The sequence below is a fragment of the Staurois parvus genome, unplaced genomic scaffold (assembly GCF_062004578.1).
Source record: "Staurois parvus isolate SC_StPar_1 unplaced genomic scaffold, SC_StPar_1.0 ptg000488l, whole genome shotgun sequence".
Taxonomy (NCBI): domain Eukaryota; kingdom Metazoa; phylum Chordata; class Amphibia; order Anura; family Ranidae; genus Staurois; species Staurois parvus.
In genome coordinates, this window is record NW_028318284.1 from 1,762,189 (window position 1) to 2,034,555 (window position 272,367).

At 43.8% G+C, this 272,367-nt stretch overlaps 1 protein-coding gene across 1 annotated transcript; it reads left to right on the plus strand.

The window, feature by feature from the left end:
• The first annotated feature begins 51,588 nt into the window (after positions 1-51,588).
• Positions 51,589-242,068, plus strand: CTSE (cathepsin E). The gene is made up of 9 exons (XM_089689651.1): positions 51,589-51,674; positions 57,392-57,548; positions 88,986-89,103; positions 92,405-92,523; positions 111,349-111,548; positions 168,569-168,691; positions 187,510-187,651; positions 200,696-200,794; positions 241,319-242,068. Exons 1-9 carry the CDS (start codon positions 51,619-51,621, stop codon positions 241,496-241,498), a joined length of 1,194 nt encoding a protein of 397 aa, XP_089545777.1. The 5' UTR covers positions 51,589-51,618; the 3' UTR covers positions 241,499-242,068.
• Positions 242,069-272,367: the final 30,299 nt, after the last annotated feature.

Consider the following 272,367-nt stretch of genomic DNA (forward strand, 5'->3'; position numbering starts at 1 on the left):
GGGGTTGCCGCTTTTGGTACTGAAACTTTACCCCGAGCTACACTCGGGAATACCGCCAGGGGGGTTAAACCTCATTAGCCACATAGTTGCCCAATTAAACAGTGCATTGAGGTCAGCATGAAAGTTGAAGACATCCTGTAAGGACATTATTCCACTGCACAGCTTGGTGTCATCTGCAAATACTGAAATGGGATTTTTAATCCCAGACCCTATATTGTTTATAAATATATTAAAAAGTAAGGGTCCCAACACTGAACCTTGGGGTACACCACTGACAACCCTAGACGATTCAGTGTATGAATCATTAACCACTACTCTTCTACTACTAACCACTACTAATCCGATCTTTTAGCCAGTTTTCTATCCATTTACATACGGATTTTTTCCAAGCCCGTAGACTTTACCTTACACATTAGCCGTGTGTGGGGAATGTGATAGCTATTTTGGGCTTCTAATCATTTTCACCTTCATGAAGGTTATTGTGAACTTTTGAACTGTGGGGAAGGCCACTTAAAAAGACTCAATTGAGGTGAGGGGGATGGAAGGCAGCTGGGAATTCCTGTTTTTCTTTAACTAAACTGACCCCACCCATTGGAGGTTAGGATATGTGGAAAGGTGTGAATTTACTTGGGTGAGTGGGTGAGTCTAGGGGTGGTCTTTTGCAGAGTAAATAACACCTTAGCAAAACCCCCAATGTTCTCTCTTTGTCCCCTTGCCTCTTTGGGAGTCCAGGCATCAGAACATCAGGATGTCTGTGTAATGTATCACCATTGCTCTGTTTCTTTCCTGTAACTTTATTTCCTATAGTCATCTCTCTATGTAACATTCTGTATTTGAATTGTAATATTACTACTTTTAAAGTTATACCGGCTACATTATATTTTGTTATATGCTATTAATAACAAGCTTCTTTTTCTGTGTAAATAAATTAATTCTTTATTTTTTGCACAGTTGTTATCCTTTGCTATTAACATTATTGGTAATAGCCACATGAGGATTGGCTAAATTCATGTATAGACCAAAGGTTGTAATCACTTATTACATTTATAAACTTAGATAGAACCAAGTGAATAAGTGCGGTAGCAAAACCGCCAAAACAAATGGTGCTCCGTGTGAGGAAGTCTGAATGTTTAGGTAAATGTTACCTCTTGTGTGGAATACAGAGCAGTATTTACATCTTTATTCATTTTCATGTCTATCTTCCATGTCTGACTGAAAGACCTAGACTAGTAAGCTTTGTCGAACGTAATTTTTTACCTTTTGTCTTTACTAACACTTTTGATGAGCCTGATTATGAACAGTATAATTGAAATAAAATTGTACTGAGAGTGAATGAGGAAACATCCTAACTGCTGGGTTGCGCCTATTGCAGCAGGGTGTGAGTGTGGATGAAAAGGGATCTGACTGAACTCTTAAGAGGCAGTGAAATAAAATGTAGGATCTGTGCCATTTTGCCTAAAGGTTTTCAGTTGACCGTCAAATGAGACTAGGTCAAGACGCTTCCCAATCTTTGCGACTGAAATGCACCTGTGGGCCTAAATCACACGGAATGATCTTGTGTATGAATCTGTCCTCTTTGTAATTTACTAACTGTGGATTGTAAGCGTGTAGTTAGACCTGTGAACAACAGCTATATTGTAACTACTACAAACCATACTGCAAATAGTTGTGCCTCAATTAACTGCCTGCTGTACTCCAAGTACTCATATTTTGATTATTCAAGTTTGCTCTAATCCTTCTTGAGATAATGGGAGCAATTTAGGAAAAAAATCTGTCAGAATACTTCAGAAAAGTCCACGGGGGAAAATTGAACTATTGGCAAGTTCGGGAGATCCCCAGGCTGTTTGAAGGGTTATAGTCAGAACAGGGAAAAAATAAAAAGTTTGTTTTGACAAGTAGTGAAAAGCAGGGGCGGTACCAATCACTGGCCAGAGATTAGCTACCTCTGGGGATAACCGCTTAAGGTTGGGAAATTATTCCAGGGTCCGGTATCCGTAAGGATGGGTAACAGTATCAAGTCAAAGAGGGCATCAAAGTATGGTAAACCCTGCCAACTGACTCCAAGGGAAGAGATGATAGGTAAATATGGACCCTGGGTGGTAAAATATATACATGATTGGGAGTGCTGGACTGGAATTAAAAGAGATCTTTTTAAGCCAAAGATTTGGGGGAGTCTCTGGTATGATCATCATAGAAAGATGACACGCCCAAATGAAAGAGATGCTTGGAGTATATGGCTGTTAGAGTCAGTGTTGTAGTTAGGTTTTGTGCTGCCCTAGGCAACACAAAAATCAGAGCCCCCCCCCTGCAGAGAGAGCCTTCTACTACCACAGCCCCCCATACACTAGCCACCATCCGCCACGACAAGACAGAGAAAGACGCTCGCCTTCACAGCTCCGCACATCCCCCGGGAACAAGAGTCGGGCTATGCATACACCATCATGAAACCCACAGCCTCTCTCAGAACTCACCAGGTCCCCATGCCATGTGTGTCCCTTCTTCTATCCCTTCTTCCGAGGGGCAGTGCTGCCCCTCCTGAAAAATGCCGCCCTAAGCAAATGCCTTGTTTGCCTTGTGGTAAATAAACCCCTGGTTAGAGTCAATGAGTAGGGCGGAGGCAGGGAATATTTTTAATATGGAAACTAAAGAGCAATCATTCCAAACAACACTTGAACGTAGGTATATGCAGGAACAGTCACAAAAGTCTAAACCCCAGAATTGTGGCAATGATGAACAGGGGGACAATGAGCAACCGTCAAGACCTCATGCAGTTACCCAGTACTTGCCAGTGGAATTCTCAAGCACTGATATGGACTGTTATCAGCAGTTGACGAAAAGGGAGAGCCACAAGGTAAGGCCAAAAGACTGTGAGGAACAGGAAAAGAACGAGGAAAGCAGAGAAGTTAGGCAGGGAAAGGCCAGACTGGAGTTAGAAGAAGATACAAAATCAAAGCCTAGCGGGGAAAGTTGTAGTAAGCGTGCAGGAAATACTCCACTGATCTTTGCTGCCTGATCTTTGCTCAAGTTGCAAAAATGAATCCCTAAAGGAAGCTCTTGAAATATCCAAAAGTGACATGAGTAGTTTAAAAATTTCTGTAACTAATTCTGATGCTAGTCACCAACAGCTAACAAGAGATAACAAAAGATTACATGAGGAAATGGATCAGTTAGTACAAAGGTTGAAGAATGCAGAAAGTGAATTGAATCAATTCTCTGTCAACTGCCAGAAGCAGCTCGCTCATTTTCCCATTAGAGTAGATGATAAAAAGACTGATTTGGTCTGACCTCCCCAGGCCTCCAAGCTTATCCCCTGGAGTATGTTAGAGCCTAGCGGTGGGGGACTTACCCGGTCTGACGGCTCCCGGCGGAGGAGAGACTGATGCGGGTGAGGGAAAAGAAAGGAGCGGCTGGCGATTGAGGAAGAGAGAGTCCCTGGACGCTGGGAGACGAGAGGGGCCGGCGCGATCACGTGACCGGCCGCAAAGCACCTCTGGGAGACTGGGAAGCCGGCCGGCCGGCGTTTTGTGGAGAGAGAGCAGCGCTGACCTGTTTGCCGGGGGCCGACACACTCTCACACTCTCCCACTCTCCCCCTACCCCCCTAGTAACCCTGGAGCCTAAAAGTAGGAGAAAGGAGAACTACTGAGACCTGGACAAGGAGTCTGAAGAGACCCTGGGGAGTTCCCCCCCATGAACAGACCCTCAGAGGAATCGACCGAAAAGGCACTCACTGGAAGAAGACATAGGAGGAGGGTGAGTGACACTTATGAATAGCATTTTTTGAAGATCTATCATGCTGACCTCTAAAAAGTGTGTATAAGAACGGGGGACCCCTAGAGACTGTATAAAAAGTGGAAGAGGTACGCAGAGAGAAGAGGAGAGGCTCGGGGAGAAGAAGGGGGAGAGGGGGGAAGGAGGAGGAGGAGGAGAAGAGAAGGAGAAAAAACCAGCAGGGGGACAGAGCAGAGACTTGAAAGATTTAAGAAATAATTTCCCGCCCTACCCACAAACTTACAAAGGACTATAAGAAGGATAAGTGCCACAGAGAAAAATGAAAAACAAAAATGTAAAAGGAAGTGGGCTTAAAGGGTCCCAGACTGGCACAATTAAAAAATACACATCCCAAGGAAACGTAACCCCAGAAAGACCTCAGAGCAGATCTGAAAAAGGAGAAGCAGACCTTAGTATGGAAAGAAGCCCTAGAGTATCAATGGGCCCGGACACTAGTAACCAGCAAATACCAGGCAATACAGAGGCGGAAAAAGACCTACAAATACCTAATAAAAAGGAAATGGCAGAAATGTTTAAAGAACTGGAGAAAACAATAAAACAAGAAATGGTAAACATTCGCAGTGATCTGGGGCACCTCTTGGAGAGAATTGAGGAAACGGAGGAGAAAGTTAAAGGTCAGACCCAGGCTATCTCTGAACTTGAAAAAGAACTAATTAATATAGGGAAAGTCCAAGAAAAACTGTTATATAAGGCTGAGATACAAGAAAATAAAGATAGGAAAAAAAACATCTTGATACGTGGGGTTTCAGAAGACCTAAAGGGAGAAAGCTTGCAAGAGGTGGTTTGCAAAATATTTAACATTATAACAGACAGCTCTGAAATGGAAAGCTCTAAAATAGAAGGAACCTTTAGAAAAGGGAAAATCCTGAGAAACCTGGGGAAAGAAAGGCCGAGAGATATAATTGTCAAATTTTATGAATTTCGGGATAAAGAAAAAATCTGGAGGAAGACTAAGGGAAAATCAGTAATTAAGTATGAAGGAGGAGACATACAGATATACGCGGATCTGGCGCCAGAGACTTTGTGGAGAAGGAGAACTTTGAGACCCCTATTGAAAAGGTTGAAAGAACAAAAGGTGCAATATAGATGGGGGACTCCCGAATGCCTAATAGGATGGAAAAATGGGACTACAGCATACCTTAGGTTTCCAGAAGATATGAAAAATTTTTGTGACAGTTTAAAAATTCAAAGAATGGAAATCCCTGGCTGGGAAGAAGAACGATGAGAAAGTAGAGCGAAGAGAAAAGAGGACTGGCAATTTGTGAGGGGGAGGAGGTGGAGGGGGCGAGAGGGATGGAGGAAGAGAGAGGTGTGTGTTTTTTTTTTTTTTTTTTTTTTTTTTTTTTTTTTTTTTTTTATCTCCTTCTTCTCCTCTCGCCACCTACCCCCACTCTATTGCCTTTGTTATGGATTTTTTCTTCTTTTTTTTCATTTTTTTTCTCTCTCTCTCTTTTCTGCCGGTGATAATATCCAGGTGGGGCTTGGGAGGTTATGGGGAGGTTAGTCAAGGGGAAAGTCGTCCATGGACGGAGTTTTAGCCCAAGGATCAAATCAAAGGTGGATTTTTAATCCATAAATGATTAGTAGGCAAATGTTAGGCCTAAAAAGAGGGGGGAGGGGAGGGGGGAGGGAGGGGGTTGGAAGGTTGGCAGGGTGGGAAACGGGGGGGAGGGAGGGGTTGGAAGGTTGGCAGGGTGGGAAATGGGAGAGGGAGGTTGTTTTCTCTGCAAAATAAAAGATGATATAAAAACAAGTGAGAAGGGAGAAGGAGAGAGAAATAAAAAATATAGATGGAGGAGAAAAGAGGAAATTTAAGGAAGATGGAAGAGATTCAGTTTATAACATATAACATAAATGGGTTGAACTGTCCCGGGAAAAGATATAGATTATTTAAAGAATTACATCATAGAGAAGCCTCAGTGATATTTTTACAGGAGACACATCTTGAGATAAGCTCAAATGTTAGACTGAGGTCTAAAAAATACCCAACATGGTACTATGCAGATTCCCCGGTTAAAAGAGCAAAAGGGGTAGCAATAGGCCTGGCAAAGAACGTTAGGTTTGAGTTGGAAGATAGAAAAACAGACCCAGATGGGAGATTTTTGTTCTTAAGGGGCAAGTTACAGGAGATCGAGTGTACACTGGCCAACATCTACTGCCCTAATAAAAAACCGGAGGAGTATCTGAAAAAGGTGTTGAGGAAGTTGATGGACTTTAAAAAAGGACGTTTGATCCTGGCAGGGGACTTTAACTTCTGTATGGACCCACAAAGGGATGCCACCTCCCATATAAAGACAGAAGGAAGTAAGGCCCTGAAATTATTGAAAAAAGAATTACACATAAGTCAACTGGTAGATGCCTGGAGAATTACACACACGCAAGATAGAGATTATACTTTTTTCTCAAATATGCACAAGAGATATTCAAGATTAGATTATATATTAATAGAACATCAATTAATCGACCATCTGACCCAGGTAGATATAGAGACAATAACTTTATCAGACCACGCTCCAGTTACTATGAAAATGGAATGGGGGAGAAGGAAAAGCGGAGGGCTGGGATGGAAATTGAATGAGACACTTTTAGTGGAAAGGGAAATAGCTCAGAAAATAGGGGAGGAGATCGAACGCTTTTTTAAGGAGAATGAGACAGGGGAGGTGTCAACAGCCACAGTGTGGGAGGCTCACAAAGCTTATATAAGAGGAATATTAATGGCGATTGGGGCTAGAAAGAAAAAAGAAAGAAGGGAGAAAATGAATGAGCTCTTAGAAGAAATAGATAAATTAGAACAAATACATAAGAATAGAATAACAAAAGAAATAGAGCTGAAGTTAAAAAAACAGAAGGAAGAACTGAAAGAAATGATAGAAGAGGAGAGGAGAAAAGTATATAATAGAGTTCTAAGTGAGAGATATAGATGGGGAGAAAGACCTGGAAAGTATCTGATGAGAGCCCTGAGGAAAAAGAAAAATAGAAATTATATAGAAAAAATAAAAGATGCTAAAGGAAACATGAAATACTCAAATAAAGATATCACCAAAGCCTTCATAGAATATTACAGGAAACTGTACAATATAAGCCCCTCGGAAAGTTCAGAAACTATAGACAGTGAGAAAAACCAGAAAAGAAAGAAATATTTGGAAATGGCTAGGTTATTAAAATTAAGTGAGGACCAACTAAACTCCCTAGACGCAGATATCTCACAGGAAGAAATAAAACTAGCATTAAAGGGGACAGTGTCGGGGAAAAGCCCAGGCCCAGATGGTTATACAGTGAGATACTATAAAAAATTCAGTGAAATCTTAGTACCAAAACTCAAAAACTACATGAATGCACTAGGTGGAGAGATGGAAGTAAGAAGAGAATCATTACAAGCCCAACTCGTGCTCATTCAGAAAGAGGGAAAAGATCCCTCTCAGTGTTCTAGCTATAGACCTATTTCACTACTGAATACAGACACTAAGTTGTACGCAAAGGTCCTAGCAAACAGATTGAAAGAGCTAATGCCTGGATGGATACATGAGGATCAGGTGGGCTTTGTTCCAGGGAGGGAAGGAAAAGATAATGGGGTACGATCATTGATGCTAATCCAAAAGAGTAAAAAGGGAAAAGAACCGGCGGTACTACTGTCTATAGATGCTGAAAAAGCGTTTGATAGGGTAAATTGGAGATGCATGATGGATACTCTGGAAGCTTTGGGAATCGGGCCTAGGATGAGAGAATGGATAGGAAAGCTGTACAGATACCCCTCGGTGGTCATTGGGGTAAATGGGGAGAGGTCAGAACCCATTGAGATGTCAAACGGAACAAGACAGGGATGCCCATTATCTCCATTGCTATATGTTATATCTCTAGAACCTCTACTATCAACAATAAGACTGAATAGAGACGTAAAGGGAATCCGAATAGGAGATACGGAACATAAAGTTGCTGCCTTCGCAGACGACTTGTTGTTCTATGTAGGAAACCCCAGGATAACACTTCCAAACTTAATGAAGTCACTAAAGGAGTACGGAGAACTATCAAATTTAAAGATAAATCCAACAAAAACGGAGATTCTAAATATAAACATCTTAAAAAACGAAAAAGAAAGGATACAAAAAGAATTTCCCTTTAAATGGAAAGATAGAGATATAAAATACCTAGGAGTAAAACTCACAACCTCACATAAACATCTATATAAACTAAACTATATTACACTGATAAATGAGATTAGAGATGAATTAAAAAGATTGGAGGGAGGAACCCCGACATGGATGGGCCGTATTAATCTGGTAAAAATGGTAATAGTACCAAAAATCATATATAGATATCAAATGATCCCAATTAAACTCCCAGAGATTTTCTTTAAAATAATTAAGAAATTGATAACAAGATACATATGGAGGAATAAAAAACCAAGACTGTCATACGAACTGCTAAGTAGGAGGAAAGAAAGAGGGGGTTTAGGGCTCCCAGACTTTAAAAGATATTACAAAGCGGTAATACTGGCAAGAACCATAGATTGGATATTTAATAATAAAAAAAGCTGGGTGAGAATAGAGAATGAACTCAGCGGAATAGACTTGGGAAGAATGATATGGGTACCAACACAGTATAGGGGTTTAAATGACAATGTAAATACATACACTTTGAATGTTTTAAAGATTTGGGATAACTTACACAGAAGTATGAAATGGACTTTTAATTCTACACTGATTCCACTAAAAAATACAGAGTTTTTCCCCCCAGGTAGAGAAGAAATAGGAGGGAAGTGGTTTAAAAAAGATAAGGTGCAATTAGGAGATATCTTGGTGGGAGATGAAATAGGAGCATATGGCGAATTGAAAAAAAAAGAGGGAGAGATTTTCACTAAATTAGACGAATGGCGGTATTTCCAATTGAGGTGTTTTGTCGGAAGTTTGCCAAGACCTTTAAGGACAAGAGACAATTGGAACTTGTTTGAAAAGACATTGGGAACACAAGGTGATGGGAAACACGGGATTGCTAGAATTTATAAAATACTCACTGAACTAGACACAAACACGAAACCAACATATTTAACAAAATGGGAAATGGATATGGGAGTTGTGATAGATGAGGAAAAGCAGAGGAGAATGTATAGATTAACTCACGAAAACGTCTCTATGAGAGAAGTAGAAATGAACTATAAGTGTTTGACAAGATGGCACATTTCACCAGTAGTAGAAAATAAGATGTGTGGAGAGAGTACACCGCTGTGTTGGAGGGGATGTGGAGAAATAGGCACAATATACCATATATGGTGGGGATGCCCAAAAATCCAGATATTCTGGACAACAATAATCCACTTAATAAGAAAATTGACAGAAATAGATATAAATCTAGATCCAGAAGTATGTATTTTGCACATCACGGATATAACGGTAAATAAATATAAAAAATCAGGGATATGGAACTATATAAATGCTGCAAAAGCCCTGATACCCAAGTTCTGGAGGCAAATAGAGGCACCAAAGGAAGAGGACTGGATTGAAAGAGTTGAGCAGATTAAAAAGATGGAAAGGCTGTGCCATACCCAAGAAGATAAGATGGAGGTTTATCATGGGAAATGGGAGAACTGGGAAAAAGCCAGATTATATATGAGGTGTAGGAAAGAATAAAGATAACAACAGAAAAATTCCACTTGCTGATATAAGAAGACGTAGAGAAAAGATAGAATAGGCAGAGGGGACATAGGGTGGGGGGTGGAGAAGGGGGGAAAAGGTTGCATAGAGTATATAAAGTAGAAATGTTGGTTAATATAATATTATAGAATATATTTTATATATATATATATTTATATTGTGATGATGAAATGTAATTGAAATGGAAAATTAATAAATATTTGAATTATAAAAAAAATGAAAAAAAAAAAAAAAAAAAAAAAAAAAGATAAAAAGACTGATTTAAGTATATGTGAATTCCATGGGAAATCATCCGCCCCTAGTGTATGTGCGAATATCTCTAAATCTCTGGATGGTAAGAGCACTTGTAAAGCTGCCCCTTCATCTTGTACGCAGCCAGAAAAAGTTGCTAATCAGGTGGCAGTCACTGAATATTCTCAGTCTAAAACAAAGCCTTTAGTTCAGATGCTGTACCACCTTAGAAAAGATCAAATGTTATGCATGTGGATTATTTGGCCACATTGCTCGATTTTGTCTATCCTCTTCTGTTGGAAAGGTAGTGAAAAAAAATCCATATAGGACAATGAGACGTGATCTTGAAGTGTATTCAGCACGCTGTGGTACATGGCCGAGGTGTAATAAGTATGAACAGCCTAGATTATGGGTCCCATTCCAGCATATTAGGGTAAAGAATGCATCTATACAGGCTGACAATAAGCAACTGAAACGGGATGAATCATTAAAGGAATCTCAAACTTCCAAAACAGATTTTATGGAAGTAAAAAGAAAAAGTCCAGCTTATTGGAGAAGACATGCTGGTATCTGTGGTGTCTGAAGTTTGTATTTAAATCAACAAATTGTAAGAGTGTGTTTATGGAATTTATGTTGTGTTGTCTGAAGGTAACTGTAATGTTTGTTTAGAGCAGGGGTCCTCAAACTTTTTAAACAGGGGGCCAGTTCACTGTACCTCAGACCATTGGAGGGCCGGACTATAGTTTAAAAAAAAAACCTATGAATAAATGCGGACACAGTACAGGAGAAGACCAGAGACTGCATACACAGTACAGGAGATGACCAGAGACTGCGGACATACAACGGCGGCGGGAATACTGGGCCGGCCACTCCATAAGACACACAGACATTTCCCCCCCAAGTGTGTCTTATGGAGCGAAATAGTGCCCCATCATTGGTGTCAGTGGGAGGAATAGTGCCCCATCAATGGTGTCAGTGGGAAGAAACGTGCCCCATCATTGGTGTCAGTGGGAAGAAACTTGCCCCATCATTGGTGTCAGTGGGAGGAATAGTGCCCCATCATTGGTGTCAGTGGGAAGAATTGTGCCCCATCATTGGTGTCAGTGGGAGGAATAGTGCCCCATCATTAGTGTCAGTGGGGGGAGGAATAGTGCCCCATTGTTGGTGTCAGTGGGGGGAGGAATAGTGCCCCATCATTGGTGTCAGCGGGGGAAGGGGATAGTGTCCCAACATTGGTGTCAGTGGGAGGAATAGTGTCCCATCATTGGTGTCAGTGGGAGGAATAGTGCCCCATCTTTGGTGTCAGTGGGAGGAATAGTACGTCATTGGTGTCAGTGGGGGGGAATAGTGCCCCGTCATTGGTGTCAGTGGGGGGGGGATAGTGTCCCAACATTGGTGTCAGTGGGAGGAATAGTACCCCATCATTGATGTCAGTGGGGGAAGGAATAGTGTTCCATCGTTGGTGTCAGTGGGGGGGTGGAATAGTGCCCCATCGTTGGTGTCAGTGAGGGGGAGGAATAGTGCCCCATCGTTGGCATTAGTGGGGGGAGGAATAGTGCCCCATCTTTGGTGTCAGTGGGGGGAGGAATAGTGCCCCATCGTTGGCATTAGTGGGGGGAGGAATAGTGCCCCATCCTTGGTGTCAGTGGGGGGAGGAATAGTGCCCCATCATTGGTGTCAGTGGGAGGAATAATGCCCCATCATTAGTATTAGTGACACCAATGATGGGGCACTATTCCTCCCACTGACACCAATGACACTTAACTTGCTGACCCGTTCCAGCATGGTGCTGCTGCAGCCAGCATACCTGGTTGCAGCAGCACCATCTGCACGGCACACTTACCTGCCAGCTGTCCTTCTTCACTCCGGCCTCTCCCTCACTCGACGTTTGCGGGGCCGCTCGGCTCCGCCTCCTCGCCGGTGATTGGCCACCTGTGTGCCTTTCCTGAGCTACAGTTCTGGTGCCCAATCACGGGTTAGGAGGCGGAGCCGAGCGGCAGCGCGAACATCGAGTGAGGGAGCGGCCGGAGTGAATGAAGGAGCAGCGCTTCCTGGACTGGATCATCGTGGGACTGGGATACGGAGCCAGGTAAGATACAGCAGCCCCCTGCCCACCCCTGTACTTAGTGTCCCTTCCTTGCAGCAAATATGCCCCTGCCGGCGGGCCAGATAAATGTCCTCGGTGGGCCGCATGTGGCCCGCAGGCCGTAGTTTGAGGACCCCTGGTTTAGAGCTTCAAAAAAATCTAATGTTGTCTCAGCTGCTGACAGCCCACCAACAACTGACCCCCCTCCTGTATAGCCAGGTCTGTGAGTGGAAATTACTCTATTGACATGCAAATGTACTGACACAGACCTGTGAACTATACAGTAATGTGTTTGTTTTTCTAGAAAGACAGTTTTGAAGAATTTCTTTGGTGAAGTACAACATTTTGTAAAAGAATGGTAATGCTAAAATGTTTATTTTGAACTGCTCATTTTCTTTTTTTAACCATGGTGAACAATTTTTTCTTTGGATATTAATGGTATACCATAAACAAAATCCACGTGGTAATAATTAGTTCACGTCAAAAATGTTTGTGTTCGGAAAAGTGCACTCTTAAAACATAAAATAGTCAATGTATGTTGTGTTGGTGTTAAAAAGTCCCTAACCATTGGTTTATTTTTTTAGGTGAAAAATTGATTGTTTTATTACTAAATTTTATTGGTGTTTTACCTCACAGGTTCTGTCATTGGCTTTCAAGGCTTTCTGAACATAAGGCGATCATGGCTTACCTCAAGCTTGCCTCATTACCATAGGCTTGTCACCTTAGTGTTCCTAGCAGCCTGCCTTTGTGTCCTCAAGTGTATTTCAAGCCTGTTTCCTGTCCAGTGTCACCATGCACCTCTACCTGCTTCTAGAGATTTTTGTTTGTTTGTTTGCTCTTTTATGTGTTTTTGTGTATTTGTCCCTAGTGTCTGTGTGTCTCCATGCATACCTGTCAGCTTGAATTGTACCCCCTACTGTTCAGTGATCCTAGTGCCTCGGCGCTGCAAGGGATTCTTGTTTATTTATTGCCCATTTGATCCCAATAGTGACAGTTCCTTGAACACTACGCCTCAGCCCTTCCAAGAGCCCTTCACCTTTGTTATCCATGCAGGTATGCTGTAGTCTCCTCGGATAGTACCCATAGGTGCCCTTCCTGTCCTAGACTCCTAGTGTACCTCAACTAATATTACACTATGGTTCTGGAGGTACTCAGGACCAAATTGGGAGGTCTGCTACATGTTGGTGAAGGGGTCAGGAAATCCAAATTGCTCTTGCACAGGTAGGATAGTATCCAAGTTTGCTATGAGTCAGAAGGATTGGTGGTTGGCTCAGTTCCATGGCTGTCAAAGCCTGACTTGCTCTGTCTCCTCCCTGTGTCTGATTGCAGGGATGTGTGTATACTGAAAGGATTAAATGGAATATAACTGAATCCATTTTGTATACACTAATACAAGATGCTAGTTTAACATACATATATGAGATATGTACACACTAAACAAAACTGTCTATGCCAGCTTCATGTAGAAATTAGTGTTTTTGCAAAGTTTACAAAAAAGCAGATAAGCTTTACTCTCATTTCTGAAAAGTTGTAACCACAACTTGGGCGTTGGGTCAGATTACAGCCATGGTCAGATATGGTATGATAGATAAAGCAGAAGAGTGAAAATGCAAACCTCATACAAATAATTGTTGAGTTAAGGTAAAAAATTTACATGTATTTGATTGGATGGTCTGAGGGTGTGTTTGCCCAAAGACTACAGTATAATAACCCTGATGTTATGCCAATAAAACTGAAGTGTTTGCAATCGCAACTGAGGTGACTTGAGTGCATTCACTTTCCGAGATCTCGTAGCTGTGTCCAGGTGTGACCGTTGGTATCTTGAGGGGGCCCCCAAGGAACAAAGGAAAAAGACCACTTACCTACTTTCATATACCACAGTCAATTTGGGTACTATCCTATTAGACTTTACTGTGTTATACCCCTGAGTCCATCATGTTTTGATGGTTTATGAGTCCGGACATCCTCAGATGATTGATACTGATGGGTGCTGGAGAAAGGAGGGTGTTGTGTTATGCTTGGGGCTTTTCAGTTGACATCAATGCTGGCACAAAGAAAGGTCATGTCTAATAGATGCTGAATTGACCGAACCTTGTTATAGAATACTTGTGGCAAGGGTATTGGTGCCGGTATCAAATGTCTAATGATGCCCTATATTCTACATATGGGTGACATTGTACACAGCGGGGTACACTATCTACAGGGTCTACTGTACATCTTCTGTCCTTGGCATAGATATAGCAGAGACACAGGGATATACCCCTATTACCTCAGAGAAAAGGCTTGGTATCAAACCTGACACCCTCGCACACCTACAGAAACTTCCTTTTGAATTTGGGGCAGAGTTAAAAGTTTGGTTGTTAGACATTGGGCAACAGGTTTTAGATAGCGCCAACAGTTTGTGCTGAGCGTTAATAGGAGGGCCCAGCTGAAGGGGCTTATAATCTAAAGGAAGGGGGTGGTGCAAAAGGTAATAGCTGCGGGTGGATGATCTGATGGAGCTGGCTGAGGTATAGTTTGTAGGTGGAGGCGGATGGGGTTCCCCTAAATAAATTAATTTTCTAGGATCACCTAGTGGTGAACAGGGTAGGAGCTGGCTGGACATATTGGGAAGGGGAGTTCCAGAGGTTCTGGAGCAGTCCTGATGATGATCATGGCAGGATGTAACAAGGGAGCTGTAAATCAGGATGTCTTAGGAGGAGTGGAGTGGTCTATTTAGGTATTATCTTGGGATCAAAGTCGATTAATCCAAGTAGCACATGCATTAGAGAGAGATGATAAGGTATGCGGGTGAGAGGTTTTTTTTTCGGGTACAGTCCTAAAGCCACAGATTTCCTAAATATCTAACTCCACCCTGTTGTTCTCCTGATTTGTGTAACCCTGTTGCTCCTCCTGATGCAATTAATAATGTGCATCACCATCAGGGGAATGAATGCAAAAGCTATAAGAATGTGTACCTCAATGAGGTATCTCCTTTTGAGAAATAGAGAGGCCATTAACTCAGAAACTGCTCTCTGAAGAGTCTGATTCAACCCAGACAAAATAATTTGCACATTCAAGAGAGGATCCTAAAACAACACAAAGTTAAAGGAAATGAAAACTCTTGATGTTCTTTTTTCCCTTTTTTTTATTGTTTTGTTGGTTTGGTTTGTTTTAGGGGGAAGCCTCTAAATTGGAATGTTTTTGTGTTTTAATGCCACTAAAAAAGATGAGAGGCCTGTAATTGGCATCATAGGTAGACCTCAACTATGAGAGACAAAATGAGAAAAACAATCCAGACAATCACATTGGCTGATTTGTAAAGAATTTATTTGCAAATTATGGTGGAAAATAAGTATTTGGTCAATATCAAACGTTCATCTCAATACTTTATTATATATCCTTTGTTGGCAATGACAGAGGTGAAACGTTTCCTGTAAGTCTTCACAAGGTTGGCACACACTGTTGCTGGTATGTTGGCCCATTCCTCCATGCAGATCTCCTCTAGAGCAGTGATGTTTTGGGGCTGTCGCTGGGCAACACGGACTTTCAACTCCCTCCAAAGGTTTTCTATGGGGTTGAGATCTGGAGACTGGCTAGGCCACTCCAGGAGCTTGAAATGCTTCTTACGAAGCCACTCCTTTGTTGCCTGGGTGGTATGTTTGGGATCATTGTCATGTTGGAAGACCCAGCCACGTTTCATCTTCAATGCCCTTGCTGATGGAAGGAGGTTTGCACTCAAAATCTCACGATACATGGCCCCATTCATTCTGTCCTGTACATGGATCAGTCGTCCTGGTCCCTTTGTGGAGAAACAGCCCTAAAGCATGATGTTGCCACCCCCATGCTTCACAGTAGGTATGGTGTTCTTTGGATGCAACTCAGCATTCTCTCTCCTCCAAACACGACGAGTTGTGTTTCTACCAAACAGTTCTATTTTGGTTTCATCTGACCATATGACATTCTCACAATCCTCTTCTGGATCATCCAAATGCTCTCTAGCAAACTTCAGAGGGGCCCGGACATGTACTGGCTTAAGCAGGGGGACACGTCTAGTACTGCAGGATCTGAGTCCCTGGCGGCGTAGTGTGTTACTGATGGTAGCCTTTGTTACGTTGGTCCCAGCTCTCTGCAGGTCATTCTCTGCAAGGCTGTTCTTGTGATCATTTTAAGATCTTGCGTGGAGCCCCAGATTGAGGGAGATTATCAGTGGTCTTGTATGTCTTCCATTTTCTAATTATTGCTCCTACAGTTGATTTGTTCACACCAAGCTGCTTGCCTATTGCAGATTCAGTCTTCCCAGCCTGGTGCAGGTCTACAATTTTGTTTCTGGTGTCCTTCGACAGCTCTTCGGTCTTCACCATAGTGGAGTTTGGAGTGTGACTGTTTGAGGACAGGTGTCTTTTATACTGATAACAAGTTCAAACAGGTGCCATTGATACAGGTAATGAGTGCAGGACAGAGGAACCTCTTAAAGAAGAAGGTACAGGTCTGTGAGAGCCAGAAATCTTGCTTGTTTGTAGGTGACCAAATACTTATTTTCCACAATTTGCAAATAAATTCTTCCAATCAGCCAATGTGATTGTCTGGATTTTTTTTCTCATTTTGTCTCTCATAGTTGAGTTCTACCTATGATGCCAATTACAGGCCTCTCTCATCTTTTTAAGTGGGAGAACTTGCACAATTGGTGGCTGACTAAATACTTTTTTGCCCCACTGTAACACCTTAGCAAAACCCCCAATGTTCTCTCTTTGTCCCCTTGCCTCTTTGGGAGTCCAGGCATCAGAACATCAGGATGTCTGTGTAATGTATCACCATTGCTCTGTTTCTTTCCTGTAACTTTATTTCCTATAGTCATCTCTCTTTGTATTGGTAACATTCTGTATTTGCATTGTAATATTACTACTTTTAAAGTTATACCGGCTACATTATATTTTGTTATATGCTATTAATAGCAAGCTTCTTTTTCTGTGTAAATAAATTAGATCTTTATTTTTTGCACAGTTGTTATCTTTTGCTATTAACATTATTGGTAATAGCCACACGAGGATTGGCTAAATTCATGTATAGACAAAATGTTGTAATCACTTATTACATTTATAATCTTAGATAGAACCAAGTGAATAAGTGCGGTAGCAAAACTGCCAAAACAGGAACTGTGTCAAACGCTTTTGCAAAATCCAAGTATACCATGTCCACCGCCACCCCTCTGTCCAAGGTTTTTCTCACCTCCTCATAAAAAGAAATCAGATTTGTTTGACAACTTCTGTCTTTCATGAATCCATGCTGTCTCTTCCTTAAAATATTTTTTCCAGCAAGAACTCATCTATGTGGTCTTTTATTAAACTCTGCAGTATTTTCCCAACTATAGAAGAGAAACTAACAGGTCTATGATTACTTGGTAAAGATTTTGACCCATTGACCCATTTTGGCACATTGGTCTTACGCCAATCCAGTGGTACTATGCCAGTCATTAAAGAGTCCCTAAAAATTAAAAACAATGGCTTTGAAATGACAGAGCTCAATTCTTTAAGGACCCGTGGGGTGTATGCCATCTGGTCCAGGTGCTTTATTCACCTTTGTTCTGTCTAAATATTTCTGGATCATATCAAGTGTGAGCCAATGTGGATCATCTGGAGCTTTGTCAATACCATGCCCATTATGGACCAGAGCTCCCCCATGCTCCTTTGTATACACAGAGCTGAGGTATTTAATAAATGTGCCTTCTTTGTCCCCAGTCACCCACCCTAGATTATTTTGTAAAGAGCCTATCTGTACAGGTGAAACTCGAAAAATTAGAATATCGTGCAAAAGTTAATTTATTTCAGTAATGCAACTTAAAAGGTGAAACTAATATATGAGTGTCAGGAATGGACTGGCCAGCAATGGTGGGACTCACCTGCCTTATGGGCTGCAGTACCAGGGCTGGCCAGCGGGTGCTCCCAGCAATCAGAGACTCAACCTTGCAGCCAGCCAAACACCTGGAACTGATTATACTGGTGTATTTAAGGGATAGCCAGACCTGCAGACTCTGCTTGATGTGTGTTTCTCCTGGGCCCTGTATCCTGTTCCTGCTCCCTGTTCCTGTCTGATTCGTTGCTGACCCTGCTCTGATCCCTGGCTTTGTCTGACCATTCTCCTGCTCCTGATCCCTGGCTATGTCTGACCATTCTCCTGCTCCTGATCCCTGGCTTTGTCTGACCATTCTCCTGCTCCTGATCCCTGGCTTTGTCTGACCATTCTCCTGCTCCTGATCCCTGGCTTTGTCTGACCATTCTCCTGCTCCTGATCCCTGGCTTTGTCTGACCATTCTCCTGCTCCTGATCCCTGGCTTTGTCTTACCATTCTCCTGCTCCTGATCCCTGGCTTTGTCTGACCATTCTCCTGCTTAACCCCATACGTTCTGACCTCCTGTTGATAATCCCGGCCTGCCTGACGACGCTTGCATTGTATGTACTGTTATCTGTGGGTGGTTTGGTTAGGTTCGTTTGCACTTTGTTATGTTTTAGTATTGCACTGCGTTTATGTATTGTTAGTGTTAATAAATTATATTTATAACATATCTGAAGCCTGCGTTTCCCTGCATCAGTCACATACCTCTGGTCATACCCCGGGAGCCCTGACAATGAGATAGACTCATTACATGCAAAGCAAGATAGTTCAAGCTGTGATTTGTCACAATTGCGATGATTATGGCTTACAGCTCATGAAAACCCCAAATCCACAATCTCAGAAAATTAGAATATTGTGAAAAGGTGCAATATTCTAGGCTCAAAGTGTCCCACTCTATTCAGCTAATTAAGCCTTAACACCTGCAAAGGGTTTTTGAGCCTTTAAATGGTCTCTCAGTCTGGTTCAGTAGGAATCACAATCATGGGAAAGACTGCTGACCTGACAGTTGTGCAGAAAACCATCATTGACACCCTCCATAAGGAGGGAAAGCCTCAAAAGGTAATTGCAAAAGAAGTTGGATGTTCCAAAGTGCTGTATCAAAGCACATTAATAGAAAGTTATGTGGAAGGGAAAAGTGTGGAAGAAAAAGGTGCAGAAGCAGTAGGGATGACCACAGCCTGGAGAGGATTGTCAGAAAAAGGCCATTCAAAAGTGTTGGGGACTTTCACAAGGAGTGGACTGAGGCTGGAGTCAGTGCATCAAGAGCCACCACACACAGACGGATCCTGGACATGGGCTTCAAATGTTGTATTCCTCTTATCAAGCCGCTCCTGAACAACAAACAACATCAGAAGTGTCTTACCTGGGCTAAAGAAAAACAGATCTGTTGCTCAGTGGTCCAAAGTCCTCTTTTCTGATGAGAGCAACATTTTGCATCTCATTTGGAAACCAAGGACCCAGAGTATGGAGGAAGAATGGAGAGGCAAACACTGCAAGATGCTTGAAGTCCAGTGTGAAGTTTCCACAGTCTGTGTTGATTTGGGGAGCAATGTCATCTGCTGGTGTTGGTCTACTGTGCTTTATTAAGTCCAGGGTCAACGCAGCCATCTACCAGGAGATTTTGGAGCCTTTCATGCTTCCTTTCACAGACGAGCTTTATGGGGATGCTGACTTCATTTTCCAGCAGGATTTGGCACCTGCCCACACTGGCAAAAGTACCAAAACCTGGTTCAATGACCGTGGGATTACTGTGCTTGATTGGCCAGAAAACTCGCCTGACCTGAACCCCATAGAGAATCTATGGGGCATTGCCAAGAGAAAGATGAGAGACATGAGACTGAACAATGCAGAAGAGCTGAAGGCTGCTATTGAAGCATCCTGGTCTTCCATAACACCTCAACAGTGCCACAGGCTGATGGCTTCCATGCCACACCGCATTGAGGCAGTAATTGCTGCAAAAGGGGCCCAAACCAAGTACTGAGTACATATGCATTCTTATACTTTTCAGAGGTCCGATATTGTTCTATATACAATCCTTGTTTTATTGATTGCATGTAATATTCTAATTTTCTGAGATTGTGGATTTGGGGTTTTCATGAGCTGTAAGCCATAATCATCACAATTATAACAAATCATGGCTTGAACTAACTTGCTTTGCATGTAATGAGTCTATCTCATATATTAGTTTCACCTTTTAAGTTGCATTACTGAAATAAATGAACTTTTGCACGATATTCTAAGTTTTCTAGTTTCACCTGTATATGCTCGGACTGGACCTTTTTACTATTAATATATTTAATTGGTATATTTTATCAAAGTGTCCATATTATTTAATATTATTTATTAAGTTATTTTCCATAACGGCTGGAGGCACTGTGTCATAATTATATATGGGAGTCAGACACCGCCAATTTAATTAACAATTCATATTGCTGACTGTTATACAAAATCAGAAGCACCACATTACCCCGACACCATGATACTGTGGTCACAGAACTAGATCTCCTTACGAATAGGGTGGAGAAGGCCATAAGATGGTCAAAGCATAAATTCTGTTCCTGTGCCAGCAAACCAGGCCCTCTTTGGGCCAAGAAGCTCAACTCAGTAGGGAAACCTTTCAAACCAATCTGCCTATGCACTAGTAACGGTGATATCACCTCCATTCCCTCTAAGATTGTGTCCCAGTTTGTTGACTTTCTAGCCCCCCCCCTCCTACATTAAACCTTCTTCAAAGAACCAGCAAACACAAATACTCCTGCACTTGGGGATGGACTCAATGCAGGCTACAACCACATTAAGAATGTCCTGGAACATGCACACCTTGCTGCCCTCAAATAGACCGGGGGAATCCAAATATACTGAATGAGGAAAGAACAAACAGAGAGCGCACAGGCCTAGTGCATTACCATAAAAAACTTTTAATAAAAAATAAAGTAGATGTTGCACTCACAAGCGACAATATAGTCAAGGCACAAAATAAAGAACAGCTGGGTCAACACCGCGCTGAGTAACAGTCCACAATAGGGAGTGTAGACATCCAATAGGCTGACGCGTTTCGAGGACTTGCCTCTTCCTCAGAGCCACAATTAAACCTTCTTCGCTTTGACTTAAAAGCTTACCAATTTTTCCATCACTCAAAGTCCTCTCTTTTTGTGCAGCAGCCTCCCATACCCTTGATGTTTATATTGCTGGCCTAGCAGTTGCTGTGGCTATTGAGTTGCTTAAACCTCCAATGGCTTTTCAGACTTACAAGAAATACTCCTCCCATCTCACGTCTCATTTAGCTCATTTTTTCAATGCCCTTAAACAAGGAGCGAGCAGACGTGGAGGCAGAGGAAGGGGTCGAGGCAGCACTAGTCGCAGCCAGAGGCCATTGCTCCCGGTGTCATCCAGCGGTCGTGTCTCCACCGACAACCCTGCCGTCGTCGATTGGTTGGCTCGGTCGTCTTCCTCTTCCCAGGTCACCTCTGACACCTACAGCCAACGGTCGGTGGGTACGTCAGACACAACCGTTAGTTGGCATGGCCCGGGAGCAAGCCCACTGAAATCACGTGTCCTCAACCTGCCCCTGCCCTTTGGTGTTCCCTCACCAAGCGAAGTATCGCATGCTGTGGGCTCAGCCCCACTGTACAGTGAGGAAGAGCTAACAGAGGGCGGTCAGGAACGGGGGGAGACATCCGCCTCTTCAGCAGCCAGGCGAAGAAGTAGTGGCGAGGAGAGGGGCTCGGTAGCCGGTCTAGAGACAGGTCTGTCTCCTGACCCACACGCAGCCGAGGGGGCTAGTAGTGAGGCGGAGACCCTAATTGATGATGATGAGGCTGATCGCACTTGGCAGCCTCGTCGTCATCAGGCTATTGCTTCCGCATCATCAGAAGAAGAGGGTGGCAGCTTGGCAGCGAGCAAAACAGTCGGTGGGTTGCCCAGGAGGCAGCAGGGTCGCAGCAGTGTCAGTGGAGGCAAACGGCCACGGAGTAGAGCACCAGCTCCACTGCAGCCTACCACCACGGCCAGTAGTGGTGCCGGTGTGCACGGAGGAAGTAGCAGTCAGCCAGTGAGGAGTATCGGGGGCAAAGTTTCCTACTCGGCGGTGTGGCAATTTTTCGTCAAGCCGCCCGAGGAAGTAAACGTAGCCGTATGTCGACTATGTGGCCAAAAAGTCAAGCGTGGCCAGGGGGCCCATGTTGGGACTACAGCGTTGCGGCAGCATATGCAGCGTCGCCATTTGGTGGCCTGGGAAAACCGTGATAAAGATACGGCGGTTCTGCCTGCCCCAGCCCCCGCTCCATCACCCGCTCCGTTACTTGCTCCGTCACCCGACGTCAATCGCCCTCTATCAGCCAGTCAAGGCTCCAACACCTCTGCTGAGGGGAGTTGTCGCTCGTTGGCATCTTCCGCTCGTTCAGATGCTCCTTCTCCTGCTACTCCTCTTCACGGATTCCGTCAGCAGTCTTTCTTGGAATCCGTTTCCAAGAGACAACAGTTTGCGAGCACGCACCCGACGGTGCAAAAGCTGAACGTCCTCCTGTCCAAGTTGCTGGTGCTGCAGTCCCTCCCTTTCCAAGTGGTGGACTCAGCACCTTTCCGAGAAATGATGGCTTGTGCTGCGCCGCGGTGGAGAGTGCCAAGCCGTCATTTCTTCGCCAAAAAGGCAGTGCCAGCCCTGCATTCACATGTAGAAGAGATGGTGGGCCAGTCTTTGAGCATGTCGGTCTCTGCCAAAGTGCACGGCAGCGCTGACGTGTGGAGCTGTAACTACGGTCAGGGACAGTACATGTCATTTACGGCCCACTGGGTGAACGTGGTGCCGGCACAGCCGCACCAGCAACTTGGACAGGTCACGCCGCTTTTGCCTCCACGTTTGCACGTCCTTGGTCCACAAAAGATGTCCGCCTCTACCACCTCTTCTTCCGCCGTGTCCTCAGCCGCCACCCCCGTGCCAAGTCCCATTACCCGACCGGCATATCACATGTGCAGGGCGCAACGGTGTCACGCTGTGCTGCACCTGGTATGCCTTGGCGAACGTAGTCACACAGGGGAGGAACTTCTGAGTGTAATGAACAGAGAAATCGACAGATGGCTGTCTCCGCGCAAACTGAAAATCGGAACCATGTTGACCGACAACGGAAAGAACATGGTGTCTGCTCTGCGTCAAGGAAGGTTGTGCCATGCGCCATGCATGGCTCACGTGTTCAATCTGGTTGTCAAGCGGTTCCCAAAATCCACCATCCCACTGCAAGACATCCTTAAAATGTCACGTAAACTTTGCATGCATTTCAGCCATTCCTACACCGCAAAGCACACCCTCCTTGAGCTGCAGCGACAGAACGGAATTCCACAGCATCGCCTGATCTGCGACGTTGCAACAAGGTGGAATTCAACCCTACACATGTTAGACCGCCTTTACAAACAGCGAAAGGCCATTACCGATTTCCTGATGTTACAAGCGGATAAAGGTACTCCCCTGTGTAACTTCGATGTCAGCCATTGGCAGCTCATGCGTGACACCTGCCGCTTGCTCAGGCCCTTTGAGGAGGCCATGCTATTCGTGAGTCGGCAGGACTATGGGATGAACGACGTCATTCCTCTGTTGCACGTCCTGGAACAAATGCTGTTAACAATGGCTGGTCAGGGTGCGGTAGACGTGGCGCACAGATCTCAACGCCACATGACCCCTGTGGGGGCAGGACAGGAAGAAGAGGAGGAGGTAGAGGAGGACATTTGTGCTCAGGAATTATTGAGTGAAATGGGTGGTTTTTCCACTCAGCGGACAGGAGTGGAGGAGCAGGAGCATCTGGTAGAGGAGGAGGAGGAGGAGACAGAGGACCCAGACGCACCGTGGCAGTATGCTGTGGAGATGGAGGCAGGGAGTCCCTCGCATTCCTTGGCACAAATGGCCCATAGCATGCTCGCTTGCTTGCGTAGCGACAGCCAAATAATAACCATCAGACAGAGGGATGACTTTTGGCTGTCCACCTTGTTGGACCCTCGCTACCGTTCAAAAATGGTGGCCTTTTTCACACCTGCTGAGAGGGAGGCCAAAATAACGTACTATAAAAACCACCTATGTAGTCAGTTGGTCTCTGCCTTTGTGCGCCAACGTCCATCCTCAGACACTGTGGGCCCTGTGCGCTCGCATTCCGCTGCCATGGCAGCAGGGGAGGAGTGGGGTGGTAGGAGCAGTGGCAGCTCCACCAGCAGCGGCTGCCTCAGTCTGCAGTCGATGATGAGTAGCTTTCTTCACCAGCGCAGTGAGGAAACTACTAACCAGCCGCAGCAGCATCAGGTGGACCTGGAGCAGGACCTCAAACAACAGGCTTGGGCCTACTTGGACAGCACCCTGCCAACCGAGGAAGACAATCCCCTTGACTACTGGGCAACGAAACTTGACCTTTGGCCCCAACTAGCTAAATTTGCCCTTGAAAGGCTGTCATGCCCGGCCAGTAGCGTGGCATCGGAGCGCGTGTTTAGTGCGGCAGGAGGTATTGTAACTCCGCGGAGGACACGACTGTCCACCCAAAGTGTGGAGAGACTCACGTTTGTGAAAATGAATCAGGCGTGGATTAGTCTGGATTTCAAACCACCAGTTCCTGACACAACTGACTAAATCCGCCATGAATCATGCCCCAAACATGTGCCACTTTCAGGTCTCCTCACACTGCTGGTGTGTTCCGTTTTTTGTCATAGGGTGCTGGCAGATTACGGGCCTCCCATAGCTGCTGCCAGGCCCCTAATCTGCCATGGGCCCCTGTACCGCCTCCTCATGCTGCTGCCAGGTCCACAGTGTCTCATGGGTCCCTGTACGGCCTCCCATTGCTGCTGTCTCCATCGCCACACTCTGCCATGTGCCACTTTCAGGTCTCCTCACACACTGCTGGTGTGTTCCATTTTTGGTCATAGGGTGCTGGCAGATTACGGGCCTCCCATAGCTGCTGCCAGGCCCCTAATCTGCCATGGGCCCCTGTACCGCCTCCTCATGCTGCTGCCAGGTCCAGAGTCTCTCATGGGTCCCTGTACGGCCTCCCATTGCTGCTGTCTCCATCTCCACACTCTGCCATGTGCCACTTTCAGGTCTCCTCACACACTGCTGGTGTGTTCCATTTTTGGTCATAGGGTGCTGGCAGATTACGGGCCTCCCATAGCTGCTGCCAGGCCCCTAATCTGCCATGGGCCCCTGTACCGCCTCCTCATGCTGCTGCCAGGTCCACAGTGTGTCATGCCATGTGCCACTTTCAGGTCTCCTCACACTGCTGGTGTGTTCCATTTTGTCATAGAGTGCTGGCAGATTACGGGCCTCCATTTGCTGCTGCCAGGCCCCTAATCTGCCATGGGCCCCTGTACCGCCTCCTCATGCTGCTGCCAGGTCCACAGTGTCTCATGGGTCCCTGTACGGCCTCCCATTGCTGCTGTCTCCATCGCCACACTCTGCCATGTGCCACTTTCAGGTCTCCTCACACACTGCTGGTGTGTTCCATTTTTTGTCATAGGGTGCTGGCAGATTACGGGCCTCCCATTGCTGCTGCCAGGCCCGTAATCTGCCATGGGCCCCCGTACCGCCTCCTCATGCTGCTGCCAGGTCCAGAGTCTCTCATGGGTCCCTGTACGGCCTCCCATTGCTTCTGTCTCCATCGCCACACTCTGCCATGTGCCACTTTCAGGTCTCCTCACACTGCTGGTGTGTTCCATTTTTTGTCATAGGGTGCTGGCAGATTACGGGCCTCCCATTGCTGCTGCCAGGCCCCTAATCTGCCGTGGGCCCCTGTACCGCCTCCTCATGCTGCTGCCAGGTCCAGAGTCTCTCATGGGTCCCTGTACGGCCTCCCATTGCTTCTGTCTCCATCGCCACACTCTGCCATGTGCCACTTTCAGGTCTCCTCACACTGCTGGTGTGTTCCATTTTTTGTCATAGGGTGCTGGCAGATTACGGGCCTCCCATTGCTGCTGCCAGGCCCCTAATCTGCCATGGGCCCCTGTACCGCCTCCTCATGCTGCTGCCAGGTCCACAGTGTGTCATGCCATGTGCCACTTTCAGGTCTCCTCACACTGCTGGTGTGTTCCATTTTGTCATAGAGTGCTGGCAGATTACGGGCCTCCCATTGCTGCTGCCAGGCCCCTAATCTGCCATGGGCCCCTGTACCGCCTCCTCATGCTGCTGCCAGGTCCACAGTGTGTCATGCCATGTGCCACTTTCAGGTCTCCTCACACTGCTGGTGTGTTCCATTTTGTCATAGGGTGCTGGCAGATTACGGGCCTCCCATTGCTGCTGCCAGGCCCCTAATCTGCCATGGGCCCCTGTACCGCCTCCTCCTCCCCATTGCTGCTGCCAGGAGGCAGCAGGGTCGCAGCAGTGTCAGTGGAGGCAAACGGCCACGGAGTAGAGCACCAGCTCCACTGCAGCCTACCACCACGGCCAGTAGTTGTGCCGGTGTGCACAGAGGAAGTAGCAGTCAGCCAGTGAGGAGTAGCGGGGGCAAAGTTTCCTACTCGGCGGTGTGGCAATTTTTCGTCAAGCCGCCCGAGGAAGTAAACGTAGCCGTATGTCGACTATGTGGCCAGAAAGTCAAGCGTGGCCAGGGGGCCCATGTTGGGACTACAGCGTTGCGTCAGCATATGCAGCGTCGCCATTCGGTGGCCTGGGAAAACCGTGATAAAGATACGGCGGTTCTGCCTGCCCCAGCCCAGGGTTCCATTTTGTCATAGGGTGCTGGCAGATTACGGGCCTCCCATTGCTGCTGCCAGGCCTTAATCTGCCATGGGCCCCTGTACCGCCTCCTCATGCTGCTGCCAGGTCCACGGTGTCTCATGGGTCCCTGTACCGCCTCCCATTGCTGCTGTCTCCATCGCCACACTCTGCCGCCATGTGCCACTTTCAGGTCTCCTCACACTGCTGGTGGGTTTCCATTTTGTCATAGGGTGCTGTATGGCCTCCCATTGCTGCTGCCAGGCCCGTAATCTGCCATGGGCCCGCGTACCGACTCCTCATGCTGCTGCCAGGCCCGTAATCTGTCATGGGCCCCTGTTGTCGCTTGTTGGCATATTCCGCTCGTTCAGATGCTCCTTCTCCTGCTACTCCTCTTCACGGATTCCGTCAGCAGTCTTTCTTGGAATCCGTTTCCAAGAGACAACAGTTTGCGAGCACGCACCCGACGGTGCAGAAGCTAAACGTCCTCCTGTCCAAGTTGCTGCTGCCAGGCTCGTAATCTGTCATGCGCCCCTGTACCGCCTCCTCATGCTGCTGCCAGGTCCAGAATGTGTCATGGGCCCCCGTACCGACTCCTCATGCTGCTGCCAGGCCCGTAATCTGTCATGGGCCCCTGTACCGCCTCCTCATGCTGCTGCCAGGTCCAGAGTGTGTCATGGGTCCCTGTACGGCCTCCCATTGCTGCTGCCAGGCCCGTAATCTGCCATGGGCCCCCGTACCGCCTCCTCATGCTGCTGCCAGGTCCAGAGTGTCTCATGGGTCCCTGTACGGCCTCCCATTGCTGCTGTCTCCATCGCCACACTCTGCCATGTGCCACTTTCAGGTCTCCTCACACTGCTGGTGGGTTCCATTTTGTCATAGGGTGCTGTATGGCCTCCCATTGCTGCTGCCTCCACCGCCACACTGTGGCTCCACACTCTGGTTTTGGCCCCGTGACTGCCCAAATGAGTGAAGTGTGCGGTGATTCTAAGATCGACGGCACTCATCTGCATGTCATACTGACTGATAGTATTATTTCTCTTCCCCAGCAGACTCCAAGGGCATTTAAATTAAAGGTACAGTGTTCTGCACTAATATAAAGGCTCTCTGAAGCCTAGAAACACCCTTTTATAAGTTAAATTCGCAGCGAATATATTCGACCCGAATCAAAATTTTTTCACGAATTCGCCGAATCAGTCGAATCGAATTTTTGAATTATTCGCTCATCTCTAATTCACACCACAGAAATACAGGCAGGTTTAGTGTTCAACAGCTCCAGTGTTCAACAGCTCTGTGGATTAGTGGTTAGCACTACTATCTCACAACGCTAGGATTGTTGGTTTGAATCCCAACCACAGCAATGAATTTGCATGATTTCTGTGTGACTACCCTAACATACATGTGCTGGTGGCAGCATCTTTGCTTTCTGTTTAAATGATCCCTAGAATGTGAATTAGAATGAGGCCTTGTCTGTTCAAACACCTTTAAAGTAGCACCTTATGTGAATGTCAAACCAGGGGATGAGATAAAGGCCTGGACTAATGATTGATTGGATAACGCTGTTTTGCACTCCATATCCTTTGGGAAAGTTTGTTAAACCATGAGAAGAGTGAGCGAAAGAGATGGATTAAAAAAAAAAAAAAAATAATGGCATGGAGTCCCACCCCCCCCCCAAATCCATAACAGAACCTTATCTGAGCATGCAGATACCGCATGCCTTCTAGGATTTATTTCCTTTGTTGAATTGCCTGCTTGGTTCACACTAGATGTGATTTAAAATTGTGCTTTATGTTGGCAATTTCACCGTGTTTTCTGTAGATTTACCAATGAGCTATTGCGTTTTCAATTGTGTTTTGCATTGCGATTTCTATTGTAGTCTATATGTGAAATCGCTACAAAATGCTGAAAAAGTTAGACGAGAACTACTTTTGAAATTGTGCTGCAGCAAATCATGTTAAGACACTCATATCCACATTCAGTAGATCGGATATCAGGTACAATTTCAATTCCCAAATTGCACCTGAAATCGTGCACCCTGGATGCGACTTGGCATGCGATTTGCATGGCATGTGACTTGCAAATTGTATGCCAAGTCGCACCCTATTGTCTGCTATTAGAGCAGTCACATGGGTGCGTTTCCGACACTGATTTCTAAAGTAGTACATGTACTACTTTTGTGACGATTTGCATAGATATCTGTGTCAGATGTCTTGCAAATCGCAAGGAAATCAGCATCTTCACTGTACATCGCACAATTTCTAAATCGGCTTTGATGTGACCACGGTGTAAGGCCTTTTTATGTTTGATTTCCTGAGTGTTTTTCCGATTTATGTGAAATACCGCATACTAGCAAAAGTGAATTGACATTTTCAGTATTGCATGCGAGATGTGGTCATGTGACTGCCTTAATTCATGCGATAATCAGGAGTGAATTGTGCCCATAGGGCCAAGCAATATTGCCAATAGGGTTCCCTTTCACATCCCTGTTCAATATTCTGTTGTATGCTGTACAGGTACACTTCACTGTGGCTTTCTTTCTGACTCTGATTTGTGGGGCCTGTATACCAAGGGTTAACGCAGGTGGGAAGAGGATTCAGGTGCAAACACTTTCTCTGACCAAATGAATGACAGTGGTGGGTGTGGCCTACCTTATATAAGGAGATGCAGTTGGGGCTGATTTTTGTCTTGTATAGACACATTATTTCTGCATGTCCTTATCTGTGGTGGTTTGGGGGGGGAAGAGCTATTGTAGTGAATTGCCCCTAGGCCACACTCACGCTGTGTTTTGATGTGGGCTGTAAATGTTTTGCATGTTCTAAGGTGTTTGTGTGTTATTGTACAATGATTGTGTTTATTACCTTTGCATTGTAATCCTAACACATGTCCATTGCTCTGCTCTTCCAAGTTTGCTTTATTTAGAATGAAATGCAGTTTTCAGACAAACATGGTGAGAAATGTATGTGTGGGGGATTTGGGGAGAGGGAAGTGTTTATATTTTGGCATGTATGTATTTTTATATTGATATTTTGATCTGCAGCTTCTGTGAATAAGCCCAAGTGATATTAACCGTTGGTTTCCTGCTGTAACCTGTGAAAGCACAGTTCATTATAAGTATAATCTTTTAGATTGTAAGCTCTTATGAGCAGGACCGTTCTATTTTAGCAACATCAATCCTGCTTTTTTTTTTTTTTTTTCACACCAAGATATTGAATGTAGCGTTTTGTTGCTGTCCAAGTAAATGTGGAATGTGTATTTGATCAATAAACATTTGTACGATGTATTTTTTGGGGGGATTATTTTCTAATTATGTTCTAATTGTATGTTGCACAGTGGCTAAATAGTTAGCACTTCCACCTGGCAGTACTAGGGTCATTGGTTTGAATCCCAGCCATGGCACCTCCTGCCTGGAGGTTGCATGTTCTCCCTGTGCCTGTTTCCTCCGGGTACTCCGGTTTCCTCCCACACTCTAAAGAAATGCTGGTAGGTTAATTGGATCCTGTCAAAATTGGCCCTAGTATATGTATGAATGTAAGTTAGGGCTCTTAGTACACCCCTTGAGGGTTAGGGACTGAATTTACCACATCTATATGTAAAGCGCTGCGTAAATTAACAGCGCTATATAAGTATCTGAAATGTACTAGCAGCCCTAACACATTTTTGCTAGCTATATAATATGCCCAAATCTTCCTTGTTAGAGCGCACATGTGCAAGTATGTCTAAAATAACAAACCAAAAGCCCCCTATTGCATGACAAGACCATGTTATGTACCAATGAATAGGTCGTGTTCAATGTGCAGCTAGCTATTCTTTTTCTACAATCCTCTTAACAGTAATAAATTGGCCCCCAATTTATGTTGATTTTGGGCCTTTACTGGCAAATATATATTCGCCAATGTCATATACACACAGTGTAGCTGCAAGCATACATTCACCAATGCCAAATCTACAATAGAACTGCAAACATATATTTGCGAATGTCATATACACAATGGAGCCGCATGTAAAATTGCTATGGTGCACAAGACGGCTGTTGGAGGAGGCGCTAGAGCAGCTGTCATGATGTTTGCGGAAGGACGTTTGCACACACCCGGAAGTGTGAGTGGATCGGAGTATAGTTAGGAGAGTTTAGTGGTAATTTGCAAGTCTATTTTTTTAGTTTTATGAATTGTTCTTTTGTGGAATTCCAGACCACATCTGGACATGGCGAGATCGCTGTTCTCCACCGAGGAGCTGATCCTCATTTGCTGGGGAAACATTACTAATAATTGTATTTTCCGTTGAAAACATGTCCAATTCCTAGATCTATTGAGGTACATAGCAGAGGTTCAAGGTTCTTCCTAACTATACAGGTGGCACAGACACAAGCATACACCCAGGGCCACTGTTAGATATCATGGGGCCCCGTACAGCATACCTGACAGCCCCCCACCACCAGAGAAAATATCCAAATTATATTTATGGTAAAAATACACTAAAAACATTATTAATGGACATAATCCCAACCATATTCCTGTGAAATCTAAATGATAAAACTGTACTGTTCATAAATAAAGCTGTGTGAATGGGGCATTTTTTACTTTTTTTTTTTCCTCAGCTCGTTAATTTCAATGGCCTGCCTAATGTGTGGGAACATGCAAAAATACTGCAGGCATATTATTTTAAAAGTGTGTTGCACCTAACTGTGCACATCTGCAAAGGTCATTGCATTTCTTTGCTGTGCTGGAAAATGTGTGTTCTTGCATGCGTTTCTGCACCACCAATGGTGTGAACAAGTCCTAAGGGCCAGTTCACACTATAGAAACAGTCTAGATGTGTTCCTGATCCATTTTTGCATGCCCTTTTGGCATGCATGTTTTAGTGTGTTCCAGTACATTTTGGATGCGTTTTGGACACGTTGCATTGCATTTTTGTATCCCTTCCAGTTAGTTTTTTCTACTTTCTTTTTATTCAATTTAATTAGGGACATGTGCGTTTTAGTACATTCAAGGACGTTTCAATGTGTTCCAGTACAGTTCTGTGCAGAAACAATGCAGCGTGGTCAACTTTGTTTACAGTACCTGCAATGCACTGAAAATGCAAGCGCTGATGTGAACTATGACATTGACAACCATATAACCTTCTTTCTGTGCGTTTGTGATGCCGAAAAAGCAACTGAAACACATGTAGTGTGAACTGGTCCTAAAGATTATTAGAGGTAAGGGAACGGGACTGACCAGGGATTGTGAATTCAATCAGACTAGTGGTGATATACAATCAGCAATCGTATAATAATGTGAGATCTGAGCTGTAGCTGATAGAAAATGAGACACATTCACTTGATCAGTAAATAGTTAAAAAAAGAGTGGGGCGGTGATCCGTAGATTTGCATATGGGACAGGTGATGATGGGGTGGGGGAGGGGGTCAAGTTGTATAAGGAGACAGATTTAAAAGAAGAGAAAAAAGTTATAATGAAATATACACAGAATGAAACTTGCACATTTCCTAATTGGCAGAAGAACAGGACGCAGGTAACATTCATCCACTTTCTAGTCATTAGGCAAAATCATAATTGATTGATCAATATTCCTGGCACTGACAAAACCCAGAAAATTGATCTCCATTTTTTTAACGTTCATAAATGTCAAGGAGCTTATAATCTAAGGGCAGAAACTCAGCCATGTAACTAGGTCCAATGAACCTAACAGCATGTCTTTTGAGTGTTGGCAGAAACACATCCATACAGGGAAAGCATACAAACTGGGATGCAGTCATGACTGGATTAGAACCCATGACCCAAGTGCTGTAAGTTCTGAGCTCTAACCACTAAACCACTGTGGGAGACACAGTTTGAGATACAATGTAGAATAGTTACATTGTTTAAAAATGATAAAGCGAGCGCTGGTCAAATTATATAGACTACTAAAATGGCATTACACAAGATAAATATAACCACGAACAGTAGTGCATGAACTCGTGAAAGGTCATCCACCCCTGTGACAGTGTACTACACTATTAAGCACCTTTCTGGCTGCTGTGGCTGAGCTAATTCCTCCCCAGGACCATTTGGGCACCCACCCTGATGGATGGAGCTGGATGACTAACCCATAGCTGCCAGCATACCGCTGCACCCCCAGATGTGTGATGTGTATAACCCATGAGCATTAATACTTTTGTTCTGGTGAGTGTAGACCAGTCCCAAGGGTGGTTTACCTTTCACGAGTTCATGCACTACTGTCCGTCACGGAGAGACCACACGTGCCATTCATAGGCACTCTCTGAGTTGGTACTCTGACATGAAGGACATTCCATTACTCAGGAATGATTATATGAACTTATTTTAGCACCATTTACCATTTTACATCATTATTGCAATTCTTTGCACTTTTTGGTTTTTACATGCGTTCATTATTGATCACATGCTTTTATAGCGCTGCACTTGTCTTTAACATAGAATAGTTATGTGATTAAAGAGAATGAAGATATATAATTATATTGGGATTTGAGATATAAGTGTGAAAATGTTTAACATTTGAAAATAGAATGTATGACATTCATTAGTAAATGCATTAGTTTCCTGATCATTCTGGAGAAACAGCAAAAAAAATAAAATAATTCTAATATAGGAATGTACTATTTGTTACATTCTAAATATGCTCTTTTGCTAACACAAAAACGTCAATGCCCGCACTTGTGCGCCATCTAGCAAACATATCCGGTATTGCACCTAAAAATGTGCCAGACGCAATTCCACATTTACTAATAGCAAAGTAGACGTTCGTCAATGAGATTGCTAGACGCCGCTCAGAAGACTGACAGGTCTTGATTGATTTAATTGAGTCTTCCTGAATGGTCAGAGTCTGCTAGTAGACTCACGTCTTAGTGAATCAGGGCCAGGGTGTTCACACAGTCCAAGGTCACACAGATTAGGTCTCGCCACAGGATGGTTTGTTTGCTCCCCAGTCTGCCCTGCACAGCCAATTGGTTCCAGGTTGGAGCCCTCCTGACTCCTGTCTGCCGGGGTGGAGCCCAGAACCCTGGTCCTGACTCTAGAAGAGAGCGATGCACACCTGAGCAATCAGTATACTGGACATTCCCAAAACCTGGTCCCAGGATTGGAGATTTCATCCCTCCCAAATCGCTTTAATATCTCCAGGCCCCAAAATGAACCTCACAAACCAATGAGGAAAGTGAAAAGCCACTTTCCTCTGTATCAAACACTTACCCTGGAGCCCCTCAACCTGCCTTGTTGAGAATCCCAGGTGAAATAACCTTTCAACATCATGACAGATTGCCACACTGTCACAGTAGAGGCAAAGTGAACATGTGGCCACCTGCTCCAGTATGCAGTTTGCATGGCCAAATGCCTATCTGAGTCACATGCAGATGCTAAGTGAACATGTGGCCACCTGCATGTAGCTCCGTTATGCAGTTTGCATGGCCAAATGCATAACTGGACCACATGCAGATGCTAAGTGAACATGCGGCCATTTTTCAAAGGCTAACTGCATAACTGAGCTATATGTAGACGCAACGTGAACATGTGGACACCTGCGGTTTGCTGAGGTATGCAGTTGTCATGGGCAACTGCATGTCTGAGCCATCCGCAGATACAAAGTTAACAATTTTCCTTTGGAGTTTGCTATCACAATTCACCCCTTGATATTTAAAACAAAAATTGTAGAGAGAGAGAAAGAAAAATGTCACAAAAGATAAGTTATAACATGTTTATTTACTGGAAACTGTACATTGGAAAGTTTGTTGCAAAAGTGCAAACCAAAGAAATATCTAAATATATTGATCCTGCCATGACACTTCACCATTAGGTGAAACAAAAAATTCAGCAAACTGGTTGCAAATAGTCATGACCCATCCACTTGCTCATAAGTCCATGAACTGTACACGCTGACTTGGATTTGCTGGTGTTGGATCTCCAGTGCTTGCCTCCTTTTCCCTAAAAAAAATTGTAAATAACATAGGATGCAAGTACCACTTTAATGGCATTCACGATGCATGAGCACAGCTGAGACGATAATTGAATATTCTCTGTATGTGACTGAGTCCAAAACCACTGTATGGCAGCATTAAATTCTCAGCTAATCCAAAACCCTCATCTGCAACAATTACCATTGGCAGACTTCAGTGTGCTTGGTAGAGGCCTACTTTCCAGAATGCTGAGGCGTCCTGCGTGCAGGCGTCATCCCAAGGAAGACTCTCTGAAGATGCGTGCATCTCCTTGGCTACCATATATACCAACATCCACACACACAAAACGTAAATTTGCATCAGACCGTGCCAGGAGAACTAGAGAAAAATATTTTTTTAAATTAAAATACGGAGAGCCAGAATGTGAAGGCTTTTTTACCCTCGCATGCTTCCCATCGAGTGCTCCGATGCAATTTGGGAACTGTGTCTTCTGCCAGAATTCATCTGCAATATTCTCCCACAACTCTTCAGTTGGCACAGGCATCATGGGTCCATGAAGTTCCTCCCACAGTGCCAAACATGTTTCTCGTACAATTGTAGAAACGGTGGAGATACCCATCAGAAAATAATGGTGTAACGATACAAACGTTTGTCCAGTCTCAAGAAACCTAGAATAACATATAATAAAAAATGTATACCATAAAAACCTGGCTACGGGAACAAAACAATTGCTACAGCAATAATGTGTAAAATAAAATTTAATTGCCAAAAAAAAACATAATAAGATGACATGACATACCAAATTTTCACGAGGAGACGTTCCTCTAGTGAAATGCTCATTCTCATCCAAGTGTCCATTCATGTTAATCTGGGTTTCATCCTCCCCAGAAGGTCATCAAAAGATGTGATGGACATTCGTGTAAAGTTATAAAATTTCTCTGGATAATCACGCAGCCCAGCATACATGTTTGAAAAATATCCAGAAGATATTCGACGGGACATCAATGGATGGGTCCAGAATCGTCGTCGATGTCTACTTCTCCCTCCACACTGTCTCTGTCTCCTCACCATCCTTAACAGAAGCAGTAGTGTAAGCTCATCAACTTTTTGTAAAACAGAATCCATACAGTATATGGATGCAAAAAAGGCTATTACAGCTTCTCTGTATGCTCTTTTGCTTTCAAAATGGTGGCGATGATGCATTTTGGGAAAGTGGGAGGAAACAAATAGCAAAGTGAGATGTTTCAGCTAAAAAACGCTAATGCTAAAAAACGCAAAAAAAAGTGGATAAATGCTATGCAAAAACGCTGAAAAACTAGCATTTTAACGCAGCTGTTATCAGCTGTTACCAGCAGTAAGGGAAACATCAAGTGTGTATGAGGACTTATTATGAATCTGCTCCAGTTCCAGTCACATGCAATACTGCAGAACTCTTACAAAAACCCTTGGCTCCTCTGTGGCGGTGGGGCTTGTGTACATGTAAGAATTCCCATATTTCTGCTTCACACCAGCCTTTTCTGAGGGTCTCCACCTCGTCCATAACTTCTGGAGGCACATATGGGAATTCGAATCTATAATTCAGCTCCACTTTTCATTGCACAATGTGCTGCATCCTAGAGAACTGTGGCAACAGGTCTTTCACTCCTCTGCCCGACAGGATGAAAGGGTTAACAGCACATTTAATTAGCTGGTGATGGGCCTCACTCTGAGCAGGAGCCCTGTATGTGGAGGCAACAAATTAGAACACCTCTGTTGATATTCCTTACTTAAGATTAATGACAGCATTGTCTTACTTGCCACTGCCAGGTGACATACAGAAAAGCCACTGGGAGGTTGCATCAACTTCTGTTATAGGACCCCGTGTTACATTCCTGACTGTCATCCAGATTTATGAAGTTACACTGCTGTTTGATGTAACAGTAGTGCAAATTCATAAGATTTTTTCCTTTATCTGAACAGGAGATAGACTGTGCTGAGTGATCAAGACTGGCAGCTAGATTCTGGGGAACATTAAAAACTGCTTTACACAGGGCCGTAGATAATTATTTTTTTCTGGGGTGGGTTCAGCTCATGGCCAAGCTGCATTTCTGTCACCCCTTAACTCTGCCTCGTTAAGCTGCAAAGGCAGCAGACGGGCAAAATTTTACAGGCTGCTACACTCGGCAGGCAGTAGTGTCTATCAAATATGACCCATTCACCATGCAGTTGTGGTGTGACTGTGGCAAAAAAACAATTTAGGCATATGAAACATATATATATGTATGTATATATATATACACACAGTTGTGTTCAAAATAATAGCAGTCAGACATCACTAATCTGATCAATCACTGTTTTTGGTAGAAATGATATTTCTACATGGCAAATAATACTAGCAGGTGTAGTAGAGTAATAGAAATCCAACAGACCCAACAGTCATGACATGCAGGCTGCTGATTCTGTGTAATTGAATCACTAATTGAAAGAGGCATGTTCAAAATAATAGCAGTACAATGTACAAATAATAACAGTGAAGCATGGTTGCGCAAGCATCATGATATGGGGATGTTTCACATACTACGGTGTTGGGCCTATTTATCGCATACCAGGGATCATGGATCAGTTTGAATACATCAGAATACTTGAAGAGGTCATGCTGCCTTATGCTGAAGAGGAAATGCCTTTGAAAGACAATGACCCCAAACACACCAGTAAACGTGCAACATCTTGGTTCCAGACCAACAAGATTGACGTTATGGAGTGGCCAGCCCAATCCCTGGATCTTAATCCAATAGAAAACTTCTGGGGTGACATCAAAAATGCAGTTTCTGAGGCAAAACCAAGAAATAGAGAAGAACTGTGGAATGTAGTCCAATCATCCTAGGCTGGAATACCTGTTCACAGGTGATAGAAGTTGGTTGACTCCATGCAACACAGATGTACAGCAGTTCTCAGAAACAGTGGTTATACAACTACCGTATTTTCCGGCGTATAAGACGACTGGGCGTATAAGACGACCCCCTACTTTTCCTGTTAAAATATAGGGTTTGAGCTATACTTGCCGTATAAGACTACCCCTCTTCCAACGCACACCAAATAAAAATGAAAAAACATCAGATTTGATTTCAATATGGTATGCTATTTCAGTATGGTATTCCAATGATGGGGTGCTATTCCTCCCACTGACACCAATGATGAGGCACTACTCCTCCCACTGACACCAATGATGGGGCACTATTTCATCCACTGACACCAATGATGGGGCACTATTTCATCCACTGACACCAATGATGGGGCACTATTCCTCCCACTGATACCAATGATGGGACACTATTCCTCCCACTGACACCAATGATGGTGCCCCATCATTAGTGTCAGTGTGTGAGGAATAGTGCCCCATCATTAGTCAGTGGGAGGAATAGTGCCCCATCATTAGTCAGTGGGAGGAATAGTGCCCCATCATTGGTGTCAGTGGGAAGAATCGTGCCCCATCATTGGTGTCAGTGGGAGGAATAGTGTCCCATCATTAGTGTCAGTGGGAGGAATAGTGTCCCATCATTGGTGTCAGTGGGAGGAATAGTGCTCCATCATTGGTGTCAGTGGGAGGAATAGCGGCCCATCATTGGTGTCAGTGGGAGGAATAGCACCCCATCATTGGTGTCAGTGGGAGGAATAGCACCCCATCATTGGTGTCAGTGGGAGGAATAGCGCCCCATCATTGGTATCAGTGGCAGGAATTGCGCCCCATCATTGGTGTCAGTGGGAGGAATTGCGCCCCATCATTGGTGTCAGTGGGAGGAATTGCGCCCCATCATTGGTATCAGTGGGGAGAATAGTGCCCCATCATTGGTGTCAGTGGGGAGAATAGTGCCCCATCATTGGTGTCAGTGGGAGGAATTGCGCCCCATCATTGGTATCAGTGGGGGGAATAGTGCCCCATCATTGGTGTCAGTGGGGAGAATAGTGCCCCATCATTGGTGTCAGTGGGGAGAATAGCGCCCCATCATTGGTGTCAGTGGGGAGAATAGTGCCCCATCATTGGTGTCAGTGGGGAGGAGGAATAGTGCCCCATCGTTGGTGTCAGTGGGGGGGAGAATAGTGCCCCATCGTTGGCGTCAGTGGGAGGAATAGTGCCCCATCATTGGTATCAGTGGGAGGAATAGTGCCCCATCATTGGTATCAGTGGGAGGAATAGTGCCCCATCATTGGTGTCAATGGGGGAGGAATAGTGCCCCATCATTGGTGTCAGTGGGGAGAATAGTGCCCCATCATTGGTATCAGTGGGGAGAACAGTGCCTCATCGTTGGTGTCAGTGTGGAGGAGGAATAGTGCCTCATCGTTGGTGTCAGTGGGGGAGAGGAGCGGCTGCTCCTTCTTCCAGTTCGGCCGCTTGATTTTCGCGGGGCCGCTCGGCTCCGCCTCCTCGCCGGTGATTGGTTGCCTGTGTGCCTTTCCAGTGCTGGCGCCCAATCACCGGTGAGGAGGCGGAGCCGAGCGGCCGCGTGATAATCGAGTGGCCGAACTGAAAGAAGGAGCAGCCGCGCTTCCTGGACCGGATCGTCGTGGGACCGGAGCCAGGTAAGGTACAGAAGCCCCTCTGCCCACCCCTGTACTTAGTGTCCGTTGGAGGAGGAGGGGGGGCGGCGCCGCGCCGCCCCTCGAAAAAGTGCCGCCCTGACACCGGCTCGCACCGGCGTATAAGACGACCCCCGACTTTTCAAAAGATTTTCAGGGGTTGAAAAGTCGTCTTATACGCCGGAAAATACGGTAAATATTAATTAAGTGATTCAAAGGAAAGCAAAATCTTCAAACATTTTTCAGTTTATACAGTGAATGTTTGAGTTTGTAAAGAAAAATACAAACACTGCTATTTTTTTGAACAGTCTAATATTCACTTTTCTTCAATTTTTTTTAGAGGAACAACACAAATTTGATATATTTTTCTTCATGATTTGATTTGGAATAGAATGTGTAGTGTTCCCAATGCATTTGTGTGTATGGAAATAAAAGATATTAGAAGGATTTTGAGCTTTATTCACTTTTTTCAACACACTGCTATTATTTTTAACACAATTGTATATATACAGTTGTGCTCAAAATAATAGCAGTCACTATTAGGTTAATCACTATAGCAGTCACTATTAGGTTAATCACTAACCTAATCAATCACTGTTTTTGGTAGAAATTATATTTCTACATGGCAAATAATTTACTAGCAGGTGTAGTAGAGTAATAAAAATCCAACAGTCATGACATGCATGCTGCTGATTCTGTGTAATTGAATCACTAATTCAAAGGGGCATGTACAAAATAATAGCAGTGTGGAGTTCTATAAGTGAGGTCATTCATTCTTTGAAAAACAGGTGGCAATTATTGCCCTTATTTAAGGAAGGAAGGCAGCAAATGTTGTACATGCTGGTTACAGTGCATTTCTCTCTGAAATTCTGAGGAAAATGGGTAATTCCAGACATTGTTCAGAAGAACAGCGTACCTTGATTAAAAATATGATTGGAGAGGGGAAAACATATAAAGAAGTGCAGAAAATGATAGGCTGCTCAGCTAAAATGATTGCAAATACTTTAAAATGGCAACCAAAACCTGAAAGAAGTGAAAGAAAGCGCAAAACTACCATTCGAATGGATAGAAGAATAGCCAAAATGGCAAGGACTCAGCCAACAATCAGCTCTAGGAAGATCAAAGAAGGTCTAAAGTTACCTGTGAGTACTGTTACAATTAGAAGACGCCTATGTGAAGCCAAGCTATCTGCAAGACGCCCCCGCAAAGTCCCACTGTTGAAAAAAAGACGTGCTGAAGAGGTTACAATTTGCCAAAGAGCACATTGACTGGCCTAAAGAGAAATGGCGCAACATTTTGTGGACTGATGAAAGTAAGATTGTTCTTTTTGGGTCTAGTGGCCGGAGACAGTTTGTCAGACGACCCCCAAACACTGCATTCAAGCCACAGTACACTGTGAAGACAGTGAAGCATGGTTGCGCAAGCATCATGATATGGGGATGTTTCTCATACTACGGTGTTGGGCCTATTTATCGCATACCAGGGATCATGGATCAGTTTGAATACATCAGAATACTTGAAGAGGTCATGCTGCCTTATGCTGAAGAGGAAATGCCCTTGAAATGGGTGTTCCAACAAGACAACGACCCCAAACACACCAGTAAACGTGCAACATCTTGGTTCCAGACCAACAAGATTGACGTTATGGAGTGGCCAGCCCAATCCCCGGATCTTAATCCAATAGAAAACTTCTGGGGTGATATCAAAAATGCAGTTTCTAGGGCAAAACCAAGATATAGAGAAGAACTGTGGAATGTAGTCCAATCATCCTGGGCTGGAATACCTGTTCACAGGTGCCAGAAGTTGGTTGACTCCATGCAACACAGATGTACAGCAGTTCTCAGAAACAGTGCTTATACAACTAAATATTAAGTGATTCAAAGGAAAGCAAAATCTTCAAACATTTTTCAGTTTATATAGTGAATGTTTGAGTTTGTAAAGAAGAATACAAACACTGCAATTTTTTTAACAGTCTAATATTCACTTTTCTTCAATTTTTTTAGAGGAACAACACAAATTTGATATATTTTTCTTCATGTTTTGATTTGGAATAGAATGTGTAGTGTTCCCAATGCATTTGTATGTATGGAAATAAAAGCTATTAGAAGCATTTTATTCACTTTTTTCAACACACTGCTATTATTTTGAACACAACTGTATATATGGAGTGCATGTATCTGGCTAACTATACATGGATAATTTTTTTGCAATCAGCCAAACAGATTTCTCCATCTACAAAAGCAAGCTGCATGAAGAAACCCTCCCACTTATGATATTGTATTCTAAAGCTGGCTATACCTGGATTGAAGTTCTGCAGATTCAGCATGGGTCGGCCGAAATTTGATCTATGTATGTTCAGGGAGGTTGTACACAAGTTGATCTACTGATCAACTTGTGTACAACCAGTCAGGTTTTTCCCAAATGATCAGTGCTGCCGGTATAGTCGACACTGATCACTGTGTAGTGCTACCCTCATAAGGGCCTCTTGTATGTCTGCTCTTGTTTCCCCTTTATTCGCTCCACAGCCAGGCACAATATATTTCTTCAATTACCAGTCTAGGGGATGTTTGTTTTTGGAGTTTTATTGTAGAACTGGGAATAGGGATAGGGAATGTAGTAGAATGCTCCAAAATTAGATACTATTCACTCTGAGTACATCTGAACTTATCTTTTAATTGAGCAGTATTGAAGTGCTGACAGACAGCAGACTTCTCTTTAAAATGTAGCAGCAGGTAGTTTAGGAGTGAGCAAATTACTTTTTTGCAGTAGTAATTACAGGGCTGAGCTTCTCAGGTACAAGCCAGTTACGACAGACTGCGACAGCCCAAAGGTAGCTGAGCAATATCCTTTGCAGTAGCAACAACCGAACAAGCACTTCAGAACACTAGCCAGTGTTCCCTTTTCTCAGATCCACACTGACTTTCCAGCACTAGAAGGGTAGCAAAGCACACAGAGTCCCCAAGATCTCTCAGTGTCTGTACTCACAAGCCAAAGGACAGAATGGTTTCCTCCTTCCAATCTTCCAAGTGACTCTCTCTCCAGAGAAACTAGACAGATCTTTGGCGGATAGCTCCCCTCAGTCAACTTACTGCAGAAACAGGGTCACTCTCTCTAACCTCAGGCCTTCAGGTCAACCCACCCGAGGCCGCATGGCAGATGGTGCCAGTCGAGGCAGCCTGCCTCCAGCCTGCCTGTTCAATCCTCTCACAGGAAAGATGCTGAACCCATGTGCTTACAGAACATAAATACCACTCCCAGCATGCAACAAGACTGCCTTCCCCTGCAATTGGCCAGGGCTGTATCCATATTCATGCTGTTCATTTGCCTAGCCCCTGCCCATGTTCTAGAAGGCTTGCATGCCTTCTTAAAGGCGGACAGAATTCAGACAAACTCAAACAACACCGGAGCATCATGAGCAGACCTGACTAATCAATCACAGCACTCTGTTAAGCAGAATACCACAATGAATTTACCTGACAGCCTCTGGTAAGCAGAGAAACACAGCTTAACTTAACAATACAAATCCTAGCACCTAACTAGGAGGGTGCTACAATTGTATTATGCTGGTGGGGAAAGAGTGATTTTTTTTTTTTTTGTCCAACCTGCTGGATAAATGAAAAAAATGAATCCTGTATGGCCTCATTAGCCTACCTTAAGCCAGCCATAGATGGATCGAATCTCAGCCGGTTCAGCAGGGACTGGCCAAGATTCTATACATCTATGGGCAGGCTGGTTGTACTGAAGTCTATCCATTGACTGACTTCAGTACAACTGGCCTGTCGGATTTTTTTATTCAATCACTGCCAACTGCTATAGCCTCTAGCAGTAAGCATTGTGTTCTGTCGGCAAGGAAGGCTCCCCATCAGCAGAACACAATAGCGCAGCGGGAGGCATTCCCTTGCTTGGATGCAACTCACCACTCTGGCTTGAATTAATCTGAAAGTTATAGACCTTTCTTAGAGGGCTTCATTTCTGTTAAAAAAGAACTGAAATATGATTTGTTGCTGTATTGTCTCCCGTTATATTGTAAAGCGCTGAGCAAACAGTTGGCGCTATATAAATCCTGTATAATAATAATAATATAATAATAATGATTTTTTTCAACTACCTCTACCAATGATCCAGTCAGCCTTCCTCACTAAAGGAGATTTTTTCCCCGCATTCTATATGTGCTGCAGGATTGCCCTGTTAATGTTATCATTGCTTTGTAACAATTTTGAAACAAAGGTTCGTTATACTGTCCAGGTTATATTATTTTGTTGTTTTTTCTATGTTAATTAATACTGTACATGCTTTCTGTGTTTGAATGTGCGATCCCCCACAAGGTTGGGGGTTTTTTTTGCTGGAATGTCTAGCACGGAAAGGGTCCCTCGGTCTTTACATGACCGGGTGGCTCTTCTATGCGGCCTAATGGAGCTAATAGCAGACGTTTCTCCACCCTTTGTGCTCCAAATGGGTCCATCTGTCCCTTGTCGGTGGCGGTCTCCAATATGGTGGACAGATGCACATCTACAGATGGGAGGAGAAATACATGCATTACAACTTCTGTGCAACTATATAAGGCACCAAGCATTGCAAATTGGAAGCAGCTGATAAATTGTGTTCAGTCCCTGGGAGAATTACATGTACCACATCTGTTCCCGACTCTCTGATGGGTTAAAGTCTGAATGCTAAATTTCTGAGGTTTAATTACCACAGCGCCATGTTTCTATATGTTCATGCTGAATCCAAAGAATGTAAGTGACCACTTTGAATATTTAAGAAACTTCTATGGTCTAAATGTCTAATTGGCTGCTTTATCTTTATTAATAGTAAATTTAAATGAGAGGGATAATACGTTTGGCTTACATGTTTACTGATTATACATTTGTCCATGTGTTACACATTATAGACATGTAGTTAACGTTTGGGCCCCATTATATGAATAAAAGAGATAGCATTCCCTCAGATATTTCTGGATGTCTATTATTATATTCCTGGGACATCAATGTAAAAGACACCATATTAATTGATATGTTTTATTACTGCAGTACTCTTCAATGTGGCACCAGTGGTTTTTGCATGCCAAGTGATGATCTCATCCTACACATGGGGACTCATTCTTCAAAAACACAGCAAAGCATTCTCAGCTTGACCATTTTTTGTGGTATGTAAAACTTGTAAAGTTGGTTTTCCAATTCTTGGATTAGAAATAATATGCACAAAAAGTGTAACTATTGACAATTGTTGTTGTAGAGCGGTATCCCACCCCTGAGGAAGAATCTGCTCTAAAGTATTTGAAACACGTTGTATAGGCTGAATGCACTTGTAGTTCCCTCAAATGAGGTTGCAAGATGAATATCAGCTACAAGAGATATCGCTAATTTTCCTATGCAATAATTACTAATATTGTCAATCAAGTAAGCTTTCAAGAATTGTTATACTCTATGGGGGAAATACAGTCAGGTCCATAAATATTGGGACATCAACACAATTCTAACATTTTTGGCTCTATACACCACCACAATGGAGTTGAAATGAAACAAACAAGATGTGCTTTAACTGCAGACTGTCAGCTTTAATTTGAGGGTATTTACATCCAAATCAGGTGAACAGTGTAGGAATTACAACAGTTTGCATATGTGCCTCCCACTTGTTTAGGGACCAAAAGTAATGGGACAATTGGCTTCTCAGCTGTTCCATGGCCAGGTGTGTGTCATTCCCTCATTATCCCAATTACAATGAGCAGATAAAAGGTCCAGAGTTAATTTCAAGTGTGCTATTTGCATTTGGAATCTGTTGCTGTCAACTCTCAAGATGAGATCCAAAGAGCTGTCACTATCAGTGAAGCAAGCCATCATTAGGCTGAAAAAACAAAACAAACCCATCAGAGAGATAGCAAAAACATTAGGCGTGGCCAAAACAACTGTGTGGAACATTCTTAAAAAGAAGGAACGCACCGGTGAGCTCAGCAACACCAAAAGACCCGGAAGACCACGGAAAACAACTGTGGTGGATGACCGAAGAATTCTTTCCCTGGTCAAGAAAACACCCTTCACAACAGTTGGCCAGATCAAGAACACTCTCCAGGAGGTAGGTGTATGTGTGTCACGGTCAACAATCAAGAGAAGACTTCAAGAGAGTGAATACAGAGGGTTCGCCACAAGATGTAAACCATTGGTGAGCCTCAAAAACAAGAAGGCCAGATTAGAGTTTGCAAAAAGACATCTAAAAAAGCCTTCACAGTTCTGGAACACTATCCTATGGACAGATGAGACCAAGATCAACTTGTACCAGAGTGATGGGAAGAGAAGAGTATGGAGAAGGAAAGGAACTGCTCATGATCCTCAGCATACCACCTCATCAGTGAAGCATGGTGGTGGTAGTGTCATGGCGTGGGCATGTATGGCTGCCAGTGGAACTAGTTCTCTTGTATTTATTGATGATGTGACTGCTGACAAAAGCAGCAGGATGAATTCTGAAGTGTTTCGGGCAATATTATCTGCTCATATTCAGCCAAATGCTTCAGAACTCATTGGACGCCGCTTCACAGTGCAGCTGGACAATGACCCAAAGCATACTGCAAAAGCAACCAAAGAGTTTTTTAAGGGAAAAAAGTGGAAAGTTATGCAATGGCCAAGTCAGTCACCTGACCTGAATCCGATTGAGCATGCATTTCACTTGCTGAAGACAAAACTGAAGGGAAAATGCCCCAAGAACAAGCAGGAACTGAAGACAGTTGCAGTAGAGCAGAGCATCACCAGGGATGAAACCCAGCGTCTGGTGATGTCTATGCGTTCCAGACTTCAGGCTGTAATTGACTGCAAAGGATTTGCAACCAAGTATTAAAAAGTGAAAGTTTGATTTATGATTATTATTCTGGCCCATTACTTTTGGTCCCTTAAAAAGTGGGAGGCACATATGCAAGCTGTTGTAATTCCTACACCGTTCACCTGATTTGGATGTAAATACCCTCAAATTAAAGCTGACAGTCTGAAGTTAAAGCACATCTTGTTCGTTTCATTTCAAATCCATTGTGGTGGTGTATAGAGCCAAAAATGTTAGAATTGTGTCGATGTCCCAATATTTCTGGACCTGACTGTATATACTGATGTATTAAATAAAATATCAAATTTTCTTTTTAAAAAATTGTCTGACTTATATATTTTAAGGTTGCCTTAAAAATCCCACCAAATATAAGGTATACATTTCTCCCCCAGTAACGCTAACTGTGGTTGCAGGAAAGAAAATCTTATCATCTATGGCTTGCCTAAGGCTAGGTTTACACCTCTGCGGGTAGTTGCCTCTGCAAGACCCACACATTTTCCCGCAACTGCAAGCACCTGTACAGTGAAATGCAGGTGGGCGCCTAATGGTATGCTGCCTGCATTGGAAATTGCACCTGCATCGGGAACCGGCACTGTATTTGCAGTTCCCTTTGCATGCTGTAATTACAAAAGTGGTGCAGGGACTTCTTCCCTGCGTTTCATGAGGTACGGCAAATGAATGGGCTGCCAGGCATGCTCATACCGCAACCCGATCAGCCGCATATAGTGTGAACCTAAGCTAAGGCTACATCCAGGGGCAGTCACCAGCAAAAATCAGTAGAGTCTTGGTAGTGGATGTAAGGCTGCCTGCACACACTGTGTGTGACCAGCAACGGATGTTAGTAGCAGCTTCCCGATCTCTCTACTCTATACAAACCAATTCCCTGTGCTGCTGTTCACATGTAACTGCTCATCTGAGTGCATACAGTGCGCATTCTGCATCAGAGTTTCTGTGGAGTGCTGATTGCACACAAACTGATCCCAGCTAATCATCCAGTTTGTACACAGTCATAGTACTGCTGCTATGCCCAGAGATGCTGTTTAGCTGCCTCTGAACGCAGCAATCTATCTGTCCTTCTGTGACTACGTGAATGCAGTGTGAGCTGTAGAAGATGCATATAGACTAGAAGGGAGCCAAGCAGCACTCACATTATTTAAAAGCACCTCAATCCGTGAAGATGAACTACTCCTGTTATGTGATGTAATTGGTATGCTGTTTTCACATCCTCCCATAGACCAAGTTCTCTCTCTCTCCCCTCCCATAAAGTTATGCTACGAAACCTCTTCCCTGCCTTAACCACTTGCCCTCCAGAGGATTTACCCCCCTTCTTGACCAGGCCATTTTTTGCGATACAGCACTGCATTAATTTAACTGACAATTGCGCAGTCATGCAATGCTGCACCCAAATGAAATGCATGTTCTTTTTTTCCCCACAAATAGAGCTTTCTTTCGGTGGTATTTGATCACCTGTGCGTTTTTTTATTTTTTGTGCTATAAACAAAAAAATACAGTTTTGAAAAAAAAAAAACAATATTTTTGACTTTTTGCTATAAAACATATCAAGTAAAAAAGTTTAAAAAATCAAATTTCGGCAAATTTATTTCGTCAAAATGTATTCTGCTACATGTCTTTGCTAAGAAAAAAATCCAAATACATGTAAATGAATTGATTTACGTGAAAATTATAGCATCTACAAATGGCGGTATATATACTGGAATTTTTATTTTAATTTTTTTAATACTAGTAATGGCGGTATATCAGCGACTTATAGCGGGACTGCGGTGGACATTCTGACACTGGTTGGGAACTGACTAACTGCCACTGACATCCCCAATGACACTAATACAGTGATCAGTGCTAATAAAAAGCACTAACACTGTACTAATGACCCTGGGCAGGAAGGGGTTAACATGTGGGGTGATCAAAGTGTTAACTGTGCTGTGTGTGTGTTTTACTTGGGAAAAATGCTGCTGTGTACTTCTCTGCTATGCAGGAGAGAGACCTGTGTTGTTTACACACAGGTCTCTCCCCTGTCAGTATTACTCAGCGATCGCCGGGTGCCAACTGAGAATCTCCAGGAGGGACCTGATGATTGACATACATAGCCGCTAAAAACAGTGCGGGTAGGGTGACGTGCGCCCCCTACTTGGAATATAAATGTATACATACGTGAGTTTGCACAGCCTTGCCGCTCTGTAGCAGTATTTCTGTTATAGAGCGGCGGGCAACTGGTTAAAGGATAAGTTAACCTTTTGACAAAAATAATAAATGCCCATTTTTTTGCAGGTAAAAAAAATTTACATTTATTATAATTGTCTGCAGGAGCCTGGAAAGCATTGCACCAGCGATCAGTAGATTACAGATACCATACAGGTCTCCTGCAGACCTGTCAGAATATCTGCTTGCCGTACGGGATGTACAGTTGTGTCCAAAATTATTCAACCCCCAATGCTGTAAAGGGGTTTAGGGACTATAGTGTACATTTGGAATTGTATTCAGAATCAAATCCTACAAGGACGTTGTAACTACCCAAATGCAACTAAAATGACATCAATTGTTTATGTAATACAGTAGTAAATGGTTCTTATGTGGTTTCTTCATTGCCACAATTATTCAACCCCTTAAAGACTACCACTCTGAAGAACAGAGGTTCATACAGGTGCTTTCCATCAGGTATTGAAAACACCTGTGGATGTCACCGAGCAGCAATCAAGCATAATAAGCACCAATTAGGCAGCTTTAAAATGACTGTGATACTCAGCTCCTTCTAGACATTTACTGGTGTGGTTACAAACATGGTGAAGGCAAGAGAATGGTCCAGGAAGACAAGAGAAGAGGTGATTTCTCTTCACAGGAAGGGCAATGGCTATAAGAAGATTGCAAAGATGTTAAACATACCAAGAGACACCTTAGGAAGCATCATTCGCAAATTCAAGGCAAAGGGCACTGTTGAAACGCTACCTGGTCGTGGCAGAAAGAAGATGCTGACTTCGACTGCTGTGCGCTACCTGAAGCGTAGAGTGGAGAGAAGTCCCCGTGTGACTGCTGAGGAACTGAGAAAAGATTTGTCAGATGTGGGTACAGAAGTTTCAGCCCAGACAATAAGACGCACACTGCGTAATGAAGGCCTCCGTGCCAGAACTCCCAGGCGTACCCCCTTGCTGTCTCCAAAGAATAAGAAGAGTCGACTGCAGTATGCCAAAAGCCATGTGGACAAACCACAAAAGTTGTGGGATAGTGTTCTGTGGACTGATGAAACAAAATTAGAACTGTTTGGGCCCATGGATCAACGCTATGTTTGGAGGAGGAAGAACAAGGCCTATGATGAAAAGAACACCTTGCCTACTGTGAAGCATGGTGGAGGGTCAATCATGCTTTGGGGCTGTTTTGCTTCTGCAGGTACAGGGAAGCTTCAGCGTGTGCAAGGTACCATGAATTCTCTTCAGTACCAGGAGATATTGGATGGAAACGTGATGCAGTCCGTCACACACCTGAGGCTTGGGAGACGTTGGACCTTTCAACAGGACAATGATCCCAAGCATACCTCCAAGTCCACTAGAGCATGGTTGCAGAGGAAAGGCTGGAACATTTTGGAGTGGCCATCGCAGTCACCAGACTTAAATCCGATTGAGAACCTCTGGTGGGACTTAAAGAAAGCAGTTGCAGTGCGCAAGCCTAAGAATGTGACTGAACTGGAGGCCTTTGCCCATGAAGAATGGGCGAAGATACCCGTAGATCGCTGCAAGACACTTGTGTCAAGCTATGCTTCACGTTTAAAAGCTGTTATAACTGTAAAAGGATGCTGTACTAAGTACTAAGATTGAATGTCACTTGGGGGTTGAATAAAACTGATAATGCTGTGAGCACAGAAAAGACATTTGTGGTTATTTCATTATAACTGTTATGTTATATTTGTCTGACCTACAAGTGCCTCTTTAATGTAAATGTAAGCAAGATGACTGAATGATCAAAAGCAATGTCAAACTGGCCAAAACACTCAATTTCAGTGGGGGTTGAATAATTTTGGACACAACTGTAGGAGCAAGCAGATATTCTTACAGGAAGCTTCAATGAACTATCACGGTGCTCCACAGTGCCGTGGTAGTTAATTGAAAACTAAAAGCTGACATCCGCTAAGGCTGCTGGGACTTGTAGGCACTCATTCACAGAACTCTGTGAATGAGTGATGTGGCCATGTGGGCAGATGTTGTACATACGGTAAATAATTCAACTGTGCGAAGGATGGGTCGGGTGAAACCAGAAGTGTTTTATTAGGAATGGCTGTAACAAACACAGAAAACCCTTAATTACATGTGACTGGATATGTTCACTGTAATCACTGTCCTCTATACATTACTAAATATTTCCATATACATTAATAACTATTTTCATATACATTAATAAACATCTTTAATTGCAATACTGAATATCTAGACCTCTACAGATATAGCTAGTGACCTATTCTGCATAACAACAGCGTATTACAATAGAGAAATCACATTCCCTGTATCTTAGCGCCAAATCACATAGCTGCAATATATATTCACATTTATGCTACACGTAATCTGATTGCATAATAGTAACAGCGACATTTACTAACCACCAGGGCACATGTTAAGTCATTTTGTCCTATTTATCATGTTAAACAACCTCCTACTTACCTGTAACAAACACAGAAAACCCTTAATTACATGTGACTGGATCTGTTCACTGTAATCACTGTTCTGTAGGAAAAAAGGGTTAGATTTTCAGTTCCCACTTCTGTGTCTTCCTATTATCACAGGAAGTAGTTCTGCCCTCTTGTGATGGTACAATAAAAATGCAATCACTAATATCTTCTATTGACAAAGATAGATTACTGTTATATTAGGTATTAGGCTTTGGATTTAAATTTTATGGGGCTGCCTATTTTCTACACCTCTTACACAGAGCCCGACACGGGCAAGCTGTTTTCACATCTGACAGTACAGGGGAAACTTCTCCCCTTACTATCTGTCAGAAGGAGGGGAGGAAGAGGGGGGTGGCGCAACGCGGCTGCAGCTATGGGAACATGTTACATGTTCCACCCTAAAAGTGAGTGGAACGTGTAACATGTTCCCAAAGGTGAACTTATCCTTTAACACAATTTTTCAACTTTTCAGACACTTCATGTTGCTGTGAGATTCACCTATGTTCTCCTTTCCATCAAGACAGAGCCCCACACAGTAGCAGGCAGGATTCATTGCACGTGGAGGAGAGATGTTCGCTAAAGCTGTCACTTCGCTGAATGGTGGCTGGACTGGAAACTGTCCTCTCTGGAGCTTGTTCCCATCCTTTCAGTTTTATGAACTGGGGCAAAGCACCCTGTTTTTTTACAGTCTTCTACCTCTGTAATAGTTGGTAACTCTGCTCTGCGTGGGGGGGGGGGGGGGATCAGACCCCCCTGACTCTGACCCCTGGCTTTACAGAAGGTTCTTTTGACAAAGTAAACTGGCTGAAAATAGGATTTACACTGTGTAAGGGACAGTATACTTGTTCCTACTACAGTGCAATTGTGTTGGGCCTCAGTATAAATTTTGAACTAATTTGATTGGCTTAGTTTAGAAAAGGAAACTGATACAGCACATTTAATTTTGCTGAAATAACAATGCTTTATTAGTTACAAACTGAGCTAAATATGTCAAAGAGAATTAAGGCTGTCAGCAGAAGCAGGTAGGAAGTGTTTTCAAAAAACTTAAAAAGCTTTAATTATGGATTTGCTACATGTACACGGTTTACATTATACATATTTATTTATTAAAAGTTAGCACTTTAATTTTACAGTTATTTTATTGTAATTCTTAGCTAGCCAACTGCCTATTCACTACTTTCTGCACAGTAACCTCACCAGGATAGGTGTGGATAAAGCCATCACAAGCTTTTAACCTTGTTAATTGTGTAAGAACTGTGGAAATATGTCACCTGTTTACTTTACATAGCAAACAATGCTATCTGGGTTTGGTTTTAGAAAAGGTATAAATTGGATTTTTGTGTTGGCTTGACACATTGAGCAGTTCCTGCATGTGCCAACAATGAAGCAAGTTCTTGTAGTTCTTCTCATTGTGTCTTTTGTCAATGGGATAATTCGGTGAGTGATATTTTTATTTCCCTTTCCTAGTAATTCAAGCTTTACTCTCTAAGATGTTTTTAAATTGTGGTTTCTTTTTCAACATATTAACCTCTCAATGCTATTCATTCACTACACATGCTCTGCCGTTATAAAAAAAAATTATTTTCCTTACAGCTTAAAGGACTTAGGGGTCAATTCACTAAAGGTTACCGCATGCAGTAACACTGCCTTGGTACTAATTTGCATAAATCATAGCACACTGTAACAAAATGTCCAATTCACACAAAAAATTAACGATTCTGTATTTAATGCAAAATTAAAAATGTGTCGGTAAATACTGTACAGCAAAAAAAACATGCAGTAAGCTGTTAAGTCCAATTCACTAACAGAACAGAAACTAAAAAAAGCTGCGATATTTATCACCAGGGCTTTGCTGGCGGTATCACATGCAGTATTTTTCAGATGCAATGAGGGGGTCTGGTATGGATATTAAAGGGAACCCCACACCAACATTTTTTAAAAAACGGCGTGGGGTCCCCCCAGATCTATACCAGACCCAAAATCCCTTAGGATTGCAAGGGGAACCACACACCATGGTGTGGGGTTCCCCCAAAATCCACCCCAGATGTAAGGGCGATTTTTTTTTTTACTTTTGGTGTGGGGTTTTCCTTAAAATCCATTTCAGACCTTAAGGGCTGGATGGGGGGGGGGGGGGCGCCGCCACACTGTGTTTGTCAGCTGTTGGTGGGACATTCGCTTACAGCTGAGTTATCCGTTGTTAAGGACACCACGTCTGCCTTCCTTAACAACCAACTACCGTGCAATAAATTACCACATGAAAATATGCAATAATTGCCGCAATATAGATATTTTACTGCAATACAAATATTTTACTGCAAGAGTTATTTACCAAAAAATTCTTAGTGAATTGCACATTTGCAAGAAACTTAACGCATGCAATATTTTACCACATTTTTTCAGTCGTTATTTAACTCTTAGTGAATTCACCCCTTTTTTTTTTTTTTTACATACCACAGATGACAAAACAAATATAGGCTTTATTAAGACAATAATGAGAGCCAGATTAGAGTGACATCAGTCAGGAAATTACAAAAACTGAAGTCATGTTTATCTTTCACTGGTTTGAAGACTGAACTCAAATTCAGCTTCATTTGTGTTATTGCAATGCAGACATTTATTTTCATCTTATTAAAGGTGACCCAGGGAATTTCTGGTTGCCTCTTGGGGGATCAGGAAGGAATTTTCTTTCCCCTGCTGGAGCAATTTGAATCATGCTTTATTGGGGTTTTTTGCCTTCCTCTGGATCAACTATGGATATAGGATAGTGTATATGAGTGTATGAAGTTTTTTATTTGTGTGTGTGTGTGTCTTTTTTTTCCTCTGTTGAACTGGATGGACTTGTGTCTTTTTTTCAAACATATTAGCTATTTAACTATATAAATAAATTAAGCTAGGCTTGATTATGTATTAAAATAATCTTGCTAGAATATAGAGCAGTTACAGTCTGATTTAAAGACAACCCATCATTTGTTACCCTTCCCAACTCCCTGTTGCAAGCTCTTATACAGTAGCTGGCTATACATGGATGTTTGGTTTTTTTTTTGTTTTTTTGGGTTTTCTTTATCAGCCAGCCAGTTGATAAAAAAAACAAACAAACAAATTACTCCATCCACACATTTGAGATGGATAGATAAATGCTCCCCACTGCAGTATTGTATACTGACAATGGGATTCCTCTGCTGTCAGAATATACTGATCAGCTTTGCAACTGAGAGCTGATGATTACAACAGAGGAGATGTTTTAATCGACTTTTGAGAAAACTTTATGCGGAACCTCAGTAACCTTGCTGTTGTGAAATGAGATAGCAAACTGATAAGCCATGCTAGACAGTGCACTTCATGAAGTACCCACTTGGTGAAGAGGAAACATGGTGTTTCCAACTGAATGCAAATCTGGATGGACTAGGGGATAATGGTAGATAGGGGAATTGGAAGCCTGCTCTGTAACTATGCTTAAAGTGAGGAGGAGTTCCAGGATTTTTGGGTTTATTGAAAGTCAGCAGCTACAAAAACTGTAGCTGCTGACATTTAATTAACACACACTCACCTTTCCCAGGGTCCAGTGATGTACTTATCCATGCCGTCCCTTCTTTCCCTTTTCTCTCCCCGGTGCCGGCATCTCAACTGTGGGCACCAGGCTATGGCAGCTTGTGGCTTCACAGCTGGGTGCCCAATTGCACATGCGCGAGTCGCGCTGCACATCCTGATTGGTCCAGAAGTCTTCTGGTACCTGTGAAGTGTCCCAGAAGACTGTGGAAGGAAGGAGAGTGGCTGAACGTCTGGCTCATTTTGCTGAGGCAAACTGAGCTGGAAGTGGGTACCTTTCAAAACCAGGTATCAGCTCCCCCCTCCCCTCCAAAAATGCCAAATATGGCAGTGGAAGGGGGGAGGAGGCAAACAAGCGTAGCTTCCACTTTTGGGTGGAACTCTGCTTTAAGTCATAGGGCCCAGTACAGTGTGTGTCCCCAGTCAGAGTGGTGTGATACCAGAACAAGGAGGACCAGGAGTATGGTGAGAGTGTAATAGTGGTGAAAACAGATCACGCCTTGTCTGAGGCTCACTATATGTGCAAATATAGAGAGTTAAAGATGGAGAATAATTTTAAGGAGTCTATGGATTGACAATGTGGCCTGAGTTAAGCCTGAACGCAGTAGCCCCATTACTTTTGGTGAGCTCCTGCTTAGGAGGACCTGCCCACAATTCCTTAGGAGGGACATCTGAGGCTGCACAAGGGACAGAGAAATTTGGTCTCAAAAGAGGGAGAGTGTCCACCATGTCTACCTCCAACTTTCTTTTAGTGTGCAAAGTGCCTTAAAATGCTTGCTCCTATCTGGAGGGCATTATTGGTTTCATAGCACTTACTATACCATCTAGATGTGCAGGCACGTCTACAGAACGACAATTACCATGATGTCCGGTAATAGAGAGGTGAACTGGGAACTGAGAATACTCTGCCTCAGGTAATTCCTGTTTTTCATCAGGTACCTTTTACTACTAATACAGTAGCTGTCTGACAAAGAAATAACAAGTACATGTGCAGGCAATCTCTATTATAAATACAATGTTGATATTTGATCAAACATTCCATATATATATATACACACAATGCTCAAAACATTAATGGAACACTTTGAAAACACATCAGACCTCAATGGGGAAAAATATGCTGGATGTTTATACTGATATAGACTGGGTAATGTGTAAGGAAATCAAAAGAATCAACCTACAGAGGACTGAATTCAAAGACACCCCGAAAATCAAAGTGAAAAAATTATGCAGCAGGCTAGTCCATTTTCCTGAAATTTCATTGCAGCAACTCAAAATGGTACTCAGTAGTTTATATGGCCCCCACGTGCTTGTATGCATGTCTAAAAAACTTTGGTGCATACTCCTAATGAGACCATGGATGGTGTCCTGGGGTATTTCCTCCCAGATCTGGACCAGGGCATCACTGAGCTCCTGGACAGTCTGAGGTGCAACCTGGCGGTGTTGGACGGACCAAAACATGATATTCCAGATGTGTTCTATTGGATTTAGGTCAGGCGAGTGTGGGGGCCATTGGTATCAATTCCTTCATTCTCCAGGAACTGCCTCCATACTCAAGCCACCTGAGGCCGGGCATTGTCGTGCACCAGAAGAAACCTAGAACCCACTGCACCAGCCTAGGGTTTGACAATGGGTCCAAGGATTTCATCTCAATACCTAATGGCAGTCAGGGTGCCATTGTCTAGCCTGTAGAGGTCTGTGCATCCCTCCATGGATATGCCTCCCCAGGCCATCACTGACCCACCACCAAAACAGTTATGCTGAACGATGTTACAGGCAGCATAATGTCCTCCATGGCTCCCCCAGACCCCTTTACATCTGTCAAATCTGCTCAGGGTGAACCTGCTCTCATCTGTGAAAAGCGCAGGGTGCCAGTAGTGGACCTGCCAATTCTGGTGTTTAATGGCAAATGCCAATCAAGCTCTTTGGTGCCAGGGAGTGAGCACAGGCCACCCTCATGAAGTCTGTTCCTGATTGTTTGGTCAGAGACATTTACACCAGTGGCCTGCTGGAGGTCATTTTGTAGGGCTCTGGCAGTGCTCATCCTGTTTCTCCTTGCACAAAGGAGCAGATACCGGTCCTACTGATGGGTTAAGGACCTTCTACGGCCCTGTCCAGCTCTCTTAGAGTAACTGCCTGTCTCCTGGAATCTCCTCCATGCTCTTGAGACTGTGCTGGGAGACACAGCAAACCTTCTGGCAGTGGCACATATTGATGTGCTATCCTAGAGGAGTTGGACTGCCTGTGCAACCTCTGTAGGGTCCAGGTATCGCCTTATGCTACCAGTAGTGACACAGACCCTAGCCAAATACAAACCTAGTGAAAAACAGTCAGAAAAGATGAGTAGGGAAAAAAATGTCAGTGGCCACCACCTGTTTTGGGGGTCTTCCCATTGTTGCACCTGTTGTTAATTTCATTAACACCAAAGCAGATGAAACTGATTAACAACCCCCTCTGCTACTTAACTGACCAGATTAATATCCCAGGACCTTAATTGACTTGATGCTATACTCTGATAAAAAAGTGTTCCTTTAATTTTCTTGAGCAGTGCATATATATACTGTATATATATATATATACTATATTGCCAAAAGTATTGGGATGCCTGCCTTAACACGCACATGAACTTTAATGGCATCCCAGTCTTAGTCCATAGGGTTCAATATTGAGTTGGCCCACCCTTTGCAGCTATAACAGCTTCAACACTTCTGGGAAGGCTGTGTACAAGGCTTTGGAGTGTATCTACAGGAATGTTTGGCCATTCTTCCAGATGTGCATTTGTGAGGTCAGGTACTGATGTCGTGTGATAAGGCCCGACTTGCAGTCTCCACGGGTTGAGGTCAGGACTCTAGAGCAGTGGAGACGTGTTCTCTGGAGTGACAAATCATGCTTCTCCATCTGGCAATCTGATAGACGTGTCTGGGTTTGGCGGTTGCCAGGAGAACAGTACTTTCCTGACTGCATTGTGCCAAGTGTAAAGTTCGGTAGAGGGGGATTATGGTGTGGGGTTGTTTTTCAGGGGTTGGGCTTGACCCCTAGTTCCATTGAAGGGAACTCTTAAGGCATCAGCATACCAAGACATTTTGGACAATTTCATGCTCCCAACTTTGTGGGAACAGTTTAGCATTCCTAAACCGCCATCCGCCCCTTCCTGTTCCAACATGACTGCACACCAGTGCACAAAGCAAGGTCCATAAAAACATGGATGAGCGCGTTTGGGGTGGAGGAACTTGACTGGCCTGCACAGAGTTCTGACCTCAACCTGACAGAACACCTTTGGGATGAATTAGAGCGGAGATTGCGAACCAGGCCTTCTCTTCCTACATCAGTGCCAGACCTCACTAATGAAGAATGGTCAAACATTCCCATAGACACACTCCTAAAGCTTGTAGACAGCCTTCTCAGAAGAGTTGAAGCTGTTCATTTTCATGAACATGTAAAGGCAGGCACCCCAAAACTTTTGGCAATATAGTGTGTGTGTATATATATATATATATATATATATATATATATAGACACACACACACTGTATATATTATATGTAGTCTTGGTAGAAATGTCGTATTTGCGCTAATGCTTTTTACTATGAACATTTGTATTTATTACAGAATTCCACTGAAGAGACAGAAGTCATTGCGGAAAATTCTTAAGGAAAAAGGAAAGCTCTCACATTTATGGACAAAGCAGGGAAATGAGTTTCTGCAATTGAGTGAATCTTGTAGCACCCCAGAATCTGCAAGTGAGCCTCTTATGAATTACTTGGATGTAAGTAAAGAAATACTATATTTTGATGTAGAAATTTAAGGTGATCGTTCACCTAAGCAAATGAATTAAGAATGTCACAATAATACAAACAATTCAAATTTAATTGGATATAAGCAAGCAGCTCTACTATTCTTTTTTCAGTAATATGAAAACCATATGACTGGCCATAGGGACATCGGGCATTTGCCCGGTGGGCAGTGGCCACATGGACAGGAGAGGCGGGTGGGTGGCACATAAAGGATCTCTTATCCATCTCCTGCAGGCTGCATGCCCTGGGCTCCTGTATGCCTCTCCGCGGCCGGCCCCCCTTCATCCCCCCGGAGCACTCTGGGGGATCTGTCAGCATATGCTGTCCCCAGTGCTGACAGTTCTCCACCCACCACAGATGGGAGAGGAGAGAGAAAGCTACCTCTCCTCTCCCGCCCTCTCCTCCTGTGTCTGCCCCACCCATACTCCCCGCCAGAGTCTTCTCTCCCCCCATCTTCTTTCTTTCTCTCCTTTCTTTCTTTATTTGTCTCCTGTTTCTCTCCCTTCTTTCTTTGCTTTCTTTTTTATGCTTATCTTTCTTTCTTTCTCTCCTTCCTTCTTTCCCTCCTTCCTTCTTTACCTCCTTCCTTCTTTCCCTCTTTCCTTCTTTCCCTCCTTCCTTCTTTAATTCTTTCCTTCCTTCCTTATTTCCTTCTTTCCCTCCTTGCTTCTTTCTTTCCCTCCTTGCTTCTTTCCCTCCTTCCTTCTTTCCCTCCTTCCTTCTTTCCCCCCTTACTTCTTTCCCTCTTTCCTTCATTCTTTCCCTCTTTCCTTCATTCTTTCCCTCTTTCCTTTTTTCTTTCTTGCCCTCCTTCTATACATCTCTCTTTCTTTCTTTCTTTCTCTCCCTCTCTCTCTTGTTTCCCTCCATCCTTCCTTCCTTCTTTCCCTCCTTCCTTTTTTCCCTCCTTCCTTTTTTTCCCTCCTTCCCCTTCTTCCTTCTTTCTTTCTTTCTCTCTCTCTCTGTCTCCTGTTTCTCTTCTTTTTCTTTCTTTCTTTCTTTCTTTCTTTCTTTCTTTCTTTCTTTCTTTCTTTCTTTCTTTCTTTCTTTCTTTCTTTCTTTCTTTCTTTCTTTCTCTTTCCATCTTTCCTTTCTTTCCCTTCTTCTATACATCTCTCTTTCTTTCTCTCTCTGTCTCCTGTTTTCCTTCCTTCCTTCTTTCCTTCCTTCCTTCCTTCCTTCCCCTTCCTTCCTTCCTTCCTTCCCCTTCCTTCCTTCCTTCCTTCCTTCCTTCCTTCCTTCCTTCCTTCCCCTTCCTTCCTTCCTTCCCCTTCCTTCCCCTTCCTTCCTTCCTTCTTTTCCTCCTTCCCCTTCCTTCTTTCCCTTCTTCTTTTCCTCCTTCCTTCTTTCCCTCCTTCATTCCTTCCTTCCCCTTCCTTCTTTCTATATGTCTTTCATTCTCTCTGTCTCCTGTTTATCTCCTTTATTTGTCTCTTTCTTTCCCCCCTTCTTTCCTTCCTTCCTTCCTTCTTTCTTTCTTTCCCTCCCTCTATATGTCTCTTTCTTTCTTTCTCTCTCTCCTTCTTCCCTCCTTCCTTTTTTTCCCCTCTTTCTTTCCCTCCTTCTTTCTTTCCATCCTTCCTTCTTTCCCTACTTCCTTATTCTTTCCCTCCTTCCTTTTTCTTTTCTTTCCCTCCTTCCTTTCATTCTCTCCTTCCTTTCTTTCCCTCCTTCCTTTCTATCTACAAAATAATGTAAAAGAATAATAAAATATAAAATTGTAAAAAATTAAATAAAAATAAAAACCTACTGACACTAGTGGTGGAACTACCAGGGTCGCAAAGGTCGTTCTTGCGACCGGGTCCTGGCGTTCTGCCACCGGGCTCTAAGGAAGGGGTATCCGGGTTTTGGGCTGCTGAGTCCAAAATGCCCAGGTGTATTTTTTGTCCCAGTCTGAGCCTGATGACAACTATGTCAACTAGAGGACACAAGCTAAGAAATGTGGTAGAGATAGAAACATTAGAGTCTATTCACATTATGGCATTGCTGAAATATGTGATAAAGTGTGTGTTTTACTACTGGTTACCTTAAGGCATGTAACTAACTTTGGATGGCATCCTGCTACACCTAGACAGCACACAATGCCATGCTTGCATTATAGCGCACCACTTTGTGCAGCTGTGAACCTTGTGTGCAGTGTGATAAACTGCATTTAAAAAGTGAATGGGTTATTTTACCATAATGTTATCACACGAGCAGTAAAGCTGGCCGTAGATGGATTGAAATTGATCCAGTTCAGTAAGAAGTGATCGAATTTCGCTCAGTATGTGGCTTGACAGAAATCAATCAACTTCTGTTGAATGGACAAGCTAGAAAAGTTTTTTTGATCAAAGATAGAGAGAGTTCCACTGTCAGAAAACAATGTTCCTGTGTGTGTGTATAGGGGAGGGGGTTCCCCCATTGACTTTGTTTGGATAGATGGAGGAATCTGTTCATTTTTTGTTTACTTCAGCCCACTGACAGAATGAAAAAAAAATTAACCATCTATGGACATATCATATTCCTGCTATGTGCCTGCTATACCATGTACCTTGTGTGAAAAATACCCTGTTCCTCTTTGTATTGCTTCCTTTGCAAGAAATATCTGGTGTTCCTGCCAGCACAGCCCCTCTGTTTTTCTATTAAAACTGACCACACTAGGCATGAGAACACAACATGATCAGTGTTCTAGCTGTGCTGAGAGCTCATCCTGCTCTCCTCCAATGATAGGACTTGTGCTGACATGCCCCCCTTCCCCCCTGTACAGCCATTCGCAGTATCCTAGCTGTCTCCTCCCCTGGTCCTTATGCAGATGAGAATAGAAGGTATGTGATCACTTATACAAAAGGGAGGGATAATGTACTTATAATATATATATATATATATATATATATATATATATATATATATATATATATATAGTTAAGTCCATATATATTTGGACACAGGTGTTACAATACACCTACCATTTGATTTTCAGACTGATCATTTCTTTGTGAGTGCGCAAACATTTGCAATCAGCAGGGGATCAAATATTTATTTCCTTTACTGTGTGTGTGTGTGTGTATATATATATATGTATGTATGTATATATATATATATAAAAATAATATTTATTGTTTTGCCTTTCATTTCTATTTTAAATTTAATGGGTTGTTTTACAAGGTAAGGACCCGCATATACTTTAACATAGAGGACCTGTCTGAATGAGCCCTTAGACTCCCTGGAAGTCCATTAGATAACCTTAGTTTGTATTCAGTGGGGAACGCCACTTCCCTTGGTTACAATTTATGTCTAAAGAGAACAAACCCTACTTTCCTTGATAGTTCATAGGTAATGTAAATCTAAGCCTTAAACTTAAACTATCTATTTCCTATGATTGGTCTTCTTAAACATGGTCATACGGAGGATTTGTGTAGTCTTCAGTTATATATGATTGCCTCAGAGCAGCACTTAATTGGCAAAGGTACAGTTGAGTATTGTACCATGTTAGCCACTGATTAATGCAGAAAGCTTGGAGTTTAAATGCTATCCTTTGCTGGCTAACAAGAATTGGATAAAGTCTGGTGATGGAATCTAAAGAATCTCAAAAGCTTGCATGTTTAATAACTTAAAGCGATATTAAAGCCAAAACCAAAAAGTAATATATTGCAGCTTACCAAACATTAGATGTGGAGGCTGTATTAGTTTTCCTTTAGGCTTTTCTCCCCTCTGTTTTTGCCTGGCCAGTAACACACTTCCTGTATTAGATAAACAACTCTGGATGAATGAGCACAGGAGGGACATTTGGAATGAGCATTGTCAGTCTGGGGGGAGGGAAGTGTTAAATGTACTATCAGATTTTAATACACTAACAAATTAAAACTGAAATCCAGTTGATATTTTATAATCCCTTACAACTATTTTTTTCCTATTGGGAAAAATTGTTTACATAAATAAATAAAAGTTGATCATTTTAAGCACCCCTGCTGGTGTTAAATGGTTTCTCTCATCTTTGTAACTGCAAGAGAGTTTGTTCGGTTGAAAAACAACAGACTTACTGGCTAGTTCACCAGCTGAAAAAAGACATCTAATGCCAGCCATCACATCCAAGAACTGGTAAGGTTGGGCATACATGAGTATTTTTTTTTCCGTTCAACTAGAAGGTTGATCAAAAGAAAATGACTTGATTTCCCCCATCCAAACACTCAATGTGGCTGGGGGAATCCCTCCCACTGTGCTATTGTATTCTGACAGGGAGGAGACTTCCCTGCCTTCAGGCTACACTAATCCATACTGTTGACTATAGCCTGTGATGCTGATTGAGAGAAAATTTTCCAACAGACTGATTGTACACAATCCCATTAATAGAACCGGAGAAATTTTGATCCATGTGTGTCTGACTTTAGCTGCTATATGTTTGCTTTTGGGTTAATACTACTTTAAATTGGCCAATAAAAGGTGTCACTTAAACTCCAAAATTTTGGTAAAGGTATATAAAACAAAACTTGGCAAGAGTATTTGCTCTTGTGAAATCTCCTCTTGATTGTAGACTTTGACAATGATACACCCATCTCCTGGAGAGTGTCCTTCACTTGTCTGGATGTTGTGAATGGGTTTTTCGTTACCATAGAGAGGATCCTGTGATCATCCGCCACTGTTGTCTTCCGTGGACGTCCATACCTTTTTATGTTGCTGAGCTCACCAGTGCGTTCTTCTTTCCTCAGAATGTACTTAACCGTTGATTTGACCACTCCTAATGTTGCTGCTATCTCTTTGATGGATTTGTTTCATTTTTGAAGCCTGTTTCACTTGCATGGACATCTCCTTTGATTGCTTGATGTAGGTTCACAGCAATTAATATTATTATTATTATACAGGACTTATATATCGCAGACAGTTTGCTCAGCGCTTTACATTATGGAGGGAGACAGTACAGTAACAATACCGTTCAATACACAAGGGATTAGAGGGCCCTGCTCCTTGGAGCTTACAATCTAGGAGGGAGGGGATAGTGGTACAAAAGGTAATCAGCTGTGGGGGATGGAGTGGTAGGAAGAGTAGAGGATTCCAGTATTAGCTGGGGTTGGGGTAGGCTTCCCTGAAGAGATGGGTTTTCAGAGTGTGCCTAAAAGTGAGCAGAGTAGGCGATAGCCTGATAGATTGGGGTAGGGAGTTCCAGAGGATGGGTGAAGCCCTTGAGAAATCCTGGAGAGGAGCATGGGAGGAGGAGACAAGGGAGCTAGAGAATAGGAGGTCTTGCGAGAAACGGAGAGTATGGTTTGGGTGGCAATAGATTCCAAATGCAAATAACACACTTTGAATCAATTCCAGACCTTTTAGCTGCTTAACTGATGAAGAAATAACAAAGGAGTAGCCCACACCTGGCCATGAAACAGCTTTTGATTCAATTGTCCAATTACTTTTGGTCCCTTGAAAAAGGAGGGATGGATACTCTTAAGAGCTGTAATTCCTAAACCCTTCCTCCAATTTGGATGTACATATACTCAAATTAAACCTGAGAGTGTGCACTTTCAGCCCATATCCATTATATGACTATAGCTTGTATATGGTTTGGTAAATACCTGAAAAAAACTAAAATTGTGCCTGTGTCCAAATATATATGGACCTAACTATATATGTGAAGCACAATAATCAAATTTTGAAGACAAATTTGAAAGCCACATCAGATGTCACTTTCAAGTAACTCTTACAATAATCACTAAAAATGTGTACTTACTTAATACAGCAGTTTCCATGATAACTAAATCTATGTGAATACTATGTATAGTGTTCTTTCACATTTCAGTTTGAATGAGTAAGAAACTAAACAAATATCATACATTTTCTTACTCTGTGCCTTGAAAGCTATCATTACTGGTCCTGGCCAATGTAAACATTGTTCTGTTTGTGCTAAGATTCTCTGATTCTGTGCTGTAACAAAAGACAGGAACTGGGTAACAAGGCATATGTCTGTTCTACATACCAGTTTGAGTCAAGGTTTTCATTTTCAGGAGCCATATATGATGTGTTTGTGCTGCAATGCACTTCTGTAGAAACAGGCAGTCTCTGCTTAAATATAACTGAAACTTACCAATTTATGCAAACAGTGTAATTCCAGACAGTCATTCGAGGAAAGCATCACTAAAAGGAGCCTTGTTCTCAGTTCTGGTTTACACCCAGGTCACATCAAACCCTACTTTGAAATCATGTGAATTACAGTGAAGTCTCACAATTTCAAAGTCGCATGACCTGCCGATTTCAGTTGCGATTTGCAACACGTCTGAGACAGATGTCTATGCAAATCGCACCAAAAGTAGTGCATGTACTACTTTAGAAATAGGTGCGGATCCAACCAAGTTGGAACCACACCGATATGACCGCTCTAATTGCGGACAATAGCCTGCAATTTGGCATGTGTTTTGCAAGTTGCATGGCATGCAAATCTCATGCCAATTCGTATCCAGTGTTACCGGGGTCTTAGAGTCATGCACTTTCTACACTGTAGCTAAATGTATTCAGTGGCTGTCTGATTCTACCAGTTTTTGGTCTTCAGTGAGATCAAAAAGCATATACCACCATTTATGTTTCCTGGCAGTGAAGACAATGATGAAGGGGAATGTAAACATATTAAAGTATAAGTAAAGACAGAACTTTTTTTCAGTTTTGGATAGAGTAGAGAGGGATTAGAAATCTTGTCAGTTTTTATTGCTGTCTGTGCTCTTGTTAAAGTGTTACTAAACCCACAACAGTAAAATCAGTCTGTATATGCAGTAAAGCATGCTTGTTATACTCACTGTGGAACCTAAGGGGTTAATCCTCTGCATTAGGTAAAAAGGCTGTTTGATCCTGACTTCTCTGCCCGTCCTCTTCAAATGTCCACGCTGATAAGACAGACTGAACCCGTAGTCCTTCTGCTCATGCTCAGTTTAGTGTGTATTGGTAGAGATTTTTTTTTCTCTTTGGAGAGTGCATGTGATCAGCACAGGGCCAATCAGTACAGTCCACACAGAGGTCAGGGGTTTTGCATCCTCCTAGAGCAGAAAGAAAGATCCTACAAGCTTTAACCAGTGCTCAGCTGAAGTCACAAAACTGCTCTAACTGCTGAAGAGAAAAGGTATTTAGCAGTTCTTCTTTTCATTCTTCTTTTCATTCTTCTTCTTTTCATTCTTCTTTTCATTCTTCTTCTTCTTTTCATTCTTCTTCTTTTCATTCTTCTTTTCATTCTTCTTCTTATTCTTTTCATTCTTCTTTTCATTCTTCTTCTTCTTTTCATTCTTCTTCTTTTCATTCTTCTTTTCATTCTTCTCATTCTTCTTTTCATTCTTCTTCTTCTTCTTTTCATTCTTCTTTTCATTCTTCTTCTTCTTCTTTTCATTCTTCTTCTTCTTCTTTTCATTCTTCTTTTCATTCTTCTTCTTCTTCTTTTCATTCTCCTTCTTCTTTTCATTCTTCTTTTCATTCTTCTTCTTCTTCTTTTCATTCTTCTTCTTTTCATTCTTCTTCTTCTTCTTTTCATTCTTCTCATTCTTCTTTTCATTCTTCTTCTTCTTCTTCTTCTTTTCATTCTTCTTCTTCTTCTTTTCATTCTTCTTCTTCTTTTCATTCTCTTTTCATTCTCTTTTCATTCTTCTTTTCATTCTTCTTTTCATTCTTCTTCTTCTTCTTCTTCTTCTTCTTCTTCTTCTTCTTTTCATTCTTCTTCTTTTCATTCTTCTTTTCATTCTTCTCATTCTTCTTTTCATTCTTCTCATTCTTCTTCTCATTCTTCTTTTCATTCTTCTTCTCATTCTTCTTTTCATTCTTCTTCTTCTCATTCTTCTTTTCATTCTTCTCATTCTTCTTTTCATTCTTCTTCTTCTTCTTTTCATTCTTCTTTTCATTCTTCTCATTCTTCTTTTCATTCTTCTTTTCATTCTTCTTCTTCTTCTTTTCATTCTTCTTCTTCTTCTTCTTCTCATTCTTCTTCTTCTTCTTCTCATTCTTCTTTTCATTCTTCTTCTTCTTTTCATTCTTATTTTCATTCTGCTTCTTCTTCTTTTCATTCTTCTTTTCATTCTTCTTCTTCTTCTTTTCATTCTTCTTCTTCTTCTTTTCATTCTTCTTCTTCTTTTCATTCTTCTTCTTTTCATTCTTCTTCTTTTCATTCTTCTTCTTCTTCTTTTTCTTTTTATTCTTTTTCTTCTTTTCATTCTTCTTCTTCTTCTTTTCATTCTTCTTCTTCTTCTTTTCATTCTTCTTTTCATTCTTCTTCTTCTTTTCATTCTTCTTCTTCTTTTCATTCTTCTTTTCATTCTTCTCATTCTTCTTTTCTTTCTTCTCATTCTTCTTCTCATTCTTCTTTTCATTCTTCTTCTCATTCTTCTTTTCATTCTTCTTCTTCTTTTCATTCTTCTTTTCATTCTTCTTCTTCTTCTTCTTTTCATTCTTCTTCTTCTTTTCATTCTTCTTTTCATTCTTCTCATTCTTCTTTTCATTCTTCTTCTTCTGCTTTTCATTCTTCTTCTTCTGCTTTTCATTCTTCTTCTTCTTCTTTTCATTCTTCTTTTCATTCTTCTTCTTCTTCTTTTCATTCTTCTCATTCTTCTTTTCATTCTTCTTCTTCTTCTTTTCATTATTCTTTTCATTCTTCTTCTTCTTCTTTTCATTCTTCTTCTTCTTTTCATTCTTCTTCTTCTTCTTTTCATTCTTCTTCTTCTTTTCATTCTTCTTCTTTTCATTCTTCTTTTCATTCTTCTTCTTCTTCTTTTCATTCTTCTCATTCTTCTTTTCATTCTTCTTTTCATTCTTCTTCTTCTTCTATTCATTCTTCTTCTTCTTCTTTTCATTCTTCTTTTCATTCTTCTCATTCTTCTTTTCATTCTTCTCATTCTTCTTCTCATTCTTCTTTTCATTCTTCTTCTTCTTTTCATTCTTCTTTTCATTCTTCTCATTCTTCTTTTCATTCTTCTTCTTCTTCTTTTCATTCTTCTTTTCATTCTTCTCATTCTTCTTTTCATTCTTCTCATTCTTCTTTTCATTCTTCTTTTCATTCTTCTCATTCTTCTTTTCATTCTTCTTCTTCTTCTTTTCATTCTTCTTCTTCTTCTTTTCATTCTTCTTTTCATTCTTCTCATTCTTCTTTTCATTCTTCTTCTTTTCATTCTTCTTCTTCTTCTTCTTCTTTTCATTCTTCTTCTTCTTCTTCTTCTTCTTCTTTTCATTCTTCTTCTTCTTTTCATTCTTCTCATTCTTCTTCTCATTCTTCTTTTCATTCTTCTTCTCATTCTTCTTTTCATTCTTCTTCTCATTCTTCTTTTAATTCTTCTTCTTCTTCTTTTCATTCTTCTTTTCATTCTTCTCATTCTTCTTTTCATTCTTCTTCTTCTTCTTTTCATTCTTCTTCTTCTTCTTCTTCTTTTCATTCTTCTTTTCATTCGAACCTTCGGGGACCGCACACGTTTTAGATCATTCCGCGAGTCCTGCCTCCTCTATTTTGAGCTACAACCCCGAACCTTCGTGACTGAATCCGTGAAGGTGGGGTTCGTCATCTCCCTCCTGCAGGGTGAACCCCAAGACTGGGCCCATCGATTACGGGGAAAAAACGACCCTCACCTCAGTTCGGTTGACAGTTTTTTTGATGCTATGGCCATCCTGTATGATGACCCACAGCGGGCAGCTTCTGCTGAAGCTACTCTGTACACGCTCCGGCAAGGCCGCCGAGCGGCGGAGGAGTACGCAGCTGATTTTAGGCGATGGATGGGGGATACTCGCTGGAACGAGTTCGCACTCCTGCATCAGTTCCGTATTGGCCTATCAGATGGCCTGAAAGACGAGCTCGCCCGGGTGGAGGTACCTGAGACTTTAGAGGACTTAATAGCACTGACCATCAAAATTGACCGTAGACTGCGGGAACGCAGGTTTGAGAGGTCCGGCCAGGGTCATGGAAATCCCTGGGGATCCTTTCAGGGTCCCAGTCAAACACCTAGGCCAGTCGTCCAAAACCGGCCACCTGGAGACAACCCCGAACCCATGCAGCTCGGCCTGGCACGGCCTAAACTATCCCCAGAGGAACATCTGCGCAGACGATCCCAGAACCTGTGCCTCTATTGTGGCGAAGCTGGTCATATGGCGCGTTCCTGCCCGCAGAAACTGAGTAAGTGCACCTCTTCTTCCTTATCCATTGGCAATGTTGGTCCATCCCAATACTTAGTGGTACCCCTTTCCTTTCAGCTTCCAGAAAGGACCGTGGAAGTATCGGCCATAATTGACTCTGGGGCATGCAGCTGCTTCGTGGATATTAATTTTGCTCACCAGCAGGGTATTCCCCTTCAATTGAAACAGAAGGGGTTCAATATTTATTTGGCCGACGGTTCCCGAATAAAATCGGGAGTAGTGAACCAGGAAACCCCCTCCATCACCACTGTCATTGCCGGCCAGCACCAGGAATTCCTCCGCCTGGATGCTATAGCTTCACCCCTCTTCCCAGTCATTCTGGGGCTCCCATGGTTACGGGCCCATAACCCCCAGATTGACTGGGCGACCGGAGTAATCACGTTCCCTTCCCCATACTGTCGGATATACTGCCGCACTTCGGGCCCGGGGGCCCCCCAAATCCTCCTGTGCTCTGAGGGGGAAGCGGAACTAAAACAAGTAATCCCTGCGGTCTACCATGGGTTTTTAGACGTGTTCAGCAAACGGGGAGCTGATACTCTACCCCCCCACCGCCCTTATGACTGCCCCATTGACCTGTTACCCGGCTCAGAAATTCCTTTTGGGCGAATCTTCCCCCTTTCAGAGCCCGAATTGGGGGCCCTAAAGGAATATATCGAGGACAGCCTCCAGAAGGGGTTCATCCGTCACTCCACCTCACCGGCGGGGGCGGGAATCTTCTTTCTTGAAAAGAAGGACAAAACCTTAAGGCCATGTATCGATTACAGGGAATTGAACAGGGTCACGATAAAAAACCGTTACCCACTACCATTAGTACCTGAGCTGTTCCAAAGCTTAAAGTCAGCAGTGGTTTTTACCAAGCTGGATCTGAGGGGGGCGTACAACTTGATTCGCATAAGGGAGGGGGACGAGTGGAAGACGGCCTTCCGCACCCGCTTCGGTCATTTTGAATATCTGGTCATGCCGTTCGGGTTGTGCAATGCTCCGGCCACTTTTCAACACTTTGTAAACGATATTTTTAGGGACTTTCTGGACGTCTTCGTGATCGTTTATTTAGACGACATTCTGATTTTCTCCCCGTCTTTGGGGGAACACAGAATACATGTAGCAAAAGTATTGGGGCGGTTGCGGCAGCATGGGTTGTACGCCAAGGCAGAAAAATGTTGTTTTGAACAATCCAGCATTGCCTTCTTGGGCCTGATTATCTCCACCGCGGGGGTCGCGATGGATCCCCAGAAGGTCGCTGCAATACTGGATTGGCCTGAACCCACAGATAGGAAAGGCGTCCAACGATTCATCGGCTTTGCAAATTTTTACCGGAAGTTCATCAAGAACTTCTCGGGTCTGGTCTCCCCCATTACTCAGCTAACCAAGCTGGGAACCCGATTCAGATGGACACCAGAAGCGCAGGGAGCTTTCGAAGTCTTAAAGAAGCTGTTCACTTCGGCACCCATTTTGGGTCACCCAGACGCCGCTCTGCCCTATATCGTGGAGGTAGATGCATCGGAGAATGCGGTAGGCTCCATCCTCTCCCAACGAAAAGGCACCAAGGAACTGCTCCACCCTGTAGCGTTCTTCTCACGGAAGCTGACCCCAGCGGAGAAGAACTATGATATCGGTGATCGAGAGCTACTAGCGATCAAAACGGCGTTAGAGGAATGGAGGTACCTGCTGGAAGGTGCGGTGCACCCCATCTTAATATTTACTGACCACAAGAACCTAGAGTATCTGAGAACCGCCAAGCGTCTACGCCCGCGACAGGCGAGATGGGCACTATTCTTTTCGAGATTCAACTTCCATATTACGTACCGGCCGGGATCAAAGAACACTAAGCCGGATGCGTTATCACGGATGTACGAAGACGCCAAGGAGACCCCAGTACCTGACACCATCCTGTCCTCGGGTAACTTCTTGGTCCTTCAGTCGGATCTTCGTTCCAGGCTAATGGAGGCATCCACAAACTTCTCTACCCCAGGCGGAGGGCCGCTCCGGAACAAGGGGGGACTCCTATGGAGGGATGACCGAATTGTGGTGCCGGAAGAAACCCGAACCCTGGTCTTGGGGCATTGCCACGACCACCCAATGGCGGGGCACTTTGGCCCAGAAAAGACCCTGGAACTTCTCCGACGCTCATTCTGGTGGCCAGACATGGCTAAGGATTGTAAAGGCTATGTCAGGTCCTGTGTCACCTGCCAGAAGAACAAGCCAGCAAGAAACAAGGTTTGGGGTCTGCTGCGACCCTTACCTATTCCTGAACGGCCTTGGCAAAAGATCTCACTAGACTTTATAGTCGAGCTTCCGCCATCCCGAGACCACACGGCAATCCTGGTAGTCGTGGACCGCTTGTCCAAGATGGCCCACTTCATCCCGTTGAAGAAAACCCCCTCGGCGGCCGAGACCGCGCAAGTCTTCATTCGTGAGGTAGTCAGGTTGCATGGGGTCCCTGAAGACATTGTCTCGGACCGAGGGGTCCAGTTCACGTCCAGATTCTGGAGGGCACTGTGCAAAGCCCTGGACATCAAATTATCTCTCTCCTCTGCGTTCCACCCTCAAACTAACGGTCAAACCGAAAGGACCAATCAGACCTTGGAGCAATACTTAAGATGCTATACCTCGTTTACTCAAGATGACTGGCTGCCACTTCTTCCTTTAGCGGAATTTGCGTATAACAACGCCCGCCACTCAGCAACAGGGCAGTCCCCGTTCTTTGCCAACTATGGCTTTCACCCAGTCTTCCTCCCGGATTTGGTGTCGGAATGCCCAGTACCAGCAACGCAAGATGTGGTAACGTTCTTCGCTGCGAACAATAAGAAGCTTCAAGTGGCCATCAGTCGGGCCCAGGAAGACTACAGGAAAGCATTCAACAGGAAACGGAGAGGAGATCTGGTATTGCGGCCTGGGGAGAAGGTTTGGCTGGCGACGTCCAATCTAAAGATGCTTTGCCCGTCAAAGAAATTGGGACCCAAATTTATAGGCCCCTTCTGCATTAAACGGATGGTTAACGAAGTAGCCTACGAACTCGCCCTCCCTGACACGCTCAAGATCCACCCGGTCTTTCATGTGTCCCTTCTGAAGCCTGTGGTCCCAGATGCCTTCCCTGACCGGGAATCTAGACCCCCGGAAGCGGTAACGGTCGAAGGAGAAGAAGAGTTCGAGGTTGAAACAATCCTGAAGTGTCGAAGGAGGGGAGGCCAGACCCAATTCCTTATCAAATGGAAGGGCTATGGTCCTGAGGACAATTCTTGGGAACCAGCCCATAATGTCCATGCACCCAGACTTGTCCGGAGGTTCTTTCGCGATCACCCGTGGTGGAGAGATCGGGTGGGCATCCGGAGGTTGCCCGTAGGGGGGGGGCAATGTCAGGGATCCCCTCGATCCCCGCCGCGTTGGTCCCGGCGCAGGCGCAGTATGCCGCCCGGTGCAGGGACTCGAGCACTGGTTCCGGGCCGGCCGCGGCGTTCGAGTTCGCGCATGCGCAGTAGAAGCCGCGGCCGCCCGCTGGGCACCAATGGCAGCGCAGGGCGGGATATTTAAACGACCCTGAGCTGTCATTCAGTGCCTTCTGGTCTTTCCTGCATCCTGAATCCTGTGAACCTGTACCCTGTAAGTTATTGACCCGGATTGTACCTGACCTTGCTGTTTCTCCTATTCTGACCCTTGCTTTGCCTGACCTCTCTCCTGAATGCCCCCTATTGGATTTGACCTGCTGTTGCTGACCTGGCGTGTGACCCGACCATTCTATGCCCGCTGCCTTGTACCTTGCCGCCCTCTCTGTTACCGACCCGGCCCGTCTGACCTTGCTCATCCATCCATCCATCCCGTGCAGCGGGGTCTTCTGACCTCCTCACATCAGACTCTTCCCCGTGGGAGCCCCTTGTGCATACTACTACCACTGACGGGCGCACCCAGTAGCCACGACCTGGTCTCAGGAAGCTCCAAGTCCATCCCCACCATCAGGGGCTCTGGTGAACAAGCACCCTGGGACTTAGACTCCGTGCGCTGGGGACGCCTATTCAGTGGAGTGCTAGTAGTACCGCCGGGCGGTCCCTTACAGAGGCTCTCTGAAGCCTAGAAACCCTTTAAATAAGTTAAATTCGCGGCGAATAAATTCGCATCGAATCGAATTTCTCCCGCAAATTCGGCGAATCAGCCGAATCAAATTTTTGAATAATTCGCTCATCTCTAACCATTATCATTGAAAGTGAAAGTAAATGAAAATCTCACATTTTGGGTTGCTGTCAAGAGCGTGTACATGCTCCTGTTTCACACTAGCTGCTGGTCTCATTCCAGCATCCGGGTTTTGGTTGTGATACATTCTCCCTGTCTTTCTATCCACCTGCAAGATGATTAATATGGGCAGTCTTTGGGTGGTAACCAAACCTGATTTAAGCCAGCTGGCCCTGCGGTCTCCTGCTTGTGATATTGGGTTTGTAACTAGTATTTCCACCTCATCCCTTTAAAACCAAAAACATATTAATTACACAAGTTATGTGGCTGATTAAGGTGGTAATTAAACTCACTTAATGTTTTATATGCATAAATTAGACTCAGAACCTGTGCAATTAATATGTGTTTGGTTTTAAAGGGATGAGGTGGCAACCCTATTTGTAGCACATGCTTTACCCTCCCTGGCGGTATGATTATTTCCGATTTTTGGTGCTGAAAGCGGTACCATTATTTTGCATGGAAATATGTAATTTTTTTATTGTAGGCTGTAATATTTAGGAATAACTCACTGAAATCTGTCTGAACAAGAGTCTAGTAAACATCCCGGGGATGATAAAATTTTAAACACAAAATCATAAATTATAATTTAATAAATAATCATAAAAAATAATAATATAATATTAATACATTTAATTCAATAATATAATCAAACCAAAAACACTGAAATTTGAAATATAGCGCCAAGTTCGCACATCGCTGAGCAAAGTCGCAGAATCGTTTTCAGTGTCTGATGACGAATTTCCCCACAAATCATTATCACTCAATTCTGCAAGTGGTTCTGATTTACTATCGCTGTTCTCTAGCTGATCTAAACCACTTTTGACCTAAAGGGACACTTTTTGGACGCCATGAACGTTTCTCAGTTTCCAGGCAGAAAGACCAGACAAAATGCAGACGGGACAGGACAAAGCACTAGGGACAAAATGTATGTGAAATTGGTTGAGGCAGCAATGTTTTACTATGTAAAATGTAAAAAAAAAAAAAAGACATTATTTAAAATTTTTAAATTTCCCGCCGCCGGCGGCGCCCGTACGTCCCGACGTCACAGGGACAGGACACAGAAGCCGGATGCCGGCATCGGCCGAAGGAGATGGCCGGGGACGCTGCAGGGGACACATCGCGGGAGCGCAGGGTAAGGTAAATGAAGAACAAATGCCGGAGCAGTGCCGCATGGTATTCCCGAGTGTAGCTCGGGGTTACCGCTCTTGGTACTGAAATGTTACCCCGAGCTACACTCGGGAATACCGCCAAGGAGGTTAAGCTTGTTTGTCTGCTAGTTTGGAATCCCTCATTGATGACCTCGGATCAGATATCGACTACTCTCTGAACTATATAACACAGAAATGCAGGGCTGAGTACAGATATTATAAGTGGAAAAAAATATATATATATATATAAAAAGTGCATGCGCTATAAAGTGGTATGATGTGGTGGTACCGTCTATTTCTGACGCATTAATATAGAGAACATGAAATGAATAATTCAAGTGACATTCAGTGATAAATGTATAACATAATAAAGTCCAAATGCAAAAAATGATGAAATCAATAAATATAAGTGAAATCCATGAATCTGTGACTGGAAGCGTTTGTATAATATTGCACTAACCATAAGCGCAATGAATCAGTGCATTTGTGTATATAAAAATCCCCTCATGGTAATCTGGATCCGAATGGGTGTATTGAGGATCATCTGGCACATGTCAGCACGTCAGGTGATCAGCAGACCTCACTCTCAGGTTCCAGGGGCATCACGTCCGATATTAGAGACCAATCATGGGCATGTTAACAGGACGCCACCTTAGGGGCTTGTTAAATAACGAGCCAGAAAGAAATAATTACCGCAACCACGAACGTCCACAGACCAGGCCTCAGTACCGCTCCTCCTCACAAGTTTGTCACCTAAACCAAGCAGGCTTCTCTAGATAGGGAGTTGTAGGATGACTCCAGGAACTTTATTTTACGAGGTTGAAATCCATCAAGTTCAAACAATAGACAAATATCCCAAACAAATAGAAAACCTCCATATGCACAATTCAATACTCACAGTTGATTCAGAGGAAGGTAAAAAATCCCCAATAAAGCATGATCCAATTTGCTCCTGAGGGGGAAAAAATAATTTCTGATCTCCCAGGAGGCAATCAGATATTCCCTAGATCAACTTCGTCAAAGTATGATGCTTCCAACTTTCATTGCTCCATCCATGACTAGTCTTTAGCAAACTGTTTGACTTCAGACAGGCATCATTTCCACTCCTGAATCCAGGAAATATGGGCCATAGGTCTGTGAGCCCCAACAGTATGGCCAAGCATGGTAACACGAGTGGCCTGTCAAGGAATGTACTGTTTTGTTGTATTTCCAGACCACTTTGGCCAAGTATGTCCATTTCCATTTTTTTCACATGAGCCAAGCCTCTTAGCAGTTATATAAATGTGCAATTAAACCTCCAACATGCCCCATTGCCTTGTGGGAGGTACAGGTAGTGTGCAACTTCTTAATGCCTAGTGAGTAGCACCATGCTTTTGAAAGCGTGCCCCTGGTCTGAATGTATCTTCACCAGAAAGCAATAAGGAAGGCAGAAATATTTGCACATCATCTGTGCTACAGTCTTGAAGGTTTATTCATAAGTCTGTATTGCCAAAACATGGTAAAGTGGTCTACCATGACTAGAACATAATGATATCCATCTGACATGTTAAAGTGGTTGGAAACCCTTGCACCCAAATAGTCCCATGCAAATTGCTGTTTTTCTACCTTAATTTTCAGTTGTTGTGCTGTGACCACAATCCTCCTTCCTTCTGAGCCTGAGAGCTGCCAGTGGGCATGTCTCACTTTCGGCTCTCATGCACTCCCATGAGCCAAATCAAGGCTTCAATGACTGGAGGAGTTGCTTCCCCTGTCGGAGCTCTCTCATGAATGAGAAAGCATGTGAGTCACAAAAGGGAAAGGATAGAGCAGGGTTGAGAGAACAAACAGACAACAGAATATGGAAGTGCTTGTCTGTGTGAGATGGGGAAACAGCTCTCATTGTTTGAACACTGATTGTGTGGAAGTAAATTAATGTTTTGACTGACATTCTGCGGTTTAGCCACAAGATGTCACTATTTTTCTAACACAGCCTCAGACTGCATAGATATTTGTATATTCATGAAGAGGTGGAGTTGGAGTGAACAGGAAGAGGAGACTTCAGCCATGTTTTGAACGGTGCTGAATGAAGGGGCCGTGTGAGCTGAGAATCCGATGACATCCAGGTGTGGGAGCTTCCCTCGGTAACCAGAGCTGCGGCTAAGTGAAGCTGATCGTGTCCAAAACCCTGATCCCGTTCAGAGAAAGGAAGATTGCTGCCAGTAATGCTGATGAGAGCAGAGGAACAATGCAGCATACACTGCAATATCGCAAGCTTGTTGGAGAGACATTTGTTCTGTTCAGAGTCACCAGCGGATGCAAAGCAGACCCGGGTCTGTAAGATCGTGCACGCACCTCATTTCAGTGTTGGCACCTATAGACTGAGTCCAGGCCTATAGTTAGTTAGTTAGGGTCTCTGTTTGTGTCAGGCCACAAGTGTTGTTACCGATTCTTGGAAGGACTCCACAACTTAAAGTGACATTTCACATTGGAGAGCTGATAACACAGCACAAACTCAAGCCAGACTAGCGTTTTGCTCAGAAGGAATACTCAGGCACGTGCTACAGGACCAGTTATGGGAGGCGGAATACTGTAGATTTGTGTAAGATTGTAAGCTGTTGTGCTGCACCGCTGGCTAGCCCATACCATACACCCATACACTGATTCCAGCTCTCTTATGGTAATTACAGGTAAGGTGTGGCAGCTTATTTGTGCCCGCCAGTAGGTAAATTACTACACTTTCTACCTTCATCCATCAGGAGGCGCCGTGCTGTGCAGCACAAGGGTCTCAGCCTTTGGGCTGGGTGTATGTAAATTTATTGTATGTTCCCAGCATTTGTGGTTGTGTTTACTTGCCACATCTAAGTAAAATTCTGTTGTGGCAAAAGCTGGTGTTGGGGTTGTTTTCCTTGTTCGTGACTTCACTGTATCCTGGGGAGCCCACCCCGGTACATGGCTTACAACTTGGCGTAGTCGGCAGGATACAGCGACCGTTATGGACGGGAATGCGGCGGGAGATCTTCCCCCGGCGCCAATGGCATCGGTCCAGGACCCAGCTCAGGGTGCGCCGGTGCAAGACCAAGTTGTCCCAACACCGCTGATACAGCTTGCCCCCGCCCTGCCTATACCAGTAGGGTACATTCCCGTGGGGGCGCTGTTGAGTCACCTGCCAAAATTTGACAGTAAAAATATGATGTTGCAGGACTGGACTGAAAGAGTGCGAAGTGGGGTTAGAATGTGTAACCTGACTTCTGAGCTGTGGGCAGAGGTTGAACTGGGGGCTTTAGAGGGTGATGTCAGATGGACAGTGATGGTAAGGCCCGAATCTGAGAGAGACACCGTAAAGAAAATATTCTCCCTGCTGGAGAGAACCCAAGGGGGGCGCGCTAAAGTAGTGCAGCTGCAGAGTCACTTCTTCAACCGACCATAGCAAGAGGGCGAGACCCTGATGCAGTACTCCAATGCCCTACAGGAGACGCTAAATGAAATACAGCAGCGAGATCCAGAGACCATGGGAGCTTTCCGGGAAGTGGACCGGCTACTACGAGACCAGTTCATAGTGGGGCTCTCCAACAAGTTCTTACAGGACAAATTGCAAGAGATTACCCGGACGGCGCCCAACATGGCATTCTACAGCATCTACTTAGCCGCCGTGGAGAGAGAGGAGGAGTGCATACCTGTGGCGGCGAGAATAGTGAGTAGTACCCATGCTACAAGAGGTCAGTCTGCATCTGAAGACTCAGAATCCTTAAAGGATGTGGTCCAGGCCCTGTGGACAGAATTAAGAGAACTTTGGCTAGACGTGTCCCAGATGAAGGCAGAATCTCCCCGGTCTCCGGAAATGACCTCAGCACCTCGCACCACTCCACTCAGGATAACTCAGCTGCGGGGGCACTTCAAAAGGGGACCCCTCTGTTGGGCTTGTTGACAGTACGGCCACATGGCCAGAGAGTGCCCAAAACAGATTAAGTCCGAGCCGACGTTAAACTTCCGAACGCCGCAGTAGCTGGGTGTCCTGCGGCGGTACACCAGAAGCTAAGTGCTAAGCATGAGGAACACGACCTGTATGCCAGCAGCCCCGTTATGGAAGCCAAGTTGGAGGGCCAGAAGGTACGCTGCCTAGTTGATACAGGGTCAGAGTGCACCCTTATGCCTCTGGAGTTCTTCAAAAGACACTTTGGACATATGATGGAGCCGGAAGACTAAAGATTCATCAAGCTGACGGCTGCCAATAACAGAGATGGATGTCCGAGGAATAGTCTGGATGCGGGTCCGGCTGTGTGGGCAAGACGTCGGCAAGAAGGGGGTTGTGCTGGTGGATCATTCTTCCCGGAGAGGGATGGACGTGACACTAGGTATGAACGTGCTGATGGACCTAGACCACCAACTTTATGCCAAAGAAGGGCCGAGATATTGGCAACGGGCCACCACACACCGGCCAACTCAGAAGGTTCTACAGCAGATGGTGAGGAGCTGTAGTCTGCGAAAGGGCGACATGTCCGGTCGACCCATTGGACACGTGAGGGTGCCGCGGAGGACCCCAGTGAAGATCCCGCCTCGACATGAGCGAATATTGATGCTGCTGGTTGGGGCTGGACGACGACTGAATGGACTGGAGGTCCTGATCGAGCCTGCTTACCAAGAAGAAACGCAGACTCATCCACTGATAGCCCGGGCCCTCGCTATTGTGAAGGATGGATGTGTGCCTGTACGCTGCCTCAACATTGAAGACTGTGAGTTAACCGTCCCTGGGAATACCTTGCTGGCCGAAGTTTATGTGTCCGAAGGGGATATTCCTCGATGGAGGAGCTTCACGCTACGGGCAGATAGGAGATCAGCCTGGACCTATGCTGTAGAGGTCCATCAAAGGGAGACCCTGACAGCGGAGTGGAACGGTCGAGTGATCATGGCCCGGATGGAGGTGGACTGCAAGATCCTGACTCCAGGACAACAGAAGTTGCTGGAAGACACCCTTTGGGAGTTTCAGGAGGCCTTCACAAGACATGATGAGGACTTCGGGTGTGCCTCCACCATCGAACACGAAATCCCCACCGGCAATGCTGCACCGATCAGGGAACGTTACTGGCAAATCCCGCCTAAAATGTACCAGGAGATGAAGGATATGGTGGCCAGCATGTTGGAAAACCAGGTGATCCAGGAGAGTCAAAGTCCTTTGGCTGCTCCAGTAGTCTTGGTGCGGAAGAAAGATGGGAGACTACGTTTCTGCGTGGATTATCGGAAGCTGAATGCCCAGACCGTCCGGGATGCCTACCCCCTTCCGCGGATTGAGGAGTCGTTGCCCGCCCTGAGTTATGCAAAGTTCTTCTCGACTCTTGATCTGGCCAGTGGGTATTGGCAGGTACCGCTGGCCAAGAAAGCAATCCACAAGGTTTTGGGGGAGCGCCTTAGACAAGTGGTATACCCCAAACCAGTGCAGAAGTAGGGGTATGCCCTGGGTGATCAAGTGATAGTCAAAGCCAAGCGGCCGTCTGGAAAGTTGAATGGGCGGTGGGAGGCGGTCCCATACATGGTGAAGAGGAGGGTAGACCCTGCCATCCCGGTCTATGAGGTAGAGCCAATAGGGACTGGGGGGCCCTCACAAAACTTGCACCATAACATGTTGAGGCGTTGTAATTTTGATGAACCAGTGTGCGTGGAGGGGATGGCTCCTCCTGCTCAGAGTACTGAGGAAATCCCCTTAGAGGAGGGGGAGGAATGGTGAGTTGTCCCTGCCCAAGTACCCATAGAGGTTCCAACCATAGCAAGTTTGCCACCAAGGGAAAGTGTTAAGCGGTCAGCAGCTCCTCTCCCATTAAGTGTGCCTGATGTCCCCAGTGCTTCTGAGCCTGTCACTCTACGAAGGTCAACAAGGCCCAATGCTGGTGTGCCCCCACAGCGTTATGCCCAGAATGAGTTTGTATGGGGAGGGTTGCCGAGGATGACAACCTCTAGTGGGGTGGCGTTTGAGATGGGGAAACAGCTCTCATTGTTTGAACACTGATTGTGTGGAAGTAAATTAATGTTTTGACTGACATTCTGCGGTTTAGCCACAAGATGTCACTGTTTTTCTAACACAGCCTCAGACTGCATAGATATTTGTATATTCATGAAGAGGTGGAGTTTTCCCACAGAGTTGGAGTGAACAGGAAGAGGAGACTGCAGCCATGTTTTGAACGATGCGGAATGAAAGGGCCGTGTGAGCTGAGAATCCGATGACATCCAGGTGTGGGAGCTTCCCTCGGTAACCAGAGCTGAAGCTAAGTGAAGCTGATCGTGTCCAAAACCCCGATCCTGTTCAGAGAAAGGAAGATTGCTGCCAGTAATGCTGATGAGAGCAGAGGAACAATGCAGCATACACTGCAATATCGCAAGCTTGTTGGAGAGACATTTGTTCTGTTCAGAGTCACCAGCGGATGCAAAGCAGACCCGGGTCGGTAAGATCGTGCACGCACCTCATTTCAGTGTTGGCGCCTTGAGACTGAGTCCAGGCCTATAGTTAGTTAGTGTCTCTGTTTGTGTCAGGCCACAAGTGTTGTTACTGATTATTGGAAGGACTCCACAACTTAAAGTGACATTTCACATTGGAGGTTGAATTGGGGGCTCTAGAGGGTGATATCAGACGGACAGTGATGGTAAGGCCCGAATCTGAGAGAGACAAAAGCTGGTGTTGGGGTTGCTTACCTCATTCGTTACTTTACTGTATCCTGGGGAGCCCACCCTGGTACACGGCTTACAGGTGCAACCTGGCATCGTCGGATGGACCGAAACATGATATCACAGAGGTGTTCTATTGCATTTAAGTCAGGCAAACATGGGGGCCATTCAATTCTTTCTTAGAGAGTCTAAGACCACCTGCACTCTCTATTTTTTCTCTCTTCATTTCCTCCCTCCCTCCCTTCTTTCTTTATTTCTCTTTCTTTCTCTCTTCATTTCCGCCCTCCCTCTTTCTTTCATTATTTTGTTCTCTTTCTTTATTTCTCTTTCTTTCTCTCTTTTTTTTATCTTTCTTTTTTCTCTCGCTCTCTCTTTCTCTCTCTCTTTCTCTCTCTCGTCCTTTTTTTCTCTCTCTTTTTCTCTCTCTTTCTTTCTCTCGTTCTTTCTCCTGCTTCTCTGCTTTTTCTCTTTCTTTCTCTTTCTTTCTCTCTCTTTCTTTCTCTCTCTATTTCTCTCTCTCTTTCTCTTTCTTTCTTTCTCTATTTATTTCTCTTTTTTTTTTCTTTCTCTTTCTTTATTTCTTTTTCCTGTTCCTCTCCTCTTTCTTTTTTCATACTTCTTTCTCTCTCTCTCTTTCTTTCTCTCTTCATTTCCGCCCTCCCTTCTTTCTTTATTTCTCTTTCTTTCTCTCTTCATTTCCGCCCTCCCTCTTTCTTTCATTATTTTGTTCTCTTTCTTTATTTCTCTTTCTTTCTCTCTTTTTTTATCTTTCTTTTTTCTCTCGCTCTCTCTTTTTCTCTCTCTCTCTCTCTCTCTCGTTCTTTTTTTCTCTCTCTTTTTCTCTCTCTTTCTTTCTCTCGTTCTTTCTCCTGCTTCTCTGCTTTTTCTCTTTCTTTCTCTTTCTTTCTCTCTCTCTCTCTTTCTTTCTCTCTCTATTTCTCTCTCTCTTTCTCTTTCTTTCTTTCTTTCTTTCTTTCTTTCTCTATTTATTTCTCCTTTTTTTTCTTTCTCTTTCTTTATTTCTTTTTCCTGTTCCTCTCCTTTCTTTCTTTTTTCATACTTCTTTCTCTCTCTCTCTTTCTTTCTCTCTTTCTCTCTTTTCTCTGTTTCTCTCTCTTCTCTCTTTTCTCTCTCTTTTCTCGTATCTCTCGATTATCTTTCTTTCTCTCTTCATTTCCTCCCTCTCTTCTTTCTTTCTTTCTTTCTTCTCTTTCTTTCTTCTCTTTCTTTCTTCTCTTTCTTTCTTCTCTTTCTTTCTCTTTTAATTTCCTCTTTCCCTCCTTTCTTTCTTTCTTTCTTTCTTCTCTTTCTTTCTCTTTTCATTTCCTCTTTCCCTCCCTTCTTTCTTTCTTTCTTTCTTTCTTTCTCTTTTCATTTCCTCTTTCCCTCCCTTCTTTCTTTCTTTCTCTATTTCTCTTTCTCTCTTCATTTCCTCCCTCTTTTCTTTCTTTCTCTTTCTTTCTTTCTTTCTTTCTTTCTTTCTTTTTCTCTTTCTTTCTTTCTTTCTTTCTTTCTTTCTTTCCTTCTTTCTTTCTCTCTTCTCTCTCTCTCTTCATTTCCTCTCTCCCTTTCTCTCTTTTCTCTCTGTCTTCTCTTTCTTTCTCTTTTCATTTCTTCTCTCCCTCCCTCCCTTCTTTCTCTTTCTTTTTCTTTTTTCCCTCTTTCTCTCTCTTTCTCTCTTCATTTCCTCCCTTTCTTTTTCATGTTCCTCTACTTTCTTTTTCTTTTTTTATACCTTTCTTTCTTTCTTTCTTTCTTTCTTTCTACTCTTCCTCTCCTTTCTTTCTTTTTTCATACTTCTTTCTTTATCTCTTTCTTTCTCTCTCTCTCTCTTTCTTTCTCTTTCTTTTTTTTTCTCTCTCTCTCTTCTCTCTTTTCTCTCTCTTCTCTCGTATCTCTCAATTATCTTTCTTTCTCTCTTCATTTCCTCCCTCTTCTTTCTTTCTTTCTTTCTTTCTTTCTTTCTTTCTTTCTTTCTCTCTCTTCTCTCTTTTCTCTCTCTCTCTCTTCATTCCCTCTCTCCCTTTCTCTCTTTCTCTCTTTTCTCTCTGTCTTCTCTTTCTTTCTCTTTTCATTTATTCTCTCCCTCCCCTCTTTCTTTCTATCTTTCTTTCTTTCTTTCTTTCTTTCTTTCTCTCTTCATTTCCTCCCTCTCTTCTTTCTTTCTTTTTCCGGTTCCTCTCCTTTCTTTCTTTTTTTTTTGTCCTTTTTTATACCTCACTCTTTGTTTCTTTCTTTCTTTCTCCTGTTTCTCTCCTTTCTTTCTTTTTTTTCTTCCTTTCTTTCTTTTTCTCTCTTTCTTTCTCTCTCTCTCTTTCTCTATTTCTCTCTTTTTTCTTTCTCTTTCTTTCTTTCTCTTTCTTTTTCTCTTTATTTCTTTTTCTTTCTTTCCCTCTCTTTTTCTTTCTCTCTCTTTTTCTTTCTTTCTTTTCCTTTCTTTCTTTCTTTCTCTCTCTCTCTTTTTTTCTCTTTCTTTCTCTATTTCTTTCTCCTTTTCTCTTCTCTTTCTTTCTCTCTTCATTTCCTCTCTCCCTTCTTTCTTTCTCTCTTTCTTTCTCTCTTCTCTTTCTCTCTCTTTTTTTCTCTTTCTTTCCTTTCTTCTTTCTCTCTCTCTTTATCTATCTCTTTCTCTCTCTCTCTTTCTTTTTCTCTTCTTCTCTCCTTCTCTCTTCTCTTTTTTCTCTTTTCATTTCTTCTCTCCCTCCCTTTATTTTTCTCTTCCTTCCTTCCTTCCTTCTTCTCTCTCTCTCTCTCTCTCTCTTTCTTTCGCTCTCTCTCTCTCTCTTCTCTTTCTTTCTCTCTTCATTTCTTCTCTCCTTCCTTTCTCTTTCTCTCTTCATTTCCTCCCTCCCTCCCTCTTTTCTTTCTTTCTTTTTTTCTTTTTCCTCCCTCCCTTCTATGTTCTGTATACAATAGTAATGCACTGAAAAGTTACCTAGCTCCGATTAAAGAGGCTTCACAATTTCCATGAGCACCTTGGACCCCAGGCTTGTTCTAAAACAGTTGAAGGAGATTGGGCTAAAAGTGTCTTCAGTTTCTGGCAGAGATTTTCCTGCTGTTAAGTCATGTTGGAGTCCTCCTTGTCAGCCTAATCTGACGACCTTTTATTTAAAAAGTTTACCATCCCCTTATGGGTGTGGCCCCTTTCACAGTACAGTGCTTCAATGCCGGAAACATACTGTAATTCGATCTCAAGATGGCACTGTGGTATCATACATGCCAAAGGTCATGTCAAAAAACTGTGTTTGGTTATGGTTACAGAACTACTGACTGACAACTGTCAACTGAAATACAACATTGATATATATGTTACCATTGTATCCAGTGGCATTTGTTTGAGAAATACAGTTGCAAGAAAAAGTATGTGAACCCCTTGGGATTACATGGAGTTTTGCATGAATTGGGCATAAAATGTGCTCTGAACGTCATCTAAGTCACAACAATAGAAGAACACAGTCTGCTGAACATAATACTACACAAACTTTAGATGTTGCCATGGTTTAATTGCACATAACGTGTAAACATTCACAGTGCAGGGAGGAAAAAGTATGTGAGGCCCTAGCTTAATGACTTCTCCCAGAGCTAATTGGAGCCAGGAGTGAGCCAACTTTGACTCAAATCAGTGTGATGATATTGGATGTGTTGCTGACAGCTGTCCTGCCCTTAAAAAACACACACCTGTTTTGGGTTTACTGGTTTCAAGAAGCACTGTCTGATGTGAACCATGCCTCGCAGAAAAGAGCTCTCAGAAGACCTACGATCAAGAATTGTTGACTTGCATGAAGCTGGAAAGGGTTACAAAAGTATCTCCAAAAGCCTTGATGTTCATGTGTCCACAGTAAGACAGACTGTCTACAAATGGAGAAAGTTTAGCACGGTTGCTACTCTCCCTAGGCTTGGTCGTCCTGTAAAAATGACTGCAAGAGCACAGCGCAGAATGCTGCATGAGGTAAAGAAGAATCTCAGAGTGTCAACTAAAGACCTACAGAAATCTCTGGCACATGCTAACATTTTTGTTGACACATCTACAATAAGGAAAACATTACACAAGAATGGAGTACATGGGAGGACACCACGGAGGAAGCCATTGCTGTCCAAAAAGAATATTGCAGCACGTTTGAAGTTTGCAAAAGAGCACCTGGATGTTCCACAGCACTAATGGCAAAATATACTGTGGACAGATGAAACCAAGATTGAGTTGTTTGGGAAGAACACACAACACTATGTGTGGAGAAAAAAAGGCACAGCACACCAACATCAAAACCTCATCCCCACTGTAAAACATGGCGGAGGGAGCATCATGGTTTGGGGCTGCTTTGCTGCCTCAGGACCTGGACGGATTGTTGTCATTGATGGGAAAATGAATTCCAGAGTTTATCAAGACATTTTGTAGGAAAACGTACGACCATCTGTCCGCCAACTGAAGCTCCGCAGAGGATGGGTGATACAACAGGACAATGACCCAAAGCATACAAGTAATTCAACAAAACAATGGCTGCAACAGCACAGAATACGCCTTCTGGAGTGGCCCAGTCAGAGTCCTGACCTCAACCCGATTGAAATGCTGTGGCATGACCTTAAGAGAGCGATTCACACCAGACATCCCAAGAATATTGCTACACTGAAACAGTTTTGTGAAGAGGAGTGGTCTAAAATTACTCCAGATCGTTGTGCAGGTCTGATCTTCAACTACAGGAAACGTTTGGTTGAGGTTATTGCTGCCAAAGGAGGGTCAACCAGTTATTAAATCCAAAGGTTCACATACTTTTTCCTCCCTGCACTGTGAATGTTTACATGTTATGTGCAATTAAACCATGGCAACATCTAATGTTTGTGTAGTATTATGTTCAGCAGACTGTGTTCTTCTATTGCTGTGACTTAGATGATGTTCAGAGCACATTTTATGCCCAATTCATGCAAAACTCCACATAATCCCAAGGGGTTCACATACTTTTTCTTGCAACTGTAGCTCCTCAAACTTCAAGAAACTTAATGTCTGTCTCCAAGACAAACAGTCTGGGGAAATCAGTACACATATACTGTGTGTTTGTATATATATATATATATATATATATCTCAAATCAAATATATCAATTCAATATATATGTGTATATATATATATACACATATCAAATTCAACACAATAAGCAACAGAGGAAAAACCTACCTGCAAAAGGTTAATCTGGACAAGGCACTTGACAAGGCAGTGTACTCTTGCACAAACACCAAACCAGTGTGGGATTACATCATACACAAGTTTGCCTGGCACTCTGTGCAGTTTCTCCTCCTTGTCCATGTGCAGCATCCCTGGCGTTTCACACCCTAATAAAGTTAAGGGGAGAGGGGCATCCCAGCTAATCCTCAGACACCTGTTGCCTAAACCACGCATGTGCGGTCATCTGGGCTTCTAGAAGTCTTGAGGGCACCATCTTGGATGCGGGCAGCAGTTCCATCAATAGTACAGGCACCCTCCCGACAGACTGAGCAAGGGAACCACTGCCAAATAGCTCCTAAAGCTTCTGACAACACATGCATGCACCGCATAGTGTGCAAACCTGCTCCCTACTTACAGACCAGACCCATTACCAGGAGATCAGGTCAGAGATCAGTCCCACTACCAGCAGCCACAGCCACATTTAGGCATTTAGGAGGTTTACAGCCTGTACAGATGGAACTTTGCCACAGGAAAGGCTGAACCTGTGTGGATGGGCCAGATGAATCTGGCAAGATAAGGGCAAAAACTCTGCTTTAATCAGTACTATAACCAGCAGAGTAGTGAGGAAAAAAGGAGAATGCTGTCTTTTGGGAGGTGACTAATATTTATACAGGGCTCAAAATTTCAAGTCCTGAGCTACTAGCCTGAATTACTCGCCACCAGTTGCCCCACCCCCCAATTCCATCCCTAAACATTCCCTTGTAAATTATCTCATTACATGACACTGTTAAATGTTTTATGCAGAATAAAGTTACAAAAATAAATATATACCCCTCTTCACACACCCCTCCCCTCCTATAGCCATGTCCTCTACCCCCCTTCCCCCCTCTTCACCCCCCCAGCCATGTGGAGGGGAGTGAATGAAAAAGAGACGGAGGTGAGAGAGAGGGGGTGAGAGAAAAAGAGAGGGTGGGTGAGAGAAAAAGAGAGGAGGTGGAGAGACGAGGAGGGGAAGGGGAGTTGATTAGTATGTCTGCTACTCACAGTTATGGCACCGTCCCCCCATAATTTGAGGTTATAATGAGCACACAACCCCCCTCTTAGAACACAAGGTCTCCATTATGGTATAATGCGCCCCTCAGAACATACACAGGGCGCTCCTACTACATAAAGTGAATACAGTGCCCCAGCCTACAGACACACACACACATCTCCCCTCAGGCTTTCTCAGCCTGTCACACTCCAGTTTGCAGCACTCCGGATACAGATAGTTCTTCCCCCTTCCTCCCATTGTTACACCCTGAGTTCTCACCAGTCCAAGAAGTGTCCAATTCCTCAGGCTCTGTCAGTCTCTATCTCCTCTCACCAGACCGGACCCGGAGCTTGCTTACACAATCCACCCTGCTGTCCGCCCCATTCTTCCAGGAGCCTGTCAAAGGGCCCCCTATGGACCCTGGGCCCTTGGGCAATGTATGAGTGCCTGAATGCCCAAATGCTTAGTCCGCCCCTGGCGCCAGCACCCAGCTGCATATCAATTGGCTGTCTGATCGATCTGGCCCTTACCCCCACATTATTTCCACTTGCCAAATACAAGCAGGTGAGTGGAAATTCTGAGGCCTGATTAGTAGTATAGCGGGTCCTGTGATTGAGCAGGAAGCGGAGCTTGTACCATGCATGTATGCTGTCATGCTTGTGCCAGGAAATATATATATATATATATATATATATATATATATATACATACAGAGAGAGAGAGAGAGGCACTCAAAGGTCTTGCAGAGGAGGAAGATCAAAACTAGCAGTGTTTTTATTGTCAACATTTCGATGAAGCTCAGTCCATCTTTCTCATGACATATATATATATTATATATATATATATACACTGTGTATATGTATATATATATATATATATATAGTGTAACAGAACCGGACCCTGACTGCACTTGGGTATTTCTGTTAGACTCCCGCTTCCCTGTCCAAACACCGACCACGGACACCACCGCTGACCATACAAGACTAGACAGGACCAGACTTGAAGGAAACAAGGAAATTGACTGCTTTATTTTAACACAGACACAAGATATAAACATTCAAGAGAACAACCCACCTCCCTGCATATGGACACAGGGCGGGGCAAACAAATCTAGCAACCAGAGACACATCACAGACACCCCCCACCAAGCCAATACACAAACACATACATCCCATAATAGTTTTCTCCCAAGCAAGAGACACAATAGACCAATGGCACCACATGGCAGTAAACAATGAACAACCCCACCTATACATGTCTACACAATATCAGGACATTCCACCCTGTACCCCTAACAGGCACAGGGTGACTTACACATAAGAGGGATATGGGGAGCTGAGCAAAGTGAGCTGTGTTCCATGGGCCCCCCCTCCCAAAGTGACTCCCTTCACATATCTCCCCTTTCGGCAGGAGACTAACACAGGAGTAAACCCCAGACGGGTGGACTCCGAAGTTTCTCTGTACTTCCAGTCCCCCAATGCCAGCACCCACACGGTTCCCCAAACAAATTGTCCCACACAAAGCATTACTCACCCAGCCAACCTCTGCCTCTCTCGTAGAACATACCTGCCGCTGGGAATGTTCCTGACTGGTGTTCCACCACCTCCAGTAATAATAGCTCCTTAGCTGCTGCTTAACAAAAGTGTACAAACATTTTGCCTTTTAATAGGAATGGGTTGATATACAAGATAAGGGTTCATATATTCAGTACTTTAAAATTATGGGATACAATATGTTTTTCATAGCACACTAGGCAAAGTGTGTTGAATCACAAGAGAAATTTATTGATTGTTGGCTGATATGTTGATTTGATGCACTTTTATTGATTCGCACAGCATTTTTGTCATGAATTATTTTGATGTTTTATATATTTATTCATGCATTAATGTATTGATTTAATGCACTTCTTTTTATTTGTATAGATTATTTGTTATGGTATGAATTAATAGGGTTTTTTGATGGGGGAGTAGCTCTGTATGCTATTTAGATGTAAAGTTATTTAAAATAATTTAGATATGTATACAGCAGTTTGGGTTGAGGGGGATTTAGGCTAGGTTCACACCTGTGCGAGTGGGCTGCCGTGCCTGTGGAAACTGTGGCCCGCACGTCTGCACAGATGTAAGCCTAGCCTTAGGATAAGAGCAGAAAATTTTGTATTTGCTTTTTGTAGCCACAGATACTAGAGAATATCACTATTTCATACACTGCTACATGCACTTAGCCTCTGCAACAGCATGTCTCACAGTGAAGTCCATGGTAGGTCTGGGTACACGGGTGAACAAATGGAAAAATCTCTGGGCTTGTACTAAAATGTGAGCAGCTGGAGGAGCCCTTAGCCTGGTATCTGCCTGTATATCACATGCCATACCACCTGCCTCATCAGGTGCAGTCTCTCCGAGCTGCAGATGGTGCAAAACCAGGAAACAGTACCTGGCATGTTCAGAAACCCAGGGGCTTGTGGAAGTCCTGGGGATTGTGGGAACCCAATTGATTTTGGTAAAGGAAGTAAAAGTAGCCTGCATCTGCTTCCGAGCGTGGTGAGTCAAGGGGCACTCTGCTACAAATGTATAACAATATTTACAGTATGCAACCAAAGAGGATAGACACAAGGCCAAAAAAATCTATGAAAGCTAACTAGATGTTTGGGAAGCCAGAATGAGAGTTCAGATAATCAAATGTATAAATCAATACAGTACTTTGGTGCAGCAGCCAGTACACAGAATGATATGTGCTCACAAGGCCAAAATTAAGGAAGGTTCTTTCACATGCAGTATTGTGGAACTATAGGTTCCAGTTGGATGATAAACATTTGCCAAAGTTATTCAACATCAGCTTAAATATCTATACTTTAAAGATCACAAAGGGTGGAGTCTCTTGTATTCTTATCAACCATTGCATGTGAGAAAAAAACAAATGCATTAAACTGAATCCATAAATTAAAAATAAAACAGTTCATTTTCTTAAATTGTATGGGTGATTGCCATAATTAAGGATGCCTTGGCAAAGCATTAATTACTTTTTTGTCGGGCTTGATTTAATGTAAATTCATTTTTTAAATCACTCTATAGTAATCTCTGTCTTAATAAATTCCCTTTTTATTTTGTAGGTGGAATATTTTGGGCAGATTTCTATTGGTACACCTCCTCAACAATTTACTGTGATCTTTGACACTGGGTCTTCAAACTTGTGGGTGCCATCTATATATTGTACAAGTCAAGCATGCAGTAAGAAACCTTTTCTTCATATGACTTTGTATCAACTTCCTTTTTCCAGGGTTCTGAATCTTTTTTTTAATGTTAACATACCAACTATGCCTATTTTCAGAATCCCAAGGGGTTAATTTATAAAGAATTCACATAGCCGTTTGCTCGGTAAAAGTGCATATACATTTGTTCTGTGCGAATGGGAAAAAAACAAATGGAAACAGGCTATATCCTGTGTTGTTCAAATGTAACATCACATTTGGCCATTAGATGAAGACAAGTATCAGAGGTATTTTCTATAATACTTTGTACCACCAAGTAACAAAATGCAATATTTTCTATTTTATAACAACAATTTTTCATTCAAACAACACAGAATATAGCCCATTTACATTTGCTTTTTGCCCTTTTCACACAGAATGAGCACATATGCATTTTCACTGGGAAAATGGCTGTGCAGGTTCTTTATAAATTAACCCCCAAAGGTGGCAATGCATAGATTGTTTTTTTTAATCAGCCAGCAGGTTGACCGAAAAAAAAAAAAACTGAATGGATTCCCTCATTAACACAAGGGAGATGGATCCTTCCCATTGTGTTATTGTATTCAGACAGAGGGGACTCCTCTATTGTTAGAATACAGTGATCAGCACTGCAGCCAATTGGTTGTAGTGCTGATGGAACAATAGTTTTCCAAACAAGTGCATTTGTGAGAAGGGGGTGGGGAGGGTGTAGAGTGTTCACCTTTTTATTTTTTCTGAAAAGGTGAACTCACACTTTAAGCCTTAGCTGCTCAATCTAAAACATTTTTGGCTGGCATTGAATATCTACCCCAAATGGTCACTTTCCTAGACACTACTCATCCTTTCATTATTGCTGTCTTTTTCCACTGACTGCACTCCAGCAAACTCATTGCTGTCTCCATAAGTCCATAAATAAAGATGTAGCGTTACCCCATCCCCCCCCAGGAGCCACTGGTTGTATTGGGTCCGCTGTTCTTACGTTGACCTCTACAAAGATGTATGTACCTCTAACACCTCAGGTATACACATCCAGAGACACAGATTGATAACTATTGGCTAGTGACTCAGGGTCACCCTGAAATGACACTCGAGACCTTGGAGTATAATGACAAAAAATATTGAGAATATGAGTACTGAAAAATGACAGAAAATCACAGTGTGGAACATTTTGTTGACATATACAGTTTAAAATATCAAACAGTGTAGTAGGAGTGCCTCCTTAGGTTCCGGTAAGGTTGCATAAACTGTAGCTTTTCTCACTGGAAATGATCAACATAAGGTGATGGTGAATTTGTTATCAATAGAATAATGACTAAGTCACCTAGAGTCACTTATGGTGAAGAGGAAGTTTGAGCACTAGAGGCAATAATTTCTGCAACAGGGAAACAGTTATAGAACACTGATTTCCTAAGGGTACTGAGTGGTGAAGTATCCAGCAAGGGGTTTATTATCAGAGGTATAATATTAGATATCTCTCAGAGGTTCAGGGACACAGTTCTGAGCAACAGGACTGATGCATAGAGTTTGTGGATGATAGGGGGGCAGAACTTTTATGGATGATAGGGGGTGCCTTTAAGAGGGATAGTGCAGCAAGACTTTCCAATTATATCAATACAGAGCCAGTCAATATGTCGCAAAGGGTTAATGTCCACTCACTGACTCCAAGATATTTGTAGTAGAAGGTCTCCTTTAGTGATGAACTGGGGACCCCTTTTAAGGTGAAAACAATTCTACATGAGCTTCTGCAATGATCAGACAGTGGAAGCTCTGTAGTACAGCAGCTCCCTTAGCTAGGCTTGTCTGGGTCACAGCAGGGATCAGCAGGTCTGAATCTCAGGCGGCTATGGTACTAGGCCTCAGGATGATCCCCAGTTCCAGCAGACAGCAGCCTGGACACAGACTGGATTTGGCAGATTACAGCAGCTGCCTCATTTCTCCGGAACTGACAGACACTGTCTCTCATTTAATGCACAGTGTTTCCCTGTATCTCTCCCTCTGATAGAACCTTCCCTTCTCCATACAACAGTGTCTCTCTCCCAGACTGCCTTGTAGTTTCTTTGGCCTTCTAATATATATATGACGATCGCCAGACTTAAGACAAGCTGGCTTTTGTGGTTTAATGGCTCTGGTTAGAAATAGAGTTCCTTCTGGCTGGGACCACAACTCCCAGAGTGCAATGACGATGAATCAGAGTCCAAAATGCAGTACGGAATACATATATGCAGAAATAGCCTGGACATGAAGATACAGGCAGCAAAATGGGAATACCATACAATCAGAAAAAAATTAAGTGTGATGTCAACTCTTTGGGTGTGTAATATTCTTCCTTATTACTGTACCAATGATATGACTACTTAGTCATTTTATATCTCAACCTGCTCAGTTTTGTGCTAAAAATATTTTGCATTCTATTTTTTTACGTGTGTGTGTTCATTCACCATTATAATGTTTGAGTGATTGCATCCTTATGAATTTTTAACACCCTGCATATTATTCTGTTTTGCTATATGTACTGTATATGGTGTGCAAAAGACAAACCAATTATTGATACCTCTAGTACATGCATCCAGTGTCTTTCCCTTGATCCATTCTCACCTCCAATATACTGTATGCTTCCACCTTCCATATTTGCCTCAAAGCATGCATGTTTTCATCAACTCCCAATTCCCTCAAACTCTCGAGCTACCATTTTTGCAGTGCTTAGTAGAAACTGATCAACAAGCAATACACCATTGTTTTTTTGAAATTCTAGCTTCATTGTAGTTCCTGACACTGAGTAACCTTTTAATCTATGTTTATTTCCACACAGGAAAATATAGTGCATGCAGAAAGTATTCAAAGCGCTTAACTTTTGCCACATTTACAGCCATATTCCAAAATGGATTAAATTGGTCAAAAATAGATGCGCCAAGCTTGTAGCATCATACTCAAAACAACTTGAGGCTGTAATTGGTGCTAAAGGTACTTCAACAAAGTATTGAGCAAAGGCTGTGAATACTTATGTACATGTGTTTTTTTTTTTCATTTTTTATTTTTAATAAATTGCAAAGATTTCATAACGAACTTCTTTCACGTTGACATTATGAGGTATTGTTTGTAGAATGTTGATGAAAAAAATGAATTTAATCTATTTTGGAATAAGGCTGTAACATAACAACATGTGGCAAAAGTTTAAGCGCTGTAAATACTTTCTGGATGCACTGTAAGATAGAGTTAACTAGAAAGATATGACTGTTGGCCTGTAACTAAAATCCATGTACTATTCATACTGCAACCAGTAACTGTTTTTCTCTTTTATGCAGTGAAACACAACAGGTACCAACCAAGCAAATCTACCACCTATGTTTCCAATGGTGAACCATTCTTTATTCAGTATGGGACTGGAAACTTAACAGGCATATTAGGAATTGATCAAGTTATTGTAAGTTTAATCCACAATAAATACTTGCACAAAATAACCATTAATGTTGAAAAGAACTAGTGGAAAAGGAACCCAAGTGCCATTTTCTGCAATGCAAACTGCAACAGTTCCTAACATAAACCTGCCACAAACTTTGGCAATTCGAATAAGCATATGTTGATAAATGCATATTTCTACTGAACTTACTGAAAATCTGAATTTTTAAAATAAGCCTGTGTGAGCTTCCCCCTCCTTTGGGCAGAACAAAACGATTTCCTGGCCTCCTCATTTCAGATGCCCATGCCTCTTGACAATGCTCAGGACAATGCTTTCCTAGCTCATAAAAAACTGAAATTGCCCCCTTCATGGTATTTCCTTCATTTTGGTCAGGAGGACAAGTGCTTGGATAGTCATTGTATCAGGTGAATGGCTGTACTGTGGAGAATATATTTCCTTAATGATGGGATGGGGTTTTGTGGGGACGTGTGATGTTTTGTCTCCTGTTTTTTATTTCTGACTCATTTTTCAGTTTGTTTCTAGGTGTGCTTACTTCTTTTCCCCTTCAAGCCTCCTCCTCTTGGGTCTCATTCAGTGGTGTATTTTGGTTTTGTGCTTCCCAAGGCAAGGCTAAAATTGGGCGCCCCCTGTTTCAAATTTGTTCTACCCCTTCCTGTATAGGATCCACCCCTTCAGGACAGAAGGGGGGCAACATGACGGGAGGCAGTGGGACAGGAGGGGACAGTGTGACTGGGGGGCTTGCAGAACAGGAGAAGGCAGTGAGACAGAAGGGGGGTAGCGTGATGGGGGCAGAGAGACAGGAGGGCAGCAGGACAGAAGGGGGGCACAGGATAGGAGGGGGCAGCAGAACAGGTGGGGGCAGTGGGCAATGAGGGAGGCAGCATGATGGGGGGAAGCAGGATAGGTGGGAGGCGGTGTGACAGGGTAACGTGACAGGAGTGGGAAAGCACCAGTCCTCCAAGCTCTTACCTATCCAGCAGTGGCTCCTCCAAATGGTGCCAGGAGTGATAGCTGAGCGGATCTCTGGCAGCAGCTGCAAAAAAGAGGGGGGATTTCCTCCACCCTGACCTCATCCTCTTCTTCTTCCTCCTCCTCCACAGGCCCCATGCTGGCACTTCCTGGCCTCACCCACCCTACACAGCCCGGCGCACACTGACAGCAGGCCTTGGCCCTCGACCGCTCCCTGTGCACATGGGGATCCACCCACCACTCCACCCTCCTTTGCAGCCAGTCCCCTGGCCCCTACTTTTTTGTCAGCTCTGCTGTCCCCCCCGATGGTGGCTCTGCTGCTCACACACACTGTGTCCCTTCTACCTGGGGGTGGCACCATCCCCCTGTAAAATGGAATTCATAGCAAACGCCTTCTTTGCCTCACAGCAGATATGCCCCTGGTCTCATGTCAGTTGGGTGCATGCATGCAACTTCTGATTTTTGGATGGTTGCTTGGTGATGGGGGGGGAGGGACAGGTTAAGGCTGCTTAATGTTGGGGGAGGATGCTGGGCAGGACCAATTGACAGTTCTTGGTTGGCATCTGTTCACTCTTTCCCTCCTCCCCTCCTGTTGAAACCCATAGGGAGATGAGGAGGAAGAAATGTGCTTTTGTTTTACTGGCTATTTAAAGCCTTTTTTACTTGTATCCTGGAATGTAAATAAGTCTTGCCATAAAATATAAAACTAGGCAATTGGCTTGGACACCAGAGAGTTCAGGTAGTTATCTGGGAGCCAGTAGGTTTTATCATTATCAAACAATTGGGTGTTCTCATGAAAGCTTCAGGTCAATAAACATTGCAATGTGAATAAATGTAGGACACTACAGGGAAATCATTCCTCTGTCACACTAAAGCATGTACTGTATGTGTTGGGCCTGTGGAAAAATTGCTACACCTGCAAAGCTCCTTTGCAGTTCCTCTATGCAGGAGATAGTAACAGATAAGAATTTGGAATCCCAAGAAGTGCACTCTTTCATTCAACAAGCAGTCAGAATATGCAGCAGTATGTAAATTTGAGTGAATCTAGTTTGACATTAGCAGCTAATTTGGATCTGGTTGTCCATGCAAGTATGTCTCCTATGGAGATGCAAGATCCTGGGTTGGAAAAAGAAGTTCTAAAAGCTTTTGCATGCGAGTTTTCACTGATGACCCAATATGTTACAGCAGAAAAGGAAGCTAATGGCTGAGAGGAACCAGCCCCTAGCACTATTCTACATAAATATTACCCATTCTTAAAAAGGTGCTGTCAACAATTTCACTAATGTTAGGCTTAAGGAGACTATCGAAGAGGAGTAGGCCAGGCTGGACCAATCTGTTTGCATTGAAAATTGGGTTTCTAAGCTGTACCTGATAAGATCTGTGGATTCCGAGGCCTGAATTTCTCCACCTAAAGTGGATGCAGTACTGCAAAGATTGGCAAGGCATGTCGCCTTCCCACTGGAGGATGCAGCAGTGGTGTATTAAAGGTATGGTATGTATGGTAGGTGCCCTGGCTCACACTTAAAGGGGAACTGCACAGGAACAGTGAAAGGGGGGTTCTTGAGTGTACTAGATCAGCACAAAAAATTCTGCTAGCATCTGACCAGATTAGCAGATCAAAGCACCTTTATTTTATTGTGCAATCCCTGATTTCCCAGAGTTCTCTACTTAATGATGCCATGTGAATCTATGACACAAATCCAGGGCAAGCGGCATTTTGCATTGCCCACTGGCATTCAGAAAATTAAGGAAGTCCACCTCTCTGACCTGCTCCACCTCTCATCATCTACCATGCTGCTGCTGCTGTACTAATTATGGGGTAGAACAATGATGTGAGATGGCTCTGAGTACTCTAATGTGAGGGGGGCTCTTAGGACACTTATGTGAGGGGTGCTGTGAGATAACTGATGTGGGGGGGGTTGTATCTGAGGACACTGATTTGAGGGTGCTCCAAGAACACTGATTTAAGGGGGTTTTGATATAAATAGGTCCTGAAGACTCTGATGTGAAGGAAGGCTCCTGATGTGAGGGTGGGCTCCTGAGGACACTGATCTGAGGTGGGCTTTGATGTGAAGGAGGGGTGCTCTTGTGTGAAGGGAGATTTAGATGTGAAAAGTAAGGTTCTGATGTGAAAGTCTGCCAAATGAGGGAGACTGTACAGACAAGAAACAGCAAATACGATGGTGCTCACAGCACTGTAGTGTGAGCGTTGCTAAGGCAATCGACAGGATCTGCAGCATTATGGGTTAGTGAATCAACCACTGTCTGTTTTGAAGATATTGTTAATTAAACGTTTACCAAATTTGACTTTTTTTGAGTCGGCATGGTTATGATAAAGTTATCTAAATCTCAAAGTTATCTGAAATGTTGTCAAATGTGTGGACAGGGCTGTTTCAGTGCTTGCCATAGATGATATTTTTTCTAAATATGCACATAGAACAATTAGGAATTTGATGGACTTTTATTATTTGGCTTTTATTATTTTTGTCCAAAGGAGCTTGTAAAGCATTGCACCAAGGATCAGTAGATTGCTGTTACCACGCAGGTCTCCTGCAGACTTGTCAGAGCATCTGCTTGCCATATGGAATGTATGAGAAAGCAGATATTCTGACAGGAAGCTTCAATGAACTACCACAGTGCTCCACAGCACTGTGGTATAGTTCAGGGCTTAAAAAAGCCGCTCGCCAAATGCGAGGGGAAATCCTTGTGTGGCAAACACAGATGGAGCAGCTCCACCTGCGCTCCAAGCCTCATTGTGAAGTTCCGGTTTCCAACTTCCATTTTTCGGCTTCCTCTTCGGCAACACCATTACACTGGCAGCGCCGCTGAGGGGACAGGTGCAGGAGAGGTACGCTCTCCTCCTCTGAGAGGAGACACCTGCTCTCCACCGCCGCGGGGGACTCGGGGATAGGTCCGCTCTGCACCGCCTTGGGGGACACGAGGCCCACTCTACACCACCTTAGAGGACATGAGGCCACCTCTCCACCGCCTTGGGGTACACGAGGCCAGCTCTACACCACCGTGGGGGACATGAAGAGAGGCCCGCTCTACACCTCCATGGTTAACATGAAGAGAGGCCCCCTCTACACCGGCATGGGGGACACGTGAAGAGAAGACACGCCAACGGTGCACATCACTACACCCGCCAGCTTAAGGTAAATGACATTTTGTGTGCTCTGGGGGCAAAATGATTTTGAAAAGAGTAAAAAAAAAAAAACACCAACAACGATAAAAATAAAACAACCACACCATTTTAGTGCTGCTCTCTGGGGCCTAAATATTTCAAAAAGTAAAAAAAAAAAAAAAAAAAAAACACCACACACATATGCACAATCAGCTACAAATTTAATTTCAAATAAAAAAATATATATTTTCAATAAAATTGGTAGCTGACTATGCATAGGAACACATCCTCATATGGTAGTGGTGAAAATTATCAGTGCCTTCCCAGTTTTGACTGTGGTATCTTTATATGCACCTTGTTTATTTTCCTAGGGTCGCCATTGGTCCCTCACAATTGTAATGCGTGGACAGACCCACCAAGCAAGCAGCTGTGCTCCGCCCTGCTTCTGAAAGGCAGCCCAGCCAACAGACACACCAAGATACCAGAGGAGCCTTCAAGCAGACCAGCCTTCAATCAGGCCAGTCTTTAATCTGAACTGCCTTTAATCTGAAGTGGCGTTAATCTGAACTGCCGTTGGGCTGAACAACTGCTGTTGGACTGAACAACTGCTGTTGATCTGAACTGCCTTTAATGTGAACTGCTGTTGAGCTGAACTGCCTTGTTTAATCTGACCTGCCATTGAGCTGAACTGCCTTTGATCTGAACTGCTGTTGAGCTGAACTGCCTTGTTTAATCTGAACTGCCATTGAGCTGAACTGCCTTGTTTAATCTGACCTGCCATTGAGCTGACCTGCCGTTGAGCTGACCTGCCTTTGAGCTGATCTGCCGTTGAACTGAACTGCCTTTGATCTGAAATGCCATAATTCTGAACTGCCTTTGATCTGAATTGCCTTTAATCTGAACTGCCTTTGAAAAGAACTGCTTTATTTAATCTAAACTGCCTTGTTTAACTAGCTGCCGACCGCAGATAGCCGACACAGCTGATCACGTGATGTGGTAGAAGGCCAATCACAGCGGCCTTTTGCCACGTGATCAGCGGTGTCCAATGACACGCTGATCAGAGGGAAATGCAAGTGCCGGTTCTCGGCTGCACTTTCCTCACACTGTCAGATCGTGAGGAAAGTACTGCCGAGAACCGGCAGTTGTCAGAGCGGGGATCAGCACCGATCATCAGGGCACTGATAATCAGTGCCCTGATGATCGGTGCCCAGCAGTACCACCCGCAAGTTCCGCCCACCTGTGCCCAGCAGTGCTCCCACTAGCTCCGCCTACCCGTGCCCAGCAGATCACCCACCTGTGCCCAGCAGTGCACCCACCTGTGCCCAGCAGTGCACCCAGCTGTGCCACTCTGCAGTGCCACCTACCTGTGCCCAGAAGTGCCACCTACCTGTGCCCAGCAGTGTCACCCACCTGTGCCCACCCACCTGTGCCCACCAGTGCCACCCACCTGTGCCCACCCACCAGTGCTGCCCACCAGTGCCACCCACCAGTGCAGCCCAGCAGTGCTGCCAGTCAGTGCCACCAGTCAGTGCCCAGGGGTTGTGCCAGTCAGTGCCGCCAGTCAGTGCCCAGCAGTGATGCCAGTCAGTGCCGTCTATCAGTACCCATAATCAGTGTCACCTATCAGTGCCTCCTATCAGTGCTGCATATTAGTGCCGCCTATCCGTGACACCTCATTAGTGCTGTCTATCAGTGCCGCCTATCAGGGCGCGCAGGAGAGCGCGTTCTGGGAGGACGTCATATGACGTCCACTCAGAACTGGCCGGCCACAGTGTAGCCGTCATTCGGCCATCTGCGGTCGGCAGCTAGTTAATCTGAACTGCCGTTGAGCTGAACTGCCGCTCAGATGACCTGCTGTTAATTTGCCTTCAAGCAGACCAGCCTTTTAAGCAGGCCATCAATCAGACCAGCCAGCAGACCAGACTTTATTCCTTCCATCAATCAGACCAGCCAGCAGACCAGACTTTAATCAGGCCATCAATCAGACCAGCCATCAATCAGACCAGCCAGCCATCAAGCCAGCCAGCCATCAAGCCAGCCAGCCATCAATCAAGCCAGCCATCAATCAAGCCAGCCAGCAGACCAGCTTTTAGTAGGCTCAGCCAGCAGAAAGGCCTATAGACAGCCAAGCCTTGACAGTGCAACTAGCATGATCACATGTCATGGAGGATCTTCTTCAGCCTAAGTCATCTGTGGCAGCCCAGACACGTAATACAAAAAAATGGTCCTAATTTCCAGTATTCAACCCATATCTCATGCCTGTGAGTTTTTCCTTATTTTTTTGGTCTCCTTGTTTACACTGCAACATGAAGCAGAGCAAATTAAGATTTAGTATTTTACAGAAAAAGATCATCCTACTATTGTGGAGTCCCAGTCAAACCCTATAGAAAAAGAGAATAATTCAATAGCTAATTCAGTTGCTAGTTGTGGTTTGCCACAAACTTCCACTGCCGTAATAACTAAAAAGACAAATTATGGTGATGCTGGAAAGACCGCGAAAAAACGCTGTTTTAGTACACATTGGCTGGATCAGTTTTCATGGCTTGCTTACTCCAAGGAAAATGATACAGTTATATGTAAAGTTTGCAGTCGGTTTCCCCAAATTTCAGATGAAAAATGGGCAACTGGTGTAAATGCTCCATTTAAAAGGGAAACTTTTGTGTGACATGACAAATGTAATAAACACAAAGAGAATATTGATAAGGCAAAGGCTAGAGACAACCCTGAAGAAAAACCTTTAGCTATGTGTATCAGAAAATAGGACACAGCAATGTTTCAGCACATGGCACACACGTTTAACATTGCTTATTATGTAGCTAAATGTGAAAAGCCATTTCTAGATTTCCCTGATTTATTAACATTGAGTGCCGAACTAGATGTGCCAGTTCTGCAGAAATATGGAAGTAATGTTCAATGCAAACAATTCATTCATTTCATTGCAAGAATAATCAGAGAAAGTCTTGTGGCAAATATTAAAAAGTCACCTTTTGTTGGCATCATGATTGTTGGCTCTACAGATCGAACCTGTACTGAACATGCAAACATTTATGTCCGTTATGTTTTAGAAGAAGACGTCAAAGAGGATTTTTTGGGTACATTTGCGCTAGAAAATACTACAGCCAAAGGTTATTTCAAAGGATTGACTGCCTTTATGGATAATTTGCATCTTAATTACAGAGGCTCTTCATGGGTTGCAGGCTTGGGAACGAGTGCTGCCTTTCAGTGCCCATCACTGATGCCCATCAGTGCCTCATCAGTGCCCATCAGTGCCACCGATCGGTGTCCATCAGTGCAGCCTATCAGTGCCCATCACTGCAGCCTCATTAGCACACATCAGTGAAGGAGAAAAATCACTTATTTACAAAATTTTATAACAAAAACTAAGAAAAAACTTTTTTTTTTTTCAAAATTGTCAGTGGTTTTTGGTTTGTTTAAGAAAAAATAAAAAACCTGAGGTGATTAAATACCATCAAAATAAAGCTTCATCTGTCACAAAAAATGATAAAAATTTCATATGGGTACAGTGTTGCATTACCATGCAATTGTCATTCAAAGTGTGATAGCGCTGAAAGCTGAAAATTGGCTTGGGCAGGAAAGGGGTATAAGTGCCCTGTAGGCTAGCGATTAAATCTGTAAAACTTGATATTTTGATTGTACCCTATTGCTATTAAGCTATTGCTGTTATGTTTAAATTAGCATAATAAAGCTATGTTATAATTTCAGTTTTTTATATTTTGGACTCTTTATTCTAAAGAAAAATGTAATGTCTTAAGCTTTAAGGGGCGTGGTTGGGGACAGGGCTGGGGGTGGAGTTGGGGTGGGCCAGGGGCAGGGTTGGGGTCAGCCAGGGGTGGGGTTGGAGGCGGACCTGGGCAAGGTTGGGTGGGGCACCTGGTGGAGAGGAAGGTTTGTGCCTGACTAGTAGGTCTAGACTCAAAATTGTAAGCCCTGGTATAGTTCATTGAAAACTACAAGCCCACAGCCCCTAAGGCTGTCAGGACTTGTAGACACTCATTCACAGAACGCTGTGAATGAGTGACACGGGCGTGTTGGCGTAGACCCGCATGGCTGCGCCGTTTTCAAATCTTACAGATAGTATGGGGAAACTACTCCCCATGCTATCAGTCAGAGAGAGGGGGCAGAAGGCATGGCTGTGGCTATAGAACATGTTACATGTTCTACCCTAAAAACGGGTGGAACGTAAAATGTTCCAAAGGTGAACTTATACTTTAAACATTTAATTGCTGTACCACTGTGTTGCAATCACGTGCATTGCACATCAATCAAGGGTTTATATCAGGTGGTGAAGAGGCAACAGATCTCCTTCTCACCACCTGTCAAACACACTTGGATTGCTTTTCAGAGGAGCAGCGGTGCCTGCTACACTTGTGAATGAGCCCTAAGTTGCATTCGGCAGTGACACCCTTAGAAATTGTTCACACGTAAAGTTGGGGGTAAAACCCTGAGCTTTAATTGTGGTTTTACCACCCCCCAATCCCTACCCCCTTTAGCTGCTGAGGCAGCAGTCAAAGGTGCACACATGCAGCAGCAGGAATTAAACCACCTGTTGCTTTTGGTGGGTGCTACCGCCTGCCAGTCATGATCCATTGAAGTATATGGGCACACTCTGCAAGCACCCTGTAACTGCATGCTTCTGCAGAATCCAAGGGGTTAAAGGGGTGAGAAAGCAACACAAAGCTGCCTGCTTTAACCTCTTGTTTGCTGTATTGCACAAGGTTTCAGGGCACTTGCAGAGTGGCCTCATTCATTTGAACTGGTCATGCTTTGCAGGTGCTACACCCACCAACCATGACAAGGTGTATAACTCCTGCTGCAGCTGCAACATGTGTACACCCCTGGCCACTGCAGCTAAAGGGGGTGCAGTTATGGCAAAGGTGGTAAAACAAGTCTTATCTATGAAAGTTTTACCACCCCTCAAACTGCAAATGTGAATGAACCCTTACTGTTCTGAGCTCCTATAAGGCTGCTTTCACACTGATGTGCTGCAAGTTTACCTGTTTTGCGGGTGCAGTGCAGTGCATCTTCAACTTTCCTGCGTTATCTGCGCTTTGCCATAGACTTCTGTTATATATTGCAGGTGTGGTGCACTTTCTGAAAGCAAACCAAAACTCCTGCACTCAGTTTTGGTGCACTGACATTCCCTTTTTCTGTGGTATCAAAGGGGTGTTGACAGAGACCATCTGACCAATCATCCGGTTTAGGGGGTGGGTGCTGAGAGGACACCACGTTTATGACCAAGTCCCAAATACAGTTTCTTATAAGTATTCATATTTCTGAATACGTACTGTTTACAGTCTGCTACCATGCAAATTTTTGTCCAGCATCAAATTAGCTCTAATATGGATATAGATACGACAGGTCTTGAATATCTATTTCTAATCCACTCTGGTACCTCCTAGCATAGGGGTGCTTGGGTTCAAAATGCTACCCTGTTGTGTTACACTATTTAATTAATTATTATTTCTCTGTGACCATCACTTTATGATTAAATGATAAAAATAAGCAAAGCTATAAAATTAAACATAAATGAGTAGATAACAAATAATAAAAAGTTCAGATATGATATGATAAGAAGCTTCTAGGTTATCATAACATGTTAACGTGACTTCTGTGATGTATCGGCATCTGAAAGACTGGAATGCTCGTGACTCTTGTGGTAATAAACTGAGAGTAGATTGCACTAACCAGATGCATATGCAAATGAAGCATGGAGAATTTAAGACCTACTCCTAGTACTCTGGAAATAGGTCACTGGATAGGAAGTTGTCATCTCAAAACTTGCCACTAGGTGTCATATATCCCAGGACAGGCAAAGGCAGGAAATCCACAGACAACAGCAGCAGCCAATGGAGGTATTACCCTGGATATCAGCCAGCAAATGGACAGGATATATGTATGTAGCCACCTTCAAAAAAACCCCTTTGAGAATGTGCACAGTGCACGAAACGCGTCAGTGGGGCCCCCCAGATATCTTCACTCATTGCATGGCCATTGCTGGACGGCCGTGTACATATTCTTACTCTGGAGCCCGGGCCTTTTTTGAAGGTGGCTACATACATATATCCTGTCCATCTGCTGGCTGATATCCTGGGTAAAACCTCCATTGGCTGCTGCTGTTGTCTGTGGATTTCCTGCCTTTGCCTGTCCTGGGAGATATGACACCTAGTGGCAAGTTTTGAGATGACAACTACCTATCCAGAGTACTAGGAGTAGGTCTTAATTACTCCATGCTTCATTTGCATATGCATCTGGTTAGTGCAATCTACTCTCAGTTTATTACCACAAGAGTCACGAGCATTCCAGTCTTTCAGATGCCGATACATCACAGAAGTCACGTTAACATGTTATGATAACCTAGAAGCTTCTTATCATATCATATCTGAACTTTTTATTATTTGTTATCTACTCATTTATGTTTAATTTTATAGCGCTGCATAATTTTATCGTTTATGTACCACTTGAAGTTTTAGAGGTTTACTTCCTATGTCAGGTGCTAGCCATCCCTTCCTTTACTGACACCTAGCGCTTGGTTTATTTGTCTTTCTATCACTTTATGATTTCTCTGTGTCTTTAAGCTGTCTCCTTCTGTCTAAGCTGAGCTCTTTCTCTCACCATATTTGTGTATACTCCTCCCCCTGCCTCTCTCTGTAATCATTCCACTGTATCCTGTCTACCCGAATCCACCTTCCATGAGGCTACAACAGTTAAACCAACATGGAAAAAGATGGAAAATTATGAAACTTTTAAGAAGTGAACTAATAACTAGCCGGAAGAAGTTATGGGAAAAGATTGTTAGTCAATCTAACACACTGTCTGTTGAACATGAGGTACGGCTACTAGAGGGCGCCATCCAACAACTTTGTGCCTCATATGAGCTTTATCAGTTTACCAGTAACAAGTTCAGTAATATTTTACAGAGTATGCACACGGAAGATTCATTAAAGGAATTATACAACTTCCAGGTTCTTAATCTAGAAAGAGACAGTTTTATCCAGCAAACCAAACTAAAAGCAGAAGCAAAGATAAAGCTGCTACAAGACACTGCATCTCACAGATCCGTTTCTACAAGACATTCTAAAAAGTCCTCTAAATCCCATAGTTCAAGATGCTCTACACTCAGTGAGCAACTTATTAGTGCCCACGCTGAAGTGGAAGCCAGCAAGGTGCAGACTGCATATGCAAAAAAGAGAGCAGAGTTAGTAACTCAGACAGCAGAGTTGGAAATTCAGTCAGCACGCCAAAAAGCAGCAACAGACATCTTAACCACTTGCCCTCCTGAGGATTTACCCCCCTTCCTGACCAGGCATCTTTTTGCTACTCGGCGCTGCACTAATTCAACTGATAATTGCGCGGTCATGCAATGCTGCACCCAAACAAAATTTACGTCCTTCTTTTCACACAAATAGATCTTTCTTTCGGTGGTATTTGATCACCTGTGTGCTTTTTATTTTTCATGGTATAAACAAAAAAAGACCGAAAATTTTGAAGAAAAACTATATTTTTTACTTTCTGCTAAAAAAAATATATAGTAAAGTCAAAGTTAGTTATAAATTTAGGCCAAAATGTATTCTGCTACATGTTTTATATTTATAGCGTCTACAAACTATGGTATAGATACTGCAATTTATGCCTTTTTTTGCTATACAGCGCTGCACTAATTTAACAGACAATTGCGCGGTCATGCAATACGGTACATAAATGAAATTTATGACCTTTTTTTCACACAAATAGAGTTTTCTTTTGGTGGTATTTGATCACCTGTGTGCTTTTTATTTTTGGCTCTATAAACAGAAAAAGTTTTGAAGAAAAAAAATTGTTTTTAAAATAACAATATTTTCTCATTTTGGTCATAGAAAATATCCCAAAAAACTAAAATTTCGGCATAAATTTAGGCCAAAATGCATTCTGCTACATGTTTTTGGTTAAAAAAAATCCCAGTAAGTGTATATTTATTGCTTTGTGTGAAAGTTATAGCGTCTACAAACTATGGTATAGATAATGGAATTTACACACCATCACATCACACCATCACATTTCTTGAGTTGCTAAAATACCAGGATAGTACAAACACCCCCAAATGACCCCTTTTCGGAAAGTAGACACCCTAAGCTATCTGCTGAGAGGCATATTGAGTCCATGGAAGATTTTTTTTTTCCACAAATTTCTGGAAAATGACAAAAACATTTTTTTTTTTTTAACACACAGTTGTCATTTAAATGATTTATTTCTCGCACAATCCATGGGTATATGTGGAATTACATCTCAAAATACATTCTGCTACTTCACTAGAGTATGGGGATACCACGTGTGTGAGACTTTTTTGGGAGCCTAGCGCATACAGGAGCCTGAAATCCAATGACCACTGTGAAAGCCTGAAGGTGCGTAACTTCCTCATTATACTTCCTCACTACCTATCACAGATTTGAAGGCCCTGACATGCCAGGATAGCACCACCCCCCCCCCCCCAAATGACTCCTTTATGGAAAGTAGACACCCCAAGGAATTTAAAAAGAGGCATGGTGAGTATTTTGCAGATCTCATTTTTTCTCACAAGGTTTTGAAATATAAAAAAATAGGAAAAAATATGTTTTGTTTTTTTTTCTTCATTTTCCAAAAACTTGTGGCAACAAATGAGATCTGAAAAATACTTCCCATGCTTCTTATCAAATTCCTTGGGGTGTCTACTTTCCAAAAAGGGGTCATTTTGGGGGGTTAGGTGCTATCCTGGCATTTCAGGGCCTCCGAAACTGTGATAGGTAGTCTGGAAGTGTAATGAGGAAATAAAGCCCTTTAAAAGCCTGAAGTTGCTTATTGGATTTTGTTGGCTAGACTCCCAAAACGTCTCTCACATGTGATACCCCCATACTCAGGAGAAGTAGCAGAATGTATTTTGGTAAGTAATTCCACATATACCCATGGCATGTGTGAGCAGTAAATCATTTAAGTGACAATTTTGTGTAAAAAAAAGATATATACAGTATATATATATTTTTTGTCATTTTCCAAAAACTTGTGGCAAAAAAATAAATTCTTCTATTGATTCAACATGCCTCTCAGCAAATAGTTTGGGGTGTCTACTTTCCAAAAAGGGGTTGTTTTGGGGGGTGGGGGCATTCTATGCCCAGCATTAGAAGTTTATGCCACACATCTTTCACTCTTCTAACCATCTGAAGATCAAGCCTTTTCTGTCACTTTTTGTTCACATTAAAAAAATCTGTATTTTGTGCTAGGAAATTATTTAAACCCCCAAACATTATATATTTTTTTAAATCAGACACCCTAGTAAATAAAATGGTGGGTACTACAATTTTTTATGGCACATAGTACTTGCGCAGCGATTTTTCAAAAGCAAATTTTTAAAAAGAAATACACTTTTTTTACTTTTAATGCACAAAAACACAATATATTGGCCAATTATTTGGTAAAATATAAAGATAATGGTATGCCGAGTAAATAGATACCAAACATGACATGCTTTAAAACTGCGCATGCCCTGTGCAATGGCGACAAACTGCATACATTTTTAATATCCATAGGCAACGCTTTATAAGTCTTTAAAAGCTACCACTTTAGATTTACAGAGGAGGTCTAGTGTTAGAATTACTGCACTTGATCTGACGTTCACGGAAATACCTCACATGCATGGTGCAACCGCTGTTTACATACCGACACAGGGTCAAGGCTTGTGCACACAGGTGTGCGCACATGGGAGGGGTGATTTTTTTTTTTTTTTGTTTTTTGGGGGGTTTTTTAGTTATTTAGATTTTTTTTTATTATTTTTACACTGTACCTTTCATTTTTTTTATCACTTTTAATGCTATCACAGGGAATGCAAATATCCCCTATAACCTCAATGGGCATTGTCATATATTATTTTTTGAGAAATCTGGGTCTATCAGACTCTGGATCTCTCCTCTGCCCTTACATTATCTAATCAAACCAAAATCGGTGTGATCAGATGCTTTCCCAATTTACAAATGGCGCTGTTTATATCCTGCGAAACTGAAGTGATGAAATGCTTGTAACTTCCGAATTCTTAGACTATAGAGATGATTGGCACCATTCTGGTGTCCAATCAGCTCTATGGTCAGCTGGCAGAAACACTGGCTGCATTCTCAGGTTCTCCCGATGGCACAGGCCTGCCCGAGAAGGCCGTGGAAGGCAGCGGGGGAGGGGGGCATCATCTCCCACTGCTTGTAAAAGCAATCCTGCAGCTAATTAGCCACTACGATTGCTTTTACATGAAAGACGATCACTGACTGAAAAAAATTATACCAGGATGATGCCTGCAGCTGTAGGCATCATCCTGGTATAACCATTCAAAGTCCAGTGATGTACCAGTACGTCGCTGGTCCTTGTTGGGTGTATATGTTGTGTTCTTTTTTTTTTTTGTAAGCAGCCTGTGGACTGAATGGAAAAAAAGAGAAGAAATCTCTGCCAGAAAAAGTGTGTGGTATGCCCACCATTAGAATATTCCTCCCTGCATCCACCCACTTCTAATGGTGGGCACACATTAGGTCACACTTTGCCACAAGCACCAGTTCCAAGATTGTACAAATGCCTAAATAGTGGCACGCTTGAATAAAAATTGTCTACGTATAAGTGGTACCCCATATGGAAAAAGGATGACACCAAGTCCCAAACTATCTTGCCACTGCTCCCCATGTAGTCTGGGCATCTGGGGGGCTCCTCGTGACTATCTATTCCCTCATAAATCCGAAACTTATAAGTATAGCCTGTTGTCCTCTCACAGGTCTTCTACATCTTGACCCCATATCTGCATGCTTGCAGGGGAGAAATTGTTTGAATGCAAGGCGGCCAGAAAAATTAATAAGGGACTCATCAACGCAGATGTTTTGCTGGGGAGTATAGACATCTTAAAATTTTTGGTTAAGGTGATTTGCGAGGGGCTGAATTTTATGGAGCCGTTCAAATTCAGGGTCACCCCAAGGATGACAGAATGTATTGTCATTGAAATGCATAAAACACATTATACTCTCATATCTATGCCTGCCCATGGCAGCAGAGAACACGGGCATATGATGAATCGGGTCTGCGGACCAATACAACCGCAATTAATTTTTTTAGTAATGCCCATGTTGAGGGTTAGGCCCAAAAAAAATGTAAATTCGAAAACCGTAATGAGTTTCCATGCGACTGGTCTGGCAAGGTTTTAATTTGGGTTGGCGGCCATAAATTGTTGTTCATATAAATTGCTTTGATCCACAATCAACGCATACAGATATTCCATGAAAAACAGCTCAAAAATCAAGGGGAGTACTTAAATTTGCTATTTCCACCTGAATTCCGGGTTGGGCAGTGTATGAGGGAAGTACGGGTGCTGCAGAATTTGTGGGCTGTCAATTGAGATTTGCAAGCACATCCGGAAGGATACTAGGAACTCTACGGGCCTGTGTGCGAATTCTTTGTGGTTGCGGGACAATACTTGTGCTCGCCACCACACCAGGTTGTACTGCACTTATGGGACTCACCACGTCGCCAAGTCATACTGCAGTGCTGATATTATTATTATTATTAGACAGGATTTATGGCGCCAACAGTTTGCTCAGCGCTACAATATAACGGGAGACAATACAGAACAATACAGTTCAATACAAGAGGGTTAGGAGGGCCTGATCCTGGGAGCTTACAATCTAAGAGATATGTGAAAGACCAGGATGTACTAGGCCACTAGTACTCGCCAGTTCAAAAAAAGGTAGCGTGGCACTAGTGCTGGCACTCTGCTGCATATAAGAGTCATCAAAATTTACTTATAAAAAATAAAATCGTGCAGCGCTAAGAAAAAGGTTTCAAGTATAATGTCCAAGACGGCAATATATCAGCTTACATATATCCCAATGAAAGGGAGTGTAATGAATAAATATATTAATATTGATAAATAAATAAATAAATATATATAGAGATCAATGATCAAATAAAAAGTTCCATTCGGGTGACTGTAGTGAATCCTGATCCGGCAAAAAGGTGCTAAAGTGGTGCAAGTAATGCGCACTCACCGGACGCGCATTTTAATTGCGCCTTATACAAGTAAATACAGGTGTCATCTGATGGGGCCTGAAGCTGAAAGGTCTTCCCTCCAGGGGATGGGTCATCAGATGTGAAAACAGTAAGCCAAGTGTCAGGGTATCCTTATTCCTTCTGGGAGTGGTCATATATCACCAGGTATCCATAAAGCATGGTAGCCCGTCCTGGGATAATGGGTCTACAGGTTTAAAGCACTCCCCTAAGGGGTGGGAACAGGAATACTCCCATAGTGTAGTAAGTAATAACAACTTTATTTTAGATGCATCAAATCAATAAAATCAAGTAGATAAAAAATAGACAGCAGTGTGACTGACCATCTAGTGTTAAAGATGGCCGCCGGAGCAACGTGCGGTTTTGTGTGCAATGTATCAAGTGACAGTGACCTACTGAAACTGCACTTGCTGGGGGAGAAGGGGGGGTAAGCATAGGGGCTAAATACTGGTGCCGGGGCTGATCCCGCTAATGCTGCATTTTTGGGGATGCTATACTAATGTGAACGCTGGTATAGTGCTGATCCGAGCAAAGATATTGATCCGTTCAGACACTATACTAGCAATGGAGGTTTATAGTGCATGAGCATGTTTCTGCAATCAAGGGGTTAAATGTGACAACTGGTGTACTGAAGGGCAATCTGATGCTATCTGGGAGGGGTGTGAATGTGAACACCGCGGGAGTGCGAATCATATATATATATATATGTGTGATTTTGTGCACCCATGCCGTCCTGTAGCAATATTTCTGCTACAGGGCGGTCAGGAAGCGGTTACAGAAGCGGTTTGTGTTACGTCGCTGTGTTACTTTAGCTGACAATTGCGCGGTCATGCAACACTGCACCCAAATTAAATTTACGTCCTTTCTTTCCCACGAATTGAGCTTTTTTTCGGTGGTATTTGATCGCCTGTGCATTTTTTATTTTTTGCGCTATAAAAAAAAAAGGCTAACAATTTTGAGAAAAAAACAATATTTTGAACTTTTTGCTATAAAACATGTCCAATAAAAAAATTTAAAAATCAAATTTTGTCAAATTTCGGCCAAAATGTATTCCGCGACATTTTTGCTAAAAGAAATCCCAATTCGTGTAAATTAATTGGTTTACGTGAAAGTTATAGCGTTTACAAATGGCGGTATAGATACTGGATTTTTATTTTTTTTATACTAATGGCGGCGATCAGCAACTTATGGCGGAGATCAGCGACTTATGGCTGGACTGCAGCGGACATTCTGACACTGGGGGGAACTGACTTGGGGGAACTGACATCCCCAGTGACACCAATACAGTGATCAGTGCAAAACAGAACACTGACACCGTACTAATTGCACTGGGGAGGAAGGGGTTAACTTTTTTTAGGTAATGAAAGGGTTAACTGTATGAGGAGAGTGTTTTACTAGGGGACGGGGGTGTGTACTTCACGGGAATACGCTAATCCCGAGAGATAGACTATTCTCTCAGGATCAGCGTGCTCGGAACTGACAGAGAGCTCCCTGTCAGTGATTGCCGGTAATCGCCGGGACCCGGCGGGTAATGACCAACCAGGACCCGATGATTGACACCCGTGGCCGTGATCAGCGGCACAGATAGGGCGGTCGGGTGCCTCGTGCGCGCCCTCTACCTGTTTTGCAGAATGACATTTAAAAACGTGATTCTGCGCAGTGGTTCCGCCCTGCCGCAGTAAAAGATTTGGTAAATCTTCCAGAGAGAAAGTTGTTAAACGACAATTGCGTGGTCATGTAACACTGTGCCCAAACTAAATTTTTATAATTTTTTTCAAACAAATAGAGTTTTCCACTACTGAGTTTTTTTTTTTATTTTTTGCTAAATAAGTGAAAAAGAAGCAAAAAGTTGTTACTATTATAAAAATTTGCAAATAAATACTTGTTCTTAATAAATGTAAGCCAAAATATATTACTACATTTCTCTGATAAAAATAACCCAAATCAGTGTTTATTATTTAGTCTATAGGAAAGTTATGGAGTCCACAAACTATGGTATGTATCTGAAAATCAATCAATCCTGATAATCTGATGGCCTATCTCCACACATATCAGCCTTCAATTATTATATCTTAATCGTAAGGCAGCAAGCTGGAAATTGTTGAATACAGTCATTTATATTATCTGGATGTTTCCTCAGCCTCTTTTGGTTCAGTGTGTTGTTTGTCAGTGAACACCTTGAAATAAATTATTTTTCTGCAAGTCTATTTTGTGTGTTTTTGTTGTCTGTCTTCTCTCCCTGATTTTTATTGTTACATTAATCCCATGGGTGATTTTTTTTTATACTTAATGTAATTTTTCTTTCCTGGCTTCTACTTATGTCATTATACAACCCTCCCTAGGTGTCTTATCATGAGCCAGTTGTTAACACAAAAGTGGGACATTTAGGGTTTTTTTATGGGCTAGGAAAGGAGTGTTTTGAGGGGCTCAGGGGACAGAGCTGACCTTTATGGGTATGCTAACATGAGTGGAGGCCAGGAAAGGAAAATTATGGTACATATATAAAACAATTTTCCATAATCTGATCAATTGTCACATCTGAAAAAAAATATGTCCATGAATGGCTATTTAAGCTAGGAATTGTAGTGACATGATATCAGCAACTTCTAATGCTGGTTATAAATATTTTGTTCCACCTACAACATATTTTATCCTTTCTTTCTATTTGTTTCTCATAGGTCCAAGGTATAACTGTACAGAGCCAGACATTTGCAGAAAGTGTATCAGAGCCAGGAAGCACTTTCCAAGATTCAAACTTTGATGGGATTTTGGGATTGGCATACCCCAGCTTGGCTGTTGATAACTGCATTCCAGTGTTTGACAATATGATTGCACAAAACTTAGTGGAATTACCTTTATTTGGCGTCTACATGAACAGGTATTTTAATACATTATATCACAGACCTAATATTTATCCCCTGCAGATGAAGGTTGTAGATAATGATGTATCATAAGACTTTTTTTTGTTGTTTGTGACTCGGTGCTATAGCTTTAAGTTTATTGCATAGCATTATCTAGTCTTAATTGTGGAACACAGCATGGCATCAAGTTACTAAGTTATGTTCAATACTTCACAATATTTTTTATTATTTATTTCAGGTACTTTTTATAGCACCATCAATTTATGCAGTGCTTTACATATATATATTGTACATTCACATCAGTCCCTAACCCTCAAGGAGCATACAATCTAAGGTCCCTAACCCACATCCATATATTAGGGCCAATTAACCTACCAGCATGTCTTTTGGAGAGTGGGAGGAAACCAGAGTACCTGGAGGAAACCCACGCAGGCACAGGGAGAACATGCAAACGCCAGGCAGGTGGTGCAGTGGTTGAGATTTGAACCAGCGACCCTAGTACTGCCAGGCGGAAGTGCTAACCATTTAGCCACTGTGCTGCCCTATTATTATGATTTTTAAGTTCACATGCATAAATAGTTGCAAAAGTTGGCTTGCTTGTTAAATTGGAAGAATTCCTTAATCTATTTCATGGCGGTATACATGTATAATACACTGTCTGTACATGCAATGGCAGCCAGTGCAGAGGCTTTCAGAACATGTGCCACAAATCATCCTCCTTATTCCCCCAGCATGTGTGTTAACCCCTCATATTTATTTAATACACACAGACGAAAATCTTTTTAATCTTTACTGCGCCCAGTCAAATACTGGTCACAGTCCCTGGTTTAGAAATGGCTCACTAACAAAGCCCCTGGCCCTTAGAACATCTTTGTGTCCCTGTCTGCCACCTCCACATGTTCCTAGCATCCATGACACAGTCCCTGCAAAAAACATGCTTCAAGTGATTGGTTCAAGAGTTTGTGCATTAACCCCTTAGTGACCAGTCCTCTGTGCTTATGTATTACCATCTCTGCAGTCAGTCTCCAGAGCATGTGTGTTAACCCCTTTGCTCCCAGTCCCCAACATAGGTGCATTAACCTCCCATCACCCATTGGCAAGCATAGGTGTGTTAAACCTCAGCACCCAGTCCTCAATGCATTTGCATGAACTCTTCTTCAACCCAATCCTCAAAGCATGTGCATTAACCCCTATGTGTCTAGTCCTCAGTACATATACATTAACCATTTGGTACTTTCCTCAGGACATGTGCTTTAAAGTCCAAAAGCTTTTTACCTTGATAAATGTTCTGCATTAATGTAAAATAAAAACTTCCCACTACTTGTTTCCCCATCCCTAAATATTTAACTGCTTCCTCTCATGTTCTGTGTTGTTCTATCTGCAGCACCACTCTGCCCTACCCCTGGTTTCACAGGAGACAAAGTCAGCAGCAGGAACCATAAGCTCTTGCTGCTGTCAGCTAAACTCCTGTGAGTTTTTAGGAGAGTGCATTCACGTGTGCCCTCTTAGTAAATGGCTTGTTGAGGGGGCAGCCGCAGGAAAGGAGGAGTGGACAGTGCCAGTGGCCAACTCCAGAGGAGGAGGTACGGGTCTGCTCTGTGCGATACTATTCCAATCCGGCGCCTTGCCAGTAACCAAAAATAGCCTACAGCATGTGATGTTCCCAGGGGTCTCCCATCCAAGTACTAACCAGGCCCGACCTTGCCTAGCCTCTGAGATCAGAAGAGATTTTGTGAATTCAGGATGAGGTGGCCATAGGTGCATGGTAACAATTAAGGCAATACCTCGGACTTACCTAAAATAACAAAATAAAAACTTCCAATGCAACAATACAGCTAGAACTTGGAGAAAAATCTAATCTAAATAAATAAATTGCACATCAGTATATCATAAAAACAAAATCCAATGTAAACGGGTATAGCTCCTTGGGACCACATCCAAAGCTGTTTGTTTATGTATAAAGGTATTTACTTTTCTTTCAAAGCAAACAAAATATAGCTTTCAGCAGCAAATAACTTCAGAAAACACAATTCAAAAGTCCGATTATCTTCAGCACAAATAAGAATATCAAACATGTTAAAGTTCAAACAAGGGCTTTTACCCCAGGGTTAGCAGCATCCAGCCTCAGATATTTTGTCAATTTTTCCCAGCACACAGCCAAGTCTCCTCACACCTTCTACTCCACCCCCAGGTGCCAGATGCTTCCTATCTTTTGTGCTGCTTCCTGGAGGCTGCCTAACTCTGTAGGAACCAGAGTTCCTGTAGTCCTACTCCATACCTTCTAAAAATCCCAGGGTCCCAAAAAGCCACTACTACAGTCGGGAGGGACTGCAAATATGGACCCAAATATGGATGTCACATAGCACCCTTCCACAACCCATCCTTGGCATCCTGTACACCAACGAAAAGTACAATGATAGAGTTATATAAAATGAAAATGCACACATACTTGAATAATATAATATCAGAAACCATCACAATATAATGAGAACATATTAAAATATTAGTATTACAGAAATGCTAACACCCATATATAGTGATCATACAGGTAATATAAATACACAAAGTAAAATGCAAAAATAAGGAAGAATTAATCAAGCATCACTTATAAATAAATATTTAATCCAGAGGGGGTGAATACTTTTGTTTTAAAAATCCAATAAGATTGCCTTCTGCTTAGATGTCTGATAAAATTCCCTTTCTCCGATGTCTGTTGACCTTTTCAGTCTCCCAGAATTTTAAACCTCTGGAGTTCCTAATATGAAACTTTCTAAAAGGATGCGAAACATTATGCTTAATGTTCCCGTTAATGTTACAAATATGCCCTCTGATGCATACCTCTAATGATTTAGATGTACGACACATATTGGAGGCTGCATGGAGCATGTACATTCGAGCATATAAATGACACCCTCAGTTTTGCAACCAATAAACTCATGAATCAAATACTTAGTATAGATAGGCATTGCAGTTAATTATTTTCTCTTTCTCAAATTTCCTTGCAGTAGAGCAAGCTCTGCCACATGCAAAAAACCCACACCAGAAAAAAGGTAAAATTCCCTATAGGGAGTGGGTCTACAACCACTTTCACTAAGGTTTGGAGCCTTTTTATACACAAACCTTGGACAGTCTGGAAGTATAGGTCCAAGCAGTTTGTTTTTCTTCAAAATACTCCAATGTTTTTTTTTTTTTTAAATCTTTTTTACTTTTTTATATTGTCTATTAAAATCTAATACAATGCAATATTTCTGTCCACTCTCACTGCCACTATTCAGCTGTTTATCTTTGACTAATGTATTCCTATCTAAAGCCCTTACCTTAACTACTTACTTTATTATCCAATTCAGATCATATCTCTGCTGTACAAACCTATTGCCAACCATCTCTGACTGTCACATATTAGTATTATTAGTATTACATACTTTTATACTAGTATTACATACTGTACTAGTATACTACTACATACTAGCATATTAGTATACTAGTATTATAGCTCCTCCTCAATCTAATAAACTGGCCTCTAGGCGCATTAAGCAACCATGAGAGGAGGTGGCAGCTCTCCATAGCAATATAGATGTTAAGATCTGTGGATTTAGAGTTCTAGTAGCAAACCTCACATCCTGAACACTGATTACCAAATTCAGGAATTCTATACTGCTCTTGTTCCTTTTCCAGATTAGATTAGATTATATTTTTGTCATTGTCTAACTGCTTCATAATTTATTATTATTATTATTATACAGTATTTATATAGCGCCAAAGGGTTTGCTCAGTGCTGTACAATAGCAAGGGGGACAGAACATGAGCCAAAACAGTAACAGTACAATACACGAGGGGTTCGAGGGCCCTGCTCTTTCGAGCTCACAATCTAGGAGGGAGGGAAAGTGGTACAGGAGGAAGTGGCTGTGGGGGATGGAGTGGTGGGAGAAGTGGAGGAGATCGGTTGTTAGGTGAGAGTGGGGTAGGCTTCCCTGAAGAGATGGGTTTTCAGGGTGCGCCTGAAGGTGAGGAGGGTAGGTGACAGTCTGATGGATTGGGGTAGGGAGTTCCAGAGGATGGGGGAAGTCCTGTAGAAGTCCTGCAGTCGGGCGTGGGAGGAGGAGACCAGGGAGCTAGAGAGTAGGAGGTCCTGTGAGGAGCGAAGGGCACGGGTAGGGTGGTATTTGGGTATCAGGTCAGTTAGGTAGTTTGGAGCGGCGTTGTGAGTGGCTTTGTAGGTCAGAGTTAGTAATTTGAATTTGATGCGCTGGGCAATCGGGAGCCAGTGAAGGGAGTGGCAGAGGGGGGTGGCAAATGTGGAGCGGTTGGTGAGGTGGATGAGTCTAGCCGCTGAATTCAGGATAGACTGGAGTGGGGATAGCGTTTGTTTGGGTAGGCCAGTGAGAAGGGAGTTGCAGTAGTCCAGGCGTGAGATGATGAGGGAGTGTACGTGTTGTTTAGTAGTGTCTGGGGTGAGGAATGTACGTATCTTGGAGATGTTGCGGAGGTGGAGCCTGCATGACCTTGATAGGGATTGGACATGAGGATCGAAGGAAAGGTTTGAGTCCAGGGTGACACCCAGGACTTTGCTGTGTGGGGTGGGATCGATGGTGGCGTTGCTAGTAGTGATGGAGAGGATGGGGGGGCGCGGGCTGGGGGGAAAACCAGGAGCTCGGTTTTGGACAGGTTTAACTTGAGGAAATGGAGCGACATCCAGTCTGATATGTCGTTCAGGAGGTGGGCGATGCGGACGAAGAGTGAGGGGGTGAGGTGGGGGGTGGAGAGGTAAATTTGTGTGTCGTCGGCATAGAGGTGATAGTTGAAGCCGTGGGAGTGTATCAGTTTGCCAAGGGAGGAGAAGAGGGGGACTCCAACAGAGAGGGGGAGAGAGGGGGAGGTGGCAGTGTTATAGGTGACGCTGAAGGAGTGTTGGGATAGGTAGGAGGAGAACCAGGAGAGAGCAGCATTCCTGATGCCAAGGGAGTGCAGCTTTGTAAGGAGGAGGGGGTTTTCGACTGTGTTGAAGGCCGCGGAGAGGTCGAGCAGCAGGAGGACTGAGTAATGGCCATTAGCTTTGACAGTTAGCAGGTCGTTAGTGATTTTAAGTAGGGCGGTTTCGGTGGAGTGTAGGGGACGGAAGCCAGATTGTAGTGGGTCAAGGAGGTTGTTATCAGTGAGGTGGGTGCTTAGGCGATTATAGGCCAAGCACTCAAGGAGCTTGGAAGTGAATGGTAGCAGGGAGATGGGTCTAAGGTTGTGTGGGTCAGTGGGGTTAAGGGGATAGGGTCAAGGGGGCAAGTGGTGAGGCGGGCTTCAGTGAAGACCTTAGTGACCTCCTCAGTGGTAGCTGGGCTGAAGGAGCGGAGCGTTGGGGAGGTGATAGTGTGCGGGGTGTTAAGTATGGTGGAGGGCAGTGCGGGTATGAGGTCGGAGGAGGGGAGAGATGAGGGGGTGATGGGGGGGCAAGATGGAGAGGTAGATTGTGAGTTGACAATGTCCTTACGGATTGCGTCAATCTTGTTTTGGAAATGATTGGCAATCTCGTGGGTGGTGAGTGAGGTACTGAGTGGAGGTGGGAGGGGGAGAGAGCAGGGATTTGATAGTGGAGAAGAGCCGGCGAGGACAGGTGGAGAGGGTGTTGATGAGGTTAACGAAATAGGCTTGCTTGGCGGCGTGGAGGGAGGTGGTGTAGGTGAGGAAGGCGGATTTGTAGAGGGAGAACGCATGCGGCGATCTGGTTTTGCGCCATAATCACTCCAGCGCGGGACTGCGTCGTTTGAGACGTTTTGTGTGGTCGTTCTGCCAGGGTTGAAGCGGTTGGGGTCTGACGTTACGCGTGGTTAGGGGTGCCAGGGAGTCGAGGGCAGCCGACATTGAGTCATTGTATGCAGTAGTGGCCAGGTCAGGGCATGACAGAGGAAGGATACTATCGTACAATCAGCTGCCGGGTGGAGATGGGCCGGGTTCAGGTTGCGGAGGTTACGGCTGGTGATGGTTTGACGCTTTGGGGAGTTAGAGGAGGGGGAGATGGAAAATGTGAGGAGGTGGTGGTCAGAGAGGGGGAAGGGGGTGTTAGTGAAGTCGTGGGGGTGCAGAGGTGGGAGAAAACGAGGTCCATGGTGCTTCCATTGGTGTCGGTGGAGGACTGTGTGTGTTGTGTGGGCGCGAAGGAGGAGGTGAGGAGGAGGAGTTGGGAAGTAGCCGGGTTGTTGGCGTTGATGGGGATGTTGAAATCCCCAAGGATGATGGTCAGTAGCTCAGAGGAGAGGAAGAAGGGAAGCCAGGCGGCAAAGTCGTCCAGGAAGAGGGATATGGATCCAGGAGGCCGATAGATTACTGCAATCCTCAGGGGGGGTGGGAGAGAAGAGCCAGATGCAGTGGGCCTCGAAGGAGGAGAAGGTTAGGGAGGACCTGGAAGGTGCTCAGCGGTGACAGGAGCATGCCGACCCCGCCGCCTCTGCGACCACTCGGTCTGGGTGAGTGGGTCCAGACGAGGCCTCCAAAGGTGAGTGCTGCAAGGGAGGTGGAGTCGGTGGGTTGGATCCAGGTTTCAGTGACTACTAGGAGGTTGAGGGAGTGGGAGACAAAGAGGTCATGGATGGCGGTGAGCTTGTTGCAAATCGAGCGGGCGTTCAGGAGTGCAACCGAGAGAGGAAGGGTGGATGCGGGGAGGAGGGGGATGGGTATGAGGTTGAGGGGGTTGCGGTGGCTGGCGGGAGCAGGAGGGTGCCTAGAGAGGGAGTGGGGAGGTGAGGGGCCAGGGTTCGGGGAGATGTCACCGGCGGTTAGGAGAAGGAGAAGGGTGAGGAAGGTGGCATGGGAATGGGATGTGCAGGAGCGAGTGGATTTATTAGTGGTGGCATGAGGGTCGGCGGGAGAGTGGAGTATTAGGAGGAGGTGGTGAGAGCCGTAGTGGGGAGAAGGAAGAAGTGAAGAAGCAATGTAGAGCTGTTTTGGGGGAGTAGGGGGAGGAAATTTTGGGAATGGAGGAGAGGAATATGAGGAAGAGTGCAGGTGGCATGTTAGAGTGATCAGAGTGCTGGTCAGATCGGGGAGGTGAGAGGTTTCATATCAGGGCATGATGATGCGGAGAGTCTGTCACGTCGTGGCGGAGGTCATCTGTGTCCATCTGTAGGAGGAGAGTTAGAGTGGTGGGCGGCTGGGTCAGCAGCTGGCAAGTTGCAGTCCATGAGTGCTGTGGCACGGCGTCTGGGGATGATGTAGGGTATAAATGATGTTAAGCTGGCATCATCACCTTCCCAAATTAAAAACACATCATCTATATAGCATCTATAGCATTTTAATTGGTGTGGCCTATATATAAACACAAATTCAGACTCCTAGAAAGCCATAAATATGTTGGCCACACTAGGGACCCCGTCGCAAATCCTGTTTTTTGTTGATAATATTTATTATCGTATAATTGTGCTGTAGCCCAAATAATATTTTATTTAGCTCGAAGGTGAGTACAGCAAAAGTATGCTTATATGTTTCAGCCATGAGGCCTTAATCATAGTAATCATGCTGTTTCCCTTTTTTATACTTAGTTCTATAAGTGACACTGGAGGCACAATCGGCCTGGGCACCGTTTTTTTCTCAGCTTCCATGTGGGATCCCAGGAGAACATTGCTTTTTCTGTTGTATGACTCATATACAATATCATCAGTGCCAAAAGGCCTTAAAGCAGAATTTAACTGCACCTGAGCACCACAAACTAAAAACACTATTTTTTTTCAAATTTAATATTTAAAGCAAACTCATCTATCCTTGTCTCCATATTTTATTTTGCTGATAAATGTATTTGAAAAACATCAACTAGTATTACTGGCCATCTTGAGTAAGGGCACATGCTTCATGTGAAAAATGTTGGTATGGCAAGAACCAAGAATCCATGTTGGTTACTATTGATGATACTATTTTCACTGGCAAACTCTTGGATATAGATCCAAGGAATGATAAATTCCTTCCAATAGTTTACCAATTTTAGGCTGACTGAGGCTGATTTTAGGATGACTGGTCTGTAGTTCCCAGGTTTATCTTATCCCTTTTTTATTAGCTGGTACCATGTTTGCTTTTTGCCAATCAGCTGGTACAATTCCAGTCAGTAATCTGTTCTTAAAAATTAGGAATAACAGTCTGACTATAACATGACTAGGTTCCTTGAGAACCCTCAGGTGTAAGCCATCTGGTCCTTGTGATTTAATCACTTTCAGTTTTTCTAGTCACAAGCAGGGGCGGACTGACCATTTGGAAACTTGGGCACTGCACGAGGGCCTGGGGTCAATAGGGGGCCCCATGAGATGTCCCTGGTACCTTTTTCATAGGCTTTTTTGAGTTTGGACAAGGTCACAGGGGCCCCATGATTCCCTATTGCCCAGGGGCCCCATGAGTTGTCAGTCCGCCCCTGGTCACAAGAGTACATTCAATATAATGTTATTACTGTCGCATTTATTATACCCTTCCTTTCCATTCATATACACTGAAGAAAAGAATGTATTTAAAACAGCTACCTTCCCCATATCACTTATCCTCTGACCTAGCCTTCTTACTCTTAATATATTTGAAAAAAATGTTTGGGAATTCTTTACTCTCCTCTCCTGATTGAGTTCTTGCATTTTTAGTTTTGGAATGCAAATGGTGACCCTTCATTTTTTAAAGTACAGTTTTTTTCTCATTATATGCCTTTTTACATTAGTATTTAGCCACCCAGGTTTAACTTTGTTGTTTTATATGTGTTGCCTAGTAGAATGTACTAACGAAAGCTATTGTTTAACCTCTTGCCTACCAGGCACTTATACCCCCTTCCTTACCAGGCCAATTTTCAGCTTTCAGCGCTGCCGCACTTTGATTGACAATTGCGCGGTCATGCAACATTGTACCCATATGAAATTTTGATCATTTTTTTCTCACAAATAGAGCTTTCTTTTGGTGGTATTTAATCGCCACTGGGCGCTTTACTTTTTGCGCTATAAATTAAAAAAAGTGCAAAAAATTTGAAAAAAAAAAAAAGTTTATTTGTTTCTTTTATAAAATTTTTCAAACAGGTATTTTTTCTCCTTCACTGATTTGCGTTGATGAGGCGGCACTGATGGGCACTGATAGGCGGCACTGATGGGCACTGATAGGCAGCACTAAAGGGCACTGATAGGCAGTACTAATGAGGTGGCACGGATAGGCGGCACTGATAGACAGCACTAATTAGGGGTCACGGATAGGCGGCACTGATATGCAGCACTGATAGGCGGCACTGATAGGTGACACTGATGATGGGTACTGATAGACGGCACTGACTGGCATCACTTCTGGGCACTGACTGGCGGCACTGACTGGCACAACCCCTGGGCACTGACTGGTGGCACTGACTGGCAGCACTGGTGGGTGGCACTGGTGGACAGCACTGGTGGGTGGGCACAGGTGGGTGGCACTGGTGGGCACAGGTGGGTGGCGCTGGTGGGCACAGGTGGGTGGGCACAGGTGGGTGGCACTGCTGGGCACATGTAGGTGGCACTGCTGGGCACAGGTAGGTGGCACTGCAGAGTGGCACAGGTGGGGGCACTGCTGGGCACAGGTGGGGGCACTGCTGGGCACAGGTGGGGGCACTGCTGGGAATGGGTGGGCGGGGCTAGTGGGCGCACAGCTGATCGGAACTTGCGGGGGTCACTGCTGGGCACCGATCATCAGGGCACTGATCATCAGTGCCCTGATGATCGGTGCCGATCCCCGCTCTGACAACTGCCGGTTCTCGGCAGTACTTTCCTCACGATCTGACAGCGTGAGGAAAGTGCAGCCGAGAACCGGCACTTGCATTTTCCTGTGATCAGCGTGTCATTGGACACCGCTGATCACGTGGTAAAAGGCCGGTGGGATCGGCCTTTCACCACATCTCGTGATCAGCTGTGTCCGTAGGACACAGCGATCACGGAGATCGCCGGGTGCGCGCTCCCTGGGGCGCGCAGGAGAGCGCGTTCTGGGAGGACGTCATATGACGTCCACTCAGAACTGGCCGGCCGCGGTGAAGCCGTCATTCGGCTATGCGCGGTCGGCAAGTGGTTAATATGTCCTTAACCCCTTCGTGACAATTTTTTTTTTTTTTAGTTTATTAAGTTTTCCTGATACAAAGAACAACATCTAATTATGTATTAAAAAAAATAAGACGGGCATACACATCACAAGTACCAATACCCAAGTTCCTTTTGCAACACATTTACCCCTCCCTTCCCATCCACCCCCCCCCCCACCCCCCACCCCCCTTATACCCCTGTCCACATCCTCTTATTTCCATTTTCCTCCCTCATGGTTATTTATCCATTTCTATACCCCTCCATCTTACATCTTTTCTTTCTCTCGGAATCTTAGTTAGGCTCTCTCTAATATATTCCACCTAAACTGCAATTAATTCCAGATATTTTTTTAGATTGTTTTAGATGTTTTAACCTTCCTAGCGGTATGATTATGTCAATATTTCTGTACCCAAAGCGGTACATTGTTTTCATATGTTGTTTTTTTATTGTAGGCCTGTAATTCTTAGGAATAACTCACTGAAATCTGTCCAAACAAGAGTCTAGTAAACATCCCGGGTATGATAAAATTTGAAACACGAAATCATAGATGATAACATAATAATCATAAAAATAATAATACATTTATTAATATAATGTAATCTGTCAGGAATGGAAATTTTTTATTATGTATTGATGTCATACATATCCATCAAACTTATGTATCAAATGTACAAATATAAATAAATACAAAACTCAACAGAAAGGAAACTAAAAAGTCCCAACATTCCCTGTGGGGAAAAAATCAAACAAATAATAAGCTTAGCATTTATGGCTGCAAACGTAAAGTCCAGCTCCTGTAAATAAACCACAGAAATATATACATACATACATATATACAATGGCCTTTACGGCCAGAAACTAAGGAAGTCGCAAGTCCCTGGGGGGAAAAAAACTCAAACATAGCCTGAACGGCTCATAAATAAAAGTCCATAACCTGAAAGGAAAAATGGAAACTATATACAGTATTTACAAGGCCTTTATGGCCGAGACCATCTGAGTAGGAGCCTTTATGGCTCAGACATAAACATAAACCATATGCAATTTTCATATTCAAACCTGCCGCTTACGGCCTATATGGCCTAAACTATATACAAAAAAAAACCTAACCACACTATTATATACACTACGGGGGAGGGCTAAGGAACCCGCAGGCCTTCCACGTCTGACCCCTACAACCTACCATGCAAAAGGCTACCAAAAGGATCCGAACGCAAAATCTAGGGAGTGCAGAAGGCAGAATTTAGGGACAGATCCCACCACCCAAGATCAACAGACTGCAGCAACAGACTCCGTACACCCACTCCGCATACGACATGCGATGGAGAAAAGGAACACCCAGAGCCCCTCCCACCTGTTTATACACCTCTACGTTAAAGGGGCACTGAAGCAAGAAGTGGTCCATAGTCTCCACTTCACCCCCACACTCCGACCTCGGACAACCACGTTCATCCAGAGGACGGTACTTCAGGTTACCCCTCACATAGAATGATTCAGAAAAAATGAGGAAGGGTTGTAACAGCGCAAACACTGCAAAGTCCTGGGAAATGGTAGTATGGGGTGATGGTGGTATTAGTGGCTACTGTATGAAGAGCATAGGATTCCGTGTGGCACTGAGGGCAAGGCTTCCAAATAAGCTGTAGCAACTTCTATAGATGAGAAAAAGGAGAGAAGCGCCTCTAAGTGCAATAAGTCTTTTAATTCAAGTCTAAATGTAGAAACACTCACATGTGTGAAGTAATCATAAGCATAAAAACCGTGGTTAACAATAGTTAACGGTGGGGTGGTAACCCGGGTGAAGAGCCGTCATCTTACTGCGATGTGGGGAGGTCAGCTCTCGGCTGGAACAGCGTGGTGGCTGGAGGGGGAACAGCGGTGAGGCCGCCCTGCATGCACGTCCTCCCTCAGAGCCGGATGGAACGCACGCTGGAACATAGCGGCGGCGTGGCCGTGATGACGTCAGATCCCAGGGTGCACTGCGACGCGTTTCGGAGCATGCACTGGCCGTGGAAGGCGAAAGTGCACTCCTTTTTCAAGCAGGGGGAGGTGGATGAACAGGGGTGAATATATAGGGAACGTGAGTCTAATTGATCAATTAACCAATTAACCAGTGATTGACCATTGCTGTCAGGTGAATAGTGTAAAGTCATGGATGTTAACTGGGGGGTAAAGGAAACCAAATGGAAAAAAGAGAGGATGTAATAAATAAGAAAACGGAAGATGAAAGAAAAATGATGAAAAAAAAAAAAATTATATTCTGGGAGATTAGTGGGGTAAAATGTTCACCTTGCAGCACTGGCACATCAATTATGTAACAGTAGTGAGCAGATATTTAGTGGTAATACAGCATGATTGCAAGATGATAAACATATTGGTAATAATACATGCAGATGACATTATAAAAAGTAAATTACATTGTAAAAAATAGTAAAAAATAGAATAAAATATAAATAATGAACAAAAGGTTATAAATAATAAACTTAAAATTGGATTAAAAAAAATTCGATAAAAAATTTGATAAAAAAATTCGATAAAAAATTTGATTTCTACTAATTCCTCGTTGAGTCCGCCTGGGGACAATGTATCTAATGTAAATATCCAATAAGTTTCTTGTGAACAGAGTTTTTTGAAACGATCAGACTCAGAGAGATTGTTGTGTATGGATTCTAAGACCCATACTTGTAGGCCATCAGTGGATCTTTGGTGATATTCAAGGAAGTGGCGGGGGATGCTATGTTTGTCTTTACCATCTTCAATAAGACGTCTGTGCTCGCCAAACCTGGCGCGGAGGGGTCTGATGGTGCGTCCCACATATAGGAGGCTGCAAGGGCAGGATATACAATAGATCACATGATCAGTGGAGCATGTGCGGCCTCCTATATGTGGGAGACATCTTCCGATCTCTACCTCAATTATCCTCCGACACGTTACCATGCCGGTAAAAAGCACTGCGACTCAGCTGTAAGACTCAGCCGCAAGAGACCAGTAGGAGGGCCCACGCCTCCACTCTCGCTTGGCCAGATGGATGTCAGCCAAGCTGGACAACCTGGTCTCCTGCAAAAACAAAAAATCAGCTTCCATCCCACTGATCAAAAATAAGGCTGTTTCCTTTGCTCTTACAGACCGTAGGCTGGCAACATTAATGGTTGCCACCTTTATCGGAGCGGGAACTGCCATTAAGATAATTGAGAGGGACATTTCTTAACCCTCCTCCTAACCCTTTTGGCAGGACCCCTCCCTCTTTTGAGAGACCCCCCCGCATCCTCATCCTCCATCGGGGTGGCATGACCACTGGACATTTCCTCCCCCGATAGAGCCCCAAACCGATTTTCCAAGGCTACTTCCCCCACCTCCAGTGAGGAAACTGACCCCGCTGAAGACAGCACAGGCTTACGGTGCCTTTCAGAGGACACCAGGGACCATCCCTCCTCCACCTGCACCCCTTCCGGGACGGGATCTTGGGACCCCACAGCTGCCTTCTCCCTCCGCATTGGTAAGAGCACAGGGGGAGCTGTCATAGATAAACTAGAAACGCTTACATCCTTCCTCTCCCCAGCCCCTTTAGCAGCATCCTTAAGCAAGTTTCTCTTAACCCTGTGGGGAGGAATAGGCCCACCTGAGGGTGGGACAGGGGACCCGACCAAGCCAGATGGGGCAGAGACAGCTGCAGCCCCAGCAGGCCCGACCTCCCTTGCAAGGGTTGCCGCAAGCGCCTTGGCCTCCTTAACCAGCGCCTCACTCGCCTCCTCTACATCCATCCTGTCAAACTCCTCAATCAGCTCCCGTACCGCCATCTTGGCCGGCTTCTTGGGAATGACGTCACTTCCTCCTTCCTCCTCTGAGTTTTTCGACGTGAACCGGAAGTCTGATTCACGGAATTCCGGTACTTCCCTTGACACAAACTGGAGCTCTCCTGCTGACTCCGCCTCCTCCACTTGGGTCCCCCAATCCATGAGTTGCTGCCCTGGGGGGAGGGATTCTTGCGATCCCACGCCCACGCCATCCTGCACATGAGCAGACGCCATGTTTCCTTCCATCGGAGCAGATGCATCCTGCCTTTGCTCCTTCTCTCCTTTCACCAGCTGCTCCTCCGACAGGTCTTCTACCGAGGAGACCCCATCCACTGGCCCCCGCAATGCTGCCACGCTGCGGCCTCTTGCGGCCTTAAATCTAGCCTCATGTAGGTATTTCTCTGACAAGGCCCCACTCTTCCACTGCAGTGCAGTAACGTAACGTCCCTGCTGGGAGACCTGGAGCTCCAGGGCCTCCAGGCCTGGCTTCATGGCCTGCCTCTTGTTAGACCAGACCCAGGCATAAGAGGCCCGGAACTTTTTTAGCTCCAATGAGAGCTTCTGCAGCTTAGATTCCTCCCTCTCGATCAGCCGGGCCCGAACAACCACATGGTCCCGATATGTGGCATAGGTTTCCCCCTTCTTTGGGGCTGTTCCCAGGTCCTCCACTGCTGGGACTCAGAGACCAGTACTAGGCCTCTCCGGGGTACTAACCTTGCTGGACCCAGGCCCAGGTCCCAGGCTTTGGGGCCTTCTTCTCTCCAGGACTAGGCCCAGGGCCTTCCATCCTGTCCGGGCCGGATAAATCACCTGAGGTCCCAGGCTTTGGGGCCTTCAGGCCAGTAGAACCAGGCCCAGGGACCGACATCCCACCTGGGCTGGGTTGGGGCAGGCAAGCCCCAGGCTTTCAGGCTTTCCGGCCTTCCTGGAGCTCAGCAGAGCAGCTTTTCACACAGCCTCTCCCCACAGTGTCAGTAAATCACTCACCTGCTGTGTGGGCTGCAGTACCAGTGCTGGCCAGCGGGTGCTCTCAGCAGCCAGAATCTCACTCCTGCAGTCAAGCCATCACCTGAGGCTGATTGCAGGAGGTGTATTTAAGCAATGGCCAGGCCTGTAGTCAGTGCCTTGGTGTTTGTTCCCATGAGCCCCTGTACCTGCATCCTGTCTGCTACCTGTCTGATATTCCTGCCTGATCGTGACTCTGCTAGAACTCTGCCTGCACCGACCCCGGCTATTCCTGACCACTCTCCTGCCTGCTCCTTTGTACCTTGTCTGACCGATAATTACCAACCCAGCCTGCCTGACTGCGTCTGTGTTCCCGTACATATTGTGATTTGTTGGAGGTTTGGGTTTTGCATTGTGTGTACTGTATAGTCTTAATAAATTATATTGTTTTACACCATACTTGAAGCCTGCGTTTCCCTGTGTCAGTCCACACATCTCTGGTCATACCTGAATCCCTGACATAATCAAACCAAAAACACTGAAATTTGAAACAGAGCGCCAAGTTCGCACATCACTGAGCTCAGTCGCAGAATCGTTTTTAGTGTCTGATGATGAATTTCCCCACAAATCACTATCGCTCAATTCTGCAAGTGGTTCTAATTTACTATCACTGTTCTCTAGCTGGTCTAAAACCACTTTTGATCTAAAGGGACACTTTTCTGGATGCCATGGAAAGAATGGTAAAAATGCAGGCAGGGCACTGGACAAAGCACTAGGGACAAAATGTATGTGAAATGGTTTGATACAGTAATGTAATGCTATCAGATTTTAGTGTATTATGTGTATCTATAATTTTGACATTTTTTAATCTCCCGCTGGCTTCGTCCCCCGTACGTCCCGACACTTGCAGGGAACAGAACCCAGAAGATGGATGCTGGCATCGACTGGAGGACATGGCTGCGGATGCAGCAGGAGGACAGCGCTGGACAAGGTAAGTGATCCAGGGATCCCAGAGCAACACTGCAGTGTAATCCTGAGTGTAGCTCGGGGTTACCGCTTCTGGTACTGAAACTTAACCCCGAGCTACACTCGGGAATACTGCCAGGGGGGTTCAAATTTAAAAAGCTACTCCATGTTTTCCTAAATTTATCTACCTCAATATGATGTAACTTCTCCAACCTATAGATATTTTCCACTCTGTTTATCCAGTCTTTTACTCTTGGTGGCTCTGAGACTTTCCAAAATTTGGGGATCAAGCCCTTAGCTGCACTGACTAAATGATACAGTACCCTATTCCTGCACAAGTTTATTGAAGGTTCAGGTTTATAAAACAAACACATCCATGGATCTCTCTGCACTATAATCCACATATTTCCAGAATGAGTTGTATTATTCCCTTCCAATATTCCTGTATATTCGGACAGTGCCACCATATATGTCACATAGTTCCCTTTTCCCCGCAACCTCTCCAACACAACAGTGAAACATCTACTTGTTGTTTATGTACCTTACTCGATGTGATATACCATCTTGCCAAGGATTTGTAATTCATCTCAACTGTGCTCATATTCGTCACCCTTTGTATTAATTTGAATATTTTATTCCTTTGCTGTTCATTCAGTTCTGTTCCAAGCTCCTGTTCCCATTTTCCCTAAACCTGAGGAGGATCGACATTTTCCATATCCATAAGAATCCTATATATCTGACAGGTAATTCTTCTAGGAGCTGTAGCTACATTTACCAGTTTTTCAAAAGGATACAGATCTTCCTCAATCCTCAATGGTTGTGGGAGCACTGAAACAAAGTGACTTAATTGACAATACCGCCACTCATCTACTGTGAAATAGATCCTCTTTCTTCTTTAAATCTAAAAAAGTGTACAATTTCCCTTTATTCAATATGTCCTTCAAACATGCATTTTTATCTTTAAGCCATTTCCCAGAAATGTTTTCCTTCCCTGGGGGGAAATACTCTGTTCCCCCCAGTGGAGTCACAAGTGGATTATATTTCCACCCTTTTTGATTATACAACCTATCCCTAACATTTAAAACTATCTTTGTTAGTGAACTAATATTCACATCTAGTGTGCGAAAATTATGTGGTATCCACACCATCTTCCCTAACTGTACCCTACTCAAAATCCCTTCCATATTCACCCAACCTTTCCCTTGTGCATTAAATGTCTAGTCTATTATATATGATAGTATCACTGCTAAGTAATATTTCTTCAAATTGGGCAAACCCAAGCCCCCATTCCCTTTTGCCCTACACAACACCTCATAACTAATTCTCGTTTTTTTATTTGCCCAAATAAACTTGAGTATCATCTTCTTAACTATCTAAAAAAATTATCCAAGGGGTACTGGTAGCATATGACACTTATACAGGATTTTTGGTACTAGCACCATCTTTACCAGATTTATACGGCCTATCCAAGAAGCTCCACCTTTTGACAATCTCCTCAGCTTGTCCTTTATTTTGTTTATTAATGGGATATAATTCACCTGATATAGGCCTTTTATTGAATGAGTTAATTTTACTCCCATATAGCCTATTTCTTTTCCCTTGCAAGTGAATGAAACTCTTTTTGAAGACTCAACTCCTCTGATTTTGATAAATGTGATTTTTCAGGGTTTATTTTCAGGTTTGACAGCTCAACATACTGATTTAACAATCTCATTAAATTAGGCAACGTTATTCTAGGATTTACAATTTATCCACATATGCTGCCACCTTGTGTTCCACATCCCCTATTTTTATTCCTGCTATATCTATACACTTTCTTATCCTCCCCAGAACAGGTTCCAAGAACAATACAAATAACATCCTTGTCTAGTTCCATTATACATTTGAAAGAACTGCGAGAGGGATCCATTAACCTTAATCACCGCTGACGGGCCATTGTAAAGCCCTTTTATCCACCTTAACATCTTAGTTCCTATTCCTAAGACCTCCAATGTATCAAACATAAATCCCCAATTAACCCTGTCGAAAGCCTTTTTAGCATCTATTGACAGGAACACTTATAGCAATTTCTCTCTTTTTACCCTTTGTAGGAGGAGCAATGATCTCAGACCATTGTCCCTACCTTTTCTTCCTGGAATAATTCCTACCTGATCTAGGTGTACCCACTCCAGCATCAACTCCTTTATCCTGTTTGCCAGTACCTTGGTGTCAATATTCAATAAGGATATGGGCCTATAACTGGCACACTGTGTACTGTTTTTCCTTTCTTTAAGTATAACTATTATATAAGCCTGCAAGGACTCCTCCCTCATTTCCAGTCCCTCCCTTATTGCGTTCAAATAACCACACATTTTAGGGACAAGGTGATCTTTAAATTTTTTAAATATCCCATAGTGTATCCATCCGGGCCAGGACTCTTTCCTGCGGTCGTATATTTTATGATTTTATGACCAGGGTAATTTCCTCCGGGGTAATTGATCTCTCTAATTTTTCTTGTGCTAATCTTGACAACTCATTTTCCTTTAATTATTTCAGCCTAATTTTCTTCTTTTCATCTTCCATTTCTTTTTGATTTCTGGGGCTCACATCGTACAGCCTGCTATAATATTTATTAAACCTATTTGCAATATCAGTGGTGGTGTACACCATTCCTCCTTTATCATCTTTAATTCTTTCTATAAAATTTTTAGATTTCTTTTCGTTAAGCTTCCTCATTAGATATTTTCCAGGTCTATTCCCCCACTGATCTTTCTTTTGAGACCCTATTGAATATTCTTCTTGACTCCTGTTCCATGAGCTCTTTTAGTTCTTCTCTTTTAAGGGTCATCTTCTAATAAACACCAGTACTTATCTTCTTTTTATGTAACTGTTCTAATTTATGAAGCTCCTCTATCACCCCCTTTATTTTTCCCCCTCATTCTTTCTTTTTTTATGCACCTATTGAGATCAGTATACCCCTGATATATGCTTTATGTGCCTCCCAAATTGTGGACACCGAGACCTTCTCATTACACTCAAAAAATGCTCAATTTCCTGCCTTAGCCTTTTCTCTATTTCTGGATCCTGTAGAAGCATCTCATTTAATCTCCATATATTTATTTTGTCCTGCTTCCCTTCTACCCGAAGTCTCATTTTGACAGGAGCATGATCTGAGATGGACATAACCTCTATGTTGGAACTCATCAATGACTTCAGATATCTATGCTCGATCATTATATAGTCCAATCTTGATTGAGAGAAGAACATATAGTTCCTTTCACCTGAATGTTTTACTCTCCAAGTATCACTCAGTTGGCACATATACAATAATCTCTTCAATAATTTGGATTTATTACTCCCCTTTCTCCGTATACATGAGGACGTATCCATCTGAGGATCTAGACACATATTTAAGTCTCCTGCCACAACCAGATCACCTTTCTTAAATTCACAAAGTTTCCCTAATACACCTTCCAGGAACATCTCTGAATTTGTATATGGACAATATATAAAGCTAGAGTATATTCAGCTCTTTGTAATTTTCCCCTCAGAAATAAAAACCAGCCCTCAGGATCCTTCATTCTTACCTCCAGGGTGAAATTAGAGAACCCAATTGCTACACCTTTAGCTCTTTTAACTGGAGAGTCAGCATAATGCCATATTGCGTGGTACTTAGAATATAACTTAACATTTGTGTCATGCGTTATATGTGTGTCCTGAAGAAACACCACGTCCATGGAGTATGGGTGAATTTCCCTCAATATCTTGTGTCTTTTTGTTGGAGAACTTAACCCTTTGACATTATGGCCCTGATTTACTATTGTGCCTAGGCGCATTTCCGTCTACTTTTTACTAGCGACCATCTACTTTTACCCCGCTAAGAGATTTACTAAAGAGACACAGACCAGGAATCAGATTCAAAAAGCAGACTTGCTAAGAGGCACGTCTAACACCATGAAAAATCACTGCAGAAACATGTTCACATTGAAATTTGCTTTGCCAAATACCAGGACTTCACTTTAAACAATATCTGCCATTTCCAAAAAAATGTTAAATGTGTTAAAAAGTTTTTTTTTAAGCAAGTCGACACAGTGAAGAACTAGATGCTTGTGGCCGATATAAATGCGCATGTGCAGAACACATTTTAGACGTCCTCTGTGGGCGCTTGCTTTTTAGCCGCTGTTCAATAGTAAATCTCTGTGTGGAGTCCTCTGACAGACGGCACTCGGTCGCGTTAACAAACAGCACTAGGCATATCTTTATGTATTCTAATTTGATTTCTTTAGTTCTATTGATTCTATTTTTGTTTCTTATCCTTTATAATTATTTCTGTAATGATTTTACTTATTTCGAAGGTCTAGATAATATTTATTTTGACAGCTGAATGTAAGAATAAAGGTCTGCAATAAAAAAAAAAAAAACAGCATGGGGTCCCCCCTCTCATCCATACCAAGCCCTTCAGGTCTGGTATGGATATTAAGGGGTAACTCCATGCCTAAATGTAAAAAAAAACAGCGTGGAGACCCCCCAAAATCCATACCAGACCCTTAACCGGGCATGCAGCCCGGCAGGTCAGGAAAGGGGGGGGATGAGCGAGCGCCCCCCCTCCTGAACCATACCAGGGGGGTGCTTTGGAGCAGGGGGGCTCCCCCCCTCAAAGCACCTTGTCCCCATGTTGATGGGGACAAGGGCCTCTTCCCCACAACCCTGGCCGGTGGTTGTGTGGGCCTGCAGGCAGGGAGCTTATCAGAAACTGGAAGCCCCCTTTAACAAGGGGGCCCCCAGATCCCGCCCCCCCCACATGAATGAGTATGCTGTACATGGTACCGCTACTAATTCACCTAAAAAGCAAAAGTGTAGTGTAAAAAAAAACAGTACAGGGTCTTTGACAAGTCCTTTAATAAAACAATGTCCCCCGAAGTAGATCCAACGTCAATCACGGCGACCCGAAAAAGGAAAAAAAAAACTGTTCCGCACTCGACGAGGCTCACTAGCCTTATGCAGCCAGTCTCGCTGACATTTCTTATATAGGTAAGGGGCGGGGCCAGCTGGGGACATCATCCGAGTGACCCCGCCCCATTTGACATCGTTGATGTCACATGGGGTGGGATCACATGCTTGATGTCCCTGGTTGGCCCCACCCCTTACCTATTTAAGCGCTGTCAGCGAGACTGGTTGCATAAGGCAGCTAGCCTCGGTCAAGAGCGGAGCTTTTTTTTTTTTTCTTTTTTCGGGTCGCCGTGATTGGCATTGGATCTACTTCGGGGGACATTGTTTTATTAAAGGACTTGTCAAAGACCCTGTACTGTGTTTTTTTTACACTACACTTTTGCTTTTTTTGTGAATTAGTAGCGGTACCATGTACCGCATACTCATTCACGTGGGGGGGGGCGGGATCAAGGAACCCCCTTGTTAAAGGGGGCTTCCAGATTCTGATAAGCCCCCCGCCCACTGACCCCCACAACCACCGGGCCTCCTCTTCCAGGCCCTTGTCCTCATCAACATCGGGGGGTGCTTTTGGGGGGGAGCCCCCCTGCCCCAAAGCACCCCCCCATGTTGAGGGCATGGCCTAGTATGGTTCAGGAGGAGGGGCGCTCGTTCGTCCCCCCCACTTTCCTGAACTGCCAGGCTGCATGCTCGGATAAGGGTATGATATGGATTTTAGTGGAACCCCACACTGTTTTTTCTTTAATTTTGGTGCTGATTTACCTCTTAATATCCATACCAGACCCGAAGGGCTTGGTATGGATGGGAGGGGGGACCCCACGCTGGTTTTTTTATTATTTATTTAATTGACGGAAATTATTTAAAATTCAGCTGTCAGTGGTGAACCCCGCTGACAGCTGAAACATTACTTCTGTCCCTGCAGAGAGCTCCGCTATTATATTTGACATTAAAAAGTATAGAGGTTGCAACATTGTATCTATTTGTATCCATTTCGGATATATTTTTTTTTTCGGATACAAATAGACAAATACAATGTTGCAGCCGCTATACTTTTTAACGTCAAATATAATAGCGCAGCTCTCTGCAGAGACAGAAGTAATTACTTTGCTATTATATTTGCAGACCGTAGAGGGGGCGAAAATCGGGCAATTTTTTTTTAACTGTTGGTGGTAACGTCGGCCGATTGAACTACTGTTTTGTTTTTTGTTTTTTTGTTTTTTTAAACAGCTGGTTTTCTCCCCGTCTATGGCCTGCATTTTTCTTTTTCTTCTTTTTCTTGCAGGTCACGGCTCATGCGCAGATTTTTTATCGGTAAAAAGATCGGCCAATTTGTCGATCATTGCCGCTAAAATCGGCCGATCGGCAAAGTCGCCCAATTTTTATCCAAAAAATTTGTCAAAATCCCAAAAAACGGCCGACCTCTTAACCCACTAATGCAGGCCATAGATGGGTCGAACATCGGCTGATTTTTCGAACGATAAATGAATAATCCTTTGTTTGGCTGACATTACCACCAATTAAAAAATTGTCCAACTAAATCATAAAGTTCACCCCATAACTTCTGTCCCTTGCAGGTCACAGTTCATGCGCAGATTTTTTATCGTTAAAATGATCGTACGATTTGGCCATCATTGCTGGGAAAATCGGCCGATCGTCCAAATTGGCAGCAAATTTCCCAACATAACCGATAATCTGAAAGTGCAAAATACACAAAAAATGACCGACGAACGAATCCACTAACGGTACGTAAATCAGCCGATTTTTCTTTCGGCAGAAAAATCGGACAATTAACGACCCATCTATGGCCTGCATAATGGCCCGAAAATTGGCTGATTTTTTCTTTCGGCCAAAAAATCAGCCGATTTTAGACCCCCACCGGTTTGTTTTTTATTTTTTAGAATTCCCTACAATGCTTTTACATTCAACTGTCAGTGGGGAACTCCGCCGACAGCTGAAACATGAACGCTGCATTGATTTTCACTACTAAAACGCCGCATGAGTTGATAAAATAACTCATGCGGGATTTTAGTAGCGACAACCATGTGTTAATGTTTCAGCTGTCAGCGGGGTTCCCCACTGACAGCCGAATGTAAAATAATTCCCGTAAATTAAATAAATAATTTAAAAAAACTGCGTGGGCCCCCCTCCCTTTCCTGACCTGCCAGGCTGCATGCTCGGATAAAGATCTGGTATGGATTTTGGGGGGGGCCCCATACAATTTTTTTTTTATTTTGGCATGGAGTTACCCCTTAATATTCATGCCAGACCCGAATTGGCAACATAGCACAACATTTGTGTCACATTGGAGATATCTGGCTAGTTACACTGACCTTGCCCAGGGACTTAGGGTTGATTCACACCACAGAAATACAGGTGGGATTAGTGTTCAACAGCTCTGTAGATTAGTGGTTAGTACTGCTGCCTCACAATGTTAGGGTTGTCGGTTTGAATCCCAACCATGGCAATGAATTTGCATGATCTACATGTGACTACCCTAACATACATGTGCTGGTGGCAGCATCTTTGCTTTCTGTCTAAATGATCCCTAGAACGTGAATTAGAATGAGGTCTTGTCTGTTCAAACACCTTTAAAGTAGCACCTTATATGAATGTCAAATGAATGGATGAGATAAGGGCCTGGACTAATGATTGATTTGATAATGCTGGTTTGCACTCCACCCCCTTTTGGGAAGGTTTGCCAAACCAAGAGAAGAGTGAGCGAGAGAGAGAAAAGGATTAAAAAAAAATTAATAAAATAATGGCATGGAGCCCCCCCAAATCCATAACAGACCCTTATCCGAGCATGCAGATACCGCATGCCTTCAAAGATTTATTTCCCTTTTGAATTGCCTGCTTGGTTCACACTAGATGCGATTTAAAATTGTGCTTTTTGTTGGCAATTTCACCATGTTTTCTGTAGATTTACCAATGAGTTATTGCGTTTTCAATTGAGTTTTGCATTGCGGTTTCTATTGGTGGTGGGGTTGGCCTGCTCCTGTCACCGCTGAGCACCTTCCGAGTCCTCCCAAACCCCCCCTCCCTATCCTTCTCCTCCTTCGAGGCCCACTGCGTCCGACTATTCTCCCCAACCCCCCTAAAGATTGCTGTGATATACCGGCCTCCTGGATCCATACCCCGCTTCCTGGAAGACTTCTCCTCCTGGCTACCCTTCTTCCTCTCCTCTGAGCTACCCACTATCATCCTTGGGGATTTCAACATCCCTGTCAACCTCGACAACCCGGACACAGCCCGTCTCCTCCACTTAACCTCCTCCTTTGCACTTGCACAGTGCATACAATCCACCACCCACTCCGACGGTAATATCCTTGATCTTGTCTTCTCCAACCGCTGCGCTCCCCACAACCTCACTAACACCCCCTTCCCTCTCTCTGACCACAACCTGATTACCTTCTCTATCTCCTCATCCTCCAATGCCTACCCCTCCAAATGTCACACTACTACCAGCCGTAACCTCCGCAACCTTAACCCTGCCTCCCTCCACTCCGCAGTTGATCAACTCCATGACCGCATCCTCCCCCTGTCCTGCCCCGACTTGGCTATGACCGCCTACAACGATGCGCTGTCAACAGCCCTTGACTCACTAGCGCCTTTAACCACACGCAACATCAGACCCCGACCGCTCCAGCCCTGGCAGACTGATCACACCAAAACCCTCAAACGACACAGTCGTGCCCTGGAGCGACTATGGTGCAAAACCAAATCCCAACAAGCCTTCACCCGCTATAAATCTGCCTTCCACACCTACACCTCCTCCCTCCATACTGCCAAACAAGCCTACTTCCTGACCCTCATCAAGGCCCTCTCCTCCAATCCTCGCCGACTCTTCTCCACCTTCAACTCTCTACTCTCGCCACCCCCACCTCCACCCAGCACCTCACTCACTGCCCTTGAGATTGCCAATCACTTCAAAAACAAGATTGACACAATTCGCAAGGACATTGCCGCAACTCACACGCCTTCTCAACCCGTCCCCTCTCACACAGCTACCCCCTCATCCCCCCTCCCCCTCGACATAACCCACAGGGACTTCGTCGCTGCTCAAACTCCCTCCAACCCCCTTCCCCCTCACTCAGCTACCCCCTCTACACCCCTCTCCCACGGCCCCACCACTGCTCTGACCTCCTCTCCCACCCCACCCTACATTCCTCATACTGAAGCTCCCCCAACACTCCGCACCTTTGACCTTACTACCATCGAAGAAGTCTCCAAGATCCTCTCTGATGCCCGCCTCACCACCTGCCCCCTTGACCCTATCCCCTCACAACTCCTACAACCTCCCTCCCCCTCCATCCTACGCTCCCTCACTTACATCTTCAATCTCTCCCTCTCCTCCGGCACTTTCCCTTCCCCTCTGAAACATGCACACATCACCCCCATACTTAAAAAGCCCTCCTCGGACCCCAATGACCCGAACAACCTCAGAACCATCTCCCTGCTCCCATTTACATCTAAACTCCTCGAGCGCCTAGTCTACACCCGCCTATGCTCTCACCTCAACGACAACAACCTCCTCGATCCCCTACAGTCCGGCTTCCGTCCCCTACACTCCACCGAAACTGCCTTACTCAAACTCTCCAACGACCTGCTAACTGCCAAAGCTAATGGCCACTATTCAGTGCTCCTACTCCTTGACCTCTCTGCGGCCTTCGACACAGTCGACCACCCCCTCCTCCTCAAAAAACTACACTCCCTCGGCCTCAGAGATTCTGCTCTCTCCTGGCTCTCATCCTACCTGTCACAACGCTCTTTCAGCGTTACCTATAATGCCACCACCTCCCTCTCACTCCCCCTCTCTGTTGGGGTCCCTCAAGGCTCTGTCCTCGGGCCCCTTCTCTTCTCCATCTACATTACATTACATTACATTGAGTTTATATAGCGCCAAAGGGTTTGCTCAGCGCTGTACAATAGAGGGGGGGACAATACATGAAACATTACAGCAGCTACGAACAGCACACGAGGGGTAAGAGGGCCCTACTCTTTCGAGCTTACAATCTGGGAGGGAGGGGGTAGTGGTACAGGAGGAAGTGGCTGTGGGGGATGGAGTGGTAGGAGGAATGAAGGAGAGCAGCAGTTAGGTGAGGGTGGGGTAGGCTTCCCTGAAGAGGTGGGTTTTCAGGGAGCGCCTGAAGGTGAGGAGGGAAGGTGACAGTCTGATGGATTGGGGTAGTGAGTTCCAGAGGATGGGGGAGGACCTGGAGAAGTCTTGCAGACGTGCGTGTGAGGAGGAGACCAGGGAGCAAGATAGAAGGAGGTCCTGTGAAGAGCGAAGGGTACGGGTAGGGTGGTACTTGGGAATCAGGTCGGTGAGGTAGTTAGGGGCAGTGTTGTGAATGGCTTTGTAGGTCAGAGTGAGTAGTTTGAATTTGATGCGTTGGGCGATAGGGAGCCAGTGGAGGGAGAGGCAGAGGGGGGTGGCAGAGGTGGAGCGGCTGGTGAGGTGGATGAGTCTGGCAGCTGAGTTCAGGATGGTCTGAAGCGGGGAGAGTTTGCACTGGGGTAGGCCGGTGAGGAGGGAGTTGCAGTAGTCAAGGCGTGAGATAATCAGGGAGTGCACAAGTAGTTTAGCGGTGTCTGGGGTAAGGAAGGTGCGTATTTTGGCGATATTGCGGAGGTGGAGCCTGCATGTGTTTGTCAGTGATTTGACATGAGGTTGGAAGGAGAGGTTAGAGTCCAGAATGACCCCAAGGACTTTGGCTTGCGGGGCGGGATTGATGGTGGTGATGTTAGTAGTGATGGATAGGATGGGGGGGGGGGCGCGGGCAGGAGGGAAGACGAGAAGCTCGGTTTTGGAGAGGTTGAGTTTGAGGAAATGGAGCGACATCCAGTCAGAGATGTCGTTTAGGAGGTGAGTGATGCGGGCGGAGAAAGTGGAGGTGAGGTGAGGGGTGGAGAGGTAAATTTGAGTGTCATCAGCATAGAGATGGTAGTTGAAGCCGTGGGAGTGTATGAGTTTGCCAAGGGAGGAGGTGTAGATGGAGAAGAGAAGGGGTCCAAGGACAGAGCCCTGGGGGACCCCAACAGAGAGGGGGAGGGAAGGGGAGGTGGCACCATTGTAGGAAACGCTGAAGGAGCGTCGGGATAGGTAAGAGGAGAACCAGGAGAGAGCGGTGTCTCTGACGCCAAGGGAGAATAGTTTATTAAGGAGGAGGGGGTGGTCAACTGTGTCGAAGGCCGCGGAGAGGTCCAGGAGGAGGAGGACAGAGTAGTCGCCTTTGGCTTTGGCGGTAAGTAGGTCGTTGGTGATTTTGAGGAGGGCGGTTCTCCTCAAAATCACACCTCTACAGATCTACACCTCCTCCCTTGGCCAACTCATACACTCTCACGGCTTCAACTACCACCTCTATGCCGACGACACACAAATCTATCTCTCAACCCCCCACCTCACCCCCTCGGTCTCCACCCGAATCACACACCTGTTGAGCGACATATCAGACTGGATGTCGCTCCACTTCCTTAAACTGAACCTCTCCAAAACCGAGTTTCTTGTCTTCCCTCCAGCCCGGACACCACCCCCCATTGACTTCTCCATCATGTCCAACAACGCCACCATCAATCCCGCCCCGCAGGCCAGAGTACTTGGTGTCATTTTGGACTCCAACCTATCCTTCCAGCCCCAAGTCCACTCTTTAACAAACTCGTGCAGACTCCACCTCCGCAACATCGCCAAAATCCGCACGTTCCTAACTCCAGAAACCACTAAACAGCTCATCCACTCCCTCATCATATCACGACTCGACTACTGCAACTCCCTCCTCACTGGCCTGCCTCGCCGCTGGCTATCCCCGCTTCAGTCCATCCTGAATACGGCTGCCAGACTCATTCACCTTTCCAACCGCTCCGTTTCCGCCACCCCCCTCTGCCAATCCCTCCACTGGCTTCCGATTGCGCAACGGATCAAATTCAAAATCCTAACGCTGACGTACAAAGCTGTCCACCATACTGCCCCGAACTACATCTCTGACCTAATATCCAAGTACCGCCCAACACGCACACTCCGCTCCTCACAAGACCTCCTTCTCTCTAGTTCCCTGGTCTCCTCCTCCCATGCCCGCCTCCAGGACTTCTCCAGGGTGTCACCCATCCTCTGGAACTCCCTGCCCCAACCCATCAGATTATCACCTACTCTCCTCTCCTTTAGGCGCACCCTGAAAACCCATCTCTTCAGGGAAGCCTACCCCGCCCCCTGCTAACTTGCCGACCTCCTCCACTCTTCCTACCACTCCATCCCCAACAGCTATCTCCTCCTGTGCCACCATCCCCTCCCTCCTAGATTGTAAGCTTGAAAGAGCAGGGCCCTCGATCCCCTCATGTTTTGCATTGTATTGGTATTGTTCTGTCACATGTTCTGTCCCCCTTTATAATGTACAGCGCTGAGCGAACTATTGGCGCTTTATAAATACTGTATAATAATAATAATAATAATATTGTAGTCTATATGTGAAATCGCTACAAAATGCTGAAAACGTTAGACAAGAACTACTTTTGAAATTATGCTGCAGCAAATCGCTTACGTTAAGACACTCACATCCACATTCATTAGATCGGATATCAGGTACAATTTCAATTCCCAAATCGCACCTGAAATCGTGCACCCTGGATGCGACTTGGCATGCGATTTGCATGACATGCGACTTGCAAATCGAATGCAAAGTCGCACCCTATTGTCTGCTATTAGAGCAGTCACATGGGTGTGTTTCCGACACTGATTTCTAAAGTATTACATGTACTACTTTTGTGGTGATTTGCATAGATATCTGTGTCAGATGTCTTGCAAATCGCAAGGCAATCAGCATCTTCACTGTACGTCGCACAATTTCTAAATCGGCTTTGATGTGACCTTTTTATGTAAGGCCTTTTAGTGTTTGATTTCCTGAGTGTTTTTCCGATTTATGGAAAATGCCGCATACTAGCAAAAGTGAATTGACATTTTCAGTATTGCATGCGAGATGTGGTCATGTGACTGCCTTAACTCATGCGATAATCTTGAGTGAATTGTGCCCATAGGGCCAAGAAATATTGCCAATAGGGTTCCCTTTTACATCCCTGTTCAATGTTCTATTGTATGCTGCACAGGTACACTTCACTGTGGCTTTCTTTCTGACTCTGATTTGTGGGGCCTGTATAACAAGGGTTAACGCAGGTGGGAAGAGAATTAATCAGGTGCAAACACTTTCTCTGACCAAATGAAAGACAGTGGAGGGTGTAGCCTACCTTATATAAAGAGATGCAGTAGTGGCTGATTTTTGCCTTGTACAGGTCACAATATTTTCTGCAAGTCCTTTTCTGTGGTGGTTTGGAGAGGAAGAGATATTGTGTTGAATTGCCCCAGGCCACACTCACCCTGTGTTCTTCCTGTGTGTTATTGTACAATAATTGTGTGTTTATTATCTTTGCATTGTAATCCTAACACATGTCAATTGCTCTGCTCTTCCAAGTTTGTTATTTAGAATGAAATGCAGTTTTCAGACAAACATGATGCGAAATGTATGTGTGGGGGATTTGGGGAGGTGGGAGGTGTTTTTATTTTGGCACGTAAGTATTTTTTATATTGATATTTTGATCTGCAGCTTGTTTTGTGGATAAGCCTAAGTGATTCATATTAACTGTTTGTTTCCTGCTGTAACCTGTGAAAGCACAGTTCATTAGAAGTATAATCTTTTAGATTGTAAGCTCTTGTGAACAGGACAGTTCTATTTTAGCAACATCAATCCTGCTTTTTTTTTTTTTTTTTTTCTTCACCAAGATATTGAATGTACCTACTTGTTGCTGTCCAAATAAATGTGGAATGTGTATTTGATCAATAAACATTTGGACTATGTATTTTTTTGGGGGATTATTTCATGTTCTAGTTGAATGTAGCACAGTGGCTAAATGGTTAGCACTTCCACCTGGCAGTACTAGGGTCGTTGGTTCAAATCCCAATGATGGCACTTCCTGCCTAGAGTTTGCATGTTCTCCCTGTGCCTGTGTGTTTCCTCCAGGTACTCTGGTTTCCTTCCACACTCTAAATACATGCTGGTAGGTTAATTGGATCCTGTGAATATTGGCCCTAGTATATGTATGAATGTAAGTTAGGGCCCTTAGATAGTACGGCCCTTGAGGGTTGGGACTGATGTGAATTTACCACATATATATGTAAAGCGTTGCGTAAATTGACAACGCTATATAAGTATCTGAAATAAATGTACTAGCACCCCTAACACTTATTTTTGCTAGCTATATAATATGCCCAAATCTTCCTTGTTAGAGCGCACATATGCAAGTATGTCCAAAATAACAAACCAAAAGCCCCCTATTTCACCACAAGACCATGTTATGTACCAATGAATAGGTCATGTGTATTGTCCAGCTAGCTTTTCTTTTTCTACAATCCTCTTAACAGTAATAAATTGGGCCCCCAATTTATGTTGACTTTGGGCCTTTACTGGCAAATATATATTTGCCAATGTCATATACACAGTAGAGCTGCAAGCATACATTCACCAATGCCAAATCCACATTAGAACTGCAAACATATATTTGCGAATGTCATATACACAATGGAGCCGCATGTAAAATTGCTATGGTGCACAAATAAACGCCAAGACGGCTGTTGGAGGAGGCGCTAGAGCAGCTATCATACCGGAAATGTACCAGAACGTTTGCACACACCCGGAAGTGGTAGTGGGGAGTGTTAGTGGATGGAAGTGTAGTTAGGAGAGTTTAGTGGTAATTTGCAAGTCTATTTTTTAGTTTTGTGAATTGTTCTTTTCTTGTTCAAACAATTTTATTAACAATAAACCAGAATGACACAAACAAGGAGACATTGTTAATGTATGCTAGGCATTAAAGTGGCAGTAGGACATAATAAAATGAATGAGGGTCAAGGTATTAATGCCTATACATTTCTAACGGAAACAGGTAGATAAAAGTTGACAACAGATCACAATATGGTATCAGCCAATCATAGCAATGTCTCCCAAGTGCATTAAAGAAATAGGGGGAAGTTTGGAGGGGGTCAGACAGGGGTGAAAGGGGGGGAAGGGGAAGAGGAACAACAACCATGACTCCATGAACATTCATCAAGCTTACAACAGCCCCTACGTGCTACGTACGAAGGGCTATTGACAATATCCTTGGCACACAGTACAGAACTCAAGGGAGAAGGAGTGATTCGTCAAAGTTAGGCGGGAGGAAGCGCTCTACCCAGGGGCTCCATATGCGCAGGAATTTAGGGATCGTGTCAAGAACTGTGGCTTCCACCTTTGCGTGTATCATGGCTTGTGTTATTCTGGTTTTGACGGCCGCAACACTTAGGGTGGGGGATTTCCAAGATTTCGCTATAACCTGCTTAGCCGCTGTCGTAACTTGCATAAGGAGTTTGAATTGTGAATTGGAGATGCCAGGAGGGCATTGATTGAGTAGGGCTGTTGTTGGGTCGGGCCGTATAGTGATAGTGCTAAATGTAGATATCATGGTGAAAATTTACATCCCAAAAGATTCAGGCTACAGGGCAGTCCCACCACATATGGTAATGTGTTCCTAGATCCGTACAGCCTCTAAAACAATTGGGCGAGTAATTAGGGGTAAATTTTGCGATTCTTGCTGGGACCAAGTACCAGCGGGTTAAAACTTTATAATTCGTTTCCAATGCTACAACGTTCTGCGAAGACGATTTTGTGTTGGCCCAAATGTGGTCCCAATCAGACGGGTCGAATTTCTTACCTAGATCCACTTCCCATTTATGGGTATATAGAGGGGGGACGTGGTGGTCGAAGTGGCGAAGAGTGAGTATAAGCAGGAGATAAGCCCACGTCTATGAGGGTCTTTGCAACACGCTCGTTCAAAGAGAGACATGGTGGCTGGCCGATTGGTTATTGTAGCGTAGGGGGCGTAAAAGTGTTGTAGCTGCAAGTATCTAAATATCTCGGAGGCTGGGAGGCTATGCGTTTCCCGCAGTGAGGCAAAGGATTTAAACTTATTCCTCTGTAGGAAGTGATGCGTACGGAGCAAATTAGCAGAGGACCAGGCTTTGAATAAACGGGGTGTCTTCCAGGCCCGGGGGAAAAGCTGGGTTTCGTAGAAACGAGAGCATAGGATTATGCAGTGATTGGAGGAGATAATGGGTTTTCAGTTTATCCCATAAGGATAAAAAGTGAGAAGTGATGGGGTTGGTTATAGAGCGGCGGTCTATTGGCCTCAACCAGAGTAGGTTAGCTGTGGATAAGGGATCACATTCTATTGATTCAAGTGCAACCCATTGAGGGATTTCAAAGGTTGCATGATATTTAGGTAATTGGGCTAAATGCGGTGCTTGATAATATTTGCCGATGTCGGGTAGGCCTAGACCTCCATTGAGCTTAGGGCGGTATAGGGTGGAGCGAGGTATACAAGGACGAGTATTGCCCCATACATAGGAAAAGATGCAACGCTGCAGTGTGCGGAGGTAATGAGGGGGGACTGGGACTGGGAGGACTCTAAACAGATATAGAATTTTTCGGAGGATTGACATCTTGATAACTGCTATTCTGCCTAGCCATGCGAGGGGGAGGGAAGACCATTTGGACAGAAGAGCAGAAAGGTGGTTTAGCATCGGAAGATAGTTAGCTGCGTAAAGGTCTGATAACTTAGGAGTCAGTTTGATTCCCAAGAAAGGGATACGACACTGTGACCAAGGGAATGGTAAAATCTGTTTCAGATGCGTCAACTCTATAGGGGGGAGAGAAATGTTGAGTGCTGTAGATTTATTAGGGTTTATTATTAGACCAGAAAGCGAGCCAAACGCCTCGAGAAGCCTAAGTAGGGAGGGAGAGGAAGTCAGCGGAGATGTGAGAAAGAGCAAGACGTCATCCACAAAGAGACATAACTTATGGTGTGTGCCCCCTATCTCGAGTCCCCTGACATCCGGGTTAGCTCTGATTAAGAGGGCTAGGGGCTCTATAGCCAGAGCAAAGAGCAAGGGGGACAGAGGGCAGCCCTGTCTGGTGCCTCTGGAGATCGGGAACTGAGCTGACCTGTGCCCCAGACACCAAATTCTGGCCGAAGGCTCTCGATACAGCAAGAAGATCTAGGTTAAGAAGTGTGGGCCAAAACCCCACCGATGCAAAATATAGTCGAGGTACGGCCATGAGACTGTATCGAATGCTTTCCGGATATCTAGGGACAAGAAATATGCGGGAATATCTACGAGATCTTGCTAAGTTTGCCAAAAGGGATGCACGTCTGATGTTATCTCCCGCTTGTCTAGTTGGGATAAAGCCCACTTGGTTGTTATGAATTAGAGAGCCAATATACAGGTTAAGACATGAAGAGAGGATTTTTGCTAGCAGTTTGATGTCAACGTTAAGGAGAGAGATTGGCCTATAATTGGACCACTGCGTGTCATCAGAATTCAGCTTTGGGATCATTGAAATGTTCGCTTGCACTGTTTCATGGTTGAAGGTTTGGCCAGATAGTAAAGCATTAAAAGCATTAGTGAGGATAGGTGTGAGGAGATGAGCAAATTTTTTATAGTAAGTGGCTGAGAAGCCATCTGGCCCTGGGCGTTTACGTAGCTTTAGACTTTTAATAGCGTCTAAGGTTTTCGGCTGGGGAGATGGGTCGTTCAAGTGCCGCTAACTGGCACTCTGAGAGTTTCGGGAAAGAAATGGAAGTTAGAAGGGTATCAGCTTGTGCGGGGTCGAAAAGGTGTGGAAGAGGAGTAAAGCTGTGACAGGTGTTTATGGAACGTCCGTAGAATGTGTTCCGGGTTACTAGTGAGGTTGCCAGAGGAAGTGCGTATCCTGATGAGGTTTAGTGAGCTGGTCGAGCCTGCGAAGTGAGAGAGCCAGGAATGTGTTGGGTTTATTTGCCCTAGTATAGTATTTGTGCCTAGATCTACGGAGTGAGAGTTCCGCTTGGTCTGTAAGAAAGAGATCTAGGGCCAATCTAGATCGCTCCCGTGCTTCACGGTTGGCAGGCGTAGGAGCCGCCTGGAAGGCTTGATGGGAACGATCATAGGTTTGCTCCAGTAAGAGACGTTGTTGCCTTTTGGTTTTATTTAAGAAGGATGCTTTGCTAATGCAAAACCCTCGCAATACCGGTTTATGCGCTTCCCATTACAGGAGAGGGGAAATATCAGGTGACTGATTAAGAGAAAAATAGTCTTTAAGGGCTGCTTCTATTTCTAGACAGTGAGCTTTGCAAGCAGGTTATCATTAATGATCCAAGAGGATTCAGCGGGGGATGGGGCTAACGAAGCCATAGATGTGAACACGGCGCAATGGTCAGACCAGGGGATGGGAATTATTTCAGAAGTCAGAAGCCGGGGGGAAGAGGCGGTGGTGATGAAAATATGATCTATCCTAGAGAATGACTGGTCGGGGTGAGAATAGAAGGTGTATTGGCGTTTGGTCGGGTTGAGTTCTCGCCATGAGTCTATCAAAGAATAACGTTGTAGTATGGTTTGTAAGGTTTGTTTAGAAGCAGGGATAGGAGATGGTTGAGGAGATTTGTCGAGAAAGGGATATATTACACTGTTAGAGTCTCCGCTAACAATTAAAGTTCCGCGTTTATGGTGGTCTATAACCGAGAGTATGTGGGAAAGGAATGGTAAAGGGTCTTGGTTTGGGGCATAGTATGCAACAATGGTGACATCTACGTAAAGGAGTTGCCCTACTAACAGGAGGTAACGACAGTCCTGGTCTTTGATTTCGGTGCATAGCGTGAAAGGTGTTGTGCGATGGAAGGCAATCAGTACCCCCCTGCGTTTGGCGGTGGCAGAGGCTGTATAGACCTGAGGATATCGAGGACCAAAAAACTTAGGAGTGGAGTTGGGAGTGAAGTGTGTTTCCTGTAGACAAACCACATGGGCTTTAAGTGTAGCAAAGGTTCGGAAAGCCTTATTACGTTTCTGCGGGATATTGAGGCATTGAACATTCAGGGTAAGGACATTGGGAAAGCGCATTGTGGTTTGGATAGCATGGCACCACCGCCCGGGGTGGAGCCTGACGATTACTGCGGGGGATGAGATTGTTGCAGAGTATGTTGTGCAAAGTCATGGAGTCATGTTGGAGGGAGGGAAGAGGGGTACGGTAGGAGAGAGGTAACAGGAAGGAAGGGGTGTAGGAGGCCATTTAAGGCCTAAAAGGTAGGCTCCTAAGGACACCCTGGATCAGGGTGATCTAGGGAGCAATAGTAGCCCAAGTGTTATTAAATAACCAATAACACAGGGGCTAGGGTGGAGTGTACAGGTACGCGGACCGTGAGGATGACAGCAATGTGATTACTAAATGATGGCAAGGTCCCGGTAGTAGAAAAAACAGGTATATAGAAAAAACATTCAAGAAAATCAGGGCATCCCAGACTCAGACGGCACTAGTAGTGCTAGTGAAACCTCATGGGTGCAGGGGTGCGACATCACATGCCGCCAAAGCCTAGGTTCCCAAATATAAAGTAAAATGGAACCCAGGGGTGGCGCAGAACAATCCCCATGTTGTGGGGCAACCAAAATTTAATGGGTAGAGGGAGAAAGAATATTAACGGTGTTAACCACGATGATAACCAAAAGAGTACACCGTTTGGTGTGTGTGGCAAAAAAAAAGGGGAAAAAGAAGGATAAACGCGTGACATAGTTCAGTCCATGGTAGCTTGTGAAGATGGGCCCGGAGACGAAAAACGCCCTCTCTTGTGGAAGTTGAATTGATCTTCAGTTGTACGCGCGGAGAAGGACTTCCGCGGCGAGCTGGATGTGGACCTCCGCTTGGCGCTTTCTGAAGGCGTCGCTGGGGGATGTAGTTGCAGGGTCCGCAGGGTGTCTAAAAGGTCCTCCGGAGTCTTGCAGGTGTAATCTCAGGACTGGTGTTGGAATCGTACTGCAAAAGGGAAGCTCCACCTATATTGTATAGCGTGTTGTTGAAGTACTTGTAGGTGAGGTTTCATAGCCCTGCGCTTGGTGATGGTTGTGGGGCATAGATCTTGGAATAATTGGTAGGTATGACCTTGGAACTGTAGACATTCTGCATTACGGCAGATTGTAGAAGTTGCTCCTTGGTACGGAAAAGTGAAGCTTGGCTATAATGTCACGTGGCGGACCGTCAGTGCATCGTGATGCTAACGCCCTGTGAACTCTATCCAATTCTAATCTATCGATTGGGATAGCTGGGGCAAGCTCTTGGAACAGAGCTGTTATCGTTGATTGGACATCAACGATCGTTTCCGGAAGGCCACGAGTACGTAGGTTTGAGCGCCGTGCTCGGTTTTAAAAGTCCTCCAGTCGTGTCAATAAAGTTGTGTTTTCGTCACCCAGGAGACGGTCATCCATATGTGTCTGAAGTGAGGCGTCAAGACCATCCACCCTCTGTTCTAGGTCCGCAGTGCGTTGTCCTAGTTCACGGATTTCCCTAGATAGCACGGCAGTGATGCAGTCTGAGGTTTGCTTCAAAGTTTTGTGTAGCATTTTTTCAAAGCGTGACAATAGGTCAGGGGGTGTAAGGTCGGGCGTCAGGGCTTGTGCAGGGACATCAGTTTCAATGTCAGACCCTCAGACGTGCAGGGATTGCTGGGCTGCGGATCCTGCAGGGCTGCATATGCCCCTGCTGCCTGCTTGCTTCCACGAACTGGGGCGGTGGCCATCTTTGTGCAGGCCTTTGCCAGATCCTCCTTGATGGTTTTGGTTGATGGGGGGACCTGGTGTCGGGGTGCCCCCTTAACAATATTGCAGCTTTTAATTGGGGGGGGCTGTTATTCTGATCTCAGCCCCCCTGCTCTCTCTCCTCTGCCTCTGTGTAGCGTGGGCAGCGGTGGGCAGGCCTATGGACAGCTCACTGCGGGGACAGAGTCCCCTGTCAGATTTCTCCGACTTGCTGTGGAGTTTCCACCTCAGACCAGGGCGGATCGGACCCCGGGAGGATTGCCGCGGGGACCGGGTCCCCTCCTTGTGTATTGCGGGCCGGGACCTGCTGCTTCAAGGCACTGTCACCCGACGGGGAGACGGAGCCTCATCGGGACATGTCCGTCCCGCCGGCCGCGCATGCGCACACGTGAGTCATGACCTGTCCAGGAGAGCCTGAAGAGAGAGCGAAAAAAAATAAATAATTTCCACTCTCCCTGCAGCCCAATCCCTGCTGCATCCCCCTACTTCTTCTTCCTGGATACCCGCTAACACCCTCCTGAGCCCTTCCCTCCCCTCTCTCTAGACCCCTCTGACCATCCTTCAAGGTCCATTTTCTGTAAATCTAATTTTTCACAAAAGTCATTAAATTCTTCTGGAAATCTCAGTCTTGCCGATCTTCCATCTTTCCACCCAATTTGACAAGCAGGAAAACCCCAGTTGTATCACACTTTTTTCTCTTTCATATGGGCTGGCAGCGGTTTCAAAGATCTCCTTCTGGCCAATGTCTCTGGGGAGATGTCCATAAAAATATGCAGGATTGTTTCCTCATATTTTATCTCAGTACAATCCCACAACTTTTTACATATTCGTTCCCTATCACCAAAGTGATGGAACCGGACAATCACATCTCTGGGTTTTTCTGTCGATATTCCTTTTGGCCGTCTAACCCTATGCACTCTTTCAATTTTCAATTTTTCTGCCGTTGATTTTCCCATAATTGGATTACAGATTATCTCCACTTTTTCCCGAAGATCTTCTTCCTGTCCCTTTTCTTTTGGTAGGCCTCTGATCCCTAAATTATTTCTTCTATTTCGGTTCTCCTGATCTTCTACCATAGATAATATCTTTCTCTGTTCTTTCCACATCTCCTCCTCCTGCAATTCCAATTTATTAATTTGTTGCGCATGTCCCTCCATTTTTTTCCTCTGCTTCTTCAATTTGGGTTAGTATCTGACCCAGGTCAGTGCGAAGTGTCCCAATCTAATTTTTCATTGACATCTCTAGTTTCTCAAACATTTCTGCCAACTCCTTTTTTAGGAGAGCTTGTGGCATTACTCCCTGCTGTTGCATATTTCCTACACTTTCTCTTTTTAATGTTTTTTTACACCGGCTCTCTTCCAATGTCCCACTTGAAAGTCTGGATTGATCACCCTCATATTTTTTGGATCTATTGTTTATGATTTTCCCTAGCCTCAGGGCTTTTTTCCTGTGGGGGCATATACTTTCTTATAGTGCTCCTATTTATGCTTGATTGGGGGGTTTTAGGACCCTTTAGTCAGTCTACACCTCATTTCAGATACGTTACAGTTCGTTGCCCTCTATTCCTTTATCTCAAAATACTGACCCCAGGACCCTCTTTTTCTTCAGCAGAAAATCCCAGAAAATCCCTTTATACTTTATAATAAGAGAGGCCCCTCCGACCCCCAAGATCACCGGGGCCCACCACATTTAATCTTCTCTTTCTTTAACAGTGATCTAAATATGTACTGATTTTAATACAGAAAATGACAGTTCTTTAGCAGAGTTTTACCGCTTCCAGTGGCAACTCACCCTGCACTTGTGTGCCATGAATATGTTGCCATTCCTCTACTTATTTCAGCCAGATTTCACCATGGAGGGGTCTTGGGACATCTGGGTTGACTCCTGGGGTCAAGGGCTTTCTATTTTCTTATTGCCCCAAAGAGCTGGGTGCCGCTTCCATGTCTTGAATCCCCTAGCTCTGCAGGGCTCTGCTTCAGGTACTTTCCTTCAGGCAGCTTCGTGGACACCCCCGGCGCCCTTCCGGCCTCAGGGCCTCCAGCAGCTCTTCCTCCTCCACACTCGACTGCAGGAACACCGCCCCCTCAGACCTCCGACTTCCAGACTCTGCCAGCCGCTGACCGGCACTGCCTCTCACACGGGCCAGCCGCAGATGCAGGCCACAGGTGCTTCCAGAGACCTTCACCAGCACCGCCTCTCACATGTGCCAGCTGCAGGTGCCTACAGAGACCTCCACCAGAGTTCCGCCGCACCAGTCACTGGTGATACAACCAGTAACCAGACCACTCTGTGACCAGGGGACCAGGTAGGGAGCAACGGGCATTGGGCTCAGGTAGGCATCCGGAGCGCTATAGCCACACTACCTCACCGTGACATATTTCGGCTTCTCCCCCCCTTCATGACAAATCTTAAACAAGTCTTAATGCTAATCTTGCAACTTTGACATATGTTAATAAAACTGTACATATCATTGCAACTACATTGTACATCCAGGTGGATTATGCCTTGTTTCTTTCAGGAGAAATCGGGCTTTCTTTTGGCGGTAAACGGTTTCTTTTTTTATTAGAGGAAAAATGACCCCAAAAAAATATATATAAGCATGCAGTGGGGAAAAAAATTATTTGATCCATTGTAGATTTTGTAAGTTTGCCCACTTACAAAGAAATGAAGGGTCTAAAATGTTCATCATAGGTGTATTTTAAATGACAGAGACAGAATATCAACCACAAATTCAGAAAAAATACAATACAAATGTCCAGTGAGAGGCAGTTGTGTGGACGAAAATGCCTTATAGATGTCAGAGGAGAATGAGCAGACTGGTTCAAGATGATAGAAAGGCAACAGTAAATCAAATAACCACTCGTTACAAACAAGGTATGCAGAATACCATCTCTGAACACACAACACATCGAACCTTGAAGCAGATGGGCTACAGCAGCTGAAGACCACACGGGGTGCCACTCCTGTTAGCTAAGAAAAGGAAATACAGTCTCACCAAAATTTGACAATAGAAGATTGGAAAAACATTGCCTTGTCTGATAAGTCTCAATTTCATCTATCAGAATTTGGCGTAAACAATATAAAAGCATGGATCCATTCTTCTTGTATCAACGGTTCATGCTGGTGTTGGTGTAATAGTGTGGGGGATATTTTCTTGGCACACTTTGGGCCCCTTAGTACCAAATGAGCATCATTTAAATGCCACGGCCTACCTGTGTATTGTTATTGACCATGTCCATCCCTTTATGACCACAGTGTACCCGTCTTTTGATGGCTATTTCCAGCAGGATAATGCATCATGTTACAAAGCTCATATCATCTCAAACTGGTTTCTTGAACATGCCAATGAGTTTACTATACTCCAATGGCCTCCACAGTCACCAGACTGTAATCCAATAGAGCACCTTAGGCATGTGGTGGAACAGGAAATTCGCATCATGGATGTGCAGCCAACAAATCTGCAGCAACTGCATGATGCTATCATGTCAATATGGGCCAAAATCTCTGGGGAATGTTCCAACACCTTGTTGAATCTATGCCATAAAGAATTAAGGCAGTTCTGAAGGCAAAAGAAGGTCCAACCCGGTACTAGCAACGTGTACTAATACAGTGGCTGGTGTGTGTGTATATATATATATATATATATATATATGTGTGAAACTAAAACAATTAGCATATCACGCACAAGTTAATTTTTTTCAGTAATGCAAAATGTAAAAGGAGAAACTAATATATGAGATAGACTCATTACATGCAAAGCAAGATAGTTCAAGATGTGATTTGTCATAATTGTTATGATTATGGCTTACAGCTCATGAAAACCCCAAATCCACAATCTCAGAAAATTAGAATATTGTGAAAAGGTTCAATATTCTAGGCTCAAAGTGTCCCACTCTAATCAGCTAATTAAGCCATAACACCTGCAAAGAGTTTTTGAGCCTTTAAATGGTCTCTCAGTCTGGTTCAGTAGGAATCACAATCATGGGAAAGACTGCTGACCTGACAGTTGTGCAGAAAACCATCATTGACACCCTCCATAAGGAGGGAAAGCCTCAAAAGGTAATTGCAAAAGAAGTTGATGTTCCCAAAGTGCTGTATCAAAGCACATTAATAGAAAGTTACGTGGAAGGGAAAAGTGTGGAAGAAAAAGGTGCACAAGCAGCAGGGATGACCGCAATCTGGAGAGGATTGTCAGGAAAAGGCCTTTCTAAAGTTTTGAGGACTGAGGCTGGAGTCAGTGCATCAAGAGCCACCACACACAGATGGATTCTGGACATGGGCTTCAAATGTCGTATTCCTCTTGTCAAGCCGCTCCTGAACAACAAACAACGTCAGAAGCGTCTTACCTGGGCTAAAGAAAAACTGACCTGGTCTGTTGCTCAATGGTCCAAAGTCCTCTTTTCTGATGAGAGCAACATTTTGCATCTCATTTGGAAACCAAGGACCCAGAGTATGAAGGAAGAATGGAGAGGCAAACACTGCAAGATGCTTGAAGTCCAGTGTGATGTTTCCACAGTCTGTGTTGATTTGGGGAGCCATGTCATCTGCTGGTGTTGGTCCACTGTGCTTCATTAAGTCCAGGGTCAACGCAGCCGTCTACCAGGAGATTTTGGAGCACTTCATGCTTCCTTCCGCAGACGAGCTTTATGGGGATGCTGACTTCATTTTCCAGCAGGACTTGGCAAATGCCCACACTACCAAAACACCAAAACCTGGTTCAGTGACCGTGGGATTACTGTGCTTGATTGGCCAGCAAACTCGCCTAACCTGAACCCCATAAAGAATCTATGGGGCATTGCCAAGAGAAAGATGAGAGACATGAGACTGAACAATGCAGAAGAGCTGAAGGCTGCTATTGAAGCATCCTGGTTTTCCATAACACCTCAGCAGTGCCACAGGCTGATAGCTTCCATGCCACACCGCATTGAGGCAGTAATTGCTGCAAAAGGAGCCCAAACCAAGTACTGACTACATATGTATGCTTATACTCTTCAGAGTTCCTATATTGTTCTATGTACAATCCTTGTTTTAGTGATTGCACGTAATATTCTCATTTTCTGAGATTGTGGATTTGGGGTTTTCATGAGCTGTAAGCCATAATCATCACATTTATGACAAATCACGTCTTGAACTATCTTGCTTTGCATGTAATGAGTCTGTCTCATATATTAGTTTTACCTTTTAAGTTGCATTACTGATATAAATTAACTTTTGCACGATATTCTAATTTTTCGAGTTTCACCTGTGTATGTGTATATTGTGGGAACTCGCTTCAAAGTGGTAGAGCTTTTAAACGCACACAGCTACTCGCTTATTTTTCAAGGCCTTTTTTAGCCCACTTTTATTTAAATGAAAGTTCAAACAGAAGTTTCCCACACAGGGGTATCGATCATCCACAAAACAACGGTTCAGCCTCCTGGCTTATACTCAGCTTGCTGTCTGTCTCCTGCAGACTTCTTCCCAAAATATGGCACTTGCACACCACTGGCCTCTAGCACACAGCTAGTCTCTAGCAGCCCCTTGCTGCTTTTGGCTTCCACCTCTCCTAGGTGAAGCCCACCTGACTTCCAGGCAGTGACCTCCTGTCTTCCAAGTGGAGCCCTCCTGACTCCTATCTGCCGGGGTGGAGCCCTCCTATCTGCCGGGGTGGAGCCCAGAACTCTGATCCTGGCTCTATGAAGAGGCCTGCACACACCTGTGCAATCAGTCTCCTGGCCATTCCCAAAATCTGGTCCCAGGATTGGAGATTTCATCCCTCCCAGATCTCTTTGAAATCTCCAGGCTCCAGATCCCAAAACAGACCTTACAAACAAAGGAGGAAAGTGAAAAGCCACTTTCCTCCATATCAAACCTTTACCCTGGAGCCCCTCAACCTGCCTTGTTGAGAATCCAGGGTGACAGATCGCCACACTGTCACAATATATATATATATATATATATATACATATATATATATATAATCTAGCTGTATATTTCTAGCTATTATCATAACTCACCAACGAAGAACAACCCAAAATAAATTCTTCTCCTGACGATCACAGCGATCCCAAATGTGTATGTTAATTGTTGTTTACACCTGTAGTAGGGCCCAGAAACAATTTTTATCCTACCCAAAACACACTGCCATTGACACTAACTAAAACTGATACAAATAAAAATTTAAAAAAAATATACTGGCCCTGACCTTTTACCCTTACCTGAACCTTTGACCCCTACCTTGACCCTAACACTAACCCTGCCACCAGATCACACCTTGATCTAGTTATTTTTTTCTTTATTTTTTAAATTTTTTACAAAAAATGTCTTCATGCATTTGTTTGTTTAAATCTTTCTCCCTTGGTAAGGAGAGAAAGATACAATGTATCTTTCTTTCAATTTACAGGAGAAAAATATGCATGGGCAGGCTGCACAGTGATTGATCACTGTGATAACAGAGGTTAACACAGTGTTCAAGTGAACGGGATTGCAAGTTCCAGTTTCTGATTTAATAGCGTAAGACCTGGAGTTCTCGGTGAGAGCTGGGTTTTTGTGCTGGAAGTTTGCTGTGCACCGTGCTCCCAGCACAGACACTGGTATGCATATATGCGGCCTCACGGAAGAAGACCCACTTCAGTGAGGCTGCATATAAGTGTACAGGTGTCGGGAAGAGTTTAGAGCACCCCCATCTTTTTCATGTCTCCCTTTCCTAAAGTTTATGGCAAATGTAATTACTTTGTGATCGCTGCATCCTAAGTCATCCCTTTCTTTCACAGCTCCAATCAGCTCTGTCTTGTTTGTAATTAGTGGTTCTATCAGTGTATTATTTCTCCATTATACTCATGAAATTGTCCCAGACTGATCATTTGGAAACTCGGGCACTGCCCGAGGGCCCGGGGTCAGTAGGGGGCCCCATGAAATGCCCCTGGTACCTTTTTCATAGGCTTTTTTTAGTTTGGGCAAGGACACAGGGGCCCCATGATCCCCTATTGCCCGGGGGCCCCATGAGTTGTCAGTCCGCCCCTGAATTGTCCTGAATTACATCCAAGAAGTAATGAGCCTTAACTGAGTGTGTAGTTCCATCTGCCCAATCAATATCAGCATAATTGAAGACCCCTATGATTATAACATGATTTTGAGTGAAAACGTGTGAATCTTCATGTGAGATGGCCATTGAAGTACCAGACATGAGGAGACGCAGAGTTGAAGTGAATCTGAAAATAATTGATTGGTTATACAACAAGTATATTAAGGGTAATGGTAGATAAAGAAGAACACTGGTGAACAAATACATGTATTTTTTTAATTATAAATGTGAGAACAGGATTTGAAGCATGGTGTATTAAGCATACTACACTATATTATTTTTTTGGAGATCACTGTAAGGGAAGATTGGATTCACAGGAAGAAGTTGATGAATGTATGATGTCTGTTCTTCGGTTATACAGAGACAGTATTGAACTTATTATTTTCAGAGCACTGGTCACTTCTATCATTACCAGTTCTTTCTGTGAGGTGAACAGAATGACTCCATTTGCTAAGGGAAGGATCACTGTTTACTATATTTTGTTTGTATAAAGAGGAAAAAAAAGAAGTGCGCTGTTTAAAAATATTTATAATTACATAGTGTAGGAGGAGTTTAGGTTTACTGACAAAAGCTTTCACTTTGCTCACATTGTAAAGATATTTAGAGGAGGTTCTGCTAATCACATGGTGTGTCACGCCTCTCCAGCCTGTGTCTATGGTGTATGTGCTGGGATTAACAGGGAAGTAAAACCTCTATCAATCACCAATTTATATCCAACTCCCATAGTGTTTAGCAATACAAAGACATGTAGGAGGAGGGAGGGAGGGGTCTGTCATTTACCAGTATGCATATGCTTACATGTGTGACTTTAGAGTCATATGAGCTGCACAGATAAGAAAAAGGTGGAAATTACAATGGGATAAACCAGGTTTTTTGTAATCTACAGAAAATGAATGCTCTAGTGGGAAAGTGAGTATGTACATAAAATAATATAGCATGTATTGACATTTTACAATGATTTGGGCTTAATGACATTTTAACAATGGCTATAGGAATTAAGGAGGCCCCAGGTAGTTCAACAGTGGCCCAGTCAGGCTTTTTCTCCTGGGAAATAAATAACAGATAATTAAGCTAGTTGGGAAGCCTGATAATAGAGAAAGAAATTAGGTACCCCAATTTCCCCCCTAGCCCTATGGGAGTAAAGGTTTTTTCAGTAATTTCCCCAAAATAAATTGTGTTATTTTCATTTGAAGCATTGGAAGTTCTATCTTTACAAAGCTGATCAGAAGTGGTCTAAAGTAATATGTAAGTTTGGGTAGTAAAGTAATTTTGGTCAAGTTTAGTTTTGGTTACATAAAGTCCATCTATCCAGTTCTTCACCTAACTTTAAACGCCAACCTAGTTGGGGTGAGCTAGATACCTAGGTAGGACATTGACTCCTGTCTACAAAAGAATGGAAAATGTTCCTTACTTCTAGAGGGGAGGTCTGGCAGAAGATTTATTTTTAGAGCTAGCAATTTAGTAGTATAACCCATAGGTCAGAAATTTTACCAAATCCATCCAAGGTGTTAAGTATGTTGGGAACAGTGATATGAGGGGCAGTAAGGAACAGTAAGACATTATTGGCAAAGAGAGCATATCTCTACAAGAGGGTTCTCTATCCCAGACACCTTTAATGTTTGGGTTTTCTCTTATTGCAATTGCCAAAGGTTCAATCAGTATTGCAACTATCAGGGAAGATAGTGGGCATCCCTGCCGTTTCTCCTATCTTATTAGAACGTTGTCCCAGAGAAATCCCTGAATTCATATCATAATTTGGGGATTAGAATATGGGTTTTTAAATATTATGAAAAAAATTAGGATAAAAGTTCCACGCTTCCAGTACCTCAAACAAATAAGTCCAAGAGAACAGAGTCAAAGGCTTTTTGTAAGTCTACCAACAATAGCAATCCTGGGATAGAAGGGTTGCCATCTCATCTGGATTGTAGGAGTGAAATTATATCAATAGCCCTTCTTTACTAGTCTGGACCTTGTTGCTCCAAGATATATCCTACCTGGCCTTTTGTGGATATATTGACCCCAGAATAAGGTTAGTTGACTAGCAAGGATTTTCAGTAAGTATGTAATTTTGATTTAATGAGGGAGATTGGTCATTAGTTTGCTATTTCACTGTTAGCCTTGTTGGAATTTATTAAAAAATTATAATTTATTATTAAGGCTCTGTTCATATCCATGTCCAAGGGTTTGCTCTGTCTGATTGCATCACACATGTTTGTACCGTGAGGGGTGAGTTAATTTGCTTTCAGTCTGTGTGAAAAGAGGATATTTTTATGTGCTTTGGTTAGTTTGGGTAATGAGAGCTCCTATAAAAAAATTCTGAATTTTCAGTTATAGGGTGTTGTGACGGATTACTTTATAAAGTTGAATAAAATGTATAGAATTATTGGAGAATTATTTAAGGGGTTTTGGGTGTATATTTCGGGGTTGGTGTGGGTTCTAGGAGTAGACGTACTTAAATTTAGGCAACAGCTTGTTTGCTAAAAATGTCCCTATCCTGTCTTTTTGCAGTAAAATTCTGATTGCACCACCTTATGCATCAGCTTTAGTTGTCAAAGTTAGATTAAGTACGAATTGTGTGGCTTAAATTTTTTCGGTTTATTTTTGTTAAGAATTGTGGTTCACAATCCAAATGCATAATGTGTAAGCGGTGTTGACATTTAGGCCCTGATTTACTATTGTGCCTGGGCGCATTTCCGTGGGCGAACGTCTAATTTTTATGAGCGACCGTCTACTTTTACCCCCTAAGAGATTTACTATTGAGCAGCGTCAACAAGTAGACACCCAATCGAATTTACTAACCAGACACACACCAGGAATCAGACTCACAAAGCAGACTTGGTAAGAGGTATGTCTAACACCATGTAAAATCACTGCAGAAACATGTTCACTTTGAAATTTGCTTTGCCAAATATCAGGACTTCACTTTAAACAATATCTACCATTTAAAAAAAAAATTTAAATGTGTTAAAAAGGTTTTTTTTTAAACAAAACGACACAGTGAAAAACTGGACGCTCGGGCAGTTTATTTGGCTGATACAAATGCACATGTGCAGAACACATTTTAGACATCCTCTGTGTCCCCCGAAGTAGATCCAATGTCAATCACGGCGGCGGCAGCGATCCAAAAAAAGAAAAAAAAAAGGAGGCTTGCAGCCTTTTGAAGAAAGTCTCGCTGACAGCTCTTAAATAGGTTAGGGGCGGGGCCAGCCGGGGACACCATGTCACATGCTTGCTGTCCCCGGCTGACCCCGCCCCTTACCTATTTAAGAACTGTCACCCTGTCTCTCCACTGAGGCTAACCAGCTTTATGCAGGAGACAGTCTGACAGTTCTTATATAGGTAAGGGGCGGGGCCAGCCGGGAACAGCAAGCATGTGACATGGGGCAGGGTCACTCGGTTGATGTCCCCAGCTGGCCCCGCCCCTAACCTATTTAAGAGCTGTCAGCGAGACTTTTTTTCATAAGGCTGGAAGCCTCCGACGGGACAGGAACTTTTTTTTTTTTTTTCGGATCGTGATTGACGTTGGATCTACTTCGGGGGACATTGTTTTATTAAAGGACTTGTCAAAGACCCTGTGCTGTGTTTTTTTTACACAACACTTTCTTTTTTTGTGAATGAGTAGCGGGACCATCTACCGCAGACTCATTCACGTGGAGGGGGGGGCCAGGATCTGGAGGCCCCCTTGTTAAAGGGGCTTCCAGATTCTGATAAGCCCCCCGCCCGCAGACCATCAACATGGGGACAAGGTGCTTTTGGGGTGGCCTGCCCCAAAGCATCCCCCCATGTTGAGGGCATGTGGCCTGGTATGGTTCAGGAGAGGGGGCGCTCGCTCATCCCCCCCCCCTTTCCTGACCTGCCAGGCTGCATGCTCGGATAAGGGTCTGGTATGGATATTGGGGGGTCTCCATGCTGTTTTTTTTTTTCATTTTCGGCGTGGAGTTACCCCTTAACATCCATACCAGACCCGAAGGGCTTGGTATGGATGGGAGGGGGGACCCCACACTGTTTTTTTTATTATTTATTTAATTCACGGAAATAATTTAAAATTCAGCTGTCAGTGGGAAACCCCGATGACAGCTGAAACATTCCTTCTGTCCCTGCAGAGAGCTCCGCTATTATATTTGACATGAAAAAGTATAGAGACTGCAACATTGTATCTATTTGTATCCATTTTGGATATAGATGTTTTTATTCGGATACATATAGATACAATGTTGCAACCTTTATACTTTTTAATGTCAAATATAATAGCGCAGAAAATCGGACAATTTTTTTTACCGTTGGTGGTAACGTCGGCCCATTGAGCAACCGATTTTTAATTTTTTTTTTAAAAACAGCCAGTTTTCACCCCATCTATGGCCTACATTTTTCTTTTTCTTCTTTTTCTTATTCTTTTTTTTATTCTCCTTTTTCATTTTCTTCTTCTTTTTCTTCTTTTTCTTGCAGGTCATGGCTCATGCGCAGATTTTTTATCTGTAAAAAGATCAGCCAATTTGCCGATCATTGGCGCTAAAATCCGCCGATCTGCAAAATCGGCCGATTTTTATCCAAATTTACCAATTAAAAAAAGTGGCAAAATGCCAAGAAATGGCTGACTGATTAACCCACTAACGGCCTGAAAATCAGCCGATTTTTTTTCGGCCGATTTTAGACCCATCTAAAGCAGGCCCTAGATGGGTCTAAAATCAGCCAATTTTTCTGCTGAAAAGAAAATCAAACGATTTTCAGGCTGTTAGTGGGTTAATTGGTTGGCCGTTTTTCGGGATTTTGGCATATTTTTGTTATCAATTTTAAAAATTTTTAAAAATTTCCAACTTTACTGATAAACAAAATGTGCCAAAATCCCGAAAAACAGCCAACCAATTATCCCACTAACGGAAGAGGCCCTTGTTAAGATGGGGACAAGGTGCTTTGGGGGGGAGCCCCCCTTGCCCCAAAGCACCCCCCCCATGTTAAGGGCATGTGGCCTGGTATGGTTCGGGAGGGGGGGGGCGCTGTTTTTTATTTAATTTTGGCGTGGAGTTACCCCTTAATATCCATACCAGACCCGAAGGGCTTGGTGTGGATGGGAGGGGGGACCCCATGCCGTTTTTTATTTATTATGGTGCTGGTTTTTAAATGTAATTTTCCCTTTTTTTTCCTTCACTGTAGCTCAGAAATTCACCTGTCACTTCCCCCAGCTAAAAGAGAAAGTTTTCTTGGAATTTATATCCCTAAAGGAAACAATGTTTACTTTGAGTTTATTATAAGATACAAAGTTTTCTGTAACTTCGGGGAAAGTGACTTCTAAGCTTGTGAACTATAGTGAAGAAAAAAAAAGGCTGGCATTTGCATTTGAAAATCAGCGCCGACATACACTTTGTATTGTGAAAAAAATTATTAACAATTGTTTTAACCGAGACATTATTTTCAATGAATTTTCATGCGTAAACTGAAAATTACGTTAACCGAGGCGTTGGTAAACTGAGGTACGCCTGTATTAGTATTGCAATCCTTTGTATTGGGATACATAGAACCAACATACATCTGAATTGGCAACATAGCACAACATTTGTGTCACATGAGATATCTGGCTAGTTACACTGACCTTGCCCAGGGACGTAGGGTTGATTCACACCACAGAAATACAGGCAGGCTTAGTGTTCAACAGCTCTGTGGATTAGTGGTTAGCACTACTGCCTCACAACGCTAGGGTTGTTGGTTTGAATCCCAACCACAGCAATGAATTTGCATGATCTCTGTGTGACTACCCTAACATACATGTGCTGGTGGCAGTATCTTTGCTTTCTGTTTAAATGATCCCTAGAATGTGAATTAGAATGAGGACTTGTTTGTTCAAACACCTTTAAAGTAGCACCTTATGTGAATGTCAAAGATGGGATGAGATAAGGGCCTGGACTAATGATTGATTGGATAATGGTGGTTTGCACTCCACCTCCTTTTGGGAAAGTTTGTCAAACCATGAGAAGAGTGAGCAAGAGAAAGAAAAGGATTAAAAAAAATAAAATAAAATAATGGCATGGAGTCCCCCCTCTAAAATCCATAACAGACCCTTATCTGAACATGCAGATACCGCATGCCTTCAAAGATTTATTTCCTTTGTTGAATTGCCTGCTTGGCTCACACTAGATGTGATTAAAAATTGTGCTTTTTGTTGGCAAGTTCACCATGTTTTCTGTAGATTTACCAATGAGTTATTGCGTTTTCAATTGTGTTTTGCATTGCGATTTCTATTGTAGTCTATATGTGAAATCACTACAAAATGCTGAAAACGTTAGACAAGAACTACTTTTGAAATTGTGCTGCAGCAAATCGCTTACGTTAAGACACTCACATCCACATTCATTAGATCGGATATCAGGTACAATTTCAATTCCCATTCGCACCTGAAATCGTGCACCCTGGATGCGACTTGGCATGCGATTTGCATGGAATGTGACTTGCAAATCGTATGCCAAGTTGCACCCTATTGTCTGCTATTAGAGCAGTCACATGGGTGCGTTTCCGACACTGATTTCTAAAGTAGTACATGTACTACTTTTGTGACGATTTGCATAGATATCTGTGTCAGATGTCTTGCACATCACAAGGCAATCAGCATCTTCACTGTACGTCGCACAATTTCTAAATCGGCTTTGATGTGACCTTTTTATGTAAGGCCTTTTAGTGTCTGATTTCCTGAGTGTTTTTCCGATTTATGGAAAATGCCGCATACTAGCAAAAGTGAATTGACATTTTCAGTATTGCATGCGAGATGTGGTCATGTGACTGCCTTAACTCATGCAATAATCTGGAGTGAATTGTGCCCATAGGGCCAAGAAATATTGCCAATAGAGTTCCCTTTCACATCCCTGTTCAATGTTCTGTTGTATGCTGCACAGGTACACTTCACTATGGCTTTCTTTCTGACTCTGATTTGTGGGGCCTGTATACCAAGGGTTAACGCAGGTGGGAAGAGAATTAATCATGTGCAAACACTTTCTCTGACCAAATGAATGACAGTGGTGGGTGTGGCCTACCTTATATAAAGAGATGCAGTAGTGACTGATTTTTTGCCTTGTACAGGCACATTATTTCTGCAAGGCCTTGTCTGTGGTGGTTTGGGGAAGATATTGTGGTGAATTGTCCCAGGCCACACTTAAGCTGTGTTTTGATGTGGGCTGTAAATGTTTTGCATGTTTTTCCTTCTAAGGTGTGTTTGTGTGTTATTGTACAATGATTGTGTGTTTATTATCTTTGCATTGTAATCCTAACACATGTCCATTGCTCTGCTCTTCCAAGTTTGCTTTATTTAGAATGAAATGCAGTTTTCAGACAAACATGGTGAGAAATGTATGTGTGGGGGATTTGGGGAGGGGGAAGTGTTTTTATTTTGGCACGTATGTATTTTTATATTGATATTTCGATCTGCAGCTTGTTTTGTGAATAAGCTCAAGTGATTCCTATTAACCGTTTGTTACCTGCTGTAACCTGTGAAAGCACAGTTTATTATAAGTATAATCTTTTAGATTGTAAGCTCTTATGAGCAGGACCGTTCTATTTTAGCAACATCAATCCTGTTTTTTTTTTGTTTTTTTCACACCAAGATATTGAATGTAGCTTTTTGTTGCTGTCCAAATAAATGTGGAATGTGTATTTGATCAATAAACATTTGTACTATGTATTTTTTGGGGGGTGTTACTTCATGTTCTAGTTGAATGTTGCACAGTGGCTAAATGGTTAGCACTTCCACCTGGCAGTACTAGGGTTGTTGGTTCAAATCCCAGCCACAGCACCTCCTGCCTGGAGTTTGCATGTTCTTCCTGTGCCTGTGTTTCCTCCAGGTACTCCGGTTTCCTCCCACACTCTAAAGACATGCTGGTAGGTTAATTGGATCCTGTCAAAATTGGCCCTAGTATATGTATGAATGTAAGTTAGGGCTCTTAATGCTCCCCTTGAGGGCTAGGGACTGATGTGAATTTACCACCTATATATGTAAAGCGCTGCGTAAATTGACAGCGCTATATAAGTATCTGAAATGTACTAGCACCCCTAACACTTATTTTTGCTAGCTACTGTATATAATATGCCCAATTCTTCCTTGTTAGAGTGCACATGTGCAAGTATGTCCAAAATAACAAACCAAAAGCCCCCTATTGCACCACAAGACCATGTTATGTACCAATGAATAGGTCGTGTTCAATGTGCAGCTAGCTATTCTTTTTCTACAATCCTCTTAACAGTAATAAATTGGGCCCCCAATTTATGTTGACTTTGGGCCTTTACTGGCAAATATATATATTCGCCAATGTCATATACACAGTATAGCTGCAAGCATACATTCACCAATGCCAAATCTACAATAGAACTGCAAACATATATTTGCGAATGTCATATACACAATGGAGCCGCATGTAAAATTGCTATGGTGCACAAATAAACTCCAAGACGGCTGTTGGAGGAGGCGCTAGAGCAGCTGTCATACCGGAAATACGTCATGATGTTGGCGGAAGGATGTTTGCACACACCCGGAAGTGGAAGTGGGGAGTGTGAGTGGATGGGAGTGTAGTTAGGAGAGTTTAGTGGTAATTTGCAAGTCTATTTTTTTAGTTTTGTGAATTGTTCTTTTGTGGAATTCCAAACCACATCTGGACATGGCGAGATCACTGTTCTCCACCGAGGAGCTGATCCTCATTTGCTGGGGAAACATTACTAATAATTGTTGTATTTTCAGTTGAAAACATGTCCAATTCCTAGATCCATTGCGGTACATAGCAGAGGTTCAAGGTTCTTCCTAACTATACAGGTGGCACAGACACAAGCATACACCAAGGGCCACTGTTAGATATCATGGGGCCCCGTACAGCATACTTGACAGCCCCCCACCGCCAGAGAAAATATCCAAATTATATTTATGGTAAAAATACACTAAAAACATTATTAATGGACTTAATCCCAACCATATTCCTGTGAAATCTAAATGATAAAACTGTACTGAGTTCATAAATAAAGCTGTGTGTGTAATTGAGGTCTTGGGGCTCATGGGTGCTGTGGCCTGTAGAGTGAGAATCAGTGGTTTGTTTTTGTGGCTATCGCCGTTTACAGGCAACCTATGTAACACTATGGAATTGCTGCAGGTCATAATTTGACAAGCATATGGGTGCAGATGTACAGCCCTGAACACAGACAGTGAGCATTCAGGGCCACTTCCCCACGCCTTCACACCTGTCAGATTAAAACCTGTGTTCATACAGCTGCTGTGTCCCCATAGTGTAACAGGTGGCTCTAGCCACATAAACAACCCACTCATTCATGCTGTACAGGCCAGAGGACCTGTGTGAATGGGGCATTTTTTACTTTTTTTTTTCCTCAGCTCGTTAATTTCAATGGGCTGCCTAATGTGTGGGAACATGCAAAAATACTGCAGGCATATTATTTTAAAAGTTTGTTGAACCTAACCACGCACATCTGCAAAGGGCATTGCATTTCTTTGCTGTGCTGGAAAATGTGTATTCTTGCATGCGTTTCTGCACCACCAATGGTGTGAACAAGTCCTAAGGGCTAGTTCACACTATAGAAACAGTCTAGATGCGTTCCTGATGCGTTTTTGCATGCCCTTTTGGCATGCATGTTTAATGTGTTCCAGTACATTTTGGATGCGTTTTGGACACGTTGCATTGCATTTTTGTATCCCTTCCAGTTAGTTTTGTTACTTTCTGCAACTGAAACACATGTAGTGTGAACTGGCCCTAAAGATTATTAGAGGTAAGGGAACGGGACTGACCAGGGATTGTGAATTCAATCAGACTAGTGGTGATATGCTGTACAATCAGCAATCGTATAATAATGTGAGATCTGAGCTATAGCTGATAGAAAATGAGACACATTCACTTGATCAGTAAATAGTTAAAAAGAGTGGGGCGGTGATCCATAGATTTGCATATGGGACAGGTGATGATGGGGTGGAGGAGGGGGTCAAGTTGTATAAGGAGACAGATTTAAAAGAAGAGAAAAAAGTTATAATGAAATATACACAGCATGAAACTTGCACATTTCCTAATTGGCAGAAGAACAGGACGCAGGTAACATTCATCCACTTTCTAGTCATTAGGCAAAATCATAATTGATTGATCAATATTCCTGGCACTGACACAACCCAGAAAATTGATCTCCATTTTTTTAACGTTCATAAATGTCAAGGAGCTTATAATTTAAGGGCAGAAACTCAGCCATGTAACTAGGTCTAATAAACCTAACAGCATGTCTTTTGAGTGTTGGCAGAAACACATCCATACAGGGAAAGCATGCAAACTGGGATGCAGCCATGAACGGGATTAGAACCCATGACCCAAGTACTGTAAGTTCTGAGCTCTAACCACTAAACCACTGTGGGAGACACAGTTTGAGATACAATGTAGAATAGTTACATTGTTTAAAAATGATAAAGCGAGCGCTGGTAAAATTGTGTAGTCTACTAAAATGGTATTACACAAGATAAATATAACCACGAACAGTAGTGCATGAACTCGTGAAAGGTCATCCACCCTTGTGACAGTGTACTACACTATTAAGCACCTTTCTGGCTCCTCTGGCTTAGCTAATTCCTCCCCAGGACCATTTGGGCACCCACCCTGATGGATGGATGGCTGGAGCTGGATGACTAACCCATAGCTGCCAGCATACCGCTGCACCCCCAGATGTGTGATGTGTATAACCCATGCGCATTAATACTTTTGTTCTGGTGAGTGTAGACCAGTCCCAAGGGTGGTTTATCTTTCACAAGTTCATGCACTACTGTCCGTCACTGATAAACCACACGTGCCATTCATAGGCACTCTCTGAGTTGGTACTCTCACATGAAGGACATCCCATTATTCAGGAATGATTATATGAACTTATTTTAGCACCATTTACCATTTTACATAATTATTGCAATTCTTTGCACTTTTTGGTTTTTACATGCATTCATTATTGATCACATGCATTTATAGTGCTGCACTTGACTTTAACATAGAATAGTTACATGATTAAAGAGAATGAAGATATATCATTATATTGGGAAATTAGAACTAGACATTCCAAATTATTTGAGATATAAGTGTGAAAATGTTTAACATTTGAAAATAGAATGTATGACATTCATTAGTAAATGCATTAGTTGTCTGATCATTTTGGAGAAACAGCAAAAAAAAAACAAAAAAAAAACAATTCTAATATAGGTGTACTATTTATGTTACATTCTAAGTATTCTCTTATGCTAACACAAAAACGCCAACGCTACAAAGCCCGCGCTTGTGCGCCATCTAGTGAACATATCCGGTATTGCACCTAAAAATGTGCCAGACGCAATTCCACATTTACTAATAGCAAAGTAGACGTTCGTCAATGAGATTGCTAGACGCCGCTCAGAAGACTGACAGGTCTTGATTGATTTAACTGAGTCTGCCTGAATGTTCAGAGTCTGCTGGTAGACTCAAGTCTTAGTAAATCAGGGCCTTAACTTCCAACACAGTTTGAATTAAATGACCCTGTACAGTTGCAATTTGAGCAGCCCAGAGATTAATAGCAGATGTAGATGTTGGAGCATTAAACTAAAACTATGCTTCTAGATGTGACTGCATTTCTTGGCAGAGTACAGGAATGCTTAGCAATGACTCATTTAGGTGCCAAAGGGGGACCCCAGATTATTTGAACATTTACTATGGTTAAGGTCACCAATGAGTGGTCTGACCATGTTACTTCCTAATTTTAAGCTAAGGATACAAAAGGGGTAAAAATTGGTAAGATAAATATTGTATATGGTCTATTCTGAAGTAAGTAGAGTATGGGTGAGATTGTAAAACCTGCACCTTTGGCTTCAATCCAAGCATTTACCAGGTTCATCGAATTAGGTAATTTAATGAATTAAGTAACTGCTGTTGGTGGTTGTTTAATTTGAGCTTTATTCAGGTTAGATCAATCTAGTCTAGAGGAATGTTAGAATCTCCTCCACAGATAATGGTGCCTTCAATATGGAGTCTAAGGTTATTTAAAATGTTGGAGAAAAATGTGGATTAGGCTGTGTTGTTCTTCTATAAAAGTCTTTATCAGAAAATAGCAGCATTCTGGGTCTTTCATAGGTGATAGAGTAAAGGGGATGTTCTTTGAAAAACATACTGCTGCTCCTCTGCATTCTCCATGAGTGCGGCTGATGGCTGTGATTCCGATATTTTAGCAATTCCTTCTGGCATTTTACTTATCTCCTGGTTGTCAGGATGTTCTTTTTGCTGTATTTTTACTCCTCAGTGCTCTGTGCTCAGCTGTGTACAGAAGAAAGCACAGTGCAAAGATCCAGTCCTAAGCAACCATCTTGAAGAGTAACGTTCATGTGCCTCATTGGTCGTCTAGATGTAATTTTCATCATTATGACAGTTTTTTTTATATTTATTCTTGTATACCTGTTGAATGGGAAGTGTTGTTGCCCCCAAACTGTTTTGGCTGTTTTTATATGGCTTTTTACCAACAATTAAAATGATCCTGGACCCTTTCATCTGGTTTTGGTCCAGTGCTCCTTTCTTTATTTCTATGACCCCAGGTGTAATAGCTGGAATCCCCATAGCAAGTATGTGAAGAGCAGCCTATATGGTCAATCACTCCTTTTTTTTTTTTAAGGGAAAGGGTCCAAAAATATAATTCCATACTTCTTAAAACACCATCCTAGTGCTGAATGGCACATATTCTTTTGTATTTGCAGAGCCCCCAAAACAATATGGCAGGAAACAAAGTGTGGAGTTATGTGTAACTTACTCGGCTCCTTTGGGGTTCCTTACCACCACCAGAATACAGCGTTTAACACTCATTTGTACTGTATCTTAATACAATACAGCTGAGTGTTAAAAAACACCATTTTTTTTGTTAGAGAGCAGGAATAAAGATTTCCAAAGTACTGAATTGAATGATCATGCATCATTCTGAAGAGAGATATGGAACTGGGATCTCTAATAAGAGATTTTTAATAATAGTGATACAAAATCAGGTTTAACTAGAGATTAGCTGAATTACATGCACCATTATTCTAACTAATTTTTAGTGTAGAGAAGTTCCTTGCTTATTGTAGATGAAGGTCCTTTTAATTTAGGTGGGATTTTGTTAATAATGTAGGCAAAATGTATCGAAACATGACTACAAGTTGTTATTATCTCATAATTTGAGAATTTGTTTAATTTTGTACAATGTATTTTGTAAAAGTGAGCCTATCTTTGAATTTTAACCAGAGGATCCAATATATGCAGAGAGAGGCGAATTCATAATATACAAAAATGAATTGCCATTATTTATTTATTTCAGGTACTTATATAGCGTCGTCAATTTATGCAGCGCTTTACATATGTATGTATATTGTACATTCACATCAGTCCCTAACCCTCAAAGGGGCATACAATCTAAGGTCCCTAACTCACATTCATATATACACATACTAATGCCAATTTAGACAGGATCCAATTCACCTACCAGCATGTCTTTGGAGAGTGGGAGGAAACCGGAGGAAACCCACGCAGGCACAGAGAGAATATGCAAACTCCAGGCAGGTGGTGCCGTGGTTGGGATTCAAATCAACGACCCTAGTACTACCAGGCGGAAGTGCTAACCATTTAGCCACTGTGCTGCCCATGTAAAGTGCCATTATAATTTATTGTACAGTAAATAACTTTTTTTTCAGAGATCCTAACTCAGCAGAAGGTGGAGAACTGGTATTTGGAGGATTTGACACATCCCGCTTCTCTGGCCAGATAAAATGGGTGCCAATAACTGTCCAAGGATACTGGCAAATACAAGTGGACTCGTAAGTATTTTCTCAAATCTACTCTCATGTAAAGTTCTCTGCTCTCATTTAATGTGCCCTGCCCCCATGTAAAGTGCCCTGCATCAATGTAATGTGCCCTACCCTCATATAACGTGCGCCACTCCCATATAGTATGCCATATTGTCATGTAAAGTGCCTTGCTCTCATGTAATGTGCCCTGCTCCCATATAATGTGCCCTACCCTCATGTATTGTGCCCTGCTCCTATGTAATGTGCCATGCTCCTATGTAAAGTGGAATGCTCCCATATAATGTGCCCTGCAATCATGTAATGTGCCCTGCTCCCTTGTAACATGCCCTGCCCTCATGTGATGTGTGCTGCTCCCATGTAATGTGCCATACTCCCATGTAAAGTGCCCTGCTCTCATGTAATGTGCCTTGCCTTCTTGTAATGTGCCCTGCTCCCATGTAATGTGCCATACTCCCATGTAAAGTGCCCTGCTCTCATGTAATGTGCCTTGCCTTCTTGTAATGTGCCCTGTTCTCATGTAAAGTGCCCTGCTCCCATGTAAAGTGCAATATTCCCACGTAATGTGCCCTGCTCTCATGTAATGTGCCCTGACCCCATAAACTAACACTGTACACCCACCCACCTCCCCAGTCCCCATTGTACTTACCTCTTGGGATCCTCAATTCCACAGAGAAGAGGGAGAAGAGTGTGGACAACAAGTAAGAGAGAGTTGATATTTACAATAACAGAAGTCCGGCACCATCTTGAAATTAAAATTCCAGAACATTATTTTAATCCATAAGGAATCGATTTCTGCAAGAGATTGAAGCGTTTCAGGCACCTCTATGAGCCTTAGTTATAATAATAAAAACATATCAATTTGGGGCAGCTCTGAAGTAAAATTATTTTAGTAACAGGCATAAACTGACCTATTATGAAGTTTACTGTGCGCTTGAGTTTGGCCAGATTTGGACAGATTGTTGGGTGGGGTTGGGGAGGACCCAGCTGTCATGGTACATAATGGCACACACTACAAAGTTAGAGGAAGATGGAGTGTCTTAAAAAAGTTTTCAAGGAGTTATTAAAGAAAAGAAAAAACAAGATAGTATTTTCAGAAATACTTCATGTACCACGAGCCCTACCTGAGAGGACGCAGTAGCTTAGCTAAACAAGTGGCTGAAAAACTGGTGTAGGAAAAAGGTGGTGTTGGGTTCATGGAGAACTGGGCATAATGGTTGGTTACTGGCTCTACAGCAGAGATGGAGATGTCCGTACCTGTGTTTTGTTGGGAGTGCGCTGCACAGCATGCTACCAGCACAGAGACTGAGCTGTCACTGACAGCTCCGAGTCTTGTACTAACAATTGGGAGCTGAGAGGACTGGCTCTTAATCATATGACCAATAGCTTGATAGTGATAGCTTGTGAGTGGCTATCATGGTGATTAGTCACTGTACAGCCTGCCTCTGTGGTCTCTCTTTTTGAATGTAAAAAAGATACTGTGGGTTTGATTTGTTAAAGGTAAGTAAACACTTCGGAAGGGAATTCACTCCAGAACTTAGTAAATGGTGGTGAAGATTACCCAATCACATGCAAGAGAAATAAAAAACCGCATTTTTAAATGATGATGAGGATGATGGTGATTTATGTGATTGAATAATGGAAGTCAGCAGAGCTTCCCCTCATTTATCTCATTTTAAGCTCTGGCACAATTACAGACTGTTTGTCTTAAGTAAAGCAACCTGATTGCATCTTTTTCTCCTTAATTTGTAAACAAAAAAAAAATTGGATAAAATAGCTGATATAGGGCATTGTTAAGGTCACAGGTCAGTGTGTTTTAGGTGGGATTTTGTTTAAAAGTTTTTTTTCACTCAGTGTCATTGTCAATGTGTTTTGGGTAGGAAATGTGCACTATTGCTTCTTGACCCTATTAGGGTACAAACAATGAATAACATAAACATATGTGGCATCACCGCGATTGCACCAGTAGAATAATTTGTTTTGGGTTGTTCTCTGGTGGTAGATTGAGGTAATGACAAGAAATATACAGCTAAATTTACAAAAATTAATTTTTACTATTTTGGGCCAGTTTTCCTTATAATAATAAAAAAGAATATATCTATTACCATTTACCACTAAATTGATAAAAACAAGGTAGCAGTTGTGATGGTATGTAGTTTTACTAACACATCCCAAAGCTGCAAAACTGGTTTCAGGCGTTAAGATTTGTTTTACCTTCGCCATGAAGGGGTCAAACTAGGATGTGGTGGAGAGAGATCAGTGAAAGGTATATCATGCAGTGAACAAGGGTCAAAGTGCACACTGAATGTAGATGTGGGCAAATTTAAAAGGGAAGGGGAACTCTAACCAGTTGTCACAAGATGTCAATAGTTTTGTACCAGTGGACCTTCAGGGTGCCAAAAGTTAAGCAATACTGTTAAAGAATCATAAAATTGTATTGCTTAAAAGTTAAATATATATACAGTGGGGATCGAAAGTTTGGGCACCCCAGCTAAAAATTTGTATTAATGTGCATAAAGAAGCCAAGGAAAGATGGAAAAATCTCCAAAAGGCATCAAATTACAGATTAGACATTCTTACAATATGTCAACAAAAGTTAGATTTTATTTCCATCATTTACACTTTCAAAATAACAGAAAACAAAAAAATGGCGTCTGCAAAAGTTTGGGCACCCTGCAGAGTTAATATCTTGTACTGCCCCCTTTGGCAAGTATCACAGCTTGTAAACGCTTTTTGTAGCCAGCCAAGAGTCTTTCAATTCTTGTTTGAGGTATCTTTGCCCATTCTTCCTTACAAAAGTCTTCCAGTTCTTTGAGATTTCTGGGCTGTCTGTCACGCACTGCTCTTTTAAGGTCTATCCATAGATTTTCAATTATGTTGAGGTCAGGAGATTGTGAAGGCCATGGCAAAACCTTCAGTTTACGCCTCTTGATGTAATCCCCCATGGATTTCGAGGTGTGTTTAGAATCATTATCCATTTGTAGAAGCAATCCTCCCTTTAACTTCAGCTTTTTCACAGATGGCATCAAGTTACCATCCAAAATTTGCTGAAATTTTATTGAATCCATTTTTCCTTCTACTCGTGAGATGTTCCCTGTGCCACTGGCTGCAACACAACCCCAAAGCATGATTGATCCAACCCCATGCTTAACAGTTGGACAGAGGTTCTTTTCATTAAATTCTGTGCCCCTTCTTCTCCAAACGTACCTTTTGCTCATTCCGGCCAAAAAGTTCAATTTTAACCTCATTGGTCCACAGAACTTGTTTCCAAAATGCATCAGGCTTGTCTATATGTTCATTTGCAAAGTTCAAACGATGATTTTTGTGGTGAGGATGTAGAAGAGGTTTTCTTCTGATGACTCTTCCATGAAGACCATATTTGTACAAGTATCTCTTTATAGTGGAATAGTGTACCACAACTCCAGTGTCTGCCAGATCTTTCTGGAGGGATCGTGCAGTCAAACGTGGGTTTTGAATTGTTTTTCTCACAATCCTGCGAGCTGTTCTGTCTGATATTTTTCTTGGTCTTCCAGATCTTGCTTTAACTTCCACTGTTCCTGATGACTGCCATTTCTTAATTACATTCCGAACAGAGGATATTGACATCTGAAAACGTTTTGCTATCTACTTATAGCCTTCTCCAGCTTTGTGAGCGTCAACTATTTTCAGTTTCAGTTTTCTAGACAACTGCTTAGAAGAACCCATGGTGCTGATTGTTGGGGCAAGGTCAGATGAGTCTGGGCATTTAAAACCTTTGAGATTGACATCACCTGGTCTTCCCAGACGATGATTGAGAACAATCCATGACACTGGCAGGTCTCAGCTTGGCAAAGGGGGCAGTGCATGCTATAAATTCTGCAGGGTGCCCAAACTTTTGCAGACGCCATTTTTTTGTTTTCTGTTATTTTGAAAGTGTAAATGATGGAAAAAAAATCTAACTTTTGTGGACATATTATAAGAATGTCTAATCTGTTATTTTAATGCCTTTTGGAGATTTTTCCATCTTTCCTTGGCTTCTTTATGCACATTAATACAAATTTTTAGCTGGGGTGCCCAAACTTTCGATCCCCACTGTATTGTCAGGGGTCGCCACGATCCGCGGCTCGGCGCAGGCGCACTGTGCCTGTTCACGCTAGTGTGCGGGCACTAGGTCCTGGCCGGCCGCGGCGAGACGGAGCCCACGCATGCGTACTCAGAGCCGCGGGTGCGTGCCTGGCACCAATGACAGCACAGGGCACAATATTTAAATCGCCCTGCGCTGACAGGTGGTGCCGTTTGGTCTCCCTGTGTTCCTGATCTTGTTTTGTGATTCCTGCTGACTCAGATTTGTTGCTGACCTGGCTGTTCTCTCCTGCTCTGACCCCTGGCTTGCCTGACCTCCCTTCTGGATGCCCCCTTGTGGATCTGTTCTTCTGTTGCTGACCTGGCGTGTGACCCGACTATTCTCTGCCCATAGCATCTCCTCTTTTCCCAGTCATTCTGGGGCTTCCTTGGTTGCGGGCCCATAACCCCCAAATTGATTGGGAAACCGGTTCTGTTCAGTTCCTCTCCCCATATTGTCAGGAACACTGCCATGCATCGGGCCCCGCAGCTCCCCAATTCCTCCTATGCTCGGATGGAGACTCCAATCTAAGACAGGTCGTCCCTTCGGCCTACCACAGTTTCCTGGATGTCTTCAGCAAACGGGGGGCAGACATCCTGCCTCCACACCGAACATATGACTGCCCCATTGACCATCTACCTGGCTCAGAAATTCCGTTCGGTCGAATTTTTCCCCTGTCCGAGTTAGAATTAGGGGTTCTCAAGGAGTACATCGATGAGAACCTCCAAAAGGGGTTCATCCGCCCTTCCATTTCCCCAGCAGGGGCCGGAATCTTCTTTGTAGAAAAGAAGGATAAGTCCCTGAGACCCTGCATTGATTATCGCGAGCTAAACAAGGTCACGATTAAAAATCGCTATCCACTGCCCCTGGTCCCAGAACTCTTCCAGAGACTGAAATCCGCAGCCATTTTTACAAAACTAGATTTGAGGGGTGCATATAATCTGGTCCGTATAAGGGAGGGGGACGAGTGGAAAACGGCATTTCGTACTCAATTTAGCCATTTTGAGTATTTGGTCATGCCATTCGGACTCTGCAATGCCCCGGCCACGTTCCAACATTTCATTAATGATGTATTCAGAGACTATCTTGATATTTTTGTGGTTGTCTATTTGGACGACATATTAATATTCTCTCCTTCACTCGAAGCTCATAGGGGTCCTGTGACAAGTGTGTTGTAACGATTATGCCAACACAGTCTGTATGCAAAAGCTGACAAGTGCAGCTTTGAGCAGCACAGTATTGCATTCCTGGGGCTGATCATCTCCACCGCGGGGGTCGCCATGGATCCTCAGAAGGGCTCGGCGATCTTGGACTGGCCAGTACCCACGGATAAGAAAGGCATACAACGCTTTATTGGGTTTGCTAATTTTTATAGAAAGTTTATCTGGAACTTCTCTGGTCTGGTCTCCCCTATTACCCAGTTGACCAAACAAGGGGTCCGCTTCAAATGGACGCCCGAGGCTCAGGCAGCATTCAAGTCTCTAAAGAAATTATTTACTACCGCTCCCATCCTCAGTCATCCTGATTCCTCCCCACCTTATGTCCTGGGAGTAGATGCCTCAGAAAATGCAGTAGGGGCCATCCTGTCCCAGAGATAGGGCACCAAGGAACTTCTGCACCCAGTGGCGTTCTTCTCGAGGAAACTTTCACCGGCAGAAAGGAACTATGACATTGGAGATCGAGAACTGTTGGCTATGAAGACCGCATTAGAGGAGTGGAGATACCTGTTGGAAGGAGCTACGCATCCTATTCTGATTTTTACCAACCATAAGAATCTAGAGTATTTGAGAACAGCAAAACGCTTAGGACCACGCCAAGCGAGGTGGGCACTCTTTTTCTCCCGATTCTCCTTCCACATCACGTACAGACCAGGCTCCAAAACACAAAGCCCGACGCCCTCCAGACGTAGCTACGTTCTAGGCTGCAAGATGAATCCCTGGATATGCCAACCCTACCTGGGGTGTCCCTCCAGAGCAAGGGAGGACTCGTATGGAAGGAAGGACTAATAGTGGTACCAGAAGAGGTCCAAACATTGGTCCTGGGACACTGCCACGATCATCTGATGGCAGGTCATTTCGGGCTGGCGAAGACTCTCGAATTGCTCCAGCGCACGTTCTGGTGGCCAAGCATGATTAAGGATTGTGAACGCTACGTTAAGTCCTGCGCCATTTGTCAAAGGAACAAACCGTCTAGGAGCAAGGCCTGGGGTCTGCTACGCCCACTACCTATACGCGATCGACCATGGCAAATTATTGCGAACGACTTTATAGTCAAGCTTCCTCCGTCTCAGGGCCATACTGCGATCTTTGTGATCGTGGACCGTTTGTCAAAAATGGCCCACTTTCTACCCTTGAAGAACACGCCATCAGCTCTTGAAACTGCGCAAATCTTCATACGAGAAGTAGTGAGGCTGCACGGAGTCCCTGAAGACATCGTCTCGGATCGAGGAGTCCAGTTTACTTCGAAGTTCTGGAGGTTATTATGGGAAGCATTGGGTATCAGATTGTCTCTCTCCTCCGCTTACCACCCACAGACTAATGGGCAGACAGAGAGGACAAACCAAACACTGGAACAGTACTTGAGATGTTACACGTCCTTCCTGCAGGATGGTTGGCTGGCACTCCTACCACTGGAAGAATTCGCCTACAATAACGCAAACCATTCAGCCACGGGACAATCTCCGTTCCTTGCGAACTATGGGTTCCATCCCACATTCCTGCCCGATCTGGTTGCCGAAAGTTCAGTCCCTGCCACTCAAGGCACGCTCAGTTTTTTTTCTACCAATAACAAGGTGCTTCAGGAAGCTATTTCAAGAGCCCAAGAAGACAACAAAAAAACCTTCGATAGGAAGCGAAGGGGGGAACTAGTATTGCAACCTGGGGTACAGGTCTGGTTGGCAACAACAAACTTGAAAATATCTTGTCCATCGAAGAAACTGGGCCCGAAGTTTGTGGGTCCATTCCGAGTGAAGCGAATGATTAACAAGGTGTCGTATGAACTGGTTCTTCCAGAGACTTTCAAAATCCACCCAGTTCATGTATCACTTCTGAAGCCAGCTGTGCCAGACCCCTTCCCGGATCGGGAATCCAGACCTCCAGAGGCTATAACCACTGAGGAGCAGGAGGAATTTGAGGTGGAAGCAATCCTGAACTGCCGGAAAAGGGGGGGCCAGACTCGAGGAAAACTCATGGGAACCGGCCCAAAATGTTCATGCCCCCAGGCTTATCCGGGAGTTCTATCGTAGTCACCCACGGTGGAGAGTTCAGTTGGGCACCTGGAGGTTGTATGGGCAGTAGGGGGGGGGGGCAATGTCAGGGGCCTCCACGATCCACAGCTCGGCGCAGGCGCACTGTTGCCCATTCATGCTAGTGTATGGGCAATAGGTCCTGGCCAGCCGCGGCGGAGACAGAGCCTGCGCATGTGCACTCGGAGCCGCGGGTGCGCGCCTGGCACCAATGACAGCGCAGGGCGCAATATTTAAATCGCCCTGCGCTGACAGGTGGTGCCGTTTGGTCTCCCTGTGTTCCTGATCTTGTTCTGTGATTCCTGCTGACTCGAATTTGTTGCTGACCTGGCTGTTCTCTCCTGCTCTGACCCCTGGCTCGCCTGACCACCTGTTAGGGTCCACCTGGCGGTGCCTCTAGCAGCCCACAGCGCGGAGTTCCTCAGGGTGCGGGGTCTAAGTCCCAATCTGCTATTCACCAGGGCCCCTGATGGTGGTGCAGACTGAGACCAGGTTGCAACCCCTGAGTGCGTCCAGCAGTGGTAGAGAGCACCATCAGAGGTGTGCGAGAAACGGAATCTGATGTGAAGAGGCTGGCAGACTTACTGTCAGGGAGTGATCCGTGCAGGATGGATGGATCGTCCGATAGCGTGAAGCGTAGTCAGACAGGCCGGGTTGGTATTGTGCGGGCAGCGAGGTACCAGAGGAGTAAGAAGAGAATGGTCGGAGTCACAAGCCAGGTTCAGCAACTAGAGGGCAGCACGGTACCAAGGATCAAGCAGAAGGATGGTCAGGCAAGCCAGGGGTTAATCAGGAGAAGTCAGCAGGGTCAGGTACAAAGCAGAGGTCAGCAACGGAACAATCACAGGAACAAGAATCAGGACACAGAGCAGGTAAGACCAAACGGCAATTTGACATAACTCTGTTCTTGTTTAAATAGCCCACCCTGCGCTGTCATTGGTGGCAGGCGTGTGTCCGCAAACGCGAGTGCGCATGTGCGGCCACCGCCGCAGCCGTGCTCGTCCAGGTCCCGTCGCCCGCCGGCTAGAGCGTGTTGGCGTTCTGCGCATGCGCCACCCGGCGCCATGCTGCAGAACACCCGCGTCCTCACATTTTCCCCCCCCCTACGGGCAGCCGCCGGATGCCCAATTGCTCTCTCTTGTGTGGATGGTTATCGAAAAATTCCCGAATCAGTCTAGGGCAGTGATGGCGAACCTTTTTGAGCCCGAGTGCCCAAAACTGCAACACAAAACCAACTTTTTTATTTCAAAGTGCCAACACTGCAATTAACCACTTGCCTACCGGGCACTTCTACCCCCTTCCTGCCCAGACCAATTTTCAGCTTTCAGTCCTGTTGCACTTGACAATGACAATTGTGCGGTCATGCAACACTCATTTTTTCACACAAATAGAGCTTTTTTTGGTGGTATTTAATCACCACTGGGTGTTTTATTTTTTGCACTATAAATGAAAAAAGAGCAAAAAATTAAAAACATAAAAGGTTTTCTTTGCTTCTATTATAAAATTTTGCAAACAGGTAATATTTCTTCTTTGATGTGCGTTGGTGAGGCTGCACTAATAGGCAGCACTGATGGGCATTTATGAGGCGGCACAGATAGGTAGCACTGATGAGGCGGCACTGGTGGGCATTGATGAGGAGGCACTGATGATGAACTGATATGCAGCAATGATGGGCACCGATAAGCTGCACTGACTGATAGCACCAACTGGAGGCACTGACAGACGGCACTGATCGGCGGCACTGCTGGGCCTCATTGATGGGTGGCACTGATGGGCAACACTGCTGGGCACTGACAGGTGGCACTGCTGGGCAGCACTGACAGGCGACACTGCTGGGCACTGATGGGTGACACTTCTGGGCACTGATGGATGACACTGCAAGCAGTTAATCTCACCTCTGGCAGTGTCGGTGTGGCTTCCAACCCAGCAGCTCATTCCCATCCACGCGGAACACATCGCCCCTGGCCCCGGAGCAGTGTGGGAGCCTCTTCCTCTCTTCCACGCCCATCACCCCTGGTGCCAGATCTGCATAGGAGCCGTTTCCTCTCGTCCACACCCACCCTGGCCCCAGAGACATGTGGGAGATGTAGTTTGATGGGGGTCCAGTGTAGATGAGATCTGGATGGCCAGTGAGTGTGCGTGGTCCGTGTGCGCTCATCTTCCTCTTCTTCCTGGCGTGCCCACTGAGATGGCTCTGCGTGCCAACTCTGGCACGCATGCCATAGGTTCGCCATCACTGGTCTAGGGGCATAGATGTTCTGGGATGGTTCCCATGAGTTTTCTTCCAGACCGTACCCTTCCCATTTAATGAGGAATTGAGTCTGGCCTCCCCTTTTTCTGCAGTCTAAAATTGTTTCAACCTCAAATTCCTCTTCCCCATCAATGTTTATGGACTCCGGAGGCCTAGATCTCCGGTTCGGGAATGGATCTGGTGCTGTGGGTTTCAACAAGGACACGTGAAACACTGGGTGTATTTTAAAGGATTCAGGGAGTATGAGCTCATATGCCACCTCGTTAACCTTCCGTTTCACCTTGAATGGACCCATGAATTTTGGTCCCAATTTTCTTGATGGGCATGACATCTTTAGATTCTTTGTGGCTAACCAGACCTGGTCCCCCGGATGCAAAACAAGCTCGCCTCTCCTTCTTTTATCGAAGGCCTTCTTACTACCTTCTTGAGCTTTTGAAATAGCCTCTTGTAAGCACCCTGTTATTTGTTGCAAAGAACTGTAACATGTCTTGTGTAGCTGGTACTGGACTTTCTGGAATCGTGTCAGGTAGAAATGTCGGATGGAATCCGTAGTTGGCAAAAAACAGAGATTGTTGAGTAGCAGAGTGGTTCGCATTATTATACGTGAACTCGGCCAGCGGCAAGAGAGTCAGCCAGTCATCCTGAAGGAACGACGGGTAGCATCAGAGATACTGCTCCAGGGTTTGATTTTTACGTTCTGTCTGTCCGTTGGTCTGTGAGTGGTATGCTGAGGATAATGACAGTTTGATTCCCAGAGTCTTGCATAGTGCTCTCCAGAATTTAGAGGTGAACTGGACTCCTCTATCTGAAACTATATCCTTTGGGACTCCATGAAGTCTTACAGCTTCCTTTACGAAGATTCGAGCTGTCTCTGCAGCGGATGGTGTGTTCTTTAGAGGCAGACAATGGGCCATCTTAGATAGGCGGTCCACCACCAGGAAGATGGCGGTATGTTTTTGGGATGGTGGGAGCTCTACAATGAAATCCATAGAGATCATTTCCCATGGCCTGTTAGGTATGGGTAAGGGTCGTAACAGACCCCAAGACTTGTTCCTGGAAGGCTTATTCTTCTGGCAGACTTCACGTATGCTTCGCAATCCTTCGACATGCTGGGACACCAGAACACACTTTGCAGAAGTTCCAATGTTTTCCAGACCCCAAAGTGGCCAGCCAGAGGATGATCATGGCAGTGACCTAAGACTGCGGTGCGGGATTCTTCGGGTACCATGATCCGTCCCTCTTTCCACCAAAGTCCTTCCTTATTCTGTAACGGAACTCCCAGTAGGTTTGGCATTTCCATGGATGCCGCCTGTAATTGGGACCGTACCTCAGTTTGTAGCGCGAGGAAATTCCCCGAAGACAGGATGGTGTCTGGTTTGTGGGGTTCTTCCGGATCTTCAAACATACGCGAGAGTGCATCGGGTTTTGTGTTCTTTGATCCGGGCCTATATGTGATGTGGAGCACAAATCGAGAGAAAAAGAGTGCCCACCTAGCCTGACATGGCCTCAAGCGCTTCGCCATCCTCAGGTACTCAAGATTTTTGTGGTCCGTGAAAATTAGTATTGGGTGCACGGCTCCCTCCAGTAAGTACCTCCACTCCTCTAATGCTGCCTTGATGGCAAAAAGTTCCCGGTCCCCAATGTCATAATTCCTCTCCGCAGACAACAGCTTTCTGGAGAAAAATGCCACGGGGTGCATCAGTTCCTTCACGCCCTTCCTAGGACGTCTACCTCTAGGATGTAGGGCAGTGAGCAATCCGGATGGCTCAATATGGGGGCCTCGGTGAACAACCTCTTCAGGGATTCGAAAGCTATTTGTGCCTCAGGCGTCCACCTGAAACGCACTCCTTGTTTGGTGAGTTGAGTGATGGGGGACACAAGGCCTGAAAAGTTCTTGATAAACTTCCGGTAAAAATTGGCGAAGCCAATGAATCGCTGCACCCCCTTTTTATCCACCGGCACCGGCCATTCCAGAATCGCAGAGATATTTTGGGGGTCCATGGCTACCCCGGTGGTGGAGATGATTAGTCATAAAAAGGGGATACTGTGCTGCTCAAAGCTGCACTTCTCTGCTTTTGCGTATAGGCCATGTGGACGGAGCCGTTCCAGCACACTTTTAATGTGACCTCTATGCTTTTCCAGGGATGCAGAGAAGATCAGAATGTCATCTAGATAGATGACCACAAAAAAAAGAAATCTCTGAACACATCATTAATGAAGTGTTGAAATGTTGCGGGGTCATAGCATAGACCGAAGGGCATTACCAAATATTCGAAGTGCCCAAACCTCATACGGAAAGCAGTTTTCCACTCATCTCCCTCCCGAATACGGACCAGATTGTAAGCCCCCCTTAGATCCAGTTTTGTAAAAATGGATGCTGTCCTGAGCCTCTGAAACAATTCCGGTATCAAGGGAAGTGGGTAACTGTTCTTTACCGTGATCTTATTGAGTTCCCTGTAGTCCACACAGGGTCTCAAGGATTTATCTTTCTTCTCGACGAAGAAAATACCCACCCCGGCCGGGGACGTGGAGGGACGTATGAACCCTTTCTGGAGATTCTCATCTATATACTCCTTGAGTACTCCCAATTCTCTCTCAGATAAGGGGAAAATTCGCCCGAAAGGTACCTCGGATCCAGGAAGTAGGTCGATCGGGAAATCATAGGCTCTGTGTGGGGGAAGGTTGTCGCTCCTCGCTTACTAAATACGTCAAGGAATTTGTGGTAGGCCGGGGGAATGAGTTGCGTCAATTCTGCGTCAATATCTAAGCATAATAGTGAGCGCGGAGCCTGCGGCTCCTGTGGACAACAGTGCACCTGACAGTATGGGGAGCTGAACTGGAGGGTACCAGTTTTCCAATTAATCTGGGGGTCGTGGGCTCGCAGCCACGGAAGCCCCAGAATAATTGGAAACAGAAGGGATGCGATGGCATCCAAACGAAGGAATTCCTGATGATTCCCGGCAACTGTCACACAGAGAGGTGGGGTCTCCCGGTCTACTACCCCTGACTTGATTCGGGACCCATCAGCCAGAAAAATGTTAAATCCACATTCCTTAGTCTGTAGGGGAATCTGGAACCGTGCTGCAAAACCCAGATCTACAAAACAGCTACAGGCCCCGGAATCAACGATCGCTGTGGCCGTCACGATCCTTCCGGGGAGCTGGAATGAGACAGGTACTGCTAAGTAACTAAAATTGTTCATGGCAGTGGAAGATGTGGCAGAAAAAACAGATGCACACTTACCCGCTTTTGCTGGGAAGGAATGTACCATGTGGCCCACTTCCCCACAGTACAGGCACAGATTGTTGCGTCGACGTCTCTGGCATTCCTCGGGTGTTAAGGAAGGACGAGCTAGCCCCACTTGCAGCGGTTCGGGAGGATCCGCTGTTTCCGGATTGCGATTTCCAGTAGGCAAAGTGGCCTGCGCCGGTGCACGGGGTAACATCCATGCAGGCCTCAGGCCCTGGCCGGACCTTTCCATCCGGCGCTCTCGCAAGTGTCGGTCAATCTGGATAGCCAGGGTAATGAGATCTTCTAACATGGCTGGTATGCCTACCCTGGCTAGTTTGTCCTTCAATGACTCGGACAGACCGATGTGGAACTGGTGACGCAGGGCCGCATCCGTTCCACTGCGTATTTCCCATCCAACGTCTGAATTCTGCTGCGTACTCCTCGGCCGCCCTACAATCCTGTCTGAGTGTTTGAAGGGCCGATTCAGCTGAAGCTGCTCATTCGGGATCATCGTACAGGAGGGCCATCGCTTCAAAGAAAGCTGATACTGATTCCAGCTGTGGTGGTTGCTGGGTCTCCAGTAACCAGTGGGCCCAGGCCTGGGGTTCATCCTGCAACAGGGAAATGACAAACCCCACTTTCACGGATTCTGTGGCAAATGTCCGTGGCTGCAGCCTGAAGTACAGCTGGCAGGCATTACGGAAGGCCCTGAACTTAGTGCAATTCCCGTTGAATCGTTCCGGTATCGGAACATGAGGTTTCGGCATGGATGTAGCCCCTGCAGCTCCGGCAGGGGTTCCCAGAGTGCTGCCGGTCAAAGATGAGGGACCCGGGTCATCGGGTGCCGGAATGGAAGTGGTCAATGTTTGGATCCGACCTTCCAGGTGGGTATAACCCTCCTGTAGTGTTTTTACCGCCTGGGTTAGTGCCGCCAGGTGCTGACATATATCCTCCAGCGGGGAGGGTCCTCTTCCAGGCTCCGACATATTGGCCGTTTGGTACTGTTAGGGTGGTGCCTCTAGCAGCCCACAGCGCGGAGTTCCTCAGGGCGTGGGGTCCAAGTCCCAATCTGCTATTCACCAGGGCCCCTGATGGTGGGGATGGACTTGGTGCAGACTGAGACCAGGTCGCGACCCCTGAGTGCGTCCGGCAGTGGTAGAGAGCACCGTCAGAGGTGTGCGAGAAACGGAGTCTGATGTGAAGAGTCTGGCAGACTTACTGTCAGGGAGGGATCCGTGCGGGATGGATGGATCGTCCGGGTAGCGTGAAGTGTAGTCAGACAGGCCGGGTCGGTATTGTGCGGGCAGCGATGTACCAGAGGAGTAAGAAGAGAATGGTCGGAGTCACAAGCCAGGTTCAGCAACTAGCGGGCAGCGCGGTACCAAGGATCAGGCAGAAGGATGGTCAGGCAAGCCAGGGGTTAATCAGGAGAAGTCAGCAGGGTCAGGTACAAAGCAGAGGTCGGCAACGGAACAATCACAGGAACAAGAATCAGGACACAGAGCAGGTAAGACCAAACGGCAATTTGACATACCTCTGTTCTTGTTTAAATAGCCCGCCCTGCGCTGTCATTGGTGCCAGGCGTGTGTCCGCGATCGCGAGTGCGCATGTGCGGCCACCGCCGCAGTCGTGCTCGTCCAGGTCCCGTCGCCCGCTGGCTAGAGCGTGTTGGCGTTCTGCGCATGCGCTGCCCGGCGCGATGCTGCAGAACACCCGTGTCCTGACACCTCCCTTCTGGATGCCCCCTTGTGGATCTGTTCCTCTGTTGCTGACCTGGCGTGTGACCCGACCATTCTCTGCCCACTGCTTTGTACCGCACTGCTCCCACGGCTACCGACTCGGCTTGTCTGACCACGCTCTTGCTCATCCATCCACCTTGCCCTGGCATATCCGCCTCTTCACATCAGGCTCTCACCCTGCAGGAACCTCTGGCGGATTCCTCTACCACAGGTGGGTGTACCCAGGAGCCGCAACCTGGTCTCGGTTCGCTCCAAGTCCATCTCCACCATCAGGGGCCCTGGTGAACAAGCGGACCGGGACTTAGACTCCGCGCTCTGGGGAAACCTGACAAGTGGGCTGCTAGAGGTACTGCCAGGCAGTTCCTTACACATATATATATATATATATATATATATATATATACACACTCACTATATATGCCAAAAGTATTGGGACACCCCTCCAAATCATTGGATTCAGGTGTTCCAATCACCTTGATGGCCACAGGCGTATAAAATCAAGCACCTAGGCATGCAAACTGCTTCTGCAAATATTTGTGAAAGAAGGAAGCTTAGTGAAAGATGGAGCTTAGTGAATTCAAGTGTTGTACCGTGAAAGGTTGCCACCTGTGCAATAATGTGAAATGTCCTTGCTATTAAATATTCCACGGTCAATTGTTAGTGGTATTATAACAAAGTGGAAGCAACTGGGAACAACAGCAACTCAGCCATGAAGTGGTAGGTCACATATATTGACAGAAGTTGCCAACTGTCTAGAGGGTCAATAGCTAAAGACCTCCAAACTTCATGTGGCCTTCATATTAGCATGACAACAGTGCTTCATGGAATGGGTTTCCATGGCTGACCAGCTGCATCCAGGCCTTACATCACCAAGTGCGATGCAAATCATTGGATGCAGTGGTGTAAAGCACACCGCCACTGGACTCTAGAGTAGTGGAGACGTATTCTCTGGAGTGATGAATCACGCTTCTCTGTCTGGCACTCCGATGGACGTGCCTGGATTTGGCGGTTGCCAGGAGAACGGTACTTGTCTGACTGCATTGTGACCTAAACCTTCTGGATAGCCTTCCCAGAAAAGTTGAAACTGTTATAGCTGCAAAGGATGGGCCAACTCAATACATACCTATGCCATTCCTTCAGAGCACTGTGACGTATCCCGAGACTCCCACGCGCTTGCGCGGTAGTGACGTCAGTGCGGCTCGGCCAGTCCAGTGGCCAGGATTTGCAAACCCAGAAGGAAGACTGGATGCAGATGGAAACCTCTGCAGCGGGGACACCGCACTGCTGGAGGGCTTTGTTTTAAGGTAAGTCCTGCATAATGTCCTAGTATGCGATGCATACTAGCACATTATGACATTACCTTCCAGGGGATTTTTTTTCTCCAGCTGTGGTTTATTACTGCTTTAAGTGACAACCGTCCCCTTCAAAGATAGTAAAAAGAGGGAACACCTAGATTAACCTGGCACTTAAGAAAAAATATTTAGCAGACAAGCTCACTTAGTGTAGAAAGCCCAGCTAATAAAAGACAATATTAAACCCAGTGTGTCACCAGCAATAAAACCACATGTTAGGATAACCCCATTACTCTGATTCATTTACTCAATATCCCCCTATGGAAATATGACAAAAAGGAGAGAAACTGAAGTATCTAAGACCAATGCTAGTCTTAGACTGTCACCTGAGAGTGAGCAAGAATAAAATAAAATGTGTTTGTACAAAATTAAAAGGTATATACAAAAATGCTAGAAGTCTGGTTAATGAAATGGAAGAACTAGAATGTCTGATAAGGCTGATAAGGATTTTGACTTTATAGGAATACCAGGAACCTGGTTTGACAGCTCATGTGACTGGCTTGTGACTATCCAATAGTATATTCTTTTTCAGAGGGACAGGATAGGTAGAAGGGGTGGATGAGAGTGATTTGATAGTGACTATGCAGGTTTACACTGCTAACGGGGCTTGTGATGAGGTGAAGTCTTAGTGGCTGAAGGGATAAAACAAACAGTAAATTATTGTAGAAGAAGGAAGGATAAGAATATAACATTTCAAAAGAATAATAATATTATATTGAATAAAGCCTTGTGGCTGACAGAAACCAGTGTTCAAAAAAGACTAGAAAAACTGATTGTGAATAAACCACATACCAGACCTGAAGTAGCAGGTATGATTTAAGGGGGAGAACTCCTTAACTATTCCTGGCTCCTTTGCTTACATGGCATTGCTGTGACATGTCCCAGGAGGCAGGTGGCTGGGGAAAGGGGGGGTTGAACTTCCACTGATTGCCTGAGTGGGAGTGGGTACCTGCCCAAAAAAAAAAAAAAGGTGCCAAAAGGAGAACAAGAGGAGGATCAGCAGAACGTCCCTTTTAAGGAGAAGTTCCGCCGTAATGACTTTTGACAGTGGGGGATTAAACAATGATTAAAAACACATACAATGCTACAGAATTCAAATGTCTCATATAGTTCAATTTACAGTACAAACTTTATAAAATACATACTCATATAAAATTGTGTGTTTGTAAAGCATATCCTCACATATTTGCATCAAGTACACAGCTCTTACTATTAAAATCAGCAAGTGAAGGTTATCACATGTTCAGGAACAAGACAGAGTGGTTCCTGATCTCTTGTAAATGTGCTTTGATGCAAACTAAATACAGTCCAGCTTCCGTCCCCTACACTCCACCGAAACCGCCTTACTCAAACTCTCCAACGACCTGCTAACCACCAAAGCTAATGGCCACTATTCAGTGCTCCTACTCCTCGACCTCTCAGCGGCTTTCGACACAGTCAACCACCCCCTCCTCCTCAAAAAACTACACTCCCTTGGCCTCAGAGATTCCGCTCTCTTCTGCCTCTCGTCCTACCTATCACAACGCTCCTTCCGCATTACCTATAACGCTACCACCTCCCCCTCACTCTCCGTTGGGGTCCCTCAAGGCTCTGTCCTCGGGGCCCCTTCTCTTCTCCATCTACACCTCCTCCCTTGGCCAACTCATACACTCTTACGGCTTCAACTACCACCTCTATGCCGACAACACGCAAATCTATCTCTCGACCCCTCGCCTCACCCCCTCAGTCTCCATCCGAATCACAAGCCTACTGAACGACATATCAGATTGGATGTTGCTCTACTTCCTTAAACTGAACCTCTCCAAAACTGAGCTCCTAGTCTTCCCCCCAGTGTGCACACCACCCCCCACTGACTTCTCCATCACGTTCAACAATGCCACCATCAGGCCCGCCCCGCAGGCCAGAGTACTTTGTGTCATTCTTGACTCCAATCTATCCTTCCAGCCCCAAGTCCAATCACTAACAAACTCATACAGACTCCACCTCTGCAACATCGCCAAAATACGCACGTTCCTAACCCCAGAAACTACAAAGCAGCTCATTCACTCCCTTATCATATCACGACTCGATTACTGCAACTCCCTCCTCACTGGCCTGCCTCACCACAGGTTATCCCCGCTTCAGTCGATCCTGAATATGGCAGCCAGACTCATCCACCTTACCAACTGCTCCGTTTCCACCACCCCCCTCTGGCAATCCCTCCACTGGCTTCCGATTGCCCAACGGATCAAATTCAAAATCCTAACACTGACGTACAAAGCTGTCCATCATACTGTCCCAAACTACATCACCGACCTAATATCCAAGTACCACCCTACACGCACTCTCCGCTCCTCACAAGACCTCCTTCTCTCTAGTTCCCTAGTCTCCTCCTCCCATGCCCGCCTCCAGGACTTCTCCAGGGCATAACCCATACTCTGGAACTCCCTACCCCAATCCATCAGACTATCACCTACTCTCCACTCCTTTAGGCGCACCCTGAAAACCCACCTCTTCAGGGAAGCCTACCCCACTCCCCGCTAATTCCCAACCTCCTCCACTCTTCCTACCACTCCATCCCCCACAGCTATTTCCTCCTGTACCACTATCCCCTCCCTCCTAGATTGTAAGCTCCAAGGAGCAGGGCCCTCGAACCCCTCGTGTATCGCATTGTATTGTTATTGTACTGTCGCATGTTCTGTCTCCCATTGTAATGTACAGCGCTAAGCGAACTGTTGGCGCTTTATAAATACTGTATAATAATATAATAATAATAATGTTAACTTATGTCCTTCTGCCATAGGTAATTGGTAAGATTTTACTGCATATGGAAAAGTCTGGAGACAATCAGTATGTCTTACATGATTTTCTACTAGTTACATTTGTTTTCATACATTACAGTGAATAATCAAAGGGTCTCACTTTAATCCAGCATACAGGTGGCAGGCCAAGTGACATTTTGCAGTGGTGGATGTCAAGCCATTGTAGACACTGGCACCTCTTTGATCACAGGTCCATCAGGGGATATTGAAGAACTTCAAAATTATATTGGAGTCACAAGTACAAATGGAGAGGTAAGATGAAAATCAGATAACCATTCATTCATGTAAATGTTACTGCATGTATGCTATGTTAGTATTTTAGCTAAAGTTTTAACACACAAATGTCACGTTAGTATTAATGAATACAGAAGTACAGCACTCCAACTACCTACATATATGTAAGATTTCATATCAATATAAAAAAAGTGTGTGATACCTTATTATTTATGCTAAACAACAACATACCTGTAATATATGGAATTGTGCCTCCAAATCATTTGAAAGTGCTTAGTGCTAACATAATTCGCAAACGTGCCACAATGGTAGCTCCTCTTTTACCATATACAAAGTGCCATAGTGCAGTTGTCAAGGGGGCCAAATTTACACCCAGTTGAGCTAATATTTTATGGCCAAATGAGAATCTTAATATCTATTACAGGAGAAGCCAAAAAAAAATCATTGCTATAAAAGAGATTTGTAGATGCCATCTGCCTCATCTGGAAAGAGCATCAGGCCTCCTTAGAACAGTTTGTATCTAGGTTGAATGAGAACAAAAAGATTTTTAACATGGCACTTTGATAAAATGTGTATGAATTTCCTTACGACCCCATTGAGCGTTTTTCAGCTGGACACTCAGAAACACTCAACAAGTAAAATCCCATTATTTCCAATGATCCCTGTTCACACTTGAGCATTCTGTCACCTGTAGCAAAATGCTTGTTGCTCAAAAAAGTACTTGGGGTACTTTTCAGGCAGATCTGAGAGTTTGGTCCCCATAGACTTGAAAGGAAAATGCCTGAACAGTGGGAATGAGCGTTTATTTCAGTCATTTTCAGTTCAAACATCAGCTGTTTCTATATCTATTGGCTGCAGCAAAGATACCTGAAAAAAATGCCTATAACGTTTGCAAATCTGCTAAAAAAACGCTCAAAAATGCCTTAAAAAAAGCTTGAAAAAATGTCTGAAAAACACTCAGCTCAGTGTGAATGGAGCCTTAGATATTTTCATAGAGAGGAATAAGATGACTATTTTAAGGAGATAGGAATGATTACATCACCATCACTAGCTGTCAGCATACTGTTGTATATACTATATGTGTGATGATGACTAAGTATCTCAGCAGAATTGAGGTTCTTTGCCAGGGAGACTAGCATGTATTAGATTCCAGAACAGATGACAAAATCCAGCAGAGTATTTGCAAATATTGCAATAAACAACAGGCTTCAGAGTCCCATTCAAAATACTCAGTCCTTTTCTGTCATAGCAAGCATAGACCATCTAGAGGTTACCTGAGTTTTCCTTTGTATCTTGAACAATTCTTCTGGCAGTTATGGCTGCAATCTTTCTTGGTCTATCTAACCTTGTGTTGATATCAAGAGATCCCTGAATTGAGAATTCAGGTGGAGAACCTCTTAAGTGATTGAACAGTATTGACTGACATATTCAAGGCTTAGGATATCTTTTTATATCCTTTTCCATGTTTAGAACATTCCATTACATTGTGATACAGCCTGCTCAGTGCTTACACGTGAGAGCTAACAAACTCATTGACTACTTATACACAGACACTAATTGCAAAATTCAAAAAAATACAGATGCCGGAAATGAACCTTTTTATTTAACCACTGCGTGTCACCTTGTGTGCCTGTACCAAGGACAAACATTCCAGGGTATGTAAACTTTTTTGATCAGGGCCACTTGGGTGATTTCAGTAATCATTACAATTTAAAAAGGAGCCAAATATTATGTGAGTTTGAAAAACACCCCTTAGCATATCTGGTCGTGGCCATCTTGAGTAAGGGCAGAAGATTTGTGTAGCATTTACTTCCTGGAATTCATCTGCCCTTAGCTCAGGCCTGCAAGTAGGAGGGTGTGCTTAGCTAAGGTAACCCCTCCTCCCCTCCTGAAGACTCCTGGGATGTATGACATAGAAATAAAAAGGTGTTGCGCTGCCCAACCAATCACAACAAAATAAATAAAATAGTATCGTGAATCAATACTCATAAGTCAAAATAATGACAGATGATTAAACAGCTAGCAGCCCTTCACACTCGGAAGAGTGAACACACTTGATTTCACCATAGACAATAACTCATAAATAAATAAATACATTAATAATTAAATAACATATATGGAATAATAAATATGCACAGCAGCAAAAAGGCTGTTTAGAAAACAAGTCCCCAAGTAAACAGCAAATCGGTGAAATAATCAGTGAAAAAAAATAAAGGAAGAAAATGAATAAATAGATAAAAAATTAGTGATCACATAGAGCACAAGGCAATAAAAACCTGACAGCCCTGCTAACTCACTAAAGTGCTAAAATAATCCCCACAAATAAATAATTATAAAACCCAAATCCAAAAAAGTGTATAAATGAAAATAACTACTTCAAATGTGATGAAGGTAATTAAAAAAAAAAATGACACAAAGTGCAAAACGTGCAGAAAATTAATAAGTCTATATATAAGTCCCACAGAGCAGTCCAATCATGAGCATAATCTGTGTTGCACACTTCCCAAGACAGTGGTCACCAGTGGATCCAACAAAGTTTGTGCACCTCCACCACACGAAATGCGCCCTCACCTGTTTTATTGACCCATGTACCACAGGTCAAAATGCGCTCTGAGCTCAGCAATCAAGCTTATCACGATCACCCGCCAGATGGAAGCATACATAATACAACCTGGATGGTTTGGATGTAAAATGGTGCCAGTCCCATTTAAGACTTCAGTGGTCCCCGGTGGAGATTAGAATTTAATTAAGGAAAAAAAGCAGTTCTCATAGTCCAATAGTTTATTCAAATAAGATACTTAATATGTAAATGCACTTACAATTAAAAACTGAGTCATAGACTGTAAAACAGCATGGATAGTTTCACAGAGAATCCCACACAGTCCTCCGTCCCGACTGGAAATGATGTCACTGGCCTCCGTTTCTACGCATTGTGTCACAACCACGTGACTTCCTCAAGAATAGCTAGGAATCAGGAGTTTTCCAAGGCATGAAAACCAGGAAGTTAAAAAAAAAAATGTTTAAAACAAGTAAATATGATATACTTTCCTATCTATTTACCAAAGATAGCAGCATAAAATAGTGTTTGAAAGGGTGAAGTTTGGCTTTAAGAACTGTCTTCAGCGTAAAGAAAAACTGGAGTTCTTTTCCAGAGTCCTGGAAGTGAATGTTTGGCCCCCACAGAGCTTTGATCTCAACATCATTGAGTCTGTCTGGGATTATAGGCAGAGAGAGAAATTCTACATCCACAGAAGATCTGTAGTAGTTCTCCAGGATGTTTGGAACAACCTACCTGCCAAGTTTCTTCAAAAACTGCGTGCACAAGCACTGTGTGTAGAAGAAGAGTTTGAAACCAGAGGGGAGTCACACCAAATATTGATATGATTTGGATTTCTCTTCCATTTATTTACTTTGCATTTTGTTAATTGATTAAAATAAAATATTGACACTTTTTTAGTACAGTATTGTATGTACTGTATGTATGTGTGTGTATGTGTGTGTATATATATATATATATATATATATATATGTATATAAAATTACACTTACAATCTACTACATGTTCCCCCCACTTGGATCGATTTGACTTTGTTATACGTCATCTTCACCAGGTCTTTTGCTTATTATTACTTTGATTAGCTTTTTTGCACATTAGGATCACATGTTTTTGACCTGGTGTATCTCCCCTAGTTATTTGGATATGTTTTAATCTTCTGCTCTTTCAACTCTTACAGTCTCCATCTTTAATTTCCTCCATAAATGATCTGCTCTTAACAAAATGTAATTTAAATCAGGAGGATTTGGAGTAACCATTAAAATATTTTCCTTGATATCCTCATTCAGAGCATCTAAAAACATTCTACTATGTACCAAGCCTCCATTCTCAAATGCATGACTTTTTCTGAGCAAAAGATCCATAACAGTAGCTACCCTGTGTGCCAACTCATAAGGAGATTCATTTTGTATTTGTTTGACCTTCCTATATATAGTAACATCGGATCGTACACCATACAACACACACAATAATTCTACTAATATATCCCTTTTCCTAAGAGACCTGTTTAATTCTCATCCACACACCATTTCATATAGAATTTTGCATGATTCTTTCTACATCAGATGGATTTAGATTGTACATATCTCTGGCATGCTGCAAGTTATCAAACCATTTTAAAAATCTGTTTAAATCATAGCGGGAACCATTCCAGTTTCTTTACGAATTTCGGCTAATTCTTTCAGTTCCAAAGACCTCATTACAAGCTGTAATAGTTATATTATTAATATTGTTGTAAACTGTGGTTGTCACAGTAGGTGCAGCTGGCAATAAATTCTCAGTTTTAATGAGAATCTTTTTCATTTGATGGAAAGTTTGAATTTGTCTTGTCCTGAAAATTGTTGGAATTTAGATTTGATGCATATCTGCATTCCTGTGAATTTCTCTCTAATGTCATAATTCTTCATTTAAATTTCTAATTTCCTCTAATAGTTCATCACGTTTAGATTTCTCGGTTAATGCTTTGTCGGGAGGATTTGGAGTAACCATTAAAATATTTTCCTTGATATCCTCATTCAAAGCATCTAAAAACATTTTACTATGTACCACTACTATGCAATTTTTAATTTACAGTCTTTAGCTTCTGATTGGTATTGTAAAACCTCACCGTTCTTGCTGCTTCTATCAAGTGCATTCTGTAACTGGGCAATTTCCTCACCCTTACTCCTCACAGAATCTTCTAAAGCTAAACAACAAGATAACAAGCTCTGCGCAATTTTCTCTTACTTTCTGAAATTTTGCTATCAAAAATATTTTTCTCTAAAAATTTCTTCCTTTAAGTCCATGTCTGCTTAGATTTTTTTGGAATTTCATAAGGATCGTCATGATGCTTAATACATTTTAACACCCATTTCTTAACTTTGTCAGAACTGACACCACCTGCACACTTACTAACCATTTTGACTTTATAATACTGATAAAAAAGAAATATTTTACTCACTGCATCTGAGGCTCAGTCTTTAAGTTGCACAGTGTCCAGTTATTCTAATCCACAGCAATGTCTTTTGTTCAATTTTCCAGTCTCCAGACAACAACCCAAAATGCCCTTCTAGTTACTTGGACAGCACCAATGTGCTGTAAATATACTGTATATGTGTGATGATAAATAATAAGTATCTCTGTGGCAATAAGGTTTTTTTTACTGAACAAGTGGATCTTGTCTATGCATGTCTTGTACATCAGGAATATACTGTGTGTATGTGTGTGTGTGTGTGTGTGTATATATATATATATATATATATATATATATATATATATATATATATATATATATATATATATATATATATATATATATAGCACCCTCTAGTGAGCTACTAGAATAATGTAGTAAATTATAGGTTAAATCATTGTGTATGACTCATGGTAATTGTGTGAGTCTGTGATTGAGGTCAGGCTATTGCAGATCAGCTGGATGACTCCACAGGTTTTGGCTCTATCACCTCCTCCTGACTCTGGAGGACCATAGAACCTTCCAGAAGTCAGTAAGCAGGAAGGGGTGGAGACCTAATCTGCATGTTCATGGGAGTCCAGACAATCCCAGGTTTGGAGGCCCTGGTAGAGTGGTGGACTGCTCCATAAATATGAGAGAGTTAGGCTGACAGAGGAGCCGGGTGAAGTGCTGAGGAAACTGTCAGTGCCTCGGAGGGGTCTCCTAGGTCTAGGGGGGCCGGCCTTCAGACTGGGCTCAGGCTGGCTCAGGAGGATACATTCAGCAGTAAGGCATGAATGGGATCAAGACCTGGAGCAGCAGGGAGCAAAGAGGACAGTGTGAGTACAGCAGCACTCTCTGGGATCTACAAGGGAAAAGACTGCCACACGTAGCAAGCTTTCTAAGGACAGCGCTGGGCTCAATTCTTTATCTTTGTCCCAAGAGATCTACCAAGAAGCCAGAAGGGCTGGTAGTGTTTGCAGGCTATGAAGCTGAGAGCAGTTCTACAGGGGGAGAAAAGACATCTCTGCATATACTGTAGCTACGAGAAGTTAAGCTGATTTTTGAGAGACTGCTAGTTCAGCTGCTACTGATCCGTAACGACTGACGGCTTTCAGGAAAAGGACAGTCCAGGATCTGCCTATGTACATAGGAAAGAAGTGCCCCCCCTTCCATTGATTCAAGCCTAACTGGGCATTCCATAATTCCTATTTCCTTATCTAAGTTGATATTCCCTAATAAAACAACAAAACTAAGCCAATAGACTGGTCATTGTAATTGAATGCAAGTCTTTGTGAGAAATACCTGTTGCTTAGCTGTGCGGAGAGAAGCTTAGGGGTACCCACTACACAGCGCAACCTCACAAGGGTAACACTACCCTTACATTTACAATATACTACACATACACCTTTGTTATGTAATACCACTAAAAGACAGTTTCTGAATATAAAAAACTACAACTACACCAATGGTGAGGATTATCTCAAACAATCCTACCTTTCGGGTATACGGTTTATCCAAAAAGGGTAGAAAAGGATTTTACTGAAATTAATAAGGGACAAGGTAAGATAATAAAAGATTTTGGAGCAGCTCTTATTTTGTATTATAACATACTATATGAAAAAATTTACAAAATCAATAATCATTGGGTCATCCTAAGAAAAGATAAGCATCTGGGGTCTATATTACCAGAGTTTCTGAAATTTTTGTATAAAAAGCATCAAGGCAAGGAATTGTGTAGACCACTAGAAAAGGAAAAAAAACATTATTTGAGGAAAAAGGTTTTTTGCTTATGGAAGGTGCTACTGTTGCAATTATGTAACACAAACTAAAGTAAAGTAATATATTAAAGATTGCATTTTATGTAATATGAAGTGAACATACAGTATATGTATATAAAGGTAGGCTTCAAGAAACATTTTATTTTATATCATAATAAAGACCCCAAGGGCTTGCAGTTCTGGGGTATAGAGAAACTACTGTATACATCATAATAACTGGAGAGTTTGTAATGCAAAGAGAGCACTTCTATCAGGAGGTCTAAATGTAGATTTTTGGGACAGCACAGTGGCTAAATGGTTAGCACTTCCACCTGGCAGTACTAGGGTTGTTGGTTCAAATCCCACCCATGGCACCACCTACCTGGAAATTGCATATTCTCCCTGTGCCTGTGCGGGTTTCTTCCGGGTACTCCAAAGAATGTTCTGTGCATTGTCTATACTTGCAGAATAAGACAAGATACTAAAAATTAATGCTGAACTCTGGAAAACTAAAAAGTCTTCCCTTGCAGTGGGGTTGTGCCTGCTCTGCAAGGGTTAACTGCTCATTTATGCCTAGGGGACTGGGTACAATAGTTTTACTTACCTGATCCTCTGCTCCTGGAGTTTCCTTTACACTGCTAAACTGGTCCCTGCAGCCACTTTCCCGCTACCCACTGGTGGTCTAAGGACCTCTGACATTATCAAGATCAATGCAGGGACCATAGTCCTGCAGTGGATGTGAGGATGCCAAGGCACAGTCCAGCAAAGTAGTGCTGTTTGCCAAGTGAGCAGAGGATTGATTAAATAAAAGTTATTTTCTCATCCCCTAGACTAAATGAGCAGTTAACCTTTTCAGTGCATGAGTGGCCCCACTACAATTAAAGACTTTCTAGTTTTCCAGAGTTCAGAATGGGGGAGGCACCTACCAGATACTAGTGTCAGAGGCCTATAGTGAAATTTTTTAATTTTACCAGTAGCCACACTTTATTGCAGCTGATCACCAGTGCCCTAGCTGCTCAGCAGACCAGTTAACAGAGTTTAGGTTGGATTGTGCTTTAGCACTGTAGAATCTCAATTTTACTAATGTCATGCTCAAATGTTTGTTGCTAGAGACATGAAAAATTCCATGTTCCTTGCAATGTGCCATAGTGGCCAGTGTACTGATATCCCAGAGGTGTTCTATTGGATTTAGTCAGGCAAGTGTGGGTGCCATTCAGTGGTATGAATTCCTTCATCCTCTAAGAACTGACTGCATACTCTTGCCACATGAGGCTGGGCTTCGCATGCACCAGCAGGAACCCAATACCCACTGCACCAGCGTAGGGTCTGACAATGGGTCCAAGGATTTCATCCCAAAACCTAATGGCAGTCAGAGTGCCATTGTCTAGCCTGTAGAGGTCTGTGCATTCCTCCATGGATATGCCTTAACATACCATGGGAAAAAAAGGTGTCCTCCACCTGTAAAACCATTCCCGTTCAGGGGGCCGTCTCATTGTTGCCCATCTAGTGCAATTGTTGTTAATTTCATTAACACCAAAGCAGCTGAAACTGATTAACAACCCCATCCGCTACCTGAATGATCAGATCAATATCCCAGGAGACTAATTGACTTGATGATATACTCTGATTTATAAGTGTTCCATTAATTTCTTGGAGCAGTATATATACACAGACAGAGAGAGAGAGAGAAAGATGCATTAATTGCCGGTGCTATATAAGTACCTGTAATAATAAATAAACTGTATTTTATATAGCTTCTCTAAGCCCTTTACTGAAAAAACACAAGAAATACACCGGATAAAACAATGGAAATAAAAGGGGAAACTACATAAATGCTTGTCTAAAGAAAAAGTTTTTAGATTTAATTTGAATAAGTTTAGAGAAGATGACTCTCTGATGTTGTTTGAAAGTGAATTCCAGAGTTTTGGAGCATAGCGGAATAAGCCTATGTCACCCATCGAGTGTAGGTAAGTAGGGGGGACACACAGAAGATGAGAATTTTAGGAGCGGAGATTACAAGGAGGAGTAAGTTGATAAAAGTTTGGACATACAATGGGATGCCAATCCATGAAGAGCCTTATAGGTGAGCAAGAAGATCTTAAATGCTAAATCTGACAGGTAGCCAGTGCAAGGACTCCAGGACATGGATAATATGATCACTAGATTCCTAGTGAGGAATCTGGCTGCAGAATTTTGTACATATTGTAGTTGATTAATATTGGACTTCGGTACACCAGCGAGTAGAGCATTGGAGTAGTCAAGTCGGGAGAACACAAATGTATCAATCAGCTTTTCAACTACAGAGTATGATAGCCAAACATTGTTTCTCAAGAAGGGCCAGATCTAGCCTGTCTGATTTGGGGTGCAGTAAAAATGTCAGGGGGGCAGAGGATGCAAGGCCAGCAAAGCAATGTATAAGAGTCAGTAGAGCAGTGTACAGGGGGCCGGCAGTTTGTAGGGCAGTGTACAGGGATTAGCAGGGCAGGGTACAGGGGTCAGCAGGGCAGAGGACAGGGGTCAGCAGGGCAGAGGACAGGGGTCAGCATGGCAGAGGTCAGCATGATCAGCAGAGTGGTCAGCAGAGTTGTCAGTGACAGTGGTCAGCAGAGTTGAGGAGAGGGTCACTGCTGGCAGGGCACTTAAGAGATCTCCTCCTGCCCACACAGCACATAGCTAAGATCAGCATCCCTCCACACAGTGCATAGCTGGCTACTGCCGCTGCCAATCCAATCAGGAAACTGCAGCCAGATACACATTGCGCAGATTGGTGCTGTAAGGAATCTGATCTCAGCTATGTGTTATGTGTGATTCTGAGTGTTATGGGCGATCCTGTGTAGCCTGCTGTATGGAGGATCGCTGTTATGACAGGAGGGGGAGATCGCAAAAAGCCCGCATCTCCTCCCCGCTCTATCCTCTCTGCTGCTCCTGTCTGGACGGATTACGTTACATAACTGCGGCCGGCCATGAGTGTGCAGGGGGGGGGCTCAGTGGGGCACCCAGCCTGGAGGGGCACAACTAAAATCCGGGAGGGCACAGCCCACTCCAGCACCCCCCTTGATCCAGCAATGTTCTCAAGTAGAAAAAAGATGTTCTGACAACATTTTCTTAAACTAGCATCAAATATCACCCCTAGAATGTTCAATTTAGACTGAAGCTCAAGTACAGTGCCTGATAGACTATCAGGACTGGCTTTACATAATTGATGGGGATGCCGGTAAGCATGACTTCATTCTTGTCACAGTTTAATTGAAGGAAATTGTGGGCCATCTGAGTTTTAATATTACAAATACAGTTAGATAGGAGAGAAGCAGCCAAAGTAGGATCTGGTTTAGTGTGGCTGTATATCTGAGTGTCATCAGCATAGAAGTGATAATTGAGCCCATGTGACCTAAGCAGTTGACCAAGTGGAAACATGTAAATGCAAAAAGTAAGGGGCCCATAATTGAACTCTGAGGAACACTGTACATGACTGGAAAAACTTCAGACTGAAATCCACCAAGGGAAACAAAGTGGCAGCAATCAGTAATAAATGACTTAAAGCGATACTAAATGTTCTTTTTTTTTGAAAAATAACAAACATGTTATACTTACCTGCTGTGTGAAGTGGTTTTGCACAGAGCAGTGTGGATCCTCCTCTTCTCTTGTCCCCAGCAGGCTCTCCTGGATCTTCCCTCCTGTCAGGTGCCCCCACAGCAAGCAGCTTGCTATCAGGGCACCTGCTGCTCCGTGTGTCTATTCACACATGAGCCATGGCTTGGCCCCCCCTTCTCCTCATTGGCTGATTGGCTGTGGTTGACAGCAGTGGGAGCCGATGGCTCTCAATTGCTGTCTCAGCCAATGAGGATGCAGAGACCCATAACAGCCAAGGCTGTCATGCACATCGCTGGATCTCGATGGGGCTCAGGCAAGTATTGAGGGGACTGGGGGCACTGCTGAACACAGAAGGTTTTTTACCTTCATGCATAAAATGCATAGAAACCTTGAGCCATTACAACCACTTTAATCCATTTCAGAGCCAATTCTGAGACTCAAATGATGGTTTCAAGGCGAGAGAGTTAAATATTGTGGTCTTCAGTTTTAAAGGCAAAACTAAGATCTAGTAAAATAAGAATACAGTAGTTAGTGAGCTGGAATCCAAAGCTAACAGAAGGTCATTAGTGACTTTGACCAAGGTGGCTTCTGTGCAGTTGCTTAAAACCAGATTGGAGATGTTCAAAAAGGTTATTTAAAGTCCGGTGGTTATGTAATTGAAATATCATAGCCCGCTTGAGGATTTTGGCAAGGAAGGGTAACTTGGATATAGGGTGAAAGTTGTTTAAATTGTCCAGAGCAATGTTGGGTTTTTTTGGTACCAGGGTAATGGCAGCAGTTTTGAGGATCATTGGTACAAAAAAGGTGCTAAGGGAGTCATTTATGATATTGAGAATAACGGGGCATAGATAACTAAAACAGAATTTAAATAAATAGGTGTGTATAGGATCAAGTATGCACGTGGAAGATTTCATATTAGAGACCAATTTAATCATAGATGCAGAGTCAGGGAGGCTGAAGTGGGAGAGAGAAGAGCCTTGGTGGATCAGGGAGTGATGTGGAAGAAACATGTGGTGTGGTAAGAATTTGATGCCTTAATTTGTCAATTTGTAAGGAGAAAAAAATCCAAGAAAGTGTTTCAGAGCTGTGTTGAGGATGATATTGTGAAGGGACAGTGAAGTTTTATTAATCTATCAATTGTGCAGAAGAGTTGTCTGGGGCTTCTAAGAGTTTTTTCAATGGCATGGTAGAAATAGTTTGATCTAGCAGTTTCAATTTGACCCTTCCTTCCAAACCTGATAATGAACAGTCTGGCCAGAATGGCGCCACCTACGCTCAAGCCTCCGCAAGACTGCCTTCATTGTTTGAATGTGGTAATAATGCCATGGAGCCTGACAGGGGAATGAGGTGGCGCGAGTGTTTAATGGGACAAAAGTGTCAAGGGAAGATGAAAGGGCATGATTAAGGGCATCTACTTTGTCAACAAGGGTATCAGAGTAGGGATGCAGGATAGGGAAGAAGTTCAGAATTTGAAAATTTGGGCTGATCAATAGAAGCCCAGTTGCAATATTTTACAGATCGATACAGAGAAGTGCTAGAAACTGCTAATTCCAGACTGAAAAGAATAGGTACATGGTCAGACAGTCCAAATCAAGGGAATAGCAGTCAGAGACAAAAGATTGATCAATGATAAGAGTCATAAGATTGATCAATTTTAAGAGTGATCAAGGATAAGGTCCATGGTGTGTCCTTTGATATGCGTGGGGGTGCAAAAAAATTGAGTTAGGTCAAAGCATCGCAGTAAAACCAAAAATCTTTAGCTAAACTGGAAGAGTCAGTGTGTATATTAAAATCCCCAGGGGTAAATATTCTCTTAAAACTAAAGCATAAAAACCCAAGACGTGGGTGGTTGATAAAGAGTAACAATAACAGATGAGTAGGGAACATGAAGATTTGGAGAAGCATTTCTGCATCTGGATTTCAGGTGTATTGCATATGATAAAAAGTTACAAAATTATGATGCTGAGCTGCTCAAACAATGACAAATACTGTGCTGCAAAAGATGTACCTCTGAACATCAACTTGTGTATCAAAAACTTGTTACAAATGCATTACAATGTATATAATATAAACACAATATATATAGAATAAATAAACCAATAGGTATGCAGTGATAATGTCCAAAGAAAGGTGCTTAGTCCATGTGCTTCAAAATGTCATATACTTAATAAATGACAATCCTGCAGTGTGATCAGTTCACCAAAGTAAATTCCCACTGTGGGACTCTACTTCACACAATTATGCCACCTCTGTGCTCACAGAACTCTCACTTTAAGAAAGATGTGATATAGCATGTATATTATCCATCTGTCTTTAAGTAATATACCAATCCTCCTAAGCCTTCATGCCACTAGGGACTGTCCACCTGGATTTCCTATTGACTCCAGTCATATGTGAGGTCAGGTGCCTTTAAGGCTCTTCCCATTCATGCGGCCATGTTTGCATTGTCAACATGTGGGAAAGATACCAAAAGGCCTCATTAGGTGTAGTATGTTGATAAAAGTAATTTTATCTATTTCACATCTTTATCATACAGTAAGTGTTCTTGGTGCCCTAAGTTAGTGAGTACACGACATGGCAATAAGTTGGGAACTGGGCTTTGTTTATGAAACATATGTTTTAATGCCTAAACAGCATTTCAAAAGGCATTATTGTAAATTGATAGTGGTGCTGCACTAAATTAGCACTATTACACCTTGTACTAACACATTTTATATTGGTTTCAGTATGGTGTGAGTTGTTCTACCCTGAGTCTAATGCCTACCGTCACTTTTACAATAAATGGCCTGGATTATTCACTGACACCTGAACAATATATGCTTGAGGTGAGTGTTGTTCCAACTTATATAATATGAATTTAGTCATTTTATTGATCCGTTAAGAATGTATTGAACCAAACATCTTGCATGATGAACCATGAACCAAAAACATCTTAAATAAACATGACTGACAAATATAAAGAAATCTGAAAACACTGCACTACTATATTAATTCAGTACCATTGCTATAATATTTGTTTCTGAAAAGTAAAGTTTATATCTTCTTATTACTATACAGGATTTATATAGCACCAACGGTTTGCGCAGAGCTTTAAAATATAAAAGGAGAAAGTACAAGGAATAGGAGGGCCCTGCTCGTGAAGCTTACAATCTAAAGCAAGGGGGAGGTGGTAAAAAAGGTGATAGCTGCAGGGTGTGATCTGATGGAGGTGGCTCAAGTACAGTTCTTAAGTAAAGGTGGGGTAGGCTTCCCTGAATAAGTAAGTTTTCAAAGACAGGGTGGGGGCTGACTGGACATACTGGGGTAGGGAGTTACAGAGGATGGGAGAGGCTCTGCAGAAGTCCTGGAGGTGAGCGTGGGAGGAGGTGAGGAGGGAGCTAGAGAGCAAGATGTCTTGAGGGGAACAGAGCGGGCGATTTGGACATTATCTACGGATGAGGTTGGTGATGTACTATAGCTAGGGGCAGTGTTGTGGATGGCTTTGTATTTTTTGGTTAGTATTTTGAATTTTATATGTTGGGCTAGTGGAAGCCAATGAAGGGATTGGCAGAGAGGGGCAGCAGTCACTGATCGGTTAGTAAGATGTATGAGTCTAGCAGCAGCATTCATAATAGACTAAAAGGGGAATAACCTGTGTAACAGTAGACCAGTGAGGAGGGAGTTGCAGTAATCAAGGTGGGATATAACCATGATGTGGATAAGTTGCTTTGTGGTGTCATTGGTCAGAAAGGGGTGGATTTTGGAAATGTTACATTTGTTGAGGTGGCAGGATTTAGCCAGTGATTGGATGTGGGGCTCGAAGGAGAGATCAGGGTCTAGGATTACACCTAGCACCCTGGTATGAGGGGAAGGACCCTTGTGCTGTTTTTATTTTTGTCACTGTATTGTGTTATATATTATTTAACAATATTGCTGCGCTGTGCCTTTAAATCCATATGTGTGTCAAATGAATAAAAATACAAGTAAAAATAAATATTGTAACACCTTCAGTGAAAATGAAAACAATCCCAAAAAGTCCATCCAAATGATTAATTCCCCTAAAATATCCCCGGTGATTTCCACCACTATTGTCACACACAGCCTGTTATTAAATCAAAACAACCCCAAATTATAGGTGGTCTTAAGTGCGTGAAAACTCCTGCAGCCAATGCATCCATAAACAAGAGAAGTGCAGGGCACACCAACAGCAAATATCATCTGAATCACCTCTCTCCCTGTAGATGTTAATCTGGCAAGAGAAACAGATAGCAACCTCCTATAGTGCAAAACCGCTTGTTTTATTGTTAAACATGCTGTATCAATCAGTTTGCATGAAAAAGGGCATCAGACACTACACAGTGCCACTAGTTCCAGCTTCAGCGTGCGCAATGATGTCAGCACATGCTACACCCCGACGAGTTTCATCTCAATGTTCTCAAGGGGTTGGCTAAGTTCTGCCCTAATATATATACACACAATCTGAGCCTGCCTCCCAAACCAAATAATAGGTAAAAATCAACAGGCGTAGGATTCCCAGATTCAGTACAGTATTATAAGGCTACACATTTAGTACCAATCTAGGGGATCAGACTTTTTAGAGGTGTTTCTGACCAGGGCTTTTTTTTTATTCAGCACTGTACTATTTCAACTGGTAATTGCGCGGTCATGCAATGCTGTACCCAAACAAAATGTATGCCCTTTTTTCACACAAATAGAGCTTTCGGTGGTATTTGATCACCTGTGCACGTTTTATTTTTTGAGCTATAAACAAAAAAAATACCAAAAATTATGAAAACAAATTGCAGCTGAATGGCATTCCTACAAAGAAAACAGCAATGGTTAACAATAAAACAGTAACTCAATAAAAAACTTTTTTTATTGAATTATGTGCCAAAAAATGTTATAAAATATTTACAGTTTGCCGAAGTATAGGGGCCATCCACCCACTGGCCACCCCAGGCCCCCATGCTTATGTATATATTCTTTTTTTTAACTGCGGATAAAAAATATTATCCAACAGCATTGCCCACACTGACATATGTATATTTTGAGAACAAATTTCTGTTGCTGTCAGCTGAATGGCATTCCTGCAAAGAAAACAGCAATGGTTAACAATAAAACAGTAAAATCGTAACAGTAGAACAGTAACAACAACGACAACAACGAAAAAAAACTACAATTATTTTTGGTTTTTAAAAATTTTTAACTTTTTTTTGGACTTGTAATTTTTATGTTTTTTTAATTTAACTTTAACTTTTTAAACCAGATTGTAGGGTTTCTCAAAATGCAATAGCCAGTTTCCTGAATACCTATCATCTTTTGAGACCCCGTGTAAATATGTGCCCTGAACTGTGCCGTGCTGTACCCTATACTAATACTCCACTAGTGTGTGGTAGCGACAGAAGCAGTCCTTGAGGCCAGGACAGGAGGGACCAAAAAAGCAGGTGTCACGCCTAATTCCATGTCTCCTACAAACACGACATCTTCTTAGGGGAGTCCTTTCGGTTGAGGTACCAGGAACGGCATTAGGAAAATGCCTCTCATGCAGTCGGCTAACTGCATCTGTGTTGGGGGTTTGGGTCACAGCACCTTCTGGATACAATAGGGCCGTGATGATCATTTCTGGAATTTTAGGAAGGATCCACTATATCCAGTTGCTTTGTAAAGCAGAAAAGTGTAATAGAAAGCCATTCAAAATTATTAAACAGGCACTTTTTTGTACCAGCGCTGGGCTTTTCCGGAAACTAAGTGCGGCTTCATCATCTGGTCATTGAAGTCCACCCCTCCCAGGTTAAGGTTATAGTCATGGACACAGCAGAGGGGCTTCTGAACAACAGCTGGCGTGGTAATTTGGATGGTCGTGTCTGCGTGAATGAAAGTGTCCTTTCACTTCACTGCGAGCAATTCCTCATTTCTCAAGCATGCTTTTTCCCCCTTTCTAAGATGGGTATTTACAAGCCGTTGGGGGAAGCCCCAGCAATTGGGTCACACGGTGCCACATGCACCAATTCCAAGATTGTACAAATGTCTAAATAGTGGCACGCTTGAATAAAAATTGTCCACGTACAAGTGGTACCCCATATGGAAAAAGGATGACACCAAGTCCCAAATTATCTTTCCACTGCTCCCCATGTAGTCTGGGGGGGCTCCAAATTACTATCTTTTCCCTCGTAAATCCAAAAATTACATATATAGCCTTTTGCCCTCTCCCAGAGCTTAAACATTTTGACCTCAAATCTGGCATGCTTGCTGGGGAGATACTGCTTGAATGCAAGGTGGACAGAATAAATTAATGAGGGACTCCTCTACAGAGATGTAGAGGGGGCTCCATGTGACTATCTTTTCCCTCATAAATCTGAAACTTATATGTATAGCCTGTTGCCCTCTCATAGGTCTTGTACATCTTGACCCCGTATCTGGGACACTTGCTGTAGAGAAATTATTTGAATGCAAGGCGGCCAGAGAAATTAATGAGGGACTTATCAATGCAGATGTTTTGCTGGGGAGTATAGACATCTGCAAATTTTGGTTAAGGTGATTTATGAGGGGCCAAATTTTGTGGAGCTGGTCAAATTCAGGGTCACCCCGAGGACGACAGAGTATATTGTCATTGAAATGAATAAAACACATTATACACTCATTATACTGGCCATGGCAGCAGAGAACACAGGCATATGATGAATCGGGTCTGTGGACCAATACAAATTAAATTCATTTTTTTTAGTAATGCCCATGTTAAGGGTTAGGCCCAAAAAAGCGTAAAATTCGGAAACCGTAATGGGTTTCCATGCGAATGGTCTAGCAAGGTTTGAATTTGGGTTGGCGGCGATAAACTGTTGTGCATATAAAATTGCTTTGATCCACAATGCATACAGGTCTTCTGTGAAAAACAGCTCCAAAAAATGTGTAACTGTAAACACAGGTACAGGAAGATCACTGATAGGACAGGGATCAATCATCCGACTTAGGCCACACTGGCCTAATTCAGATGATTGATCCCTTGGGGATCAAATCATGGCACCCGTGGGTCGGCGGGGATGCGTGAGGGCCCCCCCAGCCCACAAAAACCACGGGAACATGAATCACATATATATAAGTGATGTTGCACACCTGTGCTACCCTGTAGCAGAATTTCTGCTATAGGGCAGTCAGGAAGCGGTAAATGTGGTTCTAAAGATATATTATGCAATCAACTTCTCTGTGTTGTGGAACAGACATCTTCAGGGCTCGACTGATATATGTTCTCCTGTTATTTCATAAATTGCCTTCCCCCAGAAGTCCTGTATTTTTGGACATTCCCACCACAGATGTGCAAAGGTTCTTGGCGAATCGCATCCCCTCGAACAAAGGGGAGACACATCCGCTTCAAACCTCTGTGCCCTCAATGGGGTCACATACCACCTTGCAAAAATTTTCAAACACATTTCCATTGTCCTGGCATCAACTGAGGAAGAGCATGTTAATTTTAAGACTCTCCTCCTCTGATGCTCATTCAGTTCAACCCCAAGTCCTGCTCCCATTTTTTAAGGTAAGTATTGTATTTGTGCGTATCTCAATTTATTTAATGGCATACTACCCCATTTTTGTTTTAATTAAAAAAAATGTGTATACTCTGTCCCCTTTCTGGTTCAATTATATTTATTCCACTGTATCAGTGAAACACAATAACACAAAAAAGCACCTGGTCCACCCACGCAGGGGCTATGACTGGCGACATAGAGAAGAATGAACATGCACAGTATGAGCAAACGATGAGGACCATCCTCAGCAGACAATCAGAGTAAACCAAAGTGTAACAAACATAGGTTTCAGGTGAAGATCCCGTTGTTAGCAGCCAAGACATATAACCTAGCAAACCACATTGTGAGTAGTTCTGGGCACAAGTAAGTCTAAAGAGGGCATAGAGACCCATCAAAGGAAGAAGGGCAAAGGGAAGTAAACAAGAAAATAAGGCAAACACAGGGGAAAAAAGAGGGAGGACGATAAGGGACTCGGGATCGTCGGAGACACCATGTCACATACCTTACTTGTGAGCCTGATAGCGGGAGGAAGGCTTCTCGTACAGCTCCAGTTCGAGGGCCACTGAAGGTGGAACAGCAACCACAAGAGCACGGCGGGGTATGAGTGCCTGTTCAGTCCTGTAGTCTGTGCAGGAATTGCTGGCCCTTCGCTGGGAGATGGGGTGGCTGGACCGGCTGGCGGCAGAGCAGGCAGGCAATGAAGCAGGCTGGTAGCAGACTGTTTGCAGGGTCAGACAAGCCAGGTCGATAACAGATAAGCGGATCAGACATGAAAGGTAAACAGAAGAATATTCAGGTCACAAGCCAGGGTCAGTGTTAGTGGGAGCAGATCAGGCAGATTTAAAAGCAGGGGCGGACTGACAACTCATGGGGCCCCCGGGCAATAGGGGATCATGGGGCTCCTGTGTCCCTGCCCAAACTCAAAAAAACCTATGAAAAAGGTACCAGGGGCATCTCATGGGGCCCCCTACTGACCCCGGACCCTCGGGCAGTGCCGGAGTTTCCAAATGGTCAGTTCGCCCCTGGTCAGAAGGCAGAGTCCAAGAAACCAGCTAGGGTCAATCACAGGTAATCACTCACAGGAACAGGATTACAGGAGGGGGAGCTGCAGATCAGACAGCACAGGCTAATAGTGCTGCTGGGTTTAAATAGTCTGATTGGCGTCAACATTAGCAACGGGCTGTCGCGTGTGTGCGTGTGCGCACGCGTGAATGCAAATGCACATGACTGTGCAGCAGAACGGGCCCTCGCACATCTGCGCCTGCGCCGCTGTGCACTATGGCGAGCATCTTCCTAACATTGCCCCCTCCCTACGGGCAACCTCCGGATGCCAAGCTGGCTTCCTTTTTCCGGGTGGGCATGAAAAAAGGCACAAATGAGTCCTTTAGCATGGACATTCTGTGCGGGCTCCCAGGAGTTTTCCTTCTTTTCCTGCAATCCACAATAGCTTCCACCTCATATTCTTCATCTCCATTTACAAGCACCGACTCAGGAGGACCAGAACCCCTATCAGGAAAGGGATCCGTTAGCACAGGCTTTAGGAGCGAAACATGAAATACTGGATGGATTTTAAATGATTATGGTAAAGATAGTTCATAGGATACCTTGTTAAGTTGCCTCTTTACTGGGAATGGCCCCAAAAATTTAGGTGCGAGTTTCCTTGAAGGGCATGCCAGCTTAAGGTTTGCCATGGATAGCCACACTTGATCGCCCACCTGAAGACTCAATTCCCCCCTTCTCTTCCTGTCAAATGCCTTCTTATTATCAGCCTGTGCTTTAGCCACCGCTTCTTGTAACAATGTATTGTTAAGGTTCAGAAATTCCACCATGCTCTGAACAGCAGGAACTTTTGGTTCTGGAATAAAGTCAGGCAGAAAGGAAGGATGAAAGCCGAAGTTGGCAAAGAATGGGAATTGTCCTGTGGCTGAATGGCTGGCGTTATTATAAGCAAATTCGGCCAATGGCAATAATGATACCCAGTCTTCCTGACAAAGGATGTAAAGCATCGAAGGTATTGTTCAAGTGTCTGATTAGTCCTGTTTGCCCGTTAGTTTGGGGGTGGTAAGCTGAAGACATGGACAATTCAATATTCAACACTTCACATAATGCCCTCCAAAAGCGAGAAGTGAATTGGACCCCCTGATCAGAGAATGTTTGCAGGGATCCCGTGCAGCCTCACAGTTTCCTTGACAAACACCCGGGCCATTTCCATGGCAGAAGGAGTATTCCTTAAAGGCAAAAAATGGGCCATCTTGGACAGTCGGTCTACCACCACAAAAATTGCCGTACATCCTTCAGAAGGTGGAAGTTCTACTATGAAATCGCTAGATATAATTTTCCATGGCCTATCGGGAACTGGCAGGGGTTTGAGTAGACCCCAAGCTCTGCTTCTTGCAGTCTTACTCCGAGTACAGATAGTACATGAGTTTATGTATTTTTTACAGAATTCCTCCAGATCTGGCCACCAGAATGTACGTCATACCAAAGCGAGAGTCTTGTGGACACCAAAGTGGCCTGCCAGGGTGATCATGAAAAAGCTTCAGAACAGACCCTCAGTTACTTTCTGGCACAAAGATCTTGTCCTTCCACCATAGCAAACCTTCTTTAGGAACTAGTGTATTTGCAGAGGGGTAGGGGATCCCCACAGAAGCTTGTTTAATTTGCAGCAAGTCAGTTTGTAAAACAAAAATTACCTGCAGGCAGGATGGTGTCTGGCACAGGCGGTTCTCTGGGGTCATCAAACATACGAGACAGAGCATCGGGTTTAGTATTCTTTGATCCAGGTCGGTAAGTGATGTGGAATGCGAACCTCGAGAAGAACAGTGCCCATCGAGCTTGTCGTGGCTTCAGACGCTTAGCAGATCTTAAATACTTATGATCTGTATAGATCAGTATAGAATGTGCTGCTCCTTCCAACAAGTACCTCCATTCTTCCAAGGCAGCTTTGATGGCAAGCAGTTCTCTATCTCCCACGTCATAGTTTCTCTCTGCTGGAGAAATTTTGTGTGAAAACGAAGGCCACAGGGTGCATTAAGTCCTTCAGACCTTGACGTTGTGAAACCACTGCCCCTACTGTGATTTCTGATACATCCACTTCCAATATGTAAGGCAACGATGGATCAGGATGGCTGAGGATAGGGGCAGAAGTGAAGAATCTCTTCAGGGTTCCAAATGCAGTTTGTGCCTCAGGGCTCCAGTGAAAACGGAGGTTCCGTTTAGTCAGTTGTGTGATGGGGGCAATAATGGCGGAGAATCCTTTAATAAATCTCTGGTAGAAGTTTGCAAATCCCACAAATCGCAGCACCCCCTTTTTGTCTGTGGGTGCCAGCCAGTCTATTATAGCGGACACTTTTTGGGGATCCATCTTAATTCCTGCTGTGGAGATCACCAGGCCTAAGAATTGGATGCACTGCTGCTTGAACTCACACTTCTCGGGTTTGGCGTACAGTCCATGTTGACAGAGCCGGCATAGAACACTCATCAAGTGCTTTCGGTGTAAGTCCAGGGACACTGAGAATATTAGGATATTATCTAAATACACAACTACAAAAATGTCCAGGAAGTCTCTGAATATATCGTTAATGAAATGCTGGAAGGTGGCAGGGGCATTGCAGAAACCGAAGGGCATAAGCAGATATTCGAAATGGCCGAATCTGGTACAGAAGGCCGTCTTCCACTCATCTCCTGCACGTATGTTATACGTTACAGGCCCCTCTTAAATCCAGCTTGGTAAAGATAGTTGCAGACCCCAACCTTTGGAACAGTTCGGGTACAAGAGGAAGGGGACAACGGTTCTTCACTGTAATTTTATTGAGTTCCCGATAATCCACACATGGCCGTAAAGAGTGGTCCTTTTTCTCGACAAAGAATATTCCTGCCCCTGCTGGAGGGGTGGAGGGACGGATTAAACCCTTTTCTAAGTTTTCATCAATGTACTCTTTCAGAGTCTCCTGTTCCAGTTCTGAGAGTGGGAACATTCGCCCGAACGGAATCTCGGCTCCCGGAAGCAGTTCAATCGGGCAATCATATGGCCGATGAGGGGGCAGGGTATCAGCCCCCCATCTGCTGAAGACATCAACATATTCATGATAATATTTGGGCACCTTTTGACAGATCTCAAGATCAGAGTCCATACAGAGTAGGGTCACAGCAGAACTGGATGATTCTGGCAAGCAATGTTCTCGACAATAGGTGGATTGGAAAGTGACTTCTCTAGTAATCCAATCAATTTAAGGGTTGTGGGCCTGAAGCCAGGTAAGGCCCAAAATGACAGGAAATAGCGGGGATGTGATAGCGTCAAGACTCAAAAGTTCTTTATGTTTGGAAGGGGTAACAACAGGCAATGGTGGTGTTTCCTGGGTTACCAATCCCAATTTGATGCATGAGCCATCTGCCAGATAAACTGAAAGTCCTTGAGTCTTTGGTCTTAAGGGTATATGCTGCTGGGCTGCAAAAGTCAAGTCAATAAAGCAGCTGCATGCCCCAGAATTAATAATGACATTGACCGAGATTGCTCCTTCTGTCAGCTGGAATGAGAGTGGAAGGGCTAGGTGAGTGGTACTGGCAGATAGTGATGACAGGTTAGTAGGAGAAATAGACAGACACTTATGCATCTTTACGGAGCATGTGCGCACATAATGACCGGCTTCTCCACAGTACAGGCAAAGGTTGTTCTGTCGACGACATTGACGTTCCTCAGGTGACAAGAATGGACGCATCAATCCAAGCTGCATGGGTTCTGGAGTGTCAGATGCTGGAGGCACAGGGTTGACAGGAATTGTGTGAGCAGCCGGAAAGTGAGTGGAAGAAGGCACCCTGGGCATCATCCATACAGGATGTGACTGCTGAGTAGTTCTTTCCAGCCTGCGTTCACGCAGCCGCCAGTCTATCTGGATGGACAAAGTAATAAGAGCCTCCAATGTATTTGGTACACCAACCCGGGCCAGTTTGTCTTTTAGCCCTTCAGCAAGCCCAAAGCGAAACTGGTGTCGCAGGGCTGTGTCATTCCATTGTATGTCTGCACTCCAGTGCATGAAGTTTATAACTCCTAGATTGTAAGCTCCAAGGAGCAGGGCCCTCCTATCCCTCTTGTATTGAACTGTATTGTTGCTGTATTGTCTCCCGTTATATTTTAAAGTGCTGAGCAAACTGTTGGCGCTATAGAAATCCTGTATAATAATAATAGTAACATAGTCCTCAACCACTCTGCGGCCTTGCTGGAGCGTATGAAAGGCAGCCTCTGCTGTGGCAGTCCGCTGTGGGTCATTGCTTCAAAGAAGGCAGACATGGTTTGCAGCTGAGAATCATTTTCTTCGAGAAGTCGGTGGGCCCAGGACTGTGGCTCACCTTGGAGTAATGAGATGATGAACCCAACCTTGGTGGATTCCAGAGAGAAAGTGCGTGGTTGTAGAGAGAAGTATAATTGACATGCATTTTGGAATGCCCAGAATTTACTTCGATCTCCCGAAAATCTTTCTGGTGTGGGGACCCTGGGTTCAGGGGGTAGCATCACCACAGTGGGTGCAGGAGCAGGTACTGTAGGAGCTGTGGCAGATGAGGAAGTGGGTGTTGTCACAGGACAGGCAGATGTAGTGAAAGACTGTACCTGCTCTTCCAACTGGACGTACCCCTCTTGAAGAGACTTAACAGCTCGAGTCAGGGCAGCAAGATGCTGGCAGATCTCATCCATGGGAGAGGCTCCTCCTGCAGGCTCAGCAATGGCTGTCTGATACTATCACATACCTTACTTGTGAGCCTGATAGCAGGAGGAAGTCCTCTCGTACAGCTCCAGTTCGAGGGCCACTGAAGGTGGAACAGCAACCACAAGAGCACGGCGGGGTATGAGTGCCTGGTCAGTCCTGTAGTCTGTGCAGGAATTGCTGGCACTTCGCTGGGAGATGGGGTGGCTGGACCGGCTGGTGGCAGAGCAGGCTGGCAGCAGAGCAGGCAGGCTGGTAGCAGACTATATGCAGGGTCAGACAAGCTGGGTCGGTAACAGATCAGACATGAACGGTAAACAGAAGAATAGCCAGGTAACAAGCCAGTGTCAGTGTTGGTGGGAGCAGATCTGGAAGAGTCAGAAGACAGAGTCCAAAAAACAAGCTGGGGTCAATCACAGGTAATCATTCACAGGAACAGGAATACAGGAGGGGGAACTGCACAGACAGCACAGGCTAATAGTGCTGCTGGGTTTAAATAGTCTGATTGGCGCCAACATTAGCAACGGGCTGTCACGTGTGTGCGTGCGACTATGTGCAGCAGAACGGGCCCTCGCACATCTGCGCCTGCACCGCTGTGCACTATGGCGAGCATCTTCCTGACACACCAATTAGAGTGGACCCATGCTTGTCAGGGGGAGGTTGGGGAAGGCATATGCCAACCATGGTTCCTAAATTTTCAAGAACTTGGCGTGCAAGTCATTAAGAATACTAGACTTTTGTATCATCATAACCGGCAGACTGTCTATCACTCCCTGAAAATGACTGTAGGTTTCTTCCAGGCATGGGCAATTGTACTCTTGGCTGCTATGAACAGATAGGATGACAATTTTTGTTGATGAGAAATTAAGCCCGGGATGGGGCAGTGCAGCAAGGAAAACTTGGCCTCCTTTTGGATGTTCAGGTGGAACAGGGAATACATCAGACCAACACTCGAGACTAAAAGCCTACCAGTTGCGGACATGTCCACCAAGTATGCAAAAGATCCCCACGATGGCCACACCCCCGAAAACAGCTGGGACCCAATACCACCACAGCAACACTTTGTACACTGCCTCTAAGCTGGCTGTGTTAAATGAGCATTTAGCAACAGAAGACCAAGCCACCAGATTCCAAGTCTTGTTCCCACTGAGCCGCATATGAAAATGAGTTGAAAGATGATTGACTATTCAAAGATGCGTAAAAATAGGAAATGAGATCTGGGAAACCCAGGGAGTGCTGACAGATGTGCTCGAAAGTAGTTTTCTGGAATGGATAGGAGGAGGTACGCTGGAGAGAAGATATCCGATGTTGAAGCTGAGGAAAGCAAAAAAACTCAGATTGAAGAGTGCCGTGGGACTCACGAAAAAGCGTCCCACATTGGGGTGGTCAAAACCTGTCGCACTTGTGTAAGACCATGGGAGGTCCACCAAGCGAAAGCACAAAACTGGTTAAGACAAGGGGGAAACAGAGTTGTTGATAATAGGTAGAAAGGGTAGGAAAGGAAACATAAGGTCTCATAATGTCAAGTTATGTTGCATAAGTAGGATCAAAGTCACAGGTTGCAATTTCTGTGGGAGCCATAAGAGCATTTGTATAGAAAGGGGGGGCCCTGTCCACTTTCAAAAATGCGTGCCAAGCCTGGGAACCAGGATCTTAAATAGACTCTGCCCGGCCTAAGATGGTTGTCAGAGTCACATGGGGTAACAGCATCCAGCTGGATTGCATCTCCGGTGGCCCAGGAAACCATAGAGGAATATAGTTGAGCACCACCTCAAGAAAAGACTCTGCACCTGCCTACATAATTGTGAATTCAGGCTGATATGCAAAAGTATACAAATGTTGAATATTTGAGCATATAGTTTTGGGGTTTTTGTATTTTAAATTTTAGATTGCATATGAAAGTTTCTAGATGAGTTATACGTTTATTATTATTAACCGCTTGCCGCCCTGCCACTGTGTATATACGTGTGCAGGGCGGCAGTGGAGCGCAAAACCACGTTTTAAAACGGGTTCCGCGCTCCCGACACTTTCGCCGGCAGGGGGCGCACGCGCGCGCTCCCGCCGACCCGCGGGTGACACGATTTGATCCAGGAGGGATCAATCATTAGATTTCAGCCAGTGATTTCTGGCTGAAATCACATGATCGGTCCCTGTCCTATCCTGTCCTGTGTTGACAAATACAAAGGGCAGGATATGATGTCATTCTTCTCTGCCTGGACACATTCCGTTCCAGACAGAGAAGAAGACATCCAAAAAGTGAGTACACAAGCACTACACTACAGTTAGAACACTCTAGGACACATTTAACCCCCTGATCGCCCCCCCCCCCCCCAGTTAACCCTTCACTGCCCTGTCACCAGTGTCACTGATCAGTGAAGCGATTTTTACTGATCAGTGTCGCTGGCGACTTCCGATAGAGTTAGCTCCCCTCCCAGATAGCGCCAGATTGCCCGCCAGTACACCAGTAATCCCGTTTAACCCCTTGATCGCCCCCCCCCCTCCACTTAACCCCTTCACTGCCCTGTCACCAGTGTCACTGATCAGTGAACCAATTTTTACTGATCACTGTATCAGTGTCGCTGGCGACTTCCGATAGTGTTAGCGCCCCTCCCAGATAGCGCCAGACTGCCCGCCAGTACACCAGTAATCCCGTTTAACCCCTTGATCGCCCCCCCCCCAGTTAACCCCTTCACTGCCCTGTCACCAGTGTCACTGATCAGTGAACCAATTTTTACTGATCACTGCATCAGTGTCGCTGGCGACTTCCGATAGTGTTAGTGCCCCTCCCAGATAGCGCCAGATTGCCCGCTAGTACACCAGTAATCCCATTTAACCCCGTAATCTCCCCCCCCCTCCAGTTAACCCCTTCACTGCCCTGTCACCAGTGTCACTGATCAGTGAACCGATTTTTACTGATCACTGTATCAGTGTCGCTGGCGACTTCCGATAGTGTTAGCGCCCCTCCCAGATAGCGCCAGATTGCCCGCCAGTACACCAGTAATCCCGTTTAACCCCTTGATCACCCCCCCCAGTTAACCCCTTCACTGCCCTGTCACCAGTGTCAACCAATTTTTACTGATCACTGTATCAGTGTCGCTGGCAATTTCCAATAGTGTTAGCGCCCCTCCCAGATAGCGCCAGATTGCCCGCTAGTACACCAGTAATCCCATTTAACCCCTTAATCCCCCCCAGTTAACCCCTTCACTGCCCTGTCACCAGTGTCACAGATCAGTGAACCGATTTTTACTGATCACTGTATCAGTGTCGCTGGCAACTTCTGATAGAGTTAGCGCCCCTCCCAGATAGCGCCAGTTTGCCCGCCAGTACACCAGTAATCCCGTTTAACCCCTTGATCGCCCCCCCCCCAGTTAACCCCTTCACTGCCCTGTCACCAGTGTCACTGATCAGTGAACCAATTTTTACTGATCACTGTATCAGTGTCGCTGGCGACTTCCGATAGTGTTAGCGCCCCTCCCAGATAGCGCCAGTTTGCCCGCCAGTACACCAGTAATCCCGATTAACCCCTTGAACGCCCCCCCCCCCCCCAGTTAACCCCTTCACTGCCCTGTCACCAGTGTCACTGATCAGTGAACCAATTTTTACTGATCACTGTATCAGTGTCGCTGGCGACTTCCGATAGTGTTGGCGCCCCTCCCAGATAGCGCTAGATTGCCCGCTAGTACACGAGTAATCCCATTTAACCCCTTAATCCCCCCCAGTTAACCCCTTCACTGCCCTGTCACCAGTGTCACTGATCAGTGAACCGATTTTTACTGATCACTGTATCAGTGTCGCTGGTGACTTCCAATAGTGTTAGCGCCCCTCCCAGATAGCGCCAGATTGCCCGCTAGTACACCAGTAATCCCATTTAACCCCTTAATCCCCCCCAGTTAACCCCTTCACTGCCCTGTCACCAGTGTCACTGATCAGTGAACCGATTTTTACTGATCACTGTATCAGTGTCGCTGGCGACTTCCGATAGTGTTAGCGCCCCTCCCTGATAGCGCCAGATTGCCCGCCAGTACACCAGTAATCCCATTTAACCCCTTAATCCCCCCCCAGTTAACCCCTTCACTGCCCTGTCACCAGTGTCACTGATCAGTGAACCGATTTTTACTGATCACTGTATCAGTGTCGCTGGCGACTTCCGATAGTGTTAGCGCCCCTCCCAGATAGCGCCAGATTGCCCGCCAGTACACCAGTAATGCCGCTTAACCCCTTGATCGCCCCCCCCCCCCAGTTAACCCCTTCACTGCCCTGTCACCAGTGTCACTGATCAGTGAACCAATTTTTACCGATCACTGTATCAGTGTCGCTGGCGACTTCCGATAGTGTTAGCGCCCCTCCCAGATAGTGCCAAATTGCCTGCTAGTACACCAGTAATCCCATTTAACCCCTTAATCTCCCCCCCAGTTAACCCCTTCACTACCCTGTCACCAGTGTCACTGATCAGTGAACCAATTTTTACCGATCACTGTATCAGTGTCGCTGGCGACTTCCGATAGTGTTAGCGCCCCACCTAGATAGCGCCAGATTGCCCGCTAGTACACCAGTAATCCCATTTAACCCCTTAACCCCCCCCCAGTTAACCCCTTCACTGCCCTGTCACCAGTGTCACTGATCAGTGAACCGATTTTTACTGATCACTGTATCAGTGTCGCTGGTGACTTCCAATAGTGTTAGCGCCCCTCCCAGATAGCGCCAGATTGCCCGCTAGTACACCAGTAATCCCATTTAACCCCTTAATCCCCCCCCCCCAGTTAACCCCTTCACTGCCCTGTCACCAGTGTCACTGATCAGTGAACCGATTTTTACTGATCACTGTATCAGTGTCGCTGGCGACTTCCGATAGTGTTAGCGCCCCTCCCTGATAGCGCCAGATTGCCCGCCAGTACACCAGTAATGCCGCTTAACCCCTTGATCACCCCCCCAGTTAACCCCTTCACTGCCCTGTCACCAGTGTCACAGATCAGTGAACCGATTTTTACTGATCACTGTATCAGTGTCGCTGGCAACTTCCGATAGAGTTAGCGCCCCTCCCAGATAGCGCCAGTTTGCCCGCTAGTACACCAGTAATCCCGTTTAACCCCTTGATCGCCCCCCCCCCCCCAGTTAACCCCTTCACTGCCCTGTCACCAGTGTCACTGATCAGTGAACCAATTTTTACTGATCACTGTATCAGTGTCGCTGGCGACTTCCGATAGTGTTAGCGCCCCTCCCAGATAGCGCCAGTTTGCCCGCCAGTACACCAGTAATCCCGATTAACCCCTTGAACGCCCCCCCCCAGTTAACCCCTTCACTGCCCTGTCACCAGTGTCACTGATCAGTGAACCAATTTTTACCGATCACTGTATCAGTGTCGCTGGCGACTTCCGATAGTGTTAGCGCCCCTCCCAGATAGCGCCAGTTTGCCCGCCAGTACACCAGTAATCCCGATTAACCCCTTGATCGCCCCCCCCAGTTAACCCCTTCACTGCCCTGTCACCAGTGTCACTGATCAGTGAACCGATTTTTACCGATCACTGTATCAGTGTCGCTGGCGACTTCCGATAGTGTTAGCGCCCCTCCCAGATAGCGCCAGATTGCCCGCTAGTACACCAGTAATCCCATTTAACCCCTTAATCCCCCCCCAGTTAACCCCTTCACTGCCCTGTCACCAGTGTCACTGATCAGTGAACCGATTTTTACTGATCACTGTATCAGTGTCGCTGGTGACTTCCAATAGTGTTAGCGCCCCTCCCAGATAGCGCCAGATTGCCCGCTAGTACACCAGTAATCCCATTTAACCCCTTAATCCCCCCCCCCCAGTTAACCCCTTCACTGCCCTGTCACCAGTGTCACTGATCAGTGAACCGATTTTTACTGATCACTGTATCAGTGTCGCTGGCGACTTCCGATAGTGTTAGCGCCCCTCCCTGATAGCGCCAGATTGCCCGCCAGTACACCAGTAATGCCGCTTAACCCCTTGATCGCCCCCCCCCCCAGTTAACCCCTTCACTGCCCTGTCACCAGTGTCACTGATCAGTGAACCAATTTTTACCGATCACTGTATCAGTGTCGCTGGCGACTTCCGATAGTGTTAGCGCCCCTCCCAGATAGTGCCAGATTGCCTGCTAGTACACCAGTAATCCCATTTAACCCCTTAATCTCCCCCCCAGTTAACCCCTTCACTGCCCTGTCACCAGTGTCACTGATCAGTGAACCGATTTTTACTGATCACTGTATCAGTGTCGCTGGCGACTTCCGATAGTGTTAGCGCCCCTCCCAGATAGCGGCAGATTGCCCGCCAGTACACCAGTAATCCCGTTTAACCCCTGGATCGCCCCCCCCCCAGTTAACCCCTTCACTGCCCTGTCACCAGTGTCACTGATCAGTGAACCGATTTTTACTGATCACTGTATCAGTGTCGCTGGCAACTTCCGATAGAGTTAGCGCCCCTCCCAGATAGCACCAGTTTGCCCGCCAGTACACCAGTAATCCCATTTAACCCCTTAATCTCCCCCCCAGTTAACCCCTTCACTGCCCTGTCACCAGTGTCACTGATCAGTGAACCGATTTTTACTGATCACTGTATCAGTGTCGCTGGCGACTTCCGATAGTAATAGCGCCCCTCCCAGATAGCACCAGATTGCCCGCTAATACACCAATAATCCTGTCTAACCCCTTGATCGCCCCCCCCTGAGTTGACCCCTTCACTGCCCTGTCACCAGTGTCATTGATCAGTGAACAGATTTTTACTGATCACTGTATCAGTGTCGCTGGCGACTTCCGATAGTGTTAGCGCCCCTCCCAGATAGCGCCAGTTTGCCCGCTAGTGCACCAGAAATCCAATTTAACCCCTTGATTGCCCCCCTCCCCCCCCAGTTAACCCCTTCACTGCCCTGTCACCAGTGTCATTGATTACAGTGAACAGATTTTTACTGATCACTGTATTAGTGTCACTGGTGACTTCCGATAGTGTTAGCGCCCCTCCTAGATAGCGCCAGTTTGCCCGCTAATGCACAGGATTTTTTTTACCAAAAACATGTAGCAGAATACATTTGGCTTAAATTTATGACTAACTTTGAGTTTACGATATATTTTTTATAGCTGAAAGTAGAAAATATTGTTTTTTTTCAAAATTTTCGTGGTTTTTTTGTTTAAAGCGCAAAAAATAAAAAGCGCACAGGTGATCAAATACCACCAAAAGAAAGCTCTATTTGTGTGAAAAAAAGGACGTAGATTTCGTTTGGGTACAGCATTGCATGACCGCGCAATTATCATTTGAATTAGTGCAGCGCTGTATAGCAAAAAAAGGCATAAATTACAGCATCTATACGATAGTTTGTAGACGCTATAACTTTCACACAAAGCAATCAATATACACTTATTGGGATTTTTTTTTTACCAAAAACGTGTAGCAGAATACATTTTGGCTTAAATTTATGACTAACTTTGAGTTTACGATATATTTTTTATAGCTGAAAGTAGAAAATATTGTTTTTTTTCAAAATTTTCGTGGTTTTTTTGTTTATAGCGCAAAAAATAAAAAGCACACAGGTGATCAAATACCACCAAAAGAAAGCTCTATTTGTGTGAAAAAAAGGACGTACATTTCGTTTGGGTACAGCATTGCATGACCGCGCAATTATCATTTGAATTGGTGCAGCGCCAAACAGCAAAAAAAGGCCTGGTCATTAAGGGGGGTAAATCCTCTGGGGCTCAAGTGGTTAAGAGTGCTGCACTATTTTAAACGAATGATTCCAAAACTCAACCGAAAAAAAAATGTATTTACAAACAGTCTGAGGGAATGTCAGGTGAAAGTGCAAGGAAAGTAACAATCATCATTTTATTAGCGACTTTCTCCTTTTGAAGAACACGTTATTGGATGTCAAGGAAAATAATTTTCACTGATCAAGCATATACTAATTTGGTTTGGTACATACTTTAGGTTGAATTTTGGGTAAATGTAGGGCACATTTCCCACTGAATAGGGGTAAATAGACCCCTATGTTTTGGAAACATTCTACAAAATAAATTGTAGATGTACCTTTTAGTAAGTAAAGTGCACCCAAGTGTGTATTCTGTAACTCTCGCCATTCTAATCAATAGTGTAGTTAATATAGGATTCCTGTTATGCAAAATCATAAGAAATGAGTGGGAAGTTTATCTGAAGTGTTTTTCACCTCACAGTCTAAAATGACCCACCCAATAGATAACGCTGAAATACCATTCAATTTTAGTGCACTTGTCCTGACACATGCACAAATGTACTTTGTAAGTATGGTAAATGCTGTTCACCTAGGTGTGCACATTCTGACACAATAACCAGGTGTGCTACTTAGCAAACACTATTAAATTGCCATTAATTTGGCATGTATGCTTTTAGATTGCATAGATATTCTAATGGACATGACTCAGTGTGACTGACAACTCCCAATTCACATGAGAAAATGTCATAGCTCAATTTCAGAGTAGAATTGTAACAGTAAGTCAAGATAAACATGCTTGTGATATTTATACCCAATATACTGTAGGTTATAGCGTTTCACATTAAAGTGTTACTAAACCCACAACAGTAAAAGCAGTCTGTATATGCAGTAAAACATGCTTGTTATACTGACTGTGGAACCTAAAGGGTTAATCCTCTGCATTGTGTAAAAAGGCTGTTTGATCTTGTCTTCTCTGATCCTCCCCTTCTTTTACTGCCTCCAATCCATGTAAACCCTAAATCTAATTTTCAGTATGCTTGACATAATGTCCCTACACTAAAGTATGCAGTTTTATTAAATTGTTTTTGGTAAATCTGGGGCAAAGTTTATTATCTGGAAATCCTACCAGTAACAGCACTTCCTGTTGAAGGCTGACCAAGCTAAGGGCTCGTTCACATGTTCAGTCAGCCCTGTGCAGCATGCAGAGCTGTTTGTTTACTTTTTTTTTTTTTAACTATTACTCAGCTGCATGCAGATAGCCCATAAAAAATGAATATGTTACCTGCACAGCTGAATTTGACATGTATGCAAGGAAAGAGCATGGACCCAGATACAGAGACTGGACAATCGGGTCTGTTCACCTGTACCTGTGTACCCATCAAACTGAGCTGTTATACAAGCCTCATTCACCCCACATGCCTATTGGCCCATTGCTGTGATGATCACAGGTCAGTATGAATGTGCGTGAAGAGGAATAGGGTAGGCAAGCAGTGCATTACAGTAACAGAAAAAATACATTGAAAGACAAAGCAATACAATGACTCCCTGGTTTTGACTGCTTTCTGCTGTTAATAATAATGGGCCTCACATAGAGATCTTGGAAAAGCTGAGGATCCCAAATCTTGCCGTAAGACTCTTGAGCACTGTGCAGAAGTGTGCTGTCACAAGACATGGGATTCTTAGATTTCCCTGGACCCCACAAAAAGACCCACTTAAACCACCCTTGGGTGAGTCTGCCAGAAACTGTATTTTTAGGCTTTTCTCACAAAGTTTTTTTTTTTCTAACGTCTGCAATGCAACATTTTTAAAGCAGGAGGTGGGGCCATTCATATAATCAAGTTGCATTTAGGTGCAAGGTCCACTTTAAATAGACTTTTATTAGTAAGTCAAGGAGATACTGGAACACATTAAAAGGAGTTAAAATCTCCACTAGAATACTAAATAATATTTGTAGCACTACCCCCTTAAGGGTCGCTGAGTAATTTTTGGGCTCTCTGTCATTCTTGACCCCACTGTACACTTCTGGCCAGAATAAACTCTCTCAATATTACCAGAAAATAGACTCACACACAAGTTAGAGTGAACTGATACTTTGTTTATATTAGTGTTGAGTATGACCACAGCACAAAATTATAGGCGTGTAAATAATAAGTATTTACTCTTAGTAACTTTAAGCAAAGGTCAATACACACAGCAAAATTCTCAATCAGTTCTGGACGTCCTGCAAGTCATAATTTAACCAAGGACCTCAACTCTGAAATGTTTCTGTCCTCAGTGAGCAAAGATAAAAAAACTACTAAAGAATAAGGCTGGATCACTTTGGGCCCTCAGAAGCTGATGAGAAGGTTCAAATCTGAGTTATGGAAAGAGCTCTTTAACTAGGAAGGTTAAAGTCCCTTTAACTGCAGTGAAAGATCTTCTGCATGCTTGTTTGGGCCCAGTTGGTGCACTACAAGAATTCAGATCTTCTTGGTTGCAACAGGTGGAGTCCCTCAAAAGGATGTAGGCCAGCACAGACGCTATCTCTTTAAGTAGTGTTTAACTTGGGCAGTACCTCACAAGGTACAAAATGAGATGCAAGTTTTAAGCAAGAGGCTTAAAGGGTGCACCTATTGACAAAAGGTTAATCCCTCTCTAGGCCACAGTAGCAAATGGCAACAATGACAGGTGCCCTCTTGATTGATGTAGACCAATTGCAGAGGAAAGAGTGGTGTGGCTTTGCTAGCAGAGCGCAGACACTGCAGTTGACTGGATTATGCTGGAGATGTATTTGCTAATAGGCCAGATGAACTAGGCCTCAACTCATGTAACTTGAGAACAGTGTCAGTAACTGTATAGAAAATGGCTGACTCAATAGAATGTCAATGACAACTTCATTGGCTGGAGATTGGGACTCTCTCACGCAGTTTGTGGCATTATCCCAGTCACTGGTGGTCTCGTTGTAGATGGGGGGCCCCCAGCTGTCCTGTGGTTTCTCTTGCAGAGTTTGTTGGTGACAGCAGACGTCTGGGTCTCTGGTTGACAGGGTAGCTCTTCAGATTCTTTGGCAATGTCAGCTATTCCTCCCTGTTTCTCCGCTCTCCCACTTTGCAGCCTGGTTCAGTCCTCCGGAGTTCTGCACAGCTTCCTCTTCACACCTTCCTTCCAGCTCTCTCCCAACTCACTTCCAGCCTCAGTTCCCAGACTTCTACCTTTATATGCCTCCACCCACACTCCAGCTCCTCTGGGAAATTTAATTTGCTGCCTTCTAACAAAGTAATGCTGTTCAGCCTACAAAATCCATAAAACTTTTCAGCAGGATGTGTCCCATTGAGTTGCATCACATTGCCACCTTGTGTCCCTTTTAACATCCTGGCTCTTTCTCTCCTCATTGGACAGAGAGGCAGCAACTGGAGGCTGCTGTCAATCACAGCCAGTGAGGAGGAAGTGGGGGGCGGTGCACACAGAGCTGGCTCAGGAGCGAGCATCCACAATTGTCCCTGTAGCAAGGTACCAGGTTACCAAGGTATTGGTGCTAGTCTTGGACCTACCTGAGGGGTATTTACATGGGGGGATACCTGTCCTAGACACTGACCTAGAAGGTAAATTCATCACTGGAATGGAAGTAAAATCTGTGCATTGCCCTAAGGTCACGGAAGGACTTCAGTTGGCTTATTCTCTTTCCCCCTCTCCCCATATGGAATACCAGGACTTGATCTTGGACACCATGTAGGAAAGAGTATTCCTTCCACTGGAAAAGATCCTGGAAGCTGAAGGACTTTGTCAGACTTCTTTGCATTCACAGTTGATTGTCACTATGGTATTGCATAACTCCTGGGGTTCTGCCTTCCTTCTGCTGTGTGACTTAAACATTGCCTGCCAGAGTCTGCCTTCTGCTGTGTGCCCCCTGGACTTAACCATTGCCTACCAGAGCCTGCGTTTAGCTGTGTGCCCTGGACTTAACCCAGTGCCTGCCAGAGCCTGCCTTCTGCTGTGTGCCCGGGACTCAGGAGCACCGGGAGCTTCGTTAATCTGCCTATGTAAAAGTACATCTCCCAGGTTTTTCTTTTAAAACATAGTTTTATAGACCCACATCCATAGATGATGGCTATTTTTTCTTTTCAAAAATAAGCCAGGAGGAAGATGTCATTTAAAACTTGTTTTTCCTTTGTGAATGACAATGATTAAAAAAAAAAAAAAATCACTGCTCCGAGCTGCATGGATTTTAAAAAACAAAACAGAACATTGGTATGCATTCCCCAGAGCAATGTCCATAGGAGAGTAACAGAGTGGAAGAACAGGAGTCTGAAGAGTTCACTTTAAACTGGAACTTTGGATACAGATATGCACTTTATGAACTTGTGCACTTTTTGGATATAGAGTAGGAGTTTATAGATCACCAGAGTACATCATCTAAGATTTGCGTTAATCAAATGTATGAATTGTATTGTGATTTTAATATTTAATTGTGTTTAGCACTCTTAGTATCATTTTTTTTATATCTGTTTCATATTTGCACAGTAGCTGGGTTGGGCTATAATTGAAAAACAATAATAATGATTAAGTTGTCTTATTCTGAGGTCCACACAGAAACAGTTCATAATACAAATCTGTTGTCTCATATCAATGATGGAGGATGTATGACCAGTGTATATTTATAAATGTACTTTTCCCGCAGCAACTAACAGTTCTTTTCCAGAGAGATGCATTGATTTGGATAAAGATATTTGTTACAGTGACAGAAATCGAGCTGAATACTTGTAGATATTAAAATGAACAACAACCCTGAAAGTCCCATTTAAGATACTTCATATCAAGCATAGAGAAACTACACCGTCCAGCATATGTCCGATCTATAATATGCACCTAGGTAGCTTCCATGCATGCAATAATGCGAGTCATGATCTATACCTGTGCTCCAATATTAATAACAGCAAAAAGGTCCTCTTCCAGCCAAAATAACTTTCCTTGAAATAGTTTACTGGAGGGGTTTCTGATTGGCTAACAAAACATACATGAAACGACTTCACTTTTAACAATTAGGTTCACTATAGTGTTTATCAGGTAATCAAGTCATCCTTTCACCATATAATACACCCTTGAGTCTAATTAACACACACACTCACTCTCTTGTTTTCAAGTCAATGCATTCCCTTAGCATGATTGCAGGGAGAGTTGCAGATTAACCAACATGGATAGAAGACATTTAAGTGGCAGTGATTTGTTGGAGCTAATTATAAGGACACTTCAGCGCAGTAAGTGAAAAACATTTTTTCTTTTTAATTTGGGCTGTGTAGCACTACCCCCCTAAGAGTTGCTGAGTTTTGGGTCCCCTATAGTCCTGCACAGCCAGGTACCACGCATCTTCCACACAAACTTGCATCCAGGAGACAGAAATCAGTCCTTGAGCTTGTTTTTTTTTGTTTTTTTATTTTATTAGGGGAATTTGAACTTGGCAAAAAGAAATGGCAACTGAGGACAAACTTCTTGGAACTACAGGTGCATCTCAATATATTAGAATATCATCAAAAAGTTGTTTTTTTTCAGTAATTCAGTTCAAAAAGTGAAACTCTTATATTATATAGATTCATTACACACAAAGTGATATACTTGAAGCATTTCTTTCTTTTAATTTTGATGATTATGGCTTGCAACTAGTGAAAACCCAAAATTCAGTATCTCAGAAAATTAGAATATTACATAAGATCAATAAAAAAAGGATTTTTATTACAGAAATGTTGGCTTACTGAAAAGCATGTCCATGTACAGTATACACCCTGTTCCAAATTATTATGCAAATTCTATTTAATTGTCACAAAGATTAAATATTTTGTTTTTCAGTTTAACTCATGGATGGCATTGTGTCTCAGGGCTCTTTTGATCACTGAAAACAATCTCGGACACCTGTGATAATTAGATTGGCAGGTGAGCCCAATTTAAGGAAAAATTACTAAAGGAGGGTGTTCCACATTATTAAGCAGAGCACCATTTTCAAGCAATATGGGAAAGAAAAGGATCTCTCTGCTGCCAAAAAGAGTGAAATAGTTCAATGCCTTGGACGAGGTATGAAAACATTAGATATTTCACGAATACCTAAGCGTGATCATCGCACTATTAAGAGATTTGTGGCTGATTCAGAGCACAGACGGCTTTGTGCAGATAAAGGCACATTGAGGAAGATTTCTGCCAGATCCATGCATCGGATCAAGAGAGCAGCTGCTAAAATACCATTACATAGCAGCAAACAGATATTTGAAGCTGTTGGTGCCTCTGGAGTCCCACGGACATCAAGGTGTAGAGACCTCCAGAGTCTTGCAACTGTGCATAAACCTTCTATTCTGCCACCACTAACCAATGCTCACAAGCAGAAATGGCTGCATTGGGCAGAAAAATACATGAAGATTAATTTTTCAGACAGTCCTGTTCACTGATGAGTGCTGTGCAACCCTGGATGGTCTAGATGGATGGAGTAGTGGATGGTTAGTGGACAGCCACCCTGTTCCAACAAGGATGTGACGTCAGCAAGGCGGTGGTGGAGTCATGTTTTGGGCCGGAATCATGGGAACAGAGCTGGTCGGCCCCTTTAGGGTCCCCGAAGGTGTAAAGATGACCTCTACAAAGTTTGTGGAGTTTATGACTGACCACTGGAACAGAAGGAAGAACTATGCTTTCCGTAATAAAATCATCTTCATGCATGACAATGCACCATCTCATGCTGCAAAGAATAACTCTGCATCAATAAATAGGAGGAGGATAAAAGGAGAGAGAGTCATTGTGTGGCCTCCATCCTCCCCTGACCTCAATCCTATTGAGAACCTTTGGATCATCCTCAAGCAAAAGATCTATGAGGGTGGGAGGCAGTTTACATCCAAACAGCAGCTCTGGGAGGCTATTCTGACATCTTGCAAACAAATTCAAGCAGAAACTGTCCAAAAACTCACAAGTTCAATGAATGCAAGACTTGTGAAGCTGCTATCAAATAAGCGGTCCTATGTTAAAATGTAACGTGACCTGTTAAAATGTTTAGAAAGTTAAAATGTTGTTAAAAGTTTGATTGAAATAGCTTTTGATTTCAGTAAATATGCTGCAAACACAACAAATGACAATTTTCAGTTCTTTACAACCTATAAAGTGTTTTGAAACTTACTGTGCGTAATAATTTGGAACAGTGCATTTTAAGATTTTTATGTTTAAAAAAAATACTGTTATCATAAGGAGGTTTGTTCAATAAAATTTGAATTGTACTCTTAATAGTTGATAACATGAGAATTATGCTGATTGTTATTTACATCAATTATTTAGGTAAATGAGAAAAATATCATTTGCATAGTAATTTGGAACACGGTGTAGTATAAATACTTGGTTGGAGCATGAATTAATGCATCAATGCGGCGTGCAATGGAGGAGATCAGCCTGTGGCATAGCTGAGGTGTTGTGGAAGCCCAGGTTGCTTTGATAGGGGCCTTCAGCTCGTCTGCATTGTTGGGTCTGGTGTCTCTCTTCCTCTTGACAATACTCCACCGATTCTCTATGGGGTTTAGGTCAGGCGAATTTGCTGGCCAATCAAGCACAGGGATACCATGATCATTAAACCAGGTATTGGTACTTTTGACAGCGTGGGCAGGTGCCAAGTCCTTCTGGAAAATGAAATCAGCATCTCCATAAAGCTGGTCAGCAGAGGGAAGCATGAAGTGCTCCAGAATTTCCTGGTAGAGGGCTGTGCTGACTTTGAACTGGATAAAACACAGTGGACTGATGCCAGCAAATAACATGGCTCCACAAGTCATCACTGACTGTGGAAACTTCACACTGGACCTCATGCAACTTGGATTCTGTGCCTCTCCACTCTTCCACTCTGGGAGCTTGAGTTCCAAATAAAATGCAACAGTCCTGTCCTTTTTCTCCTTAGCCCAGGTAAGACGCTTCTGACTTTGTCTCTGGTTTAGGAGTGGCTTGACAGAAGGAATGCAACAGTTGTAGCCTGCATATTTCTGTGTGTGTGGTGGCTCTTGAATCACTGACACCAGCCATAGTCCACTCCTTGTGAATCTCCCCCAAATTCTTGAATTGCCTTTGCTTCACAATCCTCTCAAGGCTATGATTATCCCTGTTGCTTGTGCACCTTTTTCTACCACACTTTTTCCTTCCACTCAACTGTCCATTATTATGCCTGGATACAGCACTCTGTGACCAGCCAGCTTCTTTAGCAATGCCCCTTTGTAACTTACCCTCCTTGTGAAGGGTGTCAATGACTGTCTTCTGGACAACAGTCAAGTCAGTAGTCTTCATCATGATTGTGTAACCTATTGAACCAGACTGAGAGACCATTTAAAGGCTCAGGAAACCTTTACAGGTGTTTTGAGTTAAGTAGCGGATTAGAGTGTGACACCATGGCCCTGATTTACTAAGAATTGAGTCTACCAGCAGATGCTGAACATTCAGGCAGACTCAATTCAAACAATCTAGACCTGTCAGTCTTCTGAAAGGCATCTAGCAAACTCATTGAAAAGCGTTGCTGTTTCTCCAAAATGATCAGACAACTAATGCATTCCCTAATGAATGTCATACATTCTATTTTCAAATGTCAAACATTTTCACACTTATATCTCAAATAATTGGGAATGTCTAGTTCTAATTTCCCAATATAATTATATATCTTCCTTCTCTTTAATCATGTAACTATTCTATGTTAAAGTAATGGTGCAGCGCTAAAAATGCATGTGATCAATCATAAACACATGTAAAATCAAAAACGTGCAAATAAGTACCACACGTGCCATTCATAGGCACTCTCTGAGTTGGTACTCTCACACGAAGGACATTCCATTATTCAGGAATGATTATATGAACTTTTTTAGCACCATTTACCAGTTTACATAATTATTGCACTTATTTGCACTTTTTTTTATTTTACATGCGTTTATGATTGATAACATGCATTCATAGCGCTACACTATTACTGTAACATATTTCTATTCTGGGACTGTTGCCAATACCCTGAGTGCTAGCTGCTACCTTCATATCTATACCTATATTTATATTTATGTTGTGTAATACCATTTTAGTAGTCTATATAATTTTATCAGCGCACGCTTTATCATTATTTTTAAACAATGTAACTATTCTACATTGCAGCTCAAACTCTGTCTCCCTCAGTGGCTTAGTGGTTAGAACTCAGAACTTACAGCACATGGGTCATGGGTTCTAATCCCAGTCATGGCTGCACCTGTCTGCATGCTTTCTCTGCACGGGTGTGTTTCTGCCAACACTCCAAAGACATGCTGTTAGGTTAATTGGGCCCGGTATATGTCTGAGTTTCTGGTCTTATGCAGGCCATAGATGGGTCAAAAACCAGCTGTTTCTTTAAAACAAAAAATCAATCGTTCAATAAAAAAATTGGCCAATTTTTGTCCTGTCTACGGCCAGCATTTTTACTTCTGTCCCTTGCAGAGAGCTTTTACATGAAAAGTCTTGCGGTTGCAACATCCATTTGTATCCATTTCAGATACAGATGTTTTTATTCGGATACAAATAGATACATTGTTGCAACCGCAAGACGTTTCATGTAAAATTATAATAGCGGACTGGAATTCTTCTTCTTCCTTTTCTTCTTCTTGCAGGACACGGCTCATGCGCAGATTTTTATCGGTAAAATGATCAGCCAATTTGCCCATCATTGCCGGGAAAATCGGGCGATAGTCAAAATCGTCCGCGTCCTGTTCTTCTGACAAGTTTGAAACTTTCCTTCTGTTTATATTTCATTACAACTTTATCTTCTCTAAGGCTATGTTCACACTATCTTTGTCAGCAGGCATCAGACAGGCATTTGGGAAGCATTTTTTATGCTTCTCAAATGCCTATGAACACAGTGCTGTTCACACTGAAGCGTTAGCATTGCGTCACGGCAAAACTGGCGCCTCATGTCGAGTCAGGAGGAGTTGAAGCCTCCCATTTAAGTCTATGGTGCCGCTCCTCAAATGCCTCGCAGACGTTTGCGCTGTGGTTGCAAGGCATTTTCGGAGCGTTAATACCATTTAACTTCATTACAGGCATTTGTGGCGCAGTTTTAACGCTTGGTAAATGCTTATCACATGCCTCAAAACCGCACATAGGGTGTTTCAGGAGCATTTGAGGAGCATTAAAAACGCTTCCCAAACACCTGTCAAACACTATAGGGCCATTTTTCAAGAGTTAGAAATAAAGTCAAGTGTGAACGAGCGCTTAAACCTCTCTCCTTATACAACTTGACCCCCTCTCCCACCATCACCTGTTCCATCTGCCAATCTATGTATCCCCGCCCCACTCTTTTTATTTAACTATTTATTTACTGATCAAGTTAATGTGTCTCATTTCCTATCACCCACAGCTCAGATCTCGCATTATTATAGGATTCCTGATTGTATCTCACCACTAATCTGATTGAATTCACAATTCCTGGTCAGTCCCGTTCCCTGACCTATAATAACCTTTAGGGCCAGTTCACACTACATGTGTTTCAGTTGCTTTTTTGCATCCAAAATGCACAGAAAGAAGGTTTTATGGTTGTCAATGTCATAGTTCACATCAGCGCTTGCAGTTCCAGTGCGTTGCAGGTGCTGTCAAAAAAGGCGAACAGGCTGCATTGTTTATGCATAGAACTGTGCTGGAACGCGGTAAAACACCCTGGAACGCACTAAAATGCACATGTCCCTAATTAAATTTAAGAAACAGAGAGGGGAAAAAAAAATTAACTGGAATGCATAAAAAAATGCACTGGAACACGTCAAAAACGCATCCAAAATGCACTGGAACATGCTAAACATGCATCAAAAAAGTGCATGCAAAAACATCTGGAACACATCTAGACTGTGTTTCTATAGTGTGAACTGACCCTTAGGACTTGTTCACACCATTTGTGGTGCAGAAACGCATGCAAGAGCATGTTTTTTCCAGCACAGCAAAGAAATGCAATGCCCTTTCATGGTGAAAACCTAATTGCACCTCCACATGTCTAGTAAATACAGAGGCATTCACAGCCACCAAAACGCATGGCACCACACTACTGTGCAACACACTTTTAAAATAATATGCCTGCAGTATTTTTGCATGTTCCCACACGTTAGGCAGCCATTGAAATTAATGAGCTGAGGGGAAAAAAAGTAAAAAATTCCCCATTCACACAAGTCCTCTGGCCTGCACAGCATGAATGAGGGGGTTGTTCATGTGGCTTGAGACACCTGTTATACTATGGGGACACAGCAGCTGTATGAACACAGGTTTTAATCTGACAGGTGTGAAGGCGTGGGGAAGTGGCCCTGAATGCTCACTGTCTGTGTTCAGGGCTGTACACCTGCATCCATATGTTTGTCAAATTATGACCTGCAGCATTTCCATAGTGTAACATAGGTTACCTGCAAACAGCGATAGCCACAAAAACAAACCACTGTTTCCCACTCTACAGGCCACAGCACCCATGAGCCCCAAGACCTCAATTAAACCTCAATTACACACACAGCTTTATTTATGAACTCAGTACAGTTTTAGCATTTAGATTTCACAGGAATTTGGTTGGGATTATGTCCATTAATAATGTTTTTAGTGTATTTTTACCATAAATATAATTTGGATATTTTTTCTGGCGGTGGGGGGCTGTCAGGTATGCTGTACGGGGCCCCGTGATATCTAACAGTGGCCCTGGGTGTATGCTTGTGTCTGTGCCACAAGTTTGCAGTTCTATTGTGGATTTGTCATTGGTGACTGTATGCTTGCAGCTATACTGTGTATATGACATTGCCAAATATATATTTGCTGGTAAAGGCCCAAAGTCAACATAAATTGGGAGCCCAATTTATTACTGCTAAGAGGATTGTAGAAAAATAGCTAGATGGACATTGAACACGACCTATTCATTGGTACATAACATGCTCTTGTGGTGCAATAGGGGGCTTTTGGTTTGTTTGGACATACTTGCATATGTGCACTCTAACAAGGAAGATTTGGGCATATTATATAGCTAGCAAAAATATGTGTTAAGGGGCGCTAGTACATTTATTTATGGTACTTATATAGCGCTGTCAATTTACGCAGTGCTTTACATATATATGTTGTAAATTCACATCAGTCCCTAACCCTAAAGGGGTGTACAATCTAAAGGTCCCTAACTTACATTCATACACATACTAGGGACAATTTGACAGGATCCAATTAACCTACCAGCATGTCTTTAGAGTGTAGGAGGAAACCGGAGTACCCGGAGGAAAATCACACAGGCACAGGGAGAACATGCAAACTCCAGGCAGGAAGTGCCGTGGCTGGGATTTGAACCAACAACCCTAGTACTGCCAGGCGGAAGTACTAACCATTTAGCCACTGTGCTACATTCAACTAGAACATGAAATAATCCCCCCCCAAAAAATAAATAGTCCAAATGTTTATTGATCAAATACACATTCCATATTTATTTGGACAGCAACAAGTAGGTACATTCAATTTCTTGGTTAAAAAAAAAAAAGCTGGATTGATGTTGCTAAAATAGAATGGTCCTGCTCATAAGAGCTTACAATCTAAAAGATTATACGTCTAATGAACTGTGCTTTCACAGGTTACAGCAGGAAACAAACAGTTAATATAAATCACGTATTAGGCTTATATATCCACAAAACAAGCTGCAGATCAAAATATCAATATAAAAATACATACCTGCCAAAATAAAAACACCTCCCACCTCCCCAAATCCCCCACACATACATTTCTCACCTTGTTTGTCTGAAAACTGCATTTCAGTCTAAATAAAGCAAACTTGGAAGAGCAGAGCGATTTGCATGTGTTAGGATTACAATGCAAAGGTAATAAACACACAATCATTGTACAATAACACACAAACACACCTTAGAAGGAAGAACATGCAAAACATTTACAGCCCACATCAAAACACAGGTGAGTGTGGCCTGGGGCAGTTCACCACAATATCTCTTCCTCCCCAAACCACCACAGACAAGGACTTGCAGAAATAATGTGCCTGTACAAGGCAAAAATCAGCCACTACTGCATCTCTTTATATAAGGTAGGCCACACCCACCACTGTCATTCATTTGGTCAGAGAAAGTGTTTGCACCTGATCAATTCTCTTCCCACTGCGTTAACCCTTGGTATACAGGCCCCACAAATCAGAGTCAGAAAGAAAACCACAGTGAAGTGTACCCGTGCAGCATACAACAGAACATTGAACAGGGATGTGAAAGGGAACCCTATTGGCAATATTTCTTGGCCCTATGGGCACAATTCACTCCAAATTATCACATGAGTTAAGGCAGTCACATGACCACATCTCGCATGAAATACTGAAAATGTCAATTCACTTTTGCTAGTATGTGGGATTTCTCATAAATCGGAAAAACACTCAGGAAATCAAACATAAAAAGACCTTACACCCCGGTCACATCAAAGCCGATTTAGAAATTGTGCGAAATTGTACAGCGAAGATGCTGATTTCCTTGTGATTTGCAAGACATCTGACACAGATATCTATGCAAATCGCCACAAAAGTAGTACATGTACTACTTTAGAAATCAGTGTCGGAAACGCACCCATGTGACTGCTCTAATAGCAGACAATAGGGTGCGACTTGGCATACGATTTGCAAGCCTCATGTCATGCAAATCACATGCCAAGTCGCACTCAATGTGACCGCTATTAGAGCGTTCATATTGGTGTGGTTCAAACTTGGTTGGAGCCGCAACAATTTCTAAAGTAATGAATACACTACTTTTCATGCGTTTTGCAGAGAGATCTGTGTAAGATGTCTTGCAAATCGCACTTTAAATCAGCATGTCCCCCAACTTTGAAATCATGTGACTTCACTGTAAGTCACATGATGTGACTGTAGTGTAAATAACACCACTTAGAAATCTGCTTTAATGTGACCGGGTGGCCCCCAGTAACATTGTTTGCGATTTGGCATGCAATCGGCATGACAGGCGACTTGCAAATCGTAGACCAAGTCGCACCCTATTGTCCACTGTAGGCTCTGTTTACATCCAATTGGATTGTGAACTCGTGCAACTTCACTGTAAGTTGGGCAATTGCCACATCGGATTAGATGTGACAGAGTTATTAGCCCCCAGTAACATTGTGTGCAATTTGCCATGCAAATGGCAAGTTGCTGGCCATGCCAATCGCATGACAAGTCGCATCCAGGGTGTACAATTTCAGGTGCGATTTGGGAATTGACATCGTACTTGATATCGGATATAATGAATGTGAATGTGAGTGTATTAACATACACGATTTGTTTGTTGAACTTACGATTTCAAAGGTAGTTCTTGTCGAACTTTTGGGCCATTTAGTAGCAATTTCACATCTAGACTCCAATAGAAATTACAAATTGAAATCACAACTAGTTTGAAAATCTCTAGAAAACACAGTGAAATTGGCAACTTAAAGCGCAATTTTCAATTGCATATAGTGTGAACGAAGCAGGTAAAGCAGGTAAATCAACAAAGGAAATAAATCTTTGAAGGCATGTGGTACCTGCCTGCTCGGATAAGGGTCTGCTATGCATTTGGGGCAAAAATCCACGCCAGTATTTGTAACAATTTTGATGTGTGGATTCCCCACCCAAGCCTTTTCTCTCTCACTCTTCTGTATGTCTGTCTTTATCACTCTTCAGTATATATCTCTCGCTCACTCTTCTGTATGTCTCTCTTTATCACTCTTCAGTATGTATCTCTTGCTCACTCTTCTCTCTCTCAGCTCTTTGCTTGACAAATCTTTCACAAAAGGGGGTGGAGTGTAAACCAGCATTATCAAATCTATTAGTAGCCCAGGCCCTTATCTCATCCCATTGTATGACATTCACATTAGGTGCAGCTTTGAAGGTGTTTCAACAGACAAAGCCTCATTCTAATTCACATTCTAGGGATCATTTAGACAGAAAGCAAAGATGTTGCCAGAACATCTATTTGAAGACAGCCACACAGGAAGATCATGCTACTTTCTTGCTGTGGTTGGGATTCAAACCGACAACCCTAGAGCTGTGAGGCAGCAGTGCTAACCACTAATCCACAGAGCTGCAATACTAATCCACCCTGTATTTCTGTGTTGTGAATCAACCCTAAGTCCCTGGGCAAGGTCAGTGTAACTAGCCAGATATCTCCAACATACATCGGAATTGGCAATATAATGTTGTGTTATATTGCCAATTCCGATGTATGTTGGTTCTATGTATCCCAATACAAAGGATTGCAATACTAATACATGCGTACCTTGGTTTACCAACGCCTCGGGGAACGTCATATTTGGTGTACAAATGCCAAACCATTTTAATTAATTGGTCGGTTTACAAATGTTTGAATAATTTGGTTCACAATACGAAGTGTATGTCGGTGCTGATTTTTCAATGCTAATGGCGTGCCTTTTTTTGTCCTTCACTATAGTTCACAAGCTTAGCTGTCACTTTCCCTGAAGTTACAGAACAATTTCTTCATTTTAATTAACTAAAAGTCAACCTTGTTACCTTTAAGGAAATAAACTCAAACAAAACTTTCTCTTTGAGCCGGGGGAAGTGACAGCTGAATTTCTGAGCTATAGTGAAGACCAAAAAAGCCAGAATTACATTTAAAAACAAGCACCATAATAAAAAAAAACAGCCTGGGGTCCTCCCTCCCATCCATACCAAGCCATTCGGGTCTGGTAGGGGTAACTCCACGCCGAAATTAAAAAAAAACAGCGTGGGGTTCCCCCCAAATTCAATACCAGACCCTTATCCGAGCATGCAGGCCGGCAGGTCAGGAAAGGGGGGGGCGAGCGCGCACCCTCGATCCATACCAGGCCACATGCCCTCAACATTGGGGGGTGCTTTGGGGCAGGGGGGCTTCCCCCAAGCACCTTGTCTGCATGTTGATGGGGACAAGGGCCTCTTTCCCACAACCCTAGCTGGTGGTTGTGGGGGTCTGCAGGCGGGCGGCTTATCGGAATCTGGAATCCCCCTTTAACAAGGGGGCCCCCAGATCCCCCCCCCCCACATCACCCTGGCTCACTGCATAAGGCTGAGGAGCCTCCGTCGGGAGCGGAATGTTTTTTTTTCTTTCTTTTTTCGGGTCGCTGGCGCCTGACACCGTGATTGACGTTGGATCTACTTCGGGGGACATTGTTTTATTAAAGGACTTGTCAAAGACTGTGTCCTGTGGTTTTTTACATTACACTTTGTTTTTTTGTGAATTAGTAGCGGGACCATGTACCGCATACTCATTCACGTGGGGGGGGGGGCCGGGATCTGGGGGCCCCCTTGTTAAAGGGGGCTTCCAGATTCTGATAAGCTCCCCACCCGCAGACCCCCACAACCATCGGCCAGGGTTGTGGGGAAGAGGCCCTTGTCCCCACGAACATGGGGACAAGGTGCTTTGGGGGGGAGCCCCCCTGATTCAAACACCCCCCCATGTTGAGGGCATGTGGCCTGGTATGGTTCAGGAGGGGGGGCGCTTGCTCGTCCCCCCCCCCCCCCCCCGTTTCCTGACCTGCCAGGCTGCATGCTCGGATAAGGGTCTGGTATGGATATTTTTTTTTTTTATTTCGGCGTGGAGTTACCCCTTAATATACATACCAGACCCGAAGGGCTTGGTATGGATGGGAGGAGGGACCCCACGCAGTTTTTTTTTTTTTTATTGCAGATCTTTATTTTTACATTCAGCTGTCAAAATAAATATTATCTAGATCTTCAAAATAAGTAAAATCATTACAGAAATAATTATAAAGGATAAGAAACAAAAATAGAATCAATAGAACTAAGGAAATCAAATTAGAATACATAAAGATATGCCTAGTGCTGTTTGTTAAACACAGTAGAGGCGATCGAGTGCCGTCTGTCAGTGGATTCCACACAGAGATTTACTATTGAACAGGGTCTAAAAAGAAAGCGCCCACAGAAGACGTCTAAAATGTGTTGTGCACATGCTCAGTTATATCCGGCCATAGACACTGGAAAAGCGTCTAGTTCTTCACTGTGACAACTTGCTTTAAAAAAACTATTTTTTACACATTTTAAAAATTTTTTGAAATGTCAGATATTGTTTAAAATGAAGTCCTGATATTTGGCAAAGCAAATTTCAATGTGAACATGTCTCTGCAGTGATTTTTCATGGTGTTAGATGTGCTTCTTAGCAAGTCTGCTATTTGAGTCTGATTCCTGGGCTGTGTCTGGTTAGTAAATTCGATTTGGAGTCTACTTGTTGACGCTTCTCTTTAGTAAATGTCTTTGCAGTCTAAAAGTAGACGGTTGCTATTAAAAAGTAGATGTTAGCCCACAGAAATGCGCCTAGGCACAATAGTAAATCAGGGTCCATGAGTCTACAATATTGAACTTTTTTACAATTTTCTAATTTTCTGAGATACTGAATTTAAAAGAAATAAATGCTTGAAATATATCACTCTGTGTGTAATGAATCTATATAACATATGGGTTTCACTTTTTGAACTGAATTACTGAAATACATTTTTTGATGATATTCTAATTTATTGATATGCACATACAGGTGCATACAGGTAATTCCTGGTAAACTTTGTTCGTGCGGCCACCATCTTCCTCCTCTCTCGCTCTTTCACAGCATGCTGGGTGTACTGGACACGCCCCTCCTCAAGACATTTTGTCACCAGCAAGACTGCCGTGCAGGAACTTTCCCGTGCTGGTGTTAACCCCTACTGTTCCAGGCAGGGATAGGCTGAGTGAATTACAGATGTTGATATGCCTGAATCCAGGCAGAAACACTTAGGCAGATTGCTGGCAAGGACAGGACACTTAGCTTGAGCCATTGTTGGACGACTGGGATTCCATGCCCCCCCCCCCCCCCCCACGCTGAACAATGCAAGTCACTGTGCCCAACTGGTGTAAAGTAGCTGAGCAACACTCACTTTATCAGGCATGCAAATTATCAATACAGCACAGGCCCAGCCACAGATGTGTGACAATGTGTTGTAGTCCACTTGGGTGCCGCAACTCTCCTTGGTTGCTGCAGGCAACGATTAGCGTGTAGGAGTAAACACACTTTTAGCAGGTATCTGAAGAACAGATTCTTGTTGTAGCCACCTGTAGAGCAGCACAATGATGAGCCACTCCGGTTGCTCTGGGCAATGGCAAGCAGAGTAGCAACAGAGATGTTACTGTGGTGAGCAGGTACACAGCATACATAATTTCTTTTAGGAGCCACTTGTAGAGCAGCAAAGGCACATTTGTAGAACTGATGGGCCGTTCTGTTTACTCCGGGCAACAGCATTTAGGACAGTAATAGCAGACACTTTGCTGACATTAGCAGGCACATACTGAGCATAGTCTCTTGTAGAGGCCACATGTGGAGCAGCAAAAAGACTATTGGATAAGCCCGGCATGGTTGCTATAGGCAACAACAAAAATGACAGTCCTTTAATCAGAGCAACAATCACAATCCCAGCAGTACGGCACACTCCAGCCAAGCTCCATGACACTTCCAGCACTACAAAACACTTTTTCAGGCTCGTTGGTTGCCTGTTGCTAGGGGCAAGGGCCGTGCATGTTTCTACAGGAGATCCTCACATGTAGAACTACCCCCTTAACCACTTGAGCTCCAGAGGATTTACCCCCCTTAATGACCAGGCCTCTTTTTGCTACTTGGCGCTGCACTAATTCAACTGATAATTGCGCGGTCATACAATGCTGCACCTAAACGAAATTTACGTCCTTTTTTTCACACAAATAGAGCTTTCTTTTGGTGTAATTTGATCACCTGTGCGCTTTTTATTTTTCACGCTATAAACAAAAAAGGCCAAAAATTTTGAAGAAAAACAATATTTTTTACTTTCAGCTATAAAAAATATATAGTAAACTCAAAGTTGGTTATACATTTAGGCCAAAATGTATTCTGCTACATGTTTTTGGTAAAAAAAATCCCAATAAGTGTATATTGATTGTTTTGTGTGGAAGTTATAGCGTCTACAAACTATGGTATAAATACTGCAATTTACGCCATTTTTCTGCTATACAGCGCTGCGCTTGTTTAACGGACAATTGCGCGGTCATGCAATATGGTACATAAATGAAATTTACTTCCTTTTTTTTCCCACAAATTGAGCTTTCTTTCGGTGGTAATTGATTGCCTATGCGGTTTTTATTTTTTGCGCTATAAAAAAAAAAAGGCTGACAATTTTGAGGGAAAAAAAACAATGTTTTGGACTTTTTGCTATAAAACATGTTCAGTAAAAAAAAATGCAAAAATCAAATTTAGTCATAAATTTCTGCCAAAATGCATTCTGCGACATGTCTTTGCTAAAAAAAAAACCCAATACGTGTAAATTAATTGGTTTACGTGAAAGTTATAGCGTTTACAAATGGCGGGAAAGATACTGGGATTTTTAGGGTTTTTTTTATACTAATAATGGCGGCGATCAGTGAATTATGGCGGCGATCAGGGAATTATGGCAGTGACCAGCGACTTATGGCGGGACTGTGGGACTGCGGCGGACATTCTGACATTGGGGGGTACTGACTTGGGGTCACTGACATCCCCAAAAACACTAATACAGTGATCAGTGCAAAAACAAAAAACAATGACACTGTACTAATGGCAATGGGGAGGAAGGGGTTAACTTTATTTTGCAGGGAAGGGTTATAGGAGTGAGGGGAGTGTTTTACTAGGGGGCGGGGGTGTGTACTGGACGGGACAAGGCTGATCGAAAAAGAGAAACTGTTCTTTCTCGATCAGCTCATCCTCGAGCTGACAGGGAAGTGACAGACAGCACAGCTACTGCAGCTGTGCTCTCTGTCACTGTTTGCCGCCGATCGCCGGGACATAGCCGCTAAGGAGCGGCTGTGACCCGGCGACTGACATCTGCGGCGGTGATCCGCGGGACAGATAGGGCGGCGGCGCGCCTCGCGCGCGCCCCCTATTTGTTTACAAAATACACGTTTTAAAATGTGGTTTTGCCTGCGAGTGCCGCCCTGCCGCCGTATATGTACAGTGGCTGGGCGGCATGTAGTTAAGAGTTACTGAGTTTTGGGTCCCCTTATAGTCCTACACAGAAAGGCAATACGCATCTTCCACACATACTTGCATCCAGGAGACAGTGACCAGTCCTAGAACTTGTTTTTTTTATTTTATTAGGGTAATTTGAACTTGGATGGCATAAAGAGTGTATGGGTTGGCCAAGGAAAATGGCAACAGAGGACAAACTTCCTGGAACTATATTCAAGTCTCTTTAGCAGCTAGCCAGCATCTCCTGTTGTATATCACTCCAGACCCTAGATACTCCTTTATTTAGCTGTACTGGGTGAATCCCTGGGCAGGGAATCCAGTGCCTGTCACTTTAGGAGAAGACAGTCCTGGGTAGCAGCTAATTCAGTTTCCCACTAGCGTGCTTCTTCCCCTTACAGGCTCAGGGAGTGTTGGTCTACTCACTCAGTCCTCTGTCTGACAGCTGATGGGTCAGTGGCCGCTCTCAGGCCTTCTGCTGGGCCACTCCTTCCCTGCTCCACAGATGATCCTCACTCTGGAGGCCAATGAGATCCTGAGCTTTCCTTCTTTCCAGTTCCTCTTGCTGGGAGGCAAGGCTCCTGCTCTCCAGCCTCCCACTTCTCTATCTTCCACCTGAACTTTCCCCCTGCTAAGATCATGCAAGAAATTGTCCAGAGAGATGTGCAGTATCACAGGTGGCTCAGCAAGAACAGACATCGCCAGACACAGCAGAGGTTCAGACCTAGCTCCCGACACTTTTTAAAGTGTGTGGGCTACAACAAAACCATGACTGATTTTATCAAAGTTCAGCTACAACACTTTGGCCAATGACAGTCATTTGCAATGCATTATGGGACCTTCTGAAAAACAATTCCCTCAGAACAATTCCCAATGAACTTTCCAAAAGCTTGGAACAGACAGAATTCCTGGTTCATCCCTATTTTCAAATTACACTGACCACAACACTTTATCTTCTTGCTATCCCAAGTAACCTCTTTTGAAATGGATTTGAGCCCTTTTTATTTCCCTTTCCCACAAACATGGTATTATTCATTTTCAAGAGAAAGAAAATAAAAAAAATGTTGATAAAAAAAGATAAAATTGATAAAATTATCCCTCTACACCAAATATGCACTAAGTATTGATAGTATGGCAAGAAGATGAATCCCCCCAAAATCCAATAAATTATGGACTAGGGGACCAGACAGAATAATCAGACAGGGGTGCGCAAAATCACGTGTATATACATATACCGTATTTTTCGCTCAATAAGACGCACCAGGGAATGACCAGAGACTGCGGACACAGTACAGGAGATGTAAAAGTATATACAGATACACACCACTCCAGGTGAGCGCCTCACAGCTCCTTACTGACTGCACAGACCAATTTCACTTGTCAGCGTGCTGGTCCAGTTCGCAGCCAGAGAACATCTCATACGTGAAGGGAAGTGGCTACACTCCAGGAAGTGAAAGATCCAAAATACTTTTATAAGCCCATAAAATCCAAATACACAGTTCAACAGGTAGGGAATAGCATTAAGGCATTTCATGCAAAGACACATTTAATCATAAAAGAGCACACAGTCCTGACATTAACCCAGCTGAATTTAATAAGTGGCTCTGATTCCCCAAGATGATATCACATACATTGTTAAAAACACATGAATAAATGTACAATGAAAACCGGAAAAAAAACAAATAAATCTAAATAGCAAAATTTACCACATACAGTATATGAACAACAAACAAAATTCTTAATAACAGCCAAATATGTTGAATAGTTAATTGCAAGCCACTCACATACTTGGTTTGAGGCTGAGATGATGAGGGGGCTTCCCTTGCGAGTGCACAACACCCCTGGAGATGGTGACAGGAGATGCTGAGTCCAAAGAAGCATGGGTTGCCAACTGTATGGCACCCTCTCCTGTCTGCATACCTGGGAGCTTTGTGCATGCAGCCGCTGTGTCTGCAAATGCTCTATAGGCTGCCTGCATGCAGTCTGGGTCGGACTGAGGTGCAGTAACAAAAGCAGCCTGCATGCAGAATGGATGTCGGCACACGTCTGCATGAACCCTAAGAAAGGATTCATTCAAAAGAAAAACCTTTTTGTCACAATAAAATATAGAGGACTTGGTCAGTATCCACAGTGTTGGTTATTTTATTACTGTTTGAAGCAACAATTCTCGAAAAATTTCTTTATATGATTTACAATAATCATACAATACATATTTGTCTTTTTATCTGCTGGGGAGAGATTTTGTATTTTGAAGTCTGCAAACCTATCACAGCGGTTATGAGAGTCTCCACATTCTGTTTTTAAATATAATTATTTTACATTATGGAGAAAGCAAAACTAAAAGAACTATAACAGAACTAAGAACTTGGGTAGTGAGACCTTGTTGCTGTTCCCAAGAGATATAACATGACTTTAGGTGGCTTAACACATCAGAATGAAACTGAAATGTCACTTTTGGGTGGACTGACCCTTTAAATAAATAACTTAAAATCTTTCTGTTTCTGGCAGGATGGAGGAGACTACTGCAGCAGTGGATTTCAGGGCCTGGATATTTCTCCCCCATCAGGACCACTGTGGATTCTTGGAGATGTTTTCATTGGTCAATATTATTCTGTATTTGATCGAGGTAACAATAGGGTTGGTTTTGCTCCAGTGGTTTCTTATGAAACCACAACAAATGGAGCATAAGGTAGTGCAGCATTGACTTTTATTAGTCATAGCTTTGCTGTAGCTTTTCAAATACAATTACCTATTTGACTATAAAACCAGAGAAACCACAATCATAACATATGTAAAAACAATGTGATAATGTGCAGTTTTGAGGAATCATAAATGACCGGACAATTCTTTGTTAGATTTAAACAGTAATTGTAACAAATCTCTGTTTTTTAAAAAATGCAAGTTATTATTCATGACCTTTTTTTTGTTCCAATACTTGCATATTGTGCAATATCTGTGCTATTAGGATTGCCTATTTGTATGTTTACGTTTATACAGATCCAATTGGGCAATTTGGTTTGCTAATACAGTACAATTATTAATAATACAATTGATTAAGAATTGTATTAATTTGCAATTAATAATGCTAATACAATTATTATCAATGAGCATTATTGTTAGAAATTAGGACAAGAAAATCAATGTAGCCTTCACTGCATTCATATATGAAAAATGATTTAGCTTATAACTTTTAAGCCAGCAATAGATTTTATAATTGTTTTAATATTGTTCATTAATAAAACAAATGAAAAATGTAAACACTTTGTGCTAATCTCTTGATTGATGATGCATACTAAAGACCAATGTGCACAGGGAGTTGCCACATAGCAACCAACTTGCTATTATCTTTGTTATGTAGAGATATCAACCCAATGATCTGACAAACACTGTACAATATGAAATTTACTGTATGAATGCAAGATAACTTGGCAATTCCAATAAAACAATAAAGAGGTATGAACCAAGCATAAAGCAAGATCTTAACAGGAAGTGAAACTAGGGCTGCCTGGGGGTAGTTCCCCCAAAGGCTGCTAGGTGACAAAACATCACAGAATAACAGTATGTAAGAGAACAAAGTATGGCAATAATTAACTAGCAAACATCACATCAGTTCAGTCAAGTGCAAACACAGTTACTTGGGGTTTCCTGGGGGTGGGGGATGCTGGCTTTAACTGGTAACCCAGATGGTTGACCACAGGGATCTCAGGACGGACTCCACAGATGGTTGGCAGAAGGAGTCCCTGTTCTGGATGTCCAGGTTGTGGTAGAAGTCCCAGGGATGGGTGTGTAAGGAGGCTTTTGAAGATACAGGACCACCCCGCTGGAATGGCAGTATTCTGGAGCCAGCTAGCACAGTGCTTACCATACTGATTTTGGCATAAGTTGAAGCAGTGTGCTCTTGCGTTCCTCACCAGTGGCCCGCATGCCGGAAATAACAAAAAAGGAGGACCCACCTCTCTGTTGACAGTTGACCTGCCCAGTATCTGCTGTCCCATTAGGTGCGGTCTCTCTGAGCACCTGAGGGCAGGAAACAGTAGAATGTATGTCCCCAGGGCATGCCCAGGAGTCCTGGAGATTGTAGGAGATCAAGAGAATGCCAAAGCAAACTGGATTGTAGGTAAAGGAATCAAAAAGCTCTTCACTGCTGAACTGTGGGTTAAGAGGGGCTCCACTGCATCTTTGATGTATTTGATTAGTAAAAAACTATTGAATTGTTAAATATGAAGATAGAGATTACTGAAGATACTACTTGAAGTTAATCTTAATATTTCCCTAATATTTTCTATTAAAATGTGGCAGTATTGCATCAATACACATAATATTTGTTGAATATTCCTGTTGTTAGGATAAAACAAACAATAGCACCATAAATGTCATTCTTTCACTGTTCTATTTAGAGTCTGTAGAACAAATACTCTTTCTCCAAAAAAGTCTCCATTTGGTAAGTGGAGAATAGATATAGTTACTCCCTAACTCAGAATGCAGTATTTAGTCCCTAAATTACCTACAGCAATTCCAAAGTATAGGCACATGAGAGTAGGGATTGATAGGTGAAGGGATGGTGTCTACTTTTCAGTAGATTACATAAAGTGTTAGTAAAGTCAAGAATGACAAAAAAACACTGACAGGCAGGGTTTTTATAACAGAAAAGACCCCAGAGGTCTCTTCGGTCATAAATGTCCCCCCTGTCTTTCAGTGGGTAATGTGATCTGAGCCGCACATGCACAGCTCAGACCGTATTTACATCCCACTCTGTGTGCTGTGGCCTCCAGCAAGCATGCACAAGAATGACATCACTTCTGCCTGGCTATTCAAACGGCCAAAGATACAAAACCTGGAAGGAAGACCAGCCAAAGGTGGAAGCCCCGGGGACCAGGGAGAGCTATGATAGCGCAGCACTGAAGGGAACTTTTTGTAAGTAAGTGTCATAATTTACTAGTATGCAGTGCATACTAGTACATCATGACTTAAACCTGCAGGGAGCCCATTTTTAAATTTAACAATGTAGTGTATCCCCGGCATCAGGGACAGCTGACATTTCACTTCAGGGTGCTGGTTGCAAGGCATGGTGGGCATGGACATTAGCAGAATAATGGGGCAGACACTTTTAGGCTGAATTTTTTGCTCACAACAGCAAAATTCAGAGATAGAGAGGGAGAGGGCACAGGGCACCCGAGAACAGAAGGCAAACAGACCAGCAGACTACTTAGATAAAAATAGCAAGGTAGACAGCAGTACAGAAAAAGGGCCTTTGATCTACACTTAGCGTTCTGTACCTCAGTAGCAACAGCTGCCTCCTATAGCAATAACAACTCACAGTGACATGCAGGGATAACAGGATGAGTCCATCTTGATGCAGTTGGGAAGAAATTTGAGAGTTCCACTGCTTCAGCACGTGAAGGAGTAAAGTAGAGCTAAAGGCATTTTTTTCAGTTTGGATAGAGTAAGAGTGAGTTAGAGTCACTGGAATTTTTTTTCCTGTGTCCCATAGGGGAGATAAAGGTTTTGCCTTTAGTTATACTTTAAACATAAGCCTATGGCTCACGTTTACAGTGTGGTTGGTACAGTTTCTCCCCTCCTGCCAGCACCCCCACTCCATGATTACCAGACTCTCCCACTCTTCCTGGGAGCCTAGGACCACATCTGAAGGCTTCAAGAGGGAAAACGGAGTAGGAGGAGACTGAGGAACATCCATTCATCAATCTCCTCTGCAGTGAGGGAAGCAGCACAATCTGTGACTTTGATGGGCAAAGGAGACATTAGGATCTAATAAACCTCAATTGTACTTGTAAAGTGTACTTGTGATCTGCCCAGTGGGAATTTGTTCATTTAAAAAATTCATTCATTCATTTAAAATAATAATTAAAAAAAATCTAAGTGTAGCCCCCGTTGCCCTGCACACAAACACAAATGCCAACACTTGTACAGGGTGTGCATATCTATGTAAACAGTGATTTCACCACATGTGAGATGTTGCTGCAAGTGCTGGAGTGAGAGCGTTAATTTAAGCACTATCACTCACAGATAACTCTAAACTGATGAGCAGTAAAGGCTTTTAAATCATTGCTTATAGAGATTTTTGGGTACCATAGTTTTTTGCGATATCTCAGGCATATGAAATTTTAAGGCTCTGTTCACATATGGGCATTTTGAATTGCAGGCAGAATCACTGGGATTCTGCCCGCAATTTCAAAACAATCTGCTAAAATGACAAATCACACTACGAATTTCAGATTTCCTTCATTTCATGGCACCTACAAATACATTGCTTTTCAGCCACGATTGTCACAAAATAAATTATGTTACAATCGGTCAAACCACATCACATGAAGCTTTTCACCCAAAAGAAGCTCCTATTTGTGTTTGGTTGGCAAGCTTCGTTTTGCTACAATTGCAGCACATTTTTATCGCACGACAATCATGGCAGAACCTTACTGCGTTTTTAGGTGCCATTAAAATGAATGGAATCTGAAATTCGTGTTGTTCGATTTGTCATTTTAGCAGAGCATTTTTCAACAATTCTGCCCATGAGTCAAAACACCCATATATGAACAGAGCCTAAGACTTGACATGTTTGGATTTATTTACTCAGTGCAGCCCCATCTTTTATATTTTGCCAAAAATTGGTATTATATTATGTGTGTTTGCTCATCTTTACATAATAAAATTAATTTTTGTGTAAACAAAATGGAGTCATTATCATGTATACAAACATATATCTATATATTCAAAGACATATTCCATGGTCCTCTTGTCTAACTATTTTGTAACTTGTTTTTCTCTGTTCTTGAATTATTTTGGTATTATTATTATACAGGATTTATATAGCGCCAACAGTTTGCTCAGCGCTTTCCAATATAACGGGAGACAATACAGCAACAGTACAATCCAATACAAGAGGGATAGGAGGGCCCTGCTCCTCGGAGCTTACAATCTAGGAGGGAGGGGCTAGTAGTACAAAAGGTAGTAACTGTGGGGGATGGACTGGTTGGAAGATTAGAATATTCCATTGTTAGCTGAGGGCTGGATAGGCATCCCTGAAGAGATAGGTTTTCAGAGATCGCCTAAAAGTGAGCAGAGTAGGCTATAGTCTGATAAATTGGGGTAGAGAGTTCCACAGGATGGGAGAAGCTCTGGAGAAGTCCTGGAGACGAGCATGGGAGGAGGAGACAAGGGAGCTAGAGAGCAGGAGGTACTGCGAGGAGCGAAGAGTACAGTTTGGGTGATATTTAGAGATAAGATCGGTGATGTAATTTGGGGCTGAGTTATAAATGGCTTTATACGTTATTGTTAATGTTTTGAATTTTATCCATTGGGCAACAGGAAGCCAGTGGAGGGATTGGCAGAGAGGGCTGGCAGATACAGAACGGTTAGTAAGGTGGGTGAGTCTGGCAGCAGCATTCATGATAGACTGAAGAGGCGATAGCCTGCGATGAGGTAGGCCAATGAGGAGGGAGTTACAATAGTCAAGGCGAGATATAACAAGGGAGTGAATAAGTTGCTTAGTGGTTTCGAGGTTAGGAATGGGCGTATCTTGGAGATGTTGCAGAGGTGAAGTCTACAAGATCTGGACAGCGATTGGATTTGGGGCTGAAAGGACAGATGGGAGTCTAGGATTACACCTAGTACCCTGGCATGAGGGGAGGGACTGATGATTGTGTTTTTGATCTTGATGGAGAAATCAGGGGAGGGGGCACGGGCTGGGGGGAATACTAAGAGCTCAGTTTTGGAAAGATTGAGTTTGAGGAAGTGGAGTGACATCCATGCCGATATGTCGATTAGTAGGTTAGTAATGCAAGAGAAGACTGAAGGGGTGAGGTGAGGGGTAGAAAGATAGATTTGTGTGTCATCAGCATAGAAATGGTACTTAAAGCCATGGGAGTTTATCAAGTGACCAAGGGAGGAGGTATAGATGGAGAAGAGAAGGGGTCCAGGGACAGAACCTTGAGGGACCCCAACAGACAGAGGGAGTGAAGAGGAGGAGGCAGCATTATAGGTAATGCTGAAGGAGCGCCGCGATAGGTAGGAGGAGAACCAGGAGAGAGCAGAGTCTCGGTGGACAAGAGAGTGGAGTTTTTTGAGGAGGGTATGGTCAACAGTATCAAAAGCCGCAGAGAGGTCAAGTAGTAAGAGTACGGAGTAGTGGCCATTGGTTTTAGCTGTTAATAGATCATTAGTGAGTTTTAGTAGTGCAGTTTCAGTGGAGTGTAGTGAGCGAAAGCCAGACTGTAAAGGGTCAAGAAAGTTGTTGTCGGTGAGGTGGGAGCTCAGGCGATTGTAGACTAAGCATTCTAGGAGTTTAGAGGTAAATGGCAGCAGGGAGATGGGTCTTAAGTTGTTCAGGTTGGTGGGGTCCAGGGAGGGCTTTTTAAGTATGGGACTGATGTGCGCATGTTTTAGAGGGGAGGGGAAGGCACCGTTAGAGAGGGAGAGATTGAAGATGTGAGTGAGGGAGCCTAGGATGGAAGAAGAGGGTGACAGTAGTAGTTGTGAGGGGACAGGATCCAGGGGGCAGGTAGTGAGATGGGCTTCTAAGTAAACCTTAGTGACCTCTTCGGTAGTAGCAAGGTCAAAAGAGGAAAGTGTTGAGGGAGGTTTAGTATAAGGTATGCTAAGTGGGATGGATGTCTCCGCAGTGGCAATGCCCCTACGAATTGCGTCAATCTTGTTTTTGAAATGATTTGCAATCTCGTGAGCAGTGAGTGAGGTACTGGGTGGAGGTGGAGAAAGTAGAGAGTTAAAAGTAGAGAAGAGACGACGAGGACTGGATGACAAGGTATTAATAAGACTAACAAAGTAGGCATGAAGGGAGGAAGTGTATGTTAAAAAAGCAAATTTATATAGGGTGAATGCTTGTTGAGATTTGGTTTTATGCCACAATCACTCCAGCACATGGCTATGTCGTTTAAGATTTCTGGTGTAGTCAGTCTGCCAGGGTTGTAATGGTCGGGGCCTGATGCTTCATGTTGTTAGAGGAGCAAGCGAGTTTAATGCGGATGAAAGCGAACTGCTGTAGACAGCAGTGGCCAGGTCAGGGCAGGACAGGGGAGAGATTTTGTCATAGAGTTGGTCAGTTGCAGAGTGGAAAGGAGCAGTTTTCAAGTTGTGAAGGTTTCTGCAGGTAATTGTTTGCCGCTTGGAGGGATAGGTGTTTGAAGGTGAAGGAGATGAGATTGTGATCAAGAGATGAAAGGGGTTGTTTGTGAGGTTGTAGGGAGTGCAAAGATGGGAGAAAACAAGATCTAATGTATTCCCATCAGAGTGAGTGGAGGACTGTATATATTGTGCTAATTCAAAAGATGAGGTTAAGTTGAAGATTTGGGATGTAGCCGGGTTGTTGACATTAATAGGGATGTTAAAATCTCCGAGGAGTATTATATAACCTTTGTACATTTGTACCATATCTTGTTGTTGGGATAGCTGTGGTTTCTATTTTCCGAGAAATGGTTTGGCTGCACAATTATAATTATTTCCCAGAAATACTGATCATGATCATTTTTCAGAAATCAATATCATATCAAAAAGTCCCTTCGCCTCCTTTTGCGTAATTGTAGTTTGAGTTATTAACCACTTCCCGACCGGCCGTTGTATATAAACGGCCGGACGGTGGCACTGCAGGGTCGGGTGGCCGTCAATAAACGGCCTCCCCGCACCCTGCTTGTGCGCGCTCCCTGGGAGTGCGCAGCACCGCGATCCGGTGCCCGCTGTGTCCTCCGGACACAGTGAAACACCGATCATCGGACGGGACCTCTGTACGAGGTCCCGATCATGTGATCACTGATTGGCCAATCAGTGATCACATGCAAAGTAGTAAGCAAGATGTCACTTGTGACATCATTGCTTACTACGTGTGAAATCTGTGAATGATCACAGAGGTCACATGGTACAAGGCTATTCACAAAAGCCTTGTACCATGTGACAGGATGTGACCAATCACAGCTCACTCAGTTCTTCTCAATGAGTGCATGAATGCACACAGAGAGAAAGAGAAATGATTGCTTTTACATCCTATATAGGTGTAAAAGCAATCAGTGTAAAAAAAAAAAAAAAAAAATCTTCATCACCCCTCACAAGTAGTACAGTGTCACCATGGTGACACTGTACTGCTAGGGTGACAGTATGTAAAAAATAAAAATAAAAAATAATAATATAAAAAAATAAAATAAAAATGTATAAAAAAATGTTTAAAAATTATAATTTTTGCTTATAAACTAATTTGGATTTTTTTTTTTTACTAAAAAAACGGAATAAATTTTGGCTAAGATTTATGATGAAATATTATTTATTTGCAAAATTTTATAAAAAAAACACTTTTTTTCAAAATTTTTGGACATTTCATTTACATAGCAAAAAAAATACAAATCCCAGTGGTGAATAAATACCACCAAAATAAAGCTTTATCTATCTCAAAAAAATGGTAAAAAATTCATTTGGGTACAGTGTTGCATGACCGCGCAACTGTCATTCAAAGTGTGATAGCGCTAAAAGCTGAAAATTGCCCTGGTCAGGAAGGCGGTAAAAGTGTCCGGTCTGGAAGTGGTTAAGTGTTATTATGACAAGTAACCTTTATCTTGTCCAAGAGGTCAGAGTGATCCAAGTTTGTGTTGAGACAATCAGTTAGGAATTTCTCATGATTTGGTATTGTGCTCGTTGTAGGAAATCATTGTGTAAGAATGGTATAAAAAGACTTGACCATTTAATTATTTTTATTACATTGTTCTGCATGCAATGTTGATCCAATGTACATTGTAATGTCTTCAGTAAACATATATCAGACAAATGCAACCTGATTTGAGTCTATGTCCTTCATTGAATAGTACTTAACATTATATTTTTTCCTAAAAAAAATATGAGTTTAAAAAAAACAGTTGTTCAAATATCATGCAACAAGTTGCAACCAGGGGCAGACTGACAACTCATGGGGCCCCGGGCAATAGGGGATCATGGGGCCCCTGTGTCCTTGCCCAAACTCAAAAAAGCCTATGAAAAAGGTACCAGGGGCATCTCATCGGGCCCCCTACTGACCCTGGGTCCTCGGGCAGTGCCCGAGTTTCCAAATGGTCAGTCCGCCCCTGGTTGCAACTACTATTTTTTTATTCTACAGGGTCTTTCAGAAAATAGTTCATAGAGTGAGATGTAGATTAGGGCTGTGAAGGTGCCAACATCCCTAAAGATGTTGCATCCAGACATGAGACAAACACTGGATATCTGTGACTTCTTAGGCTCCAATTTTAGCAAGAGAAAAGGAAAAAGGTATATTAGAAAGACAATAATACTCATCTATCATCAGAATGTCCACCATTTTGTATTTACAATACATATGTAGTGCTGCCCGTAAGACCATGTACAAAAAAGTAGCCCAGCTAAACACATTTCAAACAGATCTTCATATACAGAAACATAGTAGTGATATATCAAGAATGTATATAATCTATAAGAGTTATATACAGGGGCATGCTGGGTCAATGATGTCACAAGGAGGTGGGGCCACATGCATTATGTCACTGGGTGGCCGCACACCTTACATATTTATGAACTGTCAAGCCGGCTCAGAGGCAGACGGCCAGGAGCCATCATCATTCTTTTTTCGGGGCAGTGGCGGACATCGTGATTGACGTCGGATCTACTGCGGGGGACATTCTTTTAGTTTTTTCTTTTAATAAAGGACTTGTCAAAGAATGTGTCCTGTCTTTTTTCACACTACACTTTTTGTTTTTTTGTGAATGAGTAGAGGGACCATGTACCCCATACTCATTCACATGAAGGGCCGGGATCTGGGGGCCCCCTTGTTAAAGGGGGCTTCCCAATTCTGATAAGACCCCTACCTGCAGACCCCCACAACCTCCAGCTAGGGTTGTGGGAAAGAGGCCCTTCTCCCCATCAACATGAGGACAACGTGCTTTGGGGGGGAGCCCCCCTGCCCCAAAGCACCCCACCATGTTGAGGGCATGTGGTTTGTATGGTTCAGAAGGGGGAGTGCTCTCTCATACCACCCCTTTCCTGACCTGCCGGGCTGCATGCTTGGATTAGGGTGTGGTATGGATTTTTGGGGGGGACCCTCACGCCATTTTTTTTTTTTCATTTTGGCGTGGGAGTTCCCCTCAAAATCCATACCAGACCCAAAGGACTTGGTATGGATGGGAGGGGGACCTGACGCCATTTTGTAAATTATGTTTTTAATTGCCGGCAATTCTTTTTTTTACATTCAGCTGTCAGTGGAGAACACCGCTGACAGCTGAAACATTAACACATGGTTGTCACTACTAAAATATAGCATGACTTGATAAAATAACTCATGCGTTATTTTAGTAGCGTTTACTTTTTTCTGACCTCCGTAAGGGATTAATTGGTTTTCAATGCAATTCTATGGGAAATGGCGTTTCGGTTTATGAAATTTTCGCTATACTAAAAGTCCCACAGAACAAATTAAATTCATAAACTGAGGTATGCCTGTCTTATATCAGCCAAGCATGAATAAAAGAATTTCAGCCTTGGACATTCCTAGAAAATACATTGAGGTGTTTGCTTTCCAAAATGTGGTAATTTTTTGGGTGGTTCCACTGTTCTGATTCTCCAGGGCCTCCAAAAATGTGATGGGTAGTCAGAAAATTAGATTTGTAATTTATGCCCCTAGAATGCCTGAATGTGCTCATTGAATTTTGGGCCTCTCTATGTGGCTAGGCTGTGAAAAAGTCTCACACATTTGGTATCACCATACTTGGAAGGAGTAGCAGACTGTGTTTTGAGGTGTAATTGCAAATATGCCTATGCTCTGTGTGAGAAATAACTTGTTAAAATAAAAATGAAAAAATATTTTCCTAATTTTGGGACGTACTTAACTGCATATTCGGATGACGGGATGATTGGATTATTGGCTGCAATGCTCAACATTCTCGTTAGGTGTCAGTATATTTTTAAACACATATATGATTTTGTTGTTTCTCAAAATATGTTTTTCTTTTCTACAGTGCTTGATACTATGTTGTAAGTAATAGCGGCTAATGTTTAACTCTTCACTTACTGATATATGTTCAGCTGTAAAATGGCATCATTGTAAATTATACAGAAATAATGCAAACATTACTCAATATATTAATAGAAATAGATTTAATGATTTCATACGGTACTACATTTTGAACTGTTTTATTAGGAACCTAGAATATGATTTTTCAAAAAATGAAGATTAAAAATGACAAACACCAAGGAAAATATTAATGCATTTCTGATAATATGGTTATTATTGCTCTGTCTTGAATGGCTTGAATATAATGGTTACACATACCATACAAATTACATTTTATGTAAAATACATTTTACCTTTTTAGATAAAAAAATATGGGTAAAATTACTTTTATTTATGGGGGGAATATCATAGTAACTCTTAACCTATTTCGGATAAGCAAATGCATATAATTATTTTTCTACATGGGGATTATGGGTGCATTTTTGTGGATACACATGCCAAGAATCATATTTGATCTATTTCTGAAAAGATTATGGGTATAGTTATGTTTCTACATAGGCATTATGGGTGGAGTGTCATGGTTAAATATGCCTAGGAACACATTTGACTCCTTTCTGATAAGAATATGAGAATAGCTATTGTTCTACATGGGGATTATGGGTGGATTATTGTGGATACACATGCCAAGGACCATATTTACCAATTTCTGACATGGTTATGGAGATTATTTTTTACATGGAGATTATGGGTGGAATATCATGGTTAACCCCTTCACACCTAAGGGTAAAACAAATCTAAATGTCTAAGCACAATTTTGCACCGTTGACATGTGTTACTAAAACTGTACATATCATCACAAGTACTTTGTACATCCAGATGGATTATACCGCTTTTTTTTCAGGACAAATTGGACTTTCATTTGGTGGCAATGGTAATGGATATCTCCTGATTTTTTTTATTATCAAAGGAAAACTGGCCCAAAATAGTAAAAAAAAACATTTTTTTCTTGTTACTCATACAAGTGAAAGTGTTTCTACAAATTCATCCTATAATATAATAACTGTGCAACATAATCTCTACACCATCCATCCACTATTCACCTTAAATAAAAATTATTATATTTTATAAAGTCCACTACAACATGAAGTCCACTAGAATTTCTTGACAGTCCACCAGAGAAAATCCAAATAATTCTTCCAACGGTGTCCCAAAAAAATATATCCACCTCAAAAAAAGAAAATTCATATAGTGCATTACCTTTTATAAATAAATAAAATTATTTTAAAACATCATATAATTAATATAGTGAATATTCGTGAAAAACGTGAAAAAAACATGAATCAGTGAAAAATAAGTGTATATAACACTCATCAGTGCCACATCAAAACCAAAGCAAAAATTTTTTTAGTGCACACTTCTATTTATAGTAAGGGTACCCTTACCAACCATCCCAAAAACGTATGCTTCAAACACTCAAGGAACTCTCATGGATCTTTCCTCAGATCTCTCCTGTTATCACGACACTCTCTGATACTCTATATTCAGTGTCTCCAAGAAAAACATATGGAACAATAGTGTGATACCGCCAATCAAATATACAAAGTGTACTTTTATTTAAGCTGCTCACATTGTAAAGCTTTTAAAATCGCATGTTAGGGAATGAAAGGCATCTCACAGCCATCCAGGGAAACGTCCAGGTGTGTCTCCACGATCTTTTCCCTTCTCCAAAATGGCCGCCAGTCAACTTCCGGTTCCGGTAAAACGTCTTGACGTCACTATCCCTTGACGCGTTTCGTCATCGACTTAATCATAAGGGGTGTGACCGTCAAGCAAACAAGTTCTATTTGTACCCCTCCTCCTCATGGCGTCGAAACACTCGCCGCCATATTGGATAAGGGAACAATGCCAGCAATGTCCGATATATACTTATACAATTCGGTATCTACTTTTATACAGTCCGCAAAATCAACTTAATGCATAATCATAGACCACTATTCTCAGTAACATTATATAAAAAAACATAGCTGATACTATTATATATAGATAGTAAGGACATGTCCATCTAAACAATCGTATATATACGATTCTATGAAAGTGAAAATTATCACCTTCTAAACCATGCAAGCACTACATCCCTTAAATAATCCATATAAGTACAAATTCAGAACAATCCTTCATTCAGCAAATTTCATCAACCCTAATCATCATATAAGAGTACCAGCTCTTGGGCTGCCAGACTATAGTAAACCCTATTATCTGTTCTGTACAGAGGTAAATGGTCATGCAAATGGGGAGTTGACACAATATTTCTGTGACCGACATCGCCCAGTGGGTTACTACAGCTATCCTTTAGATAGTGTAGCTAAAGGATTCCCAGGCTGTTTGAAACCGGTAGCAGCTGCTGCCTTACTAGTGGAAAAGACGGGAATATTTTGAACTTGATATGTCCACGTGACTTGGAGGCAATGCTAAATAGCGCATATACTAGAACTTTTCCATACAAAGATAGATACATTACCATTTGATTCTATTGTCAGCATCAAATCTTCGCATTCAACAATGTCAGACCTTAAACCCAGCTACCTTTTTGCCTGAGGTTGATAGTATTGATGATGACAATCCTGACTTATTATTACAACATGATTGTGCTCCATCAGTAGACAGAGTGACCAAACCAAGACCCGACTTACAGGATGACCCCATAGAAGGCTTGCCTTTGTGGGCAAACCTCTTTGTGGACGGTTCTTCACTAAAAAGAGAGGATGGTAATTGCAGCAAGTGCTGTAGTAACTTTTGAAGGGAAAGTATTACACATGTCCATTTTGCAAAACTCTAAATCTGTCAGGGCAGGAGCCAAGGAACGGACAGGCAGGCCTAACAATGTAACGCACTGGCTGACAACAACCACCACCCACAGACCGAAGTCCCTCAGGGCGCGAAGTCTAAGTCCCAGGCTGCACTTCACCAGGGCCCCTGATGGTGGGGATGGACTTGACGCAGCCAGGAACCAGGTCGCGGCCCCCGAGACACCTCAGCTGCGGTAATGGCCACCGCCAATGGCGTGTAGCTCGTGGAAGAAACAAAAGAGTAGTCAGACAAGCCGGGGTCAACAACAACAGGACAAAACAGTACAGGACAGCAGACGAGAATCACAGGTCACAAGCCGGGTTCAGCAACAGAGGGTCAGATCAAAGGAGAATACAAAGAATAGTCAAGTCACAAGCCGAATCAGAATACCAGGAGAGTCACAAGAGTCAGAACAGAGTAATAGTAACACAAAGACACAAGACACAAGTGCAAAGAGCATGTGCGGGCCACAGGCTTATATGTCACCAGCCACGCCCCTCTGGGGGGTGGACCTCAGAGACCTGAAGGCATAAAAAGGATTCCCATCATGCACAGCAGAATCCAAGATGGACGCCAGCACATGGAGTAACATAACCTCAGGGAAAAGGTAGGACCTTGACAGTACCTCCTCCTCAAGGGCCCCCCCCCCCTCCGCGGCTCAACAAAAGGTTTCTGAGGAAAGTGGGTATGAAAAGCACGGAGGAGGGCAGGAGCATGGACATCCGCGGAAGGAACCCAGGAACGCTCCTCAGGACCATAACCGCGCCAATGAACCAGGAACTGTAATCGAACGCGCACCAATCGAGAGTCCAGGATCCGGCTCACCTCATACTCCTCATGACCGTCAACCCGGACAGGACGGGGCCGAGGCAGAGAGGCAGTGAAGCGATTGCAGATCAGAGGTTTCAACAGGGAAACATGAAAGATATTGGAGATCCGCATCCCAGACGGAAGGGCAAGGGCATAGGCCACCGGATTCACTTTGCGGAGAATGCGGAAAGGACCGACAAAACGGGGAGCTAGTTTGGGTGTGGGCACCCGAAGATTGAGGTTGCGAGTAGACAACCACACCCGATCGCCGACCTGGTATGAAGGAGCGGGCAACCGTCTGCGATCAGCCTGGAACTTTTGGCGCTGAGCTGAGTCCATCAAGGCCCTCTGGATCTGCCCCCATGAAGAACGCAGGGCAGCAAGATGGTTCTCCACAGCCGGAATGTCCTGTGGTGAGAACCTCTCAGGTAAAACTGCGGGTTGGAACCCATAGTTGGCCATGAAGTGCGACATCCCGGAGGAGGAGTTGACCGCCGAGTTCCTGGCAAACTCTGCCCAAGGCAGGAGATCGGCCCAATCGTCCTGATGGTCCGAAATATAACATCGAAGGAATTGTTCTAAGGCCTGATTGGAACGCTCCGCAGCCCCATTGGACTGCGGGTGGTAGGCTGAGGAAAAGGAGAGACTAATACCCAACTGGGAGCAGAAGGCGCGCCAGAATCTGGACACGAACTGACTCCCGCGGTCCGAGACAATCACCTTAGGCAACCCATGCAGGCGAAAAATCTCCCTGGAAAAGACCGTGGCCAGTTCTTGCGCTGTTGGTAATTTCCTGAGTGGAATGCAATGGCACATCTTGGAAAACCGATCGACGATCATGAGGATGACCGTATGACCCCGAGACACCGGGAGGTCTACAATAAAGTCCATACCTAGGTGTGACCAAGGACGCTCCCCATTGGGAATGGGTTGCAGAAGACCCAAAGGGAGATGCCGTGGAGACTTATTCTGGGCACAGATCGAACACGCCGCTACATAAGAGGCAATGTCGGCACGGAGGGTTGGCCACCAGAATAAGCGAGAGACGACCCAACACAGCTGGTTCTTCCCCGGATGCCCGGAAGTTTTGGCGTTATGGTAGGTACGCAGCAGGCGGGTGCACAATCCCTCGGGTACAAAACATCTACCCTCCGGCTTCCTGGGGGGAGCATCAGATTGAGCCGCCAAAATCTGCTCCCCAAGAGGAGAGGTCAGACTGGTGCGAATGGCAGCCAGGATCTGATCTGGAGGAATAACTGAGATTGGCTCAGAGTCTTCCCTGGACAACTCAGAGTATTGCCGTGATAACGCATCAGCCCTGACATTCTTGGAACCAGGCAAATATGAAACCACATAGTTGAAGTGTGACAAGAACAGAGCCCATCTGGCCTGGCGGGGTGTCAATCTTTTGGCCTCCGAAAGATAAGTCAGGTTCTTATGATCGGTAAGAATGAGGACCGGAACCGCGGAGCCCTCGAGCAGGTGCCTCCATTCCTTGAGAGCCAGAATGATTGCCAACAACTCCCTATCTCCAATCTGGTAGTTGCACTCTGCAGAGGAAAGCTTCCTGGAGTAGAACCCACAGGGAAGTAGGGGTCCATCGGGCGACCGACGTTGAGACAGGAGAGCGCCTACTCCCGTCTTGGATGCATCAACCTCAAGGATGAAGGGCAATCCAGGATTGGGATGAGACCGTATCGGAGCCGACGCGAAGGCGGATTTCAGAGCCTCGAACGCTACGATGGCCTCGGGTGGCCACTCGTGAGGATTACTGCCCTTCTTGGTTAGGTCTGAGAGAGGCTTTGCCAGCGTGGAGAAGTTCCGGATGAACTTCCGATAGTAGTTGGCAAAACCCAAAAAGCGCTGAATGGGCCGAAGACCATTGGGACGAGGCCACTGCAGAACCGCCGAAACCTTCTGAGGGTCCATGGAGAATCCCTCCGCAGAAACGATGTAGCCTAAAAAGGCAACTTGGGATCGATGGAATTCGCACTTCTCAAGTTTACAAAAAAGTTCGTTCTCACGTAATCGTTGCAGCACCTGCTTGACATCCTGGATATGGGACTCCATGGAGGCAGAGTAAACCAGGATGTCATCCAAGTAAACTACCACGCACTGCTGCAACAAGTCACGAAGGACATCATTTATGAACTCCTGAAAAACTGCGGGCGCGTTACACAACCCGAAGGGCATCACCAGGTATTCGTAGTGACCGTTTCTGGTGTTAAACGCGGTCTTCCACTCATCCCCCTGTTTGATCCGTACGAGGTTGTACGCCGCCCTAAGGTCAAGTTTGGTAAAGACTGTTGCCCCCTTAAGGCGATCGAATAACTCAGTAATTAAGGGAATCGGGTAGGCATTCTTAGTGGTGATTCGATTAAGACCCCTATAATCAATGCAAGGCCTCAATTCACCACCCTTCTTCTTTACAAAGAAAAAGCCCGCTCCTGCTGGGGAAGTAGACTTACGAATGTGCCCCCGGGAAAGCGCATCCGCAACGTATTCCTCCATGGCCTTATTCTCCGCAACCGAGAGAGGAGACACCCTGCCACGCGGAGGAGTGGCACCGGGTTGCAAGGATATGGCGCAGTCGTAAGGACGATGAGCAGGTAAGGCACCAGCGCGTACCTTATCAAACACGTCCTGGTACTCCCCATAATCAGAGGGCAACGCGGAGTCCGAGGAGGCACACAACACCTTAACCGGCCCACGGATGCACCCGGCCCCACACTGTGGAGACCACGAGAGAATCTCGGCTGTTTGCCAATTGAAGGTTGGATTGTGCATCTGGAGCCAGGGATACCCCAAAACCACCAAATAGTGCGGAGAAGAAATCACCTGGAAACAGGCCAACTCCCTGTGAACAGCCCCAATAGCTACTTCCACTGGCACAGTCTCGTGGGTAACCTGCGGTGGTTGCAGGGGCCTGCCATCTATCGCCTCGAGAACCAATGGGGTAACTCGAGCCTGCAGGGGAATGGAGTGCTGGGCAGCAAACGAGCTGTCCATAAACAACCCGCTGGCCCCAGAATCTACCAACGCCTGGGCCGTCACCGAGCCCTCCGCCCAAGAGAGGACAACGGTGATCAGTGGCTTATCTCTGCGGAACGCCGGGGACGAGGAGACTCCACCCAAGATCTGTCCCCGACAGGATCTCAGGTGCGAGCGTTTCCCGGACGTACCGGACAGGACTGCCGAAAGTGCCCACCAAGACCACAGTACAGGCAGCGACCCTCCCGACGCCGAGCGGCCCGCTCCCCCTCGGAAAGGCGAGCAAACCCCAGCTGCATGGGCTCACCACCAGACAATCCATCCCCAGGAGGCGTGGGAGGAGAGGGAGGAACGGGTGGGACAGAAAACGCAAGTGCCAGTCGATTGGAAGGCCTCCGCAGGCGTTCCTTGAGTGAAGGCCTCTCCCTGAGCCTGGTGTCAATCAGGATCAGGAAAGAGATGAGCTCCTCCAACACCACAGGCAGTTCCTTAGCTGCAATCTCGTCCTTCAGTGTGTCAGAAAGACCATGGGAAAACGCAGCCACCAGAGCCTCATTGTTCCAACCGACCTCTGCCGCCAGGGTACGAAACTCTATGGCGTACTCGGCCACGGTCCGTGAACCCTGATGCATGGTCATGAGCAGCTTGGCCGCCGAGGCGGAACGAGACGGTACATCGAATACCCTACGGAAAGCATCGACAAAACCGGAAAAATCTTGAATCACCGGGTCGTTCCTCTCCCATAAGGGATTTGCCCAGGCCAAGGCCTTGTCTGCGAGTAGTGAAATTAGGAACCCAACCTTTGACCTCTCAGACGGGAAGGCGTGGGGTATTAATTCAAAATAAATACCCACCTGGTTGAGGAACCCACGACACTGACTCGGCTCACCCCCAAAGCGCTGTGGAAGAGGGGCAGAGCCAGTCATACCTCTGGGTGCCGCTGATGCAGCCACCGAGGTGGTGGACGCAATAGGCGGAGAAGCAGCGGGAGAGACCACCGGAGTGACTACCGGCCTAATAGCACCAGGAGCAAGGTGTGCAGTGCGTGCAAGCAGAATTTGCAACGCCTGAGCGAACTGATCCAACAGGTGATCCTGTTGATCGAGTCTGGCGACTAGCGTTGGGAGCGAAGGCGTGCCTGCACTGTCAGGGTTCATGGCACTTGTGTAATGTCAGGGCAGGAGCCGAGGAACGGACAGGCAGGCCTAACAATGTAACGCACTGGCTGACAACAACCACCACCCACAGACCGAAGTCCCTCAGGGCGCGGAGTCTAAGTCCCAGGCTGCACTTCACCAGGGCCCCTGATGGTGGGGATGGACTTGACGCAGCCAGGAACCAGGTCGCGGCCCCCGAGACACCTCAGCTGCGGTAATGGCCGCCGCCAATGGCGTGTAGCTGGTGGAAAAAACAAAAGAGTAGTCAGACAAGCCGGGGTCAACAACAACAGGACAAAACAGTACAGGACAGCAGACGAGAATCACAGGTCACAAGCCGGGTTCAGCAACAGAGGGTCAGATCAAAGGAGAATACAAAGAATAGTCAAGTCACAAGCCGAATCAGAATACCAGGAGAGTCACAAGAGTCAGAACAGAGTAATAGTAACACAAAGACACAAGACACAAGTGCAAAGAGCATGTGCGGGCCACAGGCTTATATGTCATCAGCCACGCCCCTCTGGGGGGTGGACCTCAGAGACCTGAAGGGATAAAAAGGATTCCCATCATGCACAGCAGAATCCAAGATGGACGCCAGCACATGGAGTAACATAACCTCAGGGAAAAGGTAGGACCTTGACAAAATCAGCCCAAGCTGCTACACTCACTGCGTTATGTGTTACACTGGAAATGGCACAAGGTGATAGTGTCAATATCTATTGTGACTCTGCTTATGCTGTAGGAGTGTTACACAGCTTTGGCCAACTCTGGCAAGAAAGAGGGTTCCTGAGGGCAGCAGGTACACCAATACAGCATAAGGAGTTAATTGCTTGATTACTGGCAGCAGTACAATTGCCTCTGAAAGTTGCTGTTGTAAAATGTAGAGTACATACTCGTGCAGATGACCATATCTCCAGAGATAATGCCTTAGTGGATGAACAAGCTAAAAGATGAAGATGTTTTGTTTTCTACAGATATCATTGTTGATCTAAGTGTTTTATCTGCTTTACAGGAGAACTCACCACACAGACTGTCCTGGATTGCTAAAGGGACTACTTGTAATGAGGATGGTCTGTGGACTTTCAAAGGAAAACTGATTGCTCCTCCTACGCTATTTCCTTCTCTGTTTTCTTTGAGCCATGGGCCTTGCCATGTCTCAGCAGGAAGGATGTGTCAGATGATCAATAGACACTGGTGGGCTCCTGGATTTTTTACTTATGCTGCTACACAAATAAATGAGTGTGCTACATGCCAGGCTCATAATGTTGGGAAACCAGTGCATACCCCTATGAAACACGCTCCGCATACTGAAGAGCCATTTCAGATTCTGCAAATTGACTTTTTAGATATGCCACCTTGTGGTAATTTTAAATATCTTCTAGTAAGCATAGATCAGTTTGCAGAGTGGATTGAGGCCTATCCCACGGTAAAAAATGATGCAAAAACGGTAGTAAAATGTCTTACTCGGGCGATGATCCCCAGATTTGGGAAAGGTGAAATTATCTCTTCTGATAGAGGGACACATTTTGACAAACTCATAGCAGAGGTGGTGGGTATTTTAGGACTGAAACAACAGGTACATACCCTGTGTAGACAGCAGGCCAGTGAACTAGTGGAGCGCAGTAACCAAACTCTGAAATGGTACTTGGCCAAACTAACAGCTAATGGAGAAAGCTCCTGGGTAGAGGCACTACCAATAGCTTTAACAGCCATCAGAACTACTCCCAAAGAAAAACATGGACTGTCCCCATTCAACATACTGTTTGGGAGACCACCTAGGAGAACACCTACGGTAATGGTGTATGACTGGATCCACGATAAGGACAACGGTAAAGTATATTAAGTATACAAGTTATTTTGTCCTTTTATCACAACGTTTTCCATCCAACATAGAGCCATCAGGAATATTATTAATAAAAATTGGAATGTACTACAGGCTGACCCGGTCAAATTATTCCAGAGAAACAGGAAATTATCTTTAGAAGGGCTAATAATTTGAGGAACCAACTTGACCCAAATGTTGCAGATCCACCTATACCCACTAATCTGTTTTCTAATCTTAAGGGCTTCTATCCCTGTAACAAGTGTGTGATATGTTGTTGCAATAACACCCGGAAAACAAAAACTTTATCTTTTACCTCGCACAATACAGGTAGAACTTACAGTATAACAGATTTTATTTCATGTAACAGCCGCTATGTAGTTTACCTGTTAGATTGCCCTTGCCGTAAACAGTATGTGGGACGCACGATGAGAAGACTACGAGATCGGTTAAGGGAACATGTTTATAATATTAAGAAGGGTTTCAAAGAACATTCACTTTCCAGACATTACCGACAATACCATAACAGAGACCCTCCTCTCTGAAATTTGTGGGAATAGACATTATTAAACCCCATTGGAGAGATACCTATAAGAAGCAGGCGATCTCTAAAGCTGAAACAAAATGGATTTTTGAACTGGATTGCTTGTACCCAAAAGGCCACAACAAAGATATCGATCTAAAGAGTTTTATCGATAATAGCTGATGACCTCCAGTTTAGGAGACTGTCTTAATGTTTTATACTGTCCCTTTTACCTATTTCAGCATCATTCCAATTTTATAAATATTTTTTAGTATATTTTTTTATATATATTTTTTTTATATATATTTATTTCAATATTTTAAAAATATTTTTTAGTGTATATTTTTTCAATATTCCATTCTAACACATCATTTATATTTTTTAACATACTGGTGTACTCTTTTACTATTTTACCATTTTTTTTGTATTTTTTATCATGTCTTCCTCCCAGTCTATTTTATCCATTTTTATCTGCTTAGCCTATTTTATCCATACTTTTATCCACTGATTTTGACAATTTCAGCCTCTTAATAACATTAACCTTTTCTCTTTTTTTCATATATATATATTTTTATTATTAATTTTATTTTTCATCATTATGCAAACTCATTCCATTATGCAGACGATTTTAAAAAATGTAAGTACCCGTATGAACACGCATCATTTAGATTTCAGATGCAGTATCCTACCATATAATAATGTATAGAGGTGATCACATTTTAATTTTATTCTAATTTTATTTATTTTAACTTCATTGCATATTATATTATTCACTACAATTATGTTTATTATACATTTTATTATGTGCTATATATATTTTTTATTATGTGTTACTGTTTATATATGTATACTTTTATTATTAGTTATGAATGTCCAACTGCCTACTCCTCTGATTGATAATGGTGGGTTATATACCCCAATCATGTGCCATATTGCAGTTATAGTCCGGTTTTTCCATTTTAGTTTTCCATTTTAGATTTGTTTTACCATCTTCCCCATAGGGAAGACATATACTCTGGGCAGTATACCACGAATTTGTGCTATTATCCCTTTTTGCTATTGTGAGAATGTCAGATCGTTTTGCCTGGCTTGCTGTGAGCCTGTCACTGTTCTCATGGTGACAGGCTGCTTGTTAATGTTTATCATGCACCAGACTATGACAAAATGCACGAGCGGCCATTTCCGTGCTCCGGCAAAATGGCGTGGGTAAACCACGCATGCGCAGTAGGTAATCTGCCAGTCTGCACGTTTCGCACATGTGCAGTACACTGGAAGACAGTGCAAACTGGAAGAAAGAGCAGACGCACGGCACAGGCGTAATGGCTATCCCTTGCTGAGGAAGTGCAATTGCACGAAACACGTCCATGGGGCCATAACGCCATGACGTCCAGCCACCGGATGGAGGTCCGGTGGCCTCCTTTATTGTACGGTGAGTGTACCTTTTGATCTTGTTATTTTATCATTTACCCACGTTGATTAATAAATAAATTTTTTACCTAAATTCTACACTATGGGCTATTATTTTTGTTGACTGCTCCGTGAGCCAAATATTCATCCCCAGAGCACTCCATGGCACAGGATGTATTTCTATATTGCTGACATCAGCCTACCACTACCAAAGGAGAACGCCAGGCCCTGTGCGACTCACCCAGCTATATTTCTGAGAGGCTTCCATGGTGGCATTCGGAGCTATCCCAAGAGAGACGACCACTGACCAGACCAATACTAAGTGGGGGAGAGTCCGTTACAAGCGGTTCAGCTCATCCATCCCATCTCATGAGGGGGACATCTGGTTATTGATTATATGCATATATTAGATACACATCTGCTGAGTGCGTATTTTAACTATTCTATGACCTTGCCACCTGGAAGGCAAAGTCACCAACATCTCCTGTAACCATCACCTATCACAGACTGTCACCACTTTTTATATTTTTGAGATTTATTTATGATTATTAGTTCACCTGGTTTTATGGTTTGGAAGTAATAATCTGCATTTGTTATAGCGCTGCACTTTCTTTTTAAGTATTTTACGAGGTTTTATTCTGGTTGCCTTTTCGTGCATTTAGCTGCTATATTATCACTAAGCGCTCACTTATTTTTTGATATTATTTGGAAAAGTACCGTATTTGCCGGCGTATAAGACGACTGGGCGTATAAGACGACCCCCTACTTTTCCTGCTAAAATGTAGTGTTTGGGCTATACTCGCCGTATAAGACTACTCCTCTTCCAATGCAAAACAGTGGGAGAAATAGTGCCCCATCATCGGTGTCAGTGGGAGGAATAGTGCCCCATCATTGGTATTAGTGGCAGGAATAATGCCCCATCATTAGTATTAGTGGGGGGAATAGGTGCCCCATCATTGGTATCAGTGGCAGGAATAGTGCCCCATCATTAGTATCAGTGGGGGGAATAGGTGCCCCATCATTGGTATCAGTGGCAGGAATAGTGCCCCATCATTGGCATTAGTAGCAGGAATAGTGCCCCATCATTAGTATCAGTGGGGGGAATAGGTGCCCCATCATTGGTATCAGTGGCAGGAATAGTGCCCCGTCATTGGTATCAGTGGGGGGGAATAGGTGCCCCATCATTGGTATCAGTGGGAGGAATAGTGCCCCATCATTGGTATCAGTGGCAGGAATAGTGCCCCATCATTAGTATCAGTGGGGGGAATAGTGCCCCATCATTAGTATCAGTGGCAGGAATAGTGCCCCATCATTGGTGTCAGTGGGAGGAATAGTGTCCCAACATTGGTGTCAGTGGGGGGTGGAATAGTGCCCCATCATTGGTGTCAGTGGCAGGAATAGTGTCCCATCATTAGTATCAGTGGGGGGAATAGTGCCCCATCATTAGTATCAGTGGCAGGAATAGTGCCCCATCATTGGTGTCAGTGGGAGGAATAGTGTCCCAACATTGATGTCAGTGGGGGGTGGAATAGTGCCCCATCATTGGTGTCAGTGGGGGGTGGAATAATGCCCCATCATTGGTGTCAGTGGGGGGTGGAATAGTGCCCCATCATTGGTGTCAGTGGGGGGGTGGAATAGTGCCCCATCGTTGGTGTCAGTGGGGGGGGGGAATAGTGCCCCATCGTTAGTGTCAGTGGGGGGGAGGAATAGTGCCCCATCATTGGTGTCAGTGGGAGGAGGAATAGTGCCCCATCATTGGTATCAGTGGCGGGAATAGTGCCCCATCATTAGTATCAGTGGGGGGAATAGTGCCCCATCATTGGTATCAGTGGGGGGAATAGTGCCCCATCATTGGTATCAGTGGCAGGAATAGTGCCCCATCATTAGTATCAGTGGGGGGAATAGTGCCCCATCATTAGTATCAGTGGCAGGAATAGTGCCCCATCATTGGTGTCAATGGGAGGAATAGTGTCCCAACATTGGTGTCAGTGGGGGGTGGAATAGTGCCCCATCATTGGTGTCAGTGGGGGGTGGAATAGTGCCCCATCGTTGGTGTCAGTGGGGGGTGGAATAGTGCCCCATCGTTGGTGTCAGTGGGGGGGTGGAATAGTGCCCCATCGTTGGTGTCAGTGGGGGGGGGAATAGTGCCCCATCGTTGGTGTCAGTGGGGGGAGGAATAGTGCCCCATCGTTGGTGTCAGTGGGGGGAGGAATAGTGCCCCATCGTTGGTGTCAGTGGGAGGAATAGTGCCCCATCATTGGTGTCAGTGGGAGGAATAGTGCTCCATCATTGGTATTAGTGACACCAATGATGGGGCACTATTCCTCCCACTGACACCAATTACACTTGCTGACCCTGTTCTAGTATGGTGCTGCTGCAGCCAGCATATGTGGTTGCAGCAGCACCTCTACACTGAAGACTTACCTGCTGCTCCTGCACTCGATTTTCATGGGACCGCTCGGCTCCGCCCCCTCGCCGGTGATTGGCCGCCTGTGTGCTTTTCCTGAGCTACAGTTCTGGCGGCCAATCACCGGTGAGGAGGTGGAGCCGAGCAGCTGCCCGAACATCCAGTGGCCGAACTGAAGGAGCAGCCGTGCTTCCTGGACCAGATCGTCGTGGGACTGGAGCCAGGAAAGAAACAGCCCCTGCCCACCCCTGTACTTAGTGTCCCTTCCGTTGGATGGGGGGGCGGCGGCCCCCCCCTTCCAACGGCCCTAAAAAGTGTCAGTATGCCGTATACAGGTGTATAAGACGACCCCCGACTTCAGAGAAGATTTTCAAGGGGTAAAAAGTCGTCTTATACGCCGGCAAATACGGTATATGGTGTGTTCTTGATTAATACCACCATATTGGAAGAGGTCAATACAACCATCTTGGAAGAAATTGTACACCTTGAATCCAGCCCTGAGCAGAGGTTAAGGAGAGAGATACAGACATATCATGCCCACTTTTCTGAACCCTTTGATAACTCTTTTATATCCATACATTTCCAGGCTGCCAAGAAACTGAACATTAGCCAATGTTCGATATGTACACATGCACCCATCTCACATCAAACTATACCATTGATAGGTGTTCCCAGTGGTTTGCAAGACAGAGGACAATGCACATTTTGGTTGTGTTAGTCTTGCTCAAACTGATCGCTCCATTTTACTTCTGTTATTTACTAATGTTCCTTTAAAACCGCCAGCAGTATGTAATAACTTTACAAGGATCTACTCACTGGAGTTAATTGCACAAGGTTTTCAAACTACTTGGAATGTAGGTAATTCTAACTGTATGGCCAAGGCTGACATACGATACTGGTTTGATGGCAAAAACACGGTGACAAGGCTCCAGGCAAAATAACATGAAACTCTTAATGTGCTTTCAAAGCTATAACTTTAAAAAAGCCTGCTGTGCTCCTCCCGGATATGACTTTATATGTGGGAAAAAAGGCTTATGCATGGATTCAACTAAATGCCATGGGTATATATTTTGTTAGAGTTATCCCTGCTACCTGGTATATGAGAGATGATGAATTTAAAGAAACACAAATGCATAGAATAGTACTTCATGCATAAAAGATCTGCCTACTCAGCCAGACACTGGCACAACAGAGGATTCTGAGACCAGTGATGGTGACAAGACAGAGATTGTATCACATGATCAGAAATGTAAACCTGTTTGCTATACCATGGGTAAACAGATGCTGTCTTAAGAAATCTTTCAGTTTTATCATTGATTTGGCAGATCTGATGGATAACATCACTGCCTTATATGATAAAAACTTTGTAGTCATCGCAAATGAGTTAAAAATGATTAAAAAGGAAGTACTTCAACGCTGGCTGGTGTTGGATTACCTCACTGCTAGTCAAGGTGGAATGTGTGCCATTGTGGGATCTGCTTGCTGCAATTACATCGGAAATGATACAAGGGCAGAAGATGCCATAATTTCCCATGTAGAGAGAGTGCAGCAATTGAAACTGGATTTCCTTAAGGAACATACTGAGACCGCTTGTGTTGAAGGAAGCTGGGAGAGCTGGCTCTCATGGCTTAATCCTCTCAACTGGTTCTCAGGAATTGGAGGTTGGTTTTTGGGCATCCTACATAGAATTTTGTACATTTTGTACAATTTTGTCAGATTTATTGTTATAATCCTTATAATCAAATGTGTACCGATTCTTTTCAAATGTTGTACGAAGATAGTTACAAATATGTGTACTAATAGTGCTTATTTTGAGCCTCAAAAGTCACGTATGATGACTGCTTATGAGATGGTGATTCGTATATCTGAGATTCGCCCCAAAGATACAGAAGAAGCTTAATACTGAAGAATTCGAACAGCAGGGACTGTAAAGATGTGAACAAAATGGAATCAGATTGTTATATCATTACATAAGGAAGAGTTCCTGTATAATTATTTTTTTCAATTTGTTCTGAATCCTTCTATTTTGTAATCTGCATATCCCGTTGTAAGAACATCTGCAGGATATCTTATCCAGAAATGGTTGGTGGGAACACTGACCATTTCACAGAAATCACTATTTTTATAATCATCAAAAGTCCCTTTTTGCATAATCACAGTTTGAGTTATTATGACAAGTAACCTTTATCATGTCCAAGACGTTGCTGTGACCCAAGTTTGTGCTGAGACAACTAGTAAGGAAGTTCGCATGATTTGGACTTATGCCCTACATAAAGCCTATAAAACACCCACCTTTGTAATCATCTTTTGTCACATTGTTTTCTGCATGCCTTGTGACCCAATGTACATTGTAATTCTCCAGTAAACTTATATCAGAGGAAAGCAACCGAATTGGCGTTGATGTCCTTCATTCAAAAAGGCGTACTTAACAGATTATAAAAATAAGAATAAGAATTGAAGGCCCAATCAGCTTAGATACGGGCCCCAGAAGAAAAGCAGCCTCTGCCGAAGAGCCAGAAGGGATGCAGGGGCCGTCACCACCCAGGCCTCAGTGCCAGAATCCTATGGGGGGGTTGTGGAACACCTGGACTGGTGTCAGGAATGGACTCGCCAATGTTGGTGGGACTCAGCTGCCTTGTGGGCTGCAGTACCAGGGCTGGCCAGCGGGTGCTCTCAGCAACCAGAAGCTCACTCCTGCAATCAGCCATCACCTGAGGCTGATTGCAGGAGGTGTATTTAAGGAATGGCCAGTCCTGCAGTCAGTGCCTTAGTGTTTTTGTTTCCCATGTGCCCTGTTTCCTGTACCTGTCTCCTGCCTGCTCGACTCTCCTGCTTGACTCTGACTCTGATAGAACTCCGCCTGCACTGACCCCGGCTATTCCTGACCATTCTTCTGCCTGCTCCCGTTGTACCTTTCTGCCTGATTGTTCCTGACCCGGCCTGCCTGACCACTCCACCTCTCCAGCCCTGACTGCACCTGTACCTATTAGTTTAAGGTTTGTTTTGTTTTGCACTGTGTTTGTTTATTTTGTGCAGCTCATAATAAATATTATTATTATTTCATCATTTCTGAAGCTTGCTGTTTCCCTGTGTCAGTCCACACATCTCTGGTCATACCCGGATCCCTGACAACTGGTGACCCCCGGGTAGCTGGCAATTATAATGTACCACGCCAGACAGGAGCACCAGGGCTCTGTATGAGCAGGCCCCAGCTGGCTGTGGCCCTCTGACATCAATTGGGAGACCAGGCAGCCAAAGAAAGCTTCTCCCAACCTCCAGCATGCCAGGCAGGGCTCGGAGGTGGAGTGGCGGTGCCCCAGGTGTCTCCGATGTTAGGAGACACTGAGGCTGCACCAGACCGTAGTAGGCTGCAGGACCGTGATACTCAGGAGAGGGGCCAGAGCCACTCAGCTCCCCTTCTCTTGTAGCAGGAAGAGGCAGCAGGACCTCCGGTGACCGTATTTAGCCATGTTGGACACGCCCCCCCTATAATTATTTTTTCACATGGGGAAAATAGGTAGAATATCATGTTTACACATCCCACATAATACATTTTACCTTTTTAGATAAGAATATGGATACAATTATTTTATTTATGTGGATTTTGGGGGCAATATCATGGGTACACATGTAGCATAAAATATGTAACCTGTTTCTGATAGGAATATGGGAAATGTTTTCATTATTATACAGGTTTTATATTGTGCCAACAGTTTGCACAGTATTTTACAACATGAGGGCACACAGTACAGTTATACAGTATAAATATAAATAAACCCATCCACTATAATCCACTCATAATGCCCATGTAGAAAAAAAAGAAAATACCCATAATATTTTCAGAAATAGGTCAAATATGGTCCTTGGAATGTGTATCTACCAAAACAAACCAATAATCCCCATGTAGAAAAATATCATTTTCATACTTTTATCAGAAAGGGACCAAATGTGTTCTTAGGCATATTAAAAAACAATATTCCACCCATAATCTCCAAGTAAAAAATCACTATGCCCATAACAATTTTAGAAATAGGTCAAATGTGGCCCTTGCCATATGTATCCATAATAATATACCCATAATCCCCTTGTATAAAAATAGCTATTCTCATATTCTTATCAGAAACAAGTAAAATGTGTTCCTAGGCATGTTTAACCATGATATTCTACCCATAATCCCCATATACAAAAATACTTATATACATATTCTTAGGAGAGACATGTCAAATATGGTTCTTGGTGGGGGAGGAGCCTGACCATGGTGGTGAGGGAGAGCGTGAAGTGAGCGCTCTCCGCTAGCCAGCCACCTGTCCCTCAAACAGTGTTCTCCCAAGGCTGTCAAGGATGCCCACAAGAGACCTACCTGTAGAGGTCACGGGACGGGCCGGCTGGAGAGGAGGACAGAGCGTCTGGTGTCTGCCGCAGTGGGAGGGCTGTGCTTCCCGTCCAGAGCAGCGGTTTGCCTGGAGTCCGGGGGACGCGGAGGCGGCCACGTGACCAGCCACAAAGGAGCGCTGGGAGGAGGAGAAGCTGGCCGGTGCTCCCAGGCAGAGGGAGATGCCGGTTTTCTCTTGAGCACAGGGGACTTGTATGACCAGGGACGAGACCCAGAGGGAGGAATCTCCCCCTAAGCAAGAAAAGCAGCATTAAGAAGTGGAGGGGCTGTTGAGAATCACAGCCCCCAGAAGGAAAAGCCTGAAGCCGCCTCACAGAAGAGAGAAGACGATGGGAAGGTGAGTGAGAGCGGCAAGGCTTATTGTATTGTATGGAAAGAACTAATATGTAACATGAAATCAGAAGGGGAGATCCCCGAGGGGGTCTAAAAGAAAGAGAGGACAAAGTATTATAGCACAAGTCCCAGAAGATACAGAATTTAGCAGAGGGGAATTTAAAGTGATAAACGGGACAATAAAATAATTAACCCTCCCCAAAGCCTGGATAAGGGAATTAAGTCTTTGACGGCATGAAAAATAAAGTTGCCAAAGGAAGTGGGCCCAAGTGTTCCCAAACAGGTACAATTAAAAAATATATACCCTCACAGGGGAATTTGACACCAGAAAGACAACAAGGAATAAGTGAAAGGAGTGAGCTGGAAATCATTATGGAAGACAGTCCTAGACTATCCCTGGGAATGACTAACAGCAGTCAACAAATGAAAGAAAGAGTGGAGGCGGGAGAACAAGAAAAGGAACTACAAATGCCAAATAAAAAAGAATTAGCAGAAATGTTTAAAAGTCTTGAAAAATCAATAAAACAAGAGATGGCGATAATACAGAAAGACCTGGGGCAAATGCTATCTGTGGAAGTGGGAGTGGAAGAGACGGAGAGGGAAAAGTGAATAAACATGCCCAAATTATTTTGAAATTAGAAAAACGCACGATAGAAATAAGAAAATAACAAAGAAAGCTGCTTTATAAGATGGAGGATCAAGAAAATAGGGATAGGAGATGTAATTTAAGGATACGAGGAGTACCAGAGATTTCACACGGGGAAGACCTAATGGGAATAATATGTAAAATGTTGAACACTATAATGGACAGATCTGCATCAGAGACTCTTAAATTGCATGGTGTATACAGAATAGGAAAGTTCCAACAAGAAAGGGGTAAAGAAAAACCGAGAGATATAATTGTGCAATTCCATAACTATGGGGAGAAAGAAGAGATATGGAAGAAGATCAAAGGAAGAACAGCGATTAAGTATGGAGAAATAAATATCCAGATTTTCGCCGATTTAGTAGCTGAGACACTGACAAGAAGATCTTTGAAACCATTATTAGAGCAGATGAAGAAGCAAAACGTGCAATATAGATGGGGCTTCCCGGCGGGTTTAATTGGATGGAAAAATGGAGTTACAGCAAGATTGAGATTTCCTGAAGATATGAGAGACTTTTGTGAGAAACTTGAATTGCAGAGAATGGAGATACCTGGGTGGGAACAAGAGGAAGGAGAGATATGGGCTATTGAAAAAGAGGATTGGCAGCCAGTCAGAAGGAGAAATAGAGAGTAGAGAAGAGGAGAGGGGGGTCCCCTTTTCTTTTCTTTTTTTCTTCCTGCTTCTTTCTCTTTCCCTCCAACTCTTCCACTCGGATGGGTCACAGGAGACTTATTGGATATAGTGAGTGGAAGGACATGGAGGAGGATAGGTGGCTGGTGAGTCGTACATGGTCGGAGCACCACCTTAAAGTTCAATCGAAAGTGGATTAGGACTACAAATGATATGTAGGCAAAAAGGTAGCCTAAGGGATAGGGAGGGTAATGGGAGGGGAGGGAAAGGGGAATTGGGGGGGAGGGGGAGGGGGAGGGGATAAGGGTGAGGGAGGAGGTAGGGATAAGGGTGACACTCAGCATAAAGAGAGGAGATAGAAAAAGTAGGGAGAATCCTGGGGAAAGAAAGAATGGAAAAATATATAGTAATGGAGGAGGTTAACTTTATGTCATATAATGTTAAAAGGTTAAATGTCCCAGAGAAATGATTCAAGATTTATTGAAGTAGTGTTTATACAGGAAACCCACCTAATACAAGAAACAAATGTGAAATTATATTCTAAGCACTACCCAACATGATATTATGCAGACTCCCCAACTAAACGTGCTAAAGGTGTAGCAATTGTGTTTGCGAAAAATATAAGG

Coding starts and splice junctions, on each gene's coding strand:
- CTSE (XM_089689651.1), top strand. CDS start 51,619: ATGAAGCAAGTTCTTGTAGTTCTTCTCATTGTGTCTTTTGTCAATGGG. Junction 89,104..92,404: donor TTGTACAAGTCAAGCATGCA/GTAAGAAACCTT, acceptor TCTTTTATGCAG/TGAAACACAACAGGTACCAA. Junction 92,524..111,348: donor TAGGAATTGATCAAGTTATT/GTAAGTTTAATC, acceptor TGTTTCTCATAG/GTCCAAGGTATAACTGTACA.